General features: G+C 24.0%; 40 protein-coding genes and 3 non-coding genes across 68 annotated transcripts; 20 read left to right on the top strand and 23 right to left on the bottom strand.

Moving 5' to 3' along the window:
• Window positions 1-4,343: 4,343 nt before the first annotated feature.
• Window positions 4,344-6,747, bottom strand: LOC122853218 (persulfide dioxygenase ETHE1, mitochondrial). Its single transcript, XM_044153546.1, has 7 exons — window positions 6,573-6,747; window positions 6,271-6,472; window positions 5,979-6,123; window positions 5,187-5,372; window positions 5,035-5,123; window positions 4,726-4,936; window positions 4,344-4,426 (listed from the first exon to the last, which is right to left on the bottom strand). The coding sequence occupies exons 2-7, from the start codon at window positions 6,412-6,414 to the stop codon at window positions 4,365-4,367; spliced, it is 837 nt and encodes a 278-aa protein (XP_044009481.1). The 5' UTR covers window positions 6,415-6,472; window positions 6,573-6,747; the 3' UTR covers window positions 4,344-4,364.
• Window positions 6,748-7,012: 265 nt separating this feature from the next.
• Window positions 7,013-19,087, top strand: LOC122853216 (arfGAP with SH3 domain, ANK repeat and PH domain-containing protein). Of its 6 annotated transcripts, none has more exons than XM_044153541.1 (12): window positions 7,013-8,325; window positions 12,383-12,455; window positions 12,916-13,061; window positions 14,117-14,371; window positions 14,461-14,546; window positions 14,638-15,967; window positions 16,043-16,162; window positions 16,243-16,444; window positions 16,529-16,828; window positions 16,916-17,091; window positions 17,602-17,670; window positions 18,150-18,502. In XM_044153541.1, exons 1-12 carry the CDS (start codon window positions 8,200-8,202, stop codon window positions 18,363-18,365), a joined length of 3,099 nt encoding a protein of 1,032 aa, XP_044009476.1. In that variant the 5' UTR covers window positions 7,013-8,199; the 3' UTR covers window positions 18,366-18,502. The 6 variants fall into 6 exon arrangements, with proteins under 6 accessions (XP_044009476.1, XP_044009477.1, XP_044009479.1 ...); XM_044153542.1 differs by having other exon boundaries at window positions 7,014-8,325; window positions 16,267-16,444; window positions 16,910-17,091; XM_044153540.1 differs by having other exon boundaries at window positions 7,015-8,325; window positions 16,910-17,091; window positions 18,150-18,691.
• Window positions 19,088-22,042: 2,955 nt separating this feature from the next.
• Window positions 22,043-29,919, bottom strand: LOC122853215 (protein Smaug homolog 1-like). Of its 4 annotated transcripts, none has more exons than XM_044153539.1 (6): window positions 29,723-29,919; window positions 27,628-28,051; window positions 27,088-27,528; window positions 25,765-26,422; window positions 25,427-25,676; window positions 22,043-24,374 (listed from the first exon to the last, which is right to left on the bottom strand). In XM_044153539.1, the coding sequence occupies exons 2-6, from the start codon at window positions 27,842-27,844 to the stop codon at window positions 24,204-24,206; spliced, it is 1,737 nt and encodes a 578-aa protein (XP_044009474.1). In that variant the 5' UTR covers window positions 27,845-28,051; window positions 29,723-29,919; the 3' UTR covers window positions 22,043-24,203. The 4 variants fall into 4 exon arrangements, with proteins under 4 accessions (XP_044009474.1, XP_044009471.1, XP_044009472.1 ...); XM_044153536.1 differs by having other exon boundaries at window positions 26,914-27,528; window positions 29,723-29,913; XM_044153537.1 differs by lacking the exon at window positions 29,723-29,919 and adding an exon at window positions 28,822-29,133 and having other exon boundaries at window positions 26,914-27,528.
• Window positions 29,920-30,390: 471 nt separating this feature from the next.
• LOC122853214 (serine/threonine/tyrosine-interacting protein B-like) lies at window positions 30,391-31,836 on the top strand. Its single transcript, XM_044153535.1, has 5 exons — window positions 30,391-30,478; window positions 30,648-30,743; window positions 30,808-30,959; window positions 31,048-31,236; window positions 31,300-31,836. Exons 1-5 carry the CDS (start codon window positions 30,464-30,466, stop codon window positions 31,496-31,498), a joined length of 651 nt encoding a protein of 216 aa, XP_044009470.1. The 5' UTR covers window positions 30,391-30,463; the 3' UTR covers window positions 31,499-31,836.
• Window positions 31,837-32,005: 169 nt separating this feature from the next.
• On the bottom strand, window positions 32,006-32,760 carry LOC122853213 (protein yippee-like 5). The gene is made up of 2 exons (XM_044153534.1): window positions 32,416-32,760; window positions 32,006-32,339 (listed from the first exon to the last, which is right to left on the bottom strand). Exons 1-2 carry the CDS (start codon window positions 32,574-32,576, stop codon window positions 32,150-32,152), a joined length of 351 nt encoding a protein of 116 aa, XP_044009469.1. The 5' UTR covers window positions 32,577-32,760; the 3' UTR covers window positions 32,006-32,149.
• A 2,428-nt stretch (window positions 32,761-35,188) lies between these two features.
• LOC122851104 (coagulation factor IX-like) lies at window positions 35,189-36,047 on the top strand. Its single transcript, XM_044150152.1, has 4 exons — window positions 35,189-35,491; window positions 35,568-35,598; window positions 35,761-35,831; window positions 35,901-36,047. The coding sequence occupies exons 1-4, from the start codon at window positions 35,189-35,191 to the stop codon at window positions 36,045-36,047; spliced, it is 552 nt and encodes a 183-aa protein (XP_044006087.1).
• A 480-nt stretch (window positions 36,048-36,527) lies between these two features.
• Trnaf-gaa lies at window positions 36,528-36,600 on the top strand. The gene has a single exon. It is a non-coding gene; the product is annotated as a tRNA-Phe (tRNA).
• A 196-nt stretch (window positions 36,601-36,796) lies between these two features.
• On the bottom strand, window positions 36,797-36,869 carry Trnaf-gaa. Its single transcript has one exon. It is a non-coding gene; the product is annotated as a tRNA-Phe (tRNA).
• Window positions 36,870-37,394: 525 nt separating this feature from the next.
• LOC122851103 (odorant receptor 94a-like) lies at window positions 37,395-39,219 on the top strand. Its single transcript, XM_044150151.1, has 7 exons — window positions 37,395-37,667; window positions 37,735-37,895; window positions 37,963-38,279; window positions 38,523-38,625; window positions 38,689-38,805; window positions 38,878-39,033; window positions 39,160-39,219. The coding sequence occupies exons 1-7, from the start codon at window positions 37,625-37,627 to the stop codon at window positions 39,217-39,219; spliced, it is 957 nt and encodes a 318-aa protein (XP_044006086.1). The 5' UTR covers window positions 37,395-37,624.
• Window positions 39,220-41,497: 2,278 nt separating this feature from the next.
• LOC122853211 (arylsulfatase B-like) lies at window positions 41,498-45,479 on the top strand. Its single transcript, XM_044153530.1, has 8 exons — window positions 41,498-42,359; window positions 42,433-42,592; window positions 43,070-43,296; window positions 43,376-43,646; window positions 43,717-43,874; window positions 43,945-44,251; window positions 44,313-44,596; window positions 44,665-45,479. The coding sequence occupies exons 1-8, from the start codon at window positions 42,231-42,233 to the stop codon at window positions 44,806-44,808; spliced, it is 1,680 nt and encodes a 559-aa protein (XP_044009465.1). The 5' UTR covers window positions 41,498-42,230; the 3' UTR covers window positions 44,809-45,479.
• A 517-nt stretch (window positions 45,480-45,996) lies between these two features.
• Window positions 45,997-51,608, bottom strand: LOC122853212 (HMG box transcription factor BBX). 2 transcript variants are annotated; one of them, XM_044153532.1, is made up of 7 exons: window positions 50,771-51,608; window positions 49,300-49,500; window positions 48,772-49,221; window positions 48,320-48,525; window positions 48,105-48,230; window positions 47,594-48,036; window positions 45,997-47,506 (listed from the first exon to the last, which is right to left on the bottom strand). In XM_044153532.1, the coding sequence occupies exons 1-7, from the start codon at window positions 50,795-50,797 to the stop codon at window positions 47,427-47,429; spliced, it is 1,533 nt and encodes a 510-aa protein (XP_044009467.1). In that variant the 5' UTR covers window positions 50,798-51,608; the 3' UTR covers window positions 45,997-47,426. The 2 variants fall into 2 exon arrangements, with proteins under 2 accessions (XP_044009467.1, XP_044009466.1); XM_044153531.1 differs by lacking the exon at window positions 50,771-51,608 and adding an exon at window positions 49,999-50,588.
• Window positions 51,609-51,795: 187 nt separating this feature from the next.
• LOC122853210 lies at window positions 51,796-54,746 on the bottom strand. The gene is made up of 3 exons (XM_044153529.1): window positions 53,414-54,746; window positions 52,381-53,340; window positions 51,796-52,308 (listed from the first exon to the last, which is right to left on the bottom strand). Exons 1-3 carry the CDS (start codon window positions 54,279-54,281, stop codon window positions 51,815-51,817), a joined length of 2,322 nt encoding a protein of 773 aa, XP_044009464.1. The 5' UTR covers window positions 54,282-54,746; the 3' UTR covers window positions 51,796-51,814.
• Window positions 54,747-61,861: 7,115 nt separating this feature from the next.
• Window positions 61,862-64,896, bottom strand: LOC122853209. Its single transcript, XM_044153528.1, has 3 exons — window positions 63,217-64,896; window positions 62,209-63,141; window positions 61,862-62,142 (listed from the first exon to the last, which is right to left on the bottom strand). The coding sequence occupies exons 1-3, from the start codon at window positions 64,649-64,651 to the stop codon at window positions 61,937-61,939; spliced, it is 2,574 nt and encodes an 857-aa protein (XP_044009463.1). The 5' UTR covers window positions 64,652-64,896; the 3' UTR covers window positions 61,862-61,936.
• Window positions 64,897-65,642: 746 nt separating this feature from the next.
• Window positions 65,643-67,982, bottom strand: LOC122853207. Its single transcript, XM_044153527.1, has 4 exons — window positions 67,672-67,982; window positions 67,388-67,583; window positions 66,808-67,292; window positions 65,643-66,700 (listed from the first exon to the last, which is right to left on the bottom strand). Exons 1-4 carry the CDS (start codon window positions 67,819-67,821, stop codon window positions 65,951-65,953), a joined length of 1,581 nt encoding a protein of 526 aa, XP_044009462.1. The 5' UTR covers window positions 67,822-67,982; the 3' UTR covers window positions 65,643-65,950.
• Window positions 67,983-70,949: 2,967 nt separating this feature from the next.
• LOC122851102 (prolactin-releasing peptide receptor-like) lies at window positions 70,950-74,658 on the bottom strand. Its single transcript, XM_044150150.1, has 3 exons — window positions 74,646-74,658; window positions 71,326-72,215; window positions 70,950-71,237 (listed from the first exon to the last, which is right to left on the bottom strand). Exons 1-3 carry the CDS (start codon window positions 74,656-74,658, stop codon window positions 70,950-70,952), a joined length of 1,191 nt encoding a protein of 396 aa, XP_044006085.1.
• Window positions 73,869-77,268, bottom strand: LOC122853206 (autophagy-related protein 101). Its single transcript, XM_044153525.1, has 3 exons — window positions 76,833-77,268; window positions 76,578-76,690; window positions 73,869-75,976 (listed from the first exon to the last, which is right to left on the bottom strand). The coding sequence occupies exon 3, from the start codon at window positions 75,917-75,919 to the stop codon at window positions 75,263-75,265; it is 657 nt and encodes a 218-aa protein (XP_044009460.1). The 5' UTR covers window positions 75,920-75,976; window positions 76,578-76,690; window positions 76,833-77,268; the 3' UTR covers window positions 73,869-75,262.
• A 4,175-nt stretch (window positions 77,269-81,443) lies between these two features.
• LOC122853205 (cohesin subunit SA-1-like) lies at window positions 81,444-82,225 on the bottom strand. Its single transcript, XM_044153524.1, has 3 exons — window positions 81,834-82,225; window positions 81,626-81,762; window positions 81,444-81,556 (listed from the first exon to the last, which is right to left on the bottom strand). The coding sequence occupies exons 1-3, from the start codon at window positions 82,133-82,135 to the stop codon at window positions 81,510-81,512; spliced, it is 486 nt and encodes a 161-aa protein (XP_044009459.1). The 5' UTR covers window positions 82,136-82,225; the 3' UTR covers window positions 81,444-81,509.
• A 64-nt stretch (window positions 82,226-82,289) lies between these two features.
• LOC122851101 (cohesin subunit SA-2-like) lies at window positions 82,290-85,174 on the bottom strand. Its single transcript, XM_044150149.1, has 6 exons — window positions 85,133-85,174; window positions 84,886-85,028; window positions 83,839-84,818; window positions 83,558-83,652; window positions 82,343-83,455; window positions 82,290-82,304 (listed from the first exon to the last, which is right to left on the bottom strand). Exons 2-6 carry the CDS (start codon window positions 85,014-85,016, stop codon window positions 82,290-82,292), a joined length of 2,334 nt encoding a protein of 777 aa, XP_044006084.1. The 5' UTR covers window positions 85,017-85,028; window positions 85,133-85,174.
• Window positions 85,175-85,993: 819 nt separating this feature from the next.
• Window positions 85,994-88,510, bottom strand: LOC122851100 (SET and MYND domain-containing protein 4-like). Its single transcript, XM_044150148.1, has 7 exons — window positions 88,492-88,510; window positions 87,662-87,954; window positions 87,115-87,547; window positions 86,780-87,039; window positions 86,561-86,719; window positions 86,322-86,465; window positions 85,994-86,227 (listed from the first exon to the last, which is right to left on the bottom strand). The coding sequence occupies exons 1-7, from the start codon at window positions 88,508-88,510 to the stop codon at window positions 85,994-85,996; spliced, it is 1,542 nt and encodes a 513-aa protein (XP_044006083.1).
• A 205-nt stretch (window positions 88,511-88,715) lies between these two features.
• Window positions 88,716-90,862, top strand: LOC122851099 (SET and MYND domain-containing protein 4-like). The gene is made up of 3 exons (XM_044150147.1): window positions 88,716-88,754; window positions 88,876-89,946; window positions 90,021-90,862. Exons 1-3 carry the CDS (start codon window positions 88,730-88,732, stop codon window positions 90,860-90,862), a joined length of 1,938 nt encoding a protein of 645 aa, XP_044006082.1. The 5' UTR covers window positions 88,716-88,729.
• A 610-nt stretch (window positions 90,863-91,472) lies between these two features.
• Trnar-acg lies at window positions 91,473-91,545 on the top strand. Its single transcript has one exon. It is a non-coding gene; the product is annotated as a tRNA-Arg (tRNA).
• Window positions 91,546-91,821: 276 nt separating this feature from the next.
• LOC122853204 (probable tyrosyl-DNA phosphodiesterase) lies at window positions 91,822-94,627 on the bottom strand. Its single transcript, XM_044153523.1, has 3 exons — window positions 94,346-94,627; window positions 92,513-94,206; window positions 91,822-92,439 (listed from the first exon to the last, which is right to left on the bottom strand). Exons 1-3 carry the CDS (start codon window positions 94,416-94,418, stop codon window positions 92,320-92,322), a joined length of 1,887 nt encoding a protein of 628 aa, XP_044009458.1. The 5' UTR covers window positions 94,419-94,627; the 3' UTR covers window positions 91,822-92,319.
• A 389-nt stretch (window positions 94,628-95,016) lies between these two features.
• On the bottom strand, window positions 95,017-96,491 carry LOC122851098 (prostasin-like). The gene is made up of 5 exons (XM_044150146.1): window positions 96,304-96,491; window positions 96,066-96,231; window positions 95,763-95,996; window positions 95,386-95,690; window positions 95,017-95,301 (listed from the first exon to the last, which is right to left on the bottom strand). Exons 2-5 carry the CDS (start codon window positions 96,163-96,165, stop codon window positions 95,017-95,019), a joined length of 924 nt encoding a protein of 307 aa, XP_044006081.1. The 5' UTR covers window positions 96,166-96,231; window positions 96,304-96,491.
• A 772-nt stretch (window positions 96,492-97,263) lies between these two features.
• LOC122853203 (lipase 3-like) lies at window positions 97,264-100,354 on the bottom strand. The gene is made up of 11 exons (XM_044153522.1): window positions 100,161-100,354; window positions 99,873-100,098; window positions 99,717-99,792; window positions 99,398-99,642; window positions 99,252-99,340; window positions 99,059-99,166; window positions 98,750-98,948; window positions 98,310-98,671; window positions 98,068-98,226; window positions 97,911-97,995; window positions 97,264-97,830 (listed from the first exon to the last, which is right to left on the bottom strand). The coding sequence occupies exons 1-11, from the start codon at window positions 100,263-100,265 to the stop codon at window positions 97,532-97,534; spliced, it is 1,953 nt and encodes a 650-aa protein (XP_044009457.1). The 5' UTR covers window positions 100,266-100,354; the 3' UTR covers window positions 97,264-97,531.
• A 2,537-nt stretch (window positions 100,355-102,891) lies between these two features.
• On the top strand, window positions 102,892-105,417 carry LOC122851097 (homeobox protein vab-7-like). The gene is made up of 3 exons (XM_044150144.1): window positions 102,892-102,919; window positions 104,428-104,597; window positions 104,710-105,417. The coding sequence occupies exons 1-3, from the start codon at window positions 102,892-102,894 to the stop codon at window positions 105,415-105,417; spliced, it is 906 nt and encodes a 301-aa protein (XP_044006079.1).
• A 5,328-nt stretch (window positions 105,418-110,745) lies between these two features.
• Window positions 110,746-111,966, top strand: LOC122851096 (coagulation factor IX-like). The gene is made up of 4 exons (XM_044150143.1): window positions 110,746-110,943; window positions 111,006-111,303; window positions 111,374-111,785; window positions 111,862-111,966. Exons 1-4 carry the CDS (start codon window positions 110,895-110,897, stop codon window positions 111,964-111,966), a joined length of 864 nt encoding a protein of 287 aa, XP_044006078.1. The 5' UTR covers window positions 110,746-110,894.
• Window positions 111,967-112,852: 886 nt separating this feature from the next.
• On the top strand, window positions 112,853-114,267 carry LOC122853202. The gene is made up of 4 exons (XM_044153521.1): window positions 112,853-112,978; window positions 113,384-113,500; window positions 113,571-113,752; window positions 113,818-114,267. Exons 1-4 carry the CDS (start codon window positions 112,903-112,905, stop codon window positions 114,073-114,075), a joined length of 633 nt encoding a protein of 210 aa, XP_044009456.1. The 5' UTR covers window positions 112,853-112,902; the 3' UTR covers window positions 114,076-114,267.
• Window positions 114,268-115,402: 1,135 nt separating this feature from the next.
• LOC122851095 (NPC intracellular cholesterol transporter 2-like) lies at window positions 115,403-116,330 on the top strand. The gene is made up of 4 exons (XM_044150142.1): window positions 115,403-115,478; window positions 115,702-115,818; window positions 115,893-116,074; window positions 116,139-116,330. Exons 1-4 carry the CDS (start codon window positions 115,403-115,405, stop codon window positions 116,328-116,330), a joined length of 567 nt encoding a protein of 188 aa, XP_044006077.1.
• Window positions 116,331-119,716: 3,386 nt separating this feature from the next.
• Window positions 119,717-120,999, top strand: LOC122853201 (NPC intracellular cholesterol transporter 2 homolog a-like). The gene is made up of 4 exons (XM_044153520.1): window positions 119,717-119,898; window positions 120,234-120,350; window positions 120,413-120,600; window positions 120,668-120,999. The coding sequence occupies exons 1-4, from the start codon at window positions 119,826-119,828 to the stop codon at window positions 120,800-120,802; spliced, it is 513 nt and encodes a 170-aa protein (XP_044009455.1). The 5' UTR covers window positions 119,717-119,825; the 3' UTR covers window positions 120,803-120,999.
• Window positions 120,835-122,574, bottom strand: LOC122853200. Its single transcript, XM_044153518.1, has 5 exons — window positions 122,164-122,574; window positions 121,738-122,083; window positions 121,469-121,657; window positions 121,035-121,404; window positions 120,835-120,966 (listed from the first exon to the last, which is right to left on the bottom strand). Exons 1-5 carry the CDS (start codon window positions 122,427-122,429, stop codon window positions 120,908-120,910), a joined length of 1,230 nt encoding a protein of 409 aa, XP_044009453.1. The 5' UTR covers window positions 122,430-122,574; the 3' UTR covers window positions 120,835-120,907.
• A 7,777-nt stretch (window positions 122,575-130,351) lies between these two features.
• Window positions 130,352-132,524, top strand: LOC122853199 (protein CDV3 homolog). Its single transcript, XM_044153517.1, has 3 exons — window positions 130,352-130,727; window positions 131,332-131,759; window positions 131,850-132,524. The coding sequence occupies exons 1-3, from the start codon at window positions 130,539-130,541 to the stop codon at window positions 131,986-131,988; spliced, it is 756 nt and encodes a 251-aa protein (XP_044009452.1). The 5' UTR covers window positions 130,352-130,538; the 3' UTR covers window positions 131,989-132,524.
• An 884-nt stretch (window positions 132,525-133,408) lies between these two features.
• On the bottom strand, window positions 133,409-134,673 carry LOC122853198 (putative gamma-glutamylcyclotransferase CG2811). Its single transcript, XM_044153516.1, is given in 5 exon segments — window positions 133,409-133,519; window positions 133,610-133,785; window positions 133,875-134,015; window positions 134,097-134,299; window positions 134,540-134,673. Coding segments are annotated over 4 exon segments (546 nt in total). The 5' UTR covers window positions 134,289-134,299; window positions 134,540-134,673; the 3' UTR covers window positions 133,409-133,482.
• A 200-nt stretch (window positions 134,674-134,873) lies between these two features.
• Window positions 134,874-137,728, top strand: LOC122853197. Of its 2 annotated transcripts, XM_044153514.1 has the most exons (5): window positions 134,874-135,237; window positions 135,299-135,423; window positions 135,502-135,704; window positions 135,785-136,178; window positions 136,250-137,728. In XM_044153514.1, exons 4-5 carry the CDS (start codon window positions 135,858-135,860, stop codon window positions 136,964-136,966), a joined length of 1,038 nt encoding a protein of 345 aa, XP_044009449.1. In that variant the 5' UTR covers window positions 134,874-135,237; window positions 135,299-135,423; window positions 135,502-135,704; window positions 135,785-135,857; the 3' UTR covers window positions 136,967-137,728. The 2 variants fall into 2 exon arrangements, with proteins under 2 accessions (XP_044009449.1, XP_044009450.1); XM_044153515.1 differs by lacking the exons at window positions 134,874-135,237; window positions 135,299-135,423; window positions 135,502-135,704 and having other exon boundaries at window positions 135,920-136,172; window positions 136,250-137,029.
• A 321-nt stretch (window positions 137,729-138,049) lies between these two features.
• LOC122851093 (F-box/LRR-repeat protein 2-like) lies at window positions 138,050-138,832 on the bottom strand. Its single transcript, XM_044150141.1, has one exon. The coding sequence runs from the start codon at window positions 138,830-138,832 to the stop codon at window positions 138,050-138,052; it is 783 nt and encodes a 260-aa protein (XP_044006076.1).
• A 5,585-nt stretch (window positions 138,833-144,417) lies between these two features.
• LOC122853196 lies at window positions 144,418-146,616 on the top strand. Its single transcript, XM_044153513.1, has 2 exons — window positions 144,418-144,575; window positions 144,653-146,616. Exons 1-2 carry the CDS (start codon window positions 144,539-144,541, stop codon window positions 146,398-146,400), a joined length of 1,785 nt encoding a protein of 594 aa, XP_044009448.1. The 5' UTR covers window positions 144,418-144,538; the 3' UTR covers window positions 146,401-146,616.
• A 147-nt stretch (window positions 146,617-146,763) lies between these two features.
• On the top strand, window positions 146,764-149,584 carry LOC122853193 (F-box/LRR-repeat protein 7-like). The gene is made up of 7 exons (XM_044153508.1): window positions 146,764-146,859; window positions 146,937-147,057; window positions 147,197-147,282; window positions 147,356-147,480; window positions 147,542-147,798; window positions 147,875-148,314; window positions 148,396-149,584. The coding sequence occupies exons 2-7, from the start codon at window positions 147,042-147,044 to the stop codon at window positions 149,221-149,223; spliced, it is 1,752 nt and encodes a 583-aa protein (XP_044009443.1). The 5' UTR covers window positions 146,764-146,859; window positions 146,937-147,041; the 3' UTR covers window positions 149,224-149,584.
• Window positions 149,585-149,603: 19 nt separating this feature from the next.
• On the top strand, window positions 149,604-153,288 carry LOC122853192 (hormone-sensitive lipase). The gene is made up of 6 exons (XM_044153507.1): window positions 149,604-150,774; window positions 150,847-151,456; window positions 151,519-151,801; window positions 151,872-152,629; window positions 152,710-152,835; window positions 152,916-153,288. The coding sequence occupies exons 1-6, from the start codon at window positions 150,416-150,418 to the stop codon at window positions 152,982-152,984; spliced, it is 2,205 nt and encodes a 734-aa protein (XP_044009442.1). The 5' UTR covers window positions 149,604-150,415; the 3' UTR covers window positions 152,985-153,288.
• Window positions 153,072-154,810, bottom strand: LOC122853195 (probable N-acetyltransferase san). The gene is made up of 4 exons (XM_044153512.1): window positions 154,704-154,810; window positions 154,243-154,399; window positions 153,821-153,987; window positions 153,072-153,748 (listed from the first exon to the last, which is right to left on the bottom strand). The coding sequence occupies exons 1-4, from the start codon at window positions 154,709-154,711 to the stop codon at window positions 153,583-153,585; spliced, it is 498 nt and encodes a 165-aa protein (XP_044009447.1). The 5' UTR covers window positions 154,712-154,810; the 3' UTR covers window positions 153,072-153,582.
• Window positions 154,811-154,921: 111 nt separating this feature from the next.
• Window positions 154,922-156,852, bottom strand: LOC122853194 (E3 ubiquitin-protein ligase RNF146). 2 transcript variants are annotated; one of them, XM_044153510.1, is made up of 5 exons: window positions 156,654-156,852; window positions 156,251-156,496; window positions 155,881-156,177; window positions 155,647-155,780; window positions 155,025-155,546 (listed from the first exon to the last, which is right to left on the bottom strand). In XM_044153510.1, exons 1-5 carry the CDS (start codon window positions 156,727-156,729, stop codon window positions 155,394-155,396), a joined length of 906 nt encoding a protein of 301 aa, XP_044009445.1. In that variant the 5' UTR covers window positions 156,730-156,852; the 3' UTR covers window positions 155,025-155,393. The 2 variants fall into 2 exon arrangements, with proteins under 2 accessions (XP_044009444.1, XP_044009445.1); XM_044153509.1 differs by having other exon boundaries at window positions 154,922-155,780; window positions 156,654-156,850.
• A 217-nt stretch (window positions 156,853-157,069) lies between these two features.
• LOC122853187 lies at window positions 157,070-171,385 on the bottom strand. 6 transcript variants are annotated; one of them, XR_006373897.1, is made up of 24 exons: window positions 171,304-171,385; window positions 170,870-170,929; window positions 166,034-166,379; window positions 165,803-165,963; window positions 165,627-165,730; window positions 165,027-165,548; window positions 164,824-164,939; window positions 164,649-164,755; window positions 164,237-164,582; window positions 163,891-164,168; window positions 163,340-163,814; window positions 162,845-163,252; window positions 162,560-162,754; window positions 162,091-162,490; window positions 161,781-162,028; window positions 161,434-161,709; window positions 160,263-161,249; window positions 159,999-160,177; window positions 159,497-159,923; window positions 159,323-159,399; window positions 158,941-159,069; window positions 158,083-158,189; window positions 157,553-157,607; window positions 157,424-157,475 (listed from the first exon to the last, which is right to left on the bottom strand). XR_006373897.1 is itself a non-coding variant. In XM_044153493.1 (23 exons), the coding sequence occupies exons 3-23, from the start codon at window positions 166,356-166,358 to the stop codon at window positions 157,327-157,329; spliced, it is 5,964 nt and encodes a 1,987-aa protein (XP_044009428.1). In that variant the 5' UTR covers window positions 166,359-166,379; window positions 170,870-170,929; window positions 171,304-171,385; the 3' UTR covers window positions 157,070-157,326. The 6 variants fall into 6 exon arrangements, 5 of the variants coding, with proteins under 5 accessions (XP_044009428.1, XP_044009424.1, XP_044009426.1 ...); XM_044153493.1 differs by lacking the exon at window positions 158,083-158,189 and having other exon boundaries at window positions 157,070-157,475; XM_044153489.1 differs by lacking the exons at window positions 157,424-157,475; window positions 157,553-157,607 and having other exon boundaries at window positions 158,137-159,069.
• A 1,756-nt stretch (window positions 171,386-173,141) lies between these two features.
• Window positions 173,142-180,900, top strand: LOC122853188 (ras-specific guanine nucleotide-releasing factor RalGPS2-like). 9 transcript variants are annotated; one of them, XM_044153495.1, is made up of 12 exons: window positions 173,142-173,273; window positions 174,385-174,568; window positions 174,831-175,027; window positions 175,250-175,490; window positions 175,751-175,914; window positions 175,990-176,358; window positions 176,425-176,625; window positions 176,911-176,985; window positions 177,919-178,101; window positions 178,188-178,373; window positions 178,595-178,716; window positions 178,784-180,881. In XM_044153495.1, exons 2-12 carry the CDS (start codon window positions 174,503-174,505, stop codon window positions 178,909-178,911), a joined length of 1,932 nt encoding a protein of 643 aa, XP_044009430.1. In that variant the 5' UTR covers window positions 173,142-173,273; window positions 174,385-174,502; the 3' UTR covers window positions 178,912-180,881. The 9 variants fall into 9 exon arrangements, with proteins under 9 accessions (XP_044009430.1, XP_044009429.1, XP_044009433.1 ...); XM_044153494.1 differs by having other exon boundaries at window positions 178,574-178,716; XM_044153498.1 differs by lacking the exon at window positions 176,911-176,985.
• Window positions 180,901-180,969: 69 nt separating this feature from the next.
• LOC122853190 lies at window positions 180,970-181,507 on the bottom strand. The gene is made up of 3 exons (XM_044153506.1): window positions 181,399-181,507; window positions 181,202-181,332; window positions 180,970-181,140 (listed from the first exon to the last, which is right to left on the bottom strand). The coding sequence occupies exons 1-3, from the start codon at window positions 181,505-181,507 to the stop codon at window positions 180,970-180,972; spliced, it is 411 nt and encodes a 136-aa protein (XP_044009441.1).
• Window positions 181,508-195,368: 13,861 nt separating this feature from the next.
• On the top strand, window positions 195,369-218,796 carry LOC122853189 (inhibitory POU protein). Of its 2 annotated transcripts, none has more exons than XM_044153505.1 (4): window positions 195,369-196,499; window positions 210,256-210,312; window positions 213,908-214,114; window positions 216,579-218,796. In XM_044153505.1, the coding sequence occupies exons 1-4, from the start codon at window positions 196,338-196,340 to the stop codon at window positions 217,338-217,340; spliced, it is 1,188 nt and encodes a 395-aa protein (XP_044009440.1). In that variant the 5' UTR covers window positions 195,369-196,337; the 3' UTR covers window positions 217,341-218,796. The 2 variants fall into 2 exon arrangements, with proteins under 2 accessions (XP_044009440.1, XP_044009439.1); XM_044153504.1 differs by having other exon boundaries at window positions 213,908-214,096; window positions 216,579-218,399.
• The last annotated feature ends 8,604 nt before the right edge of the window (window positions 218,797-227,400 follow it).

Genomic DNA, 227,400 nt, shown 5'->3' with positions numbered 1-227,400 from the left:
ATAAAATTGTCGAGTTTTTATTTGTTAATTATAAATAGTTGAATTTAATTATTATCAAATATTATATTTTGAAATTTCAAGAGCAATTTGCATGAATTATGAGCACATGGAGCGAAACTCATTATGGCTTATTTCTTGAAAATGACATATATATTTTTGCTTGAAGAAATTCTAATATAACTTCTGTCAAAATATAAATTTTATGAATATCATTGAGATATCAAAATGAGTATGATATGAAAGGATAAAGTAAAATTAATAATCTTCATTTATATTTATGCGTTTTCTATATATTGGTTTTATTTTTTTCATTTGAGATAAGCTTGAAATAAATTTTTGGATTTTCAATTTAATACTTGATAAAGGTCAATCATGTCATCGCATGACAAATATTTAAACAAGATTTTACTATGATTATTATTGATCATATATATTGAGTTTCTTTACAATGGAATTGTCTTGAATTCCATTCTTGATGGTATTCAGTTGTCGAATATTGAAATGGCACATTGCATACCTGACAAGTCAATCGACTATATGTGCTAGAAATTCTCAATTTTCTTTATTTTTTTTTTACTTTTATTAAATCATCTTTAAATTTATATTTAATATTATTATTATTCAATTTTTAAACTTGTTTATTTAAAATATAAAATAAATTTAAGAAATTATTGGAAAATAAATTTACTAGAAAATAGAAATTTTCAGATTTTTTTATTATTTTTATTAAATCATTTTTAAATTTAAATATAATGCTTATTATTATTATTATTATTGCTATTATTTAATCTTTAAATTTGTATTTATAAAAAATATAAAATTATTTATTTTATAAATTTATTATTTAATTTAATTGTAAAAAAAAATTGCTAGAAATTTTTAATTTTTTAAAAAATGAAAAATAACTTTTTAAATTTATTTATAATTATTTTATTGTTATTTAAATTATTGATATTTTTATTAAATTATTTAATTTGTATTTTTTAACAATTCAAATATTTTTTTTTTTTATAAATTTAATAATTATGGTGAATAAATTTTTTGAAATTAGAAAAAATCGACAAGTTGTTAGATGATGTTTAACAAGCACTTTTCCATCTGATTAAAATGAAAAAAAAATATTAAAAAATTGACGTTTTATTTATATATAAGTTTTCTAATGTTCAACGATTTTTGCTTTATCGTTTTGTGTTTATATTATAAAAAAAAATAAATAATTGTAAGCTCAAAAATAATTTACGTATTTAGAAAAATATGGAACATTAATAAAATTTTTTTATTTCGCTGAAAGAAACATGAAGAAAACTTTATCGGGTAAAAGAAAAATAAACAAATATAATCATACAAACACCTTTTGATAGTTTTAATAATAAAATAAAATAAAAAAAACTGAATGGCAACTGTTGATGTGACTTGTCGATACTTTAACAAAATGACATTGTTGTTTTATCTTCAAATGAAAACACATTGAAAGAAATTGAACTTTTTATTCTCGTTATTTTCAGCTTTTCTACTTTTCAACTAGATTGTTTATTTTTCTTTAAATTTTATTGTATTTCCTTTTTTTCTGCTGTTTAAAATCCAATTATAAATTTTGTTAAATTGACAGTGATGTTAATTCATTTATTTCTTATTCTAATTATTTTATTTTTAGCTCAATTTGATCTTTATAAATTTGACAGATAATTTTATTCAAGTTGACATCAATTTATACCAGTGGTAGAGAATTTTTTTTTTTTTTTTAATGAAATATATTTTAGTGAGCACTTAAAAAATTTAGTGAGAATAACTTTACCATTAAAGCAAGTATCTCGTGTCAAGTGAAACAAGTCAACGCTAAGTTCATCCAGCTACATACACGCTGTATATTTAAAAAACTTGAATAAACATAAGCTAAATGATGAAAAAATTTAAATTAATTTAGTTATATTATTCACTAAATTTATATTTAATTTACAGCATCAAATTTAATTGATGCGTAAATTTTTTCCTACCAAATATATCTCAAAGTAAAAACTGTGTGACCTCAAAATAATTCATCCAAATTAATAATTCCTCTTTTTTTTTATTCATCATTTTATTAAATGAAAATATTATATAACTATTTTTAAATATCATCATATTTTTTATCCATTTTAAATCCTTTTTTAATTGATATTCCATTAAAACGTTTTAAGGATTTTAAAAAATATATGTCAGTATGTAAATTTTACTTAATTAAATTTAAAATTATTACCTGTCAATTTTATAAATTTAAAAATAAAAAATTTATCAATTATTTGATTTTTTTTTCATCTATAAAAAATTGTTTTATCAATTTTTAATTATTTAAATTTCATTTTTAAATAGCTCAGGATAAAAGATAATTGAATAACTTGAATAATGATTTTAAATATTTCATCAAATTATATTTGATAGAAAAAAAAATACATACAACATAGCTTGTGTATTGGAAAAATAGAATAAAAAAAAATAGTAAAAATTTATCAATAGTACAATTTATGCTCGTGACAAACATCGTTTAAACAAGCTTTCAATGTGAAGTATAAAACAAACACGCTATTTGCACACACAAGGGTTGTTACCCTCAATTCGTATTGTACATGTCAGTCATTTAGCAAATCACCTTCCAAAAACGATTTCCGAATTAAATTGAAACTTGTAGTTAAAACTTGTTGTTATCATTTCCATTAATTTTCTCCGATTCATCTTTGATTATATTTTCAGTTAATTACAACTTTTGTCAAATAAAATATCCGTCAAAATTATTCTTTAAATTTTAAATTACAATACAAATAATTTGTCAAACAAGCATCCATAATAAATACATGTATCCTGCAAAAAAAAATAAACAAATAAATAAAAAAGAAAAATTAAATTTTTATAAAGAAAAAAGAAATATATATATACAAAAAAAGAAATGAAAAAGAGTTCGGGGAATATAGCCTTGGTCCGTGGATTTTCCTCATTGGTGTATTCAAGCTTGGAGCTTCGTAGTCACCGTTGTCCCTGGTAACGGTATCGATTTCAACCCTCAGTTGTACTGCATAGTAGTTTAATATATATATAAAATCAACTCATACAAAAGCATTGCTTTCATACATACTCACACGCCAAATACATAGGAAAATTTTGTTATAAAATACAGAAGGGATGGAAAATCTTTTATCTCATTGTTTTTCTTTTTCTTCTTCAACAACCATCACCACCATCACCACCACCACTAGCATTACCACTCTTACAAATTCAGGGGTTGATGTGCCTTCGGCGTTAGTTTTCGAAAACACGATTATACTCTAGCACCCTTTTTTACTCAACTGTAAAAAAAAGTCCCTCTTTTTATATATGCCCAGAAGAAATATTCTATATAAAAATAAAAAAATTATATACAAAATACTTGGATACATGCCTTGCTAGTGATGTTCTATTTTAAATTCAATTTCTACTCTTTATTTTAACACTAGCTTTACTATTTTTTTATTTTATTTTTTCTATCTAATGGCACAGTGTGTAAACACAACATGTTTAATAAAAAAAAAACAATTGAAATTACAAATTTTAGATAATAATAAAATTAATTTTAACTATTTTATATTCAAATTAAATTAAATTAAATATATAAATTTTAACAAATATTTTTATTCAATAAAATTAACTCAACAAAAAGAAACACTTAATTTCTTAGAAATAATATTATTATTAAGGGACAAGCCGAATTAATTTCTCCTGATTTTTATGAGCTTGAATAAAGTATAAATTTATTGATAAAAAAAATATGTGTATTAACTGTTAAGTTGTCCATGCTGATGCATATAAAAACCGATTATTTATAAACAATAGAATAAACAAAAAAAAATAGAAATAGAAATCCCCCGAGTATAATTTTTCGTTGTTGTTGTTATTATTTTATTTTTACCATGAACACAATAGAGTCTCGCCTGGGCATTGCTCGTGACATCGATTGACGATTATATATATTTTTTTCTTTTTCATCTCAACGGACCACTACTGTATTACGATTATATAAAGAGACATTCAGAAGCGCGTTAAGAATACCGCGGTCTTTTACCCCAAACATTTTCCGCACCCTAATTTTCTTTTTTTTTTTTTTATGCTAGGAAGAGATTGAAGATGGGGTTGGAATAAGAAGATGATGGGGTGGATACTTTTCAAGCTCTTACAGATCGCCAGGGGATGAGAAACTCCGAGATATCACCGCACACACACACCATCCCCAAAAACTTGTTTCTCAATACTGTCTCTTCTTCTTTTTTATTCTTACTTTTTTATGATTTTTTATAAGAAAAAATTACTTCTTTTTTCTTCTCGTTTATCGTTGGTGGTTTTTTTTTTTTCTTCTGCTTTTACTCTTTTGCCACTTGAAGCTCGTAGATGCCACAAACTTTGTTTGCAGGCACAGCAACGTCTGAAACAATATTTGATAAAATAAAATAAAAAAATATATTGAGAATAAAAATACGAGAAAATAATAAAAAATATAAATTCTAAAGAGATCTTGGTAATCATAGAAGCAAGACACGTTTTCCTTTTTTTTTTTTTTTCATTTTTTTCTGTATATAGAAAATTTCAAACTTTTAGCTTAGTTTTTTTGTTTACTTTTCTTTTTTATATTTAATTCTTTTTTAATGTATAAATATAAAAAAGAAATTTATCTTTTTTTTTCTTTATATTTCTTTTTGAAGATTAGAATGAAAAGATAAGTACCAATCATTTTTGGATATGCGAGATTTAAATTTTCCATAATCCTGATAAATTCATCGAGAGTTTTTGTCAGTCGTGGATTAAATGCCTGCTCTTCTGCAACTGTGCTCACAGTTTTACCTGAATAATCATGGGCTGGATATAAACGATAGTTTCTAGGTAATTTAAATATCACCGAGTGTACTGATTTGTAAAGTTTTTCTGCCGAGCCACCCTGTCATCCAAAAATAATAAAATAAAAAATAATAATAAAATATTTCAAAGGCATTATTCAATTCTCTATTTAATTTTTTTATTATAAATTATATCAACCTGGAAATCAGTACGTCCACATCCACGAATCAACAAAGTATCACCAGTAAAAGCAATTCCCTGCTCACCACAAACAAAAGTCATGCATCCTAAAATATAAATAAATAAATGAATTTTCATATAAATTAAAATTTAATATAAAAAAAAACTACCCTCTGTGTGTCCTGGTGTAGAATGAGCAACTAATTTATGCCTTCCAAAAGTAATATGATCTTGATGATCCAGCAGGATATCCGCTTTTGCACCACTTGCACGTGATATCACTGATCGACATCCAGCCAGTAAATTTTTTAATTTTCCACTTCCAGTTATATGATCCGCATGCATATGTGTATTAACTAAACCACACATTAAATTAATAACAATAATAAAATAATATATTAATAATAATAACAAATAAAATTTTAAATTTAAGTGAAAGTTTAAATATCAAGTTTAAAACATCTCAAATTATCATGACAATTCGTGGGGTTGTCTTCTTAAACATAATTGCCAAAGTTTGCCTCGTTTATTTACGAATCAGAGAGTTTAATTTTATGGAAGGAGAATATATATTTTTTTATATAGAAGGGAAGGAAAATACGAAGAATTCTAGAAACTATTTAGAGATTGTAGGGGTTGCTTCATTTAATACATACTTGTCAGTATTAAATTTATCAAAAGTTATTTGTTAAATAATTAAATAAATAAAATAAACAAAATAAAGATTTACAAGTATTTAAAAATCATTGTGATGATTTATTATCATAGTTAATAATTAAAATAAATTATCAAATTATTTTAAATTAAAGGTGAGCTATTAAATTTCATTTTTGTTGTTGTTATTGTTGAAAAAGTTTATGGATAAATAATTTATTAATATGATGATGATAAACGTGATGTAAAAATAATAATTATCAAGTTTTTAAATAACAAATTATATTGATGAATTTTAAATGACTTACGTGCATAGACTAGATCAATACCAAGTTCATTAATAATTTGTGCATCTCTATCAGCCCATTCGATAACTGGATCGATAATTATACCTTTTTTCGTCTCAATATCTGCCAAGAGATATGTATATGTACTTGATTTTGGATCAAAAAACTGTAATTAATTTAAATTTAAATTATCTCCAGACAATTTTTATCAATTATTTATATTGACCTTTATATAGGTCATAATGAAAAAAAAAAAAAATGTCAATTAAATTTGATACAGTTTGAATAATTTATTCATTTGTTAATTTTTTACCTGACGAAAAAAAAAATCACTGGAGGTAGATATATTTTCAGTCAAAGTGTCACTCATCTTGGCTTGTTTTGTAAATAAACGAACAGCAAATGGTACGACAACATGACTTGTCAATTTTTTCAAAAATATTGGAGTAATAATCATTTTTTTTTCTATTTATTATTATATAATTAGCCTGCTTCAAGTTTTATCTCATCTCCACCTATTAAAAAATGATGTCATTATTAATTATTATCATTAATTTATTGCCAAGAAAATAAAAACAAACATAAAATCATCAAAAATAACAACAGATTTCTAACCTCATTTTCAAATTAATAAAAAAACCATAAATTTAACAAAAAAATGTATAATAATTTGACGTAAAAATAACTCAAGTTTAACCAATTATCAATTGATTAATTTTTATAATTAATATATAATCTAAATAAATTATAAAAACGTTAAATATTATAAGTCTTTTTTGATCTAAAAAAATCCAAACAAATCTAAACTGGTAATAATATCATTGCGACATCTACCGGTTAATAAAAAAAGTAAATTTCTAACTTACCAGTTGGATTTTTTTTTTTTTCAAAAAACAAATGGCGTAATTTATTACCGACACGATATCCAGCTATCTTAAAAATAATGCCAGATGGAAGCACAATACAATAATATTGCGTAAAAATAGAGCAAAAAAAAAAAAAAGGAAAATAAAGGAAAATTGTAATATAATTCTGGGCGGAAAATATACACAGTTGTTGGCAAAAACTAAACTGTATATATCCCCACTTCTTGATGCCCCATGGGGCCTTAAACATAAGCAAACTTGATGCAAAACTTGGAGTACATTGGAGTACATAATAAAAAGGATTGAAGAGCAAGAGAGAGAAGAGATAGAGAGAGCAAGAGAGAGAGTGTGCCCCGGCAGCAAGCAGCAGCAGCAGGCACCGAGCAAGTAGCGCGCGCGTGAGAGTGAGTGAGTGAGTGTTGTTCATATTGTCGTTGTGAACGCATCTTATTTACAACGTCAATGTATCTTGGTGTGTCCCAAAGAATATAGAGCCCATGGTGGCTCTAAATAAAAGAAAAAAAAAATAATATTTATATATAAAAAACCACCCATCATCGTCGTATCATATTTATACACAAAAAAAAATAAATAAATAAACAAAGAGCTACTTACAGCTACTTAATTAGCTCTAAAAAAATACACTAAAAATAAAACAATTTAAACTAATCCTTTTTTTTATTTATTTATATTTATACCTACATTAGTTTTTTTTTGTCATAATAATTAAATAATATTTTTTAAAAAAAGTGTGTGTGTGTTATCGTGACCAACGATACAGACGAGATTTCAACATGTATCCGAGGTAGTGTTTTTTAATTCGTTGCCTTTTTTTTTTTACAAATAATGTTTAATTGATAAAATTAATGACAAATTTAAAATACAATACAAAATAGTTGATTAATTTTGACAAATACATAATACTTGAATTAAAAAGTTTAAAAAATTGATGAAAATTTCGATAAAGAAATAGTGAGAGTGACAACAACAACGAGGGCGGATATGAAAATTAATTTTAACAAATATTTGATATTTAAAAATATAAATAAATAAAACAACAACGAAAGGTGTGTTTTGGCCTTCAGCATCTCCTCCTCCTCATCATCATCATCAACCCCTTCCACTGCCTCTTTGCCTAGTCGTGATTTGCAAATGTAATAATAATAATAATCAATTTAATAAAATAGTCAAAAGTGCTGACAGTTTTTTTTTTATTTAATTTTATTATTATTATTATTTTTTTATTGTGGTCAACTATTGTTTATACACCATCATAATACCATAGTAATAGTGTGTTATTATTATCTGTGTTATGTGAATGATAAAAAAGAGTGACGTAAAAATATAATTTAAAAAAAATATTTAAAAGATTTAAAATGCCGGGTTTAATAGCAGTCAGTGAATTTGTTGATGAAACCAGGGAGGATTATAATTCACCAACTACATCGACCTTCGTACCACGTATGGCACAATGTAGACAAACAATATCACAACTTGAAGAGGTAAATTACAATTGATATTAAAAAAAATTGGAGTAAAAAAAGAAAAAAAAAAACTTTAAAAGTATTTTTTTACAATAAATTTATTATTTATTTATAGTTTAATTATTTTTAATTGTGCCTTTTTTTTTAGAGAAAATATTTACTATTTTTAAATGAAGAAAGTATTAACCTAGATATTTTTTTATTTTCTGAGAATGGTAGAGATCTTTAAAAATTTTTGGCTCGGAATATTGTGGAATGTATTATGTGAATCGTGCTATTTTGCACTCACTGATGATTATTTTATTTTTTTTCTTATTTTTTTGAATAAAAAAAATGAAAATATTATTTATAAAAAAAAGATATTGGTGTTGTTTAGATTGTTAACTTGTCGAGATAAAGAAAAAATAAAAATTTGGTTTTGTAGGTTTTTAAAATAATACACAGTTGATATGATTAAATGGAAAAAAAAAAAAATTGATAGAAAGGCTATCTCAATCGCCCAGTGTGTTACTTCCTGTTGGTTACCTCGTCATTGTTTCATTTCCGGGGACCAACGGAAGTTTGTCCTTATGACTCCAAAGGACCAACAAAAATTACTTCATTACATGCATTTAAGACATGCATTTTCAGCTTTCAGTTGATTTATTTTCGTCATAAGGTAGACGGTAATATATTTTTAAAAACCAAAAAAAATAAAAAACAATCTTTAAGAGGGTTGAAAATAAATACCTTATGGTGTCTCAGCGTGAAGTAAATTTTTTTTTTTCTTTATCGAAAATTCATTCTTGTAGTAATGAAGAAATTTATATTATTTTTATAATTTTGTTGATAATATTCGTAAGATTACTGTTAGTATAATAAATTATAATATTTATTTTTTTTTTATCACCCTAACATTATGTCACCATGTTAATTACCAGTCTATTTTTTTTTCCATCTATTTACAAATAAAATAAACCATAATTCATCAAAAATTGTAATTTTTTTTTTCTACAATTTCGTACAATTTGGGTATTATCAATTAATTAATTATAAATAAATAAAACAAAACTAACAAATTCAAATGCAATGCATTTCTACAGTTCTATAGGATTTTATTATTAATTTTTTGTACTTTTTCATATTTGAGGAAGCCATGAAGGGAAAGGTCGAACAGCTGTCGTTGTAGTACTTGGAGGGATGTTACAGCCGTTGAGTTTAAATAAAAAAAAAAAAAAAAAACCCAACAAAAGCCAGATTGTATTATATATTTTTTAAAACTTGAAAATAATATAAATCAAAAATAATTATAATAAATAAATTTTTAAAAATATTAAATATTTAAATATCATTTTACAATAATGTATTTAAATAATTTTAAAATTACATAACGGATTTTTTTCTAGGATATATTTTTTTTCATTTGTTTTTATTAAGGGCGGAAGAGAATATTACCTTTATAAAGCAATATAAAAAGAGATATATTTTTTAAATGTAGCTTCTCTGTTTGTAAATTACAACACGTAACCGTTTGCGATATATAAACGACCTACCAAGGCCGGGGGCCCCAAGGAATTTCTTCCACTCTCTGCAAGAAATTTAAGTCCCTTCTTTTTCCATAAATTGTTTTATTCTTTTTTATTCACAATATATATATACTGGTCGTGCAGCTGTATCACCTGCGCTATGGGCAATGGAAAAAAAAAAAATTTTAAATACGATAAGAAAAAAACAACAACGTATTTCTATGCCCTGGAGTTGTCGACGACTCCAACTTGCTGCTTCCCTCTGTTAGTCTGTTCATGGTAAAGTCCTGTTTTATTTTTTTGCGTTGATTTTTTTCTTCAATCATAATTTTTTTATTCTTGCTTTTTTCCGTACCAACACCTACGTGTATATATATTTTTAAATTCCGTGATTTTTCTCGCACGAACCAGAATCATGCGGAAGTTGAATTAATAAAAATGTTGTTTATTCATGCAATGTATGTGCACATGTCAGTTTTTCCTTATTTAACAAAATACTTTTATATTTCAACCATTTTTGGTCATAATGATAAACTGGTTTTATTTTTTTAAAAAAATATTTACATTTTAATAACAAGTTAGTCGACATATAAGTCAATTATCACAGTTTTTTTTTTAAATTTATTTTTGGCGCGTTTTTTTTTGTAATTATTTAATAAATTAATAAAAATTATTTAAATATTTATTTTTTATAGATTGTATTATCAATTTATTATAATTGTAATGAAATTTATTCATGAAAAACAAATAAATAAATGAATTCTTTAGCTAGAATTTTATCGAAAAAAAAAAGATATAATAAATTGTTTTTTATTTAATCAAGATGATTCTTTCTCAATCAATCTTGAAATTTCTTTTTTACAAAAAAAAGAAAATTGCATTTCTATCATTGCCTTTTTTTGATAGTATAAATCATAATTTTAATAAATTTTAAAAAGTATTACGTATTTATTTCGAAAATCGAAATTTTTATATGCAAAAAAAAATATTAAAATTTTTTAGAAAATTTATTTCGATTATGAACACAACGAAATTTCCAAGCATTTTTTTTATGATTTTATTTTCAATAAAATATCTGCAAAATTTTTAAATTAACTTTCAATTTCACCAGGTATAAATTAAAGCATCCTTTTTATTTTTTTTTGTCATATAAATTTAAGCCATCGATAAAAAATTTAAACCAGTTTTGTTCGATCAATATTAGCATTATATTTTTTTCTCCTGCTGCTTTCTTCTCCTCAGTCTTTTTGGATATATATTCAAACAAAAAATAAATAAATAAATCAGAAAAAAAAAAAAAGATAAATATCTTCTTTTCCTTTCTCCTTGAAGTGCGCCAGGTCAGTGTCTATATAAGTCGCAAAACATTCGACAACTTTTCGACTAAATAAACCTAAGGATAGATGAAGGACGAAAAAGATAATTGCCAATACAAAATCAATATTATTTCTTCATTTTTTAAACATTCATGATACACAAAAAAAATAAAATAAATCCCCCAAATGATAATGAGAAACAAAAAGACGCTTGAAACGACCTTGTCTTTTTTTTCTTCTCTTGCATTTCTTTTTCCCTCCGCATTTTTCCATCAATTCAATCAATTTAAAATTAATAAAAATGTAATTTTAAAAATATATATAATAATCCAATTTATTAACAACATTTCAATGAGGAAAAAAAAAAATCATGTAATTGCGGAAATAAATATATATTTACACGCATGCTCACCTGCAAGTACCACGTGCCTTTTTTTTATTAGCATTAAACTTCCGTTAATTTAATAAATTAGCTTTTCATTAATTAGTGTATATTCATACAATTAACACATACAAAGAACAAATAAATACCAATATTTCACACATTATTTATATTTTTTTATCAGTGACAAATTGAGCCGTGATAAAAAAAATTATAACAAGATGAAAATTAAAATAAATGACGTTATATGACTTTGTTATTTATAGATTATTTTTTACTCAACTGATTTAATTTTATTTATTTATTTTTTTTTATTTTTAAAAGCATCATTTGTGTGGTCAACCTTGATTGAATCTATTCATTGGCCTGGGTCAAGTTATTGTCGTTGCCAAATCGTTTGAATCTATTCTCATTGTGGCTTTGAACTTTTTTTTTTTATTTTCTTTATTATTCTTTTGACTTTGATATAGGTCTCACTTTTGCATCATTGAAATGATATTCCCTTTATTCCTTTTTTTTTTAGCTTCAATTCCATATTTTTTATATATTTTTATTTTGATAATTATTTACTCGTGTGGAAGAAGAGAGAGTGTGTGTTTTGAGGGTGGACAACTGATATGATTTTTCATTTATCGCTCTGTTGCTCAGTGCCTGATCAACCAGACACTTTTATATTTAAATTATTAAATAATTTACGACTTGAAATTATCACACTGATGATTAAAAATATCATAATATATTTACAAGTTTATATTCAAGCTTCAAGTGTTGGCTGAATGAGTAGATAATTTTATAAACAGCATCATCAATCAATTTTTAAATATAAAAAAAAGTGTTAAATTTTTAATAACAATATTTTATTTATTTTTCAGAGCCTAGACTTTGACCGAGAAGGACTTACTAAATTAAAAAAAGCCATAAAATCTATTTATAATTCTGGAAATGGTAAGTGTGTAAAAACCAATAAATTTTTTTGTCATTATCATCATCATCATATTTTATAATATATTTTTTGGGTCATTCACAAAAGCAGCTGAGGATTTAATATTGTATATAAAAAGGGAAAATAAATTTCTCATGTTGTTCCCCAACATACAGTTGTGTTCAGCCACCCCAACAATATTAAGTACGACAAACTGATGAGACAACCCTAGAGTAAAATCTATACTAGTAAAATATATAGAGTCAGACAAAATCGATATTTCTGGCGCCCATCAACACGTTCTCAAACACAATGTTATATCAATTTTATTATTTGAAAAAATAAATGTTAAAAACTCAATCGAAAATCCAACTATAAAAAAAAATATAAACTAAATGAAATCATGATGATGATGAAGATGATGAAGATGATAATGATATATTTATTATTAATAACAATAATAATATTAATTAAATTTTTTAGCACATGTTAACAATGAAATATATCTTGGGACAACATTGGAAAGACTTGCTGAAGCTGCTGTGAAAGAACAAGAGCCAGATATTGGTGCAGCATTTTATAAATTTTCAGTTGTTACCAAAGAACTGAGTGCTTTGATGAAAACACTGGTATGCATTTTATAATATTAATATAAAATTAAACAATCAATAGATATTTGATGCTCATTTATATTACTAGTTGTTGTCAAGCATAAATTTTATCCTGAGCATTGCCTTATTAGGTATCCCATATACAAAACATTACGTAATATCCTCTCATGTCAATTCATCGAGTTGAGGTTTATTCCTTTGTCTTGTGAAAGTTAAAATATCATAATAATAAATTAATAAATGAATATTGATTTTGTGTGTATGATGTATGTTAAATCAAGTATGTTTGATTTTTTTTTTTTTTCAAAGTCATATATTAATTTTGTTCAGTCATCAAAAGTTTTAATTTTAACATGGATTTTTTCTTTTGTATTATGTGTCTGTGTGTGATGGTGGTGATGGTGGTGATACTGTGAAGCAGTATTGTGAAGTAGTATGAATAAAAGAAGCAGACAAAAAATGTAAAAAAAACGACAAACGAAAAATATCACGTTGAAGAGCAGCTACACAAGTAAAATGCTCGAGGGTTAAAATCATGTTCAATGACTCACCAATGAGCTCAACAGGGATGATATTTAATAGGGGAAAATATATTTAAAGGATTCAATAATATTCTAGTCCAGAAAAAATAATAATAAAATTATTTTTCACTGAATAATAATTGAATGATTTTTGTAGAAATAAAATATCACTTTTTAATTTTTATTTCGATTAATTTTATATCCATTTTTAGTTGTTGTAGAAATTATTTATTAATATAGCTTTTACTTTTTTTTTATATGATGAAATTAATGATTGTTTAAAATGACTAAAAAAAAATTATAACAAGATAAAAATTAATTAAAGAAAATAATATATCATAGTGAGCTATGAGAAATTAAAATTAATTAATAATTATTTTATTTATATAAACTTCCTAAATAGTCACTTTCATTCTTAGTATCACTTTTGTATAAAATAAACAACAACTTTTCCATGACGATATGATAAAGTAGCGTTAAATTTATTCTTTTTAAAATTACATGGTTTAATTTTAAAAATGTTTCTATTTTTTTTGTTTTATTATTTTCCAGATGCAGAATATAAATAATATTGTTATGTTTCCATTGGATTCGGTGTTGAAAGGTGATCTTAGAGGTGTCAAAGGAGACTTGAAGAGGCCATTTGAGAAGGCATGGAAAGATTATGAGACAAAATATGCTAAAATTGAAAAAGAAAAAAAACAACATGCTAAAGAAGCCGGATTAATACGTTCAGAAGTAACACCAGCTGAGATTGCAGATGAAATGGAGAAAGAAAGACGATTGTTTCAATTACAAATGTGTGAGGTACACCAACTTGTTTTATTAATTAATAAATATTTATTTATTAAATATACATAAAATAAAATATTAAATTTAAAAAATCTATTTTACAGTATCTTATTAAAGTTAATGAAATTAAAACAAAAAAAGGAATTGAATTGCTTCAACATCTTGTCGAGTATTATCACGCCCAGACAAAGTAAGTTGTTAATTTAATTATTTATTTCCAAATATTTAAATATAAATTAATTAGCTATTACGAATAATTAATAACACTTTTATATTTAAAGTTATTTTCAAGATGGACTAAAGACAATTGAACATTTTGGATCATATATTGTTGACTTGAGTGTAAAATTACAAAAAATACGTCAAACACAAGATGAAGAAAGACGAAGATTAACAGAGTTACGTAGTTTATTAAGAAGTTCTGGATGTGATAAAGAATTAAATGTAAATCCAAATATTGGTTATTCATTGCATCAATTACAAGGTGATAAACAACATGGTTGTACAAGAACTGGACATTTATTAAAAAAAAGTGAAGGTAAAATGAGAAGAGTATGGCAAAAAAGAAAATGTTCTGTACAAGCTGAAGGTTTTTTAGATATTTGTCATGCTGATGAAAATAAAATACCAACAAAAGTTAATTTATTAACATGTCAAATAAAATTAGTACCTGATGATAAACGTGGTTTTGATCTTATAAGTTATAATAGAACATATCATTTTCAAGCTGAAGATGAAACAGATCAACGTGCATGGATGTCTGTACTTGTTAATTGTAAAGAACGTGCATTATTACGTGCATTTGATGCAAGTGGTAAAGCTGAAGCTGATCAAGGTAATCCAAGTTTAGTTGAATTACAACAAGCTGTTATAAGATGTGTAACACGTTTACCTGGTAATGATCAATGTTGTGATTGTTCATCACAAAATGATGCAACATGGTTATCAACAAATTTTGGTATTATTGTTTGTATTGAATGTTGTGGTATACATAGAGAACTTGGTGTTCATATATCACGTATACAATCATTAACACTTGATAATGTTGGTACAGCACAATTATTACTAGCACGTTATATGACAAATCAATCATTTAATGAAATTATGGAAGCAACATTACATCACAATTTAAAACCAACATCAAGCTCAACAATGGATGAAAGATATGAATTTATAAAAGCTAAATATGTTGATAAAAAATATATTAAAAGTACATGTACTGATGAAAAAGATTTACTATCTGAACTTGAGCATGCTGTTAATAATCGTGATTTACAACAATTATTACAAGTATATGCTGAAAATGTTGACTTATCAGCATCATTACCAACATCTGATATTGGTGAAACAGCATTACATCTTGCTGTTCTACGTGAAATGGGTGGTAGTCTTTATTTGGTTGATTTTATTATACAAAATATGCCAACTGGTGGAATTGATAGAATAACAAATGATGGTGAAACGGCATTACATTTATCAGCAAAACATGATCGTGCTGAAGCTATGAAATTACTTTTACGTGCTGGTGCTGATCCAACATTAAAAAATAAATATGATAAAACACCATTTGATATTGCACAAGAAATGGGACATTCAACTTGCAAAGAATTGGTAAAAAAACAAAAACAATTTTAATTATATTTTGTATTACAAATGATGATGATGATGATTAATTTATTGTTTTAGTTGAATCATGCACTACAACGACAAAAAACACTATTTGATAATGTAAATATTGACTGGAATCTTTCACATGATGAAGGCTCAACAGATTTTTCTGATGATGAAACAATAATTGATGATCGAGTAAGTTTAAATGATAATTTATATTATAATGTAGTTATGTAATTTTAAGTCTATGAAATATTGAATAAATTTTGACTTAGAATGGATGTTTAACGCCGGAAAAGAAATCGCGTAGTCGACCACCGTCTTATTTAGGTGGAAGTGGTCCAGGTGATTCACCAGTTACACTAAGAAGTCGTAGTAGTACATGTGATAGTCTACAAGGTGGTTCATCACCAAGTTCAACAAGTAGACAACAAATGCCACCACCACCACCACCACAATCAAGAAAACCAATTATTGGTAATTACCAATTATTTATATCTATAAATTTTCATTTATTTTAGCTTATATTTTTAATAATAAAATTGGTAATTTAAATTATAGTTCCAAGTCCAATAGTACCATCAGATCTTGGGCTAAATATTCATGGTTCATTAAAAAAAAGAATAGCACCACCACCACCTCCACCACCACCAGTATCTGGTAATGGTGCTTGTGGAATGTTGACTGCACATTATGGTACATTACCAACATCATCAACACTAGCTTCATCATCACATAATAGAACAACAAGTGAACCAATACTTGCTGGACAAGGATTACACACTTTACCACATTCATATAATACTTTAAATAGTTTATATCACAAAAGATCACCAAGCAGTGATTCATCAACTAGTCATGGTAATTTTATACATTTTATAAATAGAAATATATTACTTTTCATCACAATACAATTATTAATGATTAATTTATTAATTTAAGGAATAGATAAATCAAATTGTTCGACTCTACAAAGACCAAGAAATCCACCACCACCAGCACCAGCTAATACTACAACTGGTCTACCAAATTCATCAAGATTAAGTAATGGAAGAAGCAGTGAATCATTGAGTTCCATGTGTTCTGAGCATGGAATTGGTAATCCTGTTCCTCCGCCAAGAAAGGTAAGCTTTAAATAATTTATTTTAAGATTTTTAAAGTGATAAAATTTATACATTGTAGCGATATATTATAAAACAATTTAATTATTATTATATTTCATTATAAAATCATGAAAAAGTTTGACGATCCTAGCAACAAATAATTTACTAATACATCACATATTTCTTTTTATTTTTTATTTTTTTTTTTCATTTAGAGCGAGCCTTTGACATGCTTGAGCACTTTTAATGATTCATAACTAACAATATACAATTCAACAACATCATTTTATTTCATTTATAAACATATAAATCATTTGTTTTATTTTTTTTCTTCACATCAGCAAGTAGATATGCAAATCATTCATTAAAAATAATTTAAATTTGTTATTTTTTTTATATATAAAGAAAGGTTATTTAATTTAAAAATGATAATTATATAAAATGATGAAAGCATGATTATTTTTGGGTACTATGTGGTGATGGTGATGGTGGTGGGTTTTATGGTTTTGTTATTAACAATTGTTGGTACAGCGAAGAGACCGGTCCAGGCTTGAGAGCTACGCTGAGGAACCCTCATCTTTGCTCCCAAATATAAATATGGTAAAAATAATAGCACAGTTATTCTGTGATCCCATTTTTTAAAATCAATATATATCAATTAAAAATTAATAAACACCAATTGTTTTAATAATAATTTGCTTATTATCAAACATTGCAAAATGCTTTGCATGATCATTTTTTTATTGTTTTTTCTTTTCACTGTATGTTTATTTTCATGTGTCATTAATGCATCAAGACACTCGATACATTTCATATGAACTTTGTCGGTTTTTTTTTTTAAATAAAAAATATTCCTGATGATGGTTTAAGTGAAAAATATTCCTAAAAAAATCTAAAATTTGTATTTAAAAATATGAACTAAAAAAAACAAAGCAAATCTATTTTAGCATGAGTTTTTTTTTTTTCGAGTGATGCATGATTAATTATAAGAGATGATGTTTTTTAATTAAAAATAAAAATGTAATAATTTAATAAATTATAAACAATTAATAATATTTTTTTTTCAAATTTTTCTATAGCCAACAAATTTAAACTTGAATGGTTTAAAAAGATGTCGAGCCCTGTATGATTGTGAAGCTGATAATGAAGATGAATTGTCATTTCATGAAGGTGAAGTTATTGTTGTTACCAACGAACAAACTGATGATGACAATTGGATGGAGGGTGCACTTGAAAGAGCACCAGAACGTCGTGGAATGTTTCCAATAAGTTTTGTTCACATGTTGCAAGACTAACATTCAATAAGTCTCAATTCCTTGGTGACAATAACAAATTCTCCAAGCAATTTGAGTCTTAATCGTAAAAATTAATATCATAAAAATTATGGCTACTAATATCCAAATAATCATTAAACAAAAACATTACAAAGATTACAGAAAATTAATAATATAAAGATTGATAAAATTTTTATTTTAAAAAATTTAAAAAATATTATTAGACTAGTTTTTTTTTAAATTTTAATTAATTTTATTTTTTTCGTAATTAAAACGTTGTGATATTTTTTTTTATTATCAGTCAGCATTAATAAAATTAAATACGAACAAAAAAATGAGAAAAAAAATTTTTAATAATAAAAAAATCGTACAGAATTAGATTTTAATTAAAAAATATTAAATTGATATATTTTTTTTTTGCTTTTTTTATTTATTTGTGAGCTATCTGGTCTGCATGTATTTAAAAAATGTATTTTTAAAAAAAAACGAGCTGACGAAAAAGGGTAAAAATTTAACACAAATTTAAAACGCATAAAAAAGAAATAAAAATTAATTCACAATAAATAATATTAATTACAAAAATTTATATTATATTTAAAAATATATATATATCTTTGATCGTTGAGCATAAAAGCAAAAAAAAAGTAAAATAATAATTCTATATCTATTGCATGACACGAAAAGTATTATTAAAGTTATTCAAGACAAGAATGAAAAGGTCAAAAAAAAAAAAAATGATTGATTGATAATATTGATAGATTCTTCTTTTTTTGTAATGCCATAATGTCTAGTTTTTAAATAAATTATAAATAGATATTAAGAGTAGACTACTAAGCAGTCGATAGATTGATAATTTAGTTTTTTTTTTTTCCTGATAATGACTCGACTCGCGCGAGACCAAAGAATTGAATATTGCGGGTGAAAATAATGGAGAAAATAATAATTGATTTATTAAAAAAGTCGAGTATCAGAATAATTGATTTAAAACAATATCCTGATAGTGATAATTTTTAGTTTGTAAATATTATTTAAGCTTTGTATATATAAAATATATTGCCACCTTGAAAATTCAAACAAGACAAAATGAAAAATAAATAAACCAAAAATGGCAAAGTCAAAAAAAGAATTATATAAATTCCAAATAATACAAATATGTCATTATTTATTCAAAATTTAATAACGAAAAAATAAAATTACAAACAATATGAGTCTTGAATAAATTTTTAAAAATCTAAAAATAAATTACTTGTTTGTTTTAAGATAATAAATTAATATATTTAATCTTTTTATGTATCGAAAAAAAAAAAAAGTCTTACAATCATATAATGGAATCGTAATTTGTTTTTTTTTTTTGTAGAAAAATAAAATTACTGGTAATTAATGGTGGACCCAAGTCAAAAAATTATTTTAGATGAACGTTGTAATTATTAAGTTATTTGTATAAAAAAATATGTAATCCACTGACAAATCACAAAAAAAAAAAAAACATAAATAAAAAAATAAACCAGCAAACATTTACACTAAAAAAAAAAACTTAATAAACACAATGATTAGAAATAAATAAATAAAAAATAATAATAAAGGTATTTAATAATTTTTTTGAACATGATTATTTAATTACGGTTACGTATGAAAATGTTTTTTATTGAAAAGTGGTTTTATTATTTGTAACACTAAAATTTAAGTGTTACATTTTTGTCAAATAATTTCTTTTTTAATAACAGTACAAAAATCGTATTTTTTTACAAGTTGTCCAGCTTACTTAACTAAATTTTATCATCAATTAGCATTGCCCAGTTAATCATTAAACAAAAAAAAAAAACATAGATTACATATAAACTGAATTAATTGTGAAAAAGTAAGTTAATTTTATTTCTGGGATATGCTAGTTGAAGCTATTGTTGAGAGACACCTCAGCCAGAGACTCGTGTACACAGAATAAACTTAAATTAACGAGTATCTGGCCAAATTAAATTACCACGGTGTTCTCTTTTATCAAAATCAACAAGAAATTAAAAAAAAAAAAACTTGTTAATCATGATTTTTATTTACTTATTCTAAGTATGTATTTTTATTTCTAATTATTTTTATTTTTTTTTGTATATTTTCTTTAATTTTTCTTAAATTAATGTAACAATAGCCTCATTGCTATGTTATCATCATCATCAAAAGCGACACTGGATACAGAGTGATTTTACAATTTGTTTTTTTTGCCTTATAAATTGTTCGATTGTATTTTTGTTTTTTCATCAAACTGTTGTCTAAGTACAAACTTATTCACACAGTCTCAGTAAGAAAACATCTGTTACATTATTAATCAATTATACTGGACATTCTAAGTGGTTTATTATTTATTATTTTTTATTATTTATAGATTTAATTAATAACTATTTTTTTAATTATTTTATTTTCTCGTCGATTCTAGTTTATTACTAGCTACATTGGAGTTCGACACCCCGGGATATCGAATACGTTCTTGGTGGTCTTCTCCATATTATTACTAATATTATTTTATTTTATCTGTTATAATTATTTTTTTTTTTAAGTGAAAAAAATTTAATTTTTTATACATGATTTTTCGATTCAGTTAATTTTTCTTTATCAAATATATTTTTAAAGTACATTTATCGTTGTATTTATGAGTTTTTTGATGAATTTATTAAAAAATATTGTAAAAATTAATTTCAGACAATAAACTCGTTAATACGTCGATTGATCATTTTTTATTTTCATTATTACTATTATTATTTTTGATAATTAAGAATGAAAAAATTTTATTTAATCATTTTTCGGTAAAAAATCTAAATCTTTGTGAATTTAAATGAATTTATTTTTCTTATATTTATTATTTAATTTTAATATTAGTTATTATTAGTTAGTTTATTATTATTAGTTTTTTATTTTTTAATTTTTCTTATTTCATTTGGCTGATAAAACGCTCGCTTTGCTAGCACTTTGCCTGTATTTTAGGTCCTGCCTTTTTCGTTTTTTTTTCATTTAAATCTGCTTTAGTATTAATACCATACATTATTATGTATCTTTGTATTATTACTATTATTTATTTATTTTTATTTTTGCATTGGGATCATTATTACACTGAAAGATCAAGTCCTGAACTCAATTCAAAGCCAGAAAACAGTCTTTTTATTTCATTTCTTTTTTTTCTCCTTTTTTCATTATTTTTCTTTTTTAAATTCATCTTGGCCTTTTTATTTTTTTATTTATTAATTCTTTATTTTTGTTGCCAAATATTTAAAATTATTTTTCGCATCAAAATAAATTGCGACAATCACTGATTGCAAATTTTTTTTATACAATAATTTTCTTTCTTTTAATTCAATGAAATTATTAAACAACAAAAAAAAAAATAAATTTAAATAAAAATTTATATTATTATGATTATAATGAGCATGATTTGTAAATAATTATTCTATTAATTAATATTTCATTTTTCTTTTTTAATTATTATTTTTAAAAATAAAAATATAAAAAAAAAAAAAAAAAAATCATTCAGAAACTTTCGATAAAAATGAGAGAAACATCGGTTGACTAGTTTTTGAATATAATTGTCTTGCTGTATATTAATAAAAAAAAAAAGACTGACAAATCTATGAATGTTTCTGATAAACTGTGAATTGTTTTTTTTTTTTTTTTTTTTATAAATTATAAATTTCGTTTTTATATCAACGTTGATAGTCCTTACATACGTCGCACCACAAAGCAACATTTTTTAAAAATTATTTTATTTCAATCCATGAATATTATAATTGCTTGGTTTATTTTTTTTATTTTTTTATTTTTTTTTCAAGCAATCACCAGTAGCTTATCATTTTTTTTCTAAATTTAATAGTATGATTCTATTCAGAATAATAAATCTAAATTACTAAACTAGCACTCTCTATCATTTTTTTTTTGTTTTTTAAATTTTTTTAAAATTTTTTTTTTGTATTTTTTAAATTTTTTTAAATACCTTTCGTCTAATCATTACTATTTTGACAGGTTTTATTTATCCTTTCCGCAGTCTTCCAATTGTTTCATTCACGTGCCAAAAGTAGAAGTCACAATTTGCTCATTTTGATGAACGAAAACGAAAACGAAAAAAAAAAAAATATAATGAATTCAATTTTAATTCTATAAAATTGATTCAAATAATTATAACTCTTTTTTTATTTTTTTTTTTCTTGGCTACATTGGCACGTGAAATTGTCAGTCTTTCATTGTTTTTTTTTTTATCTATCATTTTAGTTTAACATTATACGATAGATTTTAATTTCATTTTTGCACAAAAAATAATGTTAAGGGATCGCATTAGTTGTCATACGTAATAATAATATTTTTTTAAAATGTTTTTTTTTTTACAACGCACGCTTATGATCTAAAGCCACAAAATTTCGATGTTAAAAGCATTACAATAATTTTTAAAAATGATTTATATAATCGAGTATTTATACTTATAATTTTCGAAAATAATTTCGGGTGACTGTGTCTAACCATCAACTATATTATAAAAAAAATATTGATTGATTACCGCTTGTTGATTTAAGAGCGTTAAAATAAAGAATTATTCTTTATTTGATATAAAATATATCGTCAAATTAATTTAATTAAAATTTATCATAGTGATGATTGTGTTATCAAGCTATATCAATTTATAAATATATATATATTTATCATTAATTCATTCGACAAAAATTAAACAAACAAAAATTGTTAAAAATTAAAAAAAAATCATTACTGAAATTTATATTAAGTCTCGCATTAAAAGCCCCTTAACCAATTAATTTTCATTCAAATAATTATATGTATACTTAATTCTAAATTGTTAATAATATGTAAATTATTATTATTTATTTTTTTGCCTTTTTTTAAACCGTTCAACGTGTCATACAAATTAAAAATGTATTCACAAACGGAATTTTAAAATTGAAAAATCAGTCAAATTTACTTTTTAAAATTAAACAATAACTACGTACACGATATTTTCTTATTATCCATTTATTCTATCGTTGCACTGCAGAAAAAAAATACACACATACATACGTCATTCAAGTTTATTTATTTATTTTTTTTTTTTGTAAAAACATTTTTTTTTTTTTATTTTTTTAAATCAGAAGAATTCCACTTCCCGAAATGGATAACATAAAACAATATTGCAATATCGCGCGCAACTTTTGCCTTAGTTTTCTATCAATTTTTTTTTTTTTTTTTTTTATCATTTTCTTCTTTCATTATTATTTTACCTTTTTTTGTTGTTTTTTTTTTCGTTTTTTACTTTTTTTTTTTTATCATTTTTCTATTAGTAATAATTATATCTATTTTTTAGTATTTAAAAAAAATTATTTTTTTTTTGTTTATTTACGTTTAGAGTTAATAACCTTTTAAATTTATAATTTATATATATATAAATATATATAATTATGTATGAATATAATATTTCTTCGATATTGAAGTTGTGTTTTTTTAATTATAAAAAAGAAAGAATCTATCTTTCTACTTTAAAACATTTGGCATGCCAAATGTGTCAGTTTATAAATTATGTTAATTACAATTGCAAAAAGATTTAGTTTTTTAAAAAAAATATAAAGTAAAGAAATAAGTGATAGACAATTAACTAAAAATTATATCGAGACAAACAAACATTAGATAATAATTATTAAAATTTTTTTACTTTCTCTACTTTTGTCATTGAGATTTTGTTTTGTTGATTTATGTAGTTTGTAAAAAATGTTTTTTTTGTTTTGCTTTGTAGTGATTGATTTGCCATTTAAAAATGTCGTTAATTAATGAATGTGGCAATTTGGTGAAGGCTTTTGTCAATTTAAGACATTCAATGATTTTATTTGAAAATAATTTTAAAACTTATATCTCACCAAAACCACCAATAGCTTGTTCTGTCATCCTCAGACATAATGATTCCAAGCGTAAATTTATTTCTGGATCAGTTTGATCCATTGATGGAGATCCACTTGATTGACTGAGAAAATGATCACGTGGTGCACTGTTTGTACGTTGAAGTGGCCTTTGTTGATGCTGTAATTACATTTATTGATAATTAATATCCACAAATTTTATAACACACAAACTTTGTTAAAAAAAATAAAACAAAAACTTTGGATTTTCATATCAAATTATTGTATCACATTTATTCACCGTTTTAAATTATTTCTTACACATTTTATTTGTACGAAATATGTCAAGTTAAAAATTATATTTTATCATTTGCTATTTGAGCAATCGTCGTTTTTGACATATCTTTTTTTTTCTTTGAAAATTAAAAAAATACATTTAATAAAAAAATGAATGTTTAACGATGATTTTACGACGTTTTAATGCTGTTTTTGCTATTAAATATTTTATAAACAATTAGCTTTGTACGAACACACGAAAAATAAATAAATAAGATTTATATAATCACAAATTTTTCTAACATTAAATACAAAACAAAAAAAATTCTTTTAAATATTCATCATATGATTTTTTAAATAATTGTCATGTTTCGTCAATCTTTGAATACTTTGCAAAAAAAAAAAAATGAACATTAAATGCCACTTGTTTTTAAATTACAATTATTTCGAAATTTCTAGTTAAAAAAAAAAAAAGTTATTTTTTTCTTTTTTCGTCAATAGTCTTGATTACAGTTATTAAAAGAAAAAAAATAGAAAAAAATAATATATATTTATATAATTGTCATTTGGCAAGGTTTAATTATGGAATCTTCATTTCACATTGAATCCATTGAATTTTTATATGAAGAGTCCGTCCGGTGAACTCAACGACTATACATTTCATTTTGTTGTTTATTTGGATATCTCAAACAGTCACCGGTTCTTCGAAATAATTTTTTTTTTCTATGTTGTGTACTCCGATTATCAATAACCTTTGGAACAAAAAAAAATAAAAAAGAAAAAAAAATTTAAAAATTTTGTTATTTCAATCAAAAAGATTGACAACAATCATGTCAAAAACAAAAAACAAAACAAAAAAACATTCTCAATTATTATTTCAAGTATAAGTGTAAAACAAAAACGATAAAAAACCAAATAACTATTAAAAATAATTAAAAATAATTATAAATGACATACTTCAATTCTGTTTTCTTGAAGACTTGATCGTTTGGCTGTGCTGTAATTGGCATTGATGATACTCTGAGAAATTCCATGTACATGATTATTGTGTCCATACTGTTGCATAAAATTTTGATGATTCATCATGAGATTATTCTGTTGTTGATGATTATTATGAAGAAGACCAATATTCATGTGAGAGTTTGATTTTCTACTGTGAGCTGGTGGATTGTATCTTCTAACATAACTAAAGTTTCCATGTTGCATTCTATAATTACAAAAACATCAAATAAATAAATAAAAATCAGTTAATATAATTAACAAAATAAAAAATAGCTAATTAATTAATTTCATACTTTTGCATAACACGTGGAGTTCCAAGACGACTGTGCCATGGTTTAATCAATTCTTTTTGTTCAGATGTAAAGCATTCATGTTGCAATACTTTTTCCAAAATATTAAAACAACCACATAGAAGTTGTTCATCTGATGTATCTGGTGATAATTTACTACATAATTTACAAAGTACTTGAATAAATTGTAATGGTATATCATGCTCAGGACGATCTGATGTATCATCATCTTTACTACGATAAATTGGTGTTAAAAGAATTGAATTTAATTCTTCTACAATGTTACAATACAATGTAACTGCTTCTTGATTTAAACCAAGAAAATCAGATTCATCAATTAATTTTTCATCTAATTTTTTATCAAGATTAAGTAGTGTTGAATAACGTTCATGAAGTTTTTGTATTGATAATGCCAATTTATGTCTTGCACCTTGTGTAACACCTTTATCTGCTAATTGATCTTCTGTTAAATTTAACATATCTTCATAACACATTGTTGTAAATAAATAACTGTATTTATGAAGACGTAAACTTTTAAGCCACACAAGCATATTTCCAATGTTACTTGTAAATTTTTGATTTGATGGAACATCAAGACGACCTTCACTACCACTACTTGCACAAGAACTTGGTGGACTTTGACGACCCAAACTAATTACACCTGAAATGACAAAAAAAAATTAATTAATAAATTAATATTATTATTGACAATAAATAAATGTTAATAATTAATTAAATGAAATGAAAAATTTATAGTAAATTATAAAAAACAAAAAAATTGGGAAATTAAATTTATAAAAATCATCATAATATTATGTTTGATTTGATAATTAAAATTTTGTATATATAAAAACAAAATTTATGATAACAACAAATCATTCACGTCATTGTTTGTTTATACTAAAAATATTAAAATCATTTGGCAATATTTACATTAAAATTTTTGACTATTTACTCAAATATTTATAATTAATTTCGAAAAATAAATAATTTACTGTTATCTTATTTTTTTTTTTCACGCGTCAATCAATATTTGAAGAAAAAAAAAATCAACAAACAAAATTAGTAATTCAAACAAGTTAACAAAATTAAACAAAAATTTAAAAACAAAAATGATGTTTTTTTTTTTTTGTAAAATTGATATTAAATTACATTGATTGTCGACTGAAACACTGTAGCTTCTTGGCTTTTGACGTGTTGTATTATTTAAATTATTACTTCTCTCAGCAATCTCATGATGATGTGAAGGTGCAATAGGTGGTGTCAAACTGTTTGATCGTCTTTGACGACCAACAGGTAATGGATATTGAACAATAAATGTATTACCAGAATGTAAATTGTATGAATTATTAATTTTTCCTTGTTGTTGCTGCTGTTGTTGTTGCTGCTGTTGCTGTTGCTGTGCTTGTTGTGGTTGATGTTTATTTGTTTTTCCTTGGCATATGTAATCCCATCTTGTTGGTAATGGTCTTGTAAATTCATCAATTGGTGTACCAGTTATTCTTTCTTCAATTTGACGTAACCATTGTGTTAATGCACGACGATCTTGACTAGCAATTGCTGGATGTATAAGTGTATAACTCAATAATTGTTGTATTTGTTCAGTATATTTACCAGTTGCAACACATGTACTAACAAGTTCTGGTATTGCCATCAAATAACACTCTTTACAATCAACATTACCAGGACGAAGAAGTGGTAAATGTGATAATAATTGATTAATTGCAACTTCAGTTGTTTCTGATTTTAATAATCTTTTTATAAATACTATTTAAAAACAAACAAACAAAGAAAAATAATTATTAATTAATTATACAACAACAATGATATTATAACAATTAAATAAGATAAAAATAAATGTTATACCTGGACTATTTGCATTTGTTTCTGTATCATCTAATGAATCATTCGACTGCAATGAATGTTGTAATGCTTGTGATAAAAATTTAGCTTGTACTGGTGGTATCATTCTCAATAATGCATATAATACAATTGTTTTTTCACATGTATTCCATCCAGTAAATACACAAGTTACACTTTTAACTTGTTCGCAAAAAGGTGGACCAGGTGGTGACCACTTCATTTTTAATATTTATAATCCAACACAAAAATTTCTCAAGTTTAAAACGAAATTACCACTAATCACAATTACAACAACACCACCACTTGGTACCACCACACATACACTTGGTACGTGATGTCCGTTATGAAGAAGCGTCTTTGATATTTTTATTTTTTTTCTTTATTTTCAAATAAAATTGACTTTATTATGAACTTGATATATCAAACCCTGAACAAAAATAAAACATACAAATAAATAAAAATGAAATAAAATAAAAATAAATATTAATAATTAATTGGCCTTGAAATTATCAAACAAGTTTTAATAATAATAACAATAATAATAATAATATTTATTTATTTAAATAATTGTTTATATTTTTAATATTTTTTGATGATTTTTAAAAATAATAATAAATATATAATAAAACATGGAGGACAATGAGCCCGATAAAAAGTAAAAAAAATAAAACAAAGAGGCTGGGTAACGAAAACAGAGCACCACCCATTGGATGGATAGGTCATTCGCCCCGTCTGTTCCTCACAGACTCGAACCTTTCTCAACACTCACACAAATACAACATGAATTTACCTCAACTTTACTCCCAATTTCCCCTCATCTAAAAACAACCAGCCGCGGCACGCTATCTACGTGCGTATTATATCTATGTACAACTACCGGAATCAATTCTCCTCCCTGTCCCCCTCGACCCCTCTCTCTCTCTCTTTCTCTCTCTCTTTTATTCAACGACCCTTTCTACCCTCAAGAAGAAAAAAAACCAAAATACATATATGATGATGAAAAATAATAAATAAAAATCAACTGAAAATATATATTTTACCCCCTCAAAGACTCGAAAAAAAAAAAACGACATAACCTCTGAGGCGTCAACGAGTTTAACAATTTAATTTTTTTGTTGAAAATTTTAATAATATTTATATTTTAAATGATAATAAAATTTTAAATAATAAATATATTTTTATACACAATAAACTTGCCTGATGTATTTATTTTGTTGCCTCGTTGTTTTTTTTTTTTTTTTTTTCTTTCCCGATAAATAAATATAAAATTCACTTTTTTTTTTTTTTCGTTTTTACTCCACGGTAATTTAATACGACACACAAAATAACGGTTATAATAATGGAAAAATAAAAATATAAAAAATAATAATTATTAATAATATTTATAATGTAATTTGTTTAAATAATTTTTAAAAACTTTTTTTTTTTCTTTTTCTTTTTTTTTTTTTTTGGAGTTATCGTCAAAGTTGCGGGAGTCTTCTGTCAACGTCTCGAATTTCCAAATGACTCTGTTGTAAATGCACACATTTACAGGACTAATACATACACACAAATACAGTGATGGAAAAAATATTAAGGGGCGCCGTGTTGGCGTGTAGCGTCGTTGGCTGTCGGGGGGGACGCCAAACAGGACGACCGGGTAAGGGGATAAAGGGGAGGTTAGGGTTTTTTGACACAGAGGGGAAAAAAAAAAAAAAATTGTAGATACCTTCTTTTTTTATACTCTCTCACAGATGTAAAAAAAAATAAATTTCTTTTTTTTTTTTCAAATTTTAATTCTAATAAATTGAAATAAAAAATATATCTTGAAAATATTAATTTATATTTGATATTATTATGAATTTTATTTTTTTATTATTAATAATTATATTTATAGGGTTTTTTTAATTGAAAAAAGAGTTTAAAAAATTATTTTTTTAAATTAAAATTTTTACTCGTGTGGCGGCCATTAACCGAAAGCACACAAACAACACAAGTCGCTGTGTTGGCTACAAAATTTTCAAGGCTCACAAACAAAATATTTATTTAATTATTTAAATATATTATTATTATTGTTATTATTATTATTTATGAATTAATATGAAGCTATTTAACATACCTGGAAATTGTTGATGTTGTTGTTGAATTTTTTGATGCACTTTTTTAATGTAATGAAAATTAAATTTAGTTTTTTGGAATGCACCTTTTTTTTTATTTTATTTTATTTTCAAAAAAAAAAAAAAAAAAGTCAAGTTGATACACCGTTAAACCATGCACGAGAACCGTCAAGTGCCGTCAAGTTTGGACTGACTGGTTTGTGTATTTTGTTGATGTGAGCTGGCTATTCGTTGAATGCAGTTGAATGTGTATGTCTGTGTGTAAGTTGTTTTTATTTACTCCATATGCATCAGCTTGTTTTAAAACCATGCGGCAAGGTGAAAAAAAAAAATATTAATTAGAAAGAAAATTTTATAATTTAATTTTGATTTATAAAATTATTATTTTAAAAATAATAAGCATTTTGTAAATATATTTATAAAAATATTGCACTTATTTCCATACTGAAAATTTATATTGAAAAATAATAAAAAACATTGTTTATTAATTAAATTATTAAACTATTTAAAATATTATTTTTGTACCATAAATTTCATTGTTTTTTTTTATTAATATAAATTTTTTTTTCCTTTTGCATTGATAAATATATTTAAGTCATAAATATATTTTAAAATGTAGATAGAGATGACACTTGACTGGCTATATGCTGATGCAATAAAATAATGGCAAAATAATAAATTAAATAAATGGATTTTAATTTGTGAAATAATTAATAATATAAATAAATAAATAATTGATCAATATGTTAAACAACAATGTAAGTATTATCGTTAAATATCAATGATCTATCAAAAAAACGTGTTTTTTTTTATCTAGGTTATGGTGGACTTGATAAATAAACTATTAAATAAATAATTTGTTAAATATCTATTATTTTCACTACAATTTTTACTAATTAATGGCTATATTTTATTTTTTTTTAACAGGAGTTTGAAGATCCTGCATCAGTACCAAATATGTATCCATCTTTACCACAAATATTGGAACCAGACTGGGAATACTCAATGAGACGATCAATGCAGGTAAATAAAGTAAATAAATAATTAATTGTTTGCTTAATTAAATAAGTTTATCAATCATTTTTAGGAAATTATTCCTGGATTGTATCTTGGTCCTTACAATGCAGCATCCAAAACAAATCTTAAAGAACTTTTGGATATTGGTGTAACACATATTGTCTGTGTTCGTGGACAAATTGAAGCTCATTTTATACGTCCAAATTTTCCTGATAAATTCAAGTAATTAAATAATAATTTATTCAATATTTTTTCATTAATAATTAAATGGCTTTTATAATTGTTATTTGTTTTTTTTTTTTTTTTAAAGATATTTGGTGTTAAATATTACTGACACAACAGGTGAAAATATTATTCAACATTTTGGTGTTGTTAAAACATTTGTTGATGAAGCTTTGAATAATAAAGGTCGTGTTTTAGTTCATGGCAATGCTGGTATATCAAGATGTACAACTTTAGTTGTGGCATATCTCATGGAGACTTATGGTCTTGATCATACGTAAGTTTACTAATTTATTTATCAATAACAAAATAATTAATTTAACTTTTGCTATTATTATAGACAAGCATTTGGACTAGTTCGAAAGAGAAGATTTTGCGTCAGTCCAAGTGACAGATTCATGTCACAATTAAAAGAATTCGAGCCAATTTATCGTGCTAGAAAAAGTAGAGAAATTAGCAATTCTAATTCAAATAATTCTAAAAAAAGATCACTTCAAGATATGGATCTTGAATGTGAGTTTGTAGATTTATTTATTTAATTTTCATTCAATTATTAAATTATAAAAACACCTTTGTATATATATAAAATATCATCAAAGACAAAAATATGATAATTGTCTTTTTTATTTATTTATTATTTAAATTAGACACAATGGAATGATTCTGTACCTTTCTATTCATTTGGAATAGTTAAAAGATATTTCACAATGATTAAAAAAATTAAATAAAAAGAAGTTTGTGTTGCTGGTTAACCAGAATTACAAGATAAAACAAAAATAACTTAAAAATTTACTGGTAAATATTTTATCTGTTAATTTTTTTAATTGAAAAAAAAAAAAAAATCAAATTAATAAATTAAATTAAATTTTCAGATGTATATTTGTTTATTTAATCATAATTTTGAAGTAAAAATTATCTTATTATTTCGTCCAAAAGACAATTAAAATTTAACATAATAATATTTGTATTTTAATTAATTATCTGAAATATAAAAATCAATAATATTTCACATGATTATTTGATGTAATATAAATGAGTATATTTTGGTATCAATTAATGTTATTTATTGTATTTTGAATATTGTATTTAGACACTTTAAATTAAAGTCTTTAGTTAATTAGTTAATTAAATATATAATAATTAATATAAATATTTTTACTTAATAATAAATATAATAATATTAATGTAATTTAAATATTTTCTCCCATTCCATCACTTTCAGTAACAAGTGCTCTTTCTAAAATAACTCTGCCTTCCTTGTAACGTTGATTATCATCAGTTGCAAATTCATAAATCCATCCTAATTTTGCATCACAATTTTTACAGCTTACATCTCTAACCATGTGTCTACCAGTAAGCATAACACGATCTTGTACCTCACTGATAATAAAACAAAACAATAATAAATTTATTATAATAAATAAATTAGATAAGTTGCTTGAATAATTAGACAAACCTGTAATTGAGATTGACAACTTTATTGAAAAGAAATGCTCGTCCAGTTGCTCCAGTAAATCTTGTACTAATCAGCTGACCTCTGTTTGTTAAATTTGTGTCACATGATGCACAAGAAAACAATCGAGAACCACCAATGTGCTCCAAAAAAATAACCCCCATTGTTTAAATTATTTTTACAGCTGTTAAATAATTATTTATTACTTTGTTTAACAACAAAATTTTTATCTGTAATGTCAATATTCAAGTTACATTTACGAGTTATTTTTATGAGCCTATTGTTTGTTGTGAATTTGTGATTTACAAAAAAAAATGGAGTCGATGTTTTTGTGTGTATTTCTCTCTCTTTTTCTCTGTCATTTTTTTTGTGTATTTTAAAAATGGCGAATTTATCTGTCAAAGTTTACAGTCGGCAATGCAGCTGTCTATAATTTCAAAAATAATTTATAAAAATAATTCTTTAAAATTTTTATAAATAGGTGAGTTTTTTATTGGAAATTTAGAACGATTGATAGATTTTTTTTTAGTGTATTTTGTCGTTTGAATAACATTGGAAAATTCTTGAGAAAAAAAAAAAAAAAAGGGTCTGGATTTCGTAGAATTTAGACTGACCCTCTGCAGGAGAAAAATCAGTCAAAGAAATAGTCAATTGTATCGAAAAATGAAACTTGTATTGAAACGATAAAAAATAGGGACCAGAGTAACATAGACCACATTCCTTTCTAACTTGTAAAAAAGTTGTGGGAAGAACCACAGGTGTACAAATGACTGACCAATCTAATGATCAAATAAAAATCCAGTTTAGTAATAGATAGGGTGTTTCTTAGAAATGGTCATGTATCTCAACTCAAGGGCCATATTTTCAATTTGATTTTATATTTCAACTAAAAAGTAAATCTAGCTAAAAAAAATCAATTTTTTCATCAAATTTAATATTCGAAATATACAAATTCAATTAAAAATTATATTTTAGTTTAAACAGAAATATACTGGGTAATTAAATCGACATTAGTGTTATCATAAAGTTCGATAAAAAAAAAAAAAACGAATAGTTAAATTTCACTGTATAATCTCAATTTAACAATTCATTTAGAATTTTTTTTTAAATATAAAATTAGTTTAGACTTTAGTTACACACGTTCCCAATAATAAACTAAATTTTCACTATTGTTTTTTTTTTTTTTTAATTTAAATAAATCAATCAAAAAGTAAAATGAAAAATAAAAAATAAATTAAACCACGTAAGTTGACATTTAAATATTATTAAAATATATTTTTTTTTTCTCAAAATTTTATTAATTTAATTATAATATTCAAAAAAAAAAAATAAATAAATAATCTCACTAATAAAATATATATATTTATTTGTCCTCATTTAGAATTAGAATGTCGTCATCAAATTTCTATTCGACAAAAAAAAAGAATGGTGCTTCGACAAGATCAATAAATTGAATATAATTATTCAAAAAAATATTTAAAAATATATTTTAAACTCAAGAAAAATTAAATGTATTTAAAAAAAATAAATACAAAATGAATTATTTTTATATAATATTATTATTATTATCATTAATAACATTAATTGAATGTTGTTTACCAAATACATTTGGTCCATATCAAATATGTCAAGATGGAACAGTTCTTGATCAACAATATGACAACATAAAGCATTGTTATAATATTAAAAATCGTTATAAAAGAAAATTAATTTGTAAAACATTGGATTATTCATCGCTGGTATTTGGTGATGTGTTAATTAGAAGAATACCAATGACACCAGATATTTATCATGTTGCATTGATATACAATTCAAGTCATTTAGTACACAATACATTATCAATTATTCGTCTTGATACAATTGAATCATTTCGTTTGGCACGTGAAGAAAGTGATATATTATTAGCAACAAATTTAATGTACTCTGTGATAACTAAAAAAATACCAAGTTTTAAATTTAATAATAAAGCTATCAAGGCACGTATTCATGCTGATATTGGATCAAGTGAATATTCTTTAATTAATAATAATTGTGAAAACGCTGTATTCAGATGGATCACTGGAAAAAATATTGCATCAATGCAAATTGAATGGGGATTGAGTGTTATTAAATCATTACTATTTGATTCATCAGATACTAGAATGGTACATCATACAATTCCCATTGATAATCAAGTATTTAAAAAAATTATACGTACTAAAGATAATGTTAAAAATAATAGAACAATTTTAGTTGATTTAATTATATTAATTGTTAATATTTTTACACAAATTTTTTATACTTTACATGATAAATAAAAATATTGTAATTTTTATAAATAATCAAAATTTAAAATATTAATTTTTAAGTAAATTATTATTATTTATAAATTTAGATTTAATTAATTTTAAAAATTAATGTGTACATTACAAATTGTGAAATAAAAATAAAAAAATTTTTTTAAATAAATATTTATTACTCTTATCAGGTTTTAAAAAAAAAAAAAATGATAAAAAAAAAAATTAGACAAATTTAAAATGATACTAGTAATTTATTGCCGTTTATTTGATTTTTTTTTTTTCAACATTTTGGGAGTATACAGAGGGTATTTAATATTTAAAATTTAATTAGATATAAAACGTTCAACGGCAAGAGAAAAATTGAATCATGTTTAAATTTTTTTTGCTGATTAATTTAGCCATTATTTGTGAGTACATGATATGATATTTATACACAAAAAATATATGAAAATAACTAATTAATTTTTGTTTTAATTTAAGTTTGTTATGGTAAAAAAATGAATAAAATAATTGGTGGAAGAACAGCATACATTGATGAATTTCCGCATCAAGTTAGTGTGCTCTATCGTGAACATCACATGTGTGGAGGAAGTATTTTAACAAATAATTATGTTTTAACAAGTGCCACTTGTATTATGTATGATTTAGTTGTAGTAACTGCAAATCTTCGTATATTTACTGGAACGAATGATAGATTACAACGTGATTTTACAGGACAATATCACAATGTTGCACTGATAATTTATAATCCACTATATTCACCAAGATTATTTTGGCACAATGATCTTGCAATTTTAAAAGTATGTTTAATAATTTTTATAATATTTATTTAATTATAATTTATATTTAATTATTATTATTGTGTTTTTTAAATAGCTCGAGACACCAATTATTTATACAAGATATTGTAAAAATATTGAGCTACCATTTAAAATTATAAGACCATGTATGAAGCTTGATACTTGTGGCTGGGCTCATGAATCATCAATGACCACGAGATATCTTCAAAAAATTGAAATGAAAGTTCTGTCTCAATCAAATTGTTATGATTACTTGATAAGTTTTACAGCACTAAATCCCATTCCTGTTCATACACAGGCTTGTGCAAAAACAGAACATCAAACAATATCTGCTACATTGGTATATATAAAATTAATAACTTATTTTTAAAACTGATAATAAGCATTAATTTATTTTTAATTATCACAGGGTGATGGTGGTAGTGGAATGGTTTCAAATAAATTCAAAACAATCGTTGGTGTTATCTCTATCATGTTCGTCAACAAAGCTGATACAATTGTGTTTACTGATGTTCATTTTTACAAAGATTGGATTAGAAATACAATATCACAATAATTTTCAAACAAAAAAAATTATATATATTTTAGTATATTTTTTGTTTTATTTTACGATAATAATTTTCGAGAATTGTTTTTTTAATTTTAGTGGAGAAATAATTGATAAAAAAATTTCTTGTTTATTTTTTGGCTCCAGGGTGGTCATAAATATGACAGATAATAAAATAAAATAGAAAAATAAAGTCTACGTTAATAAAAATTAAATATTTGATGTATATAAACGACAAAAAAAAATAAAATTCCATAAATGTTATATTTGAATAATGATATGAATTGGTTTATTTTCATTAAAAATTAATCAATTTTTTATCTTAAAAAATTAGTAAACTTTGATAAAGATATTTCTTTATATTTTTTATTTTAAAAATTTATAAAATTTAGTGAAATGATAAGTCTAAGATCTTGTGGCTATTTCGATTTTGTTATATATTTTTTTTCGAAATCGCGCCAATAGAAATGTTTCGGACAAAACCACCTAGCCAAAATAGCTCAGTTGGGAGAGCGTTAGACTGAAGATCTAAATGTCCCCGGTTCAATCCCGGGTTTTGGCAATCTTTTTTTATAAATTTTTATTTCAAAAAACCCATGGTAAAAAATTTTTTTTTGAATTTTGAAAAATCTTTTATTACCTGAGTGAAAATATTTTCATTAAAAAATAAAATAAACAATAAAACAATTTTGAAAAATAATAATACTGCAAAATTTTTGCAAAATTTTTTCATATTCGGCCGGTGCAAAAAATATACATGCCGAAACCAGGGATCGAACCAGGGACATTTAGATCTTCAGTCTAACGCTCTCCCAACTGAGCTATTTCGGCTGTGAAGGCAGGTTTTTATAATTTCGTATTTAAGTAAATTTTAACACTTGAAAACTTGATATTTTTTTATCACAATATAATACGTAGCACTATAACGAAACTATCACAAAAACTAAGACTGCCAATTGAGGCGGAGATATAACAACTGATAACAGCATAAAGACCACTGAGTTTCTCTTCACGCAATGCATTATAGCCCACCCTCTCTCCTCACCCCTACTGCATATTAAATGCTGCACCAAACTACCTCACATTTTTTTTTGCCATTTCACATGAATATTACAGCTTCATAAATTGTTAATATAATTTTCTATGAATTATTAAAATACGGAAGTTTTTTCTATGATCGATTGGTGACAGTATAGCTGGTGTATGAGTCTCTCCTCAACTTTCAAACACAAAACATTATTCTCCTCTTATATATACATCTTGTATATAAAGCATCATTGTATATATATTTAAAATATTTTACTATGGAGTTGAAAATACACCAATTTTCCAATGATAATAACCGAAATAACATAAAAAAAACTGGATTTGATTATGAATTTGGATTATGTAAAAAACACCTTGAATTATTTGGAATTTGGCCAGATGAAAAAAATAATAAAATTTATAAAAATTTAGGCTTAATACAAGCTTTAATTATTTTTATTTTTCTTGAATTACCAAGAATTGCTGCAATTTTTTTATTAAAAAATACAGCTGACATTGATATATTGATACAAATTTTATCATCACATTTTCCAATTTTAATGTCAATTGCCAAATTTTTCGTCATGTGGTTAAAAAGAAAAGGTTAAAAATAAATATATAAATAATTATAAAAATATTTCAAGTAATACTTAATTTAAATATTAAATAGAACTTGCTGAAATTATAAAATTTATAAAAAAAAATTGGCAAATTGAAATACCAGATGAAGAATATAAAGTTATGATGAATTTTGCAAAATACAGTCATTTTATATCAATTGGATCAATTGCATTAGGATGGTCAGCTTCAATTAGTGGTCTTATTGTACAAGTAAGATTTTTTTCATTTAAAAATAATTATATAATGATAATTAATTTAAGTTAATATTAAAAAATAGATTTGGTATAATACAGAAAGTCATTTGATGAAAAATCTCGACTCACGTTTATCAATAAATCTTCTTTGGGTTATTTATTTACCTTGGAGTACTAAAAATTTTACTAGCTATTCATTAACATTTTTACTTCAATTTTACACATCTGTACTTGTTGCTGTGATGTATAATTTATTTAACAGTTTTGTTGCAATACTTGTTCTACATTTTTGCGGTCAAATTTGTTGTATTAAAATTATGCTAAATTTTTCTATCGAAACACCAAATAATTTTTTTGTTAATATTAAAAATATTGCAAAACGTCACATAAAACTTATTAAGTAAGAATATTTTTTTTTTTCTTTTTATTAATAATAATTACATTGAAAAAAAAAAATAATTGTTTTTTTTTTTTTTATGAAAAAATATTTGATTGAGGAAAAAAAATGTTTTTCAATTGAAAAATTAATTTTATTATTCGAAATAAAATATTTTTATTTATCAAATAAATAAGTATGTTTTTTCAGTGAAATTATTAATTATGTAATTCATTTTTTACATTTATTTATTTGGTGTTAATTAAGAATAACGACTCAACTCAATGAGAGCCTTAAGATGATTATTTTACTTGAATTGATGGCATGTACTGCAACAATGTGTTTTCAAAATTATTCTACAATAAACATGGTAACATTGTCCATCAGTTAAATAATAAAAAAAAAAATTTAATTAACTATATCTGATAATTAGGTATTTGAAGGAAAAAATAATCATGTTTTTCAAATTTTATTTTCAACTACATGTCAATTAATGGTGTTGGGAAATTTATGTTTGTATTGCTGGACTGGTCATCAACTGACTCTTTGTGTAAAGCATTTCCACTAAAAACAACTTTGATATATTTTAATAAATTAAAAATTATTTTTTAAATATTTTTAGAGTAGCCAAATTGGTGATGCAATTTATGAATCAAATTGGACATCTTTAAGAAGTGTAGAAATTAAATTGTTGAATATAATTGCATTTAAAAAATTTACACCATTAAAAATAAGTGCCGGTGGTTTTTTTGATATGTCACTTGATCTTTTCTTATTAGTTAGTATAATTTATATGTATAAAAAAATATTTCTACATTTTTCCAATTACAAAATAATTTTTCTCATTTACAAGACTTGTTTTCTTTTGACGATTTAATTTTTAAATTGATTAAAATATTTTCAGGTAATTAAAACGTCATTGAGTTATCTGTCAGTATTATTAGCAATGAAAAAAAGAAAATAATAATGTAGAAATGTATCTATAGGATCGAGTAGAGCCTAGAGGTGATCAAGTTCATTGACTCTTTGAAAATTATATCCGCAAGAAATAAGACATCAAACGGTGGTAACATGCGATGGCTTAATATTTTATTACTATACCAAGTGTCCATGATCATATAGTCACGTTGTCACCTCATTATCTTATATAATATTTATCAACAAGTGAATAAGCTATTTTACCTCGTGAAAAAAAAAATAATATTTTTTCTTTTTATTCTCTTTATTTTATTTTTTTTTCTGTACGAAAAAAAACTACCCCTCGATATTGCAAAGGTATTATTTATTAATGGGGTGCTTCTATAGATAAAATCGATATTTCCCTCAGTTTGCTTGTAACTTTCAGTCGGATCACATCGTTCAAGCATAGAGCAGAAAGATCTCTTATCTTGTCACTTTGAATTTTATCAATATTATCATTTGTGTAGTTTAAAAAATATAACGAGTTAATTGTTTATCAAAATTTTATTGAAATATTAATTAGTTGTACTATATTTTAATATAATATTTTATTTATTAAAAATATTTTTTGTTGTTAATGATAAATTATTATAATTATATTAATTAATTTGTAGTATCCAATGTTTTAAGGAGAAATATAATTTTGAAAACAAATACAAGTTTTGCTTTATATTATTTGGGTATCAAAACTAATGTTGACACAAGTGTTAATCATGCTGATATATGTTTAATAATAAAGAAATTTATTTGTTATTATTTGATATTATTTTATATTATTTATTGTTATTTAATAATTTGATAAATATTTTTTAAACAAATATTTATTTGTATTTAATTGCCCTTGTTTTTTTTTATTTTATTTTATAAGCAAAAAAAAATGCAGAAAAAAATTTTTCGTTAATTATAATTATTATTTATCAATAAATAAAATAATTATAAATAATAAACAAAAATTTGTACCGGTTAAATTGAGATCGTAATAAAAGCTTATATTTTTTAAATTTAATTTGAATGCGGCGCGCCAAAATTAAAAGAGGAAAGGATAAATAAAAAATAAAAAAAAACAGACAAACAAAATAGATGTGTTTAATTTTTTTGTCTATGATAGAATTGAGCTATCCTCGTAATTTTTTTTTTTACAAATTGTTTAGACTCTAAGCTAGTTTGGAAAAAAAAATGAGAATTTTTGAAATGGTCAAAAGGGGGTAGGGGGTCAATTTCAGATGTTTTTAATTTTTTTAACTATGATAGAGTTGAGCTATCCTCGTAATTTTTTTAAAAATAAGTTGTCTAGAATCTAAGCTATTTTAGAAAAAAAAATGAGAATTTTTAAAATGGTCAAAAGGGGGTAGGGGGTCGATTTTATATGTTTTTAATTTTTTTAACTATGATAGAGTTGAGCTATCCTCGTAATTTTTTTTTTTACAAATTGTTCAGGATCTAAGCTGGTTTAGAAAAAAAAATGGGAATTTTTGAAATGGTCAAAAGGGGGTAGGGGGTCGATTTGACATGCTTTTAATTTTTTTAACTATGATAGAGTTGAGCTATCCTCGTAATTTTTTTTTTATTAAATTGTCTAGGATCTAAGCTAGTTCAGAAGAAAAAATTTTAACTCTTTATTTTATGCAAATTTATATTTACTTGTAGATAAAATAAATATAAATTTAAAAAATTTTTTTTACAACTCAAAAATGAATAATATAAAAATGTAAGTAATTATTAATATATTATATTATTTATTTATTAATTTAATAATTTTTTCAAAGTTTTATTATAATTTTTAGATGATACAGAAAAAGAAAGGAAACAATAATGCATCACATGATAAATATTATTGACTCGTATATCATTTTTATCGATCGATAAATCAATATGTATTGAATTTATTGAATGTATTAAAATAAACTCAATAAACAATTTAACAAATTAAATATATTTTCAACAATTGTAATTAATATCTTAATGTCAAATTAATATTGTTAACTGTATAAAGGATACCTTGAAATAATAATTATCCAGATAAATTAAAATATGAATAATGATTAAATATATTCACGTTAAGTTTATCGTCTTCAAGTTCTTCATCTTGATAATAATAATTAAATATAAAATATAAATAATTAATAAATCACTTAGTGTCTCGCCTCAAAAAAAAACACCACAAATATAAATATAATCAAACAAAATTAATGACTTTAAATTAATTTATTAATTATTCAAAATTAATGATAGTATTTATTTTTTAAACGGTATTTTAAATTTGAAAATAAAAAAACCCAAAGTGTGCAATTTTAATGCGGGTGATACATTGAAATTCATTATACATATTTATCTTCATGTGACAAACTCTTGTCATGATAACACTTGACAAACAAAGTCATTTATAATAAATTCATAGAATATGTCAAGGCTCCAAGAAATAAAAAAATATACACGTCTGTCACATTTATTTATTTTTAAATATTGATGATGATTATTAGAACGGTTTGTAAATTAGATAAAGATAAAAAAATTATAAATTCATATACCTCGTCTTTTTTTTTTCGAGTTTCATCATTAAGTGAATATAATATTTACGAAATAAAACGTTAAATGTAAATTTATCAAAATAAAGTATACCGTAAAGACTAATCTTGACGAAAAAAAAAAAAAAAATTTAAATTAAATAAATAAGGTGAATGTATATACACCTCATGAATATCACGAGCCTTTTTTTAAAAAATCAGTCAGTTAATATTTCGATTGTGAACAAGACAGTTGTGCGTATTTAAACATTAATTATTTTCGAATAAAAAATATTTATTCTTTAAATAATTTTAAAAATTGTGTCAGTTGAATTTATCATTATTTTTTAATACAAAAAAACAAAATGATTTATCAATAGTTTGGTGATTAACAAACGCGTTAGTTTATCAATTTTTATTTTCCTCGAAACAGTGTTTCTTTTTGTAGTAAAACATATTATATTAATTTATTCAGTTGAATTTTTTGAACTGAAAATCAAAGACAATCATCATGACAATTAATTTGCATAAATTTTTATTTATTTTAATTATTTTTTTGATGAATAATCATGTGAAGGTGGATTGTTTTGCCAAGGCAAAAACACCGCCGAATATTATTGTCATGATGGCTGATGATTTGGTGAGATTATTTTATATTTTTTATTGTTATATAATTGCTAAAATATATAATTTATATTTTCATAAAATAATAGGGCTGGAATGACGTTAGTTTTCATGGATCTAATCAAATTCCTACACCAAATATTGATGCGCTTGCTTATAATGGTGTTATTTTAAAAAATCATTATGTATTGCCAATTTGTACACCATCAAGATCAGCATTTTTTACTGGTCGTTATCCAATTAGAGATGGTATGATTATACTTTTTTTATTTTTAATATAACTTCACATATTTAAATGACAATGTTTTTAAAAAATTTCAAATTTAAATCTAAATTTTAAACTTATCTTTATTTTTTTTCAAATTGAACAAATAAAAAACGTTTTAAATTAATAAATACACTCGTTAAAAATTATTTGTTTTATTTTTTTTTATATTTTTGACCTTGTAGTATGTTGTCAAGTACTTTGAAGATTTTTTTTTTTAAATTATTTTAATTTTTTTAACTTTGAAATTTATAATTTTATTTGCTAACGATTTAATTTTTTACTTTTGTTTTTTACAACCTTATAAAATTAAAATAAATTATTACAATAAAGAATAATTAAATTAATTAATTTTCATTTTAATAATACCCATTGTTATGTGATATTTATATTTTTAAATTCCATTGAAATTATTAAACAAAAAAAAATTAAATAAAATAATGAAAATTAATTTATGGCAGGTATGCAAGGTTACCCATTGAAAGCAGGTGAACCACGTGGAATTCCATTGTCTACAAAATTACTTCCACAACATTTAAAAAGTCTCGGTTACTCGACAAATTTAGTTGGTAAATGGCATCTTGGTTATTACAAGGATAACTTTACTCCAGCTCGACGAGGATTTGATACTTTTTACGGTTATTACAATGGATATATAACATATTTTAATCATACAATAACCGAATCAGTAAGTTTTATATTTCAATTGATTAATAAACCTGGCAAAACCTAGCTTGACTTGAATATATATATTTTTTTTACTATAGAACAGAACAGGCTATGATTTCCGTCGTGATACTCCAAGAAAATTAGAGCCATTAAAAAAAAGTGATCCACTTAAATATGCAACTGATGTTTTTACTGATGAAGCTGTTGAAATTATTACCAAACACAATAAAAGTCAACCATTGTATTTACAAATTTCACATCTTGCACCACATGCAAGTGATGCTGTTGAAACATTAGAAACTCGAGATATCAATAGTGTCAATAAAGAATTTGGCTATATTCGTGATAGCAAACGTCGTAAATTTGCAGGTACACATAAAAAAATATTTATAATCATAAATTTAATTTTACAAATATAAAAACATTTTTTTATTTTAAGGAATGATGAAGGCCCTTGATGAATCAGTGGGAAGTGTAACAGAAGCATTGAGTAAAAATGGACTAATGAAAAATTCGATAATAATATTCATGGCTGATAATGGTGCCCAAACAATTGGTTTTCTTGAAAATCATGGTTCAAATTATCCATTCAGAGGTGTAAGTTAAACCAAATACTTTTTTTATTTTTATTAAGGAAATAATTAATAATTCTGTATTTTATTTACAGTTAAAATTCACACTTTTTGAGGGAGGTGTTCATGGTGTTGCTTGTGTTTATTCTCCATTGATAAATAAAACAGGAAGAGTTATCAATGACATGATGCATATAACAGACTGGCTACCAACACTTTACAAACAAGCTGGCGGTGTAATTAAAAATTTAGGAACAATCGATGGTATTAATCAATGGTCAATTATTAAAAATGGTAAACGAAATGATATTACTAGACAAGGACGTAAATCAGTTCTCATTAATATTGATGAAAAACAACAGCAGGTTGGAGCTATCAGAGGAAAATGGAAGTTGATAAAAGGTTAATAATAATTATATATAATTTAATGTAAATATATTAATTGTTTTTTTTTTTTAATCAGGAGAAAAAAATGCGCTTGATGGTTATTATCGAGAAAATATTAGTGATGTTGGTTTTAATGATTCCGAGTATGTTGCCAAAGTCTTGAATTCCACTGTCAATTTGGTCATCAAAAAAATTGCAAAAAGCTCGATAAATGAAAAACAAATACTAAATCTCCGACAAGAGAGTCAAATAACTTGTAAACCTTTGGATAAAGTTAGTTCAAATTGTTCTAATTTGTGTCTGTTTAATATTGTAAATGATCCTTGTGAAACAACTGATGTCTCTGCTGAATATCCAGGGGTAAAAAATACACATATTCATGTATAAATTGATTTACAAAATTTTAATAATCAATTTTCAATCAACAGGTTATTAGTAATATTGAAAATTACATTAGTTATTATCAAAGTGTTTTGATGAATCAAACAAATGCACCTGTTCAACCAGAATCTTTTCCTGAACATTTTCATGGTGTATGGATGCCTTGGCTTGATAATAACGTTTGGAAATAAATTTATGAAATTAAATAATTATTTAGAAGGCAGTAAGGTGTTGAGAAAAAAATACAAGGCAAGATAATATATAATTATAATATTTAAATAAATATCAGCAGTATACATTAATAATAGAAATTTGCGTCGAAAAAAAAATAACAATTTTTAGAATTGTTTGTGTGTTTTGTAATTAAATTTATCATCATCATCAGTAGTAGGATCATTACGTGGCTTGAGGCCTTCAAGCTTGACAAAATTGTTGTTTTTTTTTTTTGTTCAAATTATCTCGTCATCGTTGTTTGTGGTAAATTTTTAATGAGCTGTAGAAAAACCAGCATGAAAATATTTCGAAAAAACTGAAAGATTATTTCGATTATAACCGTGAGTGTTATTATAATTAATTTTTTAACTTTAAATAATATTAGTTGGTTTTTTTTTGAAAAGAATAAATCTTTCATTTAAAAAGAATAAATTTCTTGATAATTTAAAATTAAACAATGATGCTTGGATTCTGTAAAATAGGTCAATGACAAACATTTCAATTTAAGAATTTGAAAATACAACAAGTAAAAATAAACAAAAAAATATACTTGGTAACAGTGGAGCTGGTAAAACAACCTTGGTATCAATACTGTCAGAATTTATTGATCCAAAAAAAAAAAATTTATATCAACCTAGAAAGCTGCACTGAAAAAAAAAAGAAAACAAGAAGGATAAAATTTTAATTTAAAACAACAATAAGAAATTAAAAATTCAACAAGTTATTTTTGTTTTTTTTTTTGTTTTTTTTACTATGAATGTATACATATACTCTGTTTTACTTAATAAAAATTAAAGCCAAGTTTTATTTTTACAAACTTTTATGAATGGGCATTATACATAATTGAAATAACTTAATTAATTTTTAAATAATTTATTATTTTATCAATAATGCCTGGCTAGTTTGTGAGCACAAAAAAAAAAAAAGTTTTAAAATTAATTTTCCATAAAATAATTTAAATAAAAAAGTTGGTCGTTTTATTTTTTTTTTTAAATATTGATTTATGTTTTTCTCATAAAAGGCACATTTATGAAATAAAAATACAACTATTTTGAAAAATCATTGCATTGATTTTCATCTAATTTATAAAAAAAAAAAACTGGTTTTATTTAAAAATCTGATTAGTGTTAATAAAAATCTGTTTTAATCAGTTTTAAATATATTCATTTCCAGGCAAAGTGAAAAATAATATTACGATTTTAAACTGTTTGTTATAATTGATATAGAAAAATATAAAAAATACAAATTCCTTTAGCCAAAATCACAGATGGGTTAATCAACTTTCCTCTGAATAAAAAAATGAATAATATTCTTTTTTTTTTTCGTTCAATTACTCTTTTTTTCAACTCCATTCCAAAAGGTATTGTTTAAAAATTTTTTCTCATTTTTATATTGTAAAATCTGTTATATATATACGTAGTTTTAAATGTTAAAGAATATGTTAATATCTTCATTGAAAATATAAATAATATAAATATACATTTTGATTATATATATCTTAGTAATAACTCGACACTTTGAAGGGTATTTAAAGAGCCATGTGAAATATATCAAACATATATTTGATAAATTTTTTCAAGTCACAAGCATCAGGTATAAAGTTGAATTGTTACCATATAAATTTTCATACACAAAACTACTCTTTTAACATATTATCTTCAAAATTATTACATAAAAATTTACTCCACATTTTTTTTTTTGAAAAATTTTATATCTATTTCGTTTATTTTTGAGTGGCGGATTGAAATTGTGTTTTTTAAAATATATTCTATATTTTTTTTAATACTGCGATTACTATTTACATACACCATAAAATATTTACCGATCTTTTAATTAAAATTATTACTATTTAGATATATATTTTTTTTAATTAAAAAAAAAATTAAAAACTACAAAAATATGTAGTCGAAATTAATTATAATAAACAACGAGTTTATATGTGAAATACATTTTTTTTTTTTTTTTTCTTTTTAAACTACGATTATAAAATGTTTGATAAATTTTATCGTTCAAAGCAATAAACTATTATTTATTTTTTCTTTACTTTTTCTTTGTATGAATAAAAATATTTTTTATCGCAATTTTTAATAATCACACTGTGTATTAATCAGTCCCATGGAAGAATAATCAAGAACAAAAAAAATATTGAATATTGGAAAACATTGTTACAAGTATATTCTATTAAAAAAAAAAAAAAACTTAAAAGTTTCAACAATTAAAAAAAAATTTCCCATCATTCAATCTCAATTCGATATGCTTTTTTTTTTTCTTCTTCTTTTTCTTCATTCAATTCACAAACACAACATTGCTAATAATATTAATAATAATGTTAATAAAAAAAAGAAAAAATAAAGAACAATAAATTTTGATAATAAATGTAATAAAAAATAGGAAAAATTGCAAGTTAATTTGCATATTTTGTTGAGTAAGGCATTAAATTGATGACTGCAGTTGTCATCATCATCATCATCATTAAAGTTGAATTAACGATAAAGTTAAAAAAAATATATATATTTTCTTCATAAAAATCGTTGCTTTCTTCTTCTTTTAAAATTATTAATTATTATGTTCAATTGTTTTTTTTTCATAAATTATTTCACTTGGTAAGTTTCGTTCGATTAGCAGCAATTTCAGCAAGACAGGCAAGAGCTTCGAGGTCAGGTGATGCACACCAAGCTAAAAAATGAAAGTAAATTATTATTAATAAAAATTTATGTTTATAATAAAAAAAAATAAATATTGTAATTAAATTTTAATGCTTACGTTGATTAATTTTATCTTGGCTTTGTTTAGATGATGTTGCTTCTGCATTTGTATTACGTGTGATACTTTGTTTTCTTGCTTTTCGTTTTTGGCTACCAACTGGAATTATCTTTTCTGTTTCATCAATAATATTATCAACAGTTGTATTTATTAATTTAGCTTTATTTTCACTTGTTGATTGTATACCATTATTTTGATTAACACGTTTTATTGATGTATTTATTGTCATTTTTTGTGGTATTTTTTTCTTTTTAGTTCTTTGTTGTTTCTTTTTTTCTTGAAATTCTTCAAGACTCAATGATGGTAATGCTTCAATTTTTTTTTCAAGATTAAAATCTTCAGCTTTAAAACGTTTACGTGTTGTCCATTCATAATTTTGTTGTGATTCAGCTTCTTCAGTTTCAGTATTTTCTGGTTTTGATGCTTCAACTCTACCCTCAGCACTAATTAAATAAAATTTATCATTCATTAATTTTATTGTTATTTATATTTTTAATGATAAATTATTTACCTGTCAACAAGATGCTCTAAATCACTACGATTACTATTGCCACCTTCACTACTCAATGAATCAGTCTTTTCACTAACATTTGACGATATTGAATTTCTTCTTTCTTTTGAACATTTATTATCATTTCTAAAATTATAAAATACCAATTATCTTTATTAATAAATAATAATAATTATTAAAAATTACATGGAAAATAAATTTATCAATTAACTTACATTGATGAAGGTGCAGTAGTAGGTTTTTTTCTTTTTGTTTGCTGTCCACCTGGACCACCACCACCACCACTACTAGTTTTCAATTGTTCAGCAAGAAATTTTTGATAACGAACTCCTTTACAACTCCTTTCACCTAAATAATGACTATCGTCTAATGATGCATTGTGATCCGAGTAGTTTGTATCATGTTTATCTTCCTCCTCATTCTATAAACATAATCATTACACAATTATATTTTTTATTTCAAAACAAATTTAATAAAAAGAAAAAAAAAATATAAACAATAAAAATTTATTTTTTTTTCATGCAGCTGTTGTAACATAAAATTGCGCGTATGTATTTGCATTTTATTTTATCATTAAAAATATAAAATTTCAGTATTATAATAAATACCAAGAAATTTATAATTTTTATTTAAAATTTTAATAGCAATAAAAGTTTAAAATAATTACCAAATTGTTGTTTGATTCAGCATTATTATCTTCACCAAATAAATCAACTTTACAATCACGTTTTTGTTCAAAATCAATGGACAATTCAGTGTAACGTTTTTTTGGTGGTTTTGGAAATTTTTGTTCACTTGAAGGAGCTGTTGTTATATTAACTGGTATAATATCTTGTTCATCATTTTTAGAAGGTGTAAATAATGAACTTAAACCACCAATTTGTGTTTCATCAGCTAATTTACCTGGTTGTATAGCTTCTTCATTTTTATTTGTTGTATTATCTTGATGATGACAATCGGAAGACTCATAATTGGCATTTGATAATTCTGAATCATCATAATTTGATGATGTATCTTGTTTTTTATTTGTTGGTCTTGTTGTTAATGTACGTAATGGTGGTGCTGGTAATTTATACCATTTAAAATCTGGATTTGCATTTAAAAATGCATCTTTATACTGAAAAAAACAATTGTTAAAATTATTATTTAATATTAAAGCTTGAAATTTTTTATTGAATTATTAATTTAATCTTACTTCTTGTGCTAAATCAATATAAGATTGTTTTTGATCTTGATATAATGTAGCCCACCATTCACCAAGAACTCTAGTAACAGCTCTATTTTCAAGATGTGGAAAATGTAATCTTACAGATGCACGATGTCGTTTACAAAAAATTAAAAAAGCATTCATTGGTCGCCTTGCATGATGAGCAGGTTCTTGTGATTCTTTTTGTTCCTTTAAATAACAATAAATTAATTAAATTAGTTATATATTTTCCTTTTTAAATACAACTATGACTCAATCATAGATAAAATTCATGACTCTCTCTTGCTTCCACGTAATCATACTTGAATAATATTTTGCAATCTTTAACATTGTTATATTTAAACAATTAATGCTACTTGTAAATTGATCCAAATGTAATTTTTCCAATTATGCAAGTCAGCAAAAATATGTTAATCAATCAAAAAACAAATTTACAAAATACAAAAATTAAATTAAATATAATTAAAAAATTAAAAACAACAAAAAAAAAAAAACATTAATTTGATTTTAGAAATTTATAATTATTATTTTACTTTTAAGAAATAAAATTATAAAAATTTTTTTATCAAACTGAAACGCCATTTTATTCATCACAAGTATAACTCACAATTCCATCTTTAAATATGATATTGTTTAAAAGTCATTATAAAATATAAAAAAGAAAAAAAAATTCTATTAAATTAATACCTGTTCAATTTTATCACTAATAATATCCACAGATTGCATGATTAATAATTAAAATTAATTTTCATAAACAAGTCGAATAGCTATCTCAAAATATTTAATAATTTATAATATTATTATTAATATTTATAAATAAAATTAATATATCACAAAACGACAATTCATCCAAAACAAGTCAAAACAGATTGAAGAATAATAATGTGAATCCCAGATTGTACTGATGACACACAAACACACACACGCCCATAAGTAATAAAAAATAAAAAAAATAAAAAGTGACAGCTGGTCTTGAGTATGTAAATAACTGTCAAAATATTAGCACTAAAAAAAAAAAAACAACTAATTTTAACTCTCGTTAAAATATCAAATGAAAAATTTTTAATATTAAATTATCATCTAGTTAATTTTGGGGAAATAAAAAAAAAAATGAAAAATCTAAACACAAAAAGACCTCGAATTGTTCTCAAGGTTGCTGCACTCCGTTATCACGTTTTCTTTTTTTAATATTAAAAACTAACACACAAGCATACACGAAAAAATAAAAATAAAAAAAAATATAATTATTTAGCTACACACAGCTACATACACATGGATATTTTGTTCGACCTGTAAACCCAATGATGATCGAATATTCATGAATATTTTTATTTATAAAAAAATAAAAAACAATGTGTCTAATTTATTGTGATTAATGAATGAAAATAGTAGGGATACATGTAATTTAACAAATGATAATTATAAATAAATATGTTAATTTATTTAATTTAATAATTACCTTTTTTTCTTGATTATTGGTTGCCATTTTATGCTCAATATTTCGATAATTAAAAAAATTTATTTTCACTCAGTCTACACTTCTCAATGGCGCATAATATTAAATGATAAAGCTCAACTTCGATTCGACGTTAACTCAACGAAATAGTAGTTAATTTTTATTTTTTATTTTTCTGTCACTTTTTTATTTTTTTTTTTTATTTTTTTTACTCTTTCACACACAATTACACAAACATGTCCTGGACTTTAATGCTTTACTGTGTGTAATTTATTTATTTTTTTTTTTGCTTTTTTTATTGCTTCATCCCCTCTTGTTTTGTGTATTTCACGTCATTTGTATTTTGACACATGATTTATCATTATACTATGATCTTTTTTATTTTACTATATTGTATTATTTGCTAATGAAAATAATTATCTTTATTATCTTGTTTCTCACTTGCTATCATGACATTGTCTGTGTTTTATTTTTTTAGGTGTTATTATTATTATTTACAAGTTAATAATTGTTGTAATGATAATTGTATTGTTTAATTGATGTTTTTTAATTGAAGTTTTATGTAGTTTATTATGATGATTGTTGAAAAATTTTAAATGTGTTTTGATGATTGAAGGGGTTGAAGAAGCAACACTTGGTTTTTATGTTTTTGAGGTTAGAATTTGTATTATTGGTAATTATTTAAGTTTTAAGAATAATTGTTTATTGAAAATTGATAATATTTATTAATCGCACTTTGCTTAATGAATACTTGATTATTTTATTGATCGATTTGTTCACTTTTAATTATAGACATGTACAGATATAATTTATGTCTGAGGATTTTTTATTCGCGTGGTTTTTTTTTATTCTTTTTTTTGCTTTGCTTTTGTTCAATTGTTTTGATGCAAAAAATTTGCTGGAAAAGATGGTGTTTTTATAACCGACAAAAAACAAGTAGTATTTTAATTTAACAATTTCTTTATTAATAATAATGAATAAATAAAAATTAAGTTGATTTAGAAATTAAGTTATATTTTATATGTTTAAAAAAAAATTTTTGTTTTCTTATTTATTTACTTTTGATTTTGGTACGTGACAATTAATATCAAGATTATGTCTTTTTCTGAATTTACACCACCATGTTCTACCTTTTGGGGTGATTAAATTTTTAATCTTTAAACTTTTTTCTGCTTCATCTAAAAAACCTTGTATTATTTCACGTGTCAGTTTTTTATTCTTGGATTTATATTCATTGACTTTATTATCAAGCCACTGATTTAGTCTGTATGATTTATCACGTTTATTTCCTCCATTTTTAACTTCTTTTTTCCATAAATCAAGTGTTGTTATTCCTTTTAAACACTTTACACCACTGACTTGTCGCAGCATTGCAATTGTCCAAGTTGGATTTTCGCGTGCTAATTTAATAACTTTTATTTTATCATCATACGTAACTCTACTTTTTTTGTCATTTGATTCAACTGAGCTATCATCATCAGACTCATCTTGAGCAACAGGTGATTCCTCGTTTGGAGCTTCAGTCGTATCCGAAATTTCGTCTGTAAATTTAATTTAATTATTAATTTGTTAAATATATTTTATAATTTTTATTGTTAATTTTATATAATTACCATTGGTTAATTTATTTGTAATTATTAAATTTGGTGATCTGCCAACGATACCAAATGAATTTTTAAATTTATAAATCCAACCCTCTGATGCTGTAAATGGTATTCTATTTTTTTTATCAGGGAAATAAATTTCATAAGCTTGCCGACCAAATTCTCTGATATTTTTATAACTAAGTTGATTATAATTCTTTCTATAATCAATACATTTTTGATAAATCCAGTCGTGAATTTTTTTCATTTTATCAACATATGAACCACCTCTCTTAACTTGTTCTGTCCATTCACGAATAGTTTGTCTGTCCAAGTTTTTATTATATTTACAATGTTTTTTTATCATATCTGGAGTCCAGTCTGGATTTTCACGTACTGTATTAACAATTTTTAATTTTGTTTCAAATGGAATACCTAAAGGTTTAAAACGATGATCAAATGTTTTGTTGATTTTCATTTTATCTACAATTTGTAATTCACGTGCATTTCTTCCTTTGATGTTGTATTTTTTTTTAAAATAATGAATCCAACAATCACCAGCAACAAATGATGTCCTGTGACGTTTATTATCTTCTGACAATATAATATCTCTAGCTTCAAGTCCCCATTTTTTAATCAATTCATTTGATAATTTTTTTTTCTTTTTTTTATACAAAAGACATTTTTTATATACCCAGTTATTAATCTCTTTCATTTCATCAGTAACATTTACACCTTTGTCAACACATTTTTTCCAATGACGTATTTGTTTCAATCCTTGTATATAATTACAATTACTATGTTTTCTTATTTCATGAATTGACCACGTTGGATTATTACGTGCTAAATCAACAATTTTTTTTTTATCTTCAAATGAAATATATACTCTTTCTGAAAATTTAACAGAAACTTTATCGATTTCATTGAAATTTAATGCATCAACATCATCAGTTTCTTTATCATTTTCATTTGCAATGTCTGAGGAATTACCTGAAAAAAATTAACCAATTATTAGTTGTTAAATTATGATTCAAATTCTCAAAAACAATTCTTTTATACTTACTTTTATTATCAGAATCATCATCATCATCATCGTCATCATCATCATCACTGTCATTATCACTATCATCTTGACCATCAGGATTTTTCGACACAGATATACAATATATTCGTTTAAAACGTTCCAACCAATTTATCTGGAGTTCAAAATGTTTCGAATATGAAATATTATATTTTTCAATAGCATCACCAGCCCATTTTGTTAAATCTTCATCAGTAATATTTTTATTTTGTCTTTTAAATTTAATATATTTTCCATATACATGACGATTTATTATATTCATAAGCTTAGAATGCGATCCACCTTTTTTAAATTTTGCTATCCATTGTTTAACTTGAGGTAATTGACAACTATAATAATTACTTTTTTCTTTAATCATTCTCATTGTCCAAGTTGGGTGTTTTCGTATCAAATTAATTATTTCCAATTTCTTTTTTTGACTTATATACACATTTTTTGGTTTTTTAAATGTTTTTGGTTTATTTTGTGTTTCAACATTTTTTACACCATCATTATCATTAACAATAGACACATTCTTATTTTTTTTCTCAGTTAAATTTTTTATAACATCAGGATCCAATCGTTCCAATTTAACAGAAACTCTTTTTAATTTTATTTTTTCTGTATGTGGTTCAATTATTTCTTCTTTAATTGTTAGATTATTTATTGTTTCTTTAAAAAATTCATACATTTCATGACCAATTATTGCTGATTTTCGTGTTAATATATTATTACTACTGTATTCTATATTATTTCGATAAATGTTGTTATTTTCATTCAGAAGATCCAAGCAAAGTTGCAAAGCATCTGTGAATTTTTGTTTTGTTTTCTCATCTTTTTTACATGGTTCATTTATTAAATATTCTTCCATGATGTAATTATTATGAATTAATTATTTCTTATCACGTGTTCAACTAACCTGTCATAGATATTTTTCAACAACAACGTGGGTATTTACTTGTTATTATCTTAAATTTTCAACAATGACAAAATTGAGTTACACTGATATCGATAAAGTTTTATGTTTTGTTTTTAATTGTAACATTCATTGGAATACATAATGAAAAAAGAATAAAATAAACAAACAACGACTGCGCAACATTAATTTATTGATATTGATATTTATTGATATTTTAGTGATATTCCATATGGCCTCTCAACCATGTCCATGTGGACTCTCGTTAAAATTAAGACTATTAACGCTTATTATTTATCAGTTATTTAAGTTTGATAACACAAACATTGATATACTAAATTTTTTTAATCAATATCTCTCTGTATGTGTCCTCAAATAACTAATTTACAATTTTTATAATAAAAAAAATGATTTAAAGAAAAAAAAAAAAAAGAAAATTAAATATTATGAAAATAAAAATACATATTTTAATGAATAATAATAATGATAATAACAATTCAATTTTTTTTTCTGCCCCCACGTTTAAAATTTATATAGTTGTCAATTGTATGTTTTTTGTTTATTCCTAAATGTGCCAGAGCCTTACCACCAATATTTCTGGCAGCATTTAGATCACGGTTCCATGTGATTTTACAATGGGGACAAAAACAGTATCGATGGCCATCTGTTGATACAACTAATTGCTGAAAACAGACACTGCAGTTTTGTGTGGTGCGATATTCATCTACACGTACAACAGTAACGTCCTCCATTTTCAGCAATTTTCTTTCAATTTTCAATAATGGTGGATGTCGATAGCCTCTAATACCTGGCATCATTTTTGTTTCTCCAATTAGTATTAATACTTTTTCATTATTAGTATTGACATGAGGATGATGATGATTATTATTATTATTATTATTATTTAACTTTTGTTGATAATTTTTTTTCCTCAATTGATATTCTTCTTGCTTACGTTTGAAATTTAATGCTTTTTGAATATTCAATTGTTTTTTCAAGTTTTTATTTTTGATTTTTTTTTCAAGTTCTTGTTTTCTATTCTTTTCTCTTCTTTTTTTTTCTTCATTGGATAATGTTGCCTGATGTTTTTCAGCCAATTTTTCTTGTCGATAAATTTTTTTTTCTTTTTTTATTTTACTCTTAGTTTTATCCTTATTTTTATCAGCATCAGGATGTTCTAATTTATATTTTTGTTTTCTAGCTTGTTTTAGATCATGTATTTTTAAATTTTTTTGTTTTTTTATTTCATCAGGTATGATTGGTTTTTTAATATTTTTTTTTGATCCAAGACCATAGGCTAAAAAATTCACCTGTCTATCAAAAGCACGTCTTAATTGAATTTTTCTATGCCATCTATTTAATACATATTTAAGCTGACCATAAACATGTTGTAATTCGTAATAGCAGAGTAGTCTGTATTTTAAATTTGATTTATAGTTATCTGCATTTTTTAAATTCAATTCAACTTTATTATTTGGATCATTGAATTCTTTCAATTTTGTGATATTTTCCACATTTTTATCGGCTTCACCTGTGATTTTTTTTCTTTTTTTTTCACTACTAAAAAATCCAGATTTATATAAAAATGTACTATTTTTTTGGCAATACCGATATTCTTTGTTTTTATCCCCAAAATCATTTATATTTTTAACAATTACTGTAGCAAATGGTACTCGTTCACCAGGATCAATACAATTTATTCGTGTGTATTTTGTTTTTTTAATTGTTTCAAGATTAACATTAGATAAAATTTTAATACCTTCAATTTTATCTTCACTTATTATTTTATTTTCAAATTGTTTTTCAATTTTATCTAAATGATTCGATATGTCTACTTTATTTTCAACATATTGGAGTATGGAAACTTCAGCTCCATTTGTTGATAAAGATTCACCAAATTTTTCACCAAACGGTGTGTCTTTATTTATTCCAAATACTTCTTCCCACAAATTATTATGTATTATTGGCTTTTTTTGTCCTTTTACTTTTGGAAAAAATAAATATTCAAGTGAAGTTAGAATTGAACTAGAAATATGAACATGTGCCCAACCAAATTTATTAATTGGAACAAGTACAAATTTGTTTTTAGTTAATTTTTGTAACTTAGCAAAAAAAGGTACAAAAATATTCCAATTTTCTTTTTTATTGAATAATTTGAAATCCAAATTTTCAAAGTCATCAAATAATTGAATGTCTGGATGTTTGTTTTGCAAAAATAATGTATCAATAATTTTTTTAGCTTCAACATGTGTTACTTTCATATCATCTTGTATAAAATGCTTTAAATGCTTGTAGCCATGAGTTAGTAAATTAGTTTTGAAATTTTTAATGTATTCCATAACAACACTATCCACTATTCTACTCAAATTTTTCATATCATGTTTTACTTTTATTTTTTGAGTTTTTTTGTTAATAGGTTCTGGTCTTAATTCATCATACTCATTCACCAAATCTAAAATAGCTTCATGACATTTTATCCTCGAATTTTTTATTAAAATCTTGAAACAGTTGGATATAACTTGAACTGGATCACCAGTTGCAATCAAATTTAATATTATACCATTTTCATGATTGATACAAAATTCTGTAAAAATACTCGATGCTATTCGCCATTCTGATGTTCTCTTTACAATATCAATTATTTTTTGATAGATATGGTATTTTTCACTTTGAGTATTTTTAATTTGTAGCAAGGTTTTTAGTCCCATCTGTATAGTTCTTGTTCTTGTATTTTGACCTTCAAATTTTTTAAAACCCGCAGATACTGATCTTCCAGATGATGTTTTTTTACTAGTTGATGAACATTGTGATGATGCTGCTGATGTTGATGATGATGATGAATGTCGTGATGACGATGAACATTGTGATTTAGATCTTGAACGTGAAGGTGCACGTGGTTGTACTGGTACAACTGGTATTTTAAATGATTCATCAATACTATTTGCATCTGTTGTTGTCGTTGTTGTATTACAAGCAATCACATTAACATTTGAATCACTTGTTGTTAAATTTGTTGTGTTGTTTGCTTGTGTTGTAGTATTTTCTTGTGATAAATAGACTTCAACCCATGATGTTTTACTAAAAAAATTTATTTTATTATTATAAAAAATTTATTATTATTTTTTTAATTGATTTTTATTAATATTATTATTATTATTATTTACCTTGATTGACTTAATGATGTTGACAATTCACTTCTTTGTTTTTTGACAATAACATTATCAGCTGTACCAGTATCTTGTCTTTTTTCAATTTCATCAATTTCATGATATAATAATTCTATATCATCTTCATCATCACAATCCATTTTATTGGCAACTTCATCAGATTGACTGAGTTTTTTTAATTCTTGTGATAATTTATTGATTGTATGATTATCATGTAAATTTTGAGATAAAGCAGGACTTGTGATGGTATTATCATTTTCATCATCAGTATCTGGATCTACGATGTCCAAATATCTGGGTCGTTTTAGTGGTGGTGGTGGTGGTGATGGTGATGGTGATGATTTTCGTCTTGGTACTTTTTGTTGGTGCATACGACTTGATTGTCTGGTTGATCTTCTTGATTCTGACATTTTCTGATTTCCAGACAAATTAATCTTTGGAATCTGTAATAACACAAAAAAAAAATTAATTTGAAAAATAATAATAATAATAAAAAGATAAAACAATTGTATATTTTAATTATCATATTTAAAATATAAAAAAATCATTAAAATATTAATTTATTTGAGTGATGAAAATTGAAATGTTTTATCTTTTATTTTTTTATATTTTTTTTTATTTTATAAATATTTGTATTAATAATTTTTTTTTTTTCAGTAATTAATTTCATTATTATTGATGCTTGTTGTGCATACAGAATGAAAAAAAAATAGAGAAAATTCCGACATTATATTCACGTTTATTAAAAAAATTTATTCACCAAAAAAAAAAAAAAAATAAAATAGATAATAATTTTAATTTATTATGATGTTTTTGATTTTTAATTTTTTCAATTGTTTGCAATTTAATAAATTTAATGATTTAATTATTTTCTGAGTTATTTTCTCATTTATGCTGAAAATTAAAATATATATTACATTAATTATATTTTTTCTGCATAAGAGTGTTAGAAAAATGAGAAAAAAAAATTTAAATAAAATGGAAAAAATCATTCAAACGTTCATAAAAAGAATAAAAGAAAAAAAAAAAAAAAAAAAAGGGGGAAAATCAAGACATGTCCGTTGAAAAAAAATGAGCATAAAAAACAAGTCACAATTCTTGGAATCTATAGGCAGCGTTCGATAGCATATAAATGAAAATGAACCATGATAAAAAATCTAAAAAAAAAAAAAAAAAAATTGCACTACCGCGTGTACAAAATATATTTATTTAAATTTATTTCACCGACATAAATAATATTTATCGCGAAACGAATCTTGATTTGTTTATGTTATCAAAAATAAAATTATAAATAAAACAGATAAAGACAGAGAATAATAAATACATACGTAGAAGCAGGACAAAAGATCAGATAAAAATTGCTCACTCACTTACTCAAAAAAAAACAATTAATTGACTGAAACTCTTTACTTTTTACGCACCAAAATAATGTTTATGAATAAAAGTATCAGTTAATTATGTTTTTACAATATATTACGACTATAGTTATTGATAAATAACAGGATAAACACGGAGTAACTTTATACACGACTAACCCTTGCTTCATTAATTATTGCAATAATGATAAAATGGCGACTCAACCGTTGGCTGTTGTTTTTTTTTTTTTTTTTTTTTCGGAGCATTTTCAAGAAATGAGAAGAGAGAGAAAAAATATTAATATAAAGATTGACAAAAATATTAATAATTGATAGGTATATACCTATAAAATCAATTTATTATTATATTATTATTTTTTTTCAATTATTATTACTTACTCAATTAATTTTCAGCTTTATTTCAATAATAATGAGATAATAATAATGAGATGCACGGACGCTCAACTTTTTTTTAAAACTAATGTCGCTATTGTCACCCTGTTGTTTTTTCTCAATGCAACTGATTTCGCGAATTTAGCAGGGCACAAGAGAGGGGAGGCCGAAAAATTCGTAAATTATCATTACATGAAAATAAAATTAATAATATAATTTAAGGAGAGTGTCGCGACAGTTTTCATGTAAACCATGATTACAATATAATTAAGCTAAACTGTCGCGGCGCTCTCCTGTGGGATTCCCAATATAAAAAATATAAACAGAGCCAGCAGATAAATGTAATCAAAACACGTGTTAGTAAACAAATGAACCTTTGTTCGTATAAAAAAAAAAAAATACATATTGTTTATAATTATTGTTGAACAATAATTGTGTATAAAAAAAAATTTATTTATAAATTAAATTATTTTTATAGTGATATTTTTTGTGGATTAAAAATAACTGTTTATTGAAAATAAAAGACAGCAAGATGACACCAGAAATAAAAAAAATAAAGCTTCAGGTAAATTAAATTTCTAATTTTAATTGTAATTATTGTTGTTAAATTAAAATTAATTATTTACAAGAAAAACAAACATGTTATTTTTGTAAAATCATGTTTTTTATTTGACAATTAATTTTATATTTTAATTTAGCCACCATTGCCAACGACACTTGGTGAATTAAAGAAAAAAGTATCACAAGAGTATGATTTATCAACAATTGGTTTGTTGGAAAAAAAGTAAACAATAATGATGAAAATACAACAATCAACGAGCTTACAAATTTTGGAAAAAATTCACTGTATCTGTTTATGTCTAATCCAGGTAAAAAAACAAAAGCCCACAATTAAAAAAAATATTTTTTATATTTTTTATAAACCTATTATTAATTTTTAATCAATATTTTTAGTTGTTGAAATTAATGATGACAATGAAGAAGAAGATCATGTCAAAACTGTTTTAATTGAGTCAAATAATTCAGTTAATGTTGAGGATACTGATATTGAAAAAAACGATGTCAATGATGACTTGATTGTTGTAGAAGAAGAAGAAGAAGAAGAAGAAGAAGAAGTTAAAATTATTGCCAATGAAATAGTCGAAGAAATAAATCTAGATGATTTCGAAATACAAGATAATGAAATTGAAACATAGTGTCATATGGAATAATAATTGAAAGATTAGAATGACAATTAATTGTTTTTTCAACTGTCATTTTATCAACAATTTGTAATTCACGTGGATTTCTTCCTTTGATGTTGTATTTTTTTTTAAAAAGCTGAACCCAAGTTTTACTAGCAACAAATGATTTCTTGTTATGTTTATTATGTTCCGATAATATAATTTCTCTAGCTTCACGACCCCATTTTCTAATCAACTCATTCGAAAATTTTTTTTTTCTTTTTTTATACAGAAGACATTTTTCAAATACCCAGTTATTAATTTTCTTCATTTCATCAGTAAGATTTACACCATTGTCAACACGTTTTTTCCGATAACGTAATTCATTTGTTCTAGTTACATTTTTTTTTGAACTTATCAATGCGGGTGTTGTTTTTTTACGTACTATTAATTCATTTTGTAATTCAACATTTTTTCCCTGATCATCAATAAAACTAGTATCATTTTTTTTCATAGTTAAATTTTTTATAACATCAGGATCCAATCTTTTCAATTTAACAGAAAATCTCTTTAATACTATTTTTTCTGTTTCTGGTTCAATTATTTCTTCTTTAATAATTAAATCATTTATTGTTTCTGTATCTGGATTAATTATTTCTTCTTTAGTCATTAATCCAATCATTGTTTCTTTAAAAAATTCATACATTTCATGACCAATTATTGCTGATTTTTGTGTTAATATATTATTACTACTGTATTTTATATTATTCTTAGGAATGTTGTTATTTTCATTGAGAAGATCCAAGCAATGTTGCAAAGCATCTGTAAATATCTGTTTTGTTTTCTCATCTGTTCTGAATGGTTTATTTATTAAATATTCTTCCATGATGTAATTATTATAAATTAATAATTTCCAATTATTACTTATCAAGTATTCAAATAACCTGTCATGTATATTTATCAACAATCACGTGATTATTTACTTTTTATTATTTCAACAACGTAGAATTACACTGATATCGACAATATTGCCCAATTCCATGTTTTGTTTTTATTTATAAAATTTATTTAAATGATAAAAAGAATAAAACAAACAAACAATGACAGCTCAACAACAATTTAACACGTGATATTCATTCCATATGGGTAAAAAAAAACATAATAATAATAACAACAACAACCATTTATAGAACGTATAGAACTGCGTTGAACATATACTAGAGGTCTCTATCAATATCGAAAACCATCGAAAACTTGTTTACACACCTGTTGAAAAGGTGATTTTTTTTATAACCGACAACAAACATGTAGCGAGAATTTAAATGAAAAGATATTAATTATTTCCTTTGAAATGATTATTAACAATAGCAATTTTATTTCTAGTTAATTAATAATGACGGTTTGAAAAATTAGGTTAATTAAATTTTTTATCTTTAAATCATTAGTTCTAGCCGTTTTATTTACTTTTTACATTGAACTGGTTTGTAACAATTATTTCCACTGAGATTATGTTTTATTTTAAAAGTAACCCACTATGGTTTGCTAGAGTCTAATCCCTTAATCTCCTTCATTTCATCAGTAACATTCACACCTATGTCAATAACTTTTTTTTTATCTTCAAATGAACTATATATTTTTTTTGAGGCTCCAATAGGAACATTATCAATTTCATCAAAATTTAATGCAATGTTATCATTGGTTTCTTTGTAATTTTGATTTGAAATGTCTGAAGAATTACCTGAAAAAAAAAAACAGTTATGAATTGTTAGATTAAAAATTATTTAAACAATTTTTATTAACTTACTTTCAATTGAATTACAACCACCATCTTGACCATCAGGATTTTTTGGTACAGATAAACAATATATTTGTTTAAAACGTTTCAACCAATGTATATGGATTTTATAATTTTTCGAACGTGGAATTTTATATTTTTCAAAAGCTTCTTGAGCCCATTTTATTAAAACTTCATCAGTAATATTTCTATTTTTATTTTTAAATTGAATATATTTTCTATATGCATGTCTATTTATCATATTTATATGTTTATGGCGAGCTCCACCATTTTTGAATGAAGTTATCCATCTTTTAATATGTTGTACATTATAACAACGATAACAGTTACTTTTTTCTTGAATCATTCTAATTGTCCAAGTTGGGTGTTGACGTACCAGATTAATTATCTCCAATTTTTTTTTTTGACTTATTAATTTGCCTTTTTTTTTTCTACGTAAAATTATATTATTTTGTAAACCAACATTTTTTTCATTGTAAATAAAACTCTTATTCAAATTATGTTTTCTTTTAAACAACCACCACCATGATTTACTTCTTGCAGTGCTTATATTTTTAATCTTTAAATTTTTTTTTGCTTCATTTAAAAAACCTTGTATTATTTCACGTGTCAGTATTTTATTATTAGATTTATATTCATTGACTTTATTATCAACCCACTGATTTATTCTGTATGTTTTATCAATTTGTGATCCTCCATTTGCAACTTGTTTTTTCCATAAATTAAGTGTTGATATTCCTCTTAACTGCTTCATACCACTGACTCGTCGCAGCATGGCAGCTGTCCATGTGGGATTTTCACTGGCCAGTTTAATAACCTTTATTTTATCATCATAGGTAGCTTGAATTGTTTTGTCATTTGATTCAACTGAGCTTTCATCAGACTCATCTTCAGCAACAGGTGATTCCTCGCTTGAAGATTCAGTCATATCCAGAGTTTTATCTGTAAATTTAATTGGATTATTAATTTGTTAAATATATTTTTATATAATTTTTATTGTTAATTTTATATATTTACCATTGGTTGATTGATTTATGATTACTAAATTTTGTAATCTGCCTACAATACCAAATGATTTTTTAAATTTATGAATCCAACAAGGTGATGCTGTAAATGGAATTCGATGTTTTTCATCAGGGAAACAAGCTTTAGATGCTTGCCGACCAAATGCTATGATATTTTCAGAGCTAAGTTTATTATTATTTGCTCTATGCTCAATACATTTTTGATAAATCCAGTTGTTAATTTTTTCCATTTTTTCGGTACGTGTACCACCTCTTTTTAATTGTTCTTTCCATATCTCAATAATTTTTGTATTCAAGTTTTTATTAAATCCACAATGTTCTCTTATCATATTAAGTGTCCAATCTGGATGCTCACGTTGTGTATTAATGATCTTTAATTTAGTTTCATGTGAAATAATAATTGAATGATTAGAATGACTATTAATTGTGTTGTCGATTGTCGTATGATCAACAATATGTAATTCACGTGTATTTCTTCCTATGATGTTGTATTTTTTTTTAAAATACTTAACCCAAGTTTTACTAGCAACAAATGATGTCTTGTTATGTTTATTATCTTCTGATAATAAAATATCTCTAGCTTCAATACCCCATTTTCTAATCAACTCATTTGATAAATTTTTTTTTCTTTTTTTATACAGAACACATTTTGTAAATACCCAGTTATTAATTTTTTTCATTACATCAGTAATGTAACTGACATCTTTGTCAAAACATTTTTCCTGATAACGTAATTCATTTGTTACAGTTACATTTTTCTTTGAACTTATCAATGAGGGTGTTGTTTTTTTACGTACTATTAATTCATTTTGTAATTCAACATTCTTTCCCTGATCATCTTTTTTTTTCATAGTTAAATTTTTTCTAACATCAGGATCCAATCGTTCTAATTCAACAGAAACTCTCTCCAATACTATTTTTTCTGTTTCTGGTTCAATTATTTCTTCTTTAATAATTAATTCATTTATTGTTTCTGTATCTGGTTCAATTATTTCTTTTTTAATAATTAATTCATTTATTTTTTCTGTATCTGGTTCAATTATCTCTTCGTTAATAATTAATTCATTTATTGTTTCTGTATCTGGATTAATTATTTCTTCTTCAATCATTAATTTATTTATTGTTTTTGTATCTGTTTCAATTATTTCTTCTTTAATAATTAATTCATTTATTGTTTCTGTATCTGGTTCAATTATTTCTTTTTTCATCATTAATTCATTCATTGTTTCTTTAAAATATTCATACATTTCATGACCAATTATTGCTGATTTTTGTGTTAATATATTATTACTACTGTATTCTATATCATTTTGATAGTTGTTGTCATTTTCATTCAGAAGATCCAAGCAGTGTTGCAAAGCATCTGTAAATATCTGTTTTGTTCTCTCATCTCTTCTGAATGGTTCATTTATTGAATATTTTTCCATGATGTAATTATTATAAATTAATAATTTCCAATTATTACTTATCAAGTATTCAAATGACCTGTCATGTATATTTATCAACAATCACGTGATTATTTACTTTTTATTATTCCAACGACGTAGAATTACACTGATATCGACGATTTCGATGATTTCGCCCAATTTCAATATTGTTTTTATTTATAAAATTTATTTAAATGATAAAAAAAATAAAACAAACAAACAATGACAGCTCAACAACAATTTAACACATGTCACATATGGGGAAAAAAATATATAATAACAACAACAACCATTTATAGAACGTATAGAACTGCGTTGAACTGCTTACAACATATACTAGAGGTCTCTATCAAGAAATATCAAAAACTTGTTCACACACCTGTTGCAAAGTTAATTTTTTTTATAACCGACAACAAACAAGTAGCAAAAATTTAAATAAAAAAATATTATTCCCTTCAAAATGATTATTAACAATAGTAATTTTATTTGTAGTTAATTAATAATAACAATTCAAATAATAGACTTAATTTAAAAATAGAATGATATTTTTTGATATTTCTAAATCTTTAATTTTAGTATTTTAATTTACTTTTTACATTTAAATAATAATTGGTTTGTAACAATTATTTCTACTGAGATTATGTACATCTGTTGACACGTTGATGGTGGTGTAATGGTGTTATTGAGCTAATAAAATTTTTTTATACATGTAAAACCCCAAAATATAATTGTTTTCAGGGCCAATAAAATTTATGTATTTTCTTTAATTAATTAATCAATTAATTTTTTATTATTGAATATATATTCAATAGCTGGATTCACATGCCTGGCTACGATTGAAATTATTCATTAAAAATAATTGATGCTTAAAATTTATATAAAAAATAATTTAAAACCTTGTTACTACTACTAGGGTAATAGATATAAAGGTGAATTTATAGTTTTTATTTTTTAAATAAAAATAAATTCAGTACTTGTCAAAAACCAAGGGTTAACGTTTTTATCATTGTTTATTTACTTTTATTTTCAAGTCAAATTTTATCGAGTACAATATTATTTCTAGGTCTATTATTTTAATTGCAAACAGTTGTTCTAAATACAAAAACTATTTATTGATTATTTAATTATCTTTTTTTTTTTTCAAATCATTTTCAAAGTATCATATTATATAATATAAATTTTTGAAAATTGATAAGGCTTATCATGAATTTATAGAACCATAGAGTTATACGAATAATTTTTAATTTAATTTATGATTATTATATTTAATTAATGGTCTTCAATGTTATATTTCAAAATCTAAATAATAAATTTTGAAACAAATGCTGAATCAGAAAACCCGCTGATGAGATTTGTGCTTGCCCCTGAACTCGTTGTGAGCCCACTACCTGCATGGGCAATTGCACCGACAGGTACAGGTGTTACTTTTCCGTTTATTATTTGATCTATACGCAAATCAAAATATGGCGAAGCATATTGTTGTACATCTGGCATTGATGGAATACAGAAAATGAGACGTTGTTTTCGACTTGTTGATATTTCTGCTGCTTTTTTGACTAACTCAGCAGTCACATTTGCTCGATGAACAGAGACCACTTGCATCTTTGGGGAATTTTTAAGAACTGTTAAGACTGAATCATCAGTTATTTTATTGCTGGTTGGTAAGCCTAATCTTGTCAGGTTTTTTAGCAGTTTGACTGAAGAATCAGTGATTTTAGAACTGCCATAAGTAAACAGATTTTGTAAATTATTCATCTTTGAAAGTGCTACTACACCATTATCGGTTACCCCGTCACAATTGAAATGTAATAATTCCAAGTGCTTGAAAGTATTGGCAATAGTATACAATGTATCATCTGTTATTGGGCGTTGCAACATCATCAATGACTTGATATTTATTAATGGTTCTGATGAAGAAAGAGCTTTTTTAAGGTATGGGGTATGATTTGAACATATAATTCCATTGGCTGCCAGATAATTGTATATATCGGCTGAAATTCCTATACCTGCAGTTTCAAATCTTTTCAGAGCCTTTAATTCACGAATCACCTGCAAAAGAAATTATATATATTATAAATATGTGAAAAATAAAAAAAATACTTTTGAATTTTTTTTTTTTTTTTTTTTCATGTAATAAATATAAAGTTGTAACTTACATCTTTGATTAATTCTGTAAAAGTAGGGACGCTGTTTAAGTTATCAAGCCAATTCAACAGATTTAGATCAGTCAATGTATTAGCAACGTTTCTCAATGAATTTATTAAAGCAACAGTGGGAAACACCTTAAAAGTCTTTATATTTTGAAATATAATTGTTAATGATTCCAGTTTGGATAGACGTGTGAATGAATTGGCTAATATTGCTTGGTTCATGTTGGTGAATCTCAAGCGAAGTGTTACGAGGTTTGGACACAATTCATTAATAACTGGCACTATGTTACAACGTCCATAAGCTGTCAAATCTAACTTTGTTAAATAACGACCACATTTATTAAGCAGTGACTTTATAAAACAGAATTTTTCTTCGCGTGTTGAATATTTAACCAAACAATTTGGATACTCATCATGTTGCCAATGAATTAATTCAAGCTTTTTGACTTTATACCAAGAATCATCAAGAACATTTTTCCATTTTTTGCAAACTAAAAAAATAAAATAAATACAAATTTATTAATATTACTATTACCAAATAATTTTTAAATTAAATAAAATTGATATTGTATTTATAATATCATACCCAATGCAAGTTTTGGTCTTTCACATGCTGGTAAATACATAAATATTTCAGCCAGGCAATTAGTACTAATACCGTTAATAACATTTTCTGGATTCTTACATTCTGGCATATAATCTAACTTTGCCAGCTGGTAACGATTATTAACTAGCTCAAGTTTTACTTCTTGGGGATAAGAACCATCAACCATATAATACATCTAAAAAAAATAAATAATATATAAATATTTATAATAAAAATAATGCAACATTTAATCTGTTTTAACAGCAATTATATTTTAGACTTACTTTATTATCTTTAAAAAAAGTGTAAGGACTTGTCGAATCATGTGTAGTTTTAATTTTTTTTGATGAGATTTCTGTGGTTAACCTCTCTTTGGGTAATTTTATGATATCACCCGTGGGGGTCAGAATTAAAGAATAGTTTTGGTATTCCATTATAATTACTATAGCCAAGTTTCAGTTCAATATGTTTTTATCTCAATATATATGCTATAATAAAAAAGATTAGGACTTGTAAACTTTATGTTTTTTACCAAAAAAAATCAAAAGCAAGCATTTGCCACTGATTCACATTATTCAATAGGTTATTTATGTTATTGACTATTGTCACATGTATTGATGTTATGATGTTATTCATTTCGGTTGATTATTATTATTATTATATGACAACACAATTTGACATCTTCTTTACCGACCGTAGCTATTGCCAGAGTTGGTAACGCTGAAAACTTGATTTATATTTTTAAATTTACTCTTTTGTCAATCCAGTATTAAAGATAATGCAAATTAAATAAATAAATTAATAAACTTAATAAATTAATTTAATAAATAATAGTTATCATCAATATTATTATTTATTTTTATTTAAATAACTAATTATCTAATTTACGCCTTTTTATACTTTTTCTATTCATTTATTATTTTTATTTTATTTATTTAAGCCCATGTGAAAAACAGCATTATAAAAAAAAAAGTAATAGGTAAATTAAATTTTATTAATAATTTTTTTTTTTGTAAATTTAAATTAATATTTTTATCAACAAGTCAATGTATATGTTGTGTAAAAAGATAAATTGATTTTACACATTATTAAAACCTTTTTATAATTTATTTTTCATTTTCTATTTAAAAAAAAAATTAAAATATCAAGTAATATATAATTCATTTAATAACATAAAAAACAAATTTAATTAAAAAAAAAATATTTCATAAAGTTAATATTATATTGTTTTTCTATGAGACTTCATCTATATCAGTAAAATCAGTGAGTGTATGTTTACTCGATTGAAATGGAATTGTTGAAGTTGTTCTCAAATCTAATTTAATACTTTCTTGAATACTTGATTTTTTAGCAATATGAGAAAATATTATATTCCCATGTTTACTATCATTTTTATTATAATTTTTTTTACTCTCACAAATTGTTGTTGTTGTTTTTCTTGTTAAATTAAATGTTACACTATTAAAACACAGTAAAATCTGTAATGAAATTGCCAAATAAAAAGATAATTTTCATGGCTCTTATTAGATATTGTGGTCTATTGATAATAATTCAATCCAAGTATACAGCATAATTTCTAAAACAATTTGAGGGTAGTAATGTGATTTAGAGGGGCTAGAGAAACCACAGTGATAATCAGTGATAATGATTGGTTTGTTTGCATATCCATAAAAGCAACACATCAAACAACTCAAGCACATTGTTATTTTTTTTTTCGTTCTATTAATAAATTAATAATACTATACACTTAGCTTTTTTAATTATCAAAAAATTTACATTTTAAAATGTCAAAAATAATTAGTAACTATTAAAATCAACTTTGTTTATTGATTATTTATAAAGTTTTAGTTTAAAACTCTTCAAAAGAAATTTTAAATTATCGAGTTTTAAACTTTTCAATTAACCAGATTTTTAAATAACTTTATAAATATTTTTTTAAAAGAAAATATGCAAAAAAAACTACTTTATTTATTGTATTTAATTACTCATTAATTGTTTTTATTATTTATTCATTTAAAATAGTATATTTATTATGAAAAAATTGTTAATTTTATATTTTTTATTTGTTTTTTGTAGACGTGTGTGTTGTCAATTTAAATTTATCTCATGACGAGATAGGAGGCCTTTGTTATCAGGACTTTGTAGTGACAATGACAAAGATAATATTGAGCTGAAACATGAGAGAGATACATTACACAAACGAATAGTAATGAATTTATATTATGACGAGTGAGTTGGTGATACATTTTATTGTCAAAACGATCGACCTAAATAAGTAAAATCGTTTTTTATTAATCATTTTTTCTTTTTTTTGTTTCTACTAGTATATATTGTTTTTTTTTCTTTTAACAAATTGTTTGAGTGAATTGCTTCAACTGAGAATAGATTTATCATGAAATTTCATCGAGACAATATGATTGACATTTCCTTGGAAAATATAGAAACAAAATGAAATAAATTTTCTAATTTTTTTTTTTTTTTTCAATCATAAATAAAAAACAAATGTGTCAATTTATAGATTTAAAAATAATAAAAAAAAAAATCAAACATGATAATTAAATGTCATGTTTAAATGACAAAAAAATTTAAATAATATTAATTAATTTTTTTTTATTTTTATCAAGTTGTTTGTACCTTTATTTTATGCTAAAATTCGCAATTCTAATATCCAAGCTGGCTTTGTTGAAAATTCATCAAGTATTCATTAAGTTTGTTGTCTAAAGTCCTTTGAGTTTGTCAAAGTTTATTATTAACAATAATAACAATATACTATTTATATAAATTTGTCTGTAGAAATATATTTTATCAGTAATTCATTGTTCGTAAAATTAATTCAGCTAGACAAAATAAAAAGTAAATATTTAATTGAAAAATATTTTTTAAATCAGTATACTTTATTAGTTTATATTGTAACAAAGTCGCATTTTTTATTTATAATAAATCAATGAAAATAATAGAATAGAAATAAGTATTAAAAAAATATAAAGTTGTAGAAATATCTATTAGTCAACTGAAGTGTTTATTTATGATGATCCCTAGTGATTTGGCATCGAATTTAATTTGGTGGCTAGTATATTAAATTACTCAACTCTCTTGACACCACCCCTGACTTTTTTTATTATTTATTTTCAAAAGCAATATATACGTGTCATCGTATAATGATGCTTCAATAGAACCCTAAATATTTTTCATAGCTTTTGAGCTTTATATTAAAAGTAAAAAAAATATTTTTCTAAATAAATTTTTACGAAAAAATGATTCATCATTTGAATTTATTAAATAAAAATTTATATCATAAATATTTTTTAATATTATTAATAAAGTAATAGTTGAATTTAATATTAATAATATATTTTTATTCTAAATTTTAATTAATATTTTTATCAACAAGTCAATGTAGGTATTATGTAAAAAAATAAATTAATTTTACACATTATTAAGACCTTTTTTTAATTTCTTTTATTTTCCGTTTAAAAATAAAATTAAAACATCAAGTTATATAAATATATAATACATTCAATAATATAAAAAACAAATTTAATTTTAAAAAAATTCATAAGATCTATTTGAAACTATTTTTAAAAGTTTTCGAAACAATACAATTTGTAACTTTTCTTTTCTCTAAAATATCTTGATTTATATTTTTAAATTCAAGTTGAAATGGAGTTGTTGAAGTTGTTCTCAAATCTAATTGAATACTTTCTTGAATCATTGATTTTTCAGCAATATGAGAAAATATTATATTCCCATGTTTACTATCATTTTTATTATAATTTTTTTTACTCTCACAAGTTGTTGTTGTTGTTTTTGTTGTTAAATTAAATGTTACACTATCAAAACACGGTAAAACCTGTAATAAAATTGTCAAATAAAAAAGATAATTTTCAATATAAAAATTACAATACAATAATATTTAATTAAATAAAAAATTAATTTACCTTTTTAAATTCCATTCGAAAATTATCATTTAGCCAAGCATATAACAATGGATTGTAACAAGTACTACTCATTGCAAGACAATGTGATATAAAAAAACATAATCTATAATGTTTCCAAATATATGAAACATCAGCAAAAAAATCATCAATAATATTTATTGTATTTATTGGTAACCAACAACATCCAAATATTGTAACCATTGCAATTAGCATACGATTAGTTTTTTTAGTTCTTTCTTTATCAATTTCTTCTTTTTTACTTGATTTAAAACCAGGCTTATATTTTGATCTATTATTTAATTTAACAAATACACAAATGTAACAAATAGCAATTGAAAAAAATGGTAATACAAATTGTAATATTGATGTAAATGAGCCAAATATTTTACGTAATTTTTGACTTGGCCAATTTTCTTCACAGTAATATAATTCTTGTATATTCATATAAATACCATATGGGAATGTTAATATTATTGATGCAATCCATATTGAGCCAATGATTAAAAGACAATTTTTAATTTTAATTCTTGGTCTAAATGGATGACATATTACAAAAAAACGATCAATTGCAATACTTGTTAATGTAAATGTACTTATGTATATACTAACACCTTGTATATATGGTACTAAACTACACATTAATTTACCAAATATCCAACGACCAATAAATGTATATAATGGTGTAAATGGTACAGCTAATATGCATAATAAAATATCACTTATTGCTAAATTTGTTATAAATGAATTTGTAACTGTTTGCATATGTGGATTTTTAATAACTACATAACAAACAAGACCATTTCCAAATATACCAATAACAAATATTATTCCATAAAAAATGTAAAATATTATTTGAACAATTATATTTGTTGTTACATCAGAGACATCAGCTTCATATGTTTTTATTGTTGTTGTATTTATCAACAATAATGAATTATTCATTTTTATTTTTTTAATTTTCATTCATTTATCAAGAATGAGAAATTTTTTTAATTGTTTTCTTTTTGTTTTTTATTGTGATGAATTTATTATTTGTTTTTATATTTTAATCTTTTTTATTTTTAAGTACTTTGTAATTAATTTGTTCTATTTTTTTTTCTTTGTCGTTACGGTTTTTATACTTTTATTTTAAGTGGTGCTTTTCTTTGAAACACGAGAATTATTATTTTTATTTTTTCCTAATTGGGATAAAAGTCAGGTGAATTTGTTTTATGGTTTTTTTTTCTTTGCTTGAAAGCTGATACTGTAGGTATTTATTTTCAAAGTAAATTTGTAAAAATTTCGATTTGTAAAATAATTATATTATAGAAATTTTTTTGATTATTAGACAGTAGATTTTTTTTTTATAATTGACAAATCAATTGATTTTTAGTTAATCATAAAGGAATAAAATTATTTCAAACTAATTAATATATTTAAAAAACTGAGTCCATCACAACCACCTGTTCCATTAGTTTTTTTTTTTTTTTCTTTCAAATTGAAAAAGAAAAAAACATTAATCAACAGTTTTTGTATAAAAATATGTTTTAAATAATTTCTTTTTGCTTCATTAATTATTGTTTATATTAATCTGCAATATTGTATAAACATTAATTAAAATTTTTCTTTTTTTAATCCACAGCTATAATTTAAAAAAAAATTATTTTTACACAAATTAAAAAATAATAAAACACTTTTATTGTCAAATATAATATTCAATTTTTTTTTTAAAATTATTTAGTTGTTATCTGTTTGAAATTTATGAGAAGACTGGCACTAGTTTCATTCCCATCTGTAAAATTATCTGTTGAAAATATACCTATATCAAATCAAACGCAGGCGCAAAATTATTTTCTTATATTTTTATTATTAAAAAACAAATTTACTTGCTTTTACAATTTGCTCGTTAATAAAACTTAATCATTAAAAATTTCCAGTAAAAATAAAAATACCTATAAAAATAATTATCAAACTTGTTTTAATTTTTTTTTTCAAAAATAAATAACTTTTCCTTGGATCACCCAAAAAAAAAAAAAAACAATAATAAAAATTATATATAAAAATTAAAACTCAATAAGGTATAAATAAATAAAATCTCTTGTTAATTTATCTGCCATTGGTGTTCATTTTATATAATCATCAAAACATTTATTCTACAAAAAATTTTTTTGAACAAAAAAAATATTTATATATCATATATATATAAAGTAACAAAAAATTATGATTATAAAATACTTGTTGCACACAATAATTATAATAATAATCTATCTTATTAATTAATCTTATTATTTATAATTTGCTCCTTTATACTTTTGATAAATTTAGACATTGTTTTATTTGACATTTTTTATTATTCACTTTGTTTTAATATTTAATATTTTTATATTAATCTATTTATTTTCATAGCTATTATAAATAATCGACAAATGAAAGCACTCTCCCTTTATTTATAACACTTTTTCTCTTTTCATTTTACAACAATTTGATTTTATTTTCATCACTCAATAGACATGGTGTCTACGTTTTTTTTTTTTATTTCAATTTAATCTTAATTTTTATTTATCTAAAACAGAAAAAAAAAAAACACATGACCAAGTGTTTATTATTTTTACAGTCAAAGATTTAATAATAATTATCGTGAAATTATATTTAATTATTATCAGAGAATCAGGTGATTTAGAATTGAGTAATTATATTATTTTTTTTTGTTAATAAAATGAGCGTATTTACAGCAAATGAAACTCTGATATTAAATTATATTATTATCTATGATGAATTAATTAAATTATAATATTTTCCAATTATTTTAATCATTTATAATGATTTTTTTTTATCATGGATTCCAGTAAAGCCCAACAAAAAAAAATTCCAGAATTTTTTTTTAAACTGCCAATTGTAAATTCTATTATTATAAATAGACAAAAATTAATTTTAAATTATTATTATTATTTAATTAATATCGTTGTTAAATTCTTAATTCAAGTACAAAAATTTTTTTCATCATTGATTATCAAGATTAGCTGAATATAAATATTTTTCAATATTAAAAAAATACACTTATCAATTAGCTTTAAATTAGTAAATAATAAAAAAAATTATTATTATTTTTTTTTTACAAAGTTTACATTATATATTATTGATTGAAAAATTAATATTAATTGTAAATAATAAATAATATATTATTTAAATTTTTCAAATGAGCTTTACCTACTTTCCAATTATTTAAATTTTTCAACAAAAATCAAACAAACTTATGTGTTATTTAAAAAAATTATTAATATATACAATATATTGTAAATTTATTTGAGGCATTTTATCCATTCTTGCATCAACTAACTGACTCTTTAATGTCATTTTTTATTTTCATTTACAACATCCGCAAACTTAGCTCTCGGATAAACATAATCAAATATATATTTTGACCTAATTCATCTTGCAACAAACATCAAAGTAAGTTCCAAGTAGTGTCACTCAACACTTGAATTAACAAGAATATTTATCTGTCTTTAACACATCCCAATTCCATAAGATCAATAGAAATTAAAAATAATAATAAAAAAACAAAATCATCAATCACACATTTAAATATGCATTAAGCAATTAATATTTATAAAAAGAAAATATTAATTCTAGGCAGCGAGTTAGCATATTTTTCTTTAAATTAAATTTATATTGAAAAATTTTTTTCTTGTTATTCAAAGCTCACGAATAAAAACAAAAAAAAAAAAAAGAAAATTAATGGAAAAATTCACAATGGTTTGTACTAATCAGTTGATGCACTTAATTAATTGATCTCTGAATGAAATGAAAACAAAAAAAAAAAAGATAAGTAATTGTTATTATTATCTTTGATTATCGTATGAATTTTTTCGAAAAAAAAAAAAAAAAACACATTGTGTATAATAAATAATAATTGAGATCAATGATTGTTATAAATAAATATAAATATAATGTACAACTAAATGGACAATGTTTCTTTGATGAGTTTTTTCATGGTATTTCCCATTGTCGTTGATGGTGGTCCAGATGTTGTAAATGAAAGTTTAAAAAGATATGGTTGTATATCTGGATATGATGTGTCAAATATTAAATCTAATTCAGCTTGATTAGGCATTGTTGGTAAATAATCATGACGATTCATAACTTCAGTAATATATAATATTTTATCAGTTAATAAATCACCAACTTTTTCACGACATATTTGACGTTCATGTTCAGTTGCTAATTTAATTAATTCTAATCTAACTGTCCATACTTCCCATGGTATACATTCTGGTTGAAATGGCCAACGATTTTTTTTTTTTTGAAAAAATTCAAGTGATATTTGTCCAGAACCTGGACTATCTGTTGATCTTAGTGCTTCAGAAAAACCAGATATTTCACGTTTTAATGTTTGATCAAGATGTATTGATGAACAGCATACATATGTAAAATCAATAAAATCACAATCAACATCTTGATAACCAACTGTACCAACTGAATATAAACCTTCTTGTTTATATTTAAATTTTCCAAGGCTACGATGAAACAAGACACTGTGAAATATACTTGCAACTGCTTCATCAACTTGACGACCCTCCATACTTAATTCAAATAATTGTGTTCGTGCGTTCATCTTTTTTTTTTTTATATTCTTCTATTTATAATATTTTTTATTATACTCTTTATCCACCTGATTAAACAAATTAAAATATATTCAATTAATATCAGTATTTATTTATAAACTTTTTATCTTAAATAGTTTTTTGTCTCTTTTGTTATCATCAGGTCATTCACATAAATAATATTTACATTTAAAAATAAAATTATCAATGCTCCAATAATACATAACATAAACAAAACAATTAAAAATAAAAACATCAGTTCTAACCTCAAATTATTAATTAACAAGTATTTCAAATAAATGTCATTTAATGACTGCCAAGTAAATTAACAAACAATAAAAAAATTATTACTTGTAGAGTCCTGTATCCACGTTGATGACGTCAGTCTTTTTTTTTTCTTTTAAAAAATCATAACAACATTGGTAAATTACTTGGTAAAGTAGTTTTATTTTTCTTTGTGTAATTAAATTTTTTTCATGTCTTTTTTACTGTCAAAAAAAAATATAACAACACTGTCAATTGATAGAAATAAATGTCAATTATTTAGTTGATTTAAAAATTTATATAATCAATAACCTATTTCCCCACTTGTCATTTTGAAATTTTCTACTGATCAAGAATCAATTGCATCAAAAAAAAAAAAAAAAAAATGAATCAAAACATGCTTACCTCACTGTCCTCTTTGACCGTGGATACTTGAATTACTTGGTTAAGTAAATAATCTCATGGACATGAACCATTCCTCTTATTTATAAATTAATTTTGTATAATTTCATTATCACCTATTAACAAAATACACATTATTGAAATATAAATTTAAAAAAAAGCAACAAAAATCTACAACTAAAATTTATATCTCTACTCCAATCAAAACAATTTAATCATACTTTTTTTTTTGTTTTTTGTTTTTGTTATTTGCCTTACTTTCTGTTACAATTGTTTTTTGTTTTTTTTATCTTTCACTTTGTCTTTTTACGTATTTTTTTTTTTTTAATTTCTAACAAATAAATCACAACACTCGTTGAAAAATTATAAAAATTGGCAGTTTTATTAATTTGATTAACTGGTTTGTGTTTTTTTTTTTCTTTAATTTATGAATTATTATTATAACACAGAGAGAAGAGAGTAAGAGAGAGAGAGAGAGAAATTGATTTATTTTTGTTGTTATGTGAATGATATTTTGACGTTGTTGGTAATATAATTTGACAGTGTTTTTTCGTTCACTTAACAAACACAAATGCGTGATACATTATTATTAATCCTTTTAATCCACCAATGCCAAATTATTCAGGGCCAAAGTTATTTTTCTTTGACACGCATTTGTCGGTAAACAACAGCTGTGCGCGTATCACAACGCGCCATTTTAATTTTTCATCTGGTTGGATTGTGGTGTGTGTGTTTATTATTTTCAATGTGTTATGTATATGAGATATAAAATGAGAGAGAAATAAAAGATGCCAGTATTCGCTGACAAGACAAAGAAATAGATAGGAAATACACAAAAATACAAAAATCAACACCACGACACTAGCGCTATTTAAATAAATCTAATTATCAATTTATTATTTAAAATTAAATTTATAATTTCGTTGTAATTATTTTAGAAAATTTGTAGATTAAATTTTATTATAGTTAAATTATTTTATTGACTCTGTTAGTGTCAATTTAAGCGGGAATTTAAATTATTTATCATTACGATAATTTAGTTAGAACTCAAATAGAATTTTTCTATGAACATTTAATTGTACAAATTCAATCATATAATTTAAAATTGTAAAAAAAATTAAACTGTAATGAATTTGGACTAATCGAGATAAACCACACGGGCTTTCGCCGGAGTTTTGAAAATTTTCAATTTTTCAATGGAACGAATTCGTTACTAAAAATTTTAAAAATAAATTTTTGTATTTATATAAAGTTATAAATTATTTTATTTTATTTTTCATTAAATATTAATTGAATTTGATAATTATTTTAAGTGAAAATTATATTATATGATATTAATTTAGGTGTTGAATCAATTGTAGAAGCTGAAAAATAATAAATAAATAATTACAGGTAAATTTAAAACGTGTCTTTTCCTAGTCACCCAGGAGGTAAGACACTTGACTCGTTTTTTTTATCAAGTGGTTTCTCCAGTAGACCTATTCCACTTTTCGCGCGCATTTTCTAGCTGCAGCTAGAATTGTTTCGATCGGATTTTTAAATTTTTCGATTGCGCTCAAAGCAGCAAGTACGGACGCACGCGGATTCAAAAAATAAATATCATCACTATATACCCGCGCTCATAGCTGCAGGTATACTTTTTATTATTCAATGTGATAGGACATTTCTAGGCTCATTTCACTATGCCACTATCATTTATTGTGATAGGACATTTCTAGGCCTCAATCACTATGTCACTATCACTAAATATTATTATCACATGTTTCACTTTTTCACTTTATAAAATCTTGAAATTCAGCAAATATTAAATGTCTTGAAAATTGTAAAAATCTTGAAATTCAGCAAGTATTAAATGTCTTGAAAATTATAAAAATCTGAAACAAAAAAAATTTTAAATTATACAAATCCTGAAACAAAAAAAATCCTGAAACATTAAAAACATAATATTAAAATTTTGAATAACTGGAACTCCTGATAATCCTGAAACATATAAAAAGCTGAAACATATAAAAACCTGAAACAGAAAAAATCCTGAAACATACTTTAAATTGATTATTGTTTTTGGAAAAGTGCATTTAATATCAAAAATATAAACATACATCGCGAATGGAAAATAGGGTGAAAATTTATCTATTATAAATTTTCACGATAGATAATAATGTCCTAATCACCCTCGTCTACTCTGTTTGAGATAGACAAGGTCGATTCATTTTGACTTTCACACTACGACTATTTAATTTGACATTATAAAATTGAATGTAAATTATTGTAAAAATTAGTCAAAATAAATCTATACATAAAATAATAATTTGGAACGACAAGAAGTTTCAAAAAATATAGCAACAATTTTTTGAAACTTCAAGGATATTGAAGCACTTTTCCGGGATAGGTTAAAAATTACAACTAGTCAATCTTGATCTAGAGGAACCTACCTTTTGCGAGTAAACATCCAAGTAGAAGTTGTCCAGGTATTCTCCAATAATCCAATTAAATCCCATCATATCCTTTTAGCAAATCCATGAAGAAGTTGTCCAGGTAGTCTCCAATAATCCACATAAATTCCTTTCCATCCTCTCAGCGAAGCCATGTAGAAATTGTCAAGGTAGTCTCCAATAATCCATTTAAATTTGCGGTTAAATCTTCTCGGCAATAATAATAATCCCAAAACAGCAACAGGCACTTTTTACACTTGAACACTTATTTCACTTTCAATATATCACTTAATTTTTTTTTATATATTTCTTTTTTAATAATCATCACTAGCACTTGCACAAACACTTTCACTTTTTTTTTTTTTTTTTTATGACCACGAGACGATCGGCATGTGGTCATTTCAAACTAAACGATATACACTTCGCGAAAACTAAGACGAAGTAATGAAAATCTAAGAAACTATTTTACTATTTTAAACTTGCACTTTTTTTTTTTTAACACCGAGCAACCACGAGGTAATTTAAAATATTTCTAACCACGAATTTAACAGACGGAAAATTTTAAGATGATACTAACCCGACGAAACCGAAGAAGAACTGACTATACAATTCGTTTAGGACGTCCTTTATATATCTTCGACAATCCTAGACGAAGACTAGAGTTCCTAGAAGTTCTAGAGGTCGCTTTTTCTAGGAATTACTGTCTAGTTTCGCCCTATGTAGATCAGTCATTGGCTGACGCCAAGCAAAATTTTTTAAAACACTTTTCGCGCCAGGAGAAAATTTCACGTGGATGCATGCTCTCGAACCTAAAAAAAAACACGTGCAAAAAAAATTTCATATATATTTTTGTGAATTTTAATAATTTGTAAAAGAAAAAAAATACATAAATGTATGTACCGATTATTTTAAAATTAATTAAAATAATTTGCAAATTAAGATTTTGACTGATGAACTGTTCTCGCTGTTGCTTTTCACTGGTGACTTGGAAATTTTACAGAAAAATTATTTCGACATATAGTATTTAAAATTAAGTAAAAAAAAAAATTAAATTAATCAGTTTTTATTTTATAAATTTGTTGAATCGACAATCGATAAATAAATTGATCAATTACACACTTGCATCTTTTACGAGGTAGTGGCAATTTGAAATTCGGTTAGAATTATTTTAAATTGCCACGTGTAGACTACCTCGTGGAATTTTGTTATAAAAAAAAAAAATGTGCAAGTGTTTAATTGCTCAATTTATTTATGGATTGTCGATTCAACAAATTTATAAAATAAAAACTGATTAGTTTATTTTTTTTTTACTTAATTTTAAATACTATACGTCGAAATTTTTCTGTAAAATTTCCAAGTCACCAGTGAAAAACAACAGCAAGAAAAGTTCATCAGTCAAAATTTTAATTTGCAAATTATTCTATGTAATTTTAAAATAATAGATATATATTTTTTTTCTTTCACAAGTTTTTTAAAATTCACAAAAAAATATATGAAATTTTTTTTGCACGTGTTTTTTTTTTAGGTTCGAGAGCATGCATCCACGTGAAATTTTCTTTTTTACCTGGACGTCGACAGGTGACGCGAAAGGTGTTTCGAAAAATTTTGCTTGGCGTTGGACAGCGTGATGTACAAGTAATTTTATATTTTAAAATTAATTAGATAAATTTGCAAATTAAGATTTTGACCGATGAGCTTTTTTTTTGTATTACAAAATTCTACGTGTTATTTGAAAATAATTCTAACCGAACTATTAAACTATTTTTTTTTTTTTAGCTACTTAATTATTATGGAAAATCAACAAAAAAAAAATTCATCAGCCTCGTCATCAAAGAGTACACCAACATCATCATCATCATCATCATCATCATCATCATCAAATAAGAATGATGAATATATCCAAAGGCATGTGCCTAAAAATGAGGTACGAAATGGGTTTGATATGAGGAACCCTGCATTTCTTGCAACGAGAAAGAAATATTTTGAATCGGAATGATGGTGATGATACAGGTATAATATGATTGGCAATAATTAATAGTTAAATATAAAGAATAACTCTTTGTTGAAATAAAAGGATTGATAATTATACAAAGATTTAAGTATAAGCAAAATATTGAATATAAATAGGCCATTTACGTAAACATATATTTAAGAAAATTTAATTACACTTTTATAAGTAATGAATTCAATAATGAAAAAATAAATAATCAAATATTTTTTTTTCTTTTATTAAATTTTAAATAAACAATTTTATTTTGTTTAAATTATACAATAGTTTTGAATTAATTTAGAACATTTTTTTATAGTTTAATTAACTAATAAACAAAGCTTTAATAATTATTCAATAATTATTGTAAATTAAAGTAGAAAATGACTTTAATAATTGAATAATTAAACATATTAATATTAATTAATAATTATATGAAATAAATTCACTCTTGTAATGAAAAAAATAATGAAATAAAAAAGAAATACGAGTAAATTTCAGACAATAAAAAACAAGTTATTCTATAGCTTGTTCTTGCTCTGGTTCGCATTGCTCCTGTTCTTCTAAAATAATTAAAAATTAAAAATTAATTACCAAACTATAAAACCAAAACATTATTAATTATAAATTACCAATTTGTGAATTTGGCTGATGATTATTTTGTGAAAGAGACTTTCTTGAACGTAGACCATTTCTGTACATCATCACTGATTCCCAGCCATCATCAGAAGATTTACTTTCTGGCAATTTTTCTTCCAAAAATTTGAGTCTAAAAAATAAAAAAAACATTAAAAAAAATAAACAATAATAACATTCAATATTTTAAATGATAAAACTTACATGTTATCTTTATCTCGTTTCATTAGTTTATTAGTAAACACAGCAAGAATCTCCAAGTAGCTAATATTTGGTGGTGGCTCATTTGATCCATCAACTTGTTGATCATTCATTCCTTCAAGAGCAAAATTAATACCATCTTTATGTACTGTCATCATTGGTTCTCTATTTTTTTTAACATCCAAACCAATTAACAACAAAAGTCTTGATGCAAGTTCTTTAATTTTTTTCATTTCATTATATCTTTTATCAAAATTATCATCAATTTCTAATTCTTTGTACAATGATATTAAACTTATTTGCATGTGTTTTGCAAAATCAATTCTATCAAAATCACGAAATACACCAAGTACATCTTTTAAAATATCACCATAATCATTATAATATTTTTTATAATTTTTAAACATTATAATTGTTGATTTTAATGTTATTTTTTGACGTATTATAAGTTTACAATAATTACATAAAAAATTTCTTTTTTTATTATTTATCATTTCAATATCACAAAAGACATAATTTTCAATAAATTTTGATAATAAATCTTCAGTTATTTCATCAACTTCATAGTATGGTAAATTTTGTAAACTTTCATTAATTGATGTCTCGTTACTATCAAAATTAATAATCAAATCACACATTGCACTGAATGCAGCATCTCGTATTGATTCATGATAATTTACTTCATCATTTAATATGTCTTTTAAAATTGTCATAAAAGCATTTAATTCTAGTTGAAGTGTTTGCATCAATGTCGAGTTGTCTTCTGGATTTAAACTTGTATCAAATTTAATACAATAAAGATCCCATAATAATGAAAAATAACAACCATCAATTGAGTACTTAATAACAGTATCTGGTACCACATAAAAATAATTTTTTATATTTTTATAAAATGAATCTAAAAGTCCATAACGATTCATGTTGTGACAACCATAAAATTTTGATATTTTCATCATTGATTCTTCAACTTTATATAGCTCTTCTTCATTTGCCTCATCTTCATTGTCAACTTTGTTAATTAATTTTTCAATAGCATCAGTATATGAGCAAGTGATAGAATCAATTAAATCAATTCTTGCAGGATCACACTTGATTGCTATTGGAGAATTTTCATGACACATTATTTCTAATGTTTTTGCTGCTGTTTCAAGTGTAAATTCATCATAAGTTTTTTTGACAATTGTATCAATTATTTGTAACAATGATGACAAGTGTTTATCAAGTCTTAGCGTTACATAAATACCAAGATCAAAATATTGAGGAATCAATAAAAGATATGGCAGTTTACTTTCATCAACTTGATATTTAGTTAATAAATTTGGTAATGCTACAGCAAAATGTTCTGTTATTAATATTTTATCATTTTTAATTTGTTCTTTGTCTTTGGCATTAAGATGTTTTTTTGTTGTAACACGTGCTTCTGGTATTTCACCAGTTGACAATTGTTTAATACACATTGTTAAAATTTTAACAAGTGCTGTTGCATGTACATCATCAAGTTTTTCATCATCTGTTTCATCAAGAAGCATATATGTCATGCATTGCCAATCTTTTAATGTTGATGTTGCATTTATCATTGAATCAACAAGATAATTACCATGTTGTAAAAATTCTGATTCAATAAAAAACATAACAAGTGATTTTAAATATAATATATTATTTAATTTTTTATTTTTATATCTTTGTTTTTCATTGTCTGGTATATTTTTAATATCAGTTATTATTGCTTGATTTAAAAATTCACCACCAGCTTGTGCTATTGATCGGTCTTTGACAAATATTAATTTGTACATTGTTTCACGATCTTCATCAGTCAATAAATCTGGATAACAATTGTCAATTAATGTTATGACATTTATTGCAATAACTGCAACACTTGTATCAACATCAAGTGTCATTGCAATAATTCTATTTTTATATTTTTTTGTAAATAAAAACATTGCTTCTAAATTTTCATTAATTTGATAAATGTTTTGTAATATTTCAAGTGTTTTTTTTCTAATTACACCATCTTTTTCATCATCAAATAATGACCAGCCAAGGTATTTTAAATAATCAACTTTTATATATTCTTCTGGTTTTTTTTTAATCCATGATCCAACAGCAGATACACAAATTAAACGTATATTTTGAATGACATCACGTGAACGAATACCAAGTACTTCATCAACAATATAATTTTTTTTATCATTAATATCATCAAGATTTTCTTGTATATTTATTCTTTGTCTTTCAAGTAAGTCTACTTTGTCAATTGCACGATTACATTTTGGCTTTTTTTTTTCACTATCAAATTGTCTATTTGTCTTGACAAGTATTTGTGTTAAATTTAAAGAAACATCAACAAGACCAGTTGCCAATTTCATACATAAAAATGTTGCAGTATGTCTGTATGATTGAACTTTTGAACGTGATAAATGTACTAAAAATAATATAATATTATCCAATAAATATTCATCAAATAATATGTCATTCTGACATTTATGCACCAAATTTTTAATAAATCTACTCAAATTTTTACGAAATTCTATATCTTTAAGATCACTCAATGGATAATTTGGACTTGTTGATATATTTTTATCTAAATGATCAATTAATTCATTGACACTTTTTGTAAGTAACATTTCAAGTGTCATTTGTTCCTTGGAACTTGTTGCATCAATGATAAATTGTACGAGGAGTAATAAACCTTTTTCTCTATTACTTTTGTAGTCTTTGATCCAATTGTCAACGATTTCTGTCACCAAAACATCTGAGTATAATAAATCAAACAAACTTTTATCACCATTATTATCACTGTTGACACTGGTGTTTGTGCTATCAACAGATTTTCTTCCACGTCGTTGACGTCCACCACGTTTGGATTTTGATGCTGGTGTTTTTGTTTTATTTGTTGTTTTCTTTTTTGATGTTGTGGTCTGGTCTTGTTGTTGTTGTGATGTCTCAGATACATTTGAGATATCTGATGGTACAACTTGATCACCAGCACTAAATGTAAATTAATAACAATTAATTATTGTATCATTATTGATATTTTATAGATTTTATTTTATACCTTGTGTCAGCTGTATTACTGCCTGCATCTTGTGAACTAGCTGGTGATGGTGTTTCATCAACTTCCATCAGATGATCCAATGATTTTGAAGTAGAGCTAACTCTAGAACTTTTTCTTCTACTTCTTGCCATTGTTGTTGATTACTTTTAGAGAAAAAAAAAAAATGAAATTGTTTTCCACATTATAATCATTTTCGAAAGATATTAACAATAATTTTATATTTATTATGATAACAAAATTAACGTACCTTCTTATTTGTAAAATTTAATTGAATGAAATTAGTATTTAATTGAGTTTAATTAATTTTTTTAATTTAACCCTTACGCAACATCCAATATATAGAGCAAATTGGTATTATTATTATTTATTTTTTTTTCTCATCTACGTAACGGTCATTTTAGTTTCTTAATTAGCCGTTCATTGAAGTGAGCAGTGTTTTATAAATTTTAGCGGGAAATTTATAAACAATATATTTATTGTTGTGATTAATAAAAATACTAGTAATTTAATTATTAATTATTCTTAGTTAATTAAATTAATTGTTGAGATAAAAAGTAAATTTTTGATATAATAAAAAAAAAGTTTCTAAATGAAATCAAAGTTTAATGTAAATAATAAATAATAATAAATGAAAAAATAATTATATATTTAATTTTAAAAACATAATATACCTATTAATAATAATAATTAATAACATAATTATATTTTAAGTGTATTTAAAAAAAAAAAACAATATATTTATTTTCTCTAGAAATAAAATAAATAGTTTAATTTTTTTTTATCCATTTTTATTGAAGTGAAACTTCTTTTTTATTGATACATCGTCATGATGAATTATTTGTTAATTATTGAAAATGAAATAATTATTCAATAATTATTAGTAATAATTTATTACACATGCATTTAAATATATATTATTATTATATAAAAAAGAAATGTTTGATATAATAAAAGTAAAAATCTATTTGAAGATTTTTTGTAAAATTTAAAAGCACAGCAATTAAATTTCTATTTTAATATTATTATTAACTGGATAAAATATCTCTCTTCTATTTTTAATGAAAAGTTTTAGAGTATATATTGTTAATGTTATTAAAAAAATATAAAATTATAAAAAATTTCGAGTAGCTATTTGATGATATAACTTCTGAACAACTAAAGGCAAACCAATTATTTCGTGACATAGAAAATCAATATTACGATTATAAATATCACTAGTGACACAAGCATCCTCGACAGCTTTTATTAATTTTTCCTTATTAATTTCACCACTAGTTTCAACATACTCAAGTATTTTTTTTTTAATCATTTTTAATTTTTTACTAGCATTCCTTGGTACATTCTGTAAAAAGAAAATAAATAAAAATTTAAAAAATCAGACTTACATTGATAAACAAGTACAATAAAGATAAATAAATATATTTTTTTTTACTTACTATATACTCAGGAAGTTCATCAAAAGATGGATAATCATTTTTACATGCTTCACACTGACAAATATTTTTTAAAATTGGTAATAAATAATTTTGTCTCTCTTGTTTGTTACTTTTAAAAAAATCAACTCCCCATGATGTAAAAACCTTGAATAATTTATTTAAATAATTATTTTTAATAAACAATAAACACTAGTATCTAAAAAATTAAATTTACCAAATATAGATCAAGGTATACTTACTTCTTCACCTTTTTTTATCGGTTTTGTTGCAAAAATACTTGTTGTTGATTGATGAATCAAGTCGTTTGCATTTGGATTACAACTATGTCTAAAAACTTTGATCATTGGTTCCACTACCATGAGTTTGTTTGTATAATCATCTTCAAAAATATCAGCATTCTGTAAAACATAATTAATTAAATTCAAATAAATAAAATAAATTTAAATAAATAAACTTACAGCCAAAAAATTATAATCAAAAATGAATTTATATTTTAAAAGTAATCCAGCTGTGTATGGTATCCATTTGTTGTTTGCCCATTCTTTTGAAGTTAAATTTGTACCAAGAATATCAGGCTGCATAAGAAGAATTGCTGTTGCTGTCATAATTCCTACATTTTTTAATGAAATACATTCAGTCAATGGTGGTAGATGTTTAATTAAATTATGAAATGATTCATAATTAGTTGTATCAAGAAGTGATGTACTCAAGTTGTTATCTAAAAAATTGCAATTAAATATAAATTAGCTTTGTATTGTTGAATGTCTTTGATGATAATGATGATGATACATACCAGATGCTGATGATGATGATGATTCAATTCTATCAATATATTTTTTCAACTCAATCAAGCTTCCAGTACTTTTAAATAACTTGATAAATATTTTAACACTCAATTGTATTGCAATATCACGATCATTTTCCAAAAGTGAAGTTAAAACTTCACACTCAATATCATGATACTCATGCCATGCTGTCTCTTTACAATCTAATGAACAATAAATTAAATTTGGACAATAATCACATGGTACACCACAATATGTATCTTTAAAACAATGCCAACAAATTGAATAACGTTTTTCTTCAAGTACCATTGATGCAAATGAATTTTTAATAAATATAAATTCACCAGTTTTTATGTCTCTAGTTGCCACGACATGATGACCAAGTTTTTTTGTATATTTAACATCAATTGCATCAGATGCACCAATTACATTTGGATTTTTCTTTGAATATTTTAACAATGATTTGTTACAATCAAATAACTCACGAGGATTACCAAGTGACATGGAGATTTGTTGATAATTATTCATAATATTTTCAACAATTTTATAATTAGCATTATTTTTATTCATTTTTGGTAGCCATTGTAACACATTAGCATATGAAATACTTGATTCAAGTTTTGAATGTGGTTTTAAGATATGAAAACAAAGCATTTGACGAATAAATAATTTTGCTTTGAGATTATCAGGATAACCTGTTTTTAATGCTTGTTCAATATCAAGAAGACAATTTTCATATAAATTTGATTTTAATAATACAACTGAACGATTTGCATAACCAAGTGATAATTCTTTTGATCCAATTGGTGCAAATGCAATACTTTTTGTAAATGATTCAATTGAAAAATCTAAATAATTTTTAGATTTAGTTTTAAATATTTTATTACCTTCTTTTTTCCATTGTCTTGATAGTTTTATATTTTTTTTTAATGTTATATTTTTTTTATTTTTAATCATATCTTTCATTATATTTAGCTCAATTGATTGTGATAAAAAAACATTTATTTTTTCTTCATATGTTTCTGCAGTTTCATAACTAATGATCCATTTCATCACTTGAGAACATTTTCGATGAAATACATGTTTTTTAATACTTTTCATCTGTAAAAAAAAACAAACGAAATTAGATATTTATTATAAAAAATATTAAAGTGATTCTATAAAAATATTTATTAAATAATTTTTTGTTTACATTGATAAGCTGGGTGAACCAACAAGTCTGTCGTTTGATAAAAAAGAAATGTCAATTTGATATTGTTCACTATTTAGCTAATTATTAGTTGATTAATTAATCATGTGATTAATGACGTTGGAAAATTAATTTATTGACGTGTTGAATGATAGATGGACATAGCTGAACTAAACAAGTCCAAACCAAACTGAACCTATGACGTGATCAGCCATCTGTTTATGTTGATATTGTTATGATGAATGTAACCTGAACCGTTAAAATTAAATGGCGTTGTAAACAAATCTGTCCTTGAAACCCAACTTTTTTTTTTTTTTTTTCTTTTCTTTCTTTTAACTAACCTGCTTGCAACTTGATGAATAAATTTAATTTTTTTTGCTGTTAATTGTTGGATTAATTATAAAATAATTAAAAGTGAATTTAAAAAATTAAACATGGAATCAAGAACAAAAGAAAAATGTAAGTAGATTAATTGTTTATTTAAAAAAAAAAAAAAAAAAACAAAAAAAAGATTGAATAATTATTTATGAAAAAAAAAAAAATAATTTTAAAATATGTATTTTGATTTTTGATTGTCTAGATGATGATGGTGGTGGTGGTGGTGGTGATAATGCAAAGTGGACAATTGATATGATCAAGACAATAATGCTTGATCTTTCAAATAATTCAAAATTAAAAGATGAAAAACGTATCAAGAAAATTCTTGAAGATTTAAACAATGGATCATCAGGTTGGATTATACCCACGCCAATAATTGAATCAAAAAATGCTTTAAAATCTATTGCACATCGTAATGAGGGTAATGATTATTTTAAATCAAATGATCTTGATAAAGCTTGTGAAGCATATACCAAAAGTGTTGCCTGGGCAAAAGCCAACAGTGAGGAACTTGCAATGGCATATGCCAATAGATCAGCTGTTCTTTTAAAAGCTAAATTGATTTCTTATTGTCTTGATGACATCCAGCGTGCTCTAGATAATGGTTATCCAGATAGATTAAAATCTAAATTGTATTTTCGCCAAGCAACTTGTCTTCGAATCTTAAATGCTGATGATAATTGTGCTATTGATGAAGCTCTATCACAAACTCAACAATGGATTGAAAAAATGAATGAAAAAGATCAATTAAATATGAATAAAATGCTTAAAGAATTCCAAGCTACCAAGACAATTGATAAAACAAATTACAAGTGGGATTACCAAGGAATAGCACCAAAATTAAAAGGTGAAAATCCCATGATTCCAGGTTTGTCTGATGCAGTAACATTAAAATACTCTGATGAATTTGGTAGACACATGATTGCAACGAAAGACATAAAACCTGGTGATGTTTTAAGTGTACAAAAACCATATGCCAGTATTATCAATGCCAGTATGAAATACGAACTCTGTTGGCACTGTGGTAAACAAACATGGTCAGGTTTACCATGTAACAATTGTCCAGATGTTATTTTTTGCTCAAAAACTTGTCAACAAAATTCAAATGATTGTTATCATGATATTGAGTGTAATATAAATAAAAAAATAAAATCATTTGGCTTGCCTAATAGTTTATCAATGGGTGTTAGATTAACAATAATGGCCTTGAAAGAGTCAAACAATTGTGTTGAAATTTTGAAGGATAATATTGATAAAATAAATCAAACAAGTGGTAATTATATTTTATTATTATTTAATTTATTAAAACAATATAGTTAAATTAATGTTTACTTAAAATTTTTACAGATCCATTGACAAAAGGATTTACAAATGGTAAATTGGATCCTGATAAATATGCAAGTGTTTACAGCTTAATATCTCATTGTTACAAAAATCTTGAAAAAGAGTCAACGTCACTTGTTGGTTGTATAATCACTGGATATTTTTTGATGCAAACAAACAAAGCCATTGAAAATTGCAGTGGTAATTTAAAGCTATTAAAAGAAAATGAATTGTTTGTATTTATTGTTGGACTTATTGAACGAAATAATTGGATAATGGCTGTGAATATATTTGAAGCTGGTTTTTTTACTGATGGACAGGATGCTTTGCCATCAATGACAGTGATAGCACCAGGAGCTAGTTTTTATAATCACAGTTGTAATCCAATGATTAATCGAAATATTTGTGGTGGTTATATGATCAGTACAGCAATTTGTCCAATAAAAAAAGGTCAACAAATATTTGAGACATATGGAGAAGCATATTTTACAGAAGAAAAAAAAGAAAGACAAGTATATTTGAATGATCATCATTTTATTTGTAAATGTGAAGCTTGCATAAATAATTGGCCGATTCCTGTTAATATTGATATTTCAAAAGTAACTCCTGATCATGAAATATCTCGAGTTGAAATTGTCAAGTTGTCAAGAGAAATTTCACAATTATCAAGTATTTCTTATGATTTTTATCGTGAAAATAATAAAATTAAAGATATTTCTGAGTCATTGAATGAAGGTATACGACTTGCTGTGGTTTTACGTCAATTATTTAAACAAAATTCGCTTGAAGTTGTTGAAACTATCAGAGTGTTGATGAGAATTATTCGTTTGGCAACAATGGTACCATTTGTCTCACTTCAAAAATAACATTCTTTTCATGATATTATTTACTTTTTTTTTTTACAGTTAAATTAAAATTTTCTTTTCTTTTTCTTGAATCATCATTATAATTGTTTAAATGATGTTTTTTTTTTGTAAAAATTATTATATTAATATGGAATTTCTCTTACCACTTATATTGTTAAAAATAATTTTTTTTTTTTTTTGTAAATGTCAATTTCAACATGTTTACTGTAAAATTAAATTTTTTTTTCTTAAAATATCCTTATAAATGGTCAAATAATGTTTTTTTTTGTAAAAATTATTACATTTTTACAATGTTAATACTCAATTACCATTTGTATTGATAAAAATAATTTTTTTTTTTTTTGTAAAAATAAACTGTGAATAAACAATGTCAATTTCAACATGTTTACAGTAAAACTAAATTTTTTTTCTCCAAATATCTTTAAAAATGTTTAAACAATGTTTTTTTTTGTAAAAATTATTACATTTTTACAATATGAATACTCAATTACCATTTGTATTGTTGAAAATATTTTTTTTTTGTAAAAATAAACAATTTTAACAATTAATATTTGTTGCAAAATGACATTATTTTTAAGACTGTCATATGATTTACGTGTAAATAACTGCCGGTCTTGTGGCGCAATGGATAACGCGTCTGACTACGGATCAGAAGATTCCAGGTTCGACTCCTGGCAAGATCGAAAACATATTTTTTGCCATTTTTTCAATTACATAATATTTAATAATAGCAATAAAAATTAACAAATCAATTAGTCAATATAATTTTTATATCCCTCAAATTTTACTGATTATTTTTCCTTTTAGTATTTCTATTGTAGTAATTAATAATTAATAATTATACATCAAATTTATTAAATCATTTTTAAAACTAAATAAACAATAAATAAATAATTACCAATTGATAATATATCAAATATAATTTATATTATATAAATAATAAACGACAAACAAAATATTATTTATCAAAACTTTATTTTAATTTATGAAAATCGAAATTTTGGCAAAATATTTCTTCAATATTTGATCAACTTTAAACACAATAGAATAATAAAAAAAATTATTAAATAAACCAATATTTTAAAAGAAAAATCAAACCAAATGTTAAACCAATTTTTGTTTTTCTTATGAAATCAATTTTTTTCATATAAAATTATTTTGAAAACATTAATGAAATGTTTTTTAAACAACAACATACTCATACATGAAAATTGAAATTTTAGAAAAATATTTCTTTAATATTTTATCAACTTTTAAACACAATAGAAAATTATTAAATAATTCTATATTTAAAAAAAAAACAATCAAGCCAAATGTCAAACCAATTTTATGTTTTTCTTATGAAATTAATTTTTTTCATATAAAATTATTTTGAAAATATAAATGAAATGTTTTTTAAACAACAACAACATACATGAATAAAATAATTAAACTACCAGAGTTAATTATTATTTTTTTTATATCAAAAATGGTTGATCTTCTTTTTGATAAGGAGTCAAAGGTACGTCAAAAGGCAATGGAAATGGTGGTGTACCATCTGGATCTGGACTTTGAATTGGAAATGTTTGTCCACCAGTCTGTAAAAATGAAATTTAAAATTAACAAATAAACAAATTACCATAAAATTAATAATAATTAATAATAAATTACCAATTGCTTTGGAAAAAATGCAACACCAGCTTCAAAAGCTTTAATTTCCCATGTGTCTTCTTCTTCTTCTTCACTATCAGAGTAACTCTTCCATTTATTGCTCCATCTATTGTTCCAACTGCTGTTATTGTTATGAGATCCCCATGCTGATTTACTGAGATTAGCACTTGTCAATAAAACCCATGGTACTTTTTTATAATCCAATGAAATTCTTGTATAAAATTTTGTATGTGGTAGAGTAACATCTCTACTTTTCGTACTACTTTTCCATTGATGTAAATGTTTAACAACCCATTTTTGTTTAGCATGTAAGTTTGCATAATAATGAAGACATAAACTTCTAATATTTTTATCAAATGAATTTGCATATTGAGTTGTTGTTGGATAAATAATTTTAAAATTACACGGTGAACTGTATTTTCTGTTTGTGTTTGTCATTAAGACAGGCAATATTTCATTTTTTAACCAGCCACTTGTTTGTGTACCCAATCCACCAATGCTTGTACATTGAATAACAACTGGCCAATTTTCATCATCAGGTAAAACATTAGTATTATTTGATAATACATTACCCAACTTTTTGATTCCCCATTTACTTATTTCATTTGAATCATAGGAATAATTACCAGGTGCTGATCCAACAAAGAATACTTTAACTGATGAAAAATCAAGACGCCAAATAATTTCAATCCATTCATGAAGTTTATCAATTGAATATTTTTTCATATAATTTATAAAATCTTGTTTAAAATTAGTTGGTGATTCACCTTGTGTACGTTTTGATGTTTTTTCAAGATATGGCAAATGTGGTGATATCCATACACCTTGTGTTCTTATGTTCCAGTCATTGCTGAAGAGATTGGCTGTTGAAATGACAATCCTTGCACCATTTTCATATTTTATTACCATTATTTTTGAGTGTTGTTGGTACTGATGAGTCTCAATGTTATCTGGCAATGGACCAGTGTCCATTCGCTGACCATAAATTATTAAACTATCTGTTTTTTGACATGAAAATAAATACTGAAATCTCAACCAGGTAAAATCAACTTGATCATTTATTATAAGAGTTTTTTCAATAACACCAATACTTTTATCTAATATTTCTGGAAATGTTATTGAATGTTGTTGATTCCATGTTGCTTGGACACTTTCAATAGTTGATAAAAAAACATGATATGGTGATGCTTGTTCGTATTTTATAAAAAATTTACCTGGTAATTTTAAATGAGGTATATATTTATTTAATTTTTCCATTTGTTCAATTGTATTTTCACGAAATGATTCACGTGATTCAAGTGTTTTACAATTGTCATATTCATTGAGAGTCATTTGTTCCCATGTTAGCTTTACTTCTTCAAGTTTAATTATTGGTTTTATTTTTTTATTAACAATAAAAGTTGATGGATCCAGCGAATGTTTTAATAATGGTTCTTGTTTAATAGTTTTTTCCATTTCTTTGTTGTATGATTCAATTGTATTTTTGATTGATCCATCAGGATTAAGTAAAATACGTGTGAAAGTTGGTAGTGTTTTTTTAACAGTCTGTTGTGTACCACTGGTACTTGGCTGATCAGTATCAACTGGTTCATCTTTTATTTTAATCATATTTGTAGAATTATTGTCAACAAAAGTTACAACTGATGGACCAGCTTGTGAAGGTCCTGGTATTGAATCACCCTCATTTTCCATAACTGTAAAAATAATATTTATAAAAAAATAATTTTTATGAACATAATAATACTATTATTTAATGGCATCATTAAATAATAAATTAAATTAAAAAATATATTAAAATTAAAAGTGTCCTTTTGTCTTTGACGTCAAACATACCTTCTTTTTTTATCGTCACCATTGACACAATTGCATTTGAACCATCCTCACATTTAACTACGCAATAATGCATGGCGATTCTTTTTTTTTTTTTTATCAAATAAATAAATATCAGTTAATAAATTAATTAATATATTTATTATTAATTATTTAACAAAATTAGAGACGTGCGAGAGACGACCATAAGACATTTGTTAATTTGTCACAATGAAATAATAATAATAATATCAACAGCAGGAACGACCGAAACCAACTGAAACAAGAGAAAAAAAAATGACGGTTGAGACTTGAGAGCGTTGTGAATAGAGAGAGAGAGAGAGAGAATAAAAAAAAGAGACAAAAAGAGAGATAAAATAAAAATGTTTTTTCAAATAAAATAGACATATTTTTTATTAGAAAAAATAATTTAAAAAAAAATACATTTTTCATTTAAATAGTTATTTAATTTAATCATGTATTTATTCAAATTGATAATCAAAAAATACACAAAAAAAAAAAGATAATTAATTAAATTAAAATTATAAATATTATTTAATAAAATTTGTTGTTTTTTTTTATACTTGTTAATTTAAAAATCATAAAAAAAATACAATTTAATATCTTAAAATATTATTTATTCAATTATTAATATTTAAAACTATAAATTAATACAAAAATTTAAAAAAAAAATTTCAATACATTGTTTCAGTGGCATGTTTAATCCATGTATAATATTCTTCAAGATTAATGAAAAATCCATCAGCAGAATAAACATCAAAAAATGAGGTGAGCATACCTCGAAGATAATATTCATCATTATCTGAATCATAAGCAACTAAACCATTTCCTTCTTTTGAAAAATAATTATAATAACTTGTATTTTTATCAATTACAGTAGCACAAAATATATCATCTTCACTTAGAAATGGACTGTTGTCATTTGCCAGAACATTTGGATACATATCTAAACAATCAACCTTAAAAAAAAAGAAAAAAAAAACAGGTAAATATTAACTCAATAATAATTAAAATATTGATAAATTTTTAATAATTATATTTACCGTTTTATTAATAACAAATTTTAATTGTTGAAATTGTTTTTCTTCATTCCAGTCAGTCATATAAAGTTCACCAGCTTCAGGCAATGACCAAATACACACTTGGTCAATATTTCTTGTCTCAATATCGTCATCAGTTATTTCTAAAATAGCAATATTAGCTTCTAAATTGCTTCCATAATGAGGATGAATTCTTAAATTTTTTAGTTTATAATAAACTGCAGTAGTATTATCATAATCTGTTTCAACAAGTTCAGTTATTTTATAGCCAATTTCAAGGCCATTATTTGATAAAACACAACTAGCAGCTGTAAAATAATAATTATAAATTAATAACAATAATATAAAGATATTAATTAACAATTATTTAATATACTTACTTGTTAATACATGACGATTTGTGATAAAACTACCTGAACAAACATGTGTTCTTGTATCATTTGTTCTTGAAAATATTAATGCCAACCAAGGCCACTGGCTTGGATCTGATGTGGTGCTGAAATTTTTTATATTTCCAATATCTTTTGGTTTACTACAAACTTCATTAACCACTGTGTCTCGTGGATTTTTTTCAAGTGGTAAGTAATATTGATAATTAAGAATTCTCGGGTAATCTATTTTAAAAAATAATTTTTTTTTTAATTATTTAATTATTATTATTTTTTTTTTAATTTTAAAATTACCTTCTGTATCTCTACATTCATAAACTTCTTCATTTACAGCAATTTCTAACAGTTCTGTACGTATGTCTTCGGGAAATATAAATTTCCATTTTATAGACATTGAATTGTTGGATGATTCAAGTTGATTTTCAGTTTGATTAACTACGCTTATAGCATCTTCATAATTCTAAATGATTAAAAAAAAAAAAAATTATTAATTATTAATTAAATGATATTAATATTTAATAAATTTACTCACTTTTATTGATACATATGGTGGAATGGATATTGAAACTCGAAGATTAACACCTCCATATTTAGAAATATTTTTAACATTTATAAAAATTTGTGGTGTAGTTAAGTTTTTGTCGCCATCAAATTCAACAATACTAAAGCATCCTTTGTGAGTTTGTGATTTTACAATAACTAATAAATTTATAAATAATAGTATTACTGTTAAAAGTTTCATTTTAATGATTTTTATTAAACAAAATAACTAAAAAATGTTGTAGATAATTTGTTGAATATAATTTTTTGTTCGAAGTAAAATGTGTGTTGTAGATGCAGCTTCCAGACTACGACTGAAACTGAACATGCTTTTGCATGCTTTATGTGTCTGGAATTTTCTCGTTTCAACATACACCCCCTAGTGCCTTTATGAATTTTTTCATTCATCCATAAGTTCTTAGAATTAAATAATCCTAAACTGGTGATCTCAGCGAAAAAAAATTTTCTAACGTTGTAAAAATATAGAAATTTAATAGAAAAAATGTAAAATTATAAGAAAAATAATTTTCTAACGTAAAAATTTCGAAATTTAATAGAAAAATATTTAAAATTAACAGAAAAATAATTTTCTAACGTCGTAAAAATATAGAAATTTAATAAATAAAAATTTAAAATTGTTTAAAATATTTTTTCTTTAATTTTTTTTCAACAATACAAACATTTTTTTTTTTTTTTCTACTAGACTATTAGTCATAGTTGAGTGTTGAAAATTATAAACGTTAAATCCAAATTACAACATGAAAAAAGATGCAACCATAGCAAAAAAAAAAAAAAAAAAAATGTCTATTTTCAAGGTTTATCTTATTTAACAATAGAAGATGTTGAGTGAGAAAAAAAAAAAAAAAAAAAAAAATTCATATTTAGAAGAGGCTTGAAAAAATAAATAAAAAAGTAGGCAGGAGGCCGCCATGGGTTTGCCACAGAGTCATAACGTTCTAGCCGGTTCATAATAGTTTCTTAGATTTTTTTTTTTTTTTCGTGTCTAAGACCCTTGGAAAAGCTTAAACCTTAGATCTTTTGTGTTTGTAAAATATTAGTCATAAAATATAAAAATGACTCATAAAAAAAATCAAATACAATATCTTTTTTCCTTAAAATACATTATACAAAAAATAATAATGCTATTAAAATATTTACTTCAATTAAATTAACAGTTACTTATTAATAACAAAATAAATTTATATTAAATTATTTTTTAATTATAAAGGTTTTTTGAGATAGTCAATTGTCGGTTGATAGACCAGGGCTGGTGCATCAATAGCAAACATAAAATCAATATGATTAAACATTTCCATTGGTATTTTATGTTGCATTTCTAAATTTGATAATTTGTTTGATAAATTTTCGACATCTTCAACGACAGATAAAAGATCATTTTCAGCATAAAACAAAGCAACTGGTACAATTGTTTTTGTAACATTATATTCAGGTGGTTCTGGTTGTCCATAAACTTGACGATTTTTATCAGGTTGAATATAATCAAATTGACGAAATTTTTCTTTTTAAAAAACAAAACAAAATAACAAGATTAATTTATTTTAAACAATATATAATTTATCTATTTTTCTGTAGACTCACTTGAATTTATTCCTTGGCCAAAATGATAGAATTGTTTGATGGAACTTCCAGCAGGTAGATGGCCTAGAATAATTGGTACAACTGTCTAAAAAAAAAAAAAAAAAATAAAAGCAATATATTAAATTAAAAATTTTAAATTAAATTTTATTTTAATTACTTTATTAATTTGTGCAGTGTCATATCCAGTGACCATGAATAAAGTGTTGCTACAAATAACTTGATACAATGATTTAGCCTCACATGAGTATCGACCAATTTTCGTCAGCAATGCATTTGTTGGCATGAAATCATTCATTTTTAAAAGTCTCAATCCATGCTTAAAAAATAAATAAAAATTTAATTAAATTAATCAATTTAACAAGGCTTAAATTGAATTTAAAAAAATCAAGATAAACTTACGTAAACAGGCTTTGATATTTTAGCAAAAAAATTTATAATTGGACTTTTTATATGAGCAGCAAATGCAAGTGGTGCATAAGCAACAAATTTTAAAATTTTATCATTGTACTCTGGTTTTTCTGACATCATAACAAAAAATGAAGTTGTACCCTGTGAATGACCAATGTAGCTAATTTTTTTTTCACCAGTTATTGATAAAATATGATCAATAACAGCTGGAAGATCATAAATTCCCATTTCATGCCATGAAAAATCCCAAAACATTTTATCAGATGGTGATAGTGTCTCGTGAGCACGAGAGTATGAATTACCCCGAGAATTTCCCATCCAAACATCATATCCCTCATCAGCAAGTATATAAGCTAAAATAATTAATTTTTTTTCAAATAATAACTATTGTTTCCTTTTAAATTTTGTATCTGGAAACAAAAAAAAATTACCAAGGCCTTTGGTGGGTCCAGTTAAAATCCAGACAACTGAACTTGCTAAAATTCCATGCTGAAGAAAAACAACTGGTTTACCAATTTTCGGTGGATATTTTTTGCCACCTGTTATTCGATGAACTGATAATAAATATCCATCATCAGTTTTGACCTCATGGGTCTCTGAAATATATCCATATTTTGTCAAAAGTTGTGGCTAAAATTTAAACAACAAATTCAGTATTAAATTAATCTATTTATTTTGTTATAGTTGTGTTAATAAAATAGCTATTAAATTATTTTGTTGAATAAATTTAACATACTCACAGTGTCAAGATAAACATCAGGATGATTAATCATTTTAGAAAAATCCTGAACTGTTAATGTTGGCATTATCATTTTGGCTACAAAACCCCATGAATTTAATACTGTATTCTATAAAAAAAAAAAAACAACCAAAATGTATTATTATTTTCTTTTTAATTACGAAAATTTGATTAATGTATTTGAAAAAATTCACCTTGAGATAGCGAATTGATTGATCATCAATAACATAATCCAGCTTATCACCCAGCTTGTCAAATTTTGCAATAACATTTTTATAATTTCCTATAGAAAATTATTATTTATTAATAGAAAAAAAATAGAGATAGTTGTACCACTCACTTGAAAAATAATTACGTCCTTTTTGTAGCATTTTATTGTACCAATTTCTGGCTCTTTTAACACCTGGAATAACATCAATCCATTTGGTAAATTTCGAAGTTTTTATTTCCTCAATTTGTTCAGTTATTCCAAAAAATTGTACACTTCCATTAAAATATCCCATAACCAATAATTCAGATTGATTAACAAATGATAAAATACATTTGGCAATTTTTTCCAATTTTTTTTTTTCAATTTCTTCATTGCTAAATTAAAATAATTAATAATATTTATTAATGATTAAATTAAAAATTATATAATATTATTTTTTATACAGTACGATATTAAATTTTCAGCTGTAAAATTATTGCTTATGCCTAGCCAAACGTCGTAGCCTTGATCAACAAGTAAATAAACTAAAAAAAATAAATATAAAATTTTATTTTCATCATAAAGCGATTTGTATATTAATTTGAATTTAATTTTTGTATATTACCTATTGCAATTTGTGGTTTATTAACAGTGCAATTATTAGTGTTACATAAAATACCATGTTGAATTAAAGCTGGTCTTTTTCCTTCAGCCTTTGGTGACTTTGGACCTGATGGAATTCGATAAATGATTGTTCCATTTGAGCTATCTTCAATGCCATCACTGTCTTCATTGTCCAGCATAAATTCCAAACGTTCAATTTTGTATTCTGGTAATATATCCAAATGAAACTGTAAATAATTTCTATATAAATTAACAATAATTATATTTAAAATAATAAAATTAATTTTACCAAATTATTTTCGGAATTTTGAAAATACTCATTTAGTCCATTATTTTCAATTGCTAATGTTATTTTTATTATTAAAATTATACAAATAATTTTTAAACGTAACATGTTGTTTTTTTCATATGTATACACGTTAAAAAATAAATTTGTTGTGAAGTAAATTTGTTGTGTAGCTGTTATATAAATCAGTCGAACTATGATCCACAAATGAAACGAACAAATACGATGAACGTCTTAATACTTTGACCTTTTTTGATAGGCATTTTTTTTATAAATTGTAATATGATTAGTGATGACTCAGAGAGAGGAAAAGATATGTTGTTTATAAATTAAAATGTATCTTATTTATTAGAGAATGTTTAATTATTTATCTTCATTAATTTACGTATATTTTTTAGACTAAAAATTATTTGTAATAACGATTTTAAAAATGAGATTCGATTGAAAAATAAAATTGATGTATGAATTTTTTTCTCTACTCAAATTTTAATGGATAGATTTAATTATAAAAATATTGCCTTGGTGGAAATTTAGAAGAATAAAAAACCCTCCACTCGAAAACATTAGTTGAAAGATAAAATAAAAAATTGCAGTGCTAATTTTTCTGTTGTCACATTCATTGTTAAGTGAATGAGTATCTTAACCTTGGATTATCTATTTTGTTAAAAAGATATTATACCATACAAATAGCAAACCTTCAAAAAACTTTTAGCATGAAAAAGATGCTTTTATGAGTTATTTGTTCCGCTTGAATGTAATACATCAAGCGTATCTTTCCAAATTTTACAAAGTTTTCATTTTCAAATAAAAGGTCTCGCAAAAAAAAGTACAAGTAAATTTTCAACGGACACACACACCCATAGTTAATAGTTGTATATGTATTTTTTTTTTTTTTTTTTTTTCTCTAATACTTACTTTAATTTATAATTTAATTGTAAAAATAATTTCACGAAATTATCTATACAATGTTTCATTTCTTTGAAAAAATATAAAAACAATTTATCTTATTTTTTTTACAATGAAAAAAAATTGGGAATTCCCAAGCCCATCTCATGTTTTCTAAAACTAATAATGCCTCTAATCGCTCCTTACAGAAAAGTGGAGAAAAGATTGAAAAGAAAAATCAGAAAAAAAAAAAAAAAAATATGTTTTAAAAGACATCATGTGGATGTGATGACAAATCTCTCGTTGTGACTCACAAAATACACTAAAATCAAATCGAAACACGGAAGTATTATCAATATTATATTTTCATTTAAATAAAATTGCAAAAATTAATTTTCTTTTATTATTCAATCCTTTTTTTTCTGATAAATAATTTTGTTTCTAATTATTTTTTTGCATCGAAATAAAAAAAGTTTTTCTATAAATATTCAACGAAATTCATATAAAATTACTATGTAGAAATTCATATAAAATTAGTATGTAGAAATTTTATTTAATTAAATTTAATTTTTCCGTTTTTACAAACAAACATATTTAGAAATTTTTCATTTAAATTTTCCTAAATTAATTAATAAATATTTATTTTATAAAAAATATAAATCTCTGTGTAAAAAAAAAATATTTCCCGGTGAAAATATTTAAACAAATTCATTTGAAATTAGAAAAAAAAACCTTGATAAATATTTACACCAGGTTTGTGTATGAAAAAACAATTAATAATGATAAATTATCTTTATTTTTTTTACATATAATTAATTACTTTTTTAGTATGATTACTCTTAGAATTATTGAGAGTTGATAATGATGACTGTTTTCAAGAAAAATAGGTAGCTGTGATGGCATTCATTATATCTATTTAAATTTCAAAGGACAATAAAAAAAAGGTTGGTTAATCTTGTTAACACAATGATTTTCCATTTTTTATTTTCACAAAAATATAAAAATTCAAGTGTGACGAAAAAAGAATTAGTATTTAATTTTTGATTGATGAATTTATAATGTCATTTATTTTCTCCAAGAATAAATGATTATTATTTTATAAATTTTAATTATTTAATTTATTTTTTTTTTTTCCAGTAACGTATTTTAACCAGTTTTCACAATTCTCCTTTTTTTTTTTTTTCTTGTTTTTCAGCTTTCCCCTTTCTTTGTCCTTTCAATGCCATTCTGCTTTTCGTTCCGCAATATTCACTAAATTGTCAGGAAGAAAATTGAAAGAAAATATTATAGCTAAACTTCACGGTTATAAAAGACATATTAAAGCCTGTTCATCAATGTCAGAGAGAGAGATAATTGTATTGGGTATTTTGTACAAATATTTGCTCAAGAGCTTCATGGTTCAAAAAAAAAAAAAAAAAAAATATATACACATCTAATGGAACCTTGGGAGGTAATGGTTACGCATTAAATTTTATACAAAAAAAAAAAAAGGAAAAGGAAAAATTTTGTACATTATTTTCTTGACCATTGTTGTAGAAAATAAATGAATTGGCTAACGGTATTTTCAATTTGATGCAACGAAAAAAAATGTCAATGTCAATCACTTAGGCTTTAGATAAATAATTTCCAAAAGATTGTATTATTTGTATTTTATTATTTCAACTTTATTGTATTGTTATTTCTTAAATTTTTGTAGCTTTTAAATTTACTTATTTTGTTTTAATATTCCCCATTGTGTTAAATTGACAAATTATCAGTAATTTAATTTCATTACTTTAGAGAAATTTTGTGTTTTTTGTACAATAATTTCAAGGTAGAAAAAATAGTTTGCAGATAAAAAAATAAACTCATGAGAAGAAGAAGAAAAATACAGTGTGGTAAAAATCAGAGCAATTTTTTTAAGTTAAATACTGAATCGAATATCCTTGAAGACCACATGAAAAGAAAAGATTCGTGGTGGTCTTGTAAAAACATTTCAAATATAATAGAACGAAAAAAAAAAAACCCACACACACAAAAAAAAAAAAACGACAAATAGCTTAAAAAATTTAGAGCACACATTTGTGTGCTCTAAATTTTTATGGTTTTTTTATTGTTTGATGATTGAATTTTCTACACCTCCTGTTGCTAAAAAGACCAAAGTTTTTTGTAAACTATTGAGACAAGTAGAGCCACACAAACACCACATGATTTTTTTTATATTTAAGATAAATTTTTGGGTAATTTTTTTGGTCATTGCTGATGTGACTTGATGTTTAAATTATCAAAAATAATATTCTCCGCATGTTTTCTGGGAATAAAATTAATTAATTATTACAAAAAAGATGAACTTATTGTATTATCTAAAGTCAAAAGTAAAGAATCGAAAATAGGGGTGGAAACCTGTTATAGTTACAATGGTAATGATATAATGGTAAATGTGTTTTGAGGGTGCGGTCTTTGCCCATTTCGAAAGTTAGTCTATGTTTTGTACCAACTGCCAATAGAAAGCTTCAAAAAAAAACTGACTGTATCCCCACTAAAAAATTATTTGCAAGTGCCAACAGCTAGACACTGGCTAGATCTTTCTGGACTTGCATGTGCAGCTCAGGTCCACTCAGGTGCACTCAGGTCTTCGCAATCGGATTATCAACCTGATCGTTTTATCTGAATTTTATCATTGAAATTTTATAGTTATATAACTTTTTCATTTATTATCCAAAAAATTAATTTGATATTTTTAAAGTTTAATAATATTAAACGTGATTATACAAGTGAAATTTTTATAATTTAATATATCCATTTAATTTAAAAATAATTAGATAAAATGTCTGATTATCAAAATTTAAATTGTGATAATGAAAAAAGAGGGTCAAGTGCGGTGGATAATAAATCATTGAAGGATCAATCAAGCTCATCAATAAATTTACCTAAAGCACTGGAAAATCCTAAAAAAAGTTAGTTATTTTTAATATTATTAATTTTTTATAAAAAATTTTTTTTAATGTAAAAATTTTTAAATTTGCTAAAGTATTCATTTTTAGAAAAAAAAAATTTTTACTAAAAAATTAACACGTGTTATCTATTTTTTTTTAATGTGAAAGTTGCAACATGTGTTTTAAATTTTAAATTTAAATATCAATAAAATTGATTAATTAATAAATTTAAATAATTAATGAATTTTTTAAAAATAAAAATCAAAAATATAATTATTAATATTTCAAAATTTCTGTACACGAAAAGGGTTGAAAAAAAATTAATTTGAAAATAATTAAAAGTATAAAATTAATTATATCATATTTATTAAAAATAATAATAATAATAATAATAATAATAAATATTTAATTCGATAAATATATATAAAAATAAAATATTAAATATATATTTTTCAATTTTTTTTTTACAGTAGATTCATCACAAGGAAAGGCTCCAAGTAATAGTAGACGAAGTAGAACTGCATTTTCTCGTGAACAATTAAGCATCCTGGAAAATGAATTCAATCTCGATAATTTTGTGAGTCGTCCAAAAAGACAACAGCTTGGTCATCAACTCAATTTATCCGAGACAACTGTAAAGGTAATTAATTAATTCAATATTATATAAAAAAAAAAAAAATACAAGTTAAAAAAATAATATCAATAATAGTAAAAAAAAATGTTATAATTATAAATTTTTATTTTAATTCTAGGTATGGTTTCAAAACCGTCGAATGAAAGATAAACGACAATCTATGAGTTGGCCAATGACAATGCTGACAAATCCAGGAATGATGCAACTTATGAATGCACCTGGATTGTCACCATTATCATCGTCATATCAACAGCCACCTGTTCCGAGTATGATACCTTCATACATGGCTTATAATAATCACAGACATTCACCATATGGACAAATGCATTGTCATCAAAATTATCCAGTTACTAGTCCACCAGATTTTGGATATAATCCTTTCCATTATCCACATCATCAACAACCATCAAACAGCTATCATTATATGAATTTACCACCATTACAATGGCCTGGTGTTAATTCACCTACTGGTACTAGCTATCCATCTACACCCACCAGCTCAATTTCATCACCAACAACACCTCATTCCAATACATTTAGTCCATATCAATCTGAATTATCAAGTGATTCTGATTATTATTCTCGTGTTAATAACTTTTATTATCCACAAAATTATACACAAAATATTGATACAACAATTATGCCATCAGTTGCAACACCAGTTGTTGCATCACAAGCACCACCAAAAAGACCAAATTCTCTTAATCTTAGAACAACTCATAATTTTGCTACTAGTAATGTTAATAATAATCAACAATTTATTCCAACTAATGTGTCATCATCACCAAAGACACCAACCGCGAAATTATTTCAACCCTATACATAAATAATTTTAAGTCATGAATTTTCTTTCATTATATTGTTTTTAAAGTTATTTGGTTCGAAAAAAATATATATTTAATAGAAAAAAGATGAAATAATTGACATCATAATGATAAATTGATGTTGATTTTTTATGTGAGATTGAATAATTGTGATAACTATTGTTGAATTATTTTTATTCATGTATATATTGTTTATAAATTTAGGAAAAAATGTAAATGTAATTAAAATATATGTAAAATTTGAGTAGTTAAAATATGTTTACAATATAAAAAATTAATTAAAATATTTTCTAGTGTAATTTTTTACCGGAAAGTATTTTTTATCAATTTATATTTGTCCTTGTAATTAAAAAGTCAATACGTGTATTTTTTTACACAAATGCAAAATACAATATAACAATTTTTTTAATTTTTTTAAAATACTCAATTTCATGATAAAAATAATAATTGTTGAAAAAACAAAACAATTATAGATAACAAGTAAAATTCACAATAAGTCCTTTAATTTTTTTATGATAAAATTGATATTAAAAAAAATAAAATTGCTTGGGTATAATAAAACTATATAAATAGTGCAAACAATGACAAATAATTATTTCAATTTTTATTTGAATTGAAAAAATGAATAAATAAAAATGAGTCAAATTCTATTTATTTGTTTATCTTTATTGATTTTTGGATCAGTCACAAACGCTAGTCGTTGGGGTTGTGGTAAGTTTTCAATTTTAATTTGAATAATAATAATAATTAAATATATTTTCAGAAATTTATTTGTTGAAATAATAATTATAAATCAATATTGATATAAATATCTAAATTTGCTATACAAAAGTAAATGAGTGATAATAAGTATTGATTAAAATAAAAGTTTAATATAATGTATTTATATATATTTTAAATTTATTATTGATAATTTATTTGAATAAAATTTAACGTAGTGTACTAATTTTATAATTATCTTAGACTTTCTACATTCACAATTCGTTGGAACTTTAATAAACTATTCAGTAGAAGGTTGTAATCTCGAAAAACGTGCATGTAAAATAGATGTAGGAGAAACTCTCAACATCAGCATTACTTTTACAACAAGTACTATTTTTTTGTTTTTTTTGTTTAAATATATATAGCATTCAATTTTAAATGACAAAAATATACTACTGTTACAGATGCATTGATCGAAAATGCATATGCGAAAGTTGATGGAGTCCCAGATATTGGACCTGTGGTTTTTATAAAAACAGAAAACATTTGTGAAAATGAAAATTCTGGGATCAAATGTCCATTAGATCAAGGTCTTCAATTTACATACAAAGGTTCTGCAAAGATACCAGACGACAAATCTATGTCATGGGTAAGTAAATTTTTTATCATATACAATAAAAAGTATATTATTATTTACAATTTATTTAATTTTAAGCAAGATGAACTTGATATTTATTGGCGATTATTGATAGCTGATGAAGAAAAGAATGAAACAATGGATCACGGTTACGGAGTAAAAACACGACAGGCGAAAACTGAAATAGGGTGTATTCAATTTCGAACAATAGTTTATGAACTAGATTAATTAATGAATTAAAACTAAAAAAAATTTTTTAATACAGTATAAGTATTGAAAAATTCATATATATTGAACATAATTAAATATAATTAATCAATTGACAAATGTATTTTATTTCGAAAAATAAGTATATTATTTCTAGCAGTCTATCTGCAAAAAATCAAAATAAATTATAAAACAAATTTTGAATGAGCTTTTATATGAAATACTTACCTGTAAATTTCCATATTTTAAATGGTTTAAAAACTGTTGTCCACTCATCAACATCAGGCAACTCAATGGATTTAAATTTTTTCGCAATTTTACTTACATTTGTATTTTATTATTTCAGCTTTATTGTATTATTATTTCTTGAATTTTTGTAGCTTTTAAATTTACTTATTTATATGTGATAAATTGACAAGGCATCAGTAATTTAATTTTATTACTTTAAAAAAATTTGGTATTTTCTTGTGAGATAATTTCAAGGTGCTCACATTTGTGTGCTCTAAATTTTTATGGTTTTTTTTTATTTTTTGGTGATTAAATTTTCTACACCTCCTGTTGCTAGAAAGACCAAAGTTATTTGTAAATTATAATTGAGACAAGTAGAGTTTAAAGTTAAACTTATTTAATTATTACACAAAAGAAAATCTTATTGTATTATCTAAAGTCAAAAGAAAAGAATCGAAAATAGAGGTGAAAAACTGTTAAAGTTACAATGTTAATGAATTACTGATGATAATGGTATAGATGTGTCTTGAGAGCGCAGTCTTTGCCCTTTATTTATAATTTTCATTGTAATTAAAAAGTTGACGTTTTTTTTTACACGAATACAAAATACAATGTAACAATTTTTTTATTTTTATTGAATTGTTAAAATAATAATTGTTGAAATTATAGAAAACAAATAAAATTCACAATAAGTTCTTCAATTTTTTAATGATAAAATTGATATATTGAAAATATATTGTATATTTAACATATAATTTATAAGCAACAAAAATTTTTTTTTTTTAAATGTAATTATAGCTATAAATTAATGACAAAAGTAAATTAGTGATAGAAGTTGTTGATTAAAATAAAAGACGGGAGTCCAACCTGGAGTCGGAACATTGGTGGCTATGTTCACCGTAAATTTTCTCGTAACCTGTATAAATGTCTCCGTAAATTCCCCCGTATTAAGTGCCAATAGCGTTACCGAAAAAAAAATTAATTTTTTCAATTTTTTTTCTAAAAATTAACACGCGTTATTCATTTGTTTTTCATGTAAAAGTTACACGTGTTTTAAATTTTAAATTTAAATATTAATAAAATTGAATTTAAATAATTATTTTGTAAAAATAAAATCAAAAATATAATCATAAATATTCAAAAATTTCCGTATACAAAAATAACAAAACAAATAGTATACAAAAGTCATATTATCTCCTATATATATTAAAAAAAAAAATAAATAATTATTTATGGTACTCCCCAAATTGTTGAACGTGACAATGACACTTGATATGGAAATTGATGATTCTTGGCAGAAAATCCATTTATGATACAATTTTGACAAAATACTAAAAATTATTATTTATAATTATTATTTCCCTGGTAGAAATATTTCTCCAACTTTTTCCAACTTTCTCTGCCTTTTTCCAACTTTTTACGAAAATGACCCATGGTTGGAGAAAAGTTGGAAAGAAGTTGGAAAAAAGTTAGAGTAAATTTTTGGTTGAAGAAAGGTTGGAAAAAAGTTGGAGTACATTTCAGGTTGGAGAAATGGCGGAAAAAAGTTGGAGAAAAGTCGGAAAAAAGTTGGAAAAAAGTTGGAGTAAATTTTTGGTTGGAGAAAGTCATTGGTCATTTTCGTAAAAAGGTGGAGAAATGGCTGAGAAAAGTTGGAGGAAAGTCGGAGAAATATTTCTACCATGGTTAATTTATTTATTTTTATATAAATAATATAAATGTTGTTCATCAAAGCAATAATTTCTCCAGGAATTGCTCCGGATTATTCCGGAATTGGCTCACTTAGAAAAAATTTAGAAAAATACGAAAAATCAGTAGCAATTCCAAAATACTCGAATTTCTTACAAATGCAATTATTGATGTAAGTTTCAACTTGATATCTATTAAGAAATAAAAATTTACATCATTTTTATTTTCCACATCTTTATAATATATATAATTTATTGCAGTGGGTTGATGTCTTAAAAGCCTTAAAGTCGTTAGAACTTATCGGAATAATATAATCCTTGTCGATGCCGCTGACCCAATAGAAAATAAAAATATTCGATATACTTGTTATACAGCCTTCCTTCGTTCTATTCGAGAAACAGAATTGTTAAGAAACACAACAGAACTAAGATTTTATAATATTTATGTTAAAGATAATACTTTATACACTATTGCCAATACAATGTTCCATTTACAAAAATTAATTTTTGATAGCAACTTGATAACGGATAATGAAGGTGCAACAGCTATTTTGTCTTTGAAATTTTATATAGTTATATAACTTTTTCATTCATTATCCAACAAATTAATTTGTTATTTTTAAAATTTAATAATATTCAACGTGATTTTACAAGTGAAATTTTTATAATTTATATATGCATTTAATTTAACAATAATTAAATAAAATGTCTGATTATCAAAATTTAAATTGTGATAATGAAAAGAAAGGGTCAAGTGCGGTTGATAATAAATCATCGAAGGATCAATCAAGCTCATCAATAAATTTACCTGGAGCACAGGAAAATCCTAGAGAAGGTTGGTATTTATTTTTTACATTATTATTTGCTTAGGGCCAGTTTTTTCATCCATAGTTATAGAAATCTGTGTCTTTTACGCGGAGAAATTTTTTACGAATTTTCTCCGAATCGACTTGGGTGGAGAAACGTTCGGAAATATTTCTCCGCGATAACAATACGCGGAGAAACGCGTGGAAAAAAAAATTTTACCGCACAGAAATTCTTCCGAAATCAACGACGAGAGGAAATTTTTACACTTATTTCCCCACTTACACTTATTGATTGTTTTTATTTTAGATATACGATCAACATTATGATTATTCCAATGCAAAAAAATATAATAATTGTTAATGATGATTGCCTGCCCTGGTGGAAATATTTCTCCGGAATTGCTCCGGATTACTCCGGAATTGGCTCACTTAGAAAAAATTTGGAAAAATACGAAAAATCGGTAGCAATTCCAAAATACTCGAATTCCTGTGTAAAATGAAGGAAAATAAATGACTTGAAAGTGCTTGAAAATTCACCAAATATAATGTCTATTTCCATTTATGGTACTAAAATCACTGCTGAGTTCATCAAAAAAGCAGAAGAAATATCATCAGAAAGAAAACAAATTCTCGACGTGATTGTTAGAAAAAAAATGTTCACCGAATATTCGACGCAATATAATTCTCAATACTTTATTCTTCATCGTCATGATGAAGAGGTCTGAATAATTTATTAATCAAATAAAAAATATGAACAACGTTTTCTCGGATGAAACTTGTGTAATGATTGTAATTTAACACAATTCATCGTTAATAAAATTATACATTATTAAAACAAACACTTCATTGTATTGTTTAACTAATTCAATATGTATTTTCTTTTTTTCTTTCTGATTTTACCTCGAATGTGACCTGGTGTAATACAATTAAGATAAAAAATCCACGAGCTCTCTTTTTACGACATTCATTTTAAACGTAAACGAATTCAATAATTAATTTTTATACTATAGTAATTTTATACCACTCATGATTTACATTATGAATTTTCTATACATGATAGCTATTGTTGCTATAATTGTTGGAACAATCAGTTTGCTACAATCTCGTGAGTTTATTTTTCATCATAACTTGTATGTTCAACATTTATTATTATAAAGAAAATATTTTTCAAATGTACAAAACAACTACAACATTTTATAATTTAATTCGAAATGTTTATCACTTATATTCTTGCTGTTATTTTTATTCTTCCAGACCAAGGTAAATAAAATAAACTATAAAAATAAATAAATTAAATAATAATTATAAATAATAATTTTTAGTATTTTGTCAAAATCGTATTATAAATGGATTTTCTGCCAAGAATCATCAATTTCCATATCAAGTGTCATTGTCACGTTCAACAATTTGGGGAGTACCATCAGAAATAAAATCATCACATTTTTGTGGTGGTTCAATTGTCAATGAAAGTTGGATAGTAACAGCGGCTTATTGTGTTTATAAACTTTCAGCAACATCTAAAATTCATGTATTAGCTGGGAAGCATTTTTTAAATGAGACAGAAATTCATCAACAAAATCGTATTGTCGTGTCAGTTGTTATTCACAAATATTATCCAGGGTATAAATATTGATATAACATATTATTTATTATCAAATTGTTTAAATAATACATATATTTTTTCATGTAGATATTATGCACAACATGACATTGCTCTATTAAAATTGAATGAACCATTTATCATAAATAATTATGTTAAAATTGTTGCTCTGCCAAAGTCAAATGAAACACCAGATGCTGATGTTTATTGGCTATCAGGATGGGGCTCAGTATCACGTGATGATAGATCAACAATGTCAAATGAATTGAAAACATATTATGTGCCAATAATTGATTTAAATACATGCAGAGATTCAATGAATGAAGCTATGGTTCATATGGAACTTTTTCATACTCAAATATGTACTGGACCTTTGTTGGGCTCGATAATTGTTGCACCATGTATTGGAGATTCTGGTGGTCCACTTGTTAAAAATGCACAGTATGGACCAAAATTAGTTGGAATTGTTTCATGGGGTCTTAAACCATGTGGTGTTTCACCAGTAATTAATTTATTAATTTTTTTTTAACTTGATTTTTATTTCTTCAAAGTTTTTATGAATTTTTTTTTCTCTGTAGATATCATCAGTGTACACTCGTGTGTCTTCTTATGTTGATTGGATTAGAAATATTACTAACAGCAATAGATTACCACAAAATTGCATGGATATTTGTTTTTTATAAATCGAAAAAAAAAATTACGATTATTAAAATTTTTAATTAATTTCGTAAGGTGTGTTTAACATTTTATTTAAAAAAAAAATTAATAAAAAACAATCAAGTTTATAAAATTATTTTAATTTATAAAATATATATGACAATAATTATAATTTATTTGTAGAAAAAAATGACTTAATTAACAATAAATAAATTTAAAAAAACATAAAATAATTTTTTTTAAATTTTAATTATGAAAAATTTGGAATAATAAATTTATCGGTATGTATTTATGGATGTTTGAATAATATTTTTTTAACAAATTAAAATTAACAAACATTGTTGAAAAATAAAAAAAATTATTTAAAAATGATATTTACATATTTTATAATTATTTTTTATTTTATTAATATTATTATTATCATCTATATTTGATTGTTTAAATATTAATTTTAAAAATGAATTTTTGATTATTAATTTATTACATAAAATACAAATTTTTTAAATTAAAAAATTTTTAAAAAATAATAATAATGATAGATTTAAAAAGTTCATTTTAATATAATTTAATTTTTTAATATAAAAAAAAATTAATTAAAATATTTTCTAGTATAATTTTTTACCGAAAAATATTTCTTTATCTATTTATATTTGTCCTTGTAATTAAAAAGTCAACGTGTACTTTCTTACACGAATGAAAAATACAATGTAACAATTTTTTTTTTTTTTTTTTTAAATGCCCAATTTCATGATAAGAATAATATTTGTTGAAAATACAAAACAATTATAGATAAAAAGTAAAATTCACAATAAGTCCTTCAATTTTTTTATGATAAAATTGATATAAAAAAAACAAAGAAATTGCTTGGGTAAAATAAAACTATATAAATAGTGCAAACAATGACAAATAATTATGTATTTCAACTTTCATTTGAATTGAAAAAAAAAAATAAATAAATAAAAATGATTCGAGTTCTATATATTTGTTTATCTTTATTGATTTTTGGATCAGTCACAAACGCACGTTTTTCGAGTTGTAGTAAGTTTTAAATTTTAATTTGAATAATAATTGAATTTCAATATTGTTTAGAAAAAAAAAAAAAATTAAATTAACTAACATTGATAACAATTAAAATATCAGTAATTTATTTGTTAAAATAATAATTATAAATTAATATTGATATAAAATTGCTATTGACAATCATTTTAAAAAAATATCTTGCATATATATTTTTTTATTTTCAACATATAATTTGTGAGCAACAACTTTTTTTATCTAAAAAATGTAATTATTGCTATGAATTAAATATTAATGACAGTAGTAAATGAGTGATAATACTTATCGATTAAAATAAAAGTTTAATAATATATTAATATATTTTAGATTTATTTGAATAAAATTTAACGTAGTTTATTAATTTCATAATTATTTTGTACTGTCCAGGTACAGATGGAATTGGAGAATTGGGCGAAATTTCAGTGGAAGGTTGTAATAAGACGCAATATCAATGTGAAATGAAAATAGGACAAACTTTCAACGTCAGCATAACTTTTACAACAAGTATTATTTTTTTTTTTTTTTAAATATATAGCATTTAATTTTAAATTATAAAAATATATTACTGTTACAGAGGAATCGATCAAAATTGCATGTGCAAAAATTGAAGGACAGGCATGGGGAAAAATAATTCCTATGAAAAAAGAAAAAATTTGTGAAAATGAAAATTCTGGAGTCAAATGTCCATTAGATCAAGGTCTTCAATTTACATATCAAGGTTCCGCAATGGTACCAGACGACAAGTTTTTAGAAATGGTAACTAAATTTTTTATCATACAATACTAAGTATATGTATTATTCACAATATATTTAATTTTAAGACTGAAGAAATTGATGTTTATTGGCGATTGATGAGAAATGATGAAGAAAGTAAAGAAAAGCGTCGCGATGCAGAAACACCACCAACAACTGAAATTGTGTGTGTTAAAATTCCAATAGAAATTATATTTAAGAAAAAAGACCAATCAGACGAATCAGACGAATCGGACGAATCAGACGAATCAGACGAATCAGACGAAGCAGACGAAGCAGATGAAGCAGACGAAGCAGACAAAGGAAACGAAGCAGGCATAGAATAAATTAAAACTAAAAAAAAGTTTTTTAGTACAATATAAATATATTAAAAAGTTTATATATATATTAAACATAATATATCTTCTACAAAATTAAATATAATTAATCAATTGAAAAATGTATTTTACTTTGTAAAATAATCATTATTTTCAGCAGTCTATTTGTAAAAAAAATAAAAATAAATTGTTGAAAAAAAATTTTGTATGAACTTTTAATTTATGTTTATTTTACTTTATATTTACCTGTAAATTTTCATATTTTAAATGGTCAAAAAACTGTTGTCCATTTAGCAACATCAGGCAAATCAATGGATTCAAAAATTTTCGCAATTTTAGCTAATTTAATATTTCTATTTTCAAAACAAGAAAAACGTTTTGGTGTTATTATTTCAATCCACAATTCACCATAACAATTTAATGCTATTTTTAAAAATTCATTATCAAATATTTTTGATGATTCAAATAGACGTTCAAATGAACTTTTAAATTTGTCAGTAGATAATTGATTAAGTTCTAGCATTTCTTAAAATAACGTAATGTTCTTGCATAATTTTCACCTGTCAAGTTTATAAAATTATTTTAATTTATAAAATATATATCACAATATTTATAATTTATTTGTAGAAAAAAAAAAATGGCTTAATTAAAAATAAATAAATTTAAAAAAACAGAAAATATTTCATTTATTTTTCGGATAATATTTTTTAAACAAAATAAAATTAAAAAACATTGTTGAAAAATAAAAACAATATTTACAATAATATTCACATATTTCATAATTATTTTCTATTTTATTAATATTATTATTATCATCGATATTTGATTGATTAAATATTAATTTTGAAAATAAAATTTCCATTTAATTTATAGAGGCAAAAATGTTTAAATTAAAAATTAAACAAAATAATTTAAAAAGTTTATTTTACTATAATTTAGCCCTGGTTAAAAAATATTATTTTATATGAAAAAAAAAAAATTAATTAAAATAATTTCTAGTGTAATTTTTTACCTGAAAATATTTTTTTATCTATTTATATTTTTCCTCGTAATTAAAAAGTCGACGTGTATTTTTTACACAAATGCAAAATACAATGTAACAATTTTTTTTTTTTTTTAAATGCCCAATTTTATGCTAAAAATAAAAACTGAATTGAAAAAAAAAACAGAACAATTATAGATAACAAGCAAAATTCACAATAAGTCCTTGAAATTTTTATGATAAAATTGGTATTAAAAAAAAAAAAAAAGTCGCTTGGGTATAATAAATGGAACACATCTAATAATTGTTCCAACTTTTATTTGAATTGAAAAAAAAAAAAAAAAAACTATAAAAATGAGACGAATAGTATTCATTTGTTTATCTTTATTAATTTTTGGATCAGTCACAAATGCACGTTTTTGGGATTGTTGTAAGTTTCGGATAATAATTTGAATAATAATTTAATCTACTATTTAGAAAAAAAAAAATTTAATTAACTATAACATTGATAACAATTAAAATATATTTTTAGTAATTTATTTGCTAAAATAACAACTGTAAATTAATACTGATATAAATATTTAAAATTGTGCTAATAAATTAACAACATATAATGTAGTTTAAAAATATATTGTTTCATTAATTTTTTCCAGCTGAAAATGGAGTTGGAGCTTGGAGCAAAGTTTCAGTGAAAGGTTGTGATAATGATGAATATCCATGTGAAATGAAAATGGGACAAAATTTACACATTAGCATAACTTTTACAACAAGTATTGTTTTTTTGTTTTTTATTTGAATAAAGTAGTCAATTTCAAATGACAAAAATATATTACGACTGTTACAGATGCATCAATTAATAATGCATGTGCAAAAGTTGAAGTAGACGTATTGGGAAAAAAAACTTTTATGTTAAAAGAAGACATTTGTGAAAATGAAAATTCTGGAGTCAAATGTCCATTGAACCAAGGACTTCAATTTACATACAAAGGTTCCGCAAAAGTACCAGAAGACGATCAATTGCAACAAGTGAGTAAACTTTTCATCATGCAATAAAAAGTATATTATTATTTACAATATATTTATGTTTAAGATTGGAGAAGCTAACGTTTATTGGCGATTAGTGAAAGATGATAAAGAAAGTAAAGAAAATAAGCGCCGTGAAGCAGAAACACCAACAACAACTGAAATAGTATGTGTTAAAATTCCAATAACAATTGTATATCCAGAGGTAGGATTCGGAAAATTCGGAGAATACGATGACGACGATGAAGACGAAAAATAAATTAAAACTGAAAAAAAATTTTTTTTAAAAATATAAATATTAAAAAATTCATGAATTGAACATAATATTTTTTCGACAAAATTAAATATAATTAATCAATCGACAAATGTGTTTTGCTTCTTAAAATAATCATTATAACCAACAGTCTATCTGTAAAAAAAAAATAAATTATTAAAACAAATTTTGTATGAACTTTTAATTTATATGAAATATTTACCTGTAAATTTTCATATTTTAAATGGTCAAAAAACTGTTGTCCATTTAGCAACATCAGGCAAATCAATGGATTCAAAAATTTTCGCAATTTTAGCTAATTTAATATTTCTATTTTCAAAATAAGAAAAACGTTTTGGTGTTATTTTTTCAATCAACAATTCACGATAACAATTAAATGCTATTTTTTAAAATTCATTATCAAATATTTTTGAGCCATTGTTAATATTATTTTTAGGATAAATATTGTTCACTAATTTGTACAATTTATTTGTTGATTGAACAGCATCAGACATTATTTATTGTATGGTATCAGTGATACCACAATGTCATTCTGATGGTGTACACAACTGCCTAGGTATTGCATACCTGATGGATTCCATTGCGCTGAACCATTCATTATTTTTGATAATTTAAACTATTAACTATTGTAGTAAATTAAAAAAGAAATAGAAATATTTAAAAATATTATTTACATATTATTTTATATTTTATTATTAATATTATTAAAATTGATATTTCATTGTTTAAATTTTTCAACAACAGTAGTTTGTTTATGATGTTTTTCCATTGATTATTATTTTTCTTTTCTATCAGCACTGGCTGTAATAATCATAATAATATATTCAAAATTTATTAACACAACTGACGATATTTTGAAAAAAAAAATAAAAATATATTCAGTCATTGACAAACAACAAAAATAGTTGATTTATTCTTGAAAATATAAAACCTGGTGAGTAAAAATAATCATAAATTTATCAATAAATATAAAAAACTAAATAATAATAAATTTTATTCGTCTAATTTTAGATAAATTAATTAAAAATACTTAAAAATGATGAGAGAAGAATTTTGGGGAAATGATAAAAAAATTAGAAATTTTGTTTATACATATTCATTGCCAAAATTATATGATCCAGATTCAACATTTTATCCACACACTTTGATGTTGCCTGTTTTAAAAAGTGGAATAAATTTGATTGATGATGAATGGCATTTACGTATATGGAAAAGTGATAGTGAATTAAAAAATAAATTATGTATACTTGAAGTTATTGAAGAAGAAATGGATGATCCAATAATTATTGAATTATATCTTTATAATTCATTGTGTGAATTTAGATCAATGTCAAGTATAAAATTATGCACGTGTAAAAAATTTAAACCTTTTACTGGTGTTATATTGAAATCAGGATCTGTTGGAGCATCATTATACATAAGTCGAAGTTTATTAAAAAAACATGACAATTGTTATGGAGGTGTGTTTAAATTAATGATATATATTTCAATTTCAAATGTTGAATTTGGAAATGGTTTTAAAAATCCAATTATTCAAAAAGATTCAAGACTGTTGTCTGTTCAAAATATATTGTATTTTACAATAATTGTTGAAGGAAAAAAATTCAATTGCACTGGATGGAAATGGGCAGGATTAAGTTCATTATTTCGAGCATTATTTCGAAAAATGTTACAAAATAATGAGCATTATTTCGAAATTAAAGGAATTTATGTTGATGAATTTCAAGCTACATGGAATAATGTTGAATTTGCAATATTTACTGATGACATTGAGGTACATCGACAAATGGCAATTGCTCATTTTTTTCAATTGGATTTAATTAAATATTCGTTGGCATCAAAAGTCATGCATACAATTGATTGTAACAGCTGGTATCACATATTTATTGTTGCTGATAAATTAGAATTGCCAGAGTTAAAAACAGCTGCAATGAGTGTTGGTTATTTGGATTACACTAGTCCTAAAAAAAATTTGGGGTTTGATAAAATTTCTTATTTTTTTAATGGTAAAATTCAACTTGTTAAACAAATAACACGTTATTCAGCTGATTTAAAACGTTCAAGAAATCAAACTCAATTACAATTTTAACTTTTTTAATAATTAATATTGACTATTTTGTATTTTAAATAATTAAAATAAGATTTTTTTTTTATTATTATTGATAATAATAAGCTCCGTAAAAATTATGTTTGGTAAAAAATATTTATCATTACTGAATTTCATTGGAAATTATTTTATAAAATTTTAAATAATCGATATTTATATTTTTACGTGGAATATTTTCATTGATAAACATTAAGTATATAAATTACATTTTATAAATATTCATTATACTCAATAATTTTGCTAGATGCTAGATTGAATTTATCATTATTGTGATTATAATAATTTGTATACCATTGTAATTTTTAAATAAAAATAAACGAAAATATTTCCAATTTTACGATGGATTTTTTAATAAAATAATAAAACTAAATTTAAGTAGTTTAATTAATTGATACATATTTATTATCATTTATTAGCGATAATTTGAATTTATTACAATAATTATTTAATAGAATATTAATTTTTGAAAAGGAAATTTCTATTTAATTTATAAAACACAAAGTTTTTAAATTAAAAATTAAACAAAATAATAATAATAGATTCAAAAAGTTTTTTTTAATATAAAAAAAAATGAATTAAAATATTTTCTAGTATAAATTTTTACCGGAAAATATTTTTTTTATCTATTTATATTTTTCCTCGTAATTAAAAAGTCAACGTGTATTTTTTAACACGAACGAAAAATACAATGTAACAATTTTTTTATTTTTTTTAAATGCCCAACTTTATGATAAAAATAAAAACTGAATTGAAAAAAAAACAAAACAATTATAGATAACAAGCAAAATTCACAATGAGTCCTTGAAATTTTGATAATAAAATTGATATCATATTCTTATAATTATTTGCTATTTAAATATTAATTTTAAAAATGAAATTTCTATTTAATTTAAAAAACAAAAATTTTTTAAAAATTAAATAAAATAATAATGCAATAAGTAGATTTGAAAAATTTATTTTAATATAATTTAATTTTGTTTAAAAAATATCATTTCATATAAAAAAAAAATTAATTAAAATATTTTCTGTAGTGTAATTTTTTACCGGAAAATATTTTTTTATCTATTTATTTTTTTCCTTGTAATTAAAAAGTCAACGTGTGCTTTTTAACACGAACGAAAAATACACAATGCTCATCATAGTCACGACTTTTTTAAATGCCCAGTTTCATGATAAAAATAATAATTGTTGAAAAAACAAAACAATTATAGATATCAAGTAAAATTCACAATAAGTCCTTCAATTTTTTTATGATAAAATTGATATTAAAAAAAATAAAATTGCTTGGGTGGAATAAAACTATATAAATAGTGCAGACAATGACAAATAATTATTTCAACTTTTATTCGAATTGAAAAAAAAAATAAATTAAAATGAGTCGAATTCTATTTATTTGTTTATCTTTATTGATTTTTGGATCGGTCACAAACGCAGTTTATGATTGTAGTAAGTTTTAAAATTTAATTTGAACTATAATTAAATTTTATTTTATTCAGAAAGTAAATAAAAATTCAATTAACATTGATAATATTTTCAGTAATTCATTTGTTAAAATAATAATTATAAATTAATATTGATATAAATATTTAAAATTGATATTAACAATAGTTTAAAAATATGTTGTTATATGTTTTTTATATTTTAATTATATAATTTTGAATTATTTTGTGAGCGAAAATGAGTGATAATAATTGTTGGTTAAAATAAAAATTTATGATCGATAATTTATTTGAATAAAATTTAGTAGTGTATTAATTTGATAATTATTTTGGACCGACCAGCTAAAGATGGAATTGGAGAATTGAACGATGTTGTAGTGGAAGGTTGTGATGAAGATCAAGATCAATGTGAAGTAGAACTTGGACAAGATGTCAACATTAGCATAACTTTCACAACAAGTATAAATTTGTTTTTTTATTTTCTTTCTTAAACATAACATAATTTTTAATTACTTTTACAGAGGCATTGATCAAAACTGCATGTGCAAAAGTTGAAGCAAATGTGATGGGATTGAAGGTTGATGTTAAAAAAGAACCAGAAAAAATTTGTGAAAATGAAAATTCTGGAGTCAAATGTCCATTAAACCAAGGTCTTATTTTCACATACAAAGGTACTGCAAAGGTACCAAACCTCGAACTTTTGAAGACGGTAAGTAAATTTTTTATAATAAAATAATAAGTATATGTATTATTTACAATATATATTCAATTTTAAGGTCGGAGAAGCTGATGTTTATTGGCGATTAATGAGAGAAGATGAAAAAAGTGAAGAAAGAAAACGTCGTGAAGCTGGAACACCACCAACAACAGAAATAGTTTGCGTTCAAATTCCAGTAAAAATTAAAAAATAAAGAGACAAAAAATAAATTAAAACCAAAGAAAGTTTTTTGATGAAATATAAATATTAAAAAATTTATATATTAAACATAATATATCTTTTACAAAATTAAATATAATCAATCAATTGACAAATGTATTTTGCTTCTCAAAATAATCATTATAACCAGCAGTCTTTCTGTAAAAAAAAAAATAAATTATTAAAACAAATTTTGTATGAACTTTTAATTTATATGAAATATTTACCTGTAAATTTCCATATTTTAAATGGTCGAAAAACTGTTGTCCATTTAGCAACATCAGGCAAATCAATGGATTCAAAAATTTTCGCAATTTTAGCTAATTTAATATTTCTATTTTCAAAACAAGAAATACGTTTTGGTGTTATTTTTTCAATCCACAATTCACGATAACAATTAAATGCTATTTTTAAAAATTCATTATCAAACATTTTTGATGATTCAAATAGACGTTCAAATGAACTTTCAATTTCATCAGCAGGCAATTGATCAAGTTCCAACAATTTTTTAAAACAACGTGAAATTCTTGGAGTTTTTATCAACATTATACTCGTATATTTTTTACCATGTATACGATCCAATTCATCTGCAACACTCTTAAATATTTTTAATAAATTTTAAATCATTTTAATGTAATATATCTTTATATTATCAACTTACCATTGTACAAATAACTGTTGATGATGGAAAATACAAATTTATAGAATCTCCAAGTTGTGTTTCAAAATAAGAAAGTACTATTTTATCTGGTTTATTCATAACACCATGTACTGAATTTAATACATGAAACACTGCTGTGTATGTTTCAACTGTTGATTTTTCAATCAATACCCAAGCAATTGGCCACCACTGTTAAAAATACTTGGAATTTATATTACAATCATTAAAAAAAAAACTAATAAAATTAAGTAAATATTAATGTAATTTACCTCGTTAGAAACTAATACTGAAATGTTCATTAATTTTTCAACTTTTGGTACATTAGTATCATCAAGTGGACAAACATCAAGCTTAAAATCAGTCGAATCAATAAATAATTGTAAATATGAATGATCAGCAAATACAGTTATACAATTTCCATCGAAACTTTCAACAGTATGAACACTCATTTCAACTTCATTCCATTTAGTCAATACATTTTTCCATGTTTCAGATAATAATATTCTAGTGTACTCTTTCAAAGACAATGGTACTTCAAGAAATTCTCCATGTTCCCAATTTTTCATTAATTCAACAGCTCTTTCAAATGGATACGTCAATTCAATATCTGGGTATCTTAATCGAAAAAAAAATATACATTAGATAACAATTAAAAATATGTAAATTATTGTTATTTTATTTATTTAAATACTTACTGATTTATTAGTGTAGAATAAATTGTATGTAAATTATTGAACGATTTTCCATTGACAACTATATCACGTAGATTGTCTTGAAATTCTTCTCGTCTTTCAAATAAATTCTCAGTGTTATCAACATCAGGATAACTTTGTGGTGATGACTCTTCTGCATGAGGAGAATTTCTCAATCTTAATTCATTTTTCTGATGTTCCTTTTCAAGATAACGTTCATGTTCTTCACATTCGTCAAGAAGAAGTGCAGCAGCAGTTATTGCTAACATTTTTCTACGTTAACAATATTTAAATAATAATTATTATAATTATAATTAATCATAAAAATAATAATTTTATAATTTATTTTTTATGAAAAATTTAACAACACAAATGTTATGATAACAGTAATTTTGTCTTTTGTTTGTGTACATTATTATAAGACAGGTTAGAATGTCAAAACCATATGGGATTATTATTGGCTGCCATTTTTGTTGTTTCCATCTAAAATATTTGGAGGTAAAATTTAAATTTCATATAATTAATTTCACCATTGAAAAGTATATTTTTAATTTTATTTACAATAATAATATTTTTAAATAAATAAATAAACTAATTTGTTTTTCAAAATTTATTTTTAATAAATTAAAATGCAACTGGATATTAATTTTAGATGCAAAATGAAATTTTATTTCTAAGTCGTAAAAATGTACGCACATTCACTAATAAAAAAAAAAAAAAAGGAAAAATTAAAAAACAACATAAATTTAAGCATGCATATTTTATGTTTCTATTTTATTCACAGTTTTACAAAGCATTATTTGTGTGTTTTTGTTTGAGCTTTTTTATTTATTTTTTAATGAAGTTTACAGCTTAAGTTTTTGAGTATTTTTTGGCAAGCATACTGTACAAGGTTATATAAAATATTCATAATTATGTTGCTTCATTAAATATTATCATGATAATTACATCATACTGCTAAAGTTTATACTCACAACTTCACACTTCATTTTACACTTGAATGAAATAAAAAAGTATTCGAAAAACTTCTCATGATGTTTTTATTATATCTATGTACAAAGTTGGACGATCTTCAAGTTCTTGAATACATCATTAGTAATGATTTATTACTTAAAGTTTAAAAAATTTTAACAACCTTGGTTAAAATATTCTGATGGTTTACTTTTTAATTATTAATTTTTCAAACAAAAATAAAATAAAAACTGTAAAATAAACACTTGAATATATTAATTAAAAAATAATTTAAATTATTTTTTATTGTTTATTCATTGTTCAAAACAAGTACAATGATGCAATATCTAATTAAATATTTTACATCAGTGATTACTTTTATAATAATATTTAAAAAAAAAAAAAAAAAATACAGTATAATTATTATTAACAAAAGTTTTTCATTTTGACATTTAAAATTATGCAAATAATTTACTTGTACAACTAAAATATACTTATATATTTTTATTTGTACATAAACTACTTGAAATGAAATTTCCATGTTACAAATAAATATAAACACAAGTTGAACTCTTAAAATTTTGATGATTTATTTTAATGTTATTATTAAATGGTTCGTGAATTTATTTTGATTTATATAAATTTATTTTAGTATTATTTTCTAGTTAAATTAAATAATAGTCATTTAAATTATTTTTATTTTTCTTTATACTATTTTTTTCAAAAAAAATTTATCATGTTTTCGTTGTATAAATTTAAACACCACGAGTTATGATGATTCGAAAAAATTTATAGAAATGTAGATAGACATTATTTTTCAAGTCACATATTTTTTTTTTTTTTTTTTATAATATCATTATTATTTATTTATTATTATTATTTGCATGATTTTTTTTTTATTTTTTGTGTACGTGTTATACTCCAAGATTTGTATGAAAAATTTTGTTGATGTGTGTCTTGTTGCGAGGGTTAAAAAATATACATGATGCGGTGACGGAAATATCTTGACATGGCTTTTCTGACGATAGGTTCAACTGTTCGTATATAAATTCCATGTACCTTCTTTCAACAGTATCATATTGTATTTTTATTTTATTTTAACATAAATATATGTTACATTTTTTCATATATATACTAAATTTAATTTTATATATATAAATTTTTTATGAAAAATATTATATTCCAAATATTTTTATATTTTTTTTCTTAAAAATTGATTATTTATAATAATGTCGTTTAATAATTGTTAGATTTACTTTTTTCTATTAATCTTCATTCTCTTAATACTGTATTTTTTGAGGAATTTTATTTTATTTTTTTCAACTCTTTTAATTTAATAGATTTTACTGTGTTTTAAAATTTTTTATTTTAGAAATTTTTTCAATTTTTATTTCTTGGAGTTAAATTGTTTATTTATTTGTTTTAAAATTTAAGATAAGTTTTTCTATTAATTGCTGGAGATTATATATTTTTGTTTAATAATTTTTATGAATAATATTTTTAGAAGATTGTGAAAAAAAAAAATTATTTTGATGATTTTACAATTAATTTGACAATTTGTTTTCTGAAAAATAATTATAGCAGTTTGTTGTTATTTTTTTTTCTTTAATCTATATATTATAACTAATTTTTTTCTGATGATTTTAAAACAAATCATTTTAGCTGGATGGTATTGCAGAGGATCGGCCTGTTCCTCTTTGCTGGCAAACTCAAATCCAGCGTCAACAAAGCGGAAAAAGACATGTCCTCAGACAATCCTCAATTGTTGTTAAAAAAAAAATAATATTTATAATTTAATTAAATTTAAAAAAGCCACTTTTTAATAAGTCCATTTGACAAATAACTATTTTTAAAAAAAATCTATATTCGTATATAAGAAGAAATAAATTTGACAAATAAAATTAAGCACAAAGTCACAAATTTGGCGACCACCCGAGTTGTTCACATTTATTGTACACCATGTATTATTTTTTGTACACCATGAAACTCAATTAATCGACGATTCTGTAAAGCCAATTAATCATTTACATTTATTCTCTCTAATCCAATGCTCAACACATTAATTACACAGAATTTAAAAAAAAAAAAAACAAAATCTTTTATTTATTATTTTTCATGCTTTTTTTTTTTTATTTTAAATTTAAAATCAAACGTTTTAATTTATTTATACAATTATTTATTTTTAACTTACCAACTCGGTGGAATTATAGAGCATGTTTATGAAATTTGGTGAAAGTTTAGAACTTCCGATGCGAATTTTATGGTAGAGTCAATATTTATAGCTAAAAATAGAAAATTTGTTAATTTTTTTTTTTTAACTTTCTTGGTGCGTCAAAAAAATCATACGCCTTTATAATATTTATAAATTTCATTTTTTATTTTTTATTTTATTATTGATATATTATCCTTTAAAAAAATGTATATAATATATTTTTAAATGGCATGAGATAAATGATAAGCTTGATATTGGTTGAATAAATTATTTGATATTTAGGCTGATATTAATTATGAACAATTGAAATTATTTTTTCATGTAAATGATAAGCACACGAGCATATATTAATATGGCTAAGATCCAGCAAGTATTTTCTATTAATAGATCTTACCTTATATAATCATCATCATCATCATCTTTCATATGTAAATTTTGAGAAGTCAGTGCCAATTACAATTATACTCAGAGTGAAAGATTCTCATTATCACTTCAACAATAATTTTATATTAAAATTTTCAATTGTCAATCAAATTATAAATAAATAAATATTTATAATTTTATTTTAATAATAAATTTATGAAATATTAATTTCAATTGATTTCTAAAATTAATTTCGATTGATTTTTCGAATTAATTTCGATTGATTTCTAAAAATAATTTCGATTCATTTCATTCGATTTCTAATGTTTAAAAAAATAATTTAACATTGCTAAATTTAATTATTAAATTCATCAATAATATTTAAAAATAAAAAAATTAATTTTTTTATAAAATACACAATGTTGCTGTTAGTTTATATCATGACTGAATTTAAATGATTGTTTATACAAAATAAATCTACAAGCTGTAAATTTTTGTTTCTATTTTTCATGAATATATAATTGTTTGTTTTAATTGGCTCAGAAATTTGAATAGACAAATAGCTATTTAAAAAATTAAATGCATCATCAAACAATTATTTGCATATAGCCGCATAATATTGTTGAAAGATTTTCTTCATTCTGTGACTTTTGTGACATCTAAAGTTTTCATGTCTCTCAACGAAATTACATTTCAAATTTTATATGTTTATGTATACATGGTACGTGTATATTTACTTGAAAAAAAATAAAATAATAAAAGTAAAATAGATGAATAAGACTTGTATACATTGGCAAAAGTCACGGTGGTCTTTTTTGACTTGAAAAGAGTAATTATCTGTAACTGTGACTGTCAAAATATTATATTAATTATATGGCGCCACTTTTACATTTAGACACCTCTAAAGAAAATCTTTATTTTGTCTATTTAAAATTATACTTATTTTTACTAACCCTTACAATAATATTATTTTCAAAATTCATTATTTTAATACGGTTAAAAAATTTTTTTTTAAATTAAATTCAACATGAAGAAAATCAAAATTTAATTTATCAAAATTAATTTTATATATTAATAATAACAATAAAAATAATAATAAAATTAATATTTAAATAATATAATTTAAATTATCGTTAAATGTTAATTAATATTTGTTATTTTTTATATTTTTTTTTGTTTTAAATAATAGCGATATATTAGTTTGTTATTTTAGTTTATTGTAAAAAATTTTTTGAGCTCACAATTTGTAATTTATCGGATTATAATTATCCATGATGAAATAATAATAAAATTGATAAATAAAATTATTCAAGTGGAAGTGCTTGTGTCTGGTAACTGACTGTGGATCAAGCTTTCATTCACTAAGGCGTTGTCAAGCTTTATTTTCAAGATGAACAAGAGCTTTCATCTACCACGCATGCGTACTTATTTTTTTTTTTTTATCTTTTTCCTATTTATGTTTTTCCTTATTATTTTTTTTTCTAATTTTAAATTTTTTCTTTTTTATTTTTATTTATTTATACACAGGCATATATGTATTTTTTTTTTTTTTGTACTTTCTTTTTTTATTTAAATGTGGCGTTGCGTTTAACCCCCGCCGATTTATTTCGATTCATTGAAATATCATATTAATAGTCACTCCCCAACTACTTTTCCGTTTCCGGATGAAAATAAAAATACCACAATTTTTCCCTGTGTATTCTTACAGATAAATAAAGATATATTTTTATTTTTTTTTAAATATATATATATTTTAAACTTACAAAATTATCTCAAAAATTGATTATAATTTTTTTCGAAATTTACGTAATTGTTTTTGTATATTTTTTAAATAAAATTTTTTTCTTTTAGCTACTGAAAATATAGTATTTGTTTTTTTTATATTCAATTTTATTAAAAATTCTTTAAAAAAATATGATATTTTGGCATTTATCCAGCAATACTTGTATCGTCTCAAATAAATATTATTCCGATTTAGGTTTTGAATCACAAAAGTGTCTCATAAATTTAAAAAAATACATATTCAATTTTAATTTGATATATAAAAAATAAAAATATAGCTTGTGCTAATAATTGTTTAATAATAAATTATCAAATCTTTTGATGTCTTGTTTATTTTATTTTCTATTTAAAGCACAATATTCAGTTAAATATATATAATCAACGTATACACATATATATAACTGGTCTTTTAATGATCTTTAGACAAGCATATCACAATTATATGAGTAAAATTTCGTTAAAGTGCATTATTTCCAGGTATTAAAACATAAAAATTTAACATGAAAGATGTTTTTATTAAAAAACACATGAAAACCGGGTTAATTAAATATTCTGGATGATTAAAATATATTAAATACAACTTATTATTTTTATTTTTTAAATTAATGTGTATTTTTTTTTTTCAAGAAAAAAATTTAAATACGTTTTTTGTATTTTTTTAATTTATTCGTGGCATTATTGTCTTGAAGATTTATAGTTGAAAAATTTATAATTTATATATTGAAAGAAAAAAATAAAAAAATTAAATTTATTGAGTTGTTGATGTGGGTGAGGGTAAGGGGATGAGGATTAAAATCAGTGAAATTTTGATGTTTAACATAGTGACGAGGGAGCGGTGTCTATTCCCGGGTGCTATGGACTTCCAAAATTAAACGACCCAAGACGAAGCCACCCACCTTTTTGTTAAAATTTTTTTTTTTTAATATTCTTGATGGAATTATAAAGAAATACTTGATATTTTTCATCAATTTTTATCATTAATTAATTGATTAATTAAAAGAATAAAAAAAAAAAAATCAAGTGCAAAAAAATAATGTTTCGAAATATTTCGAAAAATATTTTTATGGTTTTCTTTTTTTTAAAAATGTTAAATTTAAATTAAAATGAAAAAAAGAATATTTTTCTATAAAAAAATAAATGTTATTTATTAAACACATCTGGGTTAAATTTTTTTTTGATAAAAAAATTTTTAAAAAATGTAAATTTTTAATTTTTCATGTAAAAATTATTTGTGGTAATAAAGTAAATTATATTGACAATTATTTTTATATAGCGTAATTAAAATTTAAATAATAAAATTCCTCGATTAGTTAAAAAAAAATAAATAAATAATTAAAACCAAAAAATAACCGGAAATGACAAACAGGAAGCAACGCCAAGTTTTGCATGCCGACGTGAATAAAGTACTTGATTTTATTATTTTTATTTTAAATTTTATAGGAGTACCCCATATAGCTATTTTTATGCTTCCTGTCCGCAATATAATTTCTCCCAAAATGACATAATTTCATACACCAAGTTCTTCTTTTGACACTCCATTAATCTCCAATAAAAAAAAAAAAACAAAAATATATTTTCTTTAAATTTATTTATTACAAAGAATTTTCGCTTCAACTAATTATTTATTTTTCACAATTAAAATTATATTGTTCAAAACTACAGTCATCAATAGTCATTGTCAAGATGAACCTCATCAATTAACAGAGTCATTTTTAACTTTTTTAAATGTACAAATTGAGTTGGAGAAAAGTTGGAGAAATAATTAGTTGGACAAAAAGCGGAGAAAGATGGAAAAAAGACGGAGAAATATTTCCACCAGGTCGTAATTCAATAAATCTTTATCTTTAGATTGAATTTTATTTTCTTTCTGTGGATGAAATTCATGTTTTTCAAAAGAAGACTTGACAGCACTTTCGTTTTTGCATACTAAAAATTAATATTGATAACATTATTATTTTATAATTTTTTTTAGGTCAAGCATTATAACAATATTTTTAATAGGGGAAGAACCAATGTGAAATTGTTACATTTACAAGAAAAAGAGAATTCATAATGTAATGTAATTACTCATTATTCTAACGCTCTTTCACTATTCTTTAGTCTTCGGATAAATTCTTTACATAAGCAGTATTCTAAGCAAATTGAGCTGTTCGTTTTGTAAACCATAAGGCTGCTTTTTTTGTCCACAGTTATAGTTGACTAGTAGTTAAAAAAATTTAACTATCAGTTAATTAACTAAGGTTTTAACGGTTGGCAAATAGTTAACTCTCATTTTGCGAACAAGTGATTATCTTTTTTAACTAACATTTAACTGTAACTGTGGACGAAAAAAATAGCTCTAAAAATCACAAAAAAAAAAAAAAAGCACATAGTTTTTTTTCCAAAAAAAGAGTCAAGTTTTCGAAGTTGTCATCAATTATCATTATACTAATTTTCCAATCGTTCTATTTCTCAAATTCAAAAAGATATAACACCAGAAAATCAAGAAAAAAATCTATCTTTGACAAATCAATTTTTAATTGTTGACAAATTTTTTTACTTGACCCCGCCTGGTTCTTCTTAAAAAAAAAAGAGACAAATAGTTAATTGTATTTTTAAAAAATTCTAATTTCGAACAATTTCGAATTTTATATCTACATTATCGACATTATCTACACTACCGACTGATCAAGAAAAGTGTCAAGCCGCTATCTGTAGGTGAACAATAAAAAACAAAAAAAAAAGTAAATAAAATGACACAAAAATAATTGTTCAAGCTAATATTAATATTGAATTTATGAAAAATAATAAATGAATAATTAATTATAAATAATTATAAATAATTAAAGACCTTTGATATTAATGACAATATACCCGGTAACGACTTCCGGTTAAAAAAAGCCATGTGGTTGGATATCAGGCGCGGCCATCATCGGCACTGTCTCGTGTGTGTGTCTCTTTCACAAACCAAGAGATAAATTTATTAAATTTTTTATAAATTCTTATTACAATCATTGAAAATTAATTATCATTATAAATATCATCAATATAAATTATTAAAATTGATAATACAACAAGATAAACACTAAATATGGCTGATTTAGATGATTTTTTTGCTAAAAAAGATAAGAAAAAGCCAAAAGGTAAAAAGTTTACAACCACCGAGGAGGTTGCTAAGAAATTAGTAGAAACGGGAAAGCTGGTTATTGAAAAACCAAAATTAAAAGAAAAATCAACTAATAATCCTGAAGATGAAGGAAGTGAAAATCCACAAATTGAGGTAATTTTTTTATTCTAAAATCAATTTATTTATTCTTATTCTATTACTTAATTTTTTTGTTATATTATTTAATTTGTCATTTTTAAGTTATTTATTTGTCAGATGATTTTATTTCTTTTTTTATTTCGGTTATTGAGACAAACACAAGGTGTGATTTTAGGCTATGACGAACGGACGCTGCCATGTTCGATATATTCTTACTGTAAAAACGTCACAATCATATTTTTATTTTTTTTTTTATTTTTATTTTTCAATGACTAGAAATATATCCAATTATTGTTATGAAAAAATAATTAATTTTCCATATGTTAAATTGATAATAGTATCAATATAATAATGATATTTATTTTTAAATATAAACATTGTTGAAACAGCTGGTTACATAATTAACAGTATCAATTGCTTTCTATTTTGTATCACACATACACAGACAATAATAATATTAATTATGATTTTTTAATTAATCACCAGTTACTTTGTTTTATTTTAGAAATATTCCAGATGTTGTACAAAAAGAGGACAATAGTTTAAATAGATGAAAAATGATTACAGCTGATTTTGATGAAATTAAAACACTTTTTAATAATGATTTTATGAATTTCAGGAAGAAGATGAATGGAGAGAATTTGAAGAGAAAGGTAAAACTGATCATACTGGTTTGAAAATTGGTCAAATGAAAATTGATGTTAATGCTGATGGTAGTACTAATGATAATGATAAAGGAACTGGTAATGACAGTGATGAAAATGAATATGGTGAAGGTGGTTCATCAGCAAGTGCATGGAAAAAAAATGATGAACAAAAAGAAACAACAAGTGAAACAAATGCACCAATTGTACAAGAAAAAACAAGTGTTACTAAAACAACTGGTCCAACTGCATATAAACCACCAGGTTTAAGAAATCAACCAGCAATGTCAACAGGTAGATCAAGAATGAAAAATGTTGCACCAGATATACGTAGTGAAGAATATTTTCCAACATTAAGTGCTAAGCAGCCAAGTGCTGAACCAGTAAATACATGGGGCAGAAAGTAATTATCATTTTATTTTTTTTTTTTATTGTTAACAACAATATTTTTATTGTCTTTGGTGTGTTATTGATTGGTTGGTTTAATTTTTAGAAAACGTGATGAAGGAACATTTGAAGAAGTACGTAATCGAGGCTCCAGTAAAGCATACAGTCTACAAGAATCACAATCACAAGCTCCAAAATTATCACTTGACAATAAATTTGGTGCATTATCGCAAGATCAAAGCTGAAATTATCATAAATTAAATGACAAAAAATTTATCATTACAACATCATTGCTTCGCACCATTTCGTAGCCCAATCATCAATCAAATAGGCATAATAATTATATATATATTATTTTTTTTTTTTTTTTTGTGTTTTCCATAATTTAGAAAAATTGTTAATTAACAATTATCTTGTTCATCCAAAAGAAAAAAAGAAAAACTAAATTAACAATTAACATAATAGAAGAAGAAAAAGCAAAACTAAATTAACAAGATTTAAAATGAAACAAAAAAAAATTGAATAAAATTAAGTTATAACGCAATTTGCTAATGAGAAGCGACTTTTTTTTTAGATATATAATATATTAGGTGATTATTATGAAAATTGACTCGATGATTTGATTAATAATAATAAGTTTCAAATAATTAAAAAAAAGAAAAAACATTTTTTAAAAAGAAAAAAAAAAAAAAACATTTCCGAGTCATTGTTGTCAATCTGTATGCACAACGCCGAAAAATAAAACTAAATAATAATAAATAAAATAATTAAAAAAAAAAAACTAGGTAAATTATGTATTTGTAGGGAATGAAAGAATAAAAAATAATTAAAAAAAAAAATTAATTGAAATGAAATTCAAGTGTCTCTGTGAGGCTGGGCTTCGAGACAGCTCATCAATTAATTTACTGCTAGTGTTTATTGAGGAAAGAAAATACAAATTATCAAAGAAAAAAGACCAATGGATTATTCGAAAATTATCGTTAGAAATAAATCATTTTCTGTGGTGTTACTACAATAGAAATAAATCATTTTCTATGGTGTTACTATCACAGAAATATTCATAGTAAAATCATGAAAAATAATATAGTGTGCTAATTAGAAAAGCGATTGAATGAATGCCTCTTTTTTATTTAAATCTTGTCATGTGTAATATATTTTTTTTCTATTTACTGAGAATAATCATTTTTTTTTTTTCTTCAAATCACTCAGGATACTCGAGCTTTTAAAATTCATGTTTTTTTTTATACAAGTTTTTTAAAAACTCCATAGGACACTTGGATAATTTTTAATGTTTTTTTTTTTTTTATATAAATATAAACAAGAAATAATAATAATTGTATTGAAAATGTTTTTTTTTTACATTTTTATGTCATTTGTGTATTTTTTACGTGAAAAAAATTGTTTTTTAATTTCGTAAATAATATGTTAATACTTTGTCTTTTTTTTTTGTCTAATAAAATGAAAAATTATATAATTGTTTCGATATTTAAAATGATAAAAAAATTATGCGATAAGATTGAATTAGTTGAATATTTTAATTTATTTTGGTGCAAGCATAAATGAAAAAAAAAAAAAAAGAAAAAGTTTTAATAAAAATAATATTGTGTTTAAAAAAGAAAAGTAATTCTTCTTTCATTTAATGATAAATTTATTTATTTTAATAATTATTTGGTTATTTTTTAAGTTAAAATTTCACAATGGTATTTACATGAAATTCTTTTATTTAAAAATTAATTAAATTACATTACATCCTCTGGACGTGAAGACTCTTTATCACTGCAAAAGAAAAAAAAATATATTTAGAAAAGAAAATCGAAATCTAGTATTTATATTGTAATTTAAAAATGATATTTTTAATAATCGTACTTTATGCATTCTTGAACGTCATTTCGATGATTGTAAAATTTATCTCGAGCATACCTTTCAGCGTATTTCAATCCATGATCACCATCATTGCTGTATGATGTTAAATATGTTAAATTTAAAAGTTCAGATTTAAACTTTGGTAAAAAGTAAATCCACGCTTTCGTCACACATGCTACCTAAATTAACAATCACCCAAAAATTAATTACACCTTATTCTTCCATTATTTACTAACATAATTAAACATCAACTAAATTTTAAAACTACCTGTTCAAAATTAACATCAGATTCATTTTTCGTCATCATAATATTTTCCTCTGTTCTTAAATAAAACTTTGGATGTTCCTCAAGCTCATCCAACTTCTCCAGCATCTTAGAATCAACATCATAAACTTCACCCAGTACTTGCTATAAATATATTAATTAATTAATTAATTAATAGATAAATTATATTGATAATAAAAAAAATAAATTCGATGAAATACCTACGTGTCCTGTATCTGGTAAAGAGAACCAATGTGTATTTGGTTTTTAACCAGAGGGATATTTTTTAGTTTTGGGTTTGAATTTAGCATGTCCATTATCACGATTAATTAATATACCATAATTTGGTTCACCACGTTTGAGGGTACCATAAACGAATATACGTTTTAAGGGACTCTTGAATAAACTTTCATACATTTCAGTGTTTTCTGTAATATTAATATTGTCACATGACATTATTTTAATTATTAAAAATATTATTAATAATAATAACAACTTGTTAAACATTTAATCCTATATTGATTTTATTTTTTAATAATAATTGACACTTTATATTTGTTTACTATTATTATTATATTTTTTTTTATATAAAACAAAGAAAAATGGTGGAGCAATTTAATCAGGTCACACTTTATTTATAATAATATTTATGTTGTAATATATTTTACCAAATGTCTTGTTTTTTATTCTTATTTTACTGTTGTTGTTGTTGTTTTTTAATGTATAAATATTACGCTCCTGGAGATGGAGAGAGAAGAGATATGATTTTTTTCTATCTCTGATTACTAACCTGACCTTAACGCAATTGTGCAAAAAAAAATTCGCACCGGCTGTTGGTTGATCCATGAGAAATAAAATAATAATGATAAATCATGTGTTGATTGGTTAAATTGTGAATCTAAAATCAAATATCAAAACATAAATATTATAAAAAAAAAAAAAAAAGTGAATTCTTGGAATTAAAAAAAAGGGGAGCTAACGGATTGAACTTTTTGTTTTTTTTGCAGTTGACAATTTTTTCATCATGATAAGCTGTTTTATAAATAAAATTATATAAAATAAATATGACAATGTATTGATAACGTGTTTATAATAGTTTTATAATTTTTTATTATAAAATTAATTAAAATATTTTCACTCAAAAACCTAGACAACCAGTGAAAATATAAAAAAAAAACAGTTTATTTTTTTTGGCTTGTGTTGGCAGTTTGAGAGCCATTATAAACACAGCAATTGTACAAATTAATTGTAGATTGTTGTTGTCATTACTATCATGGAAATTGATCAAGTTTCTGCTAAAAGAAAAATTGAATATTCACATGATAGTGTCAATGAATCGTTGCTTGTTGAAAATATTGTTGGACGAGTAAGTAAAATGAAATGTTTATATTATTTTTATGATAAATAATGTTGATAATTCATTGCAGGTTTCAAGGTCATATTTGCAAAAGATTTTTTCTAGCTATGGTTCTGTTGAGTGTAAATTTTTAAATAAAAAAACATCTGGTACTTTTGCTGTTGTTGAGTTTGATCAAGTTGAAGATGCCATCAGGTAACAACACCAAGAATCACATTGATTTGTTAACTAAATTTTCTAAATATGACAAATAAAAATTATGATTTATTATAGAGCAATTGGTGCAGCCAATAAGAATAAAATTATTCTTAATGATGAAATTTTAAAAGTGTCATTTGACTTGACTCACAAACGAAAAAGAAGAAAGTTAAATAATTATTTAAATGATGATACATTGATTCATAGACTCAATGAAGATTGTATGAAAAAAATATTTTCATATTTAAATGTTGATGAAAGACTCATACTAGATGAAGGTATTCAACTAAAAAAAAAATATGTAATCATCTTTAATATTGTTAAATAAACAATATTTATTTTTTATTATAATTTTCAGTATGTACTCGATGGATGGACATCAGTGCAACATCTTGGAGTGACATCAAGACATTCTCATGGAATGAAATAAAATGAAACAACAGATTGACTATTTTGAAATTGTCATGGACTTTGAGCGTATAACAACATCATCATCATTCATGATTCCAATTCGTGACAATTGTTATAATTTAAAGACATTAAAACTGAAATTTACCGAGTGGAATGATAAAAATTTTAGTCGTGGATTTACAAAGATGAAACAACTTGATACTTTTACTATGCATAGTGATAATTACATGTCACTTGGATGTATTTCAACTCTTCCAAAAACAATTAAAAATGTTTACATGTTCAAGGATCCAACACAGCTTCATAATAATTTACATAATCGGCGTGCTAATGATGTACGTGTAAGTATTTATCAATCAAGCCTATAAATTATTCAAATTTAATTGTAATATATTCTTTTTTTTATTCTTAGGCAATTGATAAAATTAAAGATGTAACATCACTAACACTAATTGGTCTTAATTTAATGTTACCAGTTATTGAATCAATTAATGGTAAAAAAAATTTGGTTCATCTGGATTTATCATTTAGTCGTTTAAATATTCCATCAAATTTATTGACAAATTTAGAAAACCTTGAACATCTTGATCTTCATAAGTCAAAAGGATTTATTGATGATTCAATGTTTACAAATGTTTCAAGCAATTGTCCAAAGTTAAAGTACTTAAATTTAAATGATTGTCATATTAAATTGAGCACCAGAGGTCTTGATGAAATTGCAAATTTAAGAAATCTTGAATTTTTGATGATAAATACTATTAGAAACCAATTGAATGGTTCATCATTTGCTAGAATGAAGAAATTAAAAGTTCTAGAATGTATTTGTTGTGTTAATGTTAACAACAATAATATCATGGGGCTGTTGAGGAATGCACCAGGTTTAAGAAGATTGGTTGTTATTCATACTGGTATAACTGGTATAATTATGAATGATGTTGTAACACTTGGTAATTATCGTAAAAGTGATGTTGGGTTAAAAATTATACTAAGCTCATCTTCAATGACAAGTTCTCATGTACAACAACAACAAATACCTCCTTGGTTGACAATTCAAGAGGTTGATTATTACACTCATGACAATAATTTAGTACCTGAAATTGGTGATGGTGGTATTCCAAATGAAGAATAATAGACGTACTATTTTTTTAAAACATGGAAATTTATTGATTTGCTATAAAGATTAAAAATTAATTCGAATTTAAATATAGCTTATTTATTCTTTTTTTATTTTGGTACATTGATTGTTTGATTAAAACGAGTAGTTATTTATTTTTTTTTTAGTAATATGAAGTATCATTTTGTTTTTTATTTAAATATTAAATCGAGTCAATCAAACGAAAAAATTACAGGAGTATAAATATTGTTACGATTTAAATAAGTATATTTTTTTATAAAAATATTATAAATATTATTGTTATACCAACTCTTGTGAGGTAGTAATATAAAGAAATATAAATAACTAGTTGATTATTTACGATAATTATTACAGGTAATATTGATGGAAATTAATTTAAAAAAAAATTAAAAAATGTATCAAATCAATTTGACACAGTTGTTACAATTCAATCAATTAATATTAATTATAAATTTTCGTTCATGTTATTATTTTATAGAATTATTTGTCATATAGTTTTGTAAACAAAATTAATTATTGACATTGGAAAAAAAAAAATAAATTATAAATTTTCTTTACTTGTTGGTGATTATATTTTCAATTAAAAAATTCAACAACAAAAAAAATAAACTATAAATTTCAACTTAAATTATTAATCTTAAATTGATAATTATTTTCATGTCAAAATTAGATAAATTAAATTAACAAAATGTTGATTGATTTGATAAGATATCAACAAATAAAAAATAACAAAAGATATTAAATAAATTTTAAACCAAGTTTTATGATTAATTAAAATATTTTCTCCTTCATGATTTGTAATTATACTCCGTCATATTCCCAACCATGGGTCTTTTTCGGAAAAAGGGAAAGAAGTTGGACCAGAGGCGGAGAAAAGTGGAGAAAGATCGAAAAAAGATGGAGAAGTATTTCCACCAGGGCATGTTAAACATTTTCTTGCAGTTGAGATAAACAAATAAACATTATAAACTAATGAAAATAAATTTAAATACATAAAAATTTAATAATACATAAAGTATATTTATTATATTTACAAGAATATTATTTTACAATTAATTTATAATTACAATTTAATAACTAAGGACATGTCACTATTATAGATGAAGGATCATCACTGTAATCAGTCATCAACCATTGAGATGTAATTATACGCCCAGCAGCTTCATAAAGCTCTGCATCAGAGATCCGTATACACAAAACAATACCATTATTACGATTTTTTGTTTCTAAATCAGCAGCAATAATAGTATTGAGTGTTATACTCATGACGTGAAAGAGACTAAGTCGTTCAAGATCTGGACAATTTTTTATTAATTGAATGATACCATCATCAGTTAGTCTCAAGCAACGATCACAATTAAAAACTTTTAATCCTTTTAATTTTTTAACAAAATCATTTGTAACAGCAAGACTACAGCCTACTGTTAATTCTTGTAAATTTTCTAATTTTGTCAAAGCATCATAAGATAATTTAGTGAGATTGTTATGTCCCCTGACATTTAAATATTTTAGGTATTTACATTTATCAGCAATAGCAATGACAGTACTACCTTGAAGTAATTCGCAATCTGCAAAATTTAAATATTCAAGATGTTCCAAGTTTGATAAGTCATCAAGAACACGTGAAACAGTATGAGGATCATCATCAACAGATTGCAGTACTAATTGAAAATTAGGAATTTCTAAATGTTTAAGTTTTTTACAATTATTTGAAATTGCAATTATTGTTTCCTTGCTGATTTTATTACCCGTATGAAATTTTAAACACTCAAGACTTTCTAAATTTGTTAATTTTTCTATTGCATCTGCAGTTGCACATTTAATTGTCAAGTGTTTTAATTGTTTGCAATACTTCAGCATTTTAGTGGCAAAGTCTTTAGAAATTTTCCAACAAGTACTGAGATGAACTAAATTTACGAGATTCATCGAGTTTACAAATGAAATTTCAGGTTCTTGGTTATCAAAATTACGAGGCATCTCAAGGTATTTTAAGTTTTTGCATGTGTTAAAAATACTGGTAAGTATTGTTGGAGTGTTTTTGTTCATAGTGTAAGGACTAGCTGCAGGTAAATCGATATGTTGTAAATTAACAAGCTCATCAAACACCAACGATTCTTCCTGGACCCAAGATTTTCTAATGTCAAGATAAACAAGTGTTGATTTTTTTGATATTCCTTGAATAATATTGTCTAGATTGCAAAAACGTATTGTTAAACTGTGAAGATGTTTGAATTTTTCCAAGTTCTGAAAATTAAAAAAAAGTAATTTAAAAATAATTTTATCTAATTAAATTTTTTGTTACTAATAATTATAGTGACAAACAACTGGTATACTTACAATAAATAAAGGTTGTTTTTCCTGCGACCAAGTGTTGAAAAATAAATGAATTTCTTTCATTTCCTCCGGAAGATAATTGATTATTTCAATTGGAAAATTAGTACTGTACTCATTTTTTATCGTAGTTATTTGTATTTTAATGTATTCTAATTTTTCCAACTGTGTAAAAGCTTGAGTGTAGTCACTGGTATCATCAATTTTTAACGTCTCATCAAATACAAATTCAAGTTTTGTTAAATTTTTGCAGTGATAACTAACAATTGGCATGATGCTTGAATTGCAAACTTCAGAAAGAATCAATTCTCTCAAATAAACACCACATTGGAATAATATTTTTTCAACATATGGTTGTGATAATAAACGGTTGTTATAAGCACGACCAATTGATACACCACATTTGTATTGTTTAATGTCATGCCAAGCTAGTTGACAAGCCTCTTTCCATTTGGGACAAACTGGAGTAAAAAAATATATATATATAAAATTAAAATAATTATATGAATAAAAACATTACTATCAAGAAAGTTTAAAATTTGTTTTAATGATTACCTTCTTCTATCATTATTCTTTCAGATATGGGCAGGTTCATAAATATTTGTGCTAAGGAATCGTAATCTAGAGTGTTGATGGCATCCCTTTTCTCATCAACATCATCAAGAAGCTTTTGTTTGTCGGAAAATGCATCCATAAGCCGACGTCTTTTAATGGCTCTCGAGTTCATGGTTGAATACTATAAAAATAAAAAACAATATACTATATTATAAAAGGTCAAGAAGCCTAATCAAACAGTGACTGAAAAATAGAATTGTTTACTGCTTAAATTTTGTTAAAACCACCTGAAGTTTACTCTAAACCCCCGAAAATTATAATTTTACTAAAAGCAAACAGGTTCTTTCTAAAAAAATCACCCTGACCACGTGGTGGAATTGTGATAACCCTAAGATATCAATCGAAATGACTACAAAAAATATTAAAAAATATTCATCAATTATAAATTTATTAATTGCCAATAAAAGTAATGTCGAAAAAATCTATATTTAGTTAATCAATGTTAAATGTAATGTATCATAACAAAGTAAAACTGTCGTACACGTGGTTTTTTTGTAACGTTAATTGTTAAAATATATATATGAATGTAATTGGAAAATTACAATTACCCTTGTTCCTTTGATTTTTGAACTAGCACAATTGAATTGTTAATTTTTAATTAGCAAATTGTTTATTTAGAAGGATTATTCTATCGAAAACTTATTTATAAACTGGGAATAGCAAGTACAGCAAGTGTCTAAAAGCACGTGAATCAACTTTGAATCTAAACTCTAAACTCTAAAGTATTCCCAATCTATCCTAACAATCTAAAATTCCCTAGAATGTTGCCAATTTCTGGACCGCAAAAAAAAAAACAAAAAGGGTTACTAGTGAAAATAAAATATTTGAAAATATTAATTGGATTTTTCAGTGAGATATAAAAAATATTGTTGTTAATTATAGTAAGAAAAAAAATAAAAAAATGTTAACAAATATATGCTACATAAATATTATAAATATTATTGTTGCACCAACTTACGTGAGGTACTTACTATAGTAACAGGTAGTAATATAAAAAAAAAAAATATAAATAACTAGTTATTAATTTACAGTAATTATTATTACAGGTAATATTGATGAAAATTAATTGAGAAAATAATTCAAAGATGTATTAAATTAAATTGATATCGTAATTTGTTGTATTTTTTATTTCATTATGGATAAATTTATATTATCCATTACAGATTGTTACAATTAAATTAATTAATATTAAATATAAATTTTCGTATTTCTTATTATTTCATAGAATTATTTGTCATATATTTTTGTAAACAAAATTAATTATCGACATTGAAAGAAAAATAAATTATAAATTTCGCTACTTGTAACAAAAAATAAATTAACAATAAAATTTAAATAGTCAATGTCGAATTGATAAATATTTTCATGTTAAAATTAGATAAATTAATTTAACAAAATGTTGATTGATTTGATAAGATCACCAAATCAATAACAACAAATGAATATAATATTAAATAAATTTTAAACCAATTTTTATGATTAATTAAAATATTCTCTTCTTCATGATTTGTACATATTAACCATCTTGTAGCAGTTGACATAAATGAATAAACATTAATCACCATTGTGAACACAATAGGATAAAACAAATAATAATATTTAGCATTTGTATCTGAAAAAAAAATAAAAAAAGCAATTAAAAATAAAATTCATTACAAATTAATTTGAATAATTATAAACTTACTCATAAACCAGCATTCTTCAATTCGATATTTCGATTTGAATAAATCAAAATTAAATATATACGTCATTATTAATGATAAACCAACAATAATAAATGAACTTCCAAATGCATAAATTTTATAATAAAAAAAACGTTTTCGATTCCAATCGATTGTTTCATCATCAGCAACAAATAACACAGCGTCTTGAGAAGTCCAGTATGCCTCAAAAAATCCAGCATTAATTACGAAAAAACATAACAATACTAAGTAATGATTTATTATTGCTAAACTTGTTAAATATGTGTTGTAATAAGTTATCCATGTCAATATTAATATACAAAATATAACATTATACATTCTAATGATGTTGAATAGAACATGTCCTCCAGGTATCAAAAACATTGAATATAAATATACAAAAATATGTAAAATAACAATAATTGTAAATATCAATCTGTTATAAAAATTATTCATCATTGTCGTGTGCATATTTTCATTAATTAATAATTTTTTAGCCTCATTTGTACATGACAAAATACCAAATTTATCATAATTTTTTTCATTCAAATTAACAATACAATATTCATAATTATTTAACTCAAAATTGTGTAAATTAATTGAGCGATTATGATATATATAAAAATCATTTGTTTTATTTAGAATTTTTAATGAGTGACTAAAATAAGTATCATCCATTTCATATTTAGAAATATTTTTTTCAATTAGTGTAAAGTTTTTTTCTAAATCCTCTGATAATCTTATTGTATTGTTATTTTTATTAAATAATGGATAATATTTTGAGAATAAATTTTCATGATAATATTGACATACATTGTTGTTATTCAAAAAACTACTTGTTGCATTGTAACAGGTGATTATTGCTGTATTTATCTGAAAGATTAAATAATGTTAATTTATTTTTTATTACGTAATTGATGATTTAGTTATTTTTTTTTAATTAATAATTGTTGCTGTCTATTTCTCTGTCATAAATAAATATATAAATTATACCTCGTTGGATGTGATGGTGTTTGTTGCATCATTGCAGTTTATTTTTGCAATAAATAATAAAAATAATATCAACGGAAGAAACATTATTACGATTAAATGGAAAATACTTTTATTTATATAAATTAATTTTAAGAGGAAAAATTTATACACAATATTAATATGATATTCACACTGACTGACTGACTACTGACTAACACGTGGATATTTTATTTTTTTATTTTTTACGATAAGAATGAATCCATTGTGTTAAGTTGGAATGACTCACGTTGGTTTTGATATTATTAAAAATAGAAATTTTTATGTTATCGACAAAAACATCGGTCATTAGGCATCTATTTTTTTTTTATAAAAAAAAAAAATAACTAAATATATTTAAAATAAAAAAACAGTAAATTGGATGTTTGATTATTTTGTCAGACACACTTGTTACTGATGAAAATGCACAGTACATTGAACAATATTTATTCAATTTTTTTAATGGAAAATTTACTTAATTTCTAATGACTCGTTAGAAGTTTAATGGTAGTCCAATAAGTACGATAATAAAATTTTAAAGGAAAAGTAAATTTTCTATTTAAAAAATTGAATAAATATTGTTGAATGTACTGTGTATCTTTCCAAGCAATATTTAGCTTTGTTTCGAAAAAACAATTCTTTGAGTATATTATGTTCAATTTTTTTTTTTTTTGACTAAATAAGAATAAATAAATAAATTTGTTGAAAAAAAATATATTGCGTATGAAAAAAAGTAGACTAGACATCGTCTATTTTTCAAGTATTTTATAATATAATTCAATAACATACCAATAATATTTTATTATTTGTATTTATATCGCGATGAAGTTTATCATGTTTGGTATAATTAATCACCAACCATTGAGATTTAACCATGAGAAATGACCATAAAAAATATTACAAAATATCCACCCTGGCAAAAATGATTTCTCCGATTTTCTCCGATTTTATAAATCTGCAGAAAATACGGACAAAAATCGGAGAAAATCAGAAAAACTTCGGAGAAAAGCGGAGAAATTTTTTTTACCATAGCATCAATTAACTACTAATAAAAGTAATATCAAAAAAATTTATATTTACAGTTAATGTCAAATGTGATGCATCATGTCAAAGTAGAATTGTAGTACAAGTGGTAAGTGGTTTTCTTATAATTTCAATTGTTAAAATATATATTAATGTCATTATAAAATTCCAATTACCCTTGTTCCTCTGATTTGTTGACTAGCAATTGAATTTTCAATGCAGCAAACTTTTAAATAATTTTTGTTTCAGGCATTCTAAAATTTGTACTGGTAGTTGGAATCATATTTAGTTCATGTTCAGCTATAATTATTATATTTTGTACTATTGTAGTTTCAAACAACTTTGATTTTTTGCTTAGGAAGTAGGGATATTCTTTCATGCCGGGTTTTTTCCTGGTGGATTTTCATCTCCACAACTTTTTATATGTTGGTATAATATGTGCACTACTTTAAACAGCCACACGTATATATAAAAAATTGTGGTGGTGGGAATCCGCCGTGAAAGAATATCCCTATAATAATTTTTTTTTCTTTTGTTATTGTTGTTGTAATTGTATTATTCAACACAAACGTCATTTTTTTTTTATCCAAAAAAATAAAAATAACTAAAGTAGGTATATTGTTATAATTACAAATAATACTTTTATACTTTTAATTTATAAAATATTAATTAAATTGTTGTTAAATATAACATATAAAAATATCCATAAAAAGATTAAAATTAAAAAAAAAAAAACGACAGTCATATTGATATTTTACAAATCATTTCAAGTAAGTTGTATAATTATTTATTTTAACCATGATCAAATATACAAAGAGAGTCTTAAATTGTTGTTGACATGATAACTGTCAATTACTAATTAATTAATAATATTTTTATACTCTAGATAAAATAATTGTCAATCAACATGGACAATGATTCAAACATAAATCCAGGACCAAAACGTATGTATTATTTTTTATAATATTCAAGCACATTAAAGGATTTATTTGTTAATTCATATTCAATTTGTTATACATAGATTATCGTGGTGCTAAAAATAATAAAGCTAACAATTCAACAGAAAATTTAATAGACAATACAATAAAATTTGAACCAGTTGATATCAAAGTTGAAGACATCAATGAAAGTGATGATCCACTTGACGTTAATTTTGTCTCACTAAATAATCAAAATACATCTGGTTTTGCTGATTTATATGTTTGTCATATTTGTGGGGTACATTGTGAAACTGAATTATCACAAAAAATTCATATACAAGTGCATGTTGATGCCAATGAAATATTTCCATGTACAATTTGTAATGAACTTTTTGATGAAAAGAGTATTCTTGATACACATATGATAACAACACATGATATAATAAAAGTAACTAGTTCAAATGAAGAATCAGATGGTGATGATGATGATGATGAAGATTATTATTATAATGGTGAAGGTGATGATGATTATAATGGTGAAGGTGCTGATGATGATGACATTGATAATACAAAAACATCAACATCAAGTTTATCAGAAAGATCGAAAGAAAGATATGCCATTATTTATAATGCATTAATTGAATGGAAAAATAAAAAAAACATCAAAGAACTTGATGAAAAATTATTATTAAATTATTTTCATGAATTATCAAAAAAAATTAAACCACCAACACTAAAATCACATTATTTTATGCTTAAAAAAACAATACAATTAAATGATGGTATTGATATTGGTTGTTATAAATTATTAAATTGTTATTTAAGAAAAAAATCAGATGGTTATTTTAGTACAAGAAGTAAAATATTTACATCAAAAGAAATTGAACATTTTTTAAATGATGCACCTGATAAATTTTATTTAGCTGTTAAAGTTGCATTTATATTTGGTTTTATTGGTGCATGTAGATGTAAAGAATTATATAACATGACTATTGATGATTTAAAAGATGATGGTTCATTATTAATTGTAACAATACGTCCAGAAGCTAATAGAAAACAAAGAATATTTACTGTTGAAGGTGAATTTTATAATATATATAAAAAATATATATTATTACGTCCAAATGATATTCAAACAAATAGATTATTTATTAAATTAAAAAATGGTAAATGTATAAATATTGTTATTGGTAAAAATAATTTTGGTAGAATGCCTAAAGAAATTGCTAAATATTTAAATTTACCAAATCTTGATTTATATACTGGCAGTTCATTTCGTCGTACATCAGCAAAATTACTTGCTGATTCTGGTGTTGATATAAATACACTTAAACTACATGGTGGATGGAAAACAGAACATGTTATTGATTTTATAAAAGAAGCTGCTGAAAATAAAAAAATACAGGCATTAAAAAATACTAATAATAATAATACTAAAGACATTCCAAGAGAACCAAAACCAACAATGAATTTTATTCCACAAATACAAAATCAAAAAATGAATCCCAAGTTAACAAAAACAACTTCTGAAATAGTAATTTTAAATAAACAAAGTCCAAATAATATAATAAAACAAGAAGATATAGAACCATTAAGGAAAAAAGTAAGAAAAGATAATGATCTACCATCAACATCAAAACCACTATTACTATCAACACCACCACCGTTAACACCAATAACACCAATGACACCAACAACATCAACATCATCTTCATCAACATCTTCATCATCAGCACCACTAAAAAATTGTGTTGCTCTTATCAATGGAAATAATTTTACTATAACACCAACAAGTCAACATATTTTTAATTTTCATAATTGTCAAATAAATATAACTTTTAAAAAATAATTATTTTTAATTTTTCAAATAAAATATAAATATATTGCTCTTATAATATGTATACTTCAAGAGTTAATAAATTTATTATTTTTCAATTTAAAAGTAAAATACAATTAATAATAAATTTATTTGTTTTTTTTTTTTTTCATCTTTACAATAATGTATAATGTATTTTTTTTTTTTTTAAATTATGAATTGATAATAAATTATTAATATAAATTAAAATTAAATTGTTTTGATTATTATGATTAATAAATTAAATAATATATAGCATTTTTAAAATTTTAAATGCTAAATTAGTTTGTCGTTTTTTTTGTTTTTTTTTTCGACGCAAAAAGTGGATGGAAATTGAAAATTCACCTTTCATTTTTTAGAGACGCAATTGCAAATTGTGTCCATCGAGATTCGAGGGGGATGCAAAAAAAAAAAATATAATAACAATTAAAAAAAAAAAAGCCGGTGCTTAGAGTAAGATAAATTTTGGAAAGGTTTTTTTTTTTATCAAAAAAAATCATCTAGACACTGTATCATTTCATTTCTTCTAGCTATTCTTCAAAAGCTTGAAAAAATAAAAAACAAAATCTAACAATTGTCATAAATCAGTCATTTATTTGTTTATTCATTTCGATTTGAATAAACAATTTTCCAGTATGGAGGACAATGCAGGTTAGTTTAATTAACTAAATTGTTAATTATTTAATTTATTAATTAACAATCAAATTATAATTTTGCATTAACAACAAACATAACCAAGAATATTATATTATTTTTATTAAAAATATTATTATAATTTTTTAATTGACAGAAATACAAAGTACTTCTAAAAAGCAAGAAAAAAAAAAACAAGATCCAAGAACTAAAAAACTACATGTTTGTAGTATTCCAAAAAATGTAAGTAAAATAATAATTTACCTATTTTATAAAAAAATAAACAGGTACATACTATTTAAATGTTATATTTTAGGCAACAAAACATGATTTGAAAAAAGTTTTATCAGCTTATGGAGATGTTACCTGTAAGTTTATAAATAAAGATTCACCAGGAATATTTTCCTTTGTCACATTTACCAATGTTGAAGATGCTGAAAAGTAAGTTAACAAATATCAAAATATAAAAACAAATTAATTAAATATTAAAATTTTTTTACAGAGCTGTTATGGCAAGTCAAAAAAAAGAAATAATACTTTCAGGAAAAAAATTGGTTTTAAGTTATTACAGAACAAAAAGAATGAATGCTAAATATAAAAATGAAAAAAAATATAAGAAAAATTTACTTAAAAAATTACAAAATAAAGCTGATGAAGAAGAAATAACTGGTGATGCTATTATTGACATACTTGATGATGATTGTTTATCAAAAATATTCACGTATCTTCCAATTGACAAGAGGCTTGAAATTGAAGATGGTAATTTTTATAAATACAATTTAATTAAATGGTTTATTAATTTATCTAATGTATATTTTAATTTATGCAAAAATAGTTTGTACAAGATGGAAAGATGTGGGTGAACAACAAGCTTGGCATGACATAAAAACTCTGACATTTCCAAAGCCATCTGATGAAATACAAAAAACACAAAAGCCATATTTTAATAAACTCATTAAAAGATGTGGTCGTTATTTAACAACATTAAAATTAAATACATATTGCAGTTCATTTTTGTTATCAGTACGTAAATATTGTTATAATTTACAAACATTACAAGTTGAATTTTTACAATGTTCACCACGTCATTTTTTTAATGCATTCAATCACATGGATAAACTTGAACAATTTGAAATTAAAAATATCAAAAATGAATCATCAAGTGATTGTTTATCAAGTCTTCCATCAACAATACAAAAAATTCACATGTCAATGGTACAATGTGATTCAATATTTGGTTCAAAACATAAATTTCTACCACGTAATACAGCAGCAGTAAGTTTTTTTCGTTTTACATAATTTATATATTTGAAATTGATTGTTGTATTAATCATTTATTGCATTTTTATTTTACAGACATTATCGAAATTTACAGCTTTAAAATCATTAACACTAAATGGTTATGTATTTAAAAAAAATGTATCAAAAGTATTGAGTCAAAAACAAACAATTGAATATTTAAATGTTGCAAGTTGTGAATTTCATAAAAATGGATTGGCATTATTGACAAATCTTGTTAATCTTAAATATTTAAATTTAGAAAAAGTATTTGAAACTGATGATCAATTTTTGATTAATTTATCATCAAAATGTCAAAATATTGAAAATTTAAATGTAAATCATTGTATTAAATTATCTGACAAAGGTGTCAGTGAATTGGCTAAATTGCCAAAGCTAGAAATATTATTAATAAGTAATATGACTGATGATGTTACTGATGCACCATTTGGAAGAATGAAAATGCTTAAAACATTAGAATGTGAATATTCACTTGGAATACATGATTCTGGTATTATTAGATTATTAAAAATTGCTGGTAATCTTAGCAGACTTTCTTTAGCTGGTACATCAATAACAAATGAAACAATAATAAATGCAGCAAATATAACTAAAAAACGTCAAAATAATGTCAAATTAAATCTTTGTGTTGATCGCACAGTTATTAATGACTATGATAAAGCTGAAAATTTATCACCATTGTTAATTATTGAAATAAGATCATCAAAATATCATGATAGTGATGATGATGATGATGATGATGAGGAGGAGGATTATGATTTTTGGGATGACGATGATGATGATGATGATTATTATGATGATGATTCAGATAATTTTGATGATGACGATGAGGATTACGGTGGTTTTTATGCCATTGGTTTGTTAGGCCATCAATTAGGAATATAAAAAAATTAATAAGTATTTTCATTGTATCAACTTCAAAGCCCAAAGAACATCTTCAAGTATATCTTAAAATTATGAAGACAAAAAACAATGAATCAACTGTTAAGCACAGTTGTTTTTTGTTTTTTTTTTTTTTTGCTTAAACAGTGCCAATGAAATTTAACTCTTTATTATTATTTTTTTTTTAACTACGAAAATATTTTTTTGCTTTGTTAGCTTCATTGTTCAATATTCTGCTATTAATCTAGAAGCTATTTTTTTATTTACTCTTTTTTTTTACTTTATTCATACTTGTTTGATATTTTTTTAAAAAAACAAATACGATTGTTTAAATATTGTATTTACTGGTTGTTATTTAAAATAATATAACTAGTTAAAACCACTCAGTAATTTTTTTTTTTTTCGTTTAAACAATATTTTGTTTTTGGTTTTTCGTTTTTTCGCTTTATCTACATATTAAAATTAAAAATGTACGTGATTATTAATAAGTACAAAAAATAAATAAAAATGTAAAACATTAAAAATGTATTTTTTTTTTTTTTTTAATTTTAATTGCTATTTTTTTCTATCCCCTTTTTTGTTTATCTATTTCGAATCGATAATGACTTCATTTCGACTTGGGCTTTCTTCACGTTGTTCTTAAAACTCACCGCAATAGTAAAAAAAAAAAAGTGTCAAGAGAAAATATGAAGTGGAAGAAAATAAACAATTCGGCCTACAAACGTCAAAAATTATTTTACAAACACGTCATAATATCCTCGAAATTGTTATAAAATTAAAACAAAGCAATGATGAAATAATTACAATTAATTAAAAAATTAAAACGTAGTAATAATGAAATTAGTCTATATTTAAAATTATTAACAACAAATACTTGGATGAGTTTATAACCTGCTACTCAAATTAAAAATAACAACACCTCAACAACATACTTGTCTCTTTAAAAAAAAATCAATAATATATTTTTCAAATTAAAAATTAATAAGAAAATTAAATAATTACCAAGACTTGAATAAATCCGTCTGATAAATAAAGTGATAAATTATCAATTACTCCAATTAAACTAAACAAATATAATGAAACAAAACAAAGTTGAAATAATAATACACAACAATTAAATTATTGCAAGTTTTTTAATAAAAAACATCATCAAGTGGGTAGTTAAAAAAAAAGAGAAAAAAAAATAAGGTAAATCATGTCTCTGGATGATGGATTTGAGAGACCATTTGAAGACCTGGAGCCAACAACATGGGGAGTACTACGTGAAATAGCACGTGCAAATAATGATTATTTTTCATCATATCAAGATGATAATAGTTTACGTATATGTGCTGGTTTAACATCAGTATTAAATACACTTGATGAGTTACGTCCATTGTACAAAGAAATATCTGAAATAGCATCAAAATATGATTTTGATGATAAAACACCTGGTAATGGCTACAGAAGTTTTTTATATCTTGTTGATAAAAGTGTACTACATACTGGAGAGATTTGTCGTCAAGTTTACATGCAAAAAGATTCTGTATTATTTAGAAAAACACACTACATGAGGTAAAATTTATATTAATAATTAAATTATTTATTAAAAATATTTAATCTAAATTTAATTTTATTTTATTCAAGAGAAATTGAAGCTTGTTCACAATTAGTTGCATCATTAAGTACATTTCTTCATCATTTGAAGACACTTCATGAATGGCGTGATTCTGAAATTGATGGTAAACCATCATTATTTCCAGCTGATCAACATAATACACAAGATTTAATAAGTTATGCTGAGCATCTTGATCAATATTGTTTTTATGGTAGATGTCTTGGTTTTCAATATGCTGATTCATTAAAATCAGCATTAAAAACAATACTAGTATCAATGGTAACATTTAGTGAAACTTATTATACAAATAAAACAAGTGTCATTGGTAGATGTGCAAATTCAGTTAAATATCTTGTTGATCCAGAAGCACGTGCAAGAAGAATTTTAAATATATCACAACATTCTGATATTTATTTTATAAAATCATTTTGGTATTTAAATGAAACACATTTTGCACAATTTTTACCACTTATGATGACACCAAAATTATCAATTAATCAAGTTATATCAATAACACCAGATGAACTTATTATTTTGGGTGTTAATAATGAAGATGTTAATATACCAATTCCATTAAGTCATATTGGAAAAAAACCAATTCACGTTAAATTGTACAGTTCAAAGAGAAGAATTGGAATGGTAAATTATAATTTTTATATTTAAAAGTGACTAATAATAATATGTAAATTTAATTTTGATAGATTGGATCAGCAAAAGCTAGTGGTGAACTTTATGGACCATCAGATGTATTGTTGTTTCATTGTCATGGTGGTGGATTTGTATCACACAGTCCAAAATCACATGAAATTTATTTACGTTCGTGGGCTGTTAGTCTTGATGTACCAATTTTAAGTGTTGATTATAGTCATGCACCAGAAGCACCATATCCAAGAGCAATTGAAGAAATTGTTTATACATATGCATGGGCACATAAACATGCAACTTCACTTCTTGGAACAAATGCAAAACGAGTTATTCTTATTGGTAATTTATAAATTAATTTATATCTTTTTGATTGTTTTATAAATTAGTAATTATTTGAAATTATTAACAGGTGATTCTGCTGGTGCAAATTTAAATTTAGCTTTGGCAACAAAATGTCATGAACTTAAAATACAAAAACCATTTGGTATATTTATGGTTTATACACCAACACTTATGGAATTTATTCCATCACCATCAAGAATGCTTGGTATAACAGATCCACTTTTACCATTTGGTTTTATGGTACGTTGTTTAAAAGCATATACACTTGGTGATCCAAAAAAATATAAAGACAATGAAAATGATGAATCACAAGAATCTGATAATGAATCATTTGCTGAAGTTAGTGAAAGTGATTTAATAGCATTGGCACTTAGTCCAAATGGTGCTGATGATGATGATGCTGAAGAAAATAAATTAGCATCATTACCATCTGATTCAACACTTAATTCAATAAGTTTAGGTGATCATGATGCTCCTTCTAATAAATCATTAGATAATTTAAAAGATGAGACAACTAATGAAAAACCAACAAAGGAATATTTTCGTAAATTTTTTGATATTTATAAAAATGCTACATCAAAAGCACCAGGTTTTTTGGCAAGTAGTCAGAGCCAAGGTGAATGTAGTAAAACGCAAGAAGATAATAGTACTGGTATTTTTGGATTTAAATTTAGTAAAGATGAACAAAAAACAAAAGAACTTGATTTACTTGATGTTAAAAGTCCATCTGATGATTTTTCATTTACTGTACCACGTGATCCACTGTTGAGTCCATATAGAACACCAGATGATGTACTAAGGCATTTACCACCTACAAAAATACTTGTAAGATTTTGATCAATAATTATTGTTGTGTCAATTGTTTTTTTTTTCTTTTACTAAATTAATAAATTGTTTCATTTCAGACAACAGATTTTGATCCTTGTCTAGATGACTGCGTAATGTTTGCACGAAAATTAAGAGCCCTGGGTGTTGATGTTAGCCTTGATATATTGCCTGGTTTACCACATGGTTTTCTTCATCTATGCATGGTAATTTTGTTCTTTAATTTAAACTACAAATATGTCTGTTAAATTATTTAATTATTTGGTAAATTTATCTATTTATTTAGTGGTGTAAAGAAGCACATGAAGGCGCTGAATTATGTATGCAAAAAATCAAGGAAATAATCGAAATGTAACAATGGATCTGAAAATAAATTCGATACGTAAAAAAAGCTTAATCCGCAGGACGGAAATTAATTAATTTTAATTTTTATAAAATTCTTTTTTAAAGCTCAATTTGTAATATTATTTATTGAATCCTACAAAAAATTGATACAAATTAAATATGCTTTTTTTTTTTAACAACAGCCTGTTGACAGATGATTAAATAAAAAAAAATAAAAATTGTTTTTTGAGGCATAAAAATAAAAAATTAATTGAATCATTTTACTGTTTTAACTATATTATTTATTCAATAAATTTGTGTCTCTTGGAAAAAAATTTCTAATTGATATATGTTTGTTTATTTTTTTAAACTAAAAAATTTAATTGAACAACACTTGACAAAATTATTGTCAAGTAACAACCATTATTCAATCAAAAGTAAAAAAAAAAAAAAAAGAAAAATTATAAACACATTCTGTACAGTAATTTAAACATGATTTTAAAACAAGATTGAATTTTCGATAGAGAATATGAGAAAGAGATAAAGATGTAGAGAGATTTAAAGAGAGAAAAAAAAAAGAGAGACAATCGGATTTTTATGTTTAAATAATTATTTAGAAAGTCATAAAATTAATTTAATTCATGATTATCATTTGATTTTGAATTTAAAGTTTTTTGGAGTACATGTGCATCAGGTGGTGTAATTCTTTTGTAATATTGATTTTTAGTTGCAACAATTTCAAAACCAAATTTTTTATAAAAATCAATTGCACCCTCGTTGTTAACTTGAACATGCCTAAAATAATAAAAAAGCAATTTATTATTTAAAAATTATCTATTTAAAAATACAATAAATTATTTTACTTACAAAAATATTGAATCAAAATTAGCATCTTTATTGACATAATTTAAAACATGCTGAACCATAACTGTGCCAATTCCAAGCCTTCTGTAGGGTGACAAACAGCCAAGTGTCATGATGTACAATCTTCGTGAATTTTCCGAGGTATCAACACGACAACAAACAGCTCCAACCTGAAATTAATTTTCACATATTAAGGTCAGATATTTATAGGCTTTCATGATATGATCAAGTATCAATTTAACAATTTCATCAAACATCAACATGATGATCTTGTACTGATAAGCAAAATCAAATGTCAAAAAAAAAAAAAAAATACCAAGATGAAAAGTAAAAGACAAAAAGTAATTATTCTTTTTTTTCATCTGTAAAATATTTGAGGTATTTTTAATTTGTAAATTAATTATAATTATAAACAATATTCTTACCACAATGTCATTGTAGTAAGCAAGCTTGGCAAGTTCACCAGCTTCAAGGACATCCTTGTAAAATTTTTCATTATACGAAACTGGAAATACAACTTGATTTAGCAACTTGAGTTGCTTAATATTGTGCGGTGTGACATCTCCCAATTCAATTTTAGTCCTGTTATAAACAATCATATTATTAATTAATAAACAAACAAATTTAATAAAAAAAAAAAAGCGCGCGCACGAGGATTATTTTTTTTTTTTGTTACATATAACATTAATAATTACAATTTTTGTAATGAATTTATCACTTAAAAACTCAAGATAATTGATAATTATAAAAAATAAATTAATTTATAAATAATTTACTATTTTGTTTAATGTTAATTAATAAAATTTTCCATAATTATTTGGATAAAAAGATGAATAATTCGTTGATATTAAATTAACCTCAAATGTTCAGATTGACTTTAACTTACCTAGTCATTATTTATAAATTGACAGTTGTATCTAAGTGATAATTTATAATTAAAATTTTTCGTTAACTTTTGGCAGTATTTTCTTTAAAGGTTTTTATTAATTTAATTTTATAAATCCATTAACAAATATTTTTTTCGGCCGATCCAATGATCGCCCTCGCGAGACCCTTTTTTTTCCAAATCTGAAATTATTTATTACAACACACACACACACATGCAAACAATTGATGAGACGGAAAAAAAAAAAAAAACATTATCTCTCCTCATCTCTCCCTTCTGCCATGTTGTCATTTTAGTTGATAAAGTAATTTTCTCTTAAAATTTATTTAGACAATTTAAATTGTTTATTTAATTTTATAATTTTATTGATGATTAATTTATATATTTAAAATAGAATAGTCTACATTCATATTAATAAATATAAATTTTATATATTTAATTTTTAAATTCGTTTTTAACAAAGTGAATTTAATTATCTTATTAATTTTTTTTCTGCAAAAATAAGTTTTATAATAGATTGACACAAAAACCAAAATTAAATTTTTAATTATTTCAAGTGGTTAATTTGTCGTTGAAAAAAAAAAAGAAATGAAAAATAATAATAATTGATGATTTACAATCAAAAATAAAGAAATATAAATAAATACAAGATGAAGTCTTCTTGTAGAGAAAGAATGATGATGATGATGATTATTTTCCTGATGATGGATCTCTCTTGTGATACTGATTTGAATATGGATGATAACGTCTTATCTTGTCACCAGTTCTAACAGTTATGCTCGTCTTGACTGTACGTGGTATCGTGATTCGATGACTGACTCCACCGACTTGCAGTGTGATTATCTGAAAATAATCTTTCGTCGTTTCTATCTTCTTCAATATCATTATTGTTATTTATTGAAAAACGTCCTCTTAGCATTAAGGAACGCATTTGTTCTAAAACCTGATGTAATGAATCCTGTCCTTGATGATCAGTTGTTTGACCCACAATTGGAGTTGCATCACCACTGGCTTGTCCTGCTGGTGTTTGAGGTGTGTTGCTTGGTGGTACTGGTGTATTTGTTCCATCACCAGTTCCTTTGGCATTTTAAAACATAAAAAATATATATTTTTAACATATATCCTCTTATTTTAATAACAAATTAAATAATAATTTATAATAAATTAATAGTAGTACCCATTGTATCACTGACTGGACTTGTTGGTCTCTCAGCACCAGGTATTCCACGTACAGTAACTGGTTCATCATCTTGTGTATTATTTAATCTGAGACCAGCAACTCCTTTTTTTGGAACATTTGATAAATCACGTTTAATTCTACGATGTCTTGTTGGATCATTACGACGAAGTTGTAACATTGAACCAAAATCAGCAATATATAAAAATGAAGCAATAAATAATTCACATGTTCTTTTTCCTTGTTTATAAGCTGTTTCAAGTTCCATACTTGTTCGTAAATCATACTGCCACCAACCTTTGTATTTTTAAATTATTAATTAATTGTCATTGCAATATTTATATTGAATTTATTTTAAATATACAATTACCATTTCTTCCTTCATAAAACCAATGATACTCTTCATCAGTACCAGGTATTTTGCTTTCATCAACATCAACCAACTGTGGTTTTTCAACAAAATCTGTTGGAATTTCTTGACGACACATTGGACAATTTTTTCGTTGATTTGCAACACCTTTTATACAAAGATAACAAAATATATGACTGCAAGGAAGCTTGGCTGGATGTATACATGTTTGAAGACAAACAGCACATTCTAATCCTGATGAATTGTCTATAATAATAAATTCAAATTAATTATCAACAAACATATAAAATAAAATTGAATTTTCATTTTTGATGAATTTATTTTGATAATATAAAATGTATCAAAACAGAAACTACGACTGAATAATATTATTATTGTTTAGAAAACAAAAGGTAGATTTTACCTTGTTTTTCATCTTTATCTTCTTCTTTGACAGTTGCCTCAGATTTTTTGACAAGATCAATCATTGCTTGTGCCATATTATGGCAAAATTAACAATTATTATTTTAATATTAATAATAATAAATGTTGTTTTTCTTCGAGGATGTCAACGACGTTCACGTTTGTGCACGTTAATTCACGCTTTATGTTGAAGTTGGCTGTTAAATAACCAGAGCTGTGTAAAAATTGAGGTGATTTTCTTACAAGTTGTGATATAAATTACTCGTAAATTATTGTAAATAACTTAGAAAGCTACTTTACCGATAAATGTTTAGAAATTTAAATTTTAGGAAATTAGGTGCAATCGTTATTCGAAATTATTCGAAATTTCAAAGTCTAAAATTAAATCTGAAATTTACTATACAACAATTTTTAACAATTTATTTATTTTATAATTTTTTATTTATTATTATTATTATTATTACTATAGTTTATAACTACACAAGGCATTATTTTTTGTTTTTTTTTCAACCTTATACTACTATTAATTTTAAGTTAAAATTTACACTTTTAATTTTGTATTTAATTAATAAATCAATGGTGAAACAAAGGAGAGAAAACAAATATTTTTGACTAGGGTAAAATTATAAATTTTTTAAAAATTAATATTGTTAATATTTTTTATTTAGTTCTATTTAATCGAGTGAAAGAACTGACTCAATTGATGTTTGATTACGTTTTTGTAGTTTTGGACCTCCAAGATAACTCAAAGGATTACCAAAAGTTCGTAAATCATCACCAAGATGAACTTGTCCCATGCTAACAATTCTTGGTTTCATTTCATCTAAAAAAAAAATAATAAATTAATTACACTATCTAATTAAAAACAGTTTTTTTTTAATTAAAAATAAATAAACGAACCTGGAGTAGTTGCCTGAGATTTAGAAATTTGTTTTCGTCCATTGATCATTCTTCCCTGTAAACAAATTCTTTTTTTTCTTATAAACCCATGAAAAACACATTTAAAATAAATGACAATTTTCAATTAGCTATAATTTTAATATAAAATTATTGCATTTCATTCAAAAGCTCATTTCAAAATAATTCAAATGATTTTCTTTTTTTTTTTTTTATATTTTTTTATTTGACAAATATTATCTCTGCAAAAAATAACGCAGCCCAAAGCATTTCATGCATTTTTAAATTTAATAAATATTATTTTGTTTATAATTAAAAATGACAATTTAAAAAATACAAATTTGTGTGCAAAAAAAAAACAAGCAGTTTAATAATATGGTTTTTTTTTTCTTTTATCTTTGAGATTTTGACTTGTATAAATTAGTCTATAATTGCAGCCAAATAATTTTAGAAAAAATAATAATTATTTTTTAAATGTCAAATTAATTATTGGGTATATTTTTTTGTTGTTTTTTTTTTTCAATAAATGATACCTCTATAGTTGAAACGATCCTTGCGTTTCTTCCGGTTTTGTTATGGAGTTTAGGGGTATTACATTTTCCTCAACACTTGTCTTAGATTGACTCCTGTCAATTTGTATCTGTAAATTTCATTTACAGAAAAAAAAAAAAAAATAATAAAAAAAACAGAAAAATTGCAAGTATTGCTCAACATAAAAATTAAATTTTAATGAATGTGACTGATGATGTCAGTACAGGCCACCATAAAGCTTGTAAATAAAAATAAAAAAAAATTAAAATAATGACATATATTTAATAATAAAGCGTAAATAAATTGATTAAAAAAAAAAAAAAAATTGCTGTGACTAATTTAATAACATACTGCATAAATAAAATAAAGAGTTTTTTTCATATTTCAAATGAAATGTCATAAAATTGTTTTAGTCAAGAAAATATTTGAAATATGAATCTCTTATTTTTAAAATACTTAATTTAATTATAAATGATTATAAAATTATGCGTTATAATAGTAATAATAATTATTTGAAATCATTATGTGGATCATTAATTTTTTGGTACATCAAGTATTCTTGCTGGATATATTTCACCGTGAATACTTTCTGGACGTGGATTATGTTGCATCAAAGATCCACTAATGTTCATACTCAGTGGTCGTTTTAATTCATTGTTATTATTATTAATTCGACCACTGTTATTATCATGATAATGATGATGATGATGATGATGATTATGATTATCATTTATTATAAATTCATTTGTCCTTATTTCATTGAGACCAGTTACAGAAAAATTTGTTTCCAATAAACGCATTCCCGAAGGTGATATAACACGTAATTCACGTCTATCAATTGGCTGATGATGATTTCTTACCGGTGATGGTTTGACAAGTATTTCAGCTTCTCGATTATTAACATCATCATCAATTTCTTCTTCTTCTTCTTCTTCATCAGCTTGTTCACGTTCTTCAAGTTCTGGCTCTTCAGTTAAATCTTCCATTGACTAAAATTTAAAAAAAAAAAACAATTATTATTATTTTTAATTTTATATTATTTTTTTTTGTAAAATTTTCAAACATTTATATTCATTCTCAATTATTATATAAAAAAAAAATTATATATAGATTTTTTATAAGCTTAATGCGAACTTAAAAATTTCATTCATCATGCATTTTTATGTTTTTGTTTTAATTATTAAATAAAGCGCATAGAAGAGTTGATGAAAAATGAAAAAAATGGAAAAAAAAAATCTTTACAAATGGATTCAGTCTTGCAGATTTAGATGCGTTTCCATTATTTACCCCAAGGAGCTCCTTTTTTTCAGGTTCATCATCTGTTTAAATAAATAAATTAAAAATTTTTTTAAATTTAAAATAATAAATTAAATAAATAAATAATTTATTTTGAATTTTTTTATTTAAAAAATTTACCTTTGATATGAACTTTTTTATCATTAGTAATTTGTTCATTATTGGTTTCAGGAATTTTTGGTGGTTTAACATGAGTGCCACCATTTGGTCTTTTTTCATCATCAACATTTGTTTTAAATCCTACTGATTTACCAGATGATGGTCCAATAACAGAATTAGTAAATGTACCAGATTGCCAACGTGGTGATGTATTTTGAAGTGTTGTAGCATTTGCATTTGTATTATTACGAGTATTTCTACGTTTACGTTTACTTCTTGAACTTCTCACAAGTTCACATGTACAACAAAATATAATAATTGCAAATACACAACATACTCCAATAAATATATAAGTACCAGCATGTGTTTCTTCTTGTGTTTCATCATTGTATTGTGATTTATAAAGTACTCTTGCTGGTGGATCTTCAACCCATGCTCTATCACGACCCTGATGAAATAATTAAATTAATTAATCAAATGTAGTATTATAATAATTAATTTTCAATATTTTAAATCAACTTACAACACTGTCATTTCTTGGTGGTTCTGGTCCACGTGGTTGTGCATGGAAAACAGCACACTGAGCACTTCTAACACCAGCTGGTATAGTTGCTCTAACTGTTTCACTGCCTTTTTTTGTAAACAACATATACTCCTCCAATGGTTTCATCATTGCTCCTCCATTAATAGACACAACAACATCTAGAAAAAAAAAAAGAAAAGAAGAAAAAACAATAAAAACAATCAATTCAACAAATTATATATTGATAAATTAATAAATACTAACTGCTAAGACAACCAGTGTATCCTTTGTAAGCACTAAATCTTTGATCAGTCGTATTAAGACCACCAAGTTGTATCTCTGTAGCACCTGGTATTGTACCTAAACCTGCATGGCTATCATCATCACCAACATTTAATACAGGAATTGGTAATAATTGTACTGGATCACGATCAATCAACAATGACGATGTATTATTATCTCTAACATAATAAATACTATGTCTAGCACCATTTAAAAAATTTCTATCATTTAAACGTACACCATATGCTGAACCTTCACGATCTTCTTCAAATATTAATTGTCCCTCTGATGTTAAAGCAACTAATAAATAATAACTTCTTTTATTTTCAGTTTGTAATAATAATAATACTGATGTTCTTTGTCTTAAATCATTTGTTGAAAATGCTAATTGTACTTTAATTTGTTTAACTGGACCATCAAGTACAAAATCTCTTTGTAATACACTTTCACCACTAAAATCAGCACCTTTATCATCTGTACAATATTCACCAAAATATGATGTTAATTGACAATTACATGATGATTCTTGTTTACCAAAATCTTCAGTACATATTCCTTGATTTTTACATGGTACTCCATCACATTTACGTTGACAATTTGGTAGTACACCCTTGCTTCCTTCATGATTAGCTTCACTTGCTAAATTTGGTAAATCAACAAGATATTCACCAATCATAAGACCTCGTATACAACCAACATATCCTTGTATAAGTTGTCCTTCAATTCCCATACGTATTAAATTTGTTGGATCAAAACCACCAATATTTATTTGAAAATAATCCATTGGTGGTGCTGGTGGACGTTGTGGTGCAAGTACTTCTTTTTCTGGATTAATCCATGGTTTATTTGAATATGAATCCAATAATATTGGCACAACATCTTGTGTTATATTATGATTATTAACATGTAGGGTTGTTGTATTATCTGTTCTGACAATTGCAATTTGTACTGATATACCAGTATTGACACCTGTAATTATACAAAAAGAAAAATATTTTTGTATTAATTATCGAAACGACGAGTCACTTGATGGGTTCAGATCTTACGTCAGTCACTCAAGTGTCTCTTCGAATACGTCTTGGTACTAGTAGTAGAAGTAGTAGTAGTAGTAGTAGTAGTAGTAATTCCTTTGTAGAAGAAAACGCTTGCCCACCTGGATACTGGACGGTGATGTTCTTAATCTCGTTGCCAGCATTGAATAGATACACGATGCTCGTTCCATTTGATATGTATAGATGTACAAAGTTGTTTAGATGATCATTTGCATATAGAATCAATGAATGGGTATCATAAGTCCTCAAATTTATCAGTATGTTCTTCAACAGCATGCTCTTCAGTAGTAGCTTCTCCTCGACATCACCAGTTGCAAAATAATTCTTCTTCAAAAATGCACCAGGAAGTGTAAACGTCAATGCTTTGCTGTTGATATCTGAAATTTTTTTAAATGACAATTAAAATGTACTTGAAAAAATAAAGCAAAAATTTTAAATGATTTTTTACTTGTTTCACAATATGTTCCTTGATGTGCCCAACGATTTTCACAAACACACTCAAAATTACTCCATAATTCTACACATCTTGCACCATTTTGACATTTATTTGGTTGACAAGATGGTTTACAATCTTTTATTATTTCTGATAAATGAACAGACATATAACTGTGTATATCTAAAATTTCACCATTAACAACTAAACCACGGAAACAACCAATAAGACCTTGTCTAACTTCTGATGTTTTTAAATGTTCACTAAAATAAAAAATTGAAAATTACATTTAATAGAAAAAAAAATCAAGTTATATTCAACTTACGCAGTTGCACCACCAATAAACATTGAACCTTCAAATGGACCAAATTCTTCTTCAGCAAGTAAATCAACCATTTGAAAATCAGTATTAATCATAAATCTAACATGATAATCATTATAATCAATCCAAATTTTTTGCCATTCACCATTATTTAATTTTCTACGACTTTTAACTTCAAGTTCACGATTTGTTCCTGTATTTAATGTAAAATTAAATGTCAAACGATAATCAGATGTTAATGCAACCATAAATGATGGATAATTATTTCTAATTGGTGGTTGATATAATAATATTGCTTTTTCACCAGTTGTACGAAAACTAAATGCAATATCACCTTTACGCCATCCTGGTACTTCAATATATGATTGTGATGTTGTAAATGTAACAACATATTTTTGTGTATCTAAATAAATTATTACATTAATAGCTATTCAATCAAATATATTTATATAAATAATTTATTTATACTTACTTGTTTCAACACATTCAAGTGGTCCAAGTGTTATACGACCTTGTGCATCAGCTTCAAGATCTTTTTGTTGAAGAAAAACCATTCCTGTAACACCAAGTGAATTTGGACTTTCATAATATCCCTCATCTGATATCCATTTACCCATTGATACATCACAATTACAACTTAAATCTGGATTAATACATGTTTGATTTTCTAAAAATTAAAATTAAATTATTATATTATCTTTTAATATTACAATAATAATTATTAATTAATAATTGCTGTATATAAAATTAAACATACTTCCACATGGACAAGAGCCAAGATTAACATTTCCAATATAATCAATAATTGTTCCTTTTGAACCAAGAAACCATGATGCACTATTAAGTTCTAATGGTGCTTTGTAACAATCATATTTTATATATTGACTACAGTACAATGAATGTGATATTAATTCTTGTAACATTTCACCAGTAAATTCACGATATGTTATGTTAAATGAAAAATCTTCTTCAGCAATTGATCTGACATCAACTTGTGATGGTAAATTATGCTCGACAATTGTTTTAGTTGCATCTTCAATTGATTGAAATTCACATTTAACAAGTGCCGGTGGAAATCTTCCATTTCCATCAATATCAATTTTATATAAATCATCTTGAGTGTAACCAAGAAGTGCCAGCTCTTCACATGTTTTTCTATATTGTGCTGTTGTTAAATAATAAATTAAAAATATATAAATAGCATGTATATAAAATAATTAAGTAAATTAAAATAGATAAATAAAAAACATACTGAAATGACAATTTTTTCCAATATAACCAGTATCTGTACAATCACAAGTAATTTTATTTTCTTTAACTGAACATTTACCACCATGTTCACAAGTATTTGGTCTTGTACAAGGATCAACAAATTGACAATTATCCAATGCAACTTCACCAACAACTCTTTCAGTATTTATGATATATCTTGGTTCAATAATATCATCATTTATTTTGATATCTCTCATACAACCAACTAAACCAGCATCACTTTCACCATCACCAAGTATAACTCTATCACCAAGTTCAAATGTCATGGCAAATAATTTACCCTGTTTATGACGATGATCAACTAATATATTTAATTCACCACGAGTATAATTTAATTCAACTGCATGCCATTTTGTTTTATTATCAAGTGGAAATTTAACAAAAGCACTGACTGTTATATTTTCACTCAATACTGGAATTAATTGAAAACGAATTTCATCATTTATCAATCTTAGCTGAGAAAAAAAAAAAACAACAAATTAAATTATTGTAATTTTCGAAAATGTAAAAAATAGATTGTGAAAAATTTACCTCCCAGTAGCCAATACCCTGATCACTTTTAACATCACCAGATGCAACAACAGCAACTGGCTGTGAACTTTGAAAATCAAAATTTAACATTAATGAATGAGTTTTTTCAATTGGCCACCATATATGACTACCAGCAAATGGATAAGTTATTGGAATAACATTAACATCAGCTTCATAATATTCTGGCTCAAGTACACCAATATAATGTACCATTGGATTTGATTTTTTAAGCTCATAAATAATTGATTTATCATTGTAAAAAACATACTTTAATGTACCTAAAAATTTGCAATTATTAATTAATTTGTTTTCATATAGAAAAAATTAAAAACAATAAAATATTTACCAGCAAAATTATTAAAAGAAACAAGTCCTTTTTTCTTTTGTAATTCTGGACCACCACCAATATAAATTTCTGGATCAATAATCATGTATGAATTAACACCAGGTATTTCAAATACTTTAACATCATCATTTAGACCAACAAATACTTGTGAACCATTGTGAAATATTGTTAAATTATTCCAGCTATTTGATGATACATGATTACCAAGAATTGTTTTTATTTTTGAATCATTACCAAAATCAAGTTGTACATGAACTTTTTTTTCAATTATTGAAGCAGCAATATAATGATCAGTTCCATTTATAACTCCAGATGCATAAAAAAGTACTGAATCATCCCATCGTGTCTAATTTAAATAATAAAAACAATATTATTATTTTGTTTTTAATGATATTTTATTTTTAAATTTTACCTTGAACATTAAACTTATTCTGTTGACTGATGAATGAACACGATCTTTCCAGTCGTATACTCTGAATGATACATATGAAGAGCCTCTAAGTGTTAAAACAGTTGCAGCTGAAAATAATTAATATAATAAGCTTGTATTATGATAATAATAAATTTTATTTGCTATTAAAACTTACTGTATACATCACAACGTTCTCCTTCATATCTGGTACCAAAACAATCACACGTCAAACTGTTGTAATGATTTACACATTGACTACCAATAAAACACATGTTTTCTCTGGTCCAACATCTGAAAAATAAATCATCAATTGAATTATTTAAATCACTCGGTTAATTTTTTTGATAAACAATTTATATAAATATTTTAAAAACATACTTGTCAATACATCCTTCCTTGACATTTTCATGTTTTGTTGCAATTAATGGTTGAATTGGTAATAAATCACTTGCTGATTTACCAGAACTTAAAACCATGTCTCTTATACAACCAACAAATGATTCAATAATATATTTAACACCGTGTAATTTTTCTTCTGAGCTTAGCCCTCCAATTAAAACAACAGATGCAAGCTCTTCTGATACTCCATAATTAACAACTCGTTCAAGTACCTCAAGTGTTGTTTCTTCTTGTTTGTCATTAACACGAGCAATTAATTTAGCACCATGTACATCAATACGAACTAAAACACTGTGCCATTCATCACGATTTAATCCTTCACCAACAGTTAAACTTGTTGATTGTTTACCAAATACATGAACAACTTTTAGCTGTCCTTTTTCTACAATAACATAAAGTGCATAAGGATCAAGACTTTCTGGACGATCTTTTACGCTGTGATAAACCAAAAGACCATGTGGTAATTTTGTACGAAATTGAAATGATATTTCTCTGCATAATCTGAAATTAAATAAAAAATTATTTTAATAATTTAAAATAGCAATGATATATATGTTAAATCGTAAAATTAATTTTTACCTTAACTGAAAAGTTTTAATTCCAGGACCATCTAGCTGAATAAATGTATTACTTTGTGCAAACATAAATGTCTTATCATGTCCAGATTCCATAAATGTCAATTCCTTAAATAAATAAATAATAAAATTAATAAAATAATATAGAAAAATTAATAAATTAATTAAATTATAATTTACTTTTCCACGTTTATGTTTTGGAACTGGTTTTCTTGTTGGTTCAGGTGGAAAAAATGTTGGTAATGGAGTACTTGGTGTTGTTGTTGAAGGTCTACTTGTTGTTGTTGTACTTGTTGTTACAAAAACACTTCCTTTTGTCACCATATAAGGTGGTAATGTATCTTTAAATTAAAAATAATTTAATTATAAATTTATATCATTTTATTTATTTTTTTTTTAGATACAACTTACTATTTGGTCCACCAACGCAATAATGAAGACACTCTTGTTGTGAATGAAATCTATTTTCATTACCCAAACAACCACCATAAGCAAATGTTATACATTTTCCTGATGTTTTGTTGAATGACCATTTATGAATCCAGTGTTTACATGGTCCCTCATCAGTTTTAACAAGGCATCTATCAGGGAGAGTATAGCGAAGAGTTGTTGATGGTACTGTTGTACTTGAACTGGTTGAATTTATTATCAAAGACTCAGTTGTCATGGCATCAATCATTGTCGACATATTGAAGACACTTAGGATCACCAAGATCCTCCATGAATTGCTTGTCATCTTGACTCATTCAATGATATTCTAAACAATTATTTAAACTATTAAAATCATCATGTATTTGTGTGCTAAATTTTTATTATTGATCTTTTAAATTAACACAACAATTATTGTCTTTTTTAAAAATCTTTTGTGGCTTTTATTTTGACTCATTCAAAATTTTATTTGTTGATTTTTTATATTACAATATATTTACATAAAAAAAAAAACTTGTTATATACGTAACAAAATAAATAATAGATGAAAAATAAAATTGTACAAGCCAGGATAATAAAAAATGAAAAGATAATTTCTTCAAAAGTTAAGAAAAGGATCCTCATAATAGATAAGAAATTTTTAAATATTATTTACGGTTATTTGCTATTGAGAATTTTAAATATTCTTTTTGTTATTCATGAAGTTGGTGATCGCCCACCCATTAACCACACCAAAAGTTTAAAGTTATACCATAAGGATTTATCCGCCTCTTGCTTCCGGTCATTGGTAAAACTTTGATGGGTTTTAATGATAATACAAAATCACTTATATCCATTTATAATTTATACTATTTATTTCTTCTTCGAAACGATGTATACATTGTATTTTTATTCGAACAATAAAATATTAAATCAACCGGAAATAATTATTATATATCATTCATCAAATAAAAAAACATTAAACAACAACTATCAGTATTGTCGCATGAATAATATTACAAATAAAAAAATATATATTCAAATCACAAACCCTAAAAACATTTTTATTTAAAAAAATAAATGAAAAATTCATATCTATCTTTAAATAGAAAAAAAAAATAAAAATAAACATTGCATAGACCCTCTAATATAAAATATCAATATAAATACAAAATCATCATAAAACACCGTAAAAAAATTTCAGGTAAAAATATAATAACAATAATAAATCAAATAAAACCATAGAATAGAAAAAAATAAATATACGAAAGTTTGTTTATCACAAAACATATATTGATAAAGTTTATTGATAAGAATCATGACCTCGTATATTATATAAATAATATAAAAGATTATTTATCTTTTTATATTGTTATTATTATTTTAAACTTTTAAATTTTCACAGTGTGTTCATAAAAATAACGAAAATAAGAAGAAGAAGAAGAAGAAGAGTATAACAAAAAGAATTATCAAAAGTGTCCTGGGGCTCTTGATAAAATCAGGGGATGAGATTACCAGTATCAAGGTTTTGAGATAAAAAAAAATACTGACTGTGAATGAAAAAAGAGAAAAGAAGAATTCATGTACATTTGATATACAATGTCTCATGAAATAAACATGGGACAATTATCTGATGACTGATGAAACTTGATGGATTGGAATATTGTTGATATTCAATTGATGTGAGTTAATATAGAGTAAAACCAGTTACAAATAAATTAATAAAATTAAAAATTGTTTTTATAAACAACTTTTATTTAATTTGATTATTTTATTTATTTATTTATTTATTTATTTGCTAAGGTGGGACAATATTTTACAGCTCACAATTCATTGTAGTTTTTTTTTTTTTGTATTAGAAGATTGAAGGATGTGTATTCAAGAAATATATATATTATTTTTTAATGGCTCACTCACGTTTAGTCATGTGAGTCAATTTTCTCAGTCAGGCCCTTCCTCTATTTTTTATTTTTTTTATTGTTAAATTGGTGCCAGGGCCAACGTTTCTCTTGCTATCTCTCCAACACATTTTGCATGTTTTCTTTTACTATCGCTTGTCTTGTTTTTGTTACACCCAAAAGATCCATTTCAAATTATTTCAAATATAATATTATTTAAGGTGAAAATATATTTATTTATTTCTTGGAAATTACTATTTTTTCAATGTAAAATTGTGGATTTTTTTATTCTTTTTGTCAAGTATAATTGTCATGAATAATTCGACATTTCAAATGCTGGATAAATCTAGATATTTTTCATATGTGGGTGTATGTTTCTTCAGTAACAAGTAAATTACAGGATGAAATTGAATGATAAGTTTTTAAAAAATTTAATTAAACTTTATTAAAAATTTTTCTAAAAAAAATTAAAATAATAATTATCAATAATATTAGTTTGAAATTTTGCTAAAATTAATAACTCATTTGATAGAACTATTTTTTTTATTTCAAATTAAATTATTACTGTGAGGGTCATATGAAAAAAAAAAAAAAGAGAAAAATAAATCTGAACCTTCAAGATCAATTGCCAGACAGATTCACATCGTCATGACAACATCAATAAATTAAATCTACATCTAACTGTTAATTAAAAATGCAATTATCACAAACGTTAAACTAATTTAACTATTTACTTTATTGATTACACAATATATAAATATGTCTCATGATATTATAAAATTGAATATTATATTTTTTTTTTCATTTCGAATTGCTTGTGACACTATTTATCCAGGTGGTAAATTGATTTGATCTATGAGCCTTTCAAACTCTCAACTGCAATCATTCAACAAAAAAAATAAATCAAACAGAACAATAAAATAAATAGACTCAAAGAGATAAGACAAAAAAAAAAAAGGAAAAAAAATGATAAAAAAATTCCCTTTATCATGTATTGGAAAAATTATTTTGTTGTTTTTTTAAGGGAAATATTATCTTACTGGTATGCAAGATAAAAAATATATATATTAACAATTTTTTTTTTTGAAATATAAATAAGAAAATGAAAAACTATCAAATGCTCCAGATAATGAACCGGATGTGACGTCAGAAAATGGACCCCTAGAAGGGATTGAGTATATAATTTTGCTCTCTTTTTATTTAGTCAACTCTCGTCTACAATGTCAATTGTCTTTTTATTTTATTTCTTTATATATTTGTATTTATGATTGTAAATGTCAACAGTTACATATACTGCTGCCAGTTTAACTTGAACAAAATAATAAAATATTTATAATGGATTATTAAAAAAAGAGGTATCTGACTTATTTATGTCACTCACTTTTTAGCTCATGTGTTTTTTATTTATTCTAGCAAGAGATTTACGAGTCCTCAATACCAATTATAATTTATTAAAAATTTATATTTTTAAATAATACTATATTCATATAAATATTGTAGAATTATAATTGTATTTAAATGCCATTTTAGGTATTAAAAAAATTGTAGATTAATCGAATCGAAATAAATAATTAACTACTCACCTGATGGAAATTTTTTTTCTATTTTTTTTCTATTTTAGTAAATGTGAAAAATAATATTTATGGCAATATTCTAAAGGTATATACAGTAACTGCAGGAAAAAAATTAATCAATATATCGAGCAAAATGTGTGTTCTGGTTATGGAATTAAAAAAACTTGATTTTATGTTGAAAAAAAAAAAGCAAAAATAGGATTAAATAAAAATAATTTATTTATATATCCTTTGGGGAGATCTTTTTTAGCACGTTTTATATTTGAATAAGTTATATGTCGTTGTGTCGATAAAAAAATAAATAAGACAGTAAGATCAAGAGCTTCATCGTAATACGAGTGTTTGATGTGTATAGAAAGTTGCAAAGTCGGGGAAGTTTGTACAGCGGAAGTTGACCGTGTAAATTGAAACTAACAGAGTCACTAGTTAGATATATAAACGTGATGTGAATATTAAATAATATTTTTATTATTATTTATTTATTTATTTTATTACTAGCAAGTTTTTAGATTAAAAATTAACCAACAGAATTATACGTGACCAGAATCATCATGTCATCGAGGACAATGCCTTCGTAAGCACGCGACAATCAATTTTTAACATGCACATTTTATTTTTTTTTTTATTTGATTTTTATATACACTAATTCGTTGAATTTACTTTATTCTATTTTTATATTTATCAGGTAAACAATTTCGTTGTCGACAGGTGGAAAATTTTTTTTTTTTATATTTTTTCAAAAAATAAAAACTTGGTTTGAATTTAAATTTAAGTTTTATTGAAAAAAAAGGTGAGTCAGAGTCACGAGTTTAGTTTTTCTAATTCTTTATATATTACTGCATATAATTATGTAATTTTTTTTTTTTTTTGTATGTAAATTTATATAAAAGTCGATCAATAAAATAAAAGTCGTGTGACTAGTTTTTAAGCACGTGATTTTTAAAAAAATATAAAAATTATTTTTGCATTTTTCACGTAATCAACATAAAAGTATATATCGTTAAATTATTTTTCTGTATTTAAAAATTTATTTTAGCTTGTTATAAATTATCCAGTTAAGTTTATTTGATTTTTTTTTTTTTTTCAAATAAAAACATTTTTATTTTGATATTTTTTATTTGCTAATTAATAGAGTTTGTGGTTGATTATGAGATGAGTTTTTATCCAAGCAATTTGCAAATTAATTACAGTGTTAAATCACTGATGGAATGATTAATGACTAGTCATTTTACATCTCTCATGTGCAAATTTTAATAATTAAAAAAAAAAATATAAAAAACGCATAATAAACATAATAGTGTGATTATATTTTTCCATCAAGATTAATTGTTAATTTTTAAAATATAAATAAATATAATTATACTCACAATGTCATGCAAATCCAAGAGCTATTTGTCTCTTTTTTTCTTAATTTATCTCACTCGAGGCTAATCAAACACAGATTATTTAAATTAAAATAAAAACCGCACAAAAAAATGTATTCGAAATTATTATTTTAAAATTTATTACTTTGATAATTTTTATGATTATTAATTTTGCAATTAAAAAATGAAATTATCTGGTTAAATTTAGTCACTTTATCAGCACAATCTAATGAAAATATTATCAGAAAAGAAAAACTATTATTATTAATTTATTATAATAATAAAAAACAAAAAAAATTCAAAGAAAATTCGGATAATTTGAAAAAGAAAAAGAAAGCTTTTATTAAATTTTCAAATTGATTATTAATATATTTATTTTACAATTAATTGAATAATATTTTTCGTATTATTATTAAGTTAATTTAATAAATATTTACGATTTAGATGATTTTAATTTGTAATGTGCGTGGCGCGACGAAATCGCGCTCACGACTGACAATGTACTCCTGTGGACTCTTGTGACTGGTGTGTAGTTTGCCGGGACAAAATTGTCTTTAGTCTCCCCCTCTTAATTCACATCTATGCTTGAGTGCCCTAGACTACTAGAGTTATATTTTCTCTACAAAAAAAAATAAATAAATAGATTGCAATAAATTTTTAGATAAATTAAATGAACTATATAGTTCATATGAATTTTTGTGCACAATAATCAATTGTTTATTTATTTATTTTAACGTTGAAAAGAAAAAATTTGAAATAGTTTTTAAGAGTCGATTTGGAAGGATTAACATGACGCCTGATGAGTAACATTGACAATAGAATAATTGACAAATTGTTGGCTTAAATGCATCCGATTTATGTGAAGCAAAATAGGGCCGGGAAGACCAAATAAGAGTTGGAAGGTCGAATGGGCCCCGGGAAATCACAGCATAATTTATTAAATATATAAAAACTAAATAAGACAATTAAATTAAATATATTTTATTAATTAAATAAATTGTTTGTGGTATTTCCTTTTCACTGTATAAAATTTAATTGCAAGAAAAAATTTCAATTGCACTTTAAACAGACTATATATTTGATGATGGAATATTTGAAATTGTTTAGCTTTTTTTTTTATATTTTAATTATGGGATTTTGTGGAATTAGAGAAATCGAGGGATAAAATACTATAAAAAAACAATTAAACTTTGAAAGTTATTAAAAGTTTGAATGAAAATAAATAAATAAATAATGTCAATGTAAATATTTTGAGAATCAAAAAATGAAGATGAAAAGAACATACGCAAAACTTTTCATGATAAGTTGAGTGTTTAAATAATTTATACATTTGTATAGTGTATGAATTGTCACAAGTGAGACATGTGATTCAACTCTGTATGTCTAAATGATAAATTGTTTCCTGAATAAAAAAGACCTCGAGAAAACTTTTGTGTCACTATCATCATGTTGAAAAAACAATAATACAATTGATACCTACATATTTTTATTGTTTTAATATAAGCTTATTTTTTTAATTATTAAAACAAAATAAAATAACAATAAATGAATTTTAAATTTACACTAAATTATCATCAACATGATGAAAAAAATATATAAACATTATTTTTTGGCTTTTAAATTAATGAAAATTAGGAAGATTAGGAAGTTTTTTTCATTGCTAATAATATTAAAACAATTAAGAAAACATGTTAGAAATAATTTCTAATGTGTTTAACAGTTAAAACAGAGTGTAAGATCATTAGAGTCTTATGATCATCTAAACATTGCTAAAATATGTGACCTATAATATTATATTTTATTGCGTCATAAATTTACGTTGTTAATTTGTTTATAAATAATTTTAATTAATGTTAAATGTGCTATATTTTCATGTGTATTAATAAACATTAGAAAATATATTTTTTATAAATATTTATCATTATTAATAAATGTTTATTAATGATTCATTAAATATACAAAAAAAAAAAAAAAATGTAAAATTATTTTAAACTAATTGAAATTTCAAAAAATATTATTTTTTTTTTTTAAATAAATAAAGTAGATTCTAATTTTTTTTTTTTTTTTTTTCAAATAAATAAAATAGATTCTATTTTTTTTTTTTTTAAAAATATTTATCGTTGCTAATGTAAAAAACTAACATACCAGCTATAAAAAAATGGCGTCAATTAATTCCACAAGATCACACAGGATGGAGTAAAATCGTAAATAAATAAAAAAAAATAAAAAAAATGGGGAGAGAAAAAAATAATAATAAAAGAAAAAAAAAATTTATTGCTAAGAGCTCCGAGCCCAAACATATCACACAGTTTCAGATTTTCATAACTGGTTCAAGTGCATTTTAATTTATGTGTCTTGATGATAATAACTGCACAAATGTGTAAAAATAAATAACAATAATAAACATGTAAGTGAATATATAAAATAATAATTAAATCAACAGTGTATTTGTTAAATGTCAAATTTTAAGTGAACTTGTGAATATTGATATTTTGTGTGTTGTGATAAAAGGGAGGATTTTTTTTCATAAGTCCAGCTGTCTATTAGGCCCTCCTCAAATTGCCTCAAATCCAACACCTGTTAATAAATTTTTTAATTATTAGAATAATTTAGTAATTAGTGTTGTTACATAAAATTGGAGTCAAAAAATTGAAGTAAATTTTTTGTGTTTTGTCTAAAACTTTGAATTATCATTTTGATTTTATTTTATTTATTTATTTGTTGTTGTTCACAGAAAACACTTGATGACTTCTTGATGTACATATTATAATTATGTATGTATGTGTGCCGGGATTTAGATGACGTTATTTAAACAATAAAAAAAAAAATTCGTGCAAAAGTTTCAATGAATTTCATCTCACGCAATAACATAGTTCATGAATCATTTGAAGAAATAAAAATAATTATTGTTACTCATTGATAACAACTTGATGGAAACTGGATGATAAATAATAGCAATTTCTAATGAATGATTTTAGTCACTGGGTTTTATCTCCACCCTGACCTAGACGTTGATAAAATTTTTTGAAAGAAAGAAAAAAAAATTGCAAAAATCGAAAAAAAATCTCTTTTTAATTTTAACATTAATTATAAATTTACGAATACGATATTAAATTAATTCAATTAAGCATTAATGACTGTCCAACTGTTGAATTAAAAACCTAATTTTATTTTTTTTTTATTTTTTAATACTTATTTTTAGATTAACTGAGAAATTGAAAGACTTGTGCGTTTTAGACGTGTTTAATTTAATTTTTTTATTTTATTTTTTAAAGCTAATTTTCAAGGTCAATGGAGTAGATATTTTTGTTTCATAAGCATTATTCTAAATGTGTGGAAGTTTTAAAATGATACTTGAATCATTATTTATTTATGTTTTTTTTTTTCTTGCAAATTACGCAATCGTAATACGCATTGTTTTCGAATGTTTGTTTTTATTATTTGCAACCTGTTTTTTTTCTTCATGATATAATAATTGTCTTACTTAATTTATATATAATTTTTTTTCTATTTTACAGATTGTTTTACGATATTGAAAAACAAGGTGATTGATTAATTTAATTATATTTTTTTTTTTCTTTTTTTTTTTTTCGAAAATGTAATGAAACTTTTAAGAGGTTTCGTTTTTTGGCTGAGATGTATTACACAGCAATATCGAGAGATTTTCCTGGTGAATCTATATCACCCTACAAAATATCAAAGGTAAAAATTATTCAATTGTTTATTAATTATTATAAAAAAAATACCTTAACAATATATAAAAAATAATTGAACATCTTTAAATTCATTTATTTTTGTTTTTTTTTTGTTTTAAATTTATGTTTGAGCTTAAGATAAAATATACAATTGTTTTTTTGTTTATATTTTTTTGTTTGTTTATAAATTAACACAAAATAATTTGTTTGTTATTAATTGTTTATTGTTGGTTGTTGGATTTGTTTTTTTTTATTTTATATTTTTAAAGTTTGGTACATTGGAATGTCGAGGTAAATCATTTGTCAATGATACAAACTCACCGAGTGGTCCCTTACTGCCTGGTGAGATGAACCAAGGAGATAAAAATTACAAAGAACGCAAAGAACATCGTGATAAATATAGGCCACACAGAAAATACTCTGAACTTACACCGTCAAGTGTAAACACAAGTTACGATAATTATGGGTAATTATGCTTGTATTAATGCCTGGGCATTTTTTTTAATTATCTTTGTTTTTTTCTTTTCTATTTGTCCTTTTTTTTTTTCTAAATAATTTTTCATTATGTGAAGTAAATATTAATTGTTTGTTATTCTCTACTAATTGTTTGTTTATTGTAAATATTTTTTAAATAAACATTAAAATACTTTTAAAAATTTATATGAAAACGTTTTTTTTTTTTTCGTAGAAATTCTGTTTCGAGTAAATCAAATTCACTACCAGGAAGATGTAATACAAATCTGGAAGGTACTGGACCCTTGGTGGCAACTGGAATTTCATCAGATGATCTTGCAACACAATTGACACTATTAGATCTTGTTGTTTTTAAAGCAATTAAACCTGAAGAATTATCCAGTTGTTCGTGGAATAAAAAAAATAAATTACTTGTTGCACCAAATGTTGTTGATTTCACCAGGCGATTTAATCATGTGAGTTTAAATTCATCATCTATTGATGGCTGTTATTATTTTTTTTTAAATATACCTATATAATTTTCATCTATTATATTATTATTTTACATTTATTTCAAGAATTTTCAATTGAAAAAAAAATATGCGAGTGAAAGTGTCGGTATACTGGGTCATACTTAAACGACCTTTCTAATAAATTTTTATACACAGCTATTTTTTATATTAAATTATTAAATATTTTTCAAAACAATTGGTATTAATTGTTTTTTTTTTTTTAGGTAAGTTTTTGGACAGTACAAGAAATTTTAAATTTCTCATCACCAAAACAACGATGTGAAGTTATTGCGCATTTTATACGTGTTGCTAAAAAATTATATGACTTGAATAATATGCATTCTCTGTTTGCCATCATATCCGGCCTTCAAAGTGCGCCAATATATAGGTGAATGACTCACAGCATGATAACTTATATATACATTAATCATAACATTAAATATAATATTTTATTTAATTATAGATTAACAAAAACATGGTCATATTTAACAAAGAAAGATAAAGCATCATTTGATAAATTAGCTGAGGTATTTAGTGATAAAAATAACTGGATGAATCTTAGAGAACATATGTCAACACTTAAATTACCATGCATTCCTTATCTTGGTCTATTTCTTACTGATCTTGTTTACATTGACATGGCACATCCACCATCTAAAAACAATGACAATCATCAAAGAGCAATTAAAATGAATACTGTTTTAACTCGTGTTACTGTATTTCAAGCAAGTGAATATTCAACAATTACTGTACTAGCAGATGTACAAAAATATTTAAATTCTGTGCGTTATATTGAAGAGTTACAAAAATTTCTTGAAGATGATCATTTCAAGTGAGTTAAATAATATAAATATCAACAATTAAATTTGTATTAATTGTAATTTTTTTTATTTTAAAGATTATCAATGAAATTAGAGCCAAATTCACCAGTTGCATCATCAAGTAGTAGCAAAGAATCAGTGGGTGATGTGGCAACGGGCGTGGCTGCATTATCACTATCACCAGCTCGTGGTTGTGCTGGTTCATTGCGTCTTCATGCTGCATCAGCAGCAAATAAATTTGTTCCTGGTCATCGTAAATGTCGAAGTCTTGGCACAAAGTAAGTAAATATATATAATTTGTTTTTTAAATTAAAATAACATACATTAATGCTCAAATATTAATTCATAAAATTTTCTTATAATAATTTATATTAATTATATTTGTTTATTATTAATCATAATAACAATTAAACAATTAATATTGATAATAATAATAATAACAATATAATGCAGACAGTGTTTGCTTATTGTTAATTTTGCCACTGTTATTTTACACTATTTTTTTGCTATTTTAAAAATACTTGTGTATATAAATGTCAAATCAAAAAAAACCCTGTGATCAGGCTTCGCAGTGCGAGCCTTCCACGCAACTTCCATAAACAAGGATGCCGATATGGGACTAGCTTTGGAGCATCTGGGTGAGTCACGGTATCTCGATTCAGGGATTTAATACGGATTATAAAAAAATTTTTTAACAAAAAATAAATATATTATAAAAATAATATATATCCGAATATTTGACATCGTTGATTGGCTTTTTTTTATAATTTATATTATTTATTATTATATTATTTCAATCTACAAATAGAATCTTGTTGAGACGTTTCGATTTTTTCAATTTTAAAATATTATCAGTCATTCGAAATTAACACACTGACAATTTTTAAATTGAAATAAAATATATGAAGACTTATCCAATGTAACAAGTTGGATCGTCTAAACGAGACTACTATTTTTTTTTTTTTTTTGCTTCATTGTTTAAATTTATATACATGTTTACATTTATTATTTATGCACCTTGAATTTTAGGCATCGTGAATAAGTTCTGCATGATTATTAAAAATTATTTACCAAATTATCACAGTGTTTCTATCAAATGTCTTTATCAAATTTCAGGCAACTTTGTTATTTAATTTAAATGTTTAATTTTAATTTTTTTTGGACGAAAAAAAAACGTGTACCAAGATAAAGTGATGTAAATCATCGGCATGGGTTTTCACGAAAATTTGTTGTTATTATTATTATGATAAAAATTAATTTCCATAAGATATATTATTATTTATTATTTTTTATTTTTAAATTATATGTAGAATTATTGATAAATCATGCTTGCAAATAGATAAGATTTAATGTCTAAACACATCATCGATTATAATCAGATGACACTGCAAGAAGTAATGCAAAATTCGATGCTTGTGTCATTAAAATATGCATGAATTTATCAACAAGTCAGTAAAACATATTCATGTAATTGTAAAATATTTATTACTTATTGATAAACAAATAATAATTAGAATCATACATAAATATTTAATTTGTATTAATGAAAAATTGATTGATATAATTTTCAGTATATTTGGAAAATCAAATGGTGCTAATTTAGAGACTGGACAAATGACTGTTAGACATCTTTTGGATGATTCTGTTCTTGAAGAACCACATGTGGTATTGCCAACTGTTGATTTAGATCAAAATTCACCTTGTACACCTACTGATGCAATAAATGATGATTGCAGTCTTCTTTCACGAACAAGGTAAACAAAAAAAAAATTAAATAAAATAGTCTTTGTTTAATTTTCAATTGGAAAAATGGAATTTAATATATTTATATTATTTTTAGCACACTTCCTATACTACCATGTGATATTGATGGAGTGTTGGAACCACGTTGTTCAATGCAAGGGCTATTAAAAAGAAAAGTTATTTTACGTGATGGAAGAAAACCAGCAGTTACAACATGGCAAAAATATTGGATACAACTTTGGGCCTCGTCAATTGTTTTTTTCTCACCAAAATGTTTTAAAGGGTAAATTTTATTTTCCTTAAATTTTAATATTAATTATTTATATGCAATTTTATTATAAAAAATATGGCTAATGATTTTTTTTAAATGCTCAATCTATTTAGCTAGATATTTTTTTTCTTTTCAATAAGTGATGCAGCTTTTAATCTATGAAATATATTTAAATAAATACAAATAATCTAATTAATAAAAATTATCTTTAGGGGATTTTCTTTTATTTTCAGTTGTGATAGATCTGATTTTAAACGTGAGCCACATAAAATGGTATCAATACTTGGATGGATTGTTGAATCAGCTGATAGTATGTTTCATAAAGATTCATTTTTACTCACTGATCCTAATAAAGGTATGAATTAATATTTAATAAGTATAATATTATAATTTAATGTTTTATGAATTTTTTTTTTGTGTAGGAAATATCTACAAATTTCGAGCTATATCAAGTGATTTTGCTGAACAGTGGGTAAAAGAGATGCGAGGAATGGTACGTGGAGTGACTGAAAAAAAACCATTACCAGCAAATTTAATGTCTTTCGAGTAGTCGGTGTATTATCAACCTTGAATACGGTAAATAATAACATGCAGCTCTTAAAAATTAAATAACTCAAATAATATATCAAATTGCTGATAATTATTATTCGCCAAGCATGCGCCAATGCTTTGAAAAAATAATAACTTTAAAAAGATTCAAATACTTTAAAGGTAAATTAATTTTTTTCAAATGGACTAATCATTTTTTTTTTTTTTTATATAACAAAATGAAAAAATAAGCTTAAATAATATCAACCAACTTTTATTTTTTGCTTTGTACTAAAATTTTACATGAAATTTCTATTCGTTCAAAAAAAAAAAAGAAAAGAATTTCAATGATTTTGTGAAAAAAAAATGAATGATAATAATATTTGAGTTAGAAATTACATTCAGTCCATCGACTGATGTCAATTATATTAAAAAAAAAAAAAAAATTAATTGCTAGTAACCACTAAACAAGACTAAAAATTTATACAATAAATAAAAATATTCAAAATAATTTTTTCTAATAAAATTATATAAATATATATTTTTTTTTTTTTGCAAATAAATTTCACATGTAAATTCAAAACTGGTACTATATATTTAACAAAATTTAAAAGAAATAAAATTAATAACCATTATAAATAGTAAAATATAAAGAAAAAAACCAAAGGACCCAATTAATCTGCGATTTATATTGACTATGAATAGCAAAATAAATAAAAAAATAATGCTATTAGCTTGCCTTTTTTTCATTGGCATATCACTAGGCATTAATGTGTGTATAATAATAAACCACTCAATTTATTATTCATGACAAACATAGGATTATTATTAACAATACATACCATTTAAAAATTGACAAAGAAAAAAAATGAAAAAGAACTGTCTGCTCGAAATTTTGTAGTTTTAAAATTAATATAAGTATCGTTATTATTATTATTAATTATTAATTATTATTTGGCTAATTAAATGCCTATACTTGCATTATTTGATACTCAGTAAATTGTTTTTTCATAGTCCACTGACAATTTGACAAAGAAATAAAAGAGATTGTCATTGTTTTTTTTTTTGAACATATTAATTATTATTATTCAATGTTAAAGGCAATAAGTCATGAATTAATTATTATGAAAATATAAAGAATAAAAGAGTCAAGTGTGGCTCATTTAATCTTAATACACACATATCATTTTTTTTTATTATTATTTAAATAAATAAAAAAACAAGTATGCAAGAAATAAAAATAAATGATCAATAAATTAACAACAGATGTTGAATAATATTTGCACTAAAAGGCTGACTGAATCATGTTATTAAAATTAATTTATACGACTTAATTGTTATTGAAAATTCAATGTTCTATTATTGATAAAAAAATTTTTTTTTCTATTTTTTACTACATGATGATGATGCCAAAAAGGAAAAAGTAAAAGAAAGTAATGTTTTTTATATATATTTTTTTTTTTTGGTAATTCATATATTAATTAAGATGGAATTTATTTTTCATTTGAATATTAATAATTACTCATATATTTATGAATAATGAAATGGTTGTATTGTCATTCACTTTAATTGTTAATAATTGAGGCTTTTTTTTTTGTATAATTTTAATTTTGTTGTAATTTAATTTTTGTATATTGCTAGTCTTTATTTTTTTTTACCCTACAATATTATAAATAAATCCGAGCATATTTTGACTAAAGTATCTGTAGACTGATACATTATTATTATGAAAAAAAAATATATATAAATTTGCTTGGATTGTTTTTAATAACACAAGTTGAATTTGATAATTTTCCTATTATCAACAAGGTAATATGTTGATAGAAATTTGATGATAGAAAAAGAAAAATAATAATAAATCAATAATATAATTGAATATCACCTGAATAATTGCAAATCACTTTATTTTTTTAAACTAATAATGCAAAGCTATCAAGTTTATTAATATTTATAAAATGAAAAAGAAAAAAAAAAAACAATTTCTAATGCAAACAAGTATTTTATCAATTATTTATTTTACCTTAATTTATTTTTTTTATATTTAATATGAAGTGTTGATTTATTATAATTATAATATTATTTAAAATGGACAACAGAGAGCTCCAATGTCATTGAGATCAATACATTTTTCATCTGTTAAACAAACATTTCTTTCTAAAATAAGTTGACGTAATTCTTCTTGTTCCATATTGAAACGAGCCTTCACCCAGGCATATAGATTTGTCGTAAAATTTTCAGGTACATTTAATTTCTAAAACGCATTAAATTTATGTTAATTATTATTTATTATTGTCAAGATGTTTAATATTAACCTGAAATTTATTTATTCGTTCTTTTTTTATTCCCAATCCATCGGGATAAGGAAAACTAAGACTTCTTTCTACACAAGTGCAATTTTGATAATAACCATCACCAAGTGAATAAGCTAAAAAATCTTCACGTTCTAAAAATAAATAACAAACATTTTTAATTTACATAAATTATTTATTAAAATTAATTAATTATTTACCGTGTAATGGTAGAGAAAATAATGTTTTTTCTGCCGAAAGTGGCTGATATAAAAAACTATCAGAAGAAAAAAAAAAATCAAATAAAATTATGAAAAATATAAATAACATTTTAAATTAACTTTGATATTTAATTTTAATAGTAACGTTCACATCAAATGTTATTTCTCAAATGACCAAGAGTTTATTTAAAATGGTATTTAATCAATGTCACATCAAGTCCAAGTTATTTAACGATATTTTTTTATATCAATTATCCACAATTTATTAACACATAGTTATCAGAAAATCTTAATCCCATTTGACATTATTATCAAGTGATTCATCACAAAAACACGGAAATTATCAGCTTATTTTTATTTTATACATTTTTCATTTAATAGTTTCTTTTATATTAATTATTATAAAAAAATTATATTACTATTTTTTCACTTTGATTAAAGATCAATCAATGTAATTGTAATTATAACTGTTATTTTTTAGTTTAAATATATTATAAATTTTTATTTTATCTTGTACAAATGATAATATTCTTGAAAACATTTATCAGCCAAACGAGTCATGGTCATAAATAATCATTATCAAGTATGAAGTCACAAAAAAAAAAAAATTAAATACATTTTTATCAAATGATAAATATATATTACTTTTTTTATTTACAAATAATTTAATTTTTATATTTGTTTATCATTATATAAATTGTTATTTATTAAAAATATTAAATTTTTTTTTTTTTTTATAACGATAAACTACTTTGTAAATATTGACGTTTTTTTTTTTGATGAATTTAATTTATTATTATTATTTTTTATTGAATTAAATAAAATTACTTGCAACTATGTTATTTGTAAATTGTTATTTTATTTATTTTATATTATTATGAAAGTGAGAAAATTTTGTTGTAAAAATTAATCAAGTTTAACCGCCAATTAATTTTGTGCACAAGTTGCTGAGGTAGTCTCTAGGACTTTACTTCATTCTCAAACACCCTTTATAGCCTCAAAGTTCACCAAATATACAAAATTATTAATGAACATGTGAGATACAACTATGTTTGTATCTTTGTCTTTGTATCCTTTATCTTTACTACTTGTATTTCTCTTTATTTTCATAAACAACAAATATATATTCACATGTACTGACCATGAAGAACGTTCTGGTTATCTCACTTTCTCATTAAGACGTTAAATATATCATGATAAATGATTTACACATTTCTCCACAAAAAAAAAGTAAACTAAAATAAAATAAAACAGATAAACGTAACTTAAAAAATTAATGTAATAGAAATAAAATAAAAATTATTGAATAAAAATAAAATAAATCCATAAATGTCGTACTGTTTTTTTTGCCCAATTTATCATCTTGGATTGAAAAAAAAATACTAATAAAAGATCAAAATTCAAATGATCAACGAGCCAATAATAAATTCGAAAGTTTTTGAATAAATTTGGCTGATTAATTTGCTCGTTAAGTGGATATATTGGATCGAAGATGAGCTTGGTCATGGTGGAACAAGGATAATGTTTGAACTGGTTAAAAAAAAATGCTGAGGGAGAAAGAGAGAGAGACTGGTTGATTGAGGAAGAGGGCAAAGAGACCAAACACATGAGGAACTAGACCAACAAGCTGCTATATCCAATTGATAGTTGTAACTCGGTGTTGTAGCCTTGGTAACCGGTCAGCAAACAAGCCTTTGCTACACACGATTCACATGTACATATGTATATATATTTTAAATGTACAAATGAGTATCGTGATGGCATGCAAACACATTTTAAATTGCAAGGATTTATATTGTAAACTAAATAAAAATATATAAACAATCATACATGAGGCGTATTAAAATTTCTATCCGGGAGAGACAAGAGGAGAGACTCTTAATTATTTCGAAATATTACTATACGAGTTTTTTAGTTATAAATTTAAAGTTTGGTATTAATTTTTTATGTCAATTAATGTAAAATTGTATGTAGTTGTAATCAATAATCAATTTTTAATAGAATAATAGTTATTTCAATACTATATATAGTTACTGTAATGCATAAATGTAATAATAAGAAAAGAAGAAAAATCGAAATTCCCAAAAGAGCTCTAGTCTGAGGCTTTTTTATTTATTTTTCTTCTATTTTTTCGACAATGGAAACAATCGAGTTGGTTACATGGTTCACTGATGCGAATATATATGCTTTTTTTTTTATTTTTATTCACCTTGCCCCTCGACACAGACAGAAAGAATTCGAGGAAACTAGAAAACTGATTTCCCCGTGGGTCACTTGGTTTTTACATTTTTTTTCATTTACAAAAAAAAAAAAAAAAAGAGAAAATTACCAAAAAAACCTTGGACAGGCTAAATAAAAACAAAATTGGAAATTAAAAAAAATATAAAACCAATTGAAATACTTGCCAATCAAAATTCGATTTGATTTTATTTTCAAAAATTAAATAAATTTCGTTTGTATTTTTTAAAACATACCAAAGGTTTTAGAATATAATTTTAATTTTTTTTCAAATTTATAGTTTTATTTTCGGCTAAATAAATTTAAATAAATAAAATAAAAATTCAGGTAAAATTTAAAGAATGTTATTTACAGTATTGAAAAATTGAGAAAATAAAAAAACGACTATATATTAAATCGATTTTACTTATTTATTAATTTATTTATTTATATTTTTATTTTTGTACATACTTAAAATTTTTTATTCTCTCTATTTTATGTAGTCTTGATAAATTATTAATTTTAACATAGTTACTGCTGTTTTTATAACTGTTTTACCGTCCAACGCCTTGGCTGTCTGGTATGTATAATTTAGCCAATGGTTTTTAAAGTTAAATCCCAAAGCACCAAGAGGTGTGAAAACGTTACCCAAGGCTCTGGCTATCCAACACACGCTCTGGACGACGAACCAGAGTCAACGTTGAAAAAAAAAAATAAATATAAGAAAAAAAAACATTTTCAAAGTTAAAAGAAAGAAAAAAAGTAGTAGAACAAGATGTAAGATCCGACGAGCAAGGTAAACCACGTAAAATATTAAAATAGAGGCCAACTGTCGTCGGATTTACGTTTTTATTTATTTATCAATTACCGGATGTTCTCTTTTATTTTTTTATAAAACTCTTAAAGTTAAATGTGAATTAACTATTTTATAAAAATACATATTTTTAATTCAGTTTTTTTCCTTTTTTTTTTTCGTTTTATAAATTAAATTTTTCAATACATTAATTATACTAGACGCCAACTGTTTCTTGTGTATACTTTTATTGAAATTTAATAATATTTAATTATATGGTTTTGATTTTCATTCATTAAAATAAAATTTTAAAAATTTAATTTATATTTTTGAGCAATAACTAATGCTTGGCTTACGATAAAAATTTTTTTGGTAATAGTTGGAGCCTGTTTTTGTTTTTTAAGAAGCATTTTTGGGAAAAATAAAAAACTGGTTATAGAATAGAATTTAATTGAAAAATTAAAGTTATCTATAGGAAGGGCAGGTTGATCAAAAAAAATATTTATGAAGTTATGCTTTGAGTATTTAGACAACACCTAAATATATTACTATCCTGAAAGTTTTGAAATTTAATTTTGATTATTTTTATGTTCTTTTTTAATTTTATATTTTCTGTGGCCTGCAGATAAAATTCAATATTTTTGGCTGCAGGTAATTCCGCTAAGAAAAATATTCCTAAATATAATTTTCAGGAAGTCAACAGAGCGAATGTTTCTTTGGGAGAAGGAGATAAAATCCTTTCCCAGCTTTTTTTTTCACTGTAGTTCATCTCCTTCTCTCAAAGTTACATTCGCTCAGTCAATTTCAGTAAATTTATATATGTATATAAATATTGTTACAAATTTTATTTTATTACAGATTTAATTATTTCTTCGAAGTTAATATTTTTATAAGCAATTAATCCACAAAAAAAATTTTAAAGTAAACTAAGAGTGACAGAAAAAAACATCAGATAACTAACAAAGTCCCGACCAAAGAACCGACCAAGGACACATTCTGAAATCATCGTTCGGTTCAGAACGTTACCCAAATGCCCGGAAGATCGATGACAACTGTCCTTTTTGGATAAAGAAAAAAGATCTAGAGATTTTACTAAAGATTAAATTTAGTTTTAATTAACATAAGTAAAATCTCTTATGAATTTATTCAATTATAAAAAATTGCTACGAAGAAAATCCGGAGTTATTATTACTAAAAAAATCCGGAGAAATTACGGAGAGAAATCTCGGAATTTATCTCCGTCAAAAAAAGTATTTCTTAATCAAAAAATTTCGGAGAAAATTTATTCGAAGCGATTTAAATGGACCATTATTCTCGTAATAATGACAAACAATGTTAGCTTAAAAAAAAAATAAATAAATAAAATATTTTTTTCATAAATAAAATGAATAATGATAACAATAATAAAATAAATTTTATTTTTCTTAAACACAGTTTCTTTTCTTACATGTTTTATGATGACTGCCCTTTACTGTATTTTCCGGTGAAAATATTACTTTGTACATCCGTTGCAGCTGCAAGAGATACATAAAAAAATAAATAAAAAAAATATTTCTCAGTTTATGCAATGGATGATTTTTCTCCAGTAAAATTCACAATACATCCTACTTTTTCACTCACAAAAATAAAACAACAAAAAAAATGAAACAAAAATAATATAAATAATTGAATACGATTACTTTTTTTTTCTGTTATTTTAAAATTGAATTAAACTGCAATTTATACTTTTTCTTTTTTATGGAATATGTATTATTTTTTTGATAGAGAGTATCAATAAATTATTTATGATAATATTGTTTACTAAAATATACTTTTAATATTTTTCTTACGATTGGTACGATTTAGTCGGCTCACTATAAGATGAAGGTATGAATAAGACATTGAAATTGGTGGTGGTAAACAAGTAGGAATGTTCAAATTATGCATCGTTACATTTAATATTAACTACACTCTGCTGGTAAATTTATGTTACATTTAGAATTGTAAAATAAAATCTTAAATATAATAACGTAGTTTTTTTTTTCTTTTTCTTCATCTTATAATTTGAAACGAACAATAACGCCACCGAAATTTTTAGCAATGATATTTTTTTTTCCAGCAACTAAACGCAATGAACATTTTAAAAAAGAAAAAAATAATTGTCTTAAAAATTTATTGAGCAATTGAATGAATAATTTTAAATAATTTAGAACAAAAAGACTCCGGGAGTTAATTTTTTTTCTAGATGAATGAAATTAATAAGCCGAAAAGTAAAAAAGACAGTCAAATATTCAGAAAACTGTGCTTTTTTTTCTAAGAAAAATTAATAAATTAAACGTGTTGAAATTGAAAATTGAGTCTTAAATTTATATATCGAGATTGCAAATAAATAAATCAAAATTAATTTAAAATTAAAAAAATAAATGCATCGTGGTGAAAACCCAATAGTAAAAAATTGATAAATATTTACTGATTTTTGCAGGTAAGATAAAAGCAAAAAGACAAAAAAAAAAAAGAAAAAAAATTGAGTGTGCTGTGCACGATTCGCTTTGACACAGCCTCAAGGGTACATTATCAGGATTGGTGCCACCAATTGAACTCCCACGATACCAAATTCTTTTACTTGGCAAAAGTCCGCGGGGTTTGCTGTCTCAATTTTAAAATACCTATATGTTTTATACTCCACACAATCTATAAATAAAAAAAAAAAAAAAAACAAAACAAAAATGTTCACCTTTCAAAGCCTTTTGGTACTCGCCTTTATATATCTCATGAAATGCCGAAAGGCACTTGAAGGCCCAAGGCGACACCCACCATTCAAACACATCCAATCGTTTTTTGCTTTCTTCACAGTAACCCTCCTTCTTCATCTCATCATCATTCTTTCACCCCCCATCTATACAATATTTTTTTTTTCTTTCTTTCTTCAATTCACCTCTTATATTTTATACCTCCCTTCAAATTCACCCTTTTCAAATGAAAACTAACCCCCCCGGCACTATTGTCGTCGAGCTTATATTTGACTTGTGGCTCATTGTCTCGATCACATTGCCAATAAAAAAAAAATATTATTATAATAATACTAGACGAAGAAAAAACAAAGCAAGTATATAAAACAAATTTAAATTACTAATTTAATTTTATATACATTTATTTGTTGTCTTGCATCATTTTTTTTAAACAAAAAAAAAAAATAAATTACGTATTTTATTTATTATTAAATAAATATATAAAAACAATATTATTTTTTTTCAAAAATAATAATAAAAATACAGACATAATGTAGCTTATATAATTTGTTTAAAAAAAAAAAAACAATAAAATAAAATAAGAATAATAAATAAAGGGAAAAACGTTGTTGCAGGTATATACATTAAGAACAAAAAAAAAAAAAATAATAAAGAAAGATTCAAGAGTGAAGGAAAAAAAAAAAAAAAAAAGCTCGTACACATAGATATTACATTTTGAAGCACATATACATTGAGTAGAGAAGAAGAAAATTCGTAATATAGAGGGCTTCTATACAGCCCCGTTGGGAAAAATTCCGGGGCTACGTTTTAAATTGCTGCATCCCCAACCTCCTTGTTTATGTATGCCTAGTGTATTTCTTATTCTTGTACAGTTGTGGCACACACTGAAATAGAAAAGAAAAGTCCAAAAAAAAAAATATATAAAAAATAGTCAACGTGTGTATGGCTTACAAGCTTTTTTTTTCTATTTTCTTATTTATTTTATATTTTTTTGTTGCCACGAATGCATTTTTCTTTTAAAAAAACTTTATGTGAACACCAATGGCATAAGTATAGAAGCTTTATGCTTTTTTAGGTTCGTTTTTTTATTTTATTTTATACTCTTTTACATGACAACTATATCGATATAAAAATCATGTGTAAGTTTATTTGTTTGTGAATTTGAAGTCTATAAAATTTTGTCTTATATTTTGAGATTATAAATAATTTTATCTTTTTATAAACAAAATAATTTATGTAATATTATTTTTAAATAAAGATTATGGGATTCATAGTTAAATTATCATTATGATAATAAAAATATTACAAATATACTTGTTGATTTAGCTGATGATAAATTGTTTCAAGTTTAATATGGCAAAAGTTTATATACCATTAGAAATAAAAATATGAAATTAAAATGATAAATTTATGGAGAAAAATAAAATAGTAATTGGGTTAATTCATTTGTTGGGGGCGTAAATTGTCGACGATTATGGTGCTACGATAAGTGAGAAGAACACAGTTGAAAATTTGAATTTATTACCATCAAAAAAGTTAGGGGTATTAAAGTTTTTTGTATTTTATTTTTTATTTTTTATATACTTGAAAAAAAAACAAAATGAGAATAATAATAAAAATAACATGTTGGGGTGAATGATAAGAGTCCTAAAACTATTGCGTGTCCTCAAACAGTATGCGTGCGGTTAATCCATTTTATCTTTTCGGTGGGACAAAATTTTTCGTTGACAAGTGCTTTTCATCGTCTTTTATATGTACTCTTATTTCACTGTGACATACCACCCCATTGATTTTTTTTTTTTTTAAATAAAAAACAAAATAATTTTAAAGTAATTGATAGGTATAAAAATATTTTTTCATTTTTTATAATTGATATGAATTTTATTTTTCGATTATTTTCGAGACAGATAATTATCAATAGCCATAATAAATTATTATTTAAATTTTAAATTTATCAAATTAAATGTCAATATGAATAAATATTTAAAATAAAATTTGGAAACAAAAAAAAATCATTTTTCAAGTAATTATTGATAGGTACATCGAAATAAAATTAATTTTAGTTTTTAGATGAATAATTATTATATTATAATAACAATAATAGATTATTATTAAAATTTAAAAAAATTTTTAAAAAAGTGTCATAAAAATATAGTTATTAATTTTTAAACAAATATTGAAAAATAAAATTTAAAAATAGAAAAATGATTTTCAAGTTATTGATGAGTACAGAAATATTGTGAATTTTATATTATTTTTCAGGCGAGTAATTAATTTTATTTTTTAAATAAATAATTATTAATTATAATAACAATGGGAAAATCATTATTAGAATTTGAAATTAATAAAAAAAAAGGGTCATTAAAATATAGTTATTAAATTTTAAACAAATATTTGAAATAAAATTTAAAAACAGAGAAAATAATTTTCAATTTTTCGATGGGTATAGAAATCGAATATTTATTTTCCAGACAAATCATTATTAGTTATAATAACAATAGAAAAATAATTATTAAAATTTAAAATTAATCAAAAAAAGTGTCATTAAAATATAGTTATTATTTTTTAAAGATATATCAAAAATCAGTTAATTGAATTGTATGATATCAGTGACACAATTTTTATAACTAGATTAAATTATGAATAATTAATAATAAAGTCTACGATCTTAGTCGATATCAACAATGATGATTTTTTTTTCTTTTACATGACTTTTTATGAAGAAATTAAATTGACAGAATTGTATGGGTATAATGTATGACTCCAGTGATGATAAATAATAAATGAGTTATCTAAAATTAAATTTCATAATATTGAATATTTCTTTGTTAAAATTTTCATGATTATATATTTAAAATAAACGATTTATCAAAAATTAAAACGACAAAATATTAAAATGAAATGAATTTTGAGGTTGATAGTGGAGCGGGATTTGCTGAATATATTTTAACGTATGAATTTAGCCAAGCGAGACAGTCTGACCTAATTTTGATCTCTATCACTTGAATTTCTTTAAAAAATTTATCTTTATATTTGGAAATGTCTCTGACAATATATATACACATATATGACTGGATTAAAAATGATAAAATCACTTACTTAATTCACATCCAATTTCACATGACACTTTTCAATTATTTGAATTATTAATTTTTTAGTTTAAATATAAATATAACATATTTTTCGATAATAAAAAAAATGAATAAATAAATGTCTGAATAGTCTATGGTATTTTGAGTTCATGTATCATGAATATTTTAAAAAATATCAACTTTTTTTTTTTTAAATTTAATTTTGAAACTTCTATTTTTTGATTTTTTATTATTTCGTTGATTAATTATTTTTTGTATCGATATATTGTTGAACATTGTATGAAAGAAAAACGTTTATATATGTACAAACCTAATAGAATGTTATAGCAAACATTCGCAAGTATAACATGTGTAAACGTCATCATGTGCTGCTGGATTTTGAAAGCTGTTGATATCGTTAGGCCGAAGGGCGTGTTACAATATTCGACTCTCATTCTATCGGCTCTTTCAAGCTCTCTACACAAGTGTATATAGCATGCATGCACGCACAAACTTAATCGGCAAAAGAGGGTTGGTAGTTTTGAGGTATAGAAAATAACGCGAAGGGGGTGGAAAAATATATAAAGAGGAAAGGGGATGCAATTGGCAACTGTGCTCTGGGCTTTCTAGGCCAAATTCAAGTCAAAAGTAAAAACAAATTTTAATTTTAAATATTTACTCTTGATGATATATTTGTTGTATGTATATAATTAAATTTATTTTATTTTTTAATAATATTTTTATGATTAAGTATACAAAATAAATATTTTTTTAATGATTTTTTTATTAAATAAGGCAATTTAAATTGTCAATATTGGAAAGAGCATTTTCACGTTAGACAGTTAACTCATTGAATATAAAATAATTCAGTGTACTCAGAGTTGAAATGTCCTCTCTTCTATTTCTACCTTTTCTGCGTTATATACATCATATATCTCTCTTTTTCTCTCTTATCCTCTAGCCACCCCAATGTTTCGCGAATAGTTTATATCTCTATATAAAATATATACGTAACAAACAGAATTCAAACACGAAAGATAAGTGCTGAATATATATAGCTATATAATAGAATGATGAGAATGACACAAATAGGAAAAATCATGGTATTAACTGTTGAGAAAGCGGTGAGTGGATATATTTTGTGGTATGAGAGAGGTAAAATTGAAGGACATATCCGTCGTCTCATCTAATCGACGTGACAGACGGTCCACTACTACTATATTTTTATTTTATTTTATTTTTACAATTTTCACTTACTCCCTTGTTTCCTTTCTGTTTCTCTCTTTGCTGTGTATCATCAGTTACAAAGACTGACATTTCATCAAATATTCATTTAACACAATGGTCAAATGGCAAATTCCCATCTCCAAAAATTTACAGATTTAAGAATCAAGCAAATAAATATATTTAAAAAAATATAAAATAATCAATATTTACATAATTAACACACATAAAAAAAAATAATTAATCAACAATTAGTTAATTTTTTTCAACTATGTAACAAACTTATTACGACAAAGTCAAAAAAATAAAAAAAAAAAAAAGAGATGACCTCAAGTTTTGTTGTACATAACATCCGGTTAGAACAGGTGTTATACTTCCCCCTTTATCATTCAACAATAGATTGTCCTCACTTATTTATTATTTTTTTTAATTTTCTGTATTGTACACCCTTTTTCACCTCAGGGCCCTTGCAGCATTGTGAGTTGAAAAAAAAAAGACACTGGTGGGTCAGAGTGAGAGAGAGAAAAACGGGGTGTTTATTCGATTTACATGCATGTATATATATTTTTTAAAATCCACGTGGTATTTTTATTGTGTATGGATACATGTGTGTTTGTGTAAAATGCAACAATTATAAAATACAAATATGTTTTGTGTCTCTCAAGTATCCCAACCTTAATGATTACATTCATTATAGCTTGATTGAAAATATACGTTATTATTTTTTTTAAATAATTTTTTTTTTCATCCCCTCTTGTCGATGATATAAAGACTTATGTATTCCCTATTCTACTTACACTCTTGAGTATCATGGAAAAAATAAAAAAAATAACAACAACAACAAAAACAACCCTTAATTTAAATTGTCGTTTTCAACACACGACATGGACAAACCAATAATTTTAATATTATTACACGATGTCAATAAGTGACATATGTAATAAATTAATAGTACCTATATATACAAATACACACACACTTATATTTGTGTATATGATGTATATAAACTTGGAAATAATACGCAGAAAAAATAAAATGGTTTTTATATATAAATTAAGTATTAAAAAATACTTGGTGACGTATGAGTATATAAACGATTTATCTGTGTTATCGCATATTCTACTAACCGGTTTATTTACTTGAAAAAATAAATAAAAACATACACATCCTTTTTCATTACCATTGATTCAAGATAACATTATAATATTTATATGTATTTTCTTTTTCAATTACCTTTTTTGTGTTTTCTTCATCGTCATTGTGTCGTTGACATGCGTGTGTCAATTTGATTCTTATCAAACCTATAATCATATTTATTAATTATTATCAAACAATTTAAATTATTTATCATTTCATAAAAATATATATATTAACAAAATTAACAAAAAAAAATATATGAATTGTTAAAATAATCAATGAATTAATAATTTAAAAAAAAACAATTTTCAAAATAATTTTTTTTCTTTTTATTTACTCACATAAATATAAAAAATATAGGTATAATTTTTTTTTATATTTATATTTTTTTTTTTTGTATTTTAAAAAGCACGTTTTTGTTATATTTTTTTTTTTTTTAACATTTATTTTTTATGGATATATAAAACAATGTGACTTTTGTTGAGTTTAGAGTTTAGGATAGTGGAATTTTGTTGACCACGTAAAAGAACAAAATAAGAAGACAGATAAAAATGTGTAGAATGTTGAATAGAAAAAAAAAAAAAAAAAAGAAATAAAAACAAAAAATAGAAAGGGTTGTTGAGTGTGGTAAAGTCTAGGATATTGTTGGGCAAAACCAAGAATAAGTGAAGAGGATGTCTGCAAAGGCCAAAGGGGCACGTGAAAATATATAGCCAGTGAAAATAGTATTAGATGTATACATGTATGTGTAGGAAAAAAGAGAAAGAGAGAGACAAAATATGGTGCAAGTATCCGTTTAATATTTGATAACGCAAGCTGCTGGTCATCCTATCCGGGCCTAGGCGATAACACGGGCCCCGCGGGAACCTTCCGGCCAACATCCCTTGGAAAACGAGCAAAATGTTCACTACTATTTTTATTTTTCTCTTTTCCACCCTCTCTTATATATATACTAGGATTTTTTATCTCTATTTCTAGTTAGCTCTTTCTGCACTATCCACAAATGCCAACTATTCTGCGGTCTATTTTGTATTTTTATTTTGAAAAAGAAAAATTATTTTTTCGTTCGCTTTTTAAGTTTATATACCAACAAGTCGTTATTTACTATCGTTAGTATTTTTATTTATTTATAATTAAGTGGTTTTTTTTATTATTATTTATATTTTTATAAATATATAAAATAAAATATATTTTCTTTTTTTTTTCATACGTTTTTATTTAGTCTTTTTGAGTTCTTTTTGTGTAATTTTTTTATTGAAAATAATGCTAGAAAAAATATTGAAAAAAAAAAAAGTGTAGTTTGGAATAAGCAATACACAAACGAAGATTCAAAGAATTACATACAAGTGGGGTAAAAAAAAAAAAATAAAAGAAATAAAAAAAAACTGGCTTCTCCGCGTCGAGCGGAAAAGAGAAAAGGGACTTGGGTAGACTGTTAATAATTCACAAGTAAATTCGAGCGCACAAATCTCGGCCTGTCATGTCTATATGCTTTTTTTTTTTCTTAAAACTAACTTTTTTTTCTGTCAGTTCAAAAGATGAGTCTACAGTCCGAAAAATTCAAACCACAACTTTTTTTTTTCTTTATCAATTTTTAGTAATTAAGGAAATTCGATGTCCAATGTGTTTATCAATAAAAAAATATTGTATAAAAGCTCATAATGTTTTTAATATATAATTTGAAATTCAAACACAAATGACATGCTTTTTTTTTTTTCTATTTGTTAAATTGTTTCGAAATTTTATTTTGATCATAAAATCAAATAATTAATAATCATAATTTTCTTTTAAATATGTATATAAAAATGAATATTTAAAAAAAAAAATTAATCTTATTTTATAATTCAATAAATTAACTTAATATTTACTAGTTTATATTATTTATCTTAAAAATATTCAATTGCCAATTTCAACATTACAAAATCACCTTAAATTTTTAAGCTCCTGACCACTAAAATGACCAGTGTCTCTAAAATTCTCCTCAGATTTTGACTTAGTACTATGAAAAAAAAAAGCGGCTGAAAGCTTTTCAAACAAAGAAATGAACATTGTCAACAAAGAAAAAAAAAAAAAAAAAAAAAATACATATACAACGTTGGTAAAGATGTCATGTGGTTTGAAAGCACATACATTGAATTTCAAGTCAAAAGTGTCTTGTATTGTGTATTTTCCAAGCTCAAGTATATATATTCAAGCATCACAGCATACAATACACATATGCAAGACTTTGGATTCATTTCGTAGGGTATCAGGCTGAAAAAAAAAAATTTTCAAAGAGGCAAAAAAATACTACTATATAAAAAGAAGAAAAAAAAAAAATAAATAATCAAGATGGCCGTCTGTAAGTAGTATAAACGCATGCGTCAAGATAATTTGACTCCGCCTTGATTCAGCTAGAGCAAGCTGGAGTATATTCACAGCTCTCTCTATCTTTTGGTATTTTATATATCTGTTACAATATTCCAAACTACATATATATCTCGTCAATGTATCCCTTCCATGATAAAACATATACAACCCTGTAGTCTACCACCCTAAAACCACCCATCAACCTTCATCCCACCTTTCTGTATACATTGCCAAGAACCCTCAGTTGAAATACTCGTTGTCTCGCAATCGTCGACCAACCCGCTACGACCAATACACATAACACACATATACATATTTTTTTATTCTTTTTACAAAAAACTTTTATCTCTTCAGTTAGAACTTGCGCACACTAAAATAAAACTTGTGAGTGTTTCTACAACTGTATAGGTATATTTGACTATTGTATAACCTCTACATATCTCTGTTTTGAATTTTGTCCTTTTTCTCCTTCCAACAATATATATTCCACCCTTGTATTCACTACTGCCCCACGCTAGTACTGTGAGCTTGCAAGCTGGTGTTTTAACTTTGGCGTTGTGGTTGCCGGTTCAGAACATGTCGCGCACTCACACGATACAGTCGAGTATCAAGTGATCATAAATATATCAACATTCATCATCTGGATTATACAATTTGTTTCATCAGTGAATAAAATCATTTTTTTTTTTTTTTTTAATTGCTATTTAAAGACTATTTTTATTTAATTATCTTATCAAAATTTGTTTTTGATTTTTTGGATTGTTTTTTATAATTTCTTTTTAAATTGGAGGGAAATTTTTTTAGTGACAGCCATTTTGGTATATGGTACAGATTTAAATGATGAATTGAGTACAAGGACTGTTATGAAATTTATATTGTGTGTTGGAAATGGTCATTAGAAATGGAGTAGAGATATAATGGTATTAATTTTTTTGAAAATTTGTATGTTTTTAATAAAACACGTGACACATTGGGCGAAATGAGACGAGACAATTTGAATTTTTGTCACTTGAATTGTAGGACGATTAGTGTTTTTTTTCGTTGATACTTTGATAAAAGTGTTATTAAAAACATTGTTATATTTACTGAAATAAAAATATTTTTTTTGTGATTATATAGACGTCTAGGCTAATGCCAAGACGTCGTACTTCCTGCTAAAAACTTCCGGGCGGGAGTTTTTTTTTTTCTGTTTGTTTTATTTTTGTTTTGAATTGTTATTGTTTTTCTTTTTTTTTTTTTTTGCTTTTTATTTTGTTTTACTATTTATTTATTGTGAAACATACTGACAGTTTCTTAATAAGAGAGCGAAAGAATTGAGAAAGAATTTTTTTGAGTGGTGACATATTGGTTATTTGTGACTGAATAAATATATTGTGAAAATTTGTGAATTGTTATTTACATTATCAACAAGTTGTGAAGATGATGTATTCACCTGACAAGATGATGAGCAGTAAGGGTCTTCATGGTACACAAATTTCGGGACCAGGGTGTTTTCCCTCTGGAAGATATTCACCACCATCTTATCGAAGTGGTCCTGATAACATGCCACCACCACCAAGAAGGTGCATGCCAAATCCCCAGGTATGACAACAAATCATTTATCAAACGTCATTACACAGTATACGTAATTTAAAATTAAATTTATTTCTATATTTAATTTAATATCTAAAATTCAAAAAATATTCATAATATTTATCTCAAATGTTAATTACTAAATCTGGCTAAATATAATTTTAAATCTCAAATAAAAATACTAAAATCAGCTAAATATAAAAATACAATTTTTCTCGGTGTAGAAAAAAAAAAATATATATATTAAAAATTAATTCAACACAGTCTCAGCCATAATGTCCATATCTACTTACAAAATATGACAATATTTAACTAAAAAAAAACATCAAAATATTTTATAATAAGCATAATAAAAGTAGATATAATTATCAAGTAATTTAAAAATATTAATATACACATAAAGTCCTTTTAAAACATATAATTATTCAAAATAATCCGTCGGACTAATGATTGATTTAATCACTGCTCAGTGTGTCGACCCAGACAAATATTTAAAAATATAAATTCCCATTATCATCGCAAATGCAAAATGAAAATTTATAATCAAGTAAATAATGTATCTTTTATTATTTAAAAATATATTATTTAAAATTTATCCACCGGAAATTATCATCACCGTATATACCAAGGAATAAAATAGATAAAATAAAATGAAAAATTCATTGGAATAAATTGACATTGACTGGCTCCTGACTGCATTCTGTCTGCTGTATATGTGGAACACACAATATACCCAGACAAATATATACAACATGATAAAAAATAAATAATTCTAAAAATATTACATAGAGTTATTTTCACTTGATATATTTCTCTCTTTGTTAATAATTTATTTTTATTTGTTTTTCATTTATTTTAATAATAACTTTGACTTTAAAACTCTTTAAAAAAAAAAAACTTTCAACCGACGGTACTTGACTTTTTTTTTTAAATGTAAACAAATTTATACTGTATACTTATTTCCCCTACTTTTTGCATACATGTTTTTTATTTTTTTTCTACTTTTCTTTTTCAATTCCCTCATCTTGTTGTGGGCCCTCAGACACTGATGGTCTTTACTTTATTCATGCATCGTAATAGGATAAAAACTGTCGACCGTCGTTGAGTAACTGAATGAGATTACACAAGTATACTTTGTATATATACATCATACATTATACATAATGTAATTCACGATTATTCAACTCGTAATCGATTCATCTTTTCTTATCCTCATTTATATTTATTCAAATATACCAGATAAAAATTCAATCATCTATAAAATTTATTCCTAAAACAAATATTATTTATCAAAAATTTTCAAATTTTATATACAAAATAATTATTAACAATTACTCTTTTATTTTAATTTTTTTTTCATTAGATCCACTTATCAAAAAAGTAGTTTAATCGAGAGGATAACCCCAATGAAAATTAATGACACGTCAACCCTGATTATTTTATGATAAAAAACTTTTCTAATTATTCATTTTCAATAAAAACATGTAAAAAAATTCAAGAGATTATTTGCCCTAATTAATTTAACAAACATATTTAAAAAATTTAAATATTCAATACACATGTTGAACATCGATGTAAATTAATTTTTCACTTCAAAAAATTGCCCTCAAAATATATATAAAGTATAATCGAACCCTAAAAAATAATACTATCATAAATAAATTTTTTAAAAATTAAAAACCCACTAAAAAAAAATTAAAATATTATTTTTTTGTTGGCATACAAACTTGCTTGTAAAATATAAATTAATCATAAAATATGTAGACAAATATCTATTTATTAAATATAATGATAAAAATTTTCTATATGTCATGAGGATAATGAAGTGTATAAATTAATAATGATTAATAAGTTTTTAATAGTATATTAAATCTGGGAAATAAACATGTGGATTGTAATTTTAACTAAAATTGTAAATAGTAAAAAAAATATATCATAATTTATTTTACCCCAATCAATTTTAATAATTATCAATTTGTTTATTATTATCATCGAATAATGTCATTGTATAAAAAAAATTATATAAAAAAGAGGGTGTCACGTTGAGTTGAATATCTATTCTACTTTTTTTTTTTTTCCATCACCATGTGCACAAAGAGTCACGTTATATTTATATATTTTTTTATTACATAAGATTTTTGGATCGATATATAAAACTATTTATAATGTCGACAATATACAGGTGACATTGTAGTTTTTTTTTTTTAATCATCTGTTTTTTGGTTCTTCCCTTTGACATAGTCTTCATCAGTGGGGCCATGCACCTGATGTTAATAATAAAAAAAATAAAAATATATATACACAATTTTCCTTGGGGGACAATTTATAAAATTTGTTAAATTTTACGGGTTTTATTTAGAGCTTGGTTCTTACTTTTTTTGTGGATAAAAATATATAAAAATAAATTAAGAAAAGAAGAAGAAGAAGATTGATTAATTTTTATGGAAAAAAAAAGTCATTGAGGTGGTTCTTTTTTTTGATGATATGGATGCAAGATATTGAGATTGTAAAAATTGTTAGTGCGGTTTGTCGGCGGAGCATCTGAGATAGTTTGGATCCGGAATGGGGATTCTGAAGAAATTTCCGTGGTCGAGTATTGCACACTACACGGGACACTGGGGACACATAACGCTCCCCACTTACATCCAATCACTCCTGATTTATATTTACTACTCGATTTCTACCCTTATTTATTGTCCTTCACGGAGACAGACATGGAGAATAGTAGCGTTAATTTGGATGAATTGAAAATAATGGTTGTTGTGCGTGTATAAAAAAATAAGATAGATAAATAAATATATAAATAATGTAAGTTGATAAGTTCAAATTGAAGTTGATAAGTTGAAATGCAAAAAATTAAATTAGAAAAAAAATAGATTTATTGGAAAATACGTATTGTATTGTATATTGTATATTTATTTAATTATTTGTTTATTTTTTTTCTATTGTTTGAATTTATTTTCAGTAAAAAAATATTTAAAAATAAAATAATTATTTCTTTTTTTTTTTGTATTCTAAAGATATACTCATTGCGTGATTGTTTTTTTTTTTTTTGAATTTATTTTATATTTTTAAACTTGTATAAACGATATAATTTTATATCGGAGTTTTGAATGTTTTTTTTTTAAGTAAGATGGGTAGAAAAAAAAATTATGGTTGACAACAAGTTGGGTGCTGGGAACGTTGAGGGTAGTAAAAATAATCCCTCTTCAAAAAATAAGTGCTCCGATAATTGTTTAAAAATTAGTGAAGAAGAAACTGAATAAAGTCTAGTCACGCACATGCAAACTCACGACAACAATTATATCAAATTTTCTTTTTTTTCCTCATGAAATTTATATCCAAGAATGATATATATATATTTTTTTTTTAAATATAAATTGTCAATAATAAGAGAAAAAGTGTATTTAAAACTTGTTCGATTTATTTTTAATTATATTTTTAATAATTTAAATATGCATTTTGTTTTTTCTAATTGTTATTCTTTAAATGTCAATTTCTAAAGATATTGATTTCAATTGTTTATATATTTCCTTCGACTTGATATTTTTTCAAAGTCATTATTGTTGAAAAAAAATATTTCCGAGATTGAATGCTGTTAGTATGTAAACAACACCAAAATATAAAATTCCTGAATGCTTAAAAATTAAATTCCACTTATTTTCATTTATTTTTCAAAAAATAATATTATAAATATTATTGAAAAATACAAAATATTATTTTAACAAAGTATTTATCTCTTACTTTATTATCCAGTAAATTATCAAGCCAAAAAACATGATAAATTATATGAAAAATAAAAGTTGACAAGTAAGATTTGTTGAATAATTTCCTGTTGAATTATCAGGTTGTATTATTTTAGTATGTTTATTTACAAGTTTTTTTTGGGGGTTGACGAAGGGTTCACAATTCACCCTGTTAGTAAAATATAACAAGCAAAATGTAAGCAACTTCCGGCGGTGGTTTAACGCTCTTATAATTATTATTTTTATTACGGTCCCCACTAATGCCCCCAGAGTGTACAAGCCCTTTTCTCTCTCCATACAATCCTACCATCTCATACCTTAATATTCATACATACAAGTAGAAAATTTTGACCATCACAATATACATCATAAATCATTAACAAAAATGGTATCTCTTTAATTTTCCCTTAAATTATATCATGTTCACAATTAACAAGCGGAAATAAACCCCAAATATATATCATTACAAAATTACAAAATTTTATTTGTTTCATTTAATTTTCATTTTCCAGATTTTATTAACTAAATTGTATTGTTTTTTTTTTTAATTTCCTCAAGTCCATTTAATTAATTACATGCTCAAATTATTTTCAAAACAATATATTGAAGGAAAAAAAAAATATACAATTATTTTGACTTTAAAATATTAAATTATCAATAAAATTAAAAAAAATTATTTTATTTATACATAAAGATTGATGCCATTTAAAATATTGGCTCTATATAATTTTATTAGACAGTGTAAAACACGAGACCGTTCAATAATTCAATAATTTATTTTTATCACTGTTATATATATATTTGTTTTTTTATTTTTTTTGTCTCTACTATGATGAAACTCTCAACCAGTGTTTGTCTACACACATACGTCTCGATTCTCTTCATTTGTGAAAATACTTCATGAATATAAAATTATATACACACACACACCAACATTACCATGTATATAATAGATTGCATATTCAACCCTGTCTATTTACCCGCCAAAAGTCACGGAGAGTTAATCTCCAGGCAACCAAATAATTTGTCATAAAACTTGATGGTAATTTTGGGTCAAGATAAAATAAAAAATTTAAATTAACAATTTTAATATAATATAAATAAATAAATATTATTTTTAATATTAAAATTTAAAAAATATTATGTGAAGAAAAACAGGTGATGCTAGTATATGCGTGATGAGCAATCACGGGTTATAAAAGTTGCGGTTGGTTGAAGTGGCCCTCATGAAAATCAAGAGTCTATCATTACGACCATATGTCTGATGTATCTACATACAGACAACACGATTTGTATCGTTGATATTTAGTTCCCCTATATACACAAATGATGAGACTACCCCCTGTCCACCCAGTCAACCCCCCTTGGACTATTGTCAATTCTATATATACGATAGTAGTATAGACAATATATAGACCAATGCGTTGTCGTTGCACCTGTTTAATTTTATGGGGATTGTATATATGTATGTATATGTATATTGTCTATGTATATACCTTTGTCATAGTCCTTCTTAAATGCATGCGTGTATATTGAATACTCATGTAGTCACATGAGGGAGTTGGACTTAGGCAAACATACGTATTGCATCGTCCCAATTTGATGTGTGTCACTCTTCAAATAGGCACACACGTTCCATACACTGACTGACCCTTCTATTTATAGACATATACAATGTACAATTTATGTTGCCATATCAGCTTGTTGGTGTTTTGGACGATCTGCTTTTGAATATTGACTTGGAAATTTTTTTAACTATTATGAATGTATTGTTATTTTGATATATGCCTTGGAAATATAGCTTTGGAATAATATTTTTAAATAATAAAAGATACATTATTTATTTGATTATAAATTTTCATTTTGCATTTGCGATGATAATGGGAATTTATATTTTTAAATATTTGTCTGGGTCGACACACTGAGCAGTGATTAAATCAATCATTAGTCCGACGGATTATTTTGAATAATTATATGTTTTAAAAGGACTTTATGTGTATATTAATATTTTTAAATTACTTGATAATTATATCTACTTTTATTATGCTTATTATAAAATATTTTGATGTTTTTTTTTAGTTAAATATTGTCATATTTTGTAAGTAGATATGGACATTATGGCTTAGACTGTGTTAAATTAATTTTTAATATACATATATTTTTTTTTCAACACCGAGAAAAATTGTATTTATATATTTAGCTGATTTTAGTATTTTTAATTGAGATTTAAATTTATATTTAGCCAGATTTAGTAATTAACATTTGAGATAAATATTATAAATATTTTTTGAATTTTAGAATCTTTATATAAATTGCAATAGAAATAAAAATAATTGAAATTAAATTCCAAAACTTTCAAGATAATTATATTTTAGTGTTGCTCAGATAACAGAGAAATAATATCATGAAATTTCTGCTTAGAAATATTTTCAAAGCTGTATTAAATGATATGAAAAAATATTCATAAATTTTTTTCAAGCTACTGCAAAATATTTTTTTATTGCGCATTTAAAATCATACATACAGTTCATAAATATTACAGAGCGCAGTCTCGGTATCTACGAAAATATCTCAAGCATAAAATCCGGTCGATTTTCACACCCATCACACCAACCGAAAGCGAAAGTATTTCAAGTTCACCATTATATTTTTAAACAGCATAAAATTATAAACTAAAAAAAAAAAAAAAATCAATCTACAAAAAATGAATTTAAAAAAACGAAATACCACTTCAAATTTTAACTAAAAAAAAAACATATTAATTAAATTAAATTTGTCTCACTTAGAGTTGATTATTTGATGGATAGATAATGTGTTATAGCAAGTGACGTGGATCAAATATGGAATGTGTATGTTGGTATAAAGACAGATCGAGGGAGTTTAATGTAGTAAATCATGTGACAGGTTGGTCGCGTGGCGTAAAAATTTTAGGATGCCAAAAAATACAAGTGAGGGTTGTAGAAGTTCAATGAGACATTAAGAAATACACGTGACAGCACGTGTCTAAAACACCACCCCAATTGTATAAATTTAAGTTGAAGTACTTGCTTAAACAATTACATGTATGTCTATTTGTACATGACATTATCATAAGCCACATCAATTTTATATACGCGTGCCATCAGTATTCAGTATAGATCAATATGAAAATTAAAAAATTCTATATAAAAAAATAAAAATAAATAAAATACACTTGTATACAAATTTTACTATTACTCCTCACACATTATACAGTAGCTTTTTGTGTATAAAAAATTTTTATTATGCTATAATAATACAGTGGTGGTTTATACCAACAAGAATCATTATCTTTGTCATTTTCTTGTTCCTTCTTAAGCCATCAGACAAATGCGAATAAAGGTTATATACCAGACAAAGATATTTTCATCTCTACTTGTAGAGAGAAGTAAAACGAGCTTTTGGTGTATACTTTGCTCTGGGGGCCTCCCTGTGGGATCACAAACGAGCATTAACAAAATTGAAACGTCGATTTGTCCGCGGTGATCGTAACACGGCATGACGATAATTTTATTAAGGGTATCTCGACGCTTTACTCAAACTATATATATAATTTTCTACTCAAGTGTATAAAGGCAATTTCATATATCTTATCCAACTTAAATTCTTTTGGGAATTGATTTTTATATATACCTTTCAAAAATATCAGAAATATCATTTTTTTTTTTTTTTTCTTCTTCTTTTGTCTATGTCATCATTGGTTTATCCAATACTTTGATTTTATAAATTTTAAATGGTTTTTTATATATTTATTTAATGAAAAAATAAAACTTTTTAAAAATTATTAAATTTTTACTTTATAAATTATAGTTTTTTATTATTTTTTAAGTAATGGAAATAATTTTTTTGAGCCTTTATTGTCCAAGTCATATGAGGTTCATGGTCGTAATTTTTTATTTGTAGGGTCAAAACATTTATTTTTATAGCATACATTCATAAATACATAAATACATTAATACATACATACAAATTGTATGTCAAACAACGCGGAAAACAAGGAGGTTTTACTGAATTGCGCACAGACTCGGTAAACTCGAGTTTGCATTGATTATAATATAAGCAAAGTGACACAGTTGTCCACGACTTGTATTGGTATGTATATATATATTTATTCACTGAACCCTCCAACTTTGAATTATTATCATAATGATACATCAATAACCCTATAAACATTTTTATGAATATATACACTGTAATGCAATTTTAACAATTTCCATCAAACAAAATAAAAAAGTTAAATTAATTGCAGTGATTTTTAAATTCCATCAGATATTATTGATGAAAATTAAATACAAATATATATAAACGAAGATCAGTGAAACACGTTCAAAACAATTTCAAGAAAAAAAGTTTTATTTATAAAAAATTCTAGAAACGTTTTCCTTTCCTGGTAAATATAAAAATAAATAAATAAAATTAAAATGAAAAATAAATTGAGAAAGAAATAAATGAGAATCCATTAGATACATAGAAAGGTAGATATATATTTTTTAAGTTAGATTTTTATATAAGGCATCGTATAAAATTGAGAGCCGTTATTGCGGCTACATATAAAAAAAAAAGCTACATACTTCAAGTTGGTCAATAATGTGAAGCATTAAATTAAATTGATGTATTTTTTTTTTAAATTATAATTCCTCTCAATAGAAAACATGATATTTCAATTTTAAAAATTATTAATTTATATTTATTAATTAAATTTATAACACATTAATTTGGGTATTAAAATAAAATGTATTTTATTTTTGATTTTTATGTGAAAGAAAACTAAAATGTTTAGAAAATTTATTAACAAATTGAAGCAATATTATTATCAAAATAAAATACATATAATTGAGGAGTTAATTAAAAATTATAAACAATTTAAAAGTGTTACTTAAACATATACCGACCATTAATTAAAAATAAAAGTTGTTAAATTTTAAAATGGTGCGGTGTTGAAGTCAATCTTTATTCTCGATGTATTGAACAAAGTTTTTCATGATAAAAAAGCTCTAAAGTTCATTTGCTACATCATTTTTGTACAGTTGTTTTTTAATTTTTCTCTTATACTATGCAGCTTTTTTTTGGTACCAGAAAAAAAGCTTGAATTTTATTTTATTTTTTTTCGGTTTGTTTGACGTGTGGTTGAGCTTTTTTTTTGAGTGTATGCGTGTGTGTATGTATATTAAAGAAAGAAATAAACTGGTAAAATGTAAAAGCAAGATAGAAAATATTTCCGAGCACATGCCGAGCCGACAGGTTTGAGTATGGCGGCGGACTATAGTGGATGGTGTATGGATCGATGTGAAAAGCTTCGTATCTGATTGGCGGGGATGCGGGGGCGGTTCAAAATTCAGCCAATCAGCGTTTTGTGGCTCTGTTATTACTGATACTGTAAAATTTTATTAAATCACTGATTTTTAACACGCTTTTTATAACATATTTTTTCTATTAAAAATAATTATTTTTAGTATAATATCATATCATCTTAAATAATCATTTTAATTATTGCAAAAATGGGAAAAAAAAAATTAATAATATCTCGTAATTGCAAAAAGTAATTTGGCTCTAATTATTAAATGACAAATTAACATCTAAAATTAATTGAAAATGTAAAATCTTTAATGTTTCTTTTTTTTCTGATAAAAAATTTACAAAATTTTTAAACACATTTAAAATATTTATATGATAATCAAAATTTCATCAAAATTTTCTGTAGATGAGTATAATTTTTTTAAACACAAGATGTCACAAATAGATGAAAAAAAATTTCATAAATAATTTTGTTGTATATTATTTATTCAAGTCTTGTAAGAGGATTATAAAATTTGATTTTCAGTTTTTTTTTTTCTTGGAATAAATAGAGAAAAAATATGGTAGTTGGTTGTGCTTTTGATGATGGAAATTTATATTATTTATTTTTTTAAGAAAAGAGGTAAAATGGTCAAAAAATAAACCATCAAGAGTTTTAGTATTACAAGTACAAAAAACAGAAAATAAAATCAGAATATTACATTATTAAATTTAATAAATTCTCTTTAGCAAGTTGGTACTTATATTAATCTCGTGCTTGGATGCTTCATCCTGTGTATTTTTATTTAAATAATAATACAGCTTCAAAAATCAAAAGTACAAATCTCCAACGAAATATTAAAGTATATTTTGACCCTTTCATTTGATCTCAACTTTTATCAATACTTTATATATTAAATATTTAAAAATAAAATCTGATGTAAAAAAGAAAAAAAATTTTTGGCAAACTTTTGGCTAAATGAATCTGATGAATAATATAAAGGGGTTGACAGTGAGAATGGAGTAGAAGTTTCTTCGATTATAACAAAAGCCAATGTAAGATATAATGCCAAGGGAAAAGCGTCACAGTACTAAAACTTCATTTGTTATTAACGGGAATTGCGATAAGACGAGGAAAAACTCACCCTAAAAGATAGAGACTCGGATTGAAATGACAAGAGCAAAAAAGAAAAAAAATAAAAAGGTAAAATTGGGGGTACACTTGGTATTAAGTGCAGGGGTAGAGTTTGAACATGACTTCACACTTTGACTCACTTGGTGCCCGTAAATCTTGGTAATTATCAGTTGAATTTTTTTTACTTTTTTCTTTATTTTTTTATGTGACTTTTATTTTTTTCTTTTTATAACTTGGAAATTTTTAATATTAAAAACATATTCTACAAATGAAATAAAATTATTTTTAAATAAAAAAAAATAGATAATAGTAATTATAATTCATTAATAATTATATATTATATTTTTTTTTCTAAAAAATTTCTTTCAACCAGTAAGTCATTTTAATTTGCTAACAATTTTTTTAAACATAAATTTTTATCATTTATTATTCATAAAAAATTCTACATTTTAATTAAATCATTAATATAATAAAAATAAATAATTAATAATAATTTATAATTGAAATAAATTGTTTATTCTTTTTCTAGGAAATTTTTTCGTAAACGTGTAAATTATTTCGATTTGATAATTGTACTTTTAAACATGAAAAAAAAAGATGTGTTCAATATATATTTAGGATATTTTTTATATAGTTTATTTATAAATTTATTAAGGTGTAATTTAACGTGTATCTTGACAAACGACCATGATATATACATGGATACATACAAGACAAGAAAGAGCGCAGAATCGTCCCAGTGAGGCAGTTTAATCACGCAATGTTTCTCACGTTCATCCTTATAAGATACATACATATGTATATAAAAAACACGTCTATTCTACACCGACATGTATACACTTATAGGTACATGTATATTGCATTTTTTTTTTTATCTTTCTGGCAAAGATGAAACGATCGTCACGTAGCAATGCTATATAACCACACACCAATTTCCGGAAATTGCAAGCTCATTTATATAACACACCTACATCATCCTGACGTATTTCTCTCTACCTCGAAAATATTTTCAAAAAAAAAAAAAGAAATAAATAAGAAAATTCAACTTGATATAAAATACACTTCAGAATAATACGAAAGTCTATATGTGAAATAGAAAAGGATAAATAATTCAAGCAACTCTAAAAATAAAAAAAAATTGGTCTCTCCATAAATTAGTCAGTGTAATTGATAGAATAATTTTTTATTTTTTAAATAATATTAATAATAATGATGATAAAATTTAAAAAAGTATAAAATTTATATTTGAAAAATATTATAGTCAAACTTTAGTTACTAAGAATAGAAAAATATACATGAAAAAGTGCAGCTATAGACACAAAAGTTTTGTATTCAAAAAAAAGGAAAAAAAAATTGAAATATGGTCAAATAAAATATTGCATTTATTGCGTACTAAAAGAGGAAAAAAAAAAATAGAAAAAAAAATAATAATACTGGGCACAAAAGATTGAACATATATATGTAATTTTTTATTATTTATTGTTTTTTTTTTTGTATACATTTGGTTAGTTGTATGAAATTTCCCGGGCTGAACGAGCTTGCCCGCGATCCAATCGATCATATCACGCGCACACATATAGAATTCAATCAATGCTTGGCTGGTGGTTGGTTAATCGGTCACGTAGATAGACAGGGGCGTCGGCAACAATAAAATACACGCGATATTTTAATATACACTAGACGTCATCTTTAAATTTTAACTGAATAAAATTATTCAAATTATAAATTTAATAAAATTTTCATATTAATTTTTGTCTGCCATTGCTTGACTTGTACTACTTAAATTTATAATATCATTCTAAATATATTTTTCTCCAATTATTAATTAAAGAAAACTTAAAATTTAGCTTGTTATTTTTGTTATTTAATAATGTTTTTATTTATTTATACAGATGGAATGAATACATTTAAAAAAAATGCTCAGACACTGCTTGAAAATATTTAATGTGCTAATTTTTTCAAACTCTAAAAATTTGTTATCCAATCAAATGACATTTGCTTTAGAATATTTGTAATTAACAAAGACTAAAATAATAAAAACAATAAATAGAAAATAATTTTTGACTGTCTAGACTAGATTATTTTTAAATTATAAATTTATGAACAATAATTATAAATATCTATTTTAATTTGATATTTCTATTTTAAAGGTATATATTTTTTTTCTATTTTAGAAATATCACGAATATTTGAAATTTATTTCATCCAGCTGCAAACAAACTAATATTAAAAAATTTAAAAATGTTTTTTAAAAGTAGAGTAGACTATCTGTAATTAGATTATTCAGTCTAGTGAAAAAAAAATAAAATTAGCGATTCCCAAAGTATTTTAATTGATAAGCCGTCACGCCGGCGGATGACCTGATAATGTCAATCTTCACATTTATAACTGTATTAATATATAATTTAATATATGTATATCGAGTTTCGATAAAAAAATTAAATTTTCTAGATGAATAACTTTTACATTTGAATAAAATTTTACATTTCTTATAAAATAAATTTACCGAATTTAAAAACCCTGAATATTAATTTTTAAAAAATTAAGACATTCATTCAGTGTAAAGATATTGAATTTATTTTTCAAATTTTATTATGGAATTTTATGTATTCAAACTTGGATAAAATTGATGATTATAATTTTGTATATAGACCAAATAAGTGGGTTTATAAAAATTGTATTTTTAAATCAAGAATATATTCATTATTAAAATTTCCATATTGATTTTAGTTGTTGTTTACGAATTGTCGTCTGGATGTCATCGGGTTTTCATTATTCCAATTATTTTTAATTATCTTTATTGGCTCACAGTTTTACAATAAAAATAAATTGACTATAAATATATTGAGTAAAGAGAGAACTGTTACTAACGAAGCATCCTTTTTATTTTCGCTCTTTTCTCTATTTTTTTTTTTCTCCACAACTGTTTGTAATAAATTCCTTGAATTTGAAGTGAATTTTACAAAAAAAGAAAAAAATATGAGTACTCAAAAGCTGATATTGGTCTTAGTTTTAATATTTATATAATAACAAATCAATATTTAGAACATTAACAACTAAAATATTTAAATGAAATTAAAAACATTCACTCAAATAATTTTAAACCAAGAAATTCTACACAAAAAATATAAACATAATTAAGAGCCAGTGGGCTAGTGGTTGAGTGGGCAAGTGTCTTGCCTACGGTTCTGAAGATCTTCAGTTCAACTAGTGCTTGGTGCGCTTATATTTGAAATTTTAAAAGACTTGTTCAATCGGACCATATTGGGTAACTGAGTTTATAGTCCAGTCTCCTAAAGTCGAATTTACTCAACTCACTCAAGTATTAGTTGCAAATACTTTCTGGCATAAAACGAGCTTCGGGGCACAAAAAGCCCCCTCGCTTGTTCTATGCCAAGAGATATTTGCCCCAAATGCAGGACACTTTTCTCTATTTTTTTTTTCTTCACAAATGTTTGTAATAAATTCCTTGAATTTGAAGTGAATTTTACAAAAAAAGAAAAAAATAAGAGCACTCAAAAGCTGATATTGGTCTTAATTTTAAATATCTCATGTAATTTTTTTAAAAATGAATTTTAATTTTTTGTTTCAGAGTCGAATATTAGAAGATGCATCGATCATGTGCAATTCTTGGTCACCAAGGCACAATGTAAGTCGTATAAATTTTAAATAATCCATATGAAAAATTAATAAATAAATAATTTTGTAATCATTCGATATTTTTAATAAGAAAAAAAACCTAAAAATTTAATTAAACTAGAAAATATTTCGTCCGTAAATTTTTTAAATATAAATATTTTTTTTTTATACCAAGCAAAATTGAAAAAGTTTAAAAAAAAATAAAATAGTATTCAATTTATTAAAAAAACTAAAATATATATTTCAACTTTATTGTATATTTTCCTGTCTAAATTAAAAAAGACAAAAGAATAAAAAAGCTAAACTTTTATTTTGTTAAAGCTAAGATAAAAAATGTCAAGACTTTTTTAAAAGCTGTTATAGAAAGCATATTTCTGTTTACCCTCCCATCACTGACTTTTATATCTCTCTTTTAGTTTTTATATATATACACTAGAGACTAAACTGTAGCTAGTAGTAGAAGTCAACGTATAGTCATCCACATCATGAAATTTAAAAATAAAAAAAATAAAAAAAATACTTTTTACACAAAAAAAGCACCACAAAACAAAAAAAAATAAAAAACATATATCCGCATTTCAAAGGTTTATATAAAAGTTGGGTAAACCCATCATCTATACATTCATAAAAAAAAAAAATAAAAAAATAAAAAGAGTTTTTCCGGTCGTTTGTTTACTTATATATACGTCTATCTATAATATTTTTTTCTTTCACGTAATATTTATGTTTTACGTGTTGAAGAAGTGAAAAATAAAAATATAAAAAAAAAAGTAAATAAATAAAGATAAAGTTAGTTATAGGAGTTGATGTCGTTATATTGTATGTGGACGACATAAACTGGCTAACTCGCGGTTACGATTATGGCCAGTAGAAAATTGATTATTTAGATATGAGGCACTTTCACTTTGAAATTGTTTCATCATAAAAACAAGTCAAGTGTCACTTATGCTTTTCACGGATCCACCTGGACACCTGCACATATACTTGTATTTTTTTTTTTTCATATCAAACTATTTTTTTGTTTTATAATTTTAATTATTAAATTATTTATTTTCATCAACTTTGCTTGTTTAAAGGTTTTAAATAATACATATATTTTAACTGTAAAAATTTTATAATAAAAGATATTTTTTTTATAAACAAAATGAGGTTAAATTTTTATTTTTTTATTGGATAATAAAAATTATTTTTAGAGCTTTAATTTAATCATTTTTTTTGTGCAAGTCTGATGATGATAAAATAATAATTTTATCTTGTCTGGGGTATACATATTTAGTGGATTTCATCGAGTATGAATTTATTGTTCAGATGAATTTTTTATTTTACTGTTATTTGTTAATTTTATTAGAAAAAAAAAAAGTTTTAATATTTATGAATTTCAGAGTGAATAGGTATATAGTATTTATTATTTTTATTTTTATGAAATTTTTTATTAAAGTTTATTTTTACTGGTAATCATCTTGACATGAGACACTTTGATATGCACAAGCAGACTGCTCGTTTTCGTGTCAGCTGTCATATTTTCTGGATAATATAATTTATTTATGAGTTGAAAATTCTAATGGAATCATGTTATTTTGGCGCGCATTTTAAAGTTTTTCATATATGCTTCAACTTGTTATTTTAACAGCAAAATATGAATTTATATATATCGAAAATTAAAATGTATAATTTTACATAACTTTAAAATTTTTTCATTTTTCAAATTACAAACAAACAAATGAACAAATAAATAAAAATAATAATTTCTGAGAAAATTAAAAAGCTCAATTTTTATATTGTCAGCTAATTAATCGTCCTGTAATTAATTGATCAATAACAAAGATGAAAATTTAAATAATAAAATAGAATTCAAAAAAAAATAAAAAATAATTTTTACTGCTAACTAAGAAGTCTAATAAATTATTTGAATCGTTGGTTTTTTTATTGAGTGATATATATTTAAATAAAAAATTTATTTAAAATTAAATGTCTCGTTAAATAGTACGTTTTTTTAATTTTTTTTTTAACTGGAAATTGATTATTCATTTGATTGTGTCATTAGTCTTTTCTCACATTGCACCCTTCGTTGTTGCATTGATAATAAATTACAAAACCTCCAGCTACTTTTTTTTTTTTTCTGATGACAACCTCGTCTTTTAATTTAAACATGTTCACCTTTATTTACCTCGCAATTATTCACCACAAAATGACACTAATTTTATCTATCTTTTTTTTTTTCATTTAATACTGACAGATTAGCCAACGATTTTGGTCAAATAATTCAGAGATAATTAGCTAATTTTTAACGTTTGGGAATTGTGTTGAAAGATATAGAAAATGAGAATAAACATTGTACAAACGTTGGAAAAAAATGACTCTATTAGTCAGGTCGATGTTACGACTATGTTAAGAATAAAGGGGATAAAGGCAAAAATATCCAGCAACAAGTTTTCTCTCAACAATTGGGCCGTTAACTATGGTCTTGTAACAGGAGCAATTTGTACCCTATTTCACTGATATATATAATTTTTTTCTTTCTCTTTTTGTTATTTTTCATTACCACCCTTGAAATGCGCTACACTTATTCTCTCTCAACTTGTGAATTGAGAACAACAACGAGGTGATTCTTCACAACGCACCTCCGGGACTATACAAAAAGATAATTGAACGAAGACGAGATTAATTGCCTCGTTAAGACATTGTATACTCTTCGAATGAGACTCATTACTCTTTTTAAAATAAACCCAGAGAAAAATAAACTAAAAAAAAAATGAATTAATAATCATGAATAATGTTTAAAGGAAACATTTTTTATTGCAAAAAAAAATTAAAAAGAAAACGTTGGGTACAGAAAATGCTGGACATTTTATTTGTCATCAGACAATTTTTTTTCACTAATTGTATCAACAAAAATAGAAAATACTAGTAAGGAATTTTTGAAAATTATTAAATGATGCACAAAAATTGCACAAAATTTATGCCAAAGTGCCGAGTAATTTCGCTAAATTTATAAATCATTTATATTTATTTGATATTAAATAATAAATCTATTTATTTATTCATTCAATAAAATCATATTCTTTCAAAGTATACATAAAAATCTGATAAATATATTATTGTCAACAAACTCTTTCAATGTTATTAAAGCTTATGAAAATTTATGTAGCAATATCGTATTTGAAAAATGCATAAGATACAAAGTGTTACAAGTGGAGATATAATATCGAGTTTACACGGTAAAAAAAAAAAAAAAAATGACGATAATAAAAATAGAAGGAAAAAAAAAAGAAAAAATAAATGTAGAAAAAGGAAAAGAAAGCAGTGGCAAAGTTCATAAATAATCGAAGCCCCCCTTTCCACTTTGACGAGACTCGCGGGCACGACGCGGTGCTTTTCACATGAAAAATTGATCGGTCTATGCGAATACTACGAACCGTAATGAATATATTGCCGGATATACTATTTTATTTAAAAAAAAAAAAAAAAATTATAAAAGAAAAAATATTTAAAATAATATAAAACTTTTATTTTTTTTTTAAATTTAAAAATGAATGTTGATGTTATTAATTTAATTAAATGTTATAAATATTGTATGATTTGTTTTTTTTTTTTATTTGTTACAGGGTGATTTATTTGGTGGTTTAAATAGTGGTCTTCAAGATGGTCTTTTATCAAGAGCCGAAGCACTTGCAGCTGATCTAGGAAAACATAATTCTGGCACACCAATGCAATTAAAACATGATCCAGTATCTGTTTATCATCATGGCTCACATATGTCAAATCCACATTCAAATAATCGACCTCATCATCAGGTACAATCACACCTATTTGTGAGTTTAAATCATCAATACAATAATAACTATATATAATAACAAATAAATATTTAGAAAATTAACGACTTAAATATTTAAATAAATTAAAAATATTCACTTAAATAATTTTAAACCAAGAAATTCTACACAAAAAATATAAAAGTAGTTAAGAGCCAGTGGGCTAGTGGTTGAGTGGGCAAGCGTCTTGCCTACGGTTCTTGAGGGTCTTCAGTTCAAATACCACGAAGGTAACATACAAAGAGTGTGAATTCTTGATGAAATCGGTACTCATCTCTCAACTGATAATTTTCAATGTTATGTATGTAAGCTCCTGAGTTGAATGCGAATACTTCCCGGCATAAAACGAGCTCGGGGCACAAAAACCCCTTCGCTTGTTCTATGTCAGGAGATATTTGCCCCAAATTCAGGACACTCTTTTTTGTTTCGATCCTGACCACCGATTTATTTATTTTTTTTATTTATAAAAATATTTAAAAAAATATTCCTCACTCTATTAACATCAAGATACTAAATAATAGCAAAAAAATTAAAATCAAAATTGCCATATAATAATTTTGAATTAAATATTTACAGTTAAATTGTAAACATGCCTATGGCTTGTTAACTGTTTATTAAATTATCATAAAATATAAAACACATATCTCCCCTAATATTAATATCATGAACCCTTATTATTCATCTGAATTTTCATGATATTTATGTTTAATATAAATTACAAGTCACATAACACAATATATATTAATTTTTACGTTATCGCAGATGGTCACTGCGTTAAGTGTCGCATAAAACTTGTCCCTTATTTTTCTATGTATGAATTAAATATTAACCCTATAATATATTTATATATAAATATATTTTAACCATATAATTTTTTGATGAAAAAAAAAAAAAGTTATGTTGTTGATAGTTAACGAGTTTCAATACTTCGATTTATACCCTGTGACTGAAGGGATGTTTTAATATGCGATGAAGGATCGACCTTGTTACGAATATGACTATTTTTTTTTTTTTTTTTTTATATAACCCTACTGTACATTGATGTCATAGTAATGATGAAATATTACTTGGGTTTTTCCCGAGAGGACAAAATATATACTATGGCTATGTTTATGGTACATATAAATACACATTCAAATAAACAGATAGATTTATTCTATATAGATATATTATTTGTTTGTATTTTAACTCACCCCAATTGCAATTCGATTCGAATATAACTGTGCCATTTGGAATGAGGGTGATGAAGAAGACAAAAAAAAAAAATATATATGAGATAGACATATGTGAAGGGGAAATGAACATTATTTTTGTCCCAATGTTCATTTTTATATATATTTGACATTTTTTTATTTTGACTAGACATTTATTTATATATAAATATATATATATATTTTTTTGGGTTCATTTTCCGCATACCTATAATTTGTTTTTTAAAATTTAAAATAATTTAATATTTTATTTATATTATTATTATTATTTTTTTAGAGCGTGAAAATTTAAGGGGTGAGTTTAAAATATTTTGTCCGTCTCATAAATAATTTGCAAAAGAGCAAGGGGGGACGCAGGACACGGTTGCTCGAGCATGGTCACGGCACGTGTCGAATAATTGTATAGCTTTTATGACGTATGTGTGTACTGTGTATGCTTAAATTAACTGGTACTTTGACACTTGAATAACGTTGCAGTATATTCATGTAAATGTCAAATTTCAATTATCTAAAATTTGTAAAATAAAAAAAAAATTATTGCAATAGCAAGTATCTACCCCTCTGCGGGGTAAAATTTTAATTAATTAATTTTTTTTCTTGTAAAAAAAAAATAAAGAAAATAAACATATAGAAAAAAATTGAATTATAATTTATAAATTTTTAAATAAAAACATAAATTATTTAAAATGAAAATTAAATAATCAGTCAATCTAAAAGTATAAAGAAAAAAATAAATAATTAATTTTTTGTTTAATTTATTTGATTGTAACAATTGATAATGTGTCTAATTTTTTTTGATTATCTTATATCTCGTATATCAAGAATGAATATAGTATAGCAATTGTTGGCGCGTGCCATCGACCAACAGGCACTCCCCTCACAACTTGCACATCATATACTTTAACTGAAATATACACATGTATTTTATAAATATAATACAAGAATAGCACAATTCAATGATTGAACTTATGCCCCAAGGGAAATTGAAATCCTCATTGTTGAAAAAGAGCATTGAAATTAATTTTATCAAATTAATAAATAAAAAAAAATTTAAAATTATTTAATTTAATTTATTTTTTTGATATTTCCAGTGTTTAAATTAAATAGATGTTATATTATAAAATATTTATTGAGTAAATGATTCTAAAATATTTTAAAACTTGTTAAATAAATAATAATAATAATTCAAATTAAATAAAAAAAAAACTAATCAATTAATTATGATGTATTTTTGAATATGAATTTTTTTATAGATGAGCCATCCGGGAATGGAAAGTCTAGACATGTTGGATCCAGCAAATTCAATGACAACATTAACACCAATGTCAGAAGGTGGTGGTGGTGGAGGAGGAGGTGGTCCAGGTCATCATGGTGGTATACATGGACCATCAGTGTACGGTGGAATGAATGGAATGATGGGTCATCATCATCATGGTAATATTGGTGGTAGCGTACCACATCCACATCATCATCCAGCAATGGCAGCAGCAGCAGCCGCAGCAGCTGCTGCTGGTTTACATCCTGATGCTGATACAGATCCACGTGAACTTGAAGCATTTGCTGAACGTTTTAAACAAAGACGTATTAAACTTGGTGTTACACAAGCTGATGTTGGTAAAGCATTAGCTAATCTTAAATTACCTGGTGTTGGTGCATTATCACAATCAACAATATGCCGTTTTGAATCATTAACATTATCACATAATAATATGATTGCACTTAAACCAATATTACAAGCATGGCTTGAAGAAGCTGAAGCACAAGCTAAAAATAAAAGACGTGATCCAGATGCACCATCAGTATTACCAGCTGGTGAAAAAAAAAGAAAACGTACAAGTATTGCTGCACCAGAAAAACGTTCATTAGAAGCATTTTTTGCTGTACAACCAAGACCATCTGGTGAAAAAATTGCAGCAATTGCTGAAAAATTGGATTTAAAAAAAAATGTTGTTAGAGTTTGGTTTTGTAATCAACGACAAAAACAAAAACGTATGAAATTTGCTGCTCAACATTGACCAGAGGGTGGCTTGTGACAACAAAATTGACTGTATCCACCGCCACCACCACAAAACTCAAACAACCTTGAACCAAAACCTGAGCCACTTGGGGAATATCAAGGCTGGCCCTGAACACTTTGAACCATCAACTTTTAAATTATAAAAAACAAATAAATAAATAAATAATTTATAAAAGAAACAAAGTTTAATGAAAAAAAAAAACAACAAAAATCAGGAATATTGAGAAATAAAAAGTTCAATTCAATTATGAATTAAATTTTTTTGCGGTTGGTGCGACGAATTGGATGTCACAGCCTCCAAGAGTAAATAAAATATATTACTCAAAATTAAAAAAAAATAAATAATTAATTTAAACCTAATCAGTGCCCCCAAATTGATAAAAAAAAAAAAAAAAAATATTATATAAATAAAATCTAGTTATTTTGAAAATTAAATTATAAATGAAGAAAAAAAAAAAATAAATATTAAATTCAATAAGAAAAAAAAGAATAATATTATAACTTGGTTATTTTTTTTTTTTTCTTTTTGTTAGCTACTAAAAAATAGCTAACATAAAAGTTATATATACAGTCTGATCGATCAGACATATAACCCACTTGGAAAATGGTCTATACCCTGGCACAAGACTCTGTAAACCGGAAGTCACGGATGGACAGTATTACCAGTCTACCTAAGACAGTATATAAAATATAATAAAAAAAAGAAAAAAAAAGTAAAATAAAAAACATGAAAGAGAGTAAAACATAATATACGCGCATTGCGGTTCCCACGCTCTGCGTCTTTTACTGGGGTAGTTTAATACCTTTCAAATATACAGACAAAAGTTTATATATACATATGTATATATAAGCAATGTGTGGACACGTGTATATAAAAGAACCAAGTCATACAAGGTGAAATAAATATAAAAATAAAAAATAAAATACGTTGAATTAAAGTGTCAACTTAAAAGTTGATTAAAAATTTAATAAAATAATAATATATTTGCTTGATAAAAAAAATAATAAAGTACAATTCAATGAAATTTTTGAAAATATGTACAATTAAAGTAACTAATGGAGGAAAATATTAAATTTTAAATTTTAATTATTAATTATAATATAATTGATTATAATAAAGAAAAATTAAATTAAATTAAATTAAATTAAATATACCTATCATGTATTTGTTATTAGAGTCAATGTGCGATTAATTCGTGCATAAAGTGATATTAATCCTAATGAAACGAGAAAAAAAATTAAATTAACAAAAAAAATAGAGGATAAACATTTGAAAAATATTGTGGAATGTTATGATAAAATGGCAAATGAAAATTAAATTGCAATTTTGGTGATTAAAATAGTGAAGAAAGTGTTGAATAGTGATGTTGGACAATCAGTGAAAAGACTGTATTATATATCATATCAAAGCAATACCATTTAGATAGATAATAGATTTAAAAAAAAAAAAAAAATAGCATTGATTATCCTCTTAATTTTATTTAATCAACAAATAAATTAATTAAATTTTAGAAAAATCATTAACATAGAGAAAAAACAACACAGGTTGTTTTTTAAATTTTTTTTTTTTTTTTTTTTTTTTGCGCTTTGTCTTGTTGTTTACGTATGGCCTGATTGTTTTTTTTTTTTCAAAAATCAGGAAAATGAAAATAGATTAATATATCGAAATAAAAAAAATATATATATAAAATAGATTAAGACACATGCATTTAATTCGGGCATGTTCCAGCAATACCAAGTGACATAAAATAATTTATAAATTATAATGATTATATATAAAAAAAAAAAATAAAAACGCAGAGAATTAAATTATAATTATAAGCTGTACAAATGTAGTTTTTAAGTAAAAAAAAAAAAACATTTTTTAGATGAATTTCAAATTTAATCTTACTGAGATCTATGATCAATAATTGATCTTGTAATCTTGCTATATGAGTGAATGATTTTTAGTGCAATATATAGTGTGTAATTTAGTGCGAATTTAATTTATTTAACAAAAAAAAAATAATAATAATATTAATGATAAATGAATTCTGTTAATTACGATGATAACTATTATTTATTTTAATTTTTTTCCGTAACTGTATTGTCATTTTTAAGACATTTTTAACTTGACATTCCAATGGTCCAATTGTTTTATTTAATTTTTTTTTATTTAAATTAATTTGATATTATTAATTAATTAAATTTTAATTTACCTGTGATTTTATCAATTTATTCTAGTCAATTTACCAAAAAAATAAAAAAAAAATGCTCAGTAATATTTTATTTAGTTGAATTAACCTTTATTGGACTTTGATTTTTTTCTGCACAACTTTTTTCTACACAACGAGTTCTACACAAAAACTTCTACACATTTGAAACTGTACACAACATGAAATCAACACGCAAAGTTCTACACATATACCTTATACACGTTTAATTAAACAAAAAAAATTGTAAATTAAAATTAAAACCAATATAATTACACAAAAATTTAATTTCAACACGTATTTTTTATACACAATTAATAGGACACAATTTCTTTTTACACGTAAAATTTTATACAAATAAAATGTACACGTGTATATAAAAGAACTTCAACAAGATAAATTAAAAAAATAAAATTAAAAAATAAAGTGTCAACACGTTGATTTAAAATTTAATATTAATAATATTTTTTCTAAAAGTAAATTTGAAATATTATATAAAAATTCATATTTTATAAATATTTAATTTAAAATTTATTTTAATATTAATTTATATAATTTATTTATAATAAAATATTATTAAATAAATTGTTTTAATTAAACAAGTATTTTTATACATGTTTTTTGTCGACACAATTTGTTATAAAGTGATATTAATCAACACAGAAAGAGAAAAAAAAAAAATTTAACAAAAAATGGTAATTATCATTTTTATTTGGAATGTTATGATATGGCAAATGAAAATTAAATTAATTTGGTTAAAATAGTGAATTTGAATAGTGATGTTGGACAATTGAAAAGATTGTATTATATATCATATAAAAGCATTCCATTATAGATAATTTTTAAAAAAAATTATCTTAACCTAATTAATAACAACATGTAAATAATTAAATTTTAAAGTAAATGATAAGTTACCAATAATCGATAAAATGGTTGTTTTGAACTTTCTGTGTTGACCAAAACAGTGTATATAAATACCTGTTGAAATAAAACAGGAATAAAAAATATATATCGAAATAAAAAAGTATATAAAAAATAGATTGAAATAAATGTGTATAAATTAATGTGTACAAATAAAATTTAAAATTAAATATTATATATAAAAAAATAAAAAAACCAAAAGGTGTATAAAAATATGTGTACAAAAAGTAGTTTTATAAAAAAACATTTTTAGATGAATTTTTTAATTTATTGTGTCGAATCTTTGATCTTTAATTTATAGTGTGAAGTCTTTATTAATGTGAAATTTTATTTTGTAAAATATTTATTTAAAAAAAAATAATGTTCTATTAATTGTGATAAAAATACTGTTGAAATTAAATTTTGTGTAATTATATTGGTGTTAAATAAAATGTGTACAAGTTTTTGTCTGTTGAATTAAACTTTTATAAAAATATATGTTTATTAATTTTAAATTTTAATTTAATTTGTGTACAATTTAAAATTTTAGAAGTTTTTGTCAAAAATTCGTTATGTAAAAAAAAAAAATGCTCAGTAATATTTTATTTAGTTGAATTAACCTTTATTGTTTTTTAATTTAATTTATATGTGAAATCTTGTGATTGGTATTGGGGACCGGAGGAATAATTTAAACGACAACAAATATATTCTGTAGATATCAAACACAGGGTAACAATTCATATTGCAATATGCTTAATTGCTTATAGCAATACCTTGCATTTTATACATAATTAAGTATAAATGTTTGTTTTAAAATAAAACATCAATATATAATTTTCATTTACAAAATAAATAACTATGAAAATGCTCTATCTAAAAGCAATAATAAAAAAAAAATTTACCTAAATTACATTAATCACATAAATAAATTGAAAATAAATTTTTTTTTTTTTTTTGAATTTTTCATTTGTAGAAAATTAATTAAAATTAATTTAAAAAAAATATATATCTGATGCACTCAGGATCATTTGTAATTGTAAAAAAATAAAATATAAATTCATATATGATTTTAATGAATTTAAAAACAATTAATTTGATATTTTTTGTTTTTTAAATAAATATCAATTAGATTTAAATGATAAATTAATTTTCACGTGATTTTATTTCATTTTTTTTTTTCAATTCATGTATAAAAAGGAGAAAAAAAAATGTATCATGTATTAAAAATATAATTCTGTACTTTTAATTGTTTATAAAAATTAAATTGAAATATATAAATTGCAAAAATAAAAAACATAAATAAATCATAAAATTAATAGAAAACAAAAGCCAAAAGAATTGTTGATGGAACGAGTATTTCGAATTACTTTGCGAAATTATTCAAAAGAAAATATCTCGTAGCCAATTAATTATTGTATAACAAAGACATATCATAATTCTGATTTTTAAAAATTTAAAAATTATAAAAAATTCATTAGTCAAATTGCCTGACAATGTAGAAATTATTTACGTAAAAATATGTTGCGTGCAACTTTTTATTAATTTATTTTTTTTGTTAATTATTTAATTAGTAGATTAAAAAAAAAAAAAAACAATCATGAAGGGAAAAAGAAAAAGTAAATTATATGTACATATTTGGCTGGTTGTAAATGTACTTATTGTAAATTGTAAAGACAAGAAAAAATAAACAAAAAAAATATTATTTCGATAGTTAATTATCGTGAATAATTTATCAAAAGAAAAAAATTAAATTCAATCGTATAATTTATATGATTGTTTAAATAATTAACAAGAGTCTTCGAGTCTTAAATTTCTGTAAGCATAAAAAAATTTATCTATCATGAAGATTTGAATTTAAAAATAAAATAAGTGAAATTTGTAAAATTGCACGCAATGTAGCAAGAGGTGGTGTTTTTTTTTTTTTTTTTTTTTTTCTGCCAATAAATATATAAACAAAATTAACAAAATATAATTTTAACAAGTGTAAATGAAATCCAAACTCCCTTCTTTTTTTTTTTTTTCTTTTTATAAATATATATCATGTGCCATAACTCATTTTATCATGAAAAAAAAAAAACTTTGTTCAAAAAGAAAAAAAAAAAAAAAAATACCTACTCAACTATATATAGTATAAAATAAAAATAAATCTCGATGTTATTGATAAATAATTATCTACAAATTATTTTCACTCAATATAATAACCTTATCCTAAATTATTCATGATAATTTATACAAATGAATTTATTATTTTTTGTTTGCATCAATTTTATATTATTATTTGAATTTTTTATTATCATTTGAATTTTTAATCTCTATTAAATTATTCATCATATAAAAAAAAAGGAAAAAAAACACATTACTATTTGCATCAGCTAATTGATATGAAAACAATATAAAACAATGAAAAAAAAAATGAAAAATAAAAAAAATATAATCTAGATAAATTAATGAAAGTATATACATTGTTTTATTTATTTTTTTTCAATGTGGGAAAATTATAACGGCATAACGTGTGTCACACTGTTTACTTTCATGTCAAAGTAAAATCACAAACTCAAGTGCGATCATGTTGCGTGTATCACTTATTTGCACAGAATTATTAATTTATAATGTGGTCACGAATTTGATATCAACGCTCCAGAATTGAACACAATCAAGAAATGCCAGAAGCATTGAAAATTAATAAAAAAAAAAATATATTACTATCCATATATCGAGCCAAGTTATTATCTGATGGCACAGAAACAATAACTCTATTTTCCTCTCTAAATTAACCTCACCAATAATCAATTTCATTTATTTTTTTTCGTCATCTTTCAAATTTTCCATAATCGATATTATCAGACGGTTTTTTTTCTATTTAAATTATTTATAAGCTTCATTATTAATTCAGGAAAAATTACCATCGTCGTCTGTTGATAATTAAAAATATTACACCATTTTTTTTATTTTTTTTTTCAAATTTAAACTTGTGTTTTATTTAAATAAAAATTATCCAATTTTCACGAGACAATTTATCATGATTTTTTAACGTAACCTCGAGACAGTTTTATTATAGAAAAATAAAATATTATAAATTCTTTTTTTTTTTTTTAATTTGTCTGATGAAAAATAATTTAATTTAAATGAAAATTCAAGTCATCAATAATTACTAATTTTATTGAATATTATTACAATTTTTTTTCCACCAATAATTTGCTAATAAATTATTAAACTGTCTGACACAATTTTTTAAATAAACTTTAAAAAAAAAAAAATTAAAAATCAGTAAAATAATTTTATTCTCTATCTCATAATAAATTTCCAACAAATGACAATGTAAATATTAATTTAAAAAAAATAATATTGAACCTTTGTAATATATAATTGATAAAAAAAATAAACAAAGACTTGAAGGAAAATAAAAAATAGTTTTTGAAACAATTACGCTAAAGATCCATGTAATGTGATTTTTTTTTTTTGCTTGCTTTATCAACATGATTTATCTATTATTTATATTTCATCTTTATACTTGTGATGAACGTGCAAGGTATATATATGTATAATCCATGCATATATAAACACTCGACAACGGGGCACTCTAAATACAAAGACATCAACGTTGAAATATTGTGCAAGGCATTAGCAAAAGCCAGGAAATAAATGAGTGTATGTGTGTTGGTGTATGTACTTTTCCTTATGGCTTGAACAAGGTACAACATGTGGCAAGCGAAGTACATGTATTTACCAGGGCACATACATCTATATAAAATTTTATTTTTTTTTCTTTTGTAATGTGAAATACAGTGTATGTTTACATTAACGTTCGACGTACCGATTTTTAGCCTGAGGACATTTTTGTCCTGCTTTTAGCTTTACTTTTGCTGCTTTGCTTTTACATCGTGTGTTAATCAATTTTTTTTTTTTTTAATATATTTTAGCCGCTAAACATTTGAACATACACATTGCCTATTTAATTCACATCGTCATTGAAAATTGTATATACAAACACAGTAACCATCTATTTTTATTATACAAGGCCTTAAAATTAAATAAATATAAATTTTTCTATTGACATCAATGAGGCTAAAATATAATGAAAATTTTTCACAGTAATTTTAATCGATATTTAACCATATGACGGGTTTAGAGTTATAATTTTTTTTATATATATTATATAACGTTAAAAAGAAATGCTATAAATAAATATGAGAATAAAAATATAATAATGGACTTGAAAAATACATGTAATTACGGAAATACAAGTACTATGATGTTAAAAGAAAATGGAAAAAATGAATATGAATATTCAACCAACGGAACGTAATGTCGATCGACTGCATATAAAAAAAAAAAATAACAGTTATTTTACATTTAAAGGGCGTGAATTTTATTTTTATAATAAAAAAAATATGAAATACAATAACTTTTTATTTTACCACTTTCTCTTTTTTTTTTTTTTGTTTAATATACTGGAAATGTAATTTTGCCAAATGCACAAACTTGCAATTTTTTACCTGATGGACACAGAAAATGTGAAACATTGCATAATGCATGAGGAGAAAAAAAATAATAATAATAAAAAAAATAAAAAATAAAAGGGGTAAAGTTGATAGGTTTGAAGAGTGATATGTACACGCGAGAAAAGCCTCACTCACTTTCAAGAAAATTGTGAAATGAAAATAATAAAAAATAGATGGAAAAAAAGAGGGAGACTTTGTATTGAGGAAAAAAGTTGAAATAAAAATATATATCACGCAAAATTTTGTCATTGTGGTTTTATCATAACTTATATTTTCACATTGTTTGAAACTTTGCAACAAATATGAAAAAAAAAAAAACTATTTAATAGATGACAAATGCGCGCACAAGGTAAAAAAGGGGAAAAATGAAAATTGCAGTATCGTGATCAATGTTAAAAAAAAAAAAAAAAAAGTTTTTCTTTACTATATCTATACTATTTTCCCTCTTTTCCAATTATTTTTTTATTTTATTTTTTGTATTGCTCCTGTGGGTGAGCATCACGCACATACTCGGTGAATAATCAATTTAATAGAGGCGTGGAAATAAATGTATTTTTATCAACTTGCTGACATGACGATTGAAGAAAAAATAAAATAATAATAAATTAGATATATCATTATATTATAATGAATAATTTAAATGACACTTTTTTCCAAGAGATTGAGGAAAAATAAAATAAATAAAAAAATACAAGTGATAAAGGTCAACCACTATTCAGACAAGCTTCTATAATTTTGTGTTTTTTATTTTTCTTCATTGAAAATTAAATTTTTTAAAAGTAAATTAAAACAAGACAACACGATGAATACTTGAAAACTTTTTTAATAATAAATATGTATAAAAAAAAAGATGAAAATAATTTTATTTAAAAAAGTTTTTTTAACGTGATATAAAAGTTGTCTTGATTACTGCTCAATTTTTGTAATTTTGTTTTTTCCTTGTCACTTAAATATATATTTTTCTCTCTGACTCTTTTGCTTGTATATATTTGTTATATTTTCTTAACTTGTTGTCATGTTTTACGACTACATTAATGGCCCCAAAAACACCCTCAGCACTCAAGAGTATAGTCTACACCTCTCTCCCTAGTCTTAATTGAAAAAATATGATGTATTTTTTTTTTATTTTTAACAAAAGTTTCTTTATGTTTTTTTATCACTCAACACCTATATTTGCGTGGTCTCAGTATCACAAGAGACTACTTTACTTTGGATAATTGTGCAATATACCAGCTGACACCAAGAAAATTATGAGAAATAAAAAATTACTAATTTATTTTATATTTGAAAAATAAAAACAGCATTATGCTATTATTATTTTTTAGAGATTTAAAGATTTTTCTTTTTTTTTTTTTTTTATATACTTGATATATATTATTGTATGTGTTTGATGAAATCAATAAATTTATTTTAAGCACTAGCCTTTAGAAAAAAAATTGAAAATATAATTTTAAATTTAACCTTCGCCCAGTTTTTTTGATTGAATACATTTTCATAATTTCATTTTTCAAATTAACATCGATATACTAATTGATATTTTGAAAGGTTAAAACTATACATAAAATTAAATTTAAAAAAAATAAAAAATAATTCAAAAATCAAGGAAAAACAAAATTTATATATTTTAATGGTTTTTCTTTTCAAATAATTATTTAATTATTAATTTTAAAATTTTATTTGTAACTGGATAGGATAAAAAGAAAAATAAAGAATCAAAAAAAATAATAACAAATAAAAAAAGTTGATGAGAAGGGTAAGATGATGAGAAGCAGAGGTCAATTCCGACAATGTTTGCAGATGAAAATCAAAGTAAAGGCCTTGGGTGATAGTTGCCACTTGTCTTTGCAATGATGGACGACAGTTGTCGAGGTAAAATAAAAAGAGGGATATGTGGTGACATGTACCAAAAGAGTAAGATAAAAAAAAATATAAAAAAAAGAAAACCCAAGACAATAAAAAAACAAAAAATAAAATTAATTTAATTTATAAAAAAAAAAAAGAAAATTAACTTGAATTTACAAAACATATGATTAAAATTTCAAGGATAATTAATTTTTTTCAATTTGTATATTGCATGATTTTCAAGTGGATTTAACCCCAGACTGTTTTGTCAATCAGAACCATCAACAGTAACTCCACCATCACAACATAATACATTTTTTTTTTCTTTTCTTTTTTGTCTTAGACAAACACATAAAAATTTGCGACATAAGCGGAGCCATTGTCGCACTGGTGAAGTGTATATAAAAAAGGGGATAGAAAGAATTCAGAGAGCCTAGAAGTGTGTATATATTTTTAGAGCGGTATTATATCGAGCATAAAGAACGCGCCTTGTCCCAAGGGGCCCACATACTCTCTCTCACTGATGTACTATCAATGGGGTGAGTTGTTTTAAAAAAAAAAAAATAAAAAAACAAAGTAAGGGATATATCAGGGTTCAAAATTTACTGAACTCTGTGCGTGT

The sequence above is a fragment of the Aphidius gifuensis genome, linkage group LG3 (genome assembly GCF_014905175.1).
Source record: "Aphidius gifuensis isolate YNYX2018 linkage group LG3, ASM1490517v1, whole genome shotgun sequence".
Taxonomy (NCBI): Eukaryota; Metazoa; Arthropoda; class Insecta; order Hymenoptera; family Braconidae; genus Aphidius; species Aphidius gifuensis.
The sequence above is the reverse complement of the archived record's forward strand: the minus strand, read 5'-3'. Positions and strand labels throughout refer to the sequence as shown.

Bases quoted from the DNA above. Each gene is read 5' to 3' on its own strand.
- LOC122851093 (XM_044150141.1), bottom strand. From the start codon at position 138,832: ATGCTGAAGTATTGCAAACAATTAAAACACTTGACAATTAAATGTGCA.
- LOC122851098 (XM_044150146.1), bottom strand. From the start codon at position 96,165: ATGTCTATAAAATGGAAATTTATATTTCCCGAAGACATACGTACAGAA. The intron at 95,691-95,762 runs GTAAGTATATTA...ATTATTTTACAG, and splicing joins AAATCGTCATGTATTAACAA to CTGCTAGTTGTGTTTTATCA. The intron at 95,302-95,385 runs GTAAATATAATT...TTTTTTTTTAAG, and splicing joins AATTTGTTATTAATAAAACG to GTTGATTGTTTAGATATGTA.
- LOC122851096 (XM_044150143.1), top strand. From the start codon at position 110,895: ATGTTTATCACTTATATTCTTGCTGTTATTTTTATTCTTCCAGACCAA. The intron at 110,944-111,005 runs GTAAATAAAATA...AATAATTTTTAG, and splicing joins TTTTATTCTTCCAGACCAAG to TATTTTGTCAAAATCGTATT. The intron at 111,786-111,861 runs GTAATTAATTTA...TTTTCTCTGTAG, and splicing joins AACCATGTGGTGTTTCACCA to ATATCATCAGTGTACACTCG.
- LOC122853192 (XM_044153507.1), top strand. From the start codon at position 150,416: ATGTCTCTGGATGATGGATTTGAGAGACCATTTGAAGACCTGGAGCCA. The intron at 150,775-150,846 runs GTAAAATTTATA...ATTTTATTCAAG, and splicing joins AGAAAAACACACTACATGAG to AGAAATTGAAGCTTGTTCAC. The intron at 151,457-151,518 runs GTAAATTATAAT...TAATTTTGATAG, and splicing joins CAAAGAGAAGAATTGGAATG to ATTGGATCAGCAAAAGCTAG.
- LOC122851095 (XM_044150142.1), top strand. From the start codon at position 115,403: ATGAGACGAATAGTATTCATTTGTTTATCTTTATTAATTTTTGGATCA. The intron at 115,819-115,892 runs GTATTGTTTTTT...CGACTGTTACAG, and splicing joins TAGCATAACTTTTACAACAA to ATGCATCAATTAATAATGCA. The intron at 116,075-116,138 runs GTGAGTAAACTT...TTTATGTTTAAG, and splicing joins AAGACGATCAATTGCAACAA to ATTGGAGAAGCTAACGTTTA.
- LOC122853215 (XM_044153536.1), bottom strand. From the start codon at position 27,844: ATGAAGTGGTCACCACCTGGTCCACCTTTTTGCGAACAAGTTAAAAGT. The intron at 26,423-26,913 runs GTAATTTAATAT...TTGTCATTTCAG, and splicing joins TGTTTCAGTCGACAATCAAT to GTGTAATTAGTTTGGGTCGT. The intron at 24,375-25,426 runs GTATGTCATTTA...ATGTAATTACAG, and splicing joins TTCAAGAAAACAGAATTGAA to CATCAACAAAGGCCACTTCA.
- LOC122853201 (XM_044153520.1), top strand. From the start codon at position 119,826: ATGAGTCGAATTCTATTTATTTGTTTATCTTTATTGATTTTTGGATCG. The intron at 120,351-120,412 runs GTATAAATTTGT...TTACTTTTACAG, and splicing joins TAGCATAACTTTCACAACAA to AGGCATTGATCAAAACTGCA. The intron at 120,601-120,667 runs GTAAGTAAATTT...TTCAATTTTAAG, and splicing joins ACCTCGAACTTTTGAAGACG to GTCGGAGAAGCTGATGTTTA.
- LOC122853189 (XM_044153505.1), top strand. From the start codon at position 196,338: ATGATGTATTCACCTGACAAGATGATGAGCAGTAAGGGTCTTCATGGT. The intron at 210,313-213,907 runs GTAAGTCGTATA...TATTTGTTACAG, and splicing joins CTTGGTCACCAAGGCACAAT to GGTGATTTATTTGGTGGTTT. The intron at 214,115-216,578 runs GTGAGTTTAAAT...ATTTTTTTATAG, and splicing joins AGGTACAATCACACCTATTT to ATGAGCCATCCGGGAATGGA.
- LOC122853204 (XM_044153523.1), bottom strand. From the start codon at position 94,418: ATGCATTATTGCGTAGTTAAATGTGAGGATGGTTCAAATGCAATTGTG. The intron at 94,207-94,345 runs GTATGTTTGACG...TTATTTTTACAG, and splicing joins GGTGACGATAAAAAAAGAAG to TTATGGAAAATGAGGGTGAT. The intron at 92,440-92,512 runs GTAATTTATTAT...TCATTTTTACAG, and splicing joins CATTTTTTCCAAAGCAATTG to ACTGGTGGACAAACATTTCC.
- LOC122853212 (XM_044153531.1), bottom strand. From the start codon at position 50,037: ATGCAATCTGTGGATATTATTAGTGATAAAATTGAACAG. The intron at 49,222-49,299 runs GTAAGATTAAAT...TGTTTTTTTCAG, and splicing joins ATATTGATTTAGCACAAGAA to TATAAAGATGCATTTTTAAA. The intron at 48,231-48,319 runs GTAAGTTAATTG...TTATAATTTTAG, and splicing joins ACTACTGCACCTTCATCAAT to AAATGATAATAAATGTTCAA.
- LOC122853213 (XM_044153534.1), bottom strand. From the start codon at position 32,576: ATGGGGGTTATTTTTTTGGAGCACATTGGTGGTTCTCGATTGTTTTCT. The intron at 32,340-32,415 runs GTTTGTCTAATT...TTTTATTATCAG, and splicing joins GTTGTCAATCTCAATTACAG to TGAGGTACAAGATCGTGTTA.
- LOC122851103 (XM_044150151.1), top strand. From the start codon at position 37,625: ATGTCAATTGCCAAATTTTTCGTCATGTGGTTAAAAAGAAAAG. The intron at 38,280-38,522 runs GTAAGAATATTT...GTGTTAATTAAG, and splicing joins CGTCACATAAAACTTATTAA to AATAACGACTCAACTCAATG. The intron at 38,806-38,877 runs GTAAAGCATTTC...AAATATTTTTAG, and splicing joins GTCATCAACTGACTCTTTGT to AGTAGCCAAATTGGTGATGC.
- LOC122851102 (XM_044150150.1), bottom strand. The intron at 71,238-71,325 runs GTAAATTAATTT...ATTTTATTACAG, and splicing joins TTCGAATGGAATTTAAAAAG to GTTTTACCGTGTTTTGATAG.
- LOC122853190 (XM_044153506.1), bottom strand. From the start codon at position 181,507: ATGTTATTTATATTTTTCATAATTTTATTTGATTTTTTTTTTTCTTCT. The intron at 181,333-181,398 runs GTAAATAATTAA...ATTTATTTTTAG, and splicing joins ATTTTCTCTACCATTACACG to AACGTGAAGATTTTTTAGCT. The intron at 181,141-181,201 runs GTTAATATTAAA...AATGCGTTTTAG, and splicing joins AACGAATAAATAAATTTCAG to AAATTAAATGTACCTGAAAA.
- LOC122853194 (XM_044153509.1), bottom strand. From the start codon at position 156,729: ATGGCACAAGCAATGATTGATCTTGTCAAAAAATCTGAGGCAACTGTC. The intron at 156,497-156,653 runs GTAAAATCTACC...TTATTATTATAG, and splicing joins AGATAAAGATGAAAAACAAG to ACAATTCATCAGGATTAGAA. The intron at 155,781-155,880 runs GTACTACTATTA...AAAATGCCAAAG, and splicing joins TCCAGTCAGTGATACAATGG to GAACTGGTGATGGAACAAAT.
- LOC122853216 (XM_044153540.1), top strand. From the start codon at position 8,200: ATGCCGGGTTTAATAGCAGTCAGTGAATTTGTTGATGAAACCAGGGAG. The intron at 14,372-14,460 runs GTACACCAACTT...TCTATTTTACAG, and splicing joins TTCAATTACAAATGTGTGAG to TATCTTATTAAAGTTAATGA. The intron at 16,829-16,909 runs GTAATTTTATAC...TATTAATTTAAG, and splicing joins TGATTCATCAACTAGTCATG to GAATAGATAAATCAAATTGT.
- LOC122851097 (XM_044150144.1), top strand. From the start codon at position 102,892: ATGAGAAGAAGAAGAAAAATACAGTGTG. The intron at 102,920-104,427 runs GTAAAAATCAGA...TTTTTTTTACAG, and splicing joins AAGAAGAAAAATACAGTGTG to TAGATTCATCACAAGGAAAG. The intron at 104,598-104,709 runs GTAATTAATTAA...TTTTAATTCTAG, and splicing joins TATCCGAGACAACTGTAAAG to GTATGGTTTCAAAACCGTCG.
- LOC122853207 (XM_044153527.1), bottom strand. From the start codon at position 67,821: ATGGAATACCAAAACTATTCTTTAATTCTGACCCCCACGGGTGATATC. The intron at 67,584-67,671 runs GTAAGTCTAAAA...TATTTTTTTTAG, and splicing joins CTTTTTTTAAAGATAATAAA to ATGTATTATATGGTTGATGG. The intron at 66,701-66,807 runs GTAAGTTACAAC...TTTCTTTTGCAG, and splicing joins TTACAGAATTAATCAAAGAT to GTGATTCGTGAATTAAAGGC.
- LOC122851100 (XM_044150148.1), bottom strand. The intron at 87,040-87,114 runs GTATGTATCATC...GCAATTTTTTAG, and splicing joins ATCATCATCATCAGCATCTG to ATAACAACTTGAGTACATCA. The intron at 86,466-86,560 runs GTAAGTATACCT...AAATTATTCAAG, and splicing joins CGATAAAAAAAGGTGAAGAA to GTTTTTACATCATGGGGAGT.
- LOC122853210 (XM_044153529.1), bottom strand. From the start codon at position 54,281: ATGGAAGAATATTTAATAAATGAACCATGTAAAAAAGATGAGAAAACA. The intron at 53,341-53,413 runs GTAAGTATAAAA...AATTTTTTTCAG, and splicing joins TGATGATTCTGATAATAAAA to GTAATTCCTCAGACATTGCA. The intron at 52,309-52,380 runs GTAATTATATAA...TTAAATTTACAG, and splicing joins TACAAATAAATTAACCAATG to ACGAAATTTCGGATACGACT.
- LOC122853214 (XM_044153535.1), top strand. The intron at 30,960-31,047 runs GTAATTAAATAA...TTTTTTTTAAAG, and splicing joins AATTTTCCTGATAAATTCAA to ATATTTGGTGTTAAATATTA. The intron at 31,237-31,299 runs GTAAGTTTACTA...CTATTATTATAG, and splicing joins ACTTATGGTCTTGATCATAC to ACAAGCATTTGGACTAGTTC.
- LOC122853195 (XM_044153512.1), bottom strand. The intron at 153,988-154,242 runs GTAAGAATATTG...AATTAATTTCAG, and splicing joins CTTACTACAATGACATTGTG to GTTGGAGCTGTTTGTTGTCG. The intron at 153,749-153,820 runs GTAAGTAAAATA...TTATTATTTTAG, and splicing joins AATTTTGATTCAATATTTTT to GCATGTTCAAGTTAACAACG.
- LOC122853206 (XM_044153525.1), bottom strand. From the start codon at position 75,919: ATGAACGCACGAACACAATTATTTGAATTAAGTATGGAGGGTCGTCAA.
- LOC122853211 (XM_044153530.1), top strand. From the start codon at position 42,231: ATGACAATTAATTTGCATAAATTTTTATTTATTTTAATTATTTTTTTG. The intron at 42,593-43,069 runs GTATGATTATAC...AATTTATGGCAG, and splicing joins TCGTTATCCAATTAGAGATG to GTATGCAAGGTTACCCATTG. The intron at 43,297-43,375 runs GTAAGTTTTATA...TTTTTACTATAG, and splicing joins ATCATACAATAACCGAATCA to AACAGAACAGGCTATGATTT.
- LOC122853196 (XM_044153513.1), top strand. From the start codon at position 144,539: ATGGACAATGATTCAAACATAAATCCAGGACCAAAAC. The intron at 144,576-144,652 runs GTATGTATTATT...TGTTATACATAG, and splicing joins CATAAATCCAGGACCAAAAC to ATTATCGTGGTGCTAAAAAT.
- LOC122853187 (XM_044153489.1), bottom strand. From the start codon at position 166,358: ATGACAAGCAATTCATGGAGGATCTTGGTGATCCTAAGTGTCTTCAAT. The intron at 165,549-165,626 runs GTAAAAATTAAT...ATTTAATTTCAG, and splicing joins ATTAAAACTTTTCAGTTAAG to ATTATGCAGAGAAATATCAT. The intron at 161,710-161,780 runs GTAAAAAATCAT...AAAAAATTTCAG, and splicing joins AGGAACATATTGTGAAACAA to ATATCAACAGCAAAGCATTG.
- LOC122853203 (XM_044153522.1), bottom strand. From the start codon at position 100,265: ATGTTACGTTTAAAAATTATTTGTATAATTTTAATAATAAAAATAACA. The intron at 99,793-99,872 runs GTAATATACAAA...TATTTTTTTTAG, and splicing joins TAAACCACAAATTGCAATAG to TTTATTTACTTGTTGATCAA. The intron at 99,167-99,251 runs GTGAATTTTTTC...TTTTTTTTATAG, and splicing joins AATCAATTCGCTATCTCAAG to AATACAGTATTAAATTCATG.
- LOC122853202 (XM_044153521.1), top strand. From the start codon at position 112,903: ATGATTCGAGTTCTATATATTTGTTTATCTTTATTGATTTTTGGATCA. The intron at 112,979-113,383 runs GTAAGTTTTAAA...TGTACTGTCCAG, and splicing joins CGCACGTTTTTCGAGTTGTA to GTACAGATGGAATTGGAGAA. The intron at 113,753-113,817 runs GTAACTAAATTT...TTTAATTTTAAG, and splicing joins ACGACAAGTTTTTAGAAATG to ACTGAAGAAATTGATGTTTA.
- LOC122853199 (XM_044153517.1), top strand. From the start codon at position 130,539: ATGGCTGATTTAGATGATTTTTTTGCTAAAAAAGATAAGAAAAAGCCA. The intron at 130,728-131,331 runs GTAATTTTTTTA...TATGAATTTCAG, and splicing joins GTGAAAATCCACAAATTGAG to GAAGAAGATGAATGGAGAGA. The intron at 131,760-131,849 runs GTAATTATCATT...TTTAATTTTTAG, and splicing joins GTAAATACATGGGGCAGAAA to AAAACGTGATGAAGGAACAT.
- LOC122853193 (XM_044153508.1), top strand. The intron at 147,481-147,541 runs GTAAGTTAACAA...ATTTTTTTACAG, and splicing joins AATGTTGAAGATGCTGAAAA to AGCTGTTATGGCAAGTCAAA. The intron at 147,799-147,874 runs GTAATTTTTATA...ATGCAAAAATAG, and splicing joins GAGGCTTGAAATTGAAGATG to TTTGTACAAGATGGAAAGAT.
- LOC122853205 (XM_044153524.1), bottom strand. From the start codon at position 82,135: ATGCAAATAAGTTTAATATCATTGTACAAAGAATTAGAAATTGATGAT. The intron at 81,763-81,833 runs GTAAGTTTTATC...TTTATTTTTTAG, and splicing joins AAACGAGATAAAGATAACAT to ACTCAAATTTTTGGAAGAAA. The intron at 81,557-81,625 runs GTAATTTATAAT...TAATTATTTTAG, and splicing joins TCAGCCAAATTCACAAATTG to AAGAACAGGAGCAATGCGAA.
- LOC122851101 (XM_044150149.1), bottom strand. From the start codon at position 85,016: ATGGCAAGAAGTAGAAGAAAAAGTTCTAGAGTTAGCTCTACTTCAAAA. The intron at 83,653-83,838 runs GTGTAATTAGAA...ATTGTTATCCAG, and splicing joins ATTTGATGATGAAAAAGATG to ATTTATTGACTGATGAAGAT. The intron at 83,456-83,557 runs GCAATAATAACT...CTTGTTATGTTT, and splicing joins GTGGTGAATTTTTAAATCAA to TTTATTGAATCAGAATTTTT.
- LOC122853197 (XM_044153514.1), top strand. From the start codon at position 135,858: ATGAAACAACAGATTGACTATTTTGAAATTGTCATGGACTTTGAGCGT. The intron at 136,179-136,249 runs GTAAGTATTTAT...TTTTATTCTTAG, and splicing joins GGCGTGCTAATGATGTACGT to GCAATTGATAAAATTAAAGA.
- LOC122853188 (XM_044153494.1), top strand. From the start codon at position 174,503: ATGTATTACACAGCAATATCGAGAGATTTTCCTGGTGAATCTATATCA. The intron at 175,915-175,989 runs GTGAATGACTCA...ATTTAATTATAG, and splicing joins CAAAGTGCGCCAATATATAG to ATTAACAAAAACATGGTCAT. The intron at 176,359-176,424 runs GTGAGTTAAATA...TTTATTTTAAAG, and splicing joins CTTGAAGATGATCATTTCAA to ATTATCAATGAAATTAGAGC.
- LOC122851104 (XM_044150152.1), top strand. From the start codon at position 35,189: ATGAATAAAATAATTGGTGGAAGAACAGCATACATTGATGAATTTCCG. The intron at 35,492-35,567 runs GTATGTTTAATA...TTTTTTAAATAG, and splicing joins ATGATCTTGCAATTTTAAAA to CTCGAGACACCAATTATTTA. The intron at 35,832-35,900 runs GTATATATAAAA...TAATTATCACAG, and splicing joins AAACAATATCTGCTACATTG to GGTGATGGTGGTAGTGGAAT.
- LOC122853200 (XM_044153518.1), bottom strand. From the start codon at position 122,429: ATGTTAGCAATAACTGCTGCTGCACTTCTTCTTGACGAATGTGAAGAA. The intron at 122,084-122,163 runs GTAAGTATTTAA...TTTTCGATTAAG, and splicing joins TATTCTACACTAATAAATCA to ATACCCAGATATTGAATTGA. The intron at 121,405-121,468 runs GTAAGTTGATAA...AAAATATTTAAG, and splicing joins CAACAGTTATTTGTACAATG to AGTGTTGCAGATGAATTGGA.
- LOC122851099 (XM_044150147.1), top strand. From the start codon at position 88,730: ATGGAATCAAGAACAAAAGAAAAAT. The intron at 88,755-88,875 runs GTAAGTAGATTA...TTGATTGTCTAG, and splicing joins ATCAAGAACAAAAGAAAAAT to ATGATGATGGTGGTGGTGGT. The intron at 89,947-90,020 runs GTAATTATATTT...AAATTTTTACAG, and splicing joins TAAAATAAATCAAACAAGTG to ATCCATTGACAAAAGGATTT.
- LOC122853218 (XM_044153546.1), bottom strand. From the start codon at position 6,414: ATGATTATTACTCCAATATTTTTGAAAAAATTGACAAGTCATGTTGTC. The intron at 6,124-6,270 runs GTAAAAAATTAA...AATTAATTACAG, and splicing joins GTGATTTTTTTTTTCGTCAG to TTTTTTGATCCAAAATCAAG. The intron at 4,427-4,725 runs GTACTTATCTTT...ATATTGTTTCAG, and splicing joins CGCATATCCAAAAATGATTG to ACGTTGCTGTGCCTGCAAAC.
- LOC122853209 (XM_044153528.1), bottom strand. From the start codon at position 64,651: ATGGAAAAATATTCAATAAATGAACCATTCAGAAGAGATGAGAGAACA. The intron at 63,142-63,216 runs GTAAATATATAA...TTAAATTTACAG, and splicing joins CATAAATCAATCAACCAATG to ATAAAACTCTGGATATGACT. The intron at 62,143-62,208 runs GTAAGTTAATAA...TTTTTTTTTCAG, and splicing joins TGGTTGTAATTCAATTGAAA to GTAATTCTTCAGACATTTCA.